At 41.0% G+C, this 288,358-nt stretch overlaps 1 protein-coding gene across 2 annotated transcripts; it reads right to left on the bottom strand.

The window, feature by feature from the left end:
• Positions 1 to 108,386: 108,386 nt before the first annotated feature.
• On the bottom strand, positions 108,387 to 287,618 carry DDC (dopa decarboxylase). Of its 2 annotated transcripts, none has more exons than XM_081345709.1 (16): positions 287,591 to 287,618; positions 285,421 to 285,520; positions 283,161 to 283,374; positions 259,429 to 259,542; positions 257,290 to 257,409; positions 250,631 to 250,765; positions 232,250 to 232,393; positions 204,065 to 204,131; positions 200,849 to 200,943; positions 168,068 to 168,135; positions 167,108 to 167,184; positions 137,726 to 137,745; positions 137,257 to 137,355; positions 125,707 to 125,808; positions 111,202 to 111,369; positions 108,387 to 109,768 (listed from the first exon to the last, which is right to left on the bottom strand). In XM_081345709.1, exons 3-16 carry the CDS (start codon positions 283,359 to 283,361, stop codon positions 109,733 to 109,735), a joined length of 1,446 nt encoding a protein of 481 aa, XP_081201835.1. In that variant the 5' UTR covers positions 283,362 to 283,374; positions 285,421 to 285,520; positions 287,591 to 287,618; the 3' UTR covers positions 108,387 to 109,732. The 2 variants fall into 2 exon arrangements, with proteins under 2 accessions (XP_081201835.1, XP_081201834.1); XM_081345708.1 differs by having other exon boundaries at positions 285,421 to 285,473; positions 287,591 to 287,613.
• Between the last annotated feature and the right edge of the window lie 740 nt (positions 287,619 to 288,358).

Raw genomic sequence — 288,358 nt, 5'->3', positions numbered from 1 at the left:
TGGGATGAGGCCCAACAGATGGTTACTCTCTGAAATGGTAAAACGGGAAGCAGATGTGGCCACTGCTTCTCCGCATGCATAACTGGGAACCAGCCAGTTGGGGAGAAAATTTGCATAACAGGGATAATTTGGTATCAAAACTACCGCCTTGAAATTATCTGCATGGATCTAAGCGCAGTCAACTGTTTTTCACTTCTTGTTTCCTACTGAGTTTGGTCAGATTGAATTTCTCAACTTCTTTACCTATAACTAATTAATTCAGAGATTATCACACATATGAATTTAAACTGTCCTAAGGCAAACATTTTAACTTGAGGAAAATGCAGATAAACATCAGCAAAATCTTACTAGAACAAATGCAAGATTCCAAGTTTGCAAGGAATCTGTGTCAAGATGGTTAGAAAGCTAAGAGAAAAATAATAGATGGGTGGAGAATATGGTTGAGAAGGTTTAAGCCAGATCCCTCAACAGGTTAGCTTTTTAGCTATCTTTATATTTGCCAAGAAGGCAGGATGAAAATATTCCATTAATTAAAAGAGGGCATATTGAAATATTCTGACTTGGTATTACTTACTATGTTACAATATCAACTTTTTTATCTGAGCCAAATGATGCACCCACAATGAAAGAATAGTTTAATAGGGCAGAGCAAAGGTTGTGCTCTTTTTCTGATGTTTTTGACCACACAGTCAAGAATAAGCTGCAACTTAAACACTATTTACATACATTTTAGATACAGAACATAGAATATTACAGTTGGCAGGGTCCTTGGGTGTCTTGTAATCCAGCTCCCTGCTCAAGCAGGAGACCCTATACCATTCTGAACAAATAGCTCTCCAATCTCTTTTTAAAAACCTCCAATGATGGTGCACCCACAACTTCTGGAGGCAAGCTATTCCACTCATTGATTGCTCTTATTGTCAGGAATTTTTTTCCTTAGTTCTAGGTTTGATCTCTCTTTAATGATCTTCCATCCATTTATTTATTTATTTATTTTATTTATTTTACTTTACTTCTTGTTCTGCCCTGAGCATTTGGAGAATCGATCAATCCCCTCTTCTCTGTGAAAGCCCTCAAGCTCTGGAAGACTGCTGTGATATCACCTCTTACATCACAATAGCAACACTTTTACAGTTCTTCATTTTCCTTCCTCCTTCCTCTTCCTGTCTCCTGCAATGCTTCATTACACTGCAGCAAACAACTTATGACCAGTTAGTTAGTGACCATTTGAAGTTATGATGCCCCCCAAAAAGTTATTTATGACATGATTTTGAAGTTATGTTGGCTACGTGGATCCACACACATGGTCACATTTTGATCACTTGGCACCCAGTTTATCTTTACAGTACTGTAGTTTGTAGTACTCCAGTGTCAACCGTGATTTTCAACTGTTTTGCCAATTTCTGGCATTTATTTTCAGAATGCCTATAGAGTAAAATGAATTTGCTTAAGAATTGTGGCATTCATTTAATGACTGGTACAAAAAACTATGTAAAATTAGTCACATAAGTGACCTGCTTAACAACACCATAAATCTGGGCTCAATAACAGTTATAAGTCAAAGACTATCTAAATAATTATATGGTAATTACATTCAAATAGGCAATCAGAATATGCCTAATGATCATTTTTTCCTGGAAAAAAATAAAACACAGGTTACAAATCTGAAAGACATTGATAAGGACAATTGTTTAAGGTTATTGTAATGTATTGGCCTTGTATGTTTATGTCACTTGCTTTATGTCTGACTGTTTGCTTAATGGCTAACCTACTTTCTGTCTGTTATATAATGGTTGCTGGGCTGAGCTAGACTATTGCTGTCTCCAGTCTGTTAAGTAGGCTTGGGGCGGGAAACTGCTACTTTAAATCTATTGGTCGCTGCCTAGAGGCCAACCGTATAAATAGCTGTGCAGCAGCTATTAGCTTGCTTCTGTTATGTTCTGACTCTGAATAAACTTGTTGCTGTTTGAACACCTCATCTCACTTAATGTCTGCAAGAACCAAATACTTAACAGTTATAATTTTGCTTTGCAAAGGAAACTTCAAGAGCAAAACCAAGAAACACTTTACAAAAATGCATACTCTAATAAAAATATCTAAAGTCAAATAGTTTGTGTATTTTTTCCTAAAATGACAATCCATTTTTGTTATTTTTCTCATAAATCTGAAAATTGTGCATTAAGTGTACTACTTGTAGAGTAAAAGTTAAATTACCAAAATAAGACAAAAGTGAATTTCTGAAAAGTAAATAAATCTAAAATACAGCTAAAATTGTGTTGAGAGAGAGTGTGTAATTTGTGTGTATAATTTATTTATTTCAGCTAAATTTAAATTTCAGTTAAATTACTCTAATATTTGCATACAAATTCATAGATGCCCATGAAAAAATGCAGTGATGTTATATGCAGTGATGTTATAATACAAATCTCATATTTTTATACTTCCATTTCAATGCATGAGTGTGTTCACAGACATAACAGCCCTATTTCTTTCTTCATTTAACTCTAATGAGACAATCAATGTATGTTAGGGGTCCAGATGTCCAGGTGCATGATGTTCCAGCAATTGTGGGTAAGACACCATTATTTTTAAAAGATCAGAAGAGCTTGGGTTTACTCTTGAATGTACAAGGTACAAGAGTCTTTGTGTTTAGGTCTATGAATAACATTTCTTTGGCAGAAGAACAGAAGAGAGTATCTGTAGCTCATGTGATGTTGCCCAGTTAGATGAAATCATCAGTGCAAGCTGATTACTATTTGGGTAATAAAACATCTGCAAGCAACTAAATTCAGAGAGCACCAAGAACTCCACAGGAACAGTCTGCTCTGGTAACTTTTTATTGCATTACTGCAATATGTTGAATGTGGTATAAGTTGAAGACAATTGAGAAATTATCAAATTAGAATTATAGAATGGGACAGGCAACAACAACAACAACAACTTTATTGATTAGCCCTTGAGCCATATCAAAGTACAAAGTTCCAGCAACAAACCATCACCAAAACTAGATAAAAGCAATCTGAAATGGAATTTGATAAAATACAATTTAAAATGGAATTAAAATACAATTTAAGTTAAAATAGTAATAAAATGCAAATTTAAGATATAGATAAAATATGGAAACATTATATTTCGGAGTCGCCCTTACAATCTACCCCAATCAGTCCCACATATGCAGATCTTAACTGGATCATTTTGTTCAAATACTGTGCTACGTTGGATGTTATTTTCAAGTTCTGGCCGGACATAAGGTAAGTTATTTTGATATGGGGATCCCAATGGGTCATTCATTTGGTATATAGACCAAGATACCTGTCTCTCACCCTCTTATACAAACAGTCAAATAGGATGTGAGCCAGGTCCTCTACCTCTGCCGCTCCGCAAATGCAGAGACGCTCATCGGCATGTGTACCATGGTATCCTTCATTAACCCTGGCAAATCATTGATGTATAAATTAAATAATAATGGGGCCAGGATACACCCTTGCCTTATCCCTTTATTTGTGTGAATCCTGTTAGTCAGGGCCCCATTAACCCCATACCGCACCCTCAAACAGGTATTTGTGTAAAGGGCTTTAATCAAAGCCAGAAGTCTGGGTTCTATTTTAAGAGATGTCAATTTACTCCATAGTACGTCTCTATTTACCATATCAAATGCTGCTGTAAGGTCTATAAAAGCAGCAACCAGGGGTCTCCTCTTATAGGCATATTTGGCAATTAGATGGTTCAAAACAAAGCAGTTATCAATAGTAGATCTGTTCTGTCTAAAACCTGCTTGTTCTTCTGTGAGGATGTTGTTTTCCTCTACCCAGATTTCAATTCTGTTCAAAAGGTACCTAGCATATATTTTTGCTACAATGTCAATCAGGCTGATGGGCCTATAATTACTAGGATCCTTTTTATTCCCTTTTTTATATATAGGGACAACTATTGCCATCTTCCACCCGTCTGGTATATGGCAGGTGTTATTTATGTGTGTAAAAAGACCTTCTAATACAGGGCCCCACCAGTTGGGAAATTTCTTAAATAATTCTGCTGGTAAAAATCCTCACCTGGGGCTTTATTGCTCTTTAAGCTTTTAATGATGGACTGTATCTCCTTTTCTGAGACTGGTGGCCAAGGGGGGAGAGTTCTAGGATTTACCAAATCACTGTTTAAAAATAATTTCTTTACCGGTTCGGTGGGGGCAAACAAGCACTGATAATAATTCTCCCAGTCCGCAGCAGAGATTGGTATGTCAAATGCAAATCTCCGTTCCTTCAGAATACCTGCTACTGAGTGCCAAAATAATACTGAATTATGACTTCTGGCAGCCAACTCAAGTTCTGACCAGATTGAAATGGCAAAACGTTTTTTCTTTAATGTTATAGTTTCTTTATATTCCCTTCTTGTGTGCAGCATCTTAGCTTGTATATGGGCAGTAGGATTCCTCTGGGCAAGCCTCATGGCTGCCTTCAATTTCTTTTTCTGTCACTGGCAATCAGGATCAAACCAGCGAGGTCTACCCACTTGGGCTCTTTTTGTAGTAGGTTTAGCTGTTAGGTGTTTCTTCAGTATGTTACACAGATTGGAGAATGCATTGAAGGCTGACATCCAGTCAGTAGTAGATGACTGTATTGTTCTAGCCCACTTAGTAGCATTCTCTGTTTTAAGGCATTCTAATATTGCCTTAGTATCAACTTTGGCCCAAATTAACCTTTTATTTTGGGTCACCTCTACCTTTTTGGTGAGCCATCTGTCAGCCATGTTATATGGTCTTAAATCTGAGCGGCCTCACAATGTCACACTTACAGGCTGATGGTCGCTATTGTCGCTAAGGTGTACTGTGACCTCTGAGAAGAGGTCAGCCTTATCTCTAGACACACAAAAGAGATCCAGTACACTACTTGAATTGGCTGAGTGGTATGTATAAGGGTATGTATAATTCTTGTCCTTACCTCCCAAAATTTGGAGATTACCCTTAAAAATTAAGGAGACTAGGAGCAGGCCAGCGGCATTACTTTTACAGTCTCTTGAGAGCCACTGAGGATGGTTATCAAAGAACTCCCCTGGGATTCCCTTCTTCTGGGCAAGCTCATACAGAGAGGGACCCAGTCTAGCGTTCAGATCTCCTAATAATACCACTATGGACTGAGGGTACAATATAGATATATCTTCTAAGATAACTTCCAAGCCCATCCAATATTCAAAATTATAGTGCTGGGATGTGCTTGGAGGAATGTACACATTTACCAATATTAACTCAAACTGGTCATATTCAAATTTGACAGCTAGAAAGTACGGATACTTATCTTCGTTATATAATTTCTCTCCCTGCCATTGTAACTCTTCCTTTATAAGAATGCATAGCCCACCAGAGGGACTCCCTTTGTTCTTTGTTTTTAGGGCTGGGGAGGCCCATCCCTGAAAGCCTGGCAATTGTACTGGTTCATCCACTTCGGTTAGCCAGGTTTCTTGAAAGGCTATTACGTCAAATCTAGAAAGAAAGCTCATTAGTCCACTATCAACCATCCTTTTCCAGCCAGCTATGTTCCAGGTCATCAACTGTATGGGGTTCTCAGAAGCAACGTGGTCTGACTTGGTTGATTGGCTAGATGGTGGAAATGCCAGATGTCAACTTGACAATGGAGCTGGGTCAATATCATCTAAGCTTCCCATATAAACACAGTTGTTGTGAGGTTCAATATTTCTCCTCATGGGTTGCAGAACTTGTTGTTGCTCCTCTATATCTCGGTTGCCAGTGTGCCTCTGCTCTTGCTCCAAGAATGATTTTTTTCCAAAGAGCAGGTACTCTGGCTTAAGTCTATAAATGTAGATTTATGTCCATTTTTGGAGGGGCATGGCTGAGGGTTCATCTTGTGGAGAGATGTTGTGGGAACTTCTAAATCAGATGAGGATGGAAGCTGGATTATGTCCTTAGTGTTTGTCAGCTTAGGGGGCACTGTGTGATGAAGCCCTTTATCTTTCAGTTGTTTCTCAGAGGCTGGGTCAGTCAGTGCAGTTACTCCACTCTCAGCCTGTGTGACAACACCTTTGTTTACTGTTGAGGTAAAGGCAGATTGTTGATTAAATATCTTGTCACAAGGTTGCGTGTTTAGTGGAGCCAAATTAAATAGAGGCTTTGCTGTAGATTGGGTTGTTGTCAGTGCCTCTTTTAGGTCGTCCAATCTTTGAATGATGTTAACTTGCTCAGGTTCTGGCAATGCACTGAATAGGTCAATCAACATTTCCTCTGGCACATCCTCAGCAGTTCCTGCAGCTGTGGGTAACACAGTTCGTATATTGCTTCTTTGCTTTCTCAGGGTCAGTTCAGTTGCAGCAGCCTCAGGCTTAGTAGTGTGAGGGCTGTTGCAGCCTAGATTTAAAGCGACAGTTCCCTCTTGGTGACGCTGTTTCAGGAGTGGGCACACTTTTTCTGAGCAAAAGACCCTTATTGGAAATATTGAGCAGATGCTCAGAAAGGGCTTCATTCTGAAGAGCATGGAGGGAATTGTGGGCTGCTTGAATGATAGGAGAATTCTCATACATTGTGTTCTTGCTGGCAGCCACTCTACATGTAGTAGATCTATCAGAGTGAATTCACAGCGGAGCAGCTGGCTCAGGGACAGCCTAATAGCTTTTCTATTGCTCCAACGCCCTCTATTTACTCTCTTGTCATAAATTTGCAAAGTAACCTGGTTAGTTTGCAGACTGTAGTTATATTGGTCATCTCTTAGACCTTTGCCTGATTGAGTGTTTTCTCTGTAGGTGTTCAAATTTTTGGGAGGAGAACAAGGTCCTTCTCTACTTTCACCTTCTGAGTTAGCCATCCCATGTCTGTCCATGGTTATCCTCCCAAGTCCTTCCACAGTATTTGGGTGGCTCCTAACAAACTCTGCAAAAGACTCTTTCAGACAATCAACCTTATCCATGACAATTGACAAGAGATTATATATTGAGTTTACAGTTTGAGCTGTAAGCAAACATTGTCTAGAGAGGAAGTCTGTCACATTTTCCCCCTTCAAATTTGCTACATCTCCCTCCTGTGTAAAAGAGGCTGTTGCCAGATTCCAAGGAGGGGAGCCATTCTCCAAGAGGGAGGAGGACAACTCCACACGCTGTCTGCTCTCCAGTTCAGTTTGCAAGTCCCCTTCCAATGAGTCACATAAATTAAATTTATCTGATAAGGTGCCTGCGAATGAGTTACTTACTGGAGCAGACTGTCTGTTTGGAATATAATCCTCCATTTTCTGCTGCTTCAAAGGCTTGGATATACTTTCTGCTGCAGAGTGCTGTCTCTTCCTTCTTTTCCCCATTCAGGTTTGTTAAAACAGGTTTAAAAATAAGTTTAAAACTATGGTTTAAAAGGTTGAAATGGGTTAAAAATGGGTTTAAAAAGTTTAAAAGAGGTAGGTTAAAATACAATAGTAAAAGAGGTTAAAAAGTTAAAATAAAAATAAAGTAAAATAAAATAAAACCTTTACTTTTGGAGGAGCTCTTTACAGCCTTTGCTGCCTCTCCACCATCTTCTAATTAACAGGCAATAGAATAATATGACAGTAAAATACAATATTTTCAGAAACACTTCAGTATCTTGTTTTGATTTTTTAAAATTCTGAACAGATTCAGCTTAAAATATCTGAAGGAATTGCCTCCTGCCATATGTACTGGCCATAAGACTTCAAACTTCTTCAGGTTTCACCAAATGAAATCACTATGAAGAAGGGCCATTGGATTTTTATAATGTATATGTCAAAGGTTCCTGGTAAACACATTTTTCTTCTAACTCTTTTTACAGTTTTCTTTTAAAATTAAGTAGCTTCATTAAACAGGGATTGTTGTTTTAAGGTGTATTATGATAACTTTTCATGCTAATTTGTAACCACATTCTTTAGAAAAGTTTTTAATGTTTTCTTGTTTTATTCGTATAGTATTTAATCTAAGTAAGTTTGTAATCCAGAGATCTTCATTTATTGGGCAGGTCAGAAATACAATCAACAAAAATATAATCAACCAATAAAACACCAAGTATATCCTTTAAACTCTCACACTCTCCCTCTTAATTGGAAATGTCACTGTTCTGTGTCCTTTAATAAAAACTTAATTACTTTGCTAATTGAACATTTCTAGAAATGGAAACCTGATGCTGTAATGTTACTGAAGATCCAAGAACATGAACAATTTAGGAAGGAAAAAGAAACAAACCTCTTCTGAATATATTCAGACTGGCACCATGCACAACCTGTGTCTAAGCTGAAGTAAATGGAAATTGAATTTGGTGAGTCAGGATCAGATCCCTTGTTCTTATCACAGAACCATAATTATTGACATTTCTAGGAAAAAGAAAAAAAATGATCCTCTAACTTTTTAATCTATTGAGTGAGAAACTGTCAGGACCCACTTCAAGCCCACATCTTAAAAAAGCAGAACTCTTGGAAATAATTTCTTCCAAGCAGGAACTTTTATTAAGAGTAGGTGGTAGCAGGCATAATAGACAGGATCTGAGATTTACCATGCAATGCAGTAGATTATAGTATCCCCAAGCAGGACCCCACCCCATAGATTTCCTGATGTGGGATAGCCAATCTTAAAGTGTTATGTCCATTGTGGGAACCAGGGAGAAAACATAGGCTCATCTCCAGCTCATGCAGCGAGGGTTGGTGGCTTCTTCACACCTTTCTCTGAGAGTGTAGACATAAACCAGGCACTGAGGTTATGTTCCTTATTTCCTCCTTTGTTCTTAACTGACAGTTTAAAAGATAGAGTTCAGAGAGAGAGAGAGATAATGCAGGAAACAGGATACAGACCCAATAAACAAAATAAAGAATTACATTGTAGTGAATAGAGAAAGTGAAAGTAATAGCCCTGCAGGGACATCCCCCCTTCCCCTTGGAAGTATGGCAAAACCCAGGAAAAGGTGGAATGAAATAGAAATGAAATAAAATAAAATAAAATAGGAATGGGTTTTGACAGAAACTGACAGTGTTTTTTTCCTTTAAAAGTCCTACCTAGAGAGTCAGCCACATCAGAATAAATAATTAGCTCCAAGCCAAGACATTAATCTCAAATGCCTGAAAGGAGAGAAATATTATTATGGCCTAGCTGTTAAATGACTGAGCAATATTTTGACTATTCAAATCAAAAGAAATGTACTGGAACTGTAGAAAACTCAAGGAAAATGAGAGTGGCAGGGAATTGGGCAGAAAATAGACATCTCATATGCAATAGAAGTTGCTTTTCCTCATATTAGCCATTTTAAATAAATGTACAGTAGTATGGAATTATGATTTAACTTTTAAATAGTTTTATTTCTATTTTTGCTTGAAGATATATTTTACAAGTGGTACTAAGTCCTGGCATTGTAGGCATATGGGCATCTCTCTATTTTGAAAATGCATTCCAGAAACTTTTTGCAAGGCCATTCAGCCCATTTTATCTAGATAGCTGTACATAGGTTGGCCTTAAGTTTCTAGCTGTCACATTAAGCACATTCACCTATAGTGAGAATGAGATGAATGAAGAGGAGATGCCTAATATCAAGTTTTAGGACAATTTTCTGCTACTGGAACAATGTCTAAAATCATTTCTAATTGAAGAAAAAGTCAAATGAAAACATTTATTATGAAAGTTGTTTTTTAAATATTTCAATAAAAATTTAGATACCTGTCAGCATCTCTTAGGAAAATAAACCAGTCCCTCCTCTCACTTTGATTTGAAAAGTGGAAATCAAGTCATGGATAGCATATTTTAAAAACAGGATTACTGACACTGCTTTACTGGCTCTGCTCCTGATCCGCCCTATTAAACAATGCTATTACCTTAGGATTGTTTTGATGTGCTGGATAAAATAGAACCATAGAACCAATATCACTCAGAATCACCCAACAAAAAATTAGAACATTTCTAATCTTGTATGTAGACTAACAAATGCACTTCCCAGTTTGTTCTTTGTTTCTGCTTACTAATATTAATGCAGCAAGCCAAAATCCAAAGGTGATTTGCTTGCCTTTGATCCTCATTTTGCAATGTATAAAATCAAATTAGTTCCCATTTTTTTCTATTGTATCCAAATCAGTTTGGATCAAGTATGATTTCCAGGTTCCAAAGAAGATAATCAAAATTGACATTGATTTTTTATAGGGGCTTGTTCTGTAGTTATTAATTGTAGTTTTCTGAACAGACAGAATGAGAAGCTAATGAAGACACCCCAATGGTAAGGAATGTAAGGTTTCATAATGGATGACCAACTATCTATCTGCTAATCCACGTTGGGCCACTGATACTTTGCTTTGCCTTCCTTTATATTTTCCATGGTTCCATTCAAGATAACTGTACCACTACAAAATGAATTCCATAGTTTTCTTTATTAAGAGGGGCCAGAGACTTACCTTATCTATTGAATATGGGATTTAATTTTCTTGCATTAAAACAAATAAAAGATTTTGTGTTTTTTTTAAAAAAAGGACAAATGCCAATAGGCAAAAGAGAAACATTAGATAAACTATGGGGAGAAGGGGTGGGATTTCCAGAAAATAGGGAAGAACTTTTTACACCCTATTTGTCATGTTCTCCAGGATCTAGACGAAAGAGACAGAAACACAAAATAACCTAACAGCTTTCCCTCTGCTTCTGCTTCTCCTAAAGAAACTGCTTGCCTAATTTCCTTTACAATGAAAAAAAAATGTTGCTTTTCAAAAGAACATGATTTCCCCACACATACTGTGGCTTATATATTTTGGAAGCTTGCCTAGTTTGGAATAAATATATTAATTATAGCTCCCCCCCTAAATTCCTTTTATCTGTGTATTATCCACTTAAGGTTGATACAAAATGTGTTTAGATGTAAGCCTCAGGATATTTTTATTACAAACTTCTATATTTCACCTCTGTTTCTAACAGAGTTACTAGGATAGATTGGTTCAGTGGTTAATCAATAACATAATATTTTATTTAAAAAGCATTGTTTACACCTTTTATTTGAAATTTATTTAAGATGCACTTAAGCGGCCACCTAATCCCTTGCCAGTTTTGTTGGTCTGCAGACTCTGCTGCTTATAACAGAACTTGAGTGCAAAAATAAGCCATGTGATGCTATTTCCTGTACTACTAGAAGAAGCTTTGAAAGTTAAACTTTATGTATCAACTAGCTGTTATTTTACCTATTCCTGTAAGTGCTTCCAGCCAGAGAAACCTACAAAAACTTTATGTGGAAACTGATTGTTGAAAGAAAAAGAATGCATCAGAGTTAACTAGGAAGCTGGAAAAAGACAGAATATATAGAGAAAAGTATGTAGACAAAATATAATGTAGAGAAATGGAGAATATTTAAATGCAATATAGTAATGTATTAGAGTAATTAAATGCAGGGTAGATTAATGTAAAGAAACAAATGTAGAGAATAGTAATGTAGAGAAAAGCAGAGTTCCAATATTTGAAGGCTGCCACAAAGAAAAGGGGATCAATCTACTTTCCAAAGCACCATAAGGCAAGACAAGAAGCAATGATTTGAAACTAATCAAGAAGAGAAGCAACACTGAACTAAGGAGAAATATCCTCTGACAATGAGAATAAACCCATGTAACAGCTTTCCTTCAGACGTAGTAGGTACTCCATCACTGGAGACTTTTAAAAACAGACTGGATAGCCATTTGTTTGAAATAATATACGGTCTTCTGCTTGAGCAGGGGATTGGACTAGAAGAACTCCAAGTTCCTTCCAATTCTGTTATTCTGTAAAGTGATACAGAATATGATATGATGATATGAACAAGATACCACAGTCATATAATGTTTAGAAGCCAATGGTAAAAATGGTCATTAATTACCTGAGCTATGTTTTCATTAACACAACTCTTACACTAACCAAATCAACTAAAATATGTGTTTAATATTCTTGTATTAATATATTGATTGAACAAAAACATTTGGCAGGAACTTTTCTTACAATTGAAACAGGAGCAGAAAAGAAGTGTCAATCACAAAGGAAATGTCAAAACAGGTCTTATGGAACCTCACTATTTTATCCCCAAGTGACCCACTTAAAAAATTCTAACATAAAAAAGAGGAAGTCTATGGAGATTCTAAGCCATCCAGGTCATGGATGTCCCAAAGGTGCTTTTTCAAGAGGCAACTGGACTTTCTTGTTTTTCTTTCAAGACGTTTTGCTTCTTATCCAAGAAGTTTCTTCAGCTCTGAAGAAGCTTCTTGGATGAGAAGCAAAATATCTTCAAAGAAAAACAAGAAAGTCCAGTTGCCTCTTGAAAAAGCACCTTTGGGTCATACAAAGAGGAAGGTTATTTTTGCTGTGAATATGCATGGTTTTGTACAGTTTTAACCAATATTGTCTGCCAAAATATCCATCCAAAATATGTGCTGCAGAAGCAGTTATATTGGATTCGTATTATGCCTCCAAGAATATTAAATTAATGTTTAAGTATTACTTTGCATAGAAATTCCTATGCTAAATAAGATGGGAGATTCATTGGGTGCTCATGATTCATCTGTAAGTATTTGTGATGTTCTCTGAAAAGCTGTCAACTGATCAAGGAGTAGGAAAAAGGGAAAGAATTATATGCCTGCCATGATGCTAAATACCAGCCTGTTTCCTCTGCAGAAATTGTAAGATAAATTGCCATTCAGTGTCCAGGTTGAAGGGACAACTGCTTCTGTAAGACAAATCATCTGCAATACAATGGAATCTAAAAAGCTTGTAGAGGCTCAAATTAAATCAGCTGCTCCTGGGAAATTATTAAAAGGGCATGAAGATAATAATTCCCTCATTTTATTTTTCCCAACAATTTATATCCAAATACAGGATGTTTTTCATCTTAGATATAATAGGGATTCTGAAATAATTCAAACAAGAATCTTTTTTGCAAGAACAGAGTTCCAACTGCTGCCTTCTAAGAACATAACCAGCTTCCCAGCAAAGTGTAAATGATGCCCACTCATCATTAATGAAGGGTAGGAACTTTCTCCACCTGCTCCCAACCACCAATAATTCCCACCTACAATGTCTACAATTCTCTGCTGGAATCTGCTTCATTTCATTACAGGCAAATGCTGCACTCAGCTGGCCATTGTGTGTTCTGGCAATGCTCTCATCATCCATGGCCTATATTCTAGAACAGGGGTGTCAAACGTGCAACATCACATGATGTGTCACGATGTATTGTGACTTTTTTTCCTTTGCTGACAATGGGGTGGGCATGGTTTTGGCATGACATATCCAGCCCATGGGCCAGCAGTTTGACTCGCCTGTTTTAGAATGGAAAGCCTTCTGAACACTTACTGAAAGCTTTCTGATTGCAATTTCAGCCTAATGCTTTTCTTGTTGTTTCTGTCTAGGTGATTAAATTATGATTTTCCCTTAAACTATGTATTAATAGCACCAATTCTGCCCCTTGTACATTTGCATGTTGTGACATAATGTAGGTAAAAAAGAATGGGTTCTGAGTCATGACATCACCACACATTTTACTATTTTGGCAATACTGTATCTAGTTTCGGATTCTTACTTCCTCCATCCCTGCAAAATAATTCAGTTGATCAGGTCCAAGTCATTAAAAAGTAGTATGGATGAAAAGGGGCAGCATGTGTTTCAAAGTCATTTCCTTTTCCTTGAAGGTTTTTTCAGCTAGTAAAAAATTATTCTTAAAGACAGGAGGAATCTAAAGCAAGTTATATCACAACAAACTGTGGCAAGTTCTTAAAGAGTTGGGAGTACCAGATCATTTTATTTGTCTCTTGAGAAACCTATATGCAGGTCAAGAAGCACCAGTGAGAACTGGTCATGGAACCACTGATTGGTTCAAAATTGGGAAAGGAGTCCGGCAAGGCTGTATACTGTCACTCTGCCTGTTTAACCTATATGCAGAGCACATCATGAGAAAGGCAGGGTTAGATGAATCAAAAGTTGGAATTAAAATTGCCGGAAGAAATATCAACCTAAGATATGCAGATGATACCACTCTAATGGCAGAAATTGAAGAGGAACTAAAGAGCCTCTTGTTATAAGTGAAGGAGAGTGCAAAGGTTGGGTTGAAACTAAACATTAAGAAAACCAACATCATGGCATCCAGCCCTCTCAATTCCTGGGAAATAGATGGGGAAGAAATGGAGGTAGTGACAGATTTTATTTTCCTGGGCTCCAAGTTCACTGCAGATGGGGACTGTAGCCAAGAAATTAAAAGATGCTTGCTCCTTGGGAGGAAAGCCATGGCAAATCTAGACAGCACACTAAAAAGCAGAGACATCACCCTGTCAACAAAAGTGTGTATAGTCAAGGCTATACAGTTGCAATGTATGGCAGTGAAAGGCTATACAGTTGCAATGTATGGCAGTGAAAGTTGGACCATAAGGAAGGCTGAGCACCAAAGAATTGAGGCCTTTGAACTATGGTGCTGGAGAAGACTCCTGCGAGTCCCTTGGACTGCAAGGCAATCAAACTGGTCAGTCCTAGAGAAGATCAACCCTGACTGCTCTTTAGAAGGCCAGATCCTGAAGCTAAAACTCAAATACTTTGGCCACCTAATGAGAAGAAAGGACTCACTGGAGAAGAGCCTAATGCTGGGAAAGATTGAGGGCAAGAGAAGAAGGGGATGACAGAGAATGAGGTGGCTGGATGAAGTCACTGAAGCAGTAGGCGTGAGCCTAAGTGGACTGCAGGAGATGGTAGAGGACAGGAAGGCCTGGAGGAATGCTGTCCATCAGGTCGCGATGGATCAGACACGACTTCGCAACTAACAACAAGAACAAAGCAAGTTATGCCTGAGTCAAGGTTGACTCAATCTTCTATCCTTCTGAGGTCTGTAAAATGAAGACCCAGATTGTTAGGGTCAATATGCTGAATCTGTAAACCACTTAGAGAGTGTTGTAAAGCCCTATGAGGCTGTATATAAGTCTAAATGCTATTGCTATTAAATGCACTCATCTGATTCTTCAGACTCATAGTTTCCAAATCAATGCTAATTACAAATTTTTAAGAACCTGTGTTTTAAGAGTTACAGGTATAGCATGTCCTTTTAAGTTAGTTACGTTTGACAGAAATTTGAAATATTCCATCAAGTTCTGTAACAGTAATTTCACTTCTTAATTTTCTTGGATGTGCTTCCTGTTTCTGCAGGTACATGAACATATTGATTCTATTTCTTCCTTTCTTATTTCTTTTAGTCCACTCATTTGTGCTCCCCTCTATCTTTTTTCAGAGTAGAAAATAGAAATAACTAGAGTACTTTTAATATTAACATGCACCTGTAACTGCCTGAAGGCATTTATTTGAGAAAATGCCTCCATCTGCTGGCAGATTATTCAAAATTGTTACAGTAACTTAGAAATAAGAGACTTGTCACTTATGGCAAAACCTATACACAGAGATAGCAAAATCTATAGCCTTTTCCATCAGACCACTTGACTTTGAAAACCTTTTACAATGGCAATTATTTTAACAACTTAAACACTCCTAGGTACCTAAGGTACTGGGATATAGAAAAGAAGCAGTAAACATATATGAAGAAATATTGTGAAGATGGTTACCTTCTTTAGTTCCAATAGCAATTTATTTCTGGCCTCACCATGGTTATGAGATAAAACAACAATTTTCAGATCTCTGATGGGATCTGAGAATGATATTCCAGTGAAGATTTGAGAAGGGGAGCCTGTATGCACATAGGTGGCCAGTAGGTAATCTGGGCTTCAGTCCTATAGGAGCAAGCACCATGAGTTTTCTAGTTTTAACTTTATTTTTTTAGTTATTTTTTTAGGAACCTGATCATTGCTATCATACTGATTCTGCATCTTAATGTACATAGTTCTTTTAAATGAAAATGCAGATGATTTCAGGTTGTGCCAATGCAACTTTACTAGGTTAGATCTGAAAATGTAAGAAGAAAATGAAAATATTTTGAACTAGCGTAATTGTTAATGAAAGTTCACCTTTCCAAGACTGCTGAATAATTACAATTTAGAAAAAGGGATGGTGTATGGGAAAAGGTAGTGCTGGATGTTATTCAACCACATAAAAGAGAGTTCTGCACTTATTCTCTTAGCTTAATCAGGCAAAAAGAATAAAGAAGAATTATATTTGTGCATCTTTTGAACAATTAATAATTTCTGGACCGACCCGCCCCTAAGCCACCACAACCATTGCAGCCATCCAAGAGGGGCCAACATCTCTGCCCTGCCCCGACCCCCCCTGTTCGACTCCCGGGCAGCGGCGGCATCTCCAAGCGATCAACGGAGGCACCGCAGACCAGCTGGGTGGCGGAGGCAGCGGCATCGTCGGCAACGGCGACGGCGAGAACCCCGCGGGACCCTAGTCTGTCGTCTCCACACGGGCCTGAACACCAGCGGAGGCAGTGGCGGTGGGGCGCCTCTGACCTGCCCCTGAGCCGCTGCAGCTGCTGCAGCCATCCGGAGTGGGGCCGGCGCCTCCACCCTCGGCTCCCTGTTATGCCTCCCTGGGCAACGGCGGCATCTGGGAAGATCAGAAAAGACCCCGCGGATCAAATGGATCAGCTAGACGGCGGAAGAGGCAGCTGCAGCAACCGCCCTGAGCAGGACCGGAGTCGTTACTCTGCCTCGACCTCCTGACCTGCTCCTGAACAACGGCGGCGTCTCCATGGGATCAAGGAGACGCCGCAGACCGGCCATGCGGGCCCGATCGACCAACACCGAGGGGCCTGTGACAGCGGCGCTAAGCTTCTCCAGGCCCCGGTCGACCAACTTACCAAAAACCCTCGACGGCAGCACTACTAGACGCGGCGTGGCGTCTCCGGCCCGCACCCTGGGTGCCGACGGTGTCTCCGTGCCGATCAACAACCTAAAGACGCCACGATGCAGCTGACCAGTGGAGATAACGGCGACTAGACCACCGAGGCCATCATCATCTTGCCTCCACCAGCTCCAAACCCCCTGCCCTCCCTCGCCCCACAGGACATGATGGGCCTGGGTGCAAGCCACGGTGGCAGAGTGGCCTGTCCTACACCTGCAGCCCCATAGAGGTGAGAGCTCTATGGGGTATGCTTCACCCAGAGTGGGTCCTGGACCACCCCCTGAAGCAGAGTCACAACCCATCGTGAGAGGATGGGGAGTGGCCTGCTTCTGGGGTTCACCCAGCCAAGTGGCAGTGGATGGATGACGGTCCAGATACCCACGTACCCAACTCGACCCTCCTTCCAATGCTCCACCCAGGGGACCACCTTCCCAATGCTTCCCAATGCTCCCTATGCTTCTCCAATATTCAAGCATAGACCTACTCGCCCTCAGGAGTTCCCCCCTCTCCTGGGTTCATCCTGCCTTCAATACATCGAACCTCGATGACGGGCCCGACCATTGGGCCTCTGAGAGATGGCCAGGCAGGGTCAGGGGCCTTCATCACAAGACCAACAAGAGGCCCCTGGTTAAGTTTCTAGTCAAGTTTTTTGTCGGGTTAGGGAGGGGGGCGGAAAAAGACTATGGTTGCTCGGGAAAGGCAGGCCTTCCAGCTACCATAACGCAGGCCAGGCCTACGACCATTCGCGATGGTGAAAAACGAGGACCAGTCACCGACAAAACCCAGTGGCGAACTGACGAACAGCCTATTCCCAGGATGGTGGGGAACGGCAGAAGGTGCACAAACAGAGGGCCGTATCGTCACCGGGAGTGTCATCTCCGCTCTGTACAAGCGGTGAGACGCTCCGACCCTCTGTACTTCCCCGGAGGACCCAGGAGCGAAGGTGTGCAGCCTCCTATGCTAAGGCTGGTCTACCTGAATGCCAGGTCCGTAGCTAACAAGGCTCACCTCGTTCGTGACCTAGTGGAGAGCGAGCACGCGGACCTGGCTTGCATCACGGAAACCTGGCTGGGCCCAGAGGGTGGTGTCCCTCTGGTTGACCTCTGCCCACCAGGTTTCCAGGTGCTGCACCAGCCTCGGACCCATGGGAGGGGCGGGGGAGTGGCAGTTATCATCAGGGAATCCCTTAGCCCGCGAGAGACCACCGTCCCTCAGATAGTCGGGTGTGAGTCTCTCCTTCTGAGATACGGCCCGGGGGCGCAGTTAGGCCTGCTGCTGGCGTACCTACCACCTAATCGTGCAGCGGCAGCCCTGCCCAAGCTACTCGATGTCCTCTCAGGGTTGGTGGTTGAATTCCCAAAACTCATGGTCTTGGGCGACTTTAACCTACCGTCCCTGGGAGGATCGTCCGAACTGGCTCGGGAGTTCATGGCTTCCATGGCGGCCATGGACCTGTCGCAAATAATTTCTGGACCGACTCATGAGGGAGGCCACACCCCAAACTTGGTGTTCTTATCTGGACGGTGGTGTGATGATATCGGTGGGGGTGCCATGACTGTTACGCCCCTGTCATGGACCGATCATCACCTCCTACGGCTAGACTTCCCCTTTGCCACCCCCCGCCGTGGGTGCACGGTGCCAACCAGATGGTACCGCCCTAGGCGCCTAATGGACCCTGATAGGTTCCAGGCAGCGCTAGGGGACGCACATGCACTCCCTGCTCACAGCTCGGCGGATGCCTTAGTAGAAGCCTGGGAAAAGGCAGCCACGGAGGCTCTGGACCGAGTTGTACCCCTGCGGCCTCTGACCCGGCGCAGATCCCAGCGAGCCCCATGGTTCACCGCGGAGCTCCGGGAGATGAAGCGTCGGAGACGGGGCCTAGAGAGCCGTTGGAGATCCAGTCGATCCGAATCCGACCGATTGCGATTAAGAATCCTCACCAGGTCTTATCTCGCTGCGATAAGGGTGGCAAAATCCAACTACTTTTCCACCCTCATCGCGTCCGCAGATAATCGCCTGGCTGCCTTGTTCAGGGTGACTCGCTCCCTACTGAACCAAGAGGTGAGGGAGGAACCCTTGCAGGGTCGAGCCGAGGAATTCGGTCAATATCTGTTGGATAAAATTGCTTGGATTCGAACCGGCCTGGACTCCAACTGGGCAGAGTTGGAAGAACAAGACATGGACAGTCTTGTCGACGTCATCTGGGAGGAATTTGATCCTGTGACTCCTAAGGAAGTGGACAGGATTATGAGGAGGTTGAGCTCCTCCACATGCTTACTGGACCCGTGCCCTTCCTGGCTGGCTTATGCGGCTCGAGAGGGGACACGAGGCTGGTTCCTGGCGGTCATCTCTGCTTCTCTGAGTGAGGGTCACTTCCCCACCGCCTTGAAGGAGGCGGTGGTGAGACCTCTCCTCAAGAAGCCGACGTTGGACCCATCCTCATTGAATAACTTTCGTCCAGTCTCCAATCTTCGCTTCCTTGCGAAGGTTGTTGAGAGCGTGGTGGCGCACCAACTTCCTCAGGTCCTGGATGAAGCGATTTATCTAGACCCGTGCCAATCGGGCTTCAGGCCGGGCTACAGCAAGGAGACGGCATTGGTCGCTCTGATGAATGATCTCTGGAGAGCCCGGGACAGGGGCCATTCCTCTGTCCTAGTCTTATTAGACCTTTCGGCGGCTTTCGATACCATCGACCATGGTATCTTGCTGCGGCGCCTCAGGGGTCTGGGAGTGGGAGGCACGGTTCTGCGTTGGTTCTCCTCCTTTCTCCAGGGTCGCTCGCAGTCGGTGCTGGCAGGGGGACTGAGGTCGACCCCGAGGCCTCTCGTTTGCGGAGTCCCTCAGGGGTCGGTCCTCTCGCCTCTCCTGTTCAACATCTACATGAAACCGCTGGGGGAGATCATTCGTAGCTTTGGAGTAGGGTACCATCAGTATGCTGATGACACCCAGCTTTTCATCTCAACTCCAAACAGCATCAGTGATGCCCTCGACGTGATGTCCCGCTGCCTGAAAGCGGTCCGGGAATGGATGGGGAGGAACAGGCTTCAACTGAACCCGGACAAGACTGAATGGCTGTACGTACCGGCAAGCCAGGATACTCACAGCATCCCACCCCTTAACATCGGGGATGAGTTACTACCCCCTATTGATAGGGCCCGCAACCTGGGTGTCCTCCTAGACTCACAGCTTTCCCTGGAAGACCACATAGGAGCTGTGACCAAGGGGGCCTTCTCCCGGGTTCGACTGGTGCGCCAACTACGGCCTTATCTGGACCTGGATGCCTTACGTACAGTCACCCATGCCCTTGTGACCTCTCGCCTAGACTACTGCAACGCTCTCTACATGGGGCTGCCCTTGAGATCCACTCGGAAGCTTCAGCTGGTGCAAAGTGCAGCGGCACGGACACTTTTGGGAGCCTCCCGATACTCCCATATCACACCTCTCCTCCGTGCGCTGCACTGGCTTCCGGTTGCCTTCCGAGTGAAGTTCAAGGTGCTAACAATGACATACAAAGCCCTACATGGCATGGGTCCGGACTACCTACGGGAGCACCTTCTGCCAATGTCAACACCCCACCGCCCTGTGCGCTCCCACAGAGAGGGCCTCCTCAGGGTGCCACCGCTCAAGGAATGTCGGCTGGTGGCCCCCAGGGGGAGGGCATTCTCAGTGGGTGCGCCAGCCCTCTGGAACTGCTTACCAACTGAAATCCGGATGGCCCCTGACCTCCGCACCTTCCGGCGCGACTTAAAGACTTACCTGTTCCAGCAGTCCGGCCTGGCCTGATAGCTCTAATTGGGGTCCCAGTTTGTTTTGATTATTGTTTTTCAGTACTGTTTCATTATGTTTGCCTACCTTACTCTGTACACCGCCCCGAGTCCCTCGGGAGAAGGGCGGTTTATAAAAACAAATAAATAAATAAATAAATAAATATTCATTAAAATAGATTTATCTGCATCATTTCCTTTAAATGCAGTCTTGTCTTATTTTGTGGCAGTTATCAATATTTTTCAAAATTATGTTATTTTTCAGGTATAGTAGCATTTAAATAAAAGATAACAATACAGATATATTAGGCAGTTACTTGTCTTCACTGGCTTCACTAGCAGATTTTATAGCTTCTTGCAAGATGATGTTCATATTATTTTTATTTATTTTTTATTTTAATCCCATTTATATCCCGCCCTTCTCTGAAGACTCAGGGTGGTTTACAATCTAAGAAGCACAAATCAATATTAGTGAGAAATCATCACTCTGCGGCTTTATTCTAAGTTTCTATGTTACACTATGAGCAAAAACAGGCAATAATAAAATATTGATTATGTAGTATATATTGAAAGGGACGCGGTGGCTCAGTGGGTTAGGACGCTGAGCTTGTCGATCGGAAGGTCGGCAGTTTGGCGGGTCGAATCCCGAGTGCCGCGTAGCAGAGTGAGCGCCTGTTACTCGTCCCAGCTTCTGCCAACCTAGCAGTTCGAAAGCACGTGAAAATGCAAGTAGAAAAATAGGGACCACTACGGTGGGAAGGTAACAGCGTTCCGTGCGCCTTTGGCGTCTAGTCATGCCGGCCACATGACCACGAAGACGTCCTCGGACAAGCGCTGGCTCTTCGGCTATGAAACGGAGATGAGCACCGGCCCCTAGAGTTGGAAACGACTAGCACGCATGTGCGGGGGAACCTTTACCTTTACCTTTACCTAGTATATATTGAATACAGATTATGTGTTCCTTTATATTTCTCTTAATTTCCAGGTATAGGATAGCAAGTTTTTATTTCAGTGTTGGATAATAATGAGCATTCTGAACCTTTATCAATACACTTTATATACCTCCTAATAGGGGAGATATTTGCATCAGTCATTTTTTAACATATGCAGAATAAACAATAAGAAATTCTGAAAGATAAAATATAGAAATTAGAATTAAAATTTAAAATATGCTGATGATACCAGCTTGATTGCTGAAATCTCATATTGAAAGTGAAAGAAGAAAGGGCAAAATCAGGCTTGCTTATATAAAATAATCTGTATTATACCATTCACAAAGTAGAGTTTTGTGACTTATTTTCCAAAACATCTGATGGCAAGACAAGAAGCAATGAGTAAGAAGTCTGTTAAAGAGAGATCCGACCTGAAATTAAGGAGAAATTTGCTGATAGTGAGAATGATTGATCAATGAAACAGCTTGCCTCCGAGACCTGGGGCTGCTCTATCACTGGCAGTTTTCAAGAAAACATTGGGCAACCATTTGTCTGCAGTGATATAAAGTCTTCTGCCTTGGCCAAGGAGTTGGACTAGAAGACCTCCAAGGTCCCTATGATTCTATGTTCTATTTTTTTTAAAAAAGAAGGCCAATTCAACAAACCTAGGAAAAGAAGAATGTAAATTAATCTGACAATCTCAGTAAAAAGAACTTAAAAGAACTTAAAAGAACTAACTGAACAACACTAGCAGTAGTTTTATGGTCACACTTACAAATTATAGTTATCACTTAGATTTAAATGTAGAATTGACATCCACCAATCAATTCTCAAAGCTACTATTCTAAGGTATAATCATTAGATAATCTATTTATCATTTATCAATCTTTTGTGTATACCTTTAAGGCAATGTTGATTCCTGCAGATTACCTAGACTAATGCCTGCAGTTTTCTTGACACAGTTTTGGAATTGGTTTACTGTTGTGTACTTCTAGAGTTGTGTGCCCAAAATCAGTTAACTGGCTTCATGGTTAAAGCAGGACTAGGACTCAAAGTCTCCTGGTTTTTTGGTATTTGCTTAACAACCACACCAAACTGGCACTCTTGCTCTTGTTCTCTCCCTGATTGGGATTATACCCAGATTATGTAAAAACAATTAGTCTTCTATTGTGGCAGTAAATTGTTCTTTGCATACTTTCCTGATTTTTCTTCTTCAGATCACCATCATAATTTTGATCAGATATGCAATAATATATCCCTAGATCCAATTTGTACACATTTGTGGATAGATATTGTTACCAACAAAACTAGTAGAGGTGACAGTATTCCAGTTGAGCTATTCAAAATCTTAAAAGACGATGCAGTAAAAGTGCTACAGTCAATTTGCCAGCAAATTTGGAAAATTCAACACTGGCCACAGGATTCAATTCCAAAGAAAGGCAATGCCAAAGAATGTTCAAACTATCACATGATTGCGCTCATTTCACATGCTAGTAACGCTATGCTTAAAATCCTACAAGCTAGACTCCAGCAGTATGTGAACTGAGAACTACCAGAAGTACAGGAAGGATTTCGAAGAGGCAGAGGAACTAGAGATCAAATTGCCAACAAATGCTGGATCATGGAGAAAGCTAGGGAGTTCCAGAAAAACATCTACTTCTGCTTCATTGACTATGGTAAAAAGCCTTTGATTGTGTGGATCACAACAAATTGTAGCAAGTTCTTAAAGAAATGGGAGTAGCAGACCATCTTATTTGTCTCTTGAGAAACCTATATGCAGATCAAGAAGCAACAGTGGACACGGAACCACTGATTGGTTCAAAATTGGGAAAGGAGTCCGGCAAGGCTGTATACTGTCGCCCTGCCTATTTAACTTATATGCAGAGCACATCATGAGAAAGGCTGATCTAGATGAATCAAAAGCTGGAATTAAGATTGCCGGAAGAAATATCAACAATCTAAGATATGCAGATGATACCACTCTAATGGCAGAAAGTGAAGAGGAACTAAAGAGCCTCTTGATGTGGGTGAAAAAGGAGAGTGCAAAAGTTGGCTTGAAACTAAACATTAAGAAAACCAAGATCATTGCATCCAGCCCTCTCAATTCCTGGCAAATAGATGGGGAAGAAATGGAGGTAGTGACAGATTTTATTTTCCCGGGCTCCAAGATCACTGCAGATGGGGACTATAGCCAAGAAATTAAAAGACGCTTCCTCCTGAGGAGGAAAGCTATGGCAAATCTAGACAGCACACTAAAAAGCAGAGACATCACCCTGCCAACAAAAGTGTGTATAGTCAAGGCCATGGTTTTCCCAGTTGCAATGTATGGCAGTGAAAGCTAGACCATAAGAAAGGCTGAGCGCCAAAGAATTGAAGCCTTTGAACTATGATGCTGGAGAAGACTCCTGAAAGTGCCTTGAACTGCAAGGTGTTAAAAACCAGTCAGTCCTAGAGGACATCAACCCTGACTCTCTTTAGAAAGCCAGATCCTGAAGTTGAAACTCAGATGCTTTGGCTGGGAAAGATTGAGGGCAATAGAAGAAGGGAATGACAGAGAATGAGGTGGCTGGATGGAGACTGTGAAGCAGTAAGCATGAGCTTAAATGGACTCCAGAAGATGGTAGAGGACAGGAAGGCCTGGAGGAACATTGTCCATGGGGTCGTGATGGGTCATGATTTTGCAACTAAGAACAATAACAATTGTTACCCATAGTGATTCTGTGGAAGAATCTGGTATTTCAATATTTTCTAATACATCTAAGAAAACCAGCAATAGAAAACAATCCAACCAATGTCCTAAACATCAAAAGACCCAACTTTAACAAGCTCAGAGAGAACCTAGGAAAGATCACATGGATGAACATCCTAAAGTGCAAAACATCCCAAGAAGCATGGGAAACCCTGAAAAACATTATCACAAAAGCCCATACTAGCACAATACCATTGAGAAAGAAAAACAAAAAATTCAAGAAGAAACCAGCATGGCTGCAGAAAGATCTCACTAACAAACTAAAAGACAAAAAAGACAAATACAAATAATGGAAAGAGAGGCACATAACCAAGGCTGATTATCAACAGGCAGCCAGAATATGCAAAGAAGTCAGGAAAGCAAAGGCGCAGAATGAACAAAGACTTGCAACAGAAATCAAGGACAATACAAAGTTTCTTCCAACACATTAACAACAAGAAAAAAGTCAAGGAAACTATAGGTCCACTAAAGAGAGAAAATGGCAAGGAAGGTACAGGTAATAGGGAGAAAGCTGAGCTACTTAACTCATATTTTGCATCAGTCTTCATACAAAAAGAAACCATAGCCCAACACACCAAAAAAAACCCACTGAAAAAGACATACTAGAAACAAAAGTCAAAATAAGCAAGAAAATGGTAAGAGAACACCTACCCAATCTTGAAAAATACAAATCACCAGGACACAACAGATTCCATCCCAGATTTCTGAAAGAGCTGGCAGATGTTATCTCAGTACCATTGTACCACATCTTTCACAAATCCTGGAGCACCCGGGAAGTACCCAAGGATTGAAATAGGGTTGATGTTGTCCCCATCTTCAAGAAAGGGGTGGGTGGGAAATGGACCCAGGAAACTACAGACCAATCAGTTTAACATCAATACCTGGGAAAAGATAATTGTAGAAAAGATAATAAAAAAACAGATCAGCGAACAACTAGAAGCGAACAAAGTCATAACTAGCAGCAGGCATGGGTTTGTTAAAAACAGATCATGCCAGACCAATCTGATCTCATTCTTTATTTATTTATTTATATTTATTTATTTATTTATTTATTTATTTATTTATTTATTTATTTATTTATTTATTTATTTGGATTTATATACCGCCCCTCTCCGAAGGGACTCGGGGCGGTGTACAGGGCAATTAAAACACTATAAATAATACATAATGTATAAAAATTAAATTAGACTTAAATCAAATAGCCCTAAACAATAAACACATTCTAAAATTTAATTTTTTAAAAAATTTAAAAATCTAAAATCCCAGTCCCTCAGTCCAGGCCGGCAAGTTCAAATATCCAAGTCTTCAGGTCGCGGTGAAACGAGCGAAGGTCGGGAGCCATCTGGAGCTCAACTGGAAGCTGATTCTGGAGGGCAGGTGTGCCCACAGAGAATGCTCTCCCCCTGGGGGCTGCCAGTCAACATTCCCTGACCGACGGCAGCCTGAGGAGGCTGTTCTGTACTAGCCTGCTACTGGCCCTGCAGAAAAGGCAACCCCTTTACAAATGGCAAGAGGCTGGAATTACGCCTGCCAAATTTATTACTACAAAAACAAACAAGACACGAACCAAGAAACAGGAGCTTTGAAACACTATCCGAGCGGTTGCCTTCAGCAAACCAGCCCTCCGCACACATTCCCCTTATATAGAGTTCAGGGCGTGGCTTCTCTCTGCCTCCTTCCGAGAAGCCCCATTGCCTTCCTCTGTTTACTCCTAATTGACTGCCTCCTGCGTCGGGCGTCCTTGAACAGGGCCAGCTGTGGGTCATCTTCATCCACACTGTCAGGCTCACACAGCTGGGTCTCCGTGGTAACCAAGTGGGAGGGGCCTGGCTGGGGGCTATCATCAGCAAGATCTTCAACCCCCTCAGCAAGGTCTTCAACACCTCCCTCCTTCTCTGAGTCGTCCGACCCAACTGCCGAACCCACAGGCTGACCCTGAATCACAACAGAGGCCCTCTCTGTGGGAGCGCACAGGGCAATGGGAAGTTAACGCCAGCAAAAGGTGCTCCCGTAAATAACCCGGACCCATGCCCTTTAGGGCTTTATAGGTCATCACCAGCACCTTGAATCTCACCCGGAAGACAAGTGGAAGCCAATGCAGCTCGCAGAGCAGAGGTGTTTCATGGGAGTATCGGGAGACCCCCAGCACAACTTGCACGGCCGCATTCTGCACCAGCTGGAGCCTCCGAGTGGTACTCAAGGGCAGCCCCATGTAGAGAGCATTGCAGTAGTCTATCCGAGAGGTCATGAGCGCATGAGTGACTGTGCGCAGGGCATCCCGGTCCAAATAGGGCCGCAACTGGTGCACCAGGCGAACCTGGGCAAAAGCCCCCCTGGTCACAGCTCCTATATAATCTTCAAAATTGAGCTGTGAATCAAGGAGGATGCCCAAGTTGCGAGCCCTATCTACGGGGGGGGTAACACCTCACCCCCTATAGATAAAGATGGAATAGAATGGACAACCCGAGATGCCGGTACGCACAGCCACTCGGTCTTGTTGGGATTTAGACGAAGTCTGTTCCTCCCCATCCAGACCCTCACCGCATCCAGGCAACGGGACATCACGGAGAGGGCATCACTGAGTTGATCTGGGGTGGAAATAAAAAGCTGGGTATCATCAGCATACTGATGATACCCCACCCCAAAACCACGAATGATCTCCCCCAACGGCTTCATATAGATGTTGAACAGGAGAGGTGAGAGGACTGACCCCTGAGGGACTCCACAAACGAGAGGCCTCGAGGTCGACCTCTGTCCCCCTGCCAACACCGACTGTGAATGACCCAGAAGGTAGGAGGAGAACCACTGTAAGACAGTGCCACCCACTCCCAACCCCCTGAGGCGCCGCAGTAAGATATCATGGTCGATGGTATCAAAAGCTGCTGAGAGGTCTAATAGGACTAGGACAGAGGAGCAACCCCTGTTCCGAGCCCGCCAGAGATCATTCACCAGTGCGACCAATGCCGTCTCCATGCTGTACCCAGGCCTAAAGCCCGATTGGTAGGGGTCCAGATAATCCGCTTCCTCCAGGAACAGAGGAAGCTGATGAGCCACCACAGTCTCAACAACCTTCACTAAAAAGCGAAGGTTGGAGACCGGACGGTAGTTATTCAAAATGGCTGGGTCCAGAGCAGGCTTCTTGAGGAGGGGCCTCACCACCGCCTCCTTCAAGGCGGCGGGGAAGCTGCCCTCTCTGAAAGAAGCAGTTATTACTGCCTGGAGCCAGACTCGTGTCCCCTCCCGAGCTGCATAAACCAGCCAGGAGGGGCACGGGTCCAGTAAACAAGTGGTGGAACTCAGCTTCCCCATGATCCTGTCCACTTCTTCCGGAGTCACATAAAGTCATTGATAAAGTGACTAAACTAGTAGACCAGCAAAATGCAGTGGATGTAGTATATCTAGATTTCAGTAAGGCATTTGACAAAGTAGACCACAACCTACTCCTTGGTAAGCTAGAAAAAGTGGAATAGACAAGATCACCACCAGATGGATCTATAGTTGGCCGACAAACCATATTCAATGAGTAGTCCTCAATGGCACTACATCCACATGGAAAGAAGTAAGCAGTGGGGTACCACCAGGTTCCATCTTAGGCCCAGTACTCTTCAATATCTTCATAAATGGAGCCAAAAGATCCTGACAAACTCAAACAATGGTCCCTATTCAACAAAATGAGTTTCAGTGTGGAGAAAAGCAAAGTCTTAGACTTAGGCAGGAAAAACCAAAGGAACAAATACAGATTGGCAGAGACCTGTCTTAAAAACAGCAACTTTGAGAGGGATCTTGGAGTCCTAGTGGACAATCACTTAACTATGAGCCAGCAGTGTGCAGCAGCAACCAAAAAAGCTAATACAATCCTGGGTTGTATAAACAGAGGCATAGAATCAAGATCACCCAAAGTACTAGTACCACTTTATAAAGCCCTAGTAAGACCACACTTTGAATACTGCAGCCAATTTTGGTCACCATATCACAAAAAAGATGTTGAGAGTCTGGAAAAAAATTCAGAGAAGAGCAACTAAGATGATCAAAGGTCTGGAGACCAAAACATATGAAGAACAGCTGTGGAACTTGGGTTTGGCCAGTCTAAAGAAAAGAAGAAATAGAAGAGACTTGATAGCAGTATTCCAGTAGCTGCCCCAAAGAAGTGGGGGTCAGGTTGTTCACCAGAGCACAAGAGGGAAGTGCAAGAAACAATGGTTGGAAGCTGATCAAAGAGAGAAGCAACCTGGAATTAAGGAGAAACTCCCTGACAGTGAGAACAATCAACCAGTGGAACAGCTTATCCCTAGAAATCGTGGGTACTCCATTGCTGGAAGTTTTTAAAAAGAGACTTGACAATCACCTGGCTGAGATGGTATAGGTTCTCCTGCTTGAGCAGGGGGCTGGATTAGAAGACCTCCAAGATCCTTCCAGCTCCTATTCTATTCTATTCTGTTTTGTTCTGTTCTATTTTACATTTTCATTAATTTAAAGAGCAAAATTCCTCCAGTACACCCCTCCTCATCCTTACTATAAAGGTTTATTAAGGAATGATATTTTCTCCATTCTATCAAGTTTTTGATTATATACATATTACCTGTACTCTCATTCAGAACCAATTATGCTTATTCTTAAATCTTGGTTTGAAGTACTGATAAAGATAACTTTTCAAATGTTGGCATTAGCATAATCCACAGCATTTGTCATTTATCTGCAGCCAATAAATGCTCTGTCCCTTAAATATTTACTGACATATCTTTATATTTATGAAATAGATGCTACCCAATTCCTATTGATTTTCCCTCAGAGGTAAGTATAAACTTTTTATTATCATGTATCAAGAGCCTACTCCATTTCAACTCCAGCATACAGGATCACAGTTTATGTGAAAACTTGTATTTCAAATTGTAGTTTGCTCTTTATAGTTAAAAGGTAACAGCCTGCAGTTTGGGGGCATGGATATTTAGAGTATGATAAAATTAAAAATAATGTGGATTTTAAAAATCATTTAATGAGATATGCTATATTGAAAATTTGGAACAGATATAAATGTAGGCTGTGTTGCAAAACACCTCTATGGATCTCAGCTCAAGTAGCATTTTACAGAAGAGAACTGGTAGAGAAAGATAAATGATTGATATACTGGGACTTACTAGAAAACTGTCAAGGATAATTCAAAATGAAATCAGAATGACAGAATAACAAAGTTGGAAGGGACCTTGGAGATCTTCTAGTCCAACCACCTGCTCAAGGAGGAAACCCTATGCCATTTAAGACAAATGGTTGTCTAGTCTCTTCTTAAAAACCTCCAGTAATGGAGCACCCACTATGTCTGAAGGAAAGCTGTTACACTGATTATTTTTTCTTACTGTTAGGAAATTTCTCCTTAGTTCTAGTTTGCTCTCTCTTTGATTAGTTTACATCCATTACTTCTTGCCCTGAGTTGAAGTGCTTTGGAAAATAGGTTAACTCCTTCTTCTTTGTAACAGACCTTCAAATATTGGAACATTGCTATCATGTCACTCTTTGTCCTTTTTAGGAGCACAAGTAGTGTTCTCATCAGTATTCCCAACAAAAGGCCAACATCCATTGAGGGGAAAAAGAATTCTAGAAATAAACCATTGGCTAAAGTGTTGGTGTTGTCAAGAAAACTTTGGTTTCCTGGATCATGGACTGCATTTCCTATACAAAGGACTCTTGGCATGGGATGGGCTGCACCTCATGAAAACAGGGAAAGGTGTACTCAGAAACTGGCCCAACTCATCGGGAGGGTTTTAAACTAAAATTGACGGGGAAGGGTGACCAATCTCTAGAATCTCTAGAACCCAAAACCAATCACAAATCCCAAAAAAACAAATCAAATAATGAGGTAGGCCAGGGATGTCAAACTCAATTTCATTGAGGGCCGCATGAGAATTGTGGTTGCCCTCAGGGGGCCAGTGGCTGTGGCTAGCATGGGCATGGCCTACTGGGTGGACATGGCCAAGTGCTAAGGCAGGACTTCCCTTGGACTCTTTCTCCCTCTCATTATAATCTATCTTCCTTCCTCCCTTCCTTTCCCCCCTTTTTTATTTTTCCTTCCCTCTTCATTCTCCTTTCCTTCTTCTTCCTTCCCCTCTTTTTGTTTGTCTTTCCTCTTTCCCTTTCTCCTTTCCTGTCCCTTCTTCGATGCTCAAATGAAAAAGGGGAAACATATCTTCTTCTTTTTTAATTTTAAATTTTTATTGAATAAACATTTAAAAACAGGTTGAACACAGTGTGACTTTTCTGGCTGTTATTTTGCCATACATACTATACCATATACCATATATCTCCCTAATCATTGATTTTTTATACCATTTACATATTGCATTTTATACTATTTACATATTTATATATTTACATACATATTTATGTCTATTTACAACATAACTTCCATTTCCATTCTTATTTCATATTCTTTCTGATCTCTATCTTACACTCACTTTGGGGTTGAAAATCTACACTTTTTCTCTTCTAGACGAGCTTTCTTTTTTCTAACTTTTTCTCGAGTCTAACCAATAATACATCTTATACCAAACTTTGCAATACTCTGTTTCAACCTTGTCTTTAATTTCTAAGGTTAGTCTATCCATCTCTGAACATATCAATTTTTTTTTAATTAATTCACTCTCCACCGGGGAATTTCTGTTTTTCCAGTTCTGGGCATACACCAACCTTGCTGCTATTATGATATGCAACACTAGATACAGTATGTCTCTCCTTTGTTAAGTTTCCCATCTATCATTCCAAGTAGAAACAATTCTGGTCTGAGATCTATCTTCAGTCCCAACATTTCCTCCAACCAAGTTTTTATTAGCATCCAAAATTCTTTTGCTTTGGAACATGTCCACCACATATGATAATAAGTCCCTAACACTTTCTTGCACTTCCAACATTGTGGTGATATATCTTTTCTCATCTTTGCCAGTCTTGTTGGGGAGAAGTGCCACCTGTAAAACATTTTGTACAGATTCTCTTTATATGAGGTAGCCAAGGTTAACTTTCTATTTCTTTCCCATAACGTTTGCCATTTGTCTAAATCAATATTATATCCAAAATTTTGGGCCCATGTTATCATCACTTCTTTTACCTGCTCCTCTTCCATTTTATATTCCAATAAATATTTATATGTTCTTTTGATTGCTTTCTCCTCCATTCCTAATAGTATTTTATCTAGTGTTGTCAGATCCCTCCGTATACCCCATTCCTTTTTGTCTTTCTTATAACGTGACTGGATTTGCAGGTACACCACCATTCCAATTGTACCCCGTTTTCTTTTAATTCTTGTCTAGATTTAAGTTCCCCTTGTTCATTTAAAATATCTCTGTACGTAACTACTTTTCCCAAGTTCACTAATCATATTTTTAACTATCATTTTCATTTTGTCTTTGTTGATTTTCAGTCCAGCTACCTCTCCATATTCTTCTAATATTTCCACAAGTCTTGCACCTGAATGTAGCGGTTCCTCTAAAATAAATACGAGTCATCCATGAATGCTTGCAGTTTGTAGGTTTCTTTCTTAATATTTAAGCCTCTAATTTGACTTTCCTTTTGAATCATTCTAGTCAGTACTTCGAGAGTTAGTATAAACATTAGCGGCAAGAGTGGACACCCTTGTCTTGTACCTTTCCTAATTTGGAAGCTTTGTGTCGCTTCTCCATTGATTATAACTCTCGCCTCTTGTTTATCGTATATAGTTCTGAATATGTTTATAAAATTTCCACCTCAACATGAAATTCCAATTTACATTGTCAAAGGCTTTTTGTGCATCAGTATTTTAAGTGGCCATACATTACTAGCAAAACTGTCATTTGATCACAAGGCAAGGAGGCATCAAGAAATGTTTCCCTCCCACCAGAAGGGGAAACATTTCTTGATGCCTCCTTGCTTTGTGATCAAATCCCACTTTTGCTAGTAATCTGTGGCCACTTAAAATACCGAGAACAAATCAGGCTCAGTTTATCCTATGCTTACATTTAGTGGGGGCATCCACAGACAACAGTATAGTAGAACTGTCAAAATGGTGACTTTGATAGTTGATCAGAGCTTCTCTGTTATTTATGTTCAACAGCTTTAGCATTTAGGAACAGAGGTAAGTTAGTTGCTTTTCTATTAATACATAATCCTTAAAAGAGCTCTCCTGCAGGGATCCTGCCATGGTCTAATTCAAACTGGAAATATAGCAAAGGAAAATATTTTTCCCTACTCTGCTGTATAATGTTTTCCCCACTAGAAATGGCTGTTTGCAACACACAAGGAAGAGATACTTTCCTAAGAGTTCACAATTCAAGAATACCAGTGTATGGGGTTTGTTAAAAACAGATCATGTCAAACCAATCTTATTTCATTCTTCGATAAAGTGACTAAACCAGTAGACCAGCAAAATGCTGTGGACATAGTATACTTAGATTTCAGAAAGACACTTGATAAAGTAGACCACAACCTACTCCTTGGTAAGTGAGAAAATGGTGGAATAGATAATATCACCACCAGATGGATCTGCATCTGGTTGGCAAACCATACTCAACAAGTAATCCTCAATGACATCACATCCCCCTGGAGACAAGTAAGCTGTGGGGTATCACAAGGTTCTGTCTTAGGCCCAGTACTCTTCAATATCTTCATAAATGACTTAGATGAGGGAATTGAAGGGGAACTCATCAAATTTGCAGATGACAGAAGTAGCCAACACTCCAGAAGACAAACTCAGGATCCAAAAGATCTTGACAAACTCAAACAATGGGCCCTATCCAATAAAATGAGTTTCAGTGTGTAAAAAAGCAAAGTTTTACATTTAGGCAGGAAAAATCAAAGGTACAAGTACAGATTGGGCAAGACCTGGCTCAAAAACAGTAACTATGCGAGGGTGCTTGGAGTCCTAGTGGATATCATATCACAAAAAAGATGTTGAGAGTATGGAAAAAAAATCAGAGAAGAGCTACTAAGATGATCAAAGGCCTGGAGACTAAACATATGAAGAACGGCTACGGGACTTGGGTTTGGCTAGTCTAAAGAAAAGAAGAAATAGGAGAGATATGATAGCAGTGTTCCAGTATCTAAGGGGCTGCCTCAAGGCAGAGTGGGGCAGGTTGTTCACCAAAGCACCAGAGGAAAGGACAAGAAACAAAGGTTGGAAACTGATCAAAGAGAGAAGCAACCTGAAATTAAGGATAAATTTCCTGACAGTGAGGACAATCAACCAATGGAACAGCTTGTCCCCAGAGATCATTGGTGCTCCGTCACTGGAGATTTTCAAGAGGAAAGTGGACATTCACCTGGCTGAGATGGTATAGGTTCTCCTGCTTAAGCAGGGGGCTGGACTAAAAGACCTCCAGAGTCTCTTCCAGCTCTATTTTATTTCAATTCTAATTCTAATACTAATTTATTCTCACTAAACTAGACATACCAAATTCCATTCTTCATATGTGTTAGCCTCCAAGCCCCTAATCACCTTCTTGCTCTTCTCTGCACTTTTTCCAAAGTCTGAACATCTTTTTTAGATTGTGATGACCAAAAATGGATGCAGTATTTCAAATATGGTCTTACCAGTGCTTTTTTTCTTAAAAAAAGGTGCTGGAACTCTCATCTTGATGGGCGCAGGAGGTGGGGGGCAGGGGGGTGCTGCTGCGGTCATGGGTGCGAGGGGTATTGGTGGGGGGCTGCACCCCAGGGCCAGAGCCGGTGTGGCTGGTGCTGTGGGAGCAGTGGGGCCTGCTCTATATGGTGGAGCTGTGCGGGGCGGGCGGCGGAGGCAGTGCGGGCCAGGCAATGCAGGGTGACCACTTAGGCATGCAGGGTGAGGCGATGGTGGCACAGGTCCAGCACCAGGTAGGCCACCAGCCTGGCTGACATGGGTGAACACAAGGAAGGAGTGCACATGGACTCCACTCCTTGTCCTCTCTTACTTGCCTAGTTGAGATGGTGTAGTTGGGCAGCAGGGAGGGATACAAAGTTCCTGCCAACTCGCCTTCACTGCAGACAACTTGCTGGTGCAACGTTTGCCGGCCAAGTCTTTTGGTATGCTCAGCAGCAATTCCTATTGGCTTTCAAAAGCCAATAAACTTTTGAAAGCCAATAGAGGGAGTAGCATAGCTTGTGCAAAAGCTTTGTGTGTGTGTGTGCAAAAAAGGGTGCTGGAATGCCATTCTGAGCATTCTATGAGAAAAAAAGCCCTGCTTTTATGTTTTAATCTTATGATTTTAAAAATATTGTAAGTTGTCCCAAACCTTGCCATGTGGATTGCATACAAATATTATATAATTGGTAAATAAAGGTAGAACATATGTTAAATATACATCAAATGATAATATGCTTCCCTAAAAAGTTAATTCTTGCTCAATGACAGACCAAGGAGTTAACTCAGAAAGGCAAGAGGAAAATCTAGAAGAGGTCTGTGCAACTTGTAGAAGGGAAAGGCCCACACTGATAAATTAAAAATCTTTGTGGTCTGCAAAGGAATGCTGGTGGGCTAATCAATGATTTGGTGACTAGAGGAGCATCTACAGTGTTGGAGTTTGTAGTCATGGCAAGCCATGGAGGCACTAGGTAACATGACTTTCAGGGCAGTGGTGGTGATTTTATTACTTTAAAAAATAAGTTTGTGCTCTGTCCAAGGGTGCTTGGTAGGCTGCATGTACAGGCCTGGTCTAGAATCTATTTTGGAGCATTCAATTATCTAGAGCAGGCATGTCAAGCTCATTTTGTTTGAGGCAACTTCTTATAAAAGAATTGCCATTAATTTGTTTTAATAAAATAATTTAAATCAATTTTTCACTTGATTTCAAATTAAATGAATTAAATTGGTTGACAATGAGATTTTTTAGTACAATTGCCAAATGCAATAAACTGGTTTTAGTTATATGTGTGTACTAATTATTTCAACACCAATACATTTTAACAACATATTTTATTTGTAAATGAATGCAAATGCAAATTATACATTTTTTGTGCAAAAATAAAACAAAATAACAGATTTAAGAGCTGTTATCATTAGTTATCCTTAGATAAAAAAATAATTCCATCATCCAAAACTTTGTTATACTGTATTTAATGAACAGATGCTTTGGTATTAAAACAAAAGACTGACTACATTTGATTGTGTATCACCATGGCATTAAAACAAAATTTGAACAGTGTATGAAAAATAATGGTTCCCTAAATGTCTGCTGGCTATATATATACATTTTCCTTGATAGTACTTTATTGCCTTCTTTTTAGCCTTTTTTTCAACTTCCCAGCTTAAAAAAGGCAAGGTACTGGAAGCTGAAAGTTACAGAGACTGTTTAAGCAGATTGCTAAGCAACCTGTTCACACTCGGCCCTTCTTACTCTCCCACTTTTAAATTAGCCATTTCCTTCGATTTGAGCCATCTGAAGGCCTGTCGCTGCGATGCCTTCTGCTGCTCTGCAACCTGGCTGCCAGAGGATAATTTGGCTCTCCGGAACAGTTTCCTTCAGCTTTTTTGTGTGTGTGTGTGCAAAAAAAGGTGCCGGAATGCTGTTCTGAGTGTTCTATGGGAAAAAAGCCCTGGATATTGTAATTAGTTGTGTGTGCACATTCAGCAAGGGTGACGTATTTGTGCTGGCATTTCTAGGCCTCTTTCCAACCACATCCAGAAAAATTTGTAACAAACATTGGAATTCTTAAGGCCATGTTTGGTATTTCCCAGCAATCTGTTACTGGAAGGAAAAAGCAATCCCTGCTGCGTTACTGATCCCAGAGAAGCATTTGCATGTATGCAGGTATCCTTAGGGTGCCATAGTTATGGATGAGAAATATTGGTTGCAAAGTTGGCATTTCTGGATGTAATACAGATATTTTGGACTTATTTTTGTTTCTTTGCATGTTTGATATTTTTAAAAAGGCATATGCTACTGACTACGCTTATGCACATATGTAACATCTTTTGCTAGGATACATGGCCACTGCTTGTCCAGAATGTGAAAAGTGAAAGATTGTGACTAAACAAAATTTTAATGTACAGATAATACCACCAGATATTATTTTAGCCTTTTTAATAAATGTTGTAATTGATGTTAAGTTCACCATGGAAAACATCATATATTGTAATGTATAAAGGTAAAGGTAAAGGTTCCCCCGCACATGCGTGCTAGTCGTTTCCAACTCTAGGGGCCAGTGCTCATCTCTGTTTCAAAGCCGAAGAACCAGCGCTTGACCGAGGACGTCTCTGTGGTCATGTGGCCGGCATGACTAGACACCAAAGGCGCACAGAACGCTGTTACCTTCCCACCGTAGTGGTCCCTATTTTTCTACTTGCATTTTTATGTGCTTTCGAACTGCTAAGTTGGCAGAAGCTGGGACAAATAACAGGCACTCACTCTGCTACGTGGCACTCAGGATTTGACCCATCAAACTGCCGACTTTCTGATCGACAAGCTCAGCGTCCTAACCCACTGAGCCACTGCATCCTTTATTGTCATGTATATACTAGGTTAATTATTTAAAGACTGACGTGCAACATAACTAGATTCTAAATAATCTATTTTTCAAAACACACAACAGTCCAAACAGTAAAAGTAAAGTCCAAATTAAGAATATTTCATTGTTAAGAATTGTTTAATTTAAACTGGTTTTGTTGTAATAGATGGTTAGATTCAAAATAGTTTTCAAGAGTATGTACAAAAGATACTATTTTTTCTAGCATTAGCTAAATTAGACATATTACATTGAGAAAAATGTTTCTCATTTCTTTCCTGTTACCTTTATTAATTTCATTGCAGAGATGTTAACATAGGAAATAGATTATTTTGTTATCTAATTTTACCTTCCAAAAGACAGAAGCAGATGAAAAATGTGAGGTTCTTTCCTGTTGGCTTTTTTAATTAGCTGTTTTAGATTCTAAAATTTTAGTTCTTAAAGAAGTAACCCTGTAAATAATTTTAATGTCCTCCTCCTTTATGACTCAAGGACTTCAACTCCCAGAATTCCTGAGCCAGCATGGCTCAGCTTGGAAACCTCTCCCTTTCCCCTCAGCATGGCTGGCTCAAGATTTCTGTGAGTTGAAGTTCACAAGTCATAAAAAAGGGCCAAGATTGCCTAGCCCTGCAATAGGCTTTCAGAGGGAGCTTTTTTTTTTTTTTGCAAAAAAAGGTGCCAGAACGCCGTTCTGAGCATTCTATGAGAAAAAAAAGCCCTGGGTCTTACTAAGGCTTTATTAAGCAGTACTACTAATACTGCTTAATCAAGATAGATCTTGATTCTATCCCTCTTGTTAACGCAGCCTAGAATTGTATTGCCTTTTTTTGGTTCCTGCAGCACACTGCTCGCTCATATTTAAGTGATGTCCACTGGGACACAAAGATATCCCTTTCAGAGTTAATGCTATTGAGCCAGTCTTCACTTAATCTGTACCTATACATTGGTATGTTAGCCCTGATTGGTACCATCGCTATGTGAGTCCTAACTGGTGCCCACATCAAATCAGCCCTTAATGCTATCAGCATTGAGCAAGCCCTGATCATCGCTGATACCGTGATAGCCCTGATTGATATCCATGTTGGCCTAGTCCAGATCAATATCAGCACCATGCTAGTCCCAACCATTATTGTTACTGGCTCAGTCCTAATTGGTACCCCCAACGACTTAGTCCCAAACATCGCCAACACCACACTAGTCCAGGGCCCCTACCAAGAGCTCACCAAGCGGCAGGGCTTCCATGAGACCAACTGCAGCAGTACGGATTGCTGCAGGCTCTCTTAGATTGGCAGAGACCCATGGAAGCCCCTCCTTTCAAGTCCATGTTTAATGACAACCCCAAGAAGCTAACTTTCTTCTTGAATTAAGTGTGCTTCCACATTAACCAGGGTGCCAATGCCTATCCAGACCCTGCCAATGTGGTCAATGTGGTAGCAGCAAACGTAGAGGGGAAGGCAGCAGAGTGGTTGAATGGCTTGTACAACAAGCAATCACTTGAGCTATGGAAGTTCAACCTGTTTATCCAAGGACAAAGGACCAAGTTTGAAGATGGTTCCCTAGCCCTGCAAGCTGAAAAAGACATTCATGAGGTGAAACAGAGAGGTCGGTCAACAAAGGAATATGGGCATAAATTCCAGAGTGGCTGGCAGAAATGTGCAGTGGCCTGAGTGATCACTAGGTCATCATCTTAAGTCTGGATTGGATCCAGATCTGTTCCAGGCATCCATCTACAGAGGGATCACTGATAAACTCCATGAGTGGTATTGCTTGGCCATGAATTTAGACATCAAGTTAAACTGCTACAGGAAGCCACCAGCCCCTGGACCTAGACTGAAACCAGATCCAGTGAGGCATCAGCTCCCCCAATAAGCCCCACTGGCCATGTCCACAGGAGATCCAAAAGCATTGGCTGGACCCCCAATCAAATGTTTTAGATGTGGCCAGCCAGGTCCCCAAGCAGCTGTCTGTCCAGTTCCTTTTCCTCAGCCAAAAAGTGGTTTGACCACACCAATAAAACCAAAAGGGAGCTCATGATCCACCAGGGAAAATTGAATTGGATTAACTAAGAGTAAGCCAATCAAGTCACCTCCCCTACTCAAGAGAAAGCAAAGGCCCCAACTGAACCCACTCTTTCACCCACTCCATATGACAGCAATGATGAAAGAGAAATGACCCAATAGTGAGTCAGCCTGTTCCACCTTTTTGTCTCTCTGCCAAACACTTGGTCCCTAAGATAGGTGAATGGATGGACTTATATGTACTGATAGACTCTGGGTGTTCATGATGCCTAATCAACCTCCCTACTGTTCTCAAGTTAGGCATCAGAGCTAAAAAAATTTCCTCCCCCATGAGGTTTGAACAGGTGGAGCCCTAGTCACCCACCTAACAGAGCCAGTATGACTAGAGGTAGGGGAGCATTGGGAATTTATATTGTCTGTGGTGGTCCGAAAAATGACTGAGGCAGTGATACCAACAGGCTGAAAAATAGCTTTTATCTGTGGGCTGTTAGGCTTTTAAATGGGACATAATCTTATGCAGAATTAACTTGGGAGACCGGTGTGTGGTGTAGTTGGTTCACATGGTGTGGTAGGATGGAGGGTTTGTTGTCACTGTGTGTTGGGGGGAGAGAGCACGGGGGGAGGCTCAGTTAATCTCAATGTACACATGTTGTACTTTGACAATAAAGGTTTATTTATTTATTTATTTATTTATTTATTTATTTATTTATTTATTTATTTATTTATTTATTAGCTTGGTTGGACAAGTGGAAACCTTTAATAAGATGTGGCAAACTATGTAAAAAGTTGTGCAGTCTGTGCTACCATGAAAAGAATCCCAGGAAAGCCCCCTGGACTGTTACAGCCTGTAGCAGATCCTTCTCAGGCATGGGAAGAGTTTGCTATGGGCTTTATTGTTGAATTGCCAGAGAGTAGAGGAAATATAGTAATTTGTTGTTGTTGTTGTTAGTTGCAAAGTCGTGTCCGACCCATCGCGACCCTATGGACAATGTTCCTCCAGGCCTTCCTGTCCTCTACCATCTTCTGGAATCCATTTAAGCTCACGCCTACTGCTTCAGTGACTCCATCCAGCCACCTCATTCTCTGTCGTCCCCTTCTTCTTTTGCCCTCAATCTTTCCCAGCATTAGGCTCTTCTCCAGTGAGTCCTTCCTTCTCATTAGATGGCCAAAGTATTTGAGTTTTAGCTTCAGGATCTGGCCTTCTAAAGAGCAGTCAGGGTTGATCTCCTCTAGGACTGACCGGTTTCATCGCCTTGCAGTCCAAGGGACTCGCAGCAGTCTTCTCCAGCACCATAGTTCAAAGGCTTCAATTCTTTGGCACTCAGCCTTTCTTATGGTCCAGCTTTCACTGCCATACATTGCAACTGGGAAGACCATAGCCTTGACTATACGCACTTTTGTTGACAGGGTGATGTCTCTGCTTTTTAGTGTGCTGTCTAGATTTGCCATGGCTTTCCTCCCCAGGAGCAAGCGTCTTTTAATTTCTTGACTACAGTCCCCATCTGCAGTGATCTTGGAGCCCAGGAAAATAAAATCTGTCACTACCTCCATTTCTTCCCCATCTATTTGCCAGGAATTGAGAGGGCCAGATGCCATGATTTTGGTTTTCTTAATGTTAAGTTTCAACCCAAGTTTTGCACTCTCCTTCTTCACTCGCAACAGGAGGCTCTTTAGTTCCTCTAATGGCCCCTTCATGGATTACTGCCTTGTCGTGGCGAAGGGGCTTGCATAATTCAATGAAGCTATGAGCTATGCCGTGCAGGGCCACCCAAGACGGAAAGGTCATAGCAGAGAGTTCTGACAAAACGTGATCCACTGGAGAAGGAAATGGCAAACCACTCCAGTATCTTTGCCATGAAAACCCTATGGACAGTACCAAAAGGCAAAACGATATGACGCTGGAAGATGAGCCCCTCAGGTCGGAAGGTGTCCAATATGCTACTGGGGAAGAGCAGAGGGCTAGTACTAGTAGCGCCAGAAAGAATGAAGCGACTGGGCCAAAGCCGAAAGGACGCTCAGCTGTGGATATGTCTGGTGGTGAAAGGAAAGTCCAATGCTGTAAAGATTCTTTCTCCATAGGAACCTGGAATGTAAGATCCATGAATCAAGGAAAGCTGGACGTGGTCAAACAAGAGATGACAAGACTAAACATCGACATCTTAGGTATCAGAGAACTAAATGGACAGGAATGGGTGAATTTAATTCAGATGACCATCAGGTATACTACTGCGGGCAAGAATCCCTCAGAAGAAATGGAGTAGCCTTCATAGTCAATAAAAAAGTAGGAAAAGCAATACTGGGATACAATCCTCAAAATGACAGAATGATCTCAGTTCGAATCCAAGGCAAACCATTCAATATCACAGTAGTCCAAGTCTATGCCCCAACCACCAGTGCTGAAGAGGATGAAATTGACCGGTTCTATGAAGCCCTACAGCACCTTATAGAACTAACACCCAAAAATGATGTCCTTATCATCATGGGGGATTGGAATGCTAAAGTAGGAAGCCAAAAGATAACTTGAATAACAGGCAAGTTTGGCCTTGGAGTACAAAATGAAGCAGGGCACAGGCTGATAGAATTTTGTCAAGAGAATACGATGGTCATAGCAAACACTCTTTTCCAACAACCCAAGAGACGGCTTTACACATGGACATCACTAGACGGTCAACACAGAAATCAGATTGACTATATGCTCTGCAGCCAAAGATGGAGAAGATACAGTCAGTAAAAACAAGACCAGGAGCTGACTGTGGCTCAGACCATGAGCTCCTTGTTGCAAAGTTTAGGCTTAAATTAAAGAAAGTAGGGAAAAGTGCTAGGCCAGTCAGGTATGAATTAAATCATATCCCTGTTCAATATACAGTAGAGGTGACAAATAGATTTAAGGAATTAGATCTGATAGACAGAGTGCCTGAAGAACTATGGACAGAGGTTCGCAACATTGTACAACAGGTAGCAACCAAAACCATCCCAAAGAAAAAGAAATGCAAGAAAGCAAAATGGTTGTCTGAGGAAGCTTTGCAAATAGCTGAGGAAAGGAGGGAAGCGAAAGGCAAGGGAGAAAAAGAAAGATATGCCCAATTAAATGCAGAATTCCAAAGAATAGCTAGAAGAGATAAGAATGCCTTCTTAAATGAACAATCCAAAGAAATAGAAAAAAACAATAGAATAGGGAGGACCAGAGATCTTTTCAAGAAAATTGGAGAGATGAAGGGAACGTTTCATGCAAAAATGGGCATGATAAAGGACCAAAATGGCAGGGACCTAACAGAGGCAGAAGAGATTAAGAAGAGGTGGCAAAATTACACAGAAGAACTATACAAGAATGAGCTTAATGTCTCTGATAATCACAATGAGGTGGTCACTGACCTCGAGCCAGACATCCTAGAATGTGAAGTGAAGTGGGCCTTAGAAAAGCTGAGCAACAACAAAGCTAGTGGAGGTGACAGTATTCCAGCTGAGCTATTCAAAATCTTAAAAGACGATGCAGTAAAAGTGCTACACTCAATTTGCCAGCAAATTTGGAAAACTCAACAGTGGCCACAGGATTGGAAAAGATCAGTTTACATTCCAATTCCAAAGAAAGGCAGTGCCAAAGAATGTCCAAACTATCGCACCATTGCACTCATTTCTCATGCTAGTAAAGTTATGCTTAAAATTCTACAAGCTAGATTCCAGCAGTATGTGGATCGAGAACTACCAGAAGTACAGGCAGGATTTTGAAGAGGCAGAGGAACTAGAGATCAAATTGCTAACATACGCTGGATCATGGAGAAAGCTAGAGAGTTCCAGAAAAACATCTACTTCTGCTTCATTGACTATGCTAAAGCCTTTGATTGTGTGGATCATAACAAACTCTGGCAAGTCCTTAAAGAGATGGGCATACCAGACCATCTTATTTGTCTCTTGAGAAACCTATACGTGGGCCAGGAAGCAACAGTGAGAACTGGACACAGAACCATTGATTGGTTCAAAATTGGGAAAGGAGTCCAGCAAGGCTGTATACTGTCACCCTGCCTATTTAACTTATATGCAGAGCACATCATGAGAAAGGCAGGGCTAGATGAATCAAAAGTTGGAATTAAGATTGCCGGAAGAAATATCAACAACCTAAGATATGCAGATGATACCACTCTAATGGCAGAAATTGAAGAGGAACTAAAGAGCCTCTTGTTACGAGTGAAGAAGGAGAGTGCAAAAGTTGGGTTGAAACTAAACATTAAGAAAACCAAAATCATGGCATCTGGCCCTCTCAATTCCTGGCAAATAGATGGGGAAGAAATGGAGGTAGTGACAGATTTTATTTTCCTGGGCTCCAAGATCACTGCAGATGGGGACTGTAGTCAAGAAATTAAAAGACGCTTGCTCCTTGGGAGGAAAGCCATGGCAAATCTAGACAGCACACTAAAAAGCAGAGACATCACCCTGTCAACAAAAGTGCGTATAGTCAAGGCTATGGTCTTCCCAGTTGCAATGTATGGCAGTGAAAGCTGGACCATAAGAAAGGCTGAGTGCCAAAGAATTGAAGCCTTTGAACTATGGTGCTGGAGAAGACTCCTGCGAGTCCCTTGGACTGCAAGGCGATCAAACAGGTCAGTCCTAGAGGAGATCAACCCTGACTGCTCTTTAGAAGGCCAGATCCTGAAGCTAAAACTCAAATACTTTGGCCACCTAATGAGAAGGAAGGACTCACTGGAGAAGAGCCTAATGCTGGGAAAGATTGAGGGCAATAGAAGAAGGGGACGACAGAGAATGAGGTGGCTGGATGGAGTCACTGAAGCAGTAGGCGTGAGCTTAAATGGACTCCAGAAGATGTTAGAGGACAGGAAGGCCTGGAGGAACATTGTCCATAGGGTCGCGATGGGTCGGACACGACTTCGCAACTAACAACAACAACATATATATATCTCGGAAGGGTATGGCTGACTGATGAAAACTAATAAGTTTGAAATGCATATCAGTCTCCCTTAATTCTTTGTTAGCAATTTAAAATTTACACAAATATGAGCTGTCACCAGTGTGACTACTGCCTGTTCGATGGCCTTCAGGATAGGCTGACACAGGAGATAAATGTTTGTCCCATGTTTGGGGCCTAGCAAGGTAATCTAATAGTTAACAAGCATTTGTCATATATCTCCCCTTGCTTCTCTGCTAACAAAGCGAGAGAGATCCTGTGGCTTAGAGGTGAAAACAACTGCCTAATGTGTAATCAGCCCAGGTTCGAATCTCAGAAGGGTATGGCTGACTGATTAAAACTAATAAGTTTGAAATGCATATAGTCTCCCTTAATTCTTTGTTAGCAATTTAAAATTTACACAAATATGAGCTGTCACCAGTGTGACTACTGCCTGTCGATGGCCTTCAGGATAGGCTGACACAGGAGATAGAGATTTGTCCCATGTTTGGGGCCTAGCAAGGTAATCTAATAGTTAACAAGCATTTGTCATATATATGTTTTTTGTGTGTGTGTGTGTGTGTGTGTGTGTGTGTGTGTGTCAACGTTTTGACAAAATCTCATCCGTCATCCTCAGGCTTGTCACTTCAGCTTCCTTCTTCTGGGAGAAGTGGACATCCCAGAGACCGTAGTCTACTGTGGGAGCCAAGCACTCAATGTCAACCTAGTGAAAAGAATCTGGACCCCCAGGAGCAACCCTCCCATAGCCACGCCACACTCTAAATGGAGGAACTGGAACTTGATGACCCAGACCCTGTTCATCCCAGATGGTCACTGGGCTTAGGGTGGTTGGAGGACCCAGAAGAGCCCCTGCAGGGGGTGACTTTACCAGGGGCCATCAAGGATCCCACAAAGAAGAGGGGAATGAAGATTGTGGTGAGATCCCCTCCTCCAATTCTGACCAGCAGGATCTTTTTCTGATTCATGCATTGTATTTGCTACAAGAGGCAATTGAAAATCAGAGAGCCAGAGAAATGCGAGCACAGATGTCCACCCAGCAACTCAGTGGCAAGGCCAGCCAAGTGGCAAAGGGAACTGCCACCTCTGCAGAAGCTGGAGTAGCATTGGTTGCCAAACAGGGAGTGGCAATAGCTACAATCACAGAGCCACCAACAGCCATGGCTGCTCCGCTTCCCCCCTTCTGGTGGAGCTGCCTCCTGAAGGTGGTGAGCTTTCAAAATGCTGCCACTGGGAGTGAAGTTCAGAGAGGATCCTAAAGCATTAGGATACTTCCTACCTCAAGTCTGGAATTATATGCAGGAATATTGGGGTGAATTGGGATCAGAGACTGCCAAAGTGAGATGTGTCACTATAGTCCTTGAAGAAGCCACAGCAGAGTGGATGGTTTTTCTTCACAGTGACAATGCCTTCCCCAGCTGTGAAACTGCAAATAGTTTATGGCAGCTCTCCACTGGTGGTTCAAAGACCCTCTAGCAGAGCACAAAGCCAGAACATGGACCAAGACCATTACCCAGAGGAGATGGTCAGTGGAACCTCATATTCCACCTTACTTCTCTGCAATCACTTTCTCTAAGTAAAAGATCCTTTTGAAATGATGCCTGTTTCAACAGTTGTGCTTTTCTGAGGGAGTAGCTGAGCCAGGACTTTACATTAGGCAGAATATGCAAATTGGTCAACCTGGAGAGGCACCAGCCCTACTGTAGGAACCATGCAAGAGAGGTCTAACCAAGGCAGTGACCAGGAGGAAGTTGAGTGCTGGGGGGAAGATGATGCTAAAGTTCATCCAAGTGCAATCTCTGCCAAAGAGGTGGAGGGAGCTGCCAGCCTGGAGGATTCCTCAAAACTGAGATGGTCCATTGCCATGGGGAAGAAGGAAAACTGGGAGAGGAGCATGAAAGGAGTCACCCTCACCTGAGCCAGCCATTGGCATGGATGGAGAGAGGAGACGTGCTTGATGACAATGATGAGGAACCTGACCACACTGATTTTATTTATTTAGAAAATTTGCATTGCTGCCTATTAGCACATGGAGACTCAAGGCATCTTATATAAACAGAAAAATACCCAATAAAAAAATAAAAAACAACATAAGGAAAAATAATAAAGTAATATAATAATCCCCATCCCCCACCCCAGCAACAACATACATTAAACTAGCCATTTGATGGGCTCTATCTCACTCTGGGTTCCACTGGCAGAACCAGGTCTTCAGTGCCTTCTGACAGAGTGGGGGCAATCTAATTGTTGAGGGAATAATGTTCCAGAGAGAGGGAGCCACCACAGAGAAGGACTTTCTTCTGGGTCCCGCCAGATGCATCTCTTTAGGGGATGGGACCCACAACATTCCTAGCCTCCCCACTCTAGTGGGTCAGATAGATGTCCTCATCAATCAAATGATGGATGTGTTCCAAAACCTGAAGGCACAAGGAGCTCTAACCAGAGCAATGAGACATGACAACTAACAGGACTGGACCATGAATGTGGGAAAAAACCTCTCTCTGGAGCATTGTGATGTGCAGAATGTTAGGCAGGGTGGCAGCTGCCATTGCTGGGGCTACAACATGAGGGGACTCCCCAGCAACTCAGATTCTTCCTGGCCCATATCCTGACTTAGACATGCAGTGTGGGCACAAGGTCCCCACCGAGGGGGCCAGAGTCAGGGTGGTCACCCTGGCACTGGAGGGCACCACCACCAGATGGATGGTGACCCTCCACAATGCAAACATCCTGGTGCTGCAAAACTTCAACTGCTTCATAACAGCCCTAAGATGGCATTCAAAGACCCCTTGGCCAACTGCAAAGCTCGAGACCGCATTAAGATGGTGAATCAAGGACATTCTTGGTAGCTGAGTACACTGAGGAATTTTGGGATCTGGCTTGTCAGTTCAACTGGCTGGAGGACATCCTCATGAGCTGTTTCAGGGACAGCCTATACAATGCCTGTATTTTGAGGGGGGTCTCCATGACTGGTGCATGCTACCTGAGGAAGTCAAAATCAACCATGCCTGTAATAAGTACTGCTCCAGCAAAGTTTGGGAAAGGTCACCCCCAGAGAGGAAGAGAGAAACAACCAGATCTCAACCCCAGCTGGTACATTCTACAGCCTGCTTCAAGTGTGGGAAGGAAGGCCACTGAGTGGCCAAATGCAGGACAAAGACCCCAGCCAAGAAGGGAGAGCATGCATCAGTTGGGAAACCACCAAATCACAGCCTCACATGAAGGAGATAGCCCTGAAGAACACTGAGGTTATGGTGTTTGACCTTCATCAAAGGGAGGGGGGAACTCCAACCCCATCAGAGGAAGACCAAGGGTTCTTGGACACTGGTGAGGACAACCCCTTGATAAGTGGGCCAATTGTCCCAGTGGCCATGCCTATAGAACTACCCCTCTCTGATACTGGGCAGGATGCTTCTCTAAAAGCACTCCTAGACTTGGGATGTACCAGATGCTTGGTAGCCTAGCCTTAGTGAAGTTAGAAATCCATTTGAGAGGGCTGAACCCCCCCCCCATTGCCTTCTGTCAATTAGATGGGTCTGTCACAGGAGGCATCCTGGCTTCTTTTGCCACTGTGCCCCTGGGGATGAAAGTGAGAGCCCACTCAGAAACCTTAAGAGTCTTGGTGGAGCAGTGGGCTAATGCCTCCTTAAGTAACACCAGCTGCCTGCAATTAGTGCAGGTTCGAGTCCCACCAGGCTCAAGGTTGACTCAGCCTTCCATCCTTCTGAGGTAGGTAAAATGAAGACCCAGATTGTTGGGGCCAATAAGCTGACTTTGTAAAAATGCCGCTTGGGGGGTGGGGCGAAAGCCCTAATAAGCAGGCATATACATAGAATGAAGGCTATTGCTAAGCACATTGATTTGTGCTTCTTAGATTGTAAGCCACCCTGAGTCTTCGAAGAAGGGCGGGATATAAATGGGATTAAAAAAAAGACTTCTCTCTGCTAAGCCAATGCTAAAACACCCAGATCCTGGGAAATCTTTTGTCATGGAGGCCAACACCAGTGATGTTGCAGTGGGGGCTGTGTTATTGCAAGAAAAATGAGGAGGGGAAATTACAATCATGTGCATACACATCACAGAAACTGATTGAAATGGACCCACAGTGGGCAGTGTGGAAGAAAGAGGCCTATGCAGTCACTTCTTAGAAGGGAGCAAAACCCCATTCCAAGTCTGGACTGATCACAAAAACCTGGAGGCTTTGAAAACCCCTTGGAAACTATCTCCAAAGCAAGCATGATGGGCTCAGTACTTCCAGAATTTCAACTTCACCCTGCATTTCTTACTGGGGGGGGTAACTTTCTGGATGATGCTTTGTCAAGAATGCTGCAATACAATAGCTTCAAGGTGGAGATAGTAAAGCTCCTTCTCCCCTCACATCAGCTTGCAGCTCAGGTAATCACTAGAGTGCAATAGAAGGCTAAACCACGTATAGATAAGGTTATTACAACAAATTTTAAAAAGACTTCAGCTTCGTTCTTCTGGGAGAAGTGTGTGATAGTGGCTGTTTTTTTCTTCTTTTTTAAACTGCCAGAGGGGGTGTGTTCTGTGGGTGGAGGCTTGGCTGTGTTCTGATGGGGTGGAGGTGTGCTCTGATTGGGTGGGGGCTTAGCTGTGTTCTGATTGGGTGGGAGTGTGTTTTGAATGGGGGCTGTGGTCTGATTGGGTGGGGATGTGTTTTGAGTGGATGGGCTGGTCTCAGCTGCCAACCTTAGACCTGAACTGGTGAGTTGTGCTGCTTTTGTTCGGCTCCGTGTTTGTGGTGGTGCCATGTTTTTATAGTGGATTTGCTTATTGTGTGGTTTGGAGGGGTTTAAAGTGGCTAATGTTGCAGCTGTAGTTAGGTTTCTGTTTTGTGGTTGTGTGTCGTTATCGTTGTGGGTTCGGATTTGCTTTTTGAATGGTTGTGTGGTGGTGATGTCATGTGAACTCACAGGAGTGAGTTCCTGTGCTCTTCAATACGTGCACTTATTCTTCTGTTGGTCTGTCCGATGTATGTGGTGGGGCAGGTGGTGCATGGGATTGTTCTGAACCAGCCTGCTACCGGCCTTGCAATAAGGCAAACCCCTGTTCAAACAGTAGAGACTGGAGAGCGTCTAAGGCTGGAAAGCGTCTGCCAAGATTTATTACTCAAATAACAGAACAAGAAACAAAAACACTGGAACTTGAATCCTCAAACGGAAGGGTTGCTTTCAGCAACCAGCCCTTCCCCAAACACTCCTTTTATTTAGAGATCAGGGCGTGGCCTCCCTGTGCCTCCTCCCGAGGAGTCCCACAGCCTTTCTCTGTTTGGTCCTGCTCGACTGCCTCCTGCGTCGGGCGTCCTTGAACAGGGCCAGCTGTGGGTCATCATCCTCCGCACTATTGGGCTCACGCAGCTGAGAAGAGGGCCCCGGCTGGGGGCTCTGCGAAGCCTCCAAACCATCATCAGCCGGTTCGTCTTCCACACACTCCTCCTCCCCCTCATCTGAGTCATCTGACACATCTGAGCCGGCTGCCGGACCCACAGGCTGGCCCTGAGTCACAACAGGGATTTCATATACTCCTTGGTTTTCTAACCCAATTATGTCTTTGGGGTTTCTTAGGATGGTGGATATTTTTCTGTCTGTGCAGAATGCTGTTTTGATGTGTTTTTGGAGGATCTTGCTGATTCTGTCTGTGATCCCTTTTAAGTATGGGAGGAGGGCTTTGCCATTTTCTTGTTCTCTGTCTTGGATTTTTGTGGGTGTCTCTCTTCGGATTAAGTTGGTAATCATGTTTCTTTGGAATCTGTTGGCTGTTAGTACGTTAGTGAGAGTGTATAGTTTGGTTTTTAGGTGTTGTTCGTCAGCTAGTTGTTTTGTTCTGGAGATGAGTGTCTTGGCTATGGAGTTGGTCTGTGCTGGGTGGTGGTGTGGTTGTGTGTCATTATTGTTGTGGGTTCAGATTTGCTTTTTGGATGGAACCCACAACGATAACGACACACAACCACAAAACAGAAGCCTAACTACAGCTGCAACATTAGCCACTTTAAACCCCTCCAAACCACACAATAAGCAAACTGACACCCACTATAAAAACATGGCACCACCACAAACATGGAGCCGAACAAAAGCAGCACAACTCACCAGTTCAGGTCTAAGGCTGGCAGCTGAGACCAGCCCATCCACTCAAAACACATCCCCACCCAATCAGAACACAGCCCCCATTCAAAATACACTCCCACCCAATCAGAACACAGCTAAGCCCCCACCCAATCAGAGCACACCTCCACCCCATCAGAACACAGCCAAGCCTCCACCCACAGAACACACCCCCTCTGGCAGTTTAAAAAAGAAGAAAAAACAGCCACTATCACACACTTCTCCCAGAAGAACGAAGCTGAAGTCACCAGCCTGAGGATGATGGATGAGATTTCATCGAAACATCGCCCTGATACTTCCAACTCTACATGGGAAAAAACCCGAACAACCAAAGATCTACATATACATATATACATATATACATACATACATACATACATACATACATACATACATACATATATATATATATATATATATATATATATATATATATATATATATATATATATACACATATATACATATATATATATATATATATATATATATATATATATATATATATATATATATATATATATATATAAAAAGGGAGACTGAAATGCATTTCATCCTCTTCCTCAGTCAGCCATACCCTTCTGAGATTCGAACCTGGGCTGATTGCACTTTAGGCAGTTGTTTTTACCTCTTGAGCCACAGGATCTCTCTCGCTTTGTTAGCTTCTGCAAGGGGAGATATGTGTCAAATACTTGTTAACTATTTAGATTACCTTGCTAGGCCCCAGACATGGGGCAAATCTTTATTTCCTGTTTCAGCCTATCTTGAAGGCCATCGAACAGGCAGTAGTCACACTGGACAGCTCATATATTTATGTAAATTACTAACAAAGAATTAAGGGAGACTGAAATGCATTTCAAACTTATTAGTTTTCATCAGTCAGCCATACCCTTCTGAGATTCGAACCTGGGCTGATTGCACATTAGGCAGTTGTTTTTACCTCTTGAGCCACAGGATCTCTCTCGCTTTGTTAGCTTCTGCAAGGGGAGATATGTGTCAAATACTAGCAAGGTAATCTAAATAGTTAACATATATATATATATATATATATATATATATATATATATATATATATATATATATATATATATATATGTATGTATGTATGTATGTATGTATGTATGTATGTATGTATGTATGTATGTATATATGTATATATGTATATATGTATATATGTATATATGTATATATGTATATATATGTTTGTGTGTGTGTGTGTGTTTGTGTGTAAATTATTCAAATTGCTAATAAAGAATTTTTAAATAGGAAGGCTGAAATGATCATTTCGAACTTCTTATGTTCTCATCAGTCAGTCATACCCTTTTTATCTGAGATTCGAACCTGGGCTGATTATATATTAGGCAGTTGCTTTAACTTCCTGAGCCACAGGTTCTTTCTCTATTAGCTAGGAAGCAAGGGAGATATATGTGTTAAATATTTGTCAAGTCATTTGAATATGCCTTGCTAATTAACTCTAATTAACTTCAGCCTCCCTATTAAAAAATTCTTTATTAGCAATTTGAATAATTTACACAAATAATGAGCTGTCTGTTACTCTGTTATGCGGCACTTGGGATTCAACCCGCCAAACTGCCGACCTTCTGATCGACAAGCTCAGCATCCTAACCCACTGAGCCACCGCGTCCCATGTATATATGTATATATATATATTTGATAAATTTAAAAACTTGAGTCCCAGGTATAGACATTTGTAATCAGTAAAAATAAAACAATGAACTCCGTGATATAAGAAAAAAGCCTTCTTTATTGCTGAGCTTTTGTCAACTAGCTGTTGACATCATCAGAGCAAGGGCTGAATGATAAGGGAGCCAGTACATACAATTATATGGCAGTTATAATGGTCAAGGTGTGGAATGTGGGTGTGACATGCTCATGACACACTCGTTCACATATAACCACTATGGTTCCAGCTTTGCTGCAAAAGCTGGTGTCTGGTTGAGATTTAAAAATCACGCCTATCAGCTGTTTGGTGTGTAAGCCTCATCGCGCCGCGTGCAGTCTCACGCTGGTTGGTAGGTTCCTTGTGGAAAGTGGAGCCAGGAAGGTTGTCTCGTTCCTTCACATGTGGTAGCCGTGGGTCTGGTTCTGTTGTAGAAGAAAGGAGATGTCCTCATGGGACACGTAAGTGATTCGGCCTCCCTCGTACCTCCTTACCCGGTTGCTGTAAAATCAGCTCTGTTGTGTGACTTGGTTTACCAGATCTCAAAGTTCTTTTGGTGTGTGGTTGCTTTGCATGTCCATCTTGTTGTGCATGGTTGCTTGGTGTGTTTGAATGAAGGCAATGTCATGTTTGTCAGCTGTGAGTGATTCTGTGGGATGTGTAATCTGGACTGTCATTTCTTGTTTCATCGTATATTTATTTATTTATTTATTTATTTGATTTGTATACCGCCCTTCTCCCTGAGGACTCAGGGCAGTGAACAGTGACAAAAAACAGAATGCACAAATACAGATATTGAAAAACAAATTAAACCCTAATTTTGCCCAAATGCAGAAGGTAGTTATCTTAAAACAATAATTAAAACAGAACCCGTCAGACCAGACCGGATTGCTTAAACAGATATGTTTTTAGGTCGCGTCGGAAGGAGCGAAGGTCGGGAGCCATCCGGAGCTCAACCGGTAAACGGTTCCATAGGACAGGTGCGCTCACAGAGAACGCCCTCCCTCTGGGAGCCACCAGACAGCATTCTCCGAACGGCGGAACCCTTAGGAGGCCCTCTCTGTGGGAGCGCACTGGACGGAGGGATGTTGACGCTGGCAGCAGGTGATTCCTAAGGTACTCCGGACCCATGCCATGTAGGGCTTTGAAAACCATTACCAGCACCTTGAATCTTACCCGGAGGACAACTGGGAGCCAATGCAGTTCACGGAGTAGAGGTGTAACATGGGAGTATCGGGAGATTCCCAACACAACTCTCGCAGCTGCATTCTGTACCAGTTGGAGCCTCCGAGTGGTCCTCAAGGGCAGCCCCACGTAAAGAGCATTGCAGTAGTCTAAATGAGAGGTCACGAGTGCATGAGTGACCGTATGTAGGGCATCTCGGTCTAGCACGGTCTTTTTAACTATTTCAAATCCCGTTAACTCTTCTAAAACAACCTTTTGTTCTATAGTCATATTTTTAGACAATATTTTACTTTTTTGTATATTTATCTTAAATCCAGAAACTTTCCCATATGACGTTATTATCTCCATCAACTCTACAACTGAGTAAGTCGGTTGACTTACTGTAATAACCAGGTCATCCGCAAACGCTCTCAGTCTATAATCCTGATCTCTTATTTTAATTCCCTTAATTTTATTTGAGTCTCGTATTTTAATCAATAATATTTCCAGTGTTAAAACAAACAGCAAAGGTGACAACAGACACCAGTCTTGTACCCTTTTCAATATTACATGTTTCTGTCAAACTACTATTAACTATTATTCGAGCTGTTTGCTTCTGATATATTGCTCTAATAGGTTGTAAAAAAATTTCCCCAAATTCCATTTTCTCCAATGCTTTAACTAAAAATTGCCAATCCAATTGATCAAAGGCTTTTTCAGCATCCAAAAAGATTAGCACTGCAGAGACCTGGTTATTTCTATCAAACAATTCCAATAAGTCTACAATATGTCTCACATTATTTTTCATTTGTCTACCACTTATAAATCCAGTTTGATCACAATGAATCACTTGTTGCATTACCTTCATTAATCTATTTGCTAAAATTTTTGCAAATATCTTATAATCAGTATTTAAAAGCGATATTGGTCTATAATTTTTGGCTTGGGTAGCATCTTGATCTTCCTTCGGAATCAACAAAATAAAAGCTGTTTTCCACGATGGAGGCACTTCTCCTCCCAATTGAATTGCCCTAAACAATTCTCTTAAAGGTTCCACCATTTCTGACTGTAAATTTTTATAGTAGACAGCAGTCAAACCGTATGTTCCTGGTGCTTTACCCACCTTTAATTGCTTAATTGATAAAATAATTTCTTCATCATTTATCAATTGATTCATCCCTTCCCTTTGTTCTTGTGTAAGAACAGGAATATTAACTTCCTGCAAATATCTATCTATATCTATATCTTGAATCTTATCTCTAACATACAACTTAGAATAAAAATCAACAAAAGCCTTTTTAATAAGATTCTGCTGATGCACCACTTTACCCTTGTACTCTATTCTATCTATATTACGTGCCCTTTGTTTCTTCCTTAACAAGTAGGCTAACCACCTACCTGGCTTATTGGCATTACAAAAGGTGTTATGTTTAACATACCGTAAATTAGTTGCCACTTGATCTGCCATCAACATCTCAAACTGGCCTCTTCATAAAGTAATTACCTCTTTGATCTTCCCATCAGATGGATTCAAAATTAAAGCCTTTTCTTTTCTCTTAATTTCCTCCTCTACTTCTTTTCACCTAAATTCTAATTTGCATCTATGTTTATTATTCAAATATATTAACACTCCTCTCATATAAGCTTTACTTGCATCCCAAACCATCTCAATAGAAGTACCCTTATACATATTCATTTTTAAAAAAATCTTTCATCTGTTCTTTACACTCTTCCACATTTTCTTGATATCTAAACAAATTTTCATTTAGTCACCAAGACAGTCTGTCTCCATTATCCTTTTCTATTTCCAACCATACTGGACTATGATCAGATATAGTTCTTGGACATATCTTAATCTTCTTAATCCTAGAAAAGAAATCATTGGTAATTAATACAAAATCAATCCTGGATAGGGATTGATGCCTATCAGAGAAAAAGGTAAAGTCTTTTTCTTGCAAGTTTCTTTCTCTCCAAACATCTCTCAATTCCAAGTCATCCTTCATCTCAAAAAATGATTTAGGCAATCTAGCATGACTTGGTGTACTTCGAAAAAGGCCTTTTTTGTCCAATTGTACGTCCAAAGTGCCATTCCAGTCTCCCATAAAAATACAAGTTTTGTAATCCCACTGAATAATCTTGCTATGTAATAGTTTATAAAATTCTCCTTGCTGTTAATTAGGAGCATATAATCCAACCAAAAGTATTTTCTTGCCTTCTATTAATAGTTCAATTATAACATATCTTCCTTGTTTATCTGTTTCAATTAAACTAGCTGTTAAAGTATTCTTGACATAAATAACAACTCCATTTTTCTTGTCAGGAGCAGAGGCAATAAACTGTGTACCCAGCCTAGAGTTTATCAAATACTTTTGATCAACTGCTCGAATATGCATTTCCTGTAAGCAAATAACATCGTTTTTAAATTGTTTTAGATAGTGAAATACTTTCTTTATCTTCTGTGGGGAATTTAATCCATTAACATTCCAAGTTAGAAACTTTGTCGCCATCTTTTGCGACCTGAAGCTTTTGGAGCACCTCTTCCAGAATCACCTGCACTCTGTTCGGTTTCACTCCTCCCACTGCTTCACTATAAGTAGGTTTTTGAGATGTAATTATGGCTTTCTGTTGTTCTTGCTCTTGTCTCATTCGTCTAGTTGCAGCCTGTGTCACTCTTTGATCTCTAACCTCTTCCTTTGGTACCGGAATCTGGTCCACTCCTGTAGTTTGCTGGGATTCTCTATCCTTCAGCTGAATAACTCCTTCAGCTCCTTGTATACTCCCCCTTCATGGCTGACACTCTCCTTCATCATTCCTCCTTTTAAGTTCCAAAGATGGTGGGGAGCCTGCCTTCAAAATATTAGCATAGAAATCTCATGCCTGCAAAACTGTGTTAAGATGATATCTCATGCCTGCGTGCATCACCACCATGCCTACTGGAATCTCCCATCTAAACTGGATATCCCGTTTTCTTAATTCTTCTGCCAAAAAAGCAAATTCTTTTCTTTTCCTTAAAATTCTTGGAGGAATCTCTTTCAGAATTAAAACTTCTTGCTCTGCAATTGTAAATCTATTATTATAGAAGGCTTGAATAACCTCATTTCTAATTGCTCTCTTTGTAAAATAAACCACCACATCACTAGGTAGCTTTCTTTGTCTTGCAATCCAAGAGTTAACATGAAATATTTTATCTATATCCACCATAATATCTTCTGCTGAACACCCCAAAACTTGTTCAAGAACCTGTGCCAATATTTCTTTCAAATTTTCCTTAGGATCTTCTTTCAAACCTCTGATTCTCACAGCAAACTCCATTTCGCGATACTGTATCATTATCACATCATCATCAATCTTTTCCATCACAGTTTCAGCATCCAGCATTTTAGCACCTAGTCTCATGTTATTTTGACTAAGTTCTTCCACTCTGTCATCCAGACGTTCAATACACACTGCCAATCCTTGAAATGAAGCCAAAATGTCTGCTCTTATCTCCCTATTCTTCTCCTCAATAAGTTCAGCTATTTCTTGGGATTGTATTTTTAAAGCATCCTGCAAATCTTTTATTGTTAAAGCTGGTGGAATCTTTCCATCTCCACCATCTCTTTAGGGCTCATGGTGTACATCCTGGACTTCAGGAGTTTTGCCCTGTGTTTAAATTCTATAGCACAGTCTGTGGGTCGGTTAGGAGGGAGCTCATCTGCCCATTCCTCACTGAAAATGTCAGCAAGGTCCCAGTATTCTTCCAGTATTTCTAGTAATCCCTTCTCTTCCTCCACTAATGCTGTCTCCTCTCCTCAGGTTGAGGGTGTGCTTTGGGGTTTTAAGTTTGTATGCTCCCCCTCTGGGAAGTTGAGTTCTCCTGTTCTCCAATTTACCCAGGGGTTCCATTTTTTCAACAATTCCAGCCCTAAAATCATTGGGCATTCCATGCCTGGGGTCACTACAAATGTTATGTCTTCTTCATGGGTCCCCAGGGACAAGTGAACTGGTAAGGTGGCTAGGGTAGCTGGTACCCCCTCTGCTATGGACCCATCTAACTGGCCAAAGGAGATTGGTTGCTTTAGTCTCCTCACCAGAATGCCCAAATTTCCCACCAGCATTGGGCTAATAAGGCAGAGGGTGCAGCCAAAGTCTATTAGGGCTTTTACTTTGACAGCTTCGGGCATGGAGGAAGCTAATATAGTCACTGTCTTAAGGATGGGTGGAATGGATCAACTTACCAGGGTTTCTCCCTCCGAGCTGTCTCCCAAGGTGTCCACCGCCCCTGCGGTGTAGGCTGGAGTCTCCTCCCAATCCTTGGCAGGGGTTGGGGACTCTACAGCCTCTATCGCTCTCATGGCAGGTTCTGTTGGTTTGCCTGGGGACTTCCCTGATCTCTTGGATGGTGGTGGGTCTGATTTGCACTGAGGGGCTTTTAAGCAGCATTCTACGGCGTGGTGGCCCTCTCTCCCACATTTGAAACAGCCTGTTGATTTCTTAGCCATAGTCAGTGATTTCGCTGGCTTGCATGTTTGCTCAGGTGTGGGCGGGCCCATGTTTTCCCTTGGTAGGGCCTCTTCAGTAGGTCTATCTCCACCTCCTCTGCCAGGATGTAGCAGTCAACGAGGTGGTGTGAGTCTACCTGAGGCAGCCAAGCATCATACAGGTCGTAGTTTAGCCCCTCTTTGAAATGGCTAAGGAGGATGTCTTCTGGCCAGTTCAGCTTATTGGCAATGGCCTGGAATTATTGGGTATATTCAGCCACCGCCCATCTGCCCTGCCTCACCATTTTGATTCTCTCCTGGGCCTTATGTTCAGCCAAAGGGTCCTCAAATTGCCTCTTCAAGGATGACATGAACCAGTTGAAGTTGTTGAATTCTGGGGTGTTGGAGTCATGCAGGTTCACCACCCAGTCTGCAGCCAGTCCATCCAGGGCAGATTGCACAATGTGGATGCGGGCTTTGTCACTGGGGATGTCCCATCTGTATTCTTCCATATAACTGAGTAGTTGAGTTAGGAAAAACCCCAAGCCTGGTGGCTTCCCCTTGAATTTTGCTTCCAGGGGTGGGAGTCTTTGAATGGATCGGTGCCTATGCCGTGGGTGGTATTGCCCCCCATCCTGATCCCTGTCTGTGGTTTGGTGGGGGGTGGGTGCTGCTGAGGTGGTAGCTCCCAGTTCAGTGGATGCCTCTGGCGCTTTGGGTTCCAGATGCCCCCCACTGACTCTCCAGTTGCAGCTCCAGGAGCTGTTGTGGCTGCGGGATTCAGGTTTCTCCTCTCTTAGAGAGCCCAGGGTTTTTTTTATCAGGTCAATAACTTTCTCTAGGATCCACTCTGCATATGGTGCATAACTCCCGTCCTCTTCGCTGACATGCAGGGAGATCTCCATCTTTTGCTTCCATTTGGGTTGGTGGCTGCTCCGCCTCAGGGTCACTTTCCTGGATTCTTTTTCCCAGTCACTCTTCCTTCCAATGCCCATTGACCATCGTAGTTTGAGGTCGCGTATCTCCACCACCTCTTCCCCGGAAGAATATGACTTTTCAGCTTCTGATAGTTGGTGGGATTTCGGTCGGGGCTCCCCTCCTCGTCGTTAGACATTGTATTTTTTGCAAAGTCCCCCAGTAAGGTTTTTCCTTCCAGGTTGACCCTTAATGCAGATCCTGTCTAATGTAAGGACACCACTTCAATATACATTTTAAGAAAACAGAACTCTTGGAAACGGTTTCTTTCAACAGAAATTATTTATTAAGAGAAATTGATAATAGGTGTGCTAGACAGGATCTGGGGAATTCCCCCCACCATTCAATGTTTTAAAGTGTTCTCAAGTGGCCCCCCACTCACAGTTCTTCCAGGCAATTCAAATTGGCAGATTTCTAGGTGTTACTTCAGGAAAGATAACATCCGTCTGGCTCCATCGGCATGAACATTCATCTTCTTATTGCCCAGATTCCAAGTTTTGCCTCTTTCCCCCTCCCCCTTTTCCTCGCTGTCAGTTAAGAGCAGATCTTCAGAAAGGCATACTGTAGTATGAAAGGCAAATTGCCACCTTGTTTGGTTAATAGACCTGAAGTGAATCAACAAAAGGTTACTTTGTGTTATATCCAGGAAGTGAAAGTAATAAAAACCCCATGCATACCCCCTCCCCTTTTATAGTATGACAGAATCCAGGAGATAGTAAGGATTAGTTTGTAATTTAGAGAAAATAGATAGAAATGAACTATAACTGGATTCTGACACACAACATAAATTGTTTTTTTCCCCCTGATTCATTAGAGATCTTCAGTTTAAGGAAACAAGAGCCAGATGCATTTGTGCTAAACACAAATTCATGGATGATAGTCAACACTGTACATATGGTACTTCATGAAATAATTTAAAAAGCATTCTTTGCTCTGCTGGCTTTCTCCCTTCAATAAATTTACTGTTGATAACTTGGTTTTCTTATTTGTAAACTATTTTTGTCATATTTTTACAGAGTTTGAATTTGGAATCCTGGCTTTCTCACAGTATTAATACACTTTTATGTTTAGATTTTGGAGTTTGGAAAGGGTCTGCTCCCCTCATCCATTGTAGCAGCTGAAACGAAGTGAAGAAAATACATTGTAGTTCCCATTGTTTCCCCTCCCTCTGGGAGAATGACAGAACCCTCAGGAAAGATAAAGAAAAGCTCCCTCTCAAGATATTGTGTGGGGCCACGATATTTCCTAGAACCTAAGATGTGCTTGATTTTGAAATGCTGCTCTCCCTCTACCATAATTGGAGGAGGAGGGTGAGCTGCAGCTGGCTGTAAGGGCAAGCTTAGTTCTCTTTTTAGTAGACTGCAGTGAAACACTGGGTGAACCTATCTAAGTGTCTTGGGGAGTTCCAATTCTACTTTCACTGGATTAATTATTTGTTTAATGTGGAAAGGCCCCACAAATTTTGGTTCTAATTTTTTTGATGGCTCAAGGGTTTTAAGTATTTAGCAGACATGTATACTTTCTCTCTTATTTGGAATGGCTTTGGCTCTGTTAGTTTTCTTATCTGACTCCCTAGCCTCATTTAAAGCCTTTCTCACAATTGGCCAGGTGTTTTGGTGTTGCATGATCCATTCCTTCAAGGGTTGAAACTTTGTCCCATCGCTACTTGAAACAGGGTGTAGCCAGTGCTGGAGTGCACAGCGTTATTATAGGCAACTTCTGCAAATGGAAGGAAGTCGGTCCAGTTGTCTTGCTGGTAATTTATAAAACACCTCAAACATTGCTCCAGTACTGAGTTTGAATGTTGCATCCCACCATTTGTTTGTGGATGATGACTAGATGACAGTCCTTGTGTGGTCCCCAAAAGTTCCAAAAAAGCTCCAAAGTGAATTGCACCCCCTACTGGATATGATCCATTGTGGGGCTCCATGTAGCCTGCATATGTGCTGCATGAATAATTTTGCTAGTGTTTTGTCTGTCAGGATTTTCTGGCATGGAATAAAATGTACCTGTTTTGAAAATAAATCTGTCACAACCCAAATAACTGTATTTCCCCCACTTTCTGGCAACTCCACAATAAAGTCCATAGAGATTTCCCTCCAGGGTGCTGAAGGGGTGACCACCATCTGTAATAATCCTGGGGTCTTCCCATGTCTTTGTTTGGCTGCTGCGCAGATGGGGCAGCTAGCTATATAACTTTCAATGTCCTTTTTTATTGAAGGCCACCAAAACTACCATTTTACTAGGTGGAGGGTTTTCACAAACCCAAAGTGTTCAGCTGACTTGGAGTAATGGCACAGTTGCATGAAGATTAGTCTCTGGCTTTTCAGGATGTAGAGTTCCCCCCCACACACACCCATGGTAGTCCAACATTCATTGTACACAAGTTCTTATGGCTTGAAAACCATTCATCTTTTTCTAATGCTTGTCTAAATTCCACCCCTGCCTAGCTTGTTAATGTTTTGGGGGATTTTGCTTGCACTCAATTAGTGACTGGTGCTGCTAATTGCTTTCACAGCATGAGTGGATTGCTATCTCTGTTTTTGTTCTATTGTATTGTGGTAATTCTCCCCCCGCCCCCAACAAATGCTTAATGGTGAAATTGAATTGATGAAAATGTTGGGACCATCTCACCTGCTTAGGGGATAGTTTCCTGGGTGTTTTCAAAGCTTCTAGGTTTTTATGGTCAGTTCAGACTTGGAAGGGGATTTTGTTCCCTTCCAGGAAATGTTGCCAAGTTAGCAGAGCCCATTGGACAGCATAAGCTTCCTTTTCCCATACCGCCCATCTTTGCTCCATTTCTGTAAGTTTCCTCGATGTGTATGCACAGGGTGGCAATTTCCCTTCATTATTCTCCTGAAGCAACACCACCACCACTGCTACATCACTTGCATCCACCTGAATAATGGAAGGTTTTTCTGGGTCTGGGTGTTTTAGAACTGGTTCCATTGAAAATAGTCTTTAATTTCTCAAAAGTGGTTTGACATTCCACAGTCCACTTTAAAGGTTGACTGGGTTTTGGCTTCCCCTCCACTTAATCTTCAGCAGATATGTGATGGGCAGTGCAATTTGAGCAAAGGAGGGGATGAACTGGCAGTAAAAAGTCGTGAACCCAAGGAAACTTTGCAGCTCTCTCTGGGTGTGGGATGGAGCCCACTCTAACATCACTAGACCTTTTTGGGGTCCATATCTATGTCATTCAAAGAGATGCAGCATCTCAGGTAATCAATTCTATTTTGTGGAATTCACACTTAGACAGTTTAGTATACAAGCAGGGGGCCCGTAACTTATTTAGCACTGCTTTGACCAATTTGACATGTTCCTTTTTAATCTCTGTGAATATCAGGATATCATCCTCCAAGTAGATAAGCATCCCTTTATAAAGATTCTCCTGGAGCATCTTCATTTATTAATTGCATGAACACTGTGGGTGCCCCTTGTAGTTCGAATGGCAGGACCCTAAATTGGAAACAGCCTGAGGGACAATTGAACAGTTTTCCACTCATCTCCCTCCTTAATTCTGACTCAATAATAAGCCTTCCTCATCCAGTTCTGAGAAGATTTTTCTTTTGGCCAAATGTGCCAACATGTCCTTCATCAAAGGGAGTGGGTAAAGGTTGCTCTCACTCTCTGCATTGAGAGATCTATAATCGAGGACTTCCGGGGCTGAGGTCACAGCAGACAAGCGGGTCCTGGAATATCTCTTCAGATCGCAGCTTGTTTTCCCAATACTGTGCGGCTCTACATAGCCATCGCCAGCTGGGGATCAGCAGGCGAAGAAGAGAGGACGCCCGGCAATTGCAGGGAACTTGCAAAATCCCTGCTTAGCAGTGAGAAATCCTCCCGTGGTGCCGGTATTGAGAGAAGGCACCTGAAGAATGGCTGCCCTGGAGCTGTGACTCAGCAATTTAGAAGGAAGCTACTGACGTTCCAGGCAGAGTTAAGAGTGAATATCAAAAGAGAATGAGAATCCCCCCCTTCGTTTGTTGATCGTTTGAGAGGTGAGCAGCGTGAAGTATTATCCAGCCTTAATTGATTAAAGCGGCAGACAACAATACAGGCTTTTAACAATAGCCGCCTTAGAGAGACTCACAGGCTGATTTGAGGATTCCAGTTACTTCTTTGGTGTTCTTCTTCGATGGACAGAGTCTTTCTTTAAATTTTGATAAGTGTTTTTTTTTCTCCTTTTGAAATATCTGGGATCTGGATGGTGACTTGTTAATTCGTTAATGCATAACAGCCTAGAGACCCCCTTTTCTATTTGATCTGGCATTGGGGTTTTTTTCTTTCTGCTTCTTTCTTGGAGGTTTAACATCGTAACATTTGTCAGCAGAGAAGAGAAGAGGAACTGAACTGAACTGAATTGGACTGCCATGCTCCGTTGAAAAATAAGGAATTTAAATATACTGAACTGGGTTACATCCCCCCCTTTTTTAATATTGGCTTATTCATATTATTACTTATTTCCTTTCTTTTTTGCCATTGATAGGGCCTATTTACTATATTCTCTCTATATTTTCCTTTTTATGCCTTATATAATAACAACATATTTAACCCCTACTTTAATAAACTTAGAGAAGAAATTGGGTGATTAGGATAATATTGAGAGTACGAGGTGCTTGGGGAGGAGTCTTGGAGATTGAGTAAGTGTAGGCTACTTTCGAAGAGCACCAAAGAATAATAGAAATGGCGACCATAACAACTTTTGCCAAGAAGAAGACCATAGTGCCTGTGCCCACACAGTCCCCGTCAACTACACCCCTGACAGCTCGCAAATTTCCGGATGAGACAGTGACAGGGAATAAAGACGCTTTATCTATACAGGGAGTTCAGGATATGTTTAAGTCACTTCAAGACTTAATGTTGAAAAATCAGGAAACTACAGCTATAGGATTTGAGGAGTTAAAGAGGGAAATGAAGGCTGAGATGGGTAACCAGATGGAAGGCTTAAAGGGAGAAATACGGAGTATACATACGAAGCTCCAGGAAATGCAGACAATGGTAGTGAGTCAAGAGGAACGGATCCAGGTGGTAGAAACGAGAATGGATAAGACAGATGTAAAAGTGGAAAGTATGGAACACCGGCTGGTGATAGCTAATAAACGCCTGGAGGATGAAATAATTGCCCTTGAATTAGATAAATCTGCCTTCTTCCTACATTTACAAAACATTGAAGAGGACCGAGAGGAGCATTTGGAAACTATTGTGACAGAGATTTTGGCTGGAGTGCTTGAGGTGAACCCACAAGAGATGTTGAGGGATATAGATGACGTATTTTGGGTTTACACTAGTTATGCACGTCGAAACAAGCTCCCGAGAGAGATACATGTCCGACTGAATAAAACATCAGTGCGGGAGCAGGTCCTAAGGAAAGCAAGAGAGAAGACTATATCCTTTAAAGGAAGATCAGTAATTATTCTTAAGCAGCTACCAAGAAGAGTGAGAGATCAGAGGAAAAAATATGATTTCCTAACAAGTCAGTTTAGGAAATTTGACATTCGCTACCGATGGCTGATTCCAGAAGGATTGGCTTTTATGTGGCAGGACAAGAGATATTGTATTGATAACTTACAGGATGCCCATGTATTTTTTGAATCTCAGTTCAATCAGGAGAGTGAGGAGGAGTTAGAAGGCAAAAGCCAGGAAGAAGTTCAATTGGATTCCAAGGGGAGAAGCAGAGGATTAAAAGAAAAGAAGAGTATAGATAAGGAAGATGCTGGGGAATTGGGAGGCTCGGGCCCTCAAATGGAGACACGGTTAGCAAAAAAAATAAAGAATACAGCGAAGCAGTGACATTCAGGAAGAGGTTCACCTTTTTCTGTTAATATTAACGGTCTTAATGCTCCTACTAAGAGGAAAAAAACTTGGTCCAAACTTGGTAAATTAAAATATGATATAATTTGTATCCAGGAAGTCCATATCATTAAAAGTCAACAGAATGTACTAGCGTGTCCAAAATTGGGGGAAGTTTTTGTGTCCCTGGCAGAACAAAAGAAAAGGGGAGTAGTGATTTACGTCCAGCGAAATATTGAGGCACACTGGGTGTATTCAGATACAGAAGGTAGAGTAGTGATGGTAGAACTTCGATTGGCTCAGAAGAAGATCTTATTGGTAAATGTGTATGCACCAAATTGTAATCAGTGTGCCTTTTTTCAAGGTTTATATAAAGTAATAGCAGGGTTAGAATACGAGCATATATGCATCGTAGGAAACTTCAATGCAATAATAGACTATACCCCAGGGCAACGTTTACTTAAAGGGGTAAAAAGAACATTGCCTAAGGTGTGGGATCAAGTGAGGGAGGAATTAGGTATATGTGATATATGGCGAGATTTCCACAGGGAAGAGAGGCAATATACTTATTTCTCTCCCAGGCATCATACATGGACCCGAATTGATATGATATGGGCATCCCATGAATTGAAAGAGATGGTTAGGGAAATAGAGATTACGACTAATGACTGGGCAGATCACAGCCCGTTAGTTTTGGTTTGGAAAGGAGAAAAGAAGAGGTATAGATGGACAATGAGAACAGCTCTTTTAAAAGAAGAACAATTCAAAAACTTGTTGAACCAGGAAATGGGATACTTTTTTGAGGAGAACAGAAGGGAAGATACACCAATTCAAATTGTATGGGACACTGCGAAAGCAGTGATTCGAGGGATAGCAGTTAAGTATTCGGCATATAAGTGGAAGAAAGAGAGGGTTAAGAGATTGGAGTTGATGGGAATGTTGACAGAGGCCGAGGAGGCTCTTCAGAAAGACCCATCCTCAGTAATAGCGAGGGAGAGAAAAGATATTACGCGACACAAGATATTACGCGATTCATGGATCAACATGAATTAGCAGAGAAAATTCAAAGGAATAAACAATTTTTTTTGAACATGCCAACAAGGCTGGAAAATGGTTGTCCTATAGGCTTAGGAAGCGAGCAATCGCAAGAAAAATAGAATGGTTACAGGATGGGATGGGAAATATGGTGGGATCAAATGATCAAAAGAAAAAGGTGATTCAGGAATTTTTTACTGCATTGTATAAGAAAGACCCAATTTTAGAAGAAAGGATTGGAAGTTACTTAGAAAGGGTGGATTTACAGGAGGTTCCTGAGAATGTAAAACAAATTTTGAATTCAGAGATCTCAGAAGGGGAAATAAAGGAGGCAATTAGGAAACAATCGAATGGGAAAACCCCGGGAACGGATGGACTCCCGGTGGAATTATATAAAGAAATGTTGGAAATGTTTAGTGGCCATTTAAAAGATTTATTTAATGAGGTTTTGAGTGAAGGGAAAATACCCCAGTCATGGACAGAGGCTTATATATCTTTGATCCCAAAGGAAGATTCAGATCGTACCTTGGTTAAAAATTATAGACCCATTTCGCTATTGAATGCAGATTGTAAAATTTTTCCTCAATTCTGGCGGGCAGGCTTAAAGTTTTCTTAAGAGAATTTATACATCCAGATCAGAATGGTTTTCTTCCAAATCGGCAAATAAGAGATAATTTGAGAATAGTGATGAATACGTTGGAATATTATGAGATGCACCCTAGCAAACAGTTGGCAATGACGTTTCTTGACGCTCAGAAAGCATTTGACATGGTTAGTTGGGAATTTTTAATATGTCAGATGATTAAAATGGGATTTGGACCAAATTTTGTAAGAGCTATACAAACAATTTACACTACGCAATCTGCCCGAGTATTATTCAATGGTGAAATGACTGGGAAAATTGATATACAAAAAGGTACGAGACAGGGATGCCCCCTTTCACCTCTACTGTTTATTTTGACTTTAGAACCACTATTGATTATAATTAGGGAAAATAATAATATTAAAGGATTAAAAATAAATGATCAGCAATATAAGCTTCAAGCTTTTGCTGATGACTTAGTTTTTATTTTGGAAGACCCATTGGAATCAGGCCCTAAATTATTGGAGGAAATTAGTGCCTTTGGAGAAGTAGCAGGTTTAAAGATTAATCGAGATAAAACTAAATTTTTGGTAAAGAATATTGGAACTGAATCCAAGGTACAATTACAAGAGGTGATGGGGATCCAAATAGTTAAAAAAGTTAAATATTTAGGTATTTGGCTATCTTCAAGGTGTCCATCTATAAAGGAATTAAATTATCAAAAATTGATGACTGAGATGGAGAAGAATTTAGACAGCTGGAAAAACATTCAACTCTCAATTCTAGGACGAATTGCAGTGATTAAGACCCATATTTTGCCAAAGAGGTTATACCTATTCCAAACTGCTCCTGCAAAACTAGATAAGAATTTTTTTAAAAAAACTAGAACAGATAGTTGGTAGATTCATATGGAATAATCGAAAGCCGCGTATTAAAAGAAGAACGCTGCAGGAGCACAAAACAAGGGGAGGACTGGGGCTCCCACATTGGGAGCTGTATTTATTTTATTTATTTATTTTAATTCCATTTATATCCCGCCCTTCTCCGAAGACTCAGGGCGGCTTACAAGCTTAGCAGTAGCCTTCATTCTATGTATATGCCTGCTTATTAGGGCTTTCATACACCCCCCCAAGCAGCATTATTACAAAGTCAGCTTAATTGCCCCCAACAATCTGGGTCCTCATTAACATGCCTCTGCCTTGGCTTGGATTAGGGACTGGGTTGTGTTATCTAGAAGGAGGGTGTTAACTATTGAAGGATATAACTTAACACAGGGATGGCATGCCTATCTCTGGCCAAGGAAGGATAGTCAATATAAAGTTTTCTCTAATTGTTATATTAGGGATGTATTGATAAACTCTTGGCGTATGGTGAGAGGGTGGATCTATACAAAAATACCTGGCTGGTTTACTCCTTTGGAAGCTGTAACTTATTCAACGTTACACAATCCAGACAGAAACTATAGGTATAAAGATCTCATAGATCTGAGAGTCAATCTTAAATCCAGGGAGGAGTTACATTCTGGGGGTATAGAGTTGGATTGGTGGTCGTATTCTCAAATGAGCTTAAGGTTTAATAGGGATAAGCAGGAATTTGGAATCAATATAATCCCACAAGAATTAGACAAGATTTTATGGGGAAGTGACTTCCAGTGGCGATGCGACGCTGAAGACAGCCATCTCCGGGCTGTCCGCTCCGCAGCTTTGTTGAATCACTGAAAACAGCGTCGATCAGCTGTTTAGGTGATTCAGAAGCCCCCTCCCCGGGAGAAGAGGAGGGGGTGAGGCCCCAGGTAGGGGTTGAGCTCTCCGGGGCCGCCTGAGCTTTAAGTTTGGGCGGCTGAAGGATTGAGCCCCCCCGAAGCCTGGGTTTGCTCCGGGCTGCACAGCATCTCTGCACCGTGATTTTTGGAGCAGAGCCAAGCGTTAGCAACCACTCCTGCCAGAAGGAAGGACTCTTGAGTATTAAGACACAGGCAGAGCGGTACAGGAGGTCAAGGTGAAGTGGACTTTTATCTTTACTCTCTAGCTCAACGGATTTTATGGATTAAAAGTGAAAGTGCACAATAAGTGAAAGTGGGGGAAGATGGCGACGAAAGCCTCTAAAGTTCTTCGGAGTGTGGGGGCTTCCCCGGTGCAACAGACTTCGTTGCAAGCTTTGCTCCCTCCCGCACCTGCTCCGGCACTGACTCTTAAGGATTTACAGGATGCCTTTGAAAAGCAAACACAATTAATGTCAGATATGATGGAAAAGCTGGAGGAAAAATTGGAGGAGAAAATGGAAGAGAAGTTGGAAGAGAAGTTTAGAGCAATGAGGGCAGACATCTTGTCTACAATTGAAAGTGTGGCTGTATGTGTGCAAAGTTTGGATGAAAAAGTGGAGGATCTTAGTCAAAAGAACTCTATATTAGAAGTAAAAGTATTAGAGAATGAAAATATAAGGGATAAAATGGATGGAGACCTGAGTCTGGTCCAGTACCATCAGATGGAGTTTGCTATCAGAATCAGGGGCTTAAAAGAGAACCCTAAAGAAGATTTAAAGCAGCTGATTTCCGAGGCTTTGGAAGTGGTACTGGGCCAATCAGCAGCTGAAATTGAGGGAAGTATAGATAAAATCTTTCATGTGAACTCATGGATTGCAAGGCAGAGGAAGCTACCTAGAGACGTGGTGGTTTACTTTACAAAGAGAGCAATTAGGGATGAAGTTATTCAAGTTGCTTATGACACTAAGTTGGTGGTTGCTGAGCAAGAAGTTCTGGTCTTAAAAGAGATTCCTCCCAAGATTTTAAGGAGAAGGAAAGATTTTGCCTTCCTAGCACAGGAACTTAAGAAATGTGACATCAAGTTTAGATGGGAGATCCCAGTGGGCATGGTGGTGATGCACGAAGGTAAAAGACACCGTCTGGTTACAGTGACTCAGGCACGTGATTTTTACAGCAAAGTTTTAAAAGCAACCCCTCTATCACTTCTGGAAGTTGTAAAGGGATATGGTGAGGGAAAGCCTCAAGATGTTGATGGAACACAGACAGAGGAGAATGGTGCTGGAGGGGATCAAATTACAGTTTCATCAGCAGCTGCTGGAGAGCAGAGGATGACGTGTGCCGCTTCAAGACGAGCGAGACAAGAGCAAGAACAAGATCAGCAGAAAGTTATGGAACCTCCAAAGTGTACTTACAGTGAAGCTGTGGGAGGGGCGCGGCCTAAGGAAGTTAAAGGGGTCCTGGCAGACGTGCTCCAGAAGCTTCGGGACGCCAAGAATGGCGACTAAGTTCCTAAGTTGGAATGTTAATGGATTAAATTCACCACAGAAGAGAAAGAAAGTTTTTCAATATTTAAAACAATTTAAGACTGATGTTATCTGTTTGCAAGAAACGCATATTAGGGTTATGGACCAAAAGTATTTGTTGAACTCAAGGCTGGGCATGCAATTTATTGCTTCTGCAATTAATAAGAAAAATGGAGTGGTTATCTATGTCAAGAGTACTCTGACAGCGGAACTAATTGAAGTAGATAAACAGGGAAGATATGTTATGATAGATTTGCTGTTAGAAGGCAAAAAAACGCTTTTAGTTGGACTGTATGCTCCTAATCAACAACAAACTGATTTTTTTAGTTTACTACATACAAAGATTACCCAGTTGGATTATAAATCTTTTATTTTTATGGGAGACTGGAATGGTGTCCTCGATGTACAGCTGGATAAATCTGGTTTCTTTAAGCGTGCCCCGAGTCATGCTAAGCTGCCTAAATCTTTTTTTGAAATGAAGGATGACCTGGAATTGTGAGACATTTGGCGAGATACACACGTATATGAAAAGGATTATACTTTTTTTTCTGATAGACATCAATCTTTTTCTAGGATTGATTTTATATTACTGACTAACGACCTCTTTTCTAGGACTAAGAAGGTAAAGATATGTGCAAGAACTATATCTGACCATAGTCCACTTTGGTTGGAGATCAACAAGGACAATAGAGATAGGCGCTCCTGGCGCGTAAATGAGAATTTGTTTAGAAACCAGAGAAATGTGGAAGAATGTAAAAAGCAGATGAAGGATTTTTTTGAAATTAATATGAACAAGGATACCTCTATGGACATGGTTTGGGATGCTAGCAAAGCTTATATGAGAGGGGTGTTAATATATATGAACAATAAATATAGACGTAATTTGGAAGTTAGAAGGAAAGAACTGGAGAATGAAATTAGGGAAAAAGAAAAGGCCCTAATTTTGAACCCATCGGATGGGAAGATTAAGGAGGTCATTAAACTGCTAAGAGGACAATTTGATAAGTTGATGGCTGATCAGGTGGCAACTAACTTACGGTTTGCTAGGCATAATACTTTTTGCAATGCCAATAAACCAGGTAGGTGGCTAGCCTACAGGCTAAGGAAAAAACAAAGGGCTTCTAATATAGATAAAATTGAATACAAAGGAAAGGTTGTGTTTCAACAGGATCTTATTAAGGAAGCCTTTGTGGATTTTTATTCTAAACTATATGTTAAGGAGAAGATTAATGAAACAGATATTGATGTATATTTGAAGAATGCTAGCATCCCGGTTCTCACACAAGAACAAAAGGAGGAGATTAATCAATTGATAACAGAAGAAGAAATTTTTATAGCAATTAAGGAATTGAAGTTGGATAAAGCACCAGGTACGGATGGTCTGACAGCGATCTACTACAAACATTTACAATTGGAGCTGATAAAGCCATTAAGGGAATTGTTTCAGACAACTCAGAGGGGGGGAAAGGTGCCTCCGTCTTGGAGAACTGCTTTTATTTCTTTGATTCTGAAGGAAGATCAAGATGCTACTCAAGTAAAAAACTATAGACCAATATCACTTTTAAATACAGACTACAAGATATTTGCCAAGGTGTTAGCTAATAGACTGATGAGGGTTTTGCAACAGGTGATTCATGGGGATCAAACCGGGTTTATTAGTGGTAGACAAATGAAAAATAATGTGAGGCATATAGTTGATGTGGTGGAGTTTTTGGAAAGGAACAACCAGATCCCTGCGGCGCTAATTTTTTTAGATGCTGAAAAAGCTTTTGATCAATTGAATTGGCAATTTTTGATGAAAGTTTTAGATAAAATGAATTTTGGGGATAAATTTTTACAACCAATTAGGGCATTATATCAAAAACAAACTGCCCGAATAATAGTTAACAATAGTCTGACTGAAGTATGCAATATTGAGAAGGGCACAAGACAAGGGTGTCCGTTATCACCTTTATTATTTGTTTTAACATTGGAGATATTATTGATAAAAATACGGAACTCGGAAAAAATTAAGGGTATTCAAATTAGAGATCAGGATTATAGACTGAGGGCGTTTGCAGACGATCTGGTTGTTACGGTGACTCAGCCAGAAAACTCTGTTGTGGACCTGATGGAGATAATAATGCAATATGGGAAGGTTTCTGGATTTAAGGTTAATGTACAAAAAACAAAAATTTTGGCCAAAAATATGACAACACTGCAAAAGGCCCTTTTAGAAGGATTAACTGGATTTGAGATTGTTAAAAGGGTCAAATATTTGGGGGTGTATTTGTCACCCTCAAATGCAAAGTTATATAAAAATAATTATGAAAAGTTATGGGGAAAAATTCAAAAAGAATTGGAGAGTTGGGAAAAATTGCAATTGTCTTTACTGGGAAGAATTGCAGCAGTGAAAATGAATGTCCTGCCTAAATTTTTATTTTTATTCCAAATGATACCGATTCTTAAAAAATACTCTAATTTGGAAGAATGGCAACGGGGTATCAATAAATTTGTGTGGGCAGGGAAAAGGCCACGAGTTAAACTTAAGATTATGCAGGATACTCGTGAAAGAGGTGGTCTTAAAATGCCTAATCTTAAATTATATTATGAAGCTGCTGCGTTGTCAGGAATAAGTGATTGGATTAATTTGACACAAGGGAGATTATTAAATCTTGAGGGCCACGACTTGTTATTTGGCTGGCATGCATATTTGTTGTATGATAAGAAGGTAGATAATGTATTTAAAGTGCATATTTTAAGACAGGCATTGTTGAGAGTTTGGAAGAAGTATAGACATAAGTTAGATTGCAAGATGCCGTTGTGGGCAATCCCGAAACATGCAATAGAAAACATAAATGTAGGCTTCAAACATGATGTGACTACGTATAAGGAGATCTTAAGTTTGGAAAGGAACGTCTGGTGTTTGAAGCCGTACAATTTCTTGCGAGATGAGAAGATCGTTCAAACTTGGTTCCAATATACTCAATTACGTGCCAGGTGGAAAGAAGACCAGAAAATTGGTTTCTCAATGACTGATGAAAATTTGATAAAGCAAATTAGAAATCAGGGTCCAGCACATATTAAACGGATTTATCTTGCATTGATAGATATTGACTCAGAAACAGAACTTGTTAAAGACTGTATGATAAAATGGGCCCAGAATATTCAAGAAGTTATTACAATGGACACTTGGGAAAAGATCTGGGTGAGGAACGTAAAATTCACGCAAGCTCAAAACCTAAGAGAGAACTTTTATAAAATGTTTTATAGATGGCATTTAGATCCTTGGAGATGTGGTGGTGAAGATGCAACCTATTTTCATACATGGTGGACCTGCAAAAAGGTTAAAGCTTTTTGGATAAAAATTTGGTGGAATATGCAAAAGATCTTTAAGCAAAGGATAAAGTTTTGTCCGCAATTGTTTTTGCTGGGCATAATTACAGATGCTACTGTTGTGGACATTAAGTTGATGTTGAATTTAATTACAGCAGCAAGACTCTTAATAGGTCAATATTGGAAAAAGGAGGAACTGCCGACTATAGAAGAATGGACTCTAAAGGTTTCTGACCTGGCGGAAATGGCAAAGATCTAGGCTTACTTGAAAGATCATTCGCAAGAACGTTATATTATGGAGTGGAAAAAGTGGATTGATTATATTCAGAACAAATATGGGACTAAAAAGTTTCACTTAGCATTTGAATAAGTTTTCTTTTCTTTTTTCCTTTTTTTATATGTAACGTTAGTATTGCTTGTAGTCATTTTATATGAGTTAGAGGGCGATAGAATTAATAGTTTATTGTTTTTAGCATATGGATGTTTATGATTGTTTTTTGTTTTTATACCTTGTACTTAGCTCTGAGAAGTCGGGGGGGAGGGGGAATGGGGGGGAGGGATAGGGAGGGTTAGGTAGGGGTGGGGGGAGGGGGGATTGTTAAAGATAAAATGTACTCTAAAACTTTTCAATTAAAAAAAAGATTTTATGGGGAAGTGATGCTAAATTTTTATCTAAGACCTATAATCTACTTTTGTTCCATGGGATGGAAGGGGTTACAACAAATGACGTAATGATTGCCTGGGGGAGAAATATTGGTCGCACTATAGAATTAGAAGAGTGGGAACAAATTTGGAAGAAAAATATAAAATTAACGTTAGCAACGGCATTTAAAGAAAATATGTACAAAATGTTGTATAGATGGTACTTAGCTCCCGCACGAATTTCAAAAATGTTTCCCAATGCAAATGACAAATGTTGGAAATGTGATTCTGCCAGGGGCACTTTCTACCATCAATGGTGGACTTGTCCAAAGGTTAGGCGTTACTGGACCAATATAAAAAATTGGTTATTTCAAATAACAGGATATGATCTTCAATTGGACCCAGGTATTTTCCTCTTGGGTATGAAGCCACAAGAAGTACCAAAAAATGTTTGGTATCTAGTAATACATATTACAACAGCGGCGCGTATGATTTATGCGCAATATTGGAAGACGATGGAAATCCCAATGGACTATCAAGTAATAGAGAAAGTATTACTATGCGCAGAGTCAGATCGAATGACATATATTCTCAAAGGGAAAAGTGAATCACTTTTCAATAAAAGTTGAGACTCCTTGTATTCATGGTTACAAAATAGAATATTTAATCTCAATGGGGGAAATACCAGATGATTGTGTATTATTATTTGAGGTATAGAATCTGGAGATATATACAATTATAGATTTCTAATATTTGGTAATTAAAGGTTACTTAGCCTGGGATGCACGAGAAAAAGAAATTAGGGGTAGTATTACACTCCCCGGTCCTGTCTAATGTTGTTGTTTTTGTTTTTTTGGTGTCTAGGATGTTTTGGTGTTTTTCTATTTGATGCACTTTTCAGTATGTTGTAATAATGTTTTTTTTAAAAGAGAGATCTATAATCCATACAGAGACAAAGCGACCCATCTTTCTTTTCCCAAATAGCACAGGGGCTGCCGTTTTTGGTTGGATAAACCCTCTCGCCAAATTCTTTTCTATGAATTTTTGTAATTCCTCCAACTCCCAAGGGGTCATGGAATACAGTTTTGGTTTGGGTAACTTTGCCCCCAGCAATATTCCAATAGCACAGTCTGTGGGCCGGTGTGTGCGTGTGTGTGTGTGTGTGTGTGTGTGTGTGTGTGTGTGTCTGGGGGGTAATTCGTCAGACCTCTCTTCGCTGAACACTTCAGCTAGTTCCTGATACTCTTCTGGTATGCCTTCTAATTCCACATCACTCACAGCTGCTGTGCTTTCTGGGCCTTTAGCCACCCCTTTTGTCTGAGCTGCTCCCTTCTCAATGAGGTTCCCTTTGGGAACCTTAACTCTCCAGTCCTCTTGGGTTCCATTTTGTTAGCTAAGCCATGCCTAATATAAATGGGCATTCCATTCCAGGGGTCACTATTAATGTTAGAGTCTCTATGTGATTCCCTATAGTCAGCTGGATGGGCTGCATGGTGAGGGTGGCAGGGACCCCTCCCCTGCGATGGATCCATTTAACTGACCAAACAAAACTGGTTTCTTCAGGCTCCTCACTGGGATTCCTAAGTTCTCCACCAGGGTTGGGCTTATGAGGCAGGGAGTGCAGCCATGCTCTATCAGGGCTCTTAATGTGACCTTTTCTGGCATCTCTGAACTAAACAGTTCTACAGTTCTTGTGAGGGGCATGATGGGTCCACTTACCAGGGGTTCATCCTCCTAGATGTCTTCTGAGGACTCTGGGGGCTCTCCAGTCTAGGTTGGAGTTCCCTCCTCATACTTTGATGTGGTTAGGACCTCAACAACATCCACGCTTTTCATGGCCAGTTCCTTCAGTTTTGGCAGGGTTTTCTCAGGCTTCCCCCCTGCAACTCAGTGAGGTTTCTGCACTGGGGTATTTGAGTGACATTCAGCTGTGCAGTGTCCCTCCTTCCCACATTTGAAGCAGCCTGATGGTCTTGGAGTGGTGGGCTTTTGCTTTGGTCGCTCCTGGGCTCCCTCTTCCAGAGATCATCCCCAGGATCTTCCCAGGGGTTGTTGTCTCCGGGCTTGATCAATTTCAGCTTCTTCAGATAAGATGTATCAGTCATGAAGTCAATCAGGATCCCCCAGGTGATGCAGGAATAGTACAGGTCATCATTCAGTCCATCTTTAAAGTGACCACCAGAACTTCTTCCAGCCAATTGAGCTGGCTGGCCAGAGCTTGGAATTCCTTTGTGTATTCTGCTATGGGGCAATGCCCCTGTCTCACCATTTTTATGTGTTCTCTGGCCTTCTGATCATCCAAGGGGTCTTTGAATCTCCTTCTCAGGACTACCATGGAATAGTTGAAGTTCTATAGTTCCAGAACATCTGCACCATACAGGGTCACCATCCACTGGGCCGTCACCCCCTCTAGTGCCATGGTCATGATCCTCACCCATCCAAGGTCACTGAGGATGTCTCAGCCATACTCTTCCATGTAGCTCAAGATGTGAGCTAGGAAGAAGCCCAGTTTTTGCTGTTCCCTGCTGTACTTTACTCCCAGTTGTGGAAATTTCCAGCTAGCTCAGTGAGCTCTCCTTTGCCTGGGCTGGTGTCTGTTTACATCAACAGGTGCAATTCAGGCGGGGGTGGCAACTGCTGCTGTTGTGGTTGCAGCCTCTGAAGCATTGGTGGAAGGACCTGGGTTCACTGTCTCAGTTTCCGCATTGCCTGTTCCTTCAGCCAGCCCTGCATTTGTGGTGCCCTGACATGGGTCAGCCTTCTCTTCCTTAAGGGAGTCAAAGGCGACTCTCAGCATGTTGATTGCTTGCTCCAGGAACCAGTTGGAATGGGCCAGTCTCTCATCTTTGTCCTCACTGAGGTGGAGCGACCGCTCCATTTCTCATTTCCAGCCTGGTTGGTGACTGCCCCATTGAGAGCCACCTTTCTCACTTTCTGGTCCCAGTCTTCCTTCTTACCAATGGCCATCAACCACCTAGGTTTGTCTTGGTGCTCAATGGTTACAGCTTCATCAGAGGAGCTGGAGGAATGTGAGCTGCATCCACTTGGCCCAATCTGGAGAGAAACTCCCCCCCCCATGGTACCTTCTTACTTCTCCGTACTTACATCTGACAAAATTTGCATGGTCCCCATGATAAGGTTCTTCCTTCCAGGCTGACCAACTACTCAGATCATGCCTAATGTAAACCTCTTTCCAAGAAAGCAAAACTCTTGGAATGATTTCATTCCAAAAGGATCTTTTATTAGGAGAAGTTGACAACAGGCATAGAAGGCTCCTGCCTGATTCTTCCCAGGGGTCCTGCGCGAATCAATAGGTTAAAAGAGCAAGAAGCAAACTAGGTATTCGCAGTGAGAGATAAGCCAGATGGCCAGAGACACATTCCTTTCTCACCCCTAGGGTGGCATCAAGGGGAAACAGTTCAAAGAGCAAGCAGATAGAGGAAGCAGAGATAATACATTGTAGCAGATGAAATGAAGTGAAGAAAATACATTGTAGTTCCCATATTTCCCCCCTCCCCCTGGAAGAATGACAGAACCTGCAGGAAAGAAAAAGAAAGGCCCCCTCCCATCATGTGGATTCTGAAAGATGGATTGTATCTTTTACCAAGACTGGTGGCCAAGGGGAAGGAGTTTCAGGGGGATGCTAATTCACTGCTTACAGAAAGTTTCTCTACAGATTCCCTAGAAGCAAACAAACATTGATAGTAATTCTCCCAGTCGTCAGCAGAGGTTGGCATATCAAATGCAAATCTCCATTCCTTTAGGACTCCTGCTACAGAGAATATTACTGAGTTATGACTTTTGGCAGCCAGCTCAAGCACTGACAAAACTGAAATGGCAAACCTTTTTTACTTTAATTTTATGAGTTTTTTTATATTCGCTTCTTATATGCAGCATTCTAGCTTGTATATGAGCAGTAGGATTCCTCTGAGCAAGTCTCACGGCTACCTTCAGTTTCTTTTTCAACAACCAGTACTCAAACCAGCAAAATATATCTTTTGGCAGGAGGTTTAGTTATTAAATGTTTCTTCAGCATATTGCAGAGATTAAAGAATGTTTTGGAGACTGACAGCCAGTCAGTAGTAGATGACTGGCTTGTTCTAGCCCATTTAGCAGCATTCTGTTTTAAGACTCTGTGATATTGCCTCTGTGTCAACTTTAGCACAAATTAACCTTTTATTTTAACCTTTAATTAACCTCTACATTTTTAGTGAGCCATCTGTTGGCCATATTATATGACTTTAAGTCTGAGCGACTTCGTAATGCTACGGTCACAGGCTGATGATCATTTTCATCACCTAAATGTAAGGTAACCTCTGAAAAGAGGTCAACTTTATCTCTTGATACACAGAAGAGATCTAGCATGATGCTTGAGTAGGCTGAGTAGTATGTGTAATATATATATATATATATATATATATATATATATATATATATATATATATATATATATATATGTGTGTGTGTGTGTGTGTGTGTGTGTGTGTGTGTGTGTGTGTGTGTGTGTGTATGTATGTATGTATATGTATATTTATATGTATATGTATATGTATATACACACACATATATCTATCTATCTATATCTATCTATCTATCTATCTATCTATATCTATATCTATCTATCTATCTATCTATCTATCTATCTATCTATCTATCTATCTATCTATCTAGTTATAATCCTTACTGTTATGTATTTACATGTTTATTAACAATTAACATTAATAATATACAGGGCTGAGGTAAAGCCGCGGCAGCTTTTGACAGCTGTCAAAAGCTGCCGGAACAGAACTACGCAGGCGCCCACCGTCTGACAGCTCTCGGCTGTCAAAATCACCTGGCAACAGCACGCGCTACCGATGACAGCTCCGAGCTGTCAAAACCAGCCGGCTCTGATTGGCGAAGCAGACGGCGCAGGAAACCGGCTCAGCTCTGATTGGACAAACGTTGACAGCTGCTAGTATAAATAAGAGCGTTGTTCTTCTGTTGTTTGCCTGGTTCCTAATAAAGTTAAGTTGCTTAACTTTGCTGTCTCGCCTGCTCTTTCAAAGCACTGGCGACGAAGGTGGGATGCCTGCTTGCATAGCTGAAGTCACCGCCTAAGGGGAGAAGAGATTTTTTCCCTTAGCCAGAGCTAGTCACTCGCTGAAGTCACTAAGGGAAGCCTAGCTTCCACACAACGCAAGCAGCAGCACCCACGACTGGACAGCATGACGAACCATGGCCATATTCGTGAGTTCAACACTCGCCACCCAGAATGCTGGGAATCACATCTAGGCCAGGTAGAAGGGTACCTGGTGGTAAAGAAGATCACCGACGATCGGGCTAAAGCAGCCGCCCTCCTCTGGCTCAGTGGGCCCGCCGTCTACGATGCCACTGTGGGACTCTTCAGTCCAGAACCCATCACAACAATCTCCTACGCTGAACTCACCAAGGGGCTGAGTAAACACTTCATGCCCACAAAGTCAGAGCTCTTCTGGAGGGTAAATTTCGCCTGACGAGTACAACTTCCTGACGAGCCCGCTAATGACTTTATAACCCGGGTCAGACACGCTGCGCGGCGATGTTGGTTCCCCGATTTAGAGGACCGAATCCGGGACCAAATCGTCATAGGGCTTAAAGATGAACGGCTGAGGAGGAAGCTGATCGCCAAACCCGCTCTGACGCTGGCTGAAGTGGCGATGGAAGTCATCGCCTACGAAGACAGCCACGGTGACAACCAACGTCCCCCTGATAGCGGGCCCAGTGGGTCCGTGCACCTGGAGGACGGCGCCTTCAGCGGGCCAGAGGATGACGACATCTCCATGGACATCGATGCCGTGCAGCGGCGGTTCGAGAGGCTCAGGCTTCAGCGCAACAACCAAGGGGGCCCTTCCAACAACAACAAGAGCACTAGCTACCAGCCGAACAGAGCTAAATGTGCCAGCTGCGGCGGAAGCCACCCGAGAGCATCGTGCCGGTTCCGCAATGCCAAGTGCCATGGATGCGGAAAAACAGGCCACCTCAAAGCCGTGTGCCGTAGCTGGAGCCGAGAAAACCTACATGAATTGGAGGTGACGTCTGCAGGTACGAACCAACCCACACCCAGGGACAGGCACAAATCCAAACCCCTAGTGCAAAATGTAAAGGGAAAGGGGAGAGAGCACACGGTCCACAGCACCCTTAAGCCCAAAGTCAAGGTGGACGTCCTAATTCACGGAATTCCCTGCGAGATGGAAGTGGACTCTGGGTCCTCCGTCTCCCTCATTTCTTGGCAAACTTACAGGGACATTTGTAATCGCAGCCGGCAACGGCCTGCCTTACGCCCCACTAAACTCCGCCTAGCGGATTTTCAAAAAACGCCCATTAAACTCCGGGGAAAGGCCTCAGTCCCAACGGAGTTTAGACAATTTAAGGGACCCCTTACTATACTAGTTACCCAGGAAAACAGGACCAGCCTGCTAGGGCTGGACTGGTTCGAGGCACTAGGGATAGCGCTGACAGGCGTCAACGCCACTCAGCTGTCAAACTTGGAATCCGTCTGCCGTCAATTCGCGGACGTTTTTGACAGCTCACTGGGAAAATACACAGGACCCCCAGTATCACTAAAACTGAACCCTAATGTAATGCCTATCAGAATCAAGGCTAGAAGAGTTCCCTTCGCCTTGAGAGAAAAAATAGAAAATGAACTAGATCGGCTAGTTACCTTGGGGGTTTTAGAACCAGTGGAAGGGGCCGAATGGGAAACACCCATAGTGACCCCAATTAAGCCCAATGGCCAAATCAGATTATGCGCTGATTATAAGGCGACCCTGAACCGTGCATTAAATGCCCATGCCTACCCGGTCCCGGCTGTCAAAGACATCCTCGCGGCCATTAAGTCAGGCACCATTTTCGCTAAGTTAGACTTGGCGCAGGCGTATTTACAGCTGCCTGTCACCCCTGACACTGCCTTAGCACAGACAATTGTCACGCACAAGGGAGCGTTCAAAATTAACCGCCTTCAATTCGGCATCTCCGCAGCCCCAGGGATCTTCCAAGAAATCATGGAAAAAACACTAAAAGGGATCCCTGGGGTCTGCCCATATTTCGATGACATCTTAATTGCAGGGGAATCAGAAAACGACTTAGCGGACAAACTAACAAAGGTGCTACTTAGGTTCAGGAAGGCTGGCCTCAAATTAAGAAGAGACAAATGCTCCATAGGGGTGCCCTCAACGGAGTTCCTGGGGTTTAAAATTGACGAAAAGGGGATTCACCCCACTGAATCTAAAATAAAAGCCATCAAAACAGCACCCATCCCAAAGAATAAACAGGAACTGCAAGCCTTTCTAGGGTTAGTTAATTTCTACCATACCTTCCTGCCTCACAAAGCCTCAATCACTGAACCCCTCCACAGGCTATTAGACAAAGACAAACCCTGGGTTTGGTCCCCTCAGCACGACAAAAGTTTTAAACTTTAAAAAAACTTATTGACTAGCAACGCTACGGTGGCACTGTTCAACGAACAGCTACCCTTATGTCTGGCATGTGACGCCTCGCCCTACGGCATTGGAGCAGTCCTAAGCCACTTAACTAAGGAGGGAACACAAACTCCTGTAGCGTTCTATTCCAGAACGCTGTCAAAACCTGAGCGCAATTACGCTCAAATAGATAAAGAGGCTTTAGCCATAGTTGCTAGCGTAAAAAAGTTTCATGACTACCTCTATGGTCGCCAATTTACCATTTTTACGGATCATAAGCCCCTATTAGGAATCTTTACAGTAAACAAACAGACGCCCCAAATATTATCCCCCCGCATCCTCAGATGGTCCACCTTTTTGTCAGCCTATTCATTCACTTTGGAATACAAACCAGGGAAAAGCATGGGTCATGCAGATGGGCTAAGCAGACTTCCCCTACCAGTAATTGACCCAGACCCTGCACCAGCTGGGAAGATCCTAGCTATTTCCGAACTGCCAGAATGCCCATTATCAGTCAAGGACATTTCTGCAGCCACAGCTGCAGACAAAATCCTGGGCAGAGTCTTAGGCTACGTCACTTCAGGCTGGCAATCCACACCCCCAGACCCAGAATTCCAACCTTACATCTGGAAACAAAAAGAATTATCCTCGCATCAGGGATGTTTATTATGGGGCAGCAGGGTAATAATACCCAAAAAACACAGATTAAAAGTTTTGGAAAGCCTCCACGAAGGCCACCCGGGCACGGTCAAGATGAAAGCTTTGGCCAGAAGCTACGTCTGGTGGCCCGGCCTAGACAGGCAAATAGAATCACATGTAGCTGGGTGTTATCCCTGCCAACTTGTCAGAGCAGCTCAGCCCCAAGCTCCCATACACAGATGGGAAACAACCAAGACACCCTGGTCACGCGTCCACATAGACTTTGCGGGTCCATTCCAGGGACAAATGTTCCTAATAGTCGTAGATAGCTATTCTAGGTGGCTAGAGGTGGCCCCAGTCATGAGCACAACTTCTGCAGCCACAATACAAGTTTTAAGGGGGTTGTTTGCCACACATGGGCTTCCGGATGTATTAGTCTCCGATAACGGCCCCCAATTTACTTCCCACGAATTCCAGAGTTTCACAACGGCGAACTCTATTAGGCACACCACCACGGCTCCGTTTCACCCCTCGTCGAACGGCTTGGCTGAGGTGATGGTGAAATCAACCAAAGAGGCACTGCGGAAAATCATCACCGGCAACTGGCACCGCAGACTTGCTCAATTCCTTTTATCACAACACACCACCCCCTGCACAACTACGGGGAAGTCACCAGCAGAACTACGCTGGGACAAACGACTGACTACCAGGCTGGACCGTTTACATCCTGACTGATCCCCACCAGACCCAGAGCTTCCCCTCCGGTACAGAACTCTCAGCACTGGGCAAGCTGTCTGGGCCAGGAACTACGGAAGCGGCAATAAGTGGACACAGGGGGTCGTCATAGAACAAACAGGTCCCCTATCATACGTCATTGACACAGGGAACAATTCCCATATCCGCAGACACATTGATCAACTACGGCGACTCAGCCCGCAAAATATGGGGGAAAGGGGGGACTTTGAAATGCAGTCAGAACCGCCGCCGCAGGCACATGCACACCAAGACCCCCCCGAACAAATGACACCACAACAAAATCCCGCACGAAATGACTTCTTTCCTCAAAGGAACTCTGAAACAAGGGAGCCAAGCCCCCCGCCCCCCGAGCCAGATCCCAAAACATTTGAAGAAAAGGAACAAACTGAAGAAACAATCCCCCGGCGGTCCGAAAGAATAAAAAGACCCCCCACCTATTTGGAAGATTTCGAATGGGGTAACCCAAATAAAAAACAATCGGGAAAACGGCAACTCAATCAGAGGGAGGGGTAAGGGGTGTTATGTATTTACATGTTTATTAACAATTAACATTAATAATATACAGGGCTGAGGTAAAGCCGCGGCAGCTTTTGACAGCTGTCAAAAGCTGCCGGAACAGAACTACGCAGGCGCCCACCGTCTGACAGCTCTCGGCTGTCAAAATCACCTGGCAACAGCACGCGCTACGGATGACAGCTCCGAGCTGTCAAAACCAGCCGGCTCTGATTGGCGAAGCAGACGGCGCAGGAAACCGGCTCAGCTCTGATTGGACAAACATTGACAGCTGCTAGTATAAATAAGAGCGTTGTTCTTCTGTTGTTTGCCTGGTTCCTAATAAAGTTAAGTTGCTTAACTTTGCTGTCTCGCCTGCTCTTTCAAAGCACTTACCTTCCAAGGTTTGGAGATTACTTTTGAATATCAAAGAAAGTAGGAGCCGACTGGCAGTATTACTGTGGATAATTATCAAGAAATTCCTTTGGGAATTCTTTCTTTTGAGCAAACCTATGCAAGGATGGACCCAATTTAGCATTAAAATCTCCAAGCAATATAATTATGGATTGGGATACAGTACAGATATATCATTCAGTATGACTTCTAAACATGTCCAACAGTCAGAGTACAGGGATGTCTTTGGAGGAATGTATACATTTACCAATATTAATTCAAACTCCTCATGTCTAAATTTCACAAGTAAAAAATACAAAAACTTATCTTCATTATATAGTTTCTCCCCCTCCTATTGTAATTCTTGCTTAATAAAAATATATATGGACCACCAGAGGATTTCCCTTTGTTCTTTGTTTTTCAGGTGGGGGAAGCCCATCCCTGAAAACCTGGAAGTTGTACTAATTCATTCTCTTTTGTTAGCCAGGTTTCCTGAATGGCTATTACATCAAATTTGGATAAGAAACACACTAGTCCACTGTCAACCACTTCTTTCCAGCCAGCTATGTTCCAAGTCACAATTTGTATAGAAGTCTCAAAAGCAGGATATTCTGATTGGGTTGGTTGAATAGGGAGTAAAGGTACCAAATGTCAACTTGCTTTTGGAGCTGGGTCTATATTGATTATACTTCCTGTGTAAACACATTGTAAAATTCAATATTCCACCTCATAAGTTATAGTTGTTGCTCTTCTTTATCTTGATTGCTGATATTTCCTTGATTTTGATTTAATATTGGCATTTCTACTGATGAACAAGGACTCCAATCATCCTCCTCATTATCTAGCGGGATGATTAATTTGGACCTGTATTGTTATATCCTGCTGAGTGTCCTTTTCCTTTTTTTTTTTTTTGCTTTAGACTGACATACCTTCTCTTTTTATTTGTTTTATTTTATTTATCAAACCAAGCTTGATAATAGTTCTAGAGGAAAGCAGAGTGTTCAGACTTTCTGTTGCATTAGTTACCAATTTCAACATTGAATTAATTATTCCAATTTTAAAATCAAATGTTGATCTCCTGGGCAAAGGGTGGCAAACTGATGGATTAATTCTTGTTCATCATCCATAAACTGTAGCTGTCCATTGAGTAGATCTGAGTTCTCTTTTTTATTATCTTTATCTTGTTCCATCCTTGTTAATAGAGGGATTCTTTGCTTGACCACTAAAGTTTTGGAATTTTCAAGGTTGGAGTCAGCTTTCCTCACTGTCTTGACTCTCTGCCCAGAGGCTGAATTTGGGTGGTATAAAGCACCCTTATTGGCAGAATACAGTATTTCCTTAAAAAGGCTTTGAGCCTAAATAACATTGATGGAAGAACAATCTGCCCAAAGGTTAACAATATTTTTTTACAACCATAACTGCTGGGGAGCCACAAAATCTCTATTAGTTCATTAGGATATACCCTGTAGTGTAAAAGTTGGGAAAGTGAGTTCAGTATTACTCATCTGTTATGCCACCTGTCCCTGTTCAAAGGAATATCAGCAACATGGAGTAGAATCCTGTGTCTCTGTAGAACTAACCTCTCCTCTGTGTCTTCTCCATTTTGAGGCTTCCAATCCTTGTGAGCTGTCTGTGAATTAGAAATAAGTTTTGGAGCATGGGCTTTGCTATTTATTTCCTTATCTAATTTAAAGATATAGTTTCCCATTAGAGACTTTAATTCTTCAATCTTTTTATTTGCTTCCAAGAGCTGATCAAATATAGCAATAACCGTTTTTGTTGCCAAGAGGCAATTCTTGGCAAACAAGTCCAAGACTTCCTTAAAATTGCTTTTAATATTATCCTTGTTCTCCCCTCTGTCTCCTAATGGAACCTCATTTTCCAAGGAAAGGCAGTCCCTCCTCCCAATCCATTAAAGAGCAGGGCTTATTTACAGAAGTTACAAGGGGAGAAGATAAAAGAAAATGAGACTTACTTGCAGTGTCCATTATCTGAAATAAGTCCTTTATCTTTGGTTGTCCAGGTGTCATTGTCACCATGTTGTGATTAAGATTTCCTTCCTTTTTGCTTTTACTGTTACCTTTTGTTTTGGTATCCTTGGGTGGTTTAAAGGAACTCATAGTCTAAAACCTAATCCTATCTAATCCTAAATTTCAAATCATAAAATTACTACTTCTAGTAAAAAAAACCCTTAACTTTCCTAGTTAATACCTAATATCAGATAAAATTAAATGAAAATGAACTATTTTACAACCATATAAAAGTAACTAAAATGAAAGGATGAGGAGATTACTAAAAGAGCTGTCACATGGTGGCCATCTGACTGGGGTGCTATAAGATCTCCTGCCTTGAGGGGGTTGGGTTGGACTAGAAGACCTTTGAGGTCCCATCCAGCCTATGATACTATGATTCTAATTACTTTTCATCTTTCTGGCTAGGTCTGATTGGTAGCATTGGAAATTCCACTTATTACCAAAGATTTTAAAACATTAACTTAAAATGTATTGGTAGAAGAAGCATATACTTTCAATGGCATTAAAAAACTGATTTTTCCAATATAGCAGATCCACTTGTGGCTGCTCGCAGTCAGATGCCATATGGTATTTTGCACCAGTACCACCACTTGTGGCAGGAGGCTGTGTTGCTCATTGCGCCGCTTGCAGCAGGAGGTTGTGTGGCTTGTTGTGCTGCTCATGGAAGGAGGCAGCATGGCACATTGTGCTGGTGTCACCATGCATAGCAGGAGATCACGTGGATTGTTGCGCTTGTGCCACTGCTCACAGCAGGAGGCCATGCAGCATATTGTGCCATGGTGCAAGTGGTGTGGCCTCCTCCACACAGCCTTCTGCAGCACAGCACTATGAGCCACTGGGTGTCCTGTTGTGAGCAGTGGCACTGGCACGAAGCTCCATGTGGAGTTCTGCTGCAAGTTGTAGCACCGGTGCAAAGTGCCATGTGGCGTCCTGCCATGAGCGGCGGCACCAGCTTCTGGCTGTGAGCAGCCACAAGTGGCCAGAGAACTCGGGCTCTAGAGGAATAGTTGTCAGGCGTGGGAGGCCTAGCTGTGGTGGTCCTAAGGTAAGCAAATAAGACATCCCCTGAAAATAAGACCTGGTGCATCTTTTGGAGACAAAGAATGTAAAACCAGGTCTTATTTTCAAGTAAACATGATGGGTGATACAGCAGAAAGCTCTGAAAGGCCAGGGAACTGATCTTTTTTTGGTCCCAGAAAAGCAGGCCATCTTGGCAGGAGGAAGGGCAGGGACAGAATTAGGAAAAGTAGGCACATCCAAAATTTTCTTTTCTCATTATTTTTCCTGGGCAAGATAGCTGTGTGGTCAGCCAGCATGTGAAGCATTAAAAGGATAGGGAGCAGAGCATGTGTAGCTAGGAGTGGAGAAGTTCTTGGGAGGTCCAAGGAAGGAGGGCTTGTGTCTGCATTAGGCCTCCCACGATATCTCACACTCCTGAACTCCATTTAATAACTCAAGCATGCATTTAACATGTGCCATGGGAAGAGTAGGGATGGGTGGTCACTACTTGAGACAATTCATTTAACATTGTTCATACATTCAATCCTAGTGGGCAGGCTCCATTACAGTCATAAATGGAACTACTTGTAAACCGATAAAATTAACAAGGTTATATAATTCATATTGGCCAAAGTCAAGTTATAAAACTAGGCACAGTTTATGCTCATTTGGGAAGTATGGAACACAGTAGCAAACAAATCTAAGCTCCCGTCTTAATAAATATCAAGTATTAATGTTAAAATGGCAAAATCAGTAATAAAATATTGAAAACAAGAATGTTGTTACACCAATTTTAATGTGGTTCAAGATGGCAATAAATACTTTAGCAATAGCAACATATATATATATATATATATATATATATATATATATATATATATATATATATATATATATATATATATACATTAGAATATAATATTCAGAATATAACATTACTAACATATAAAGATTATTTTTATTTAACGCTATAGTATTCCTTCATTTCATACAAATGCATTATTCCTCCTCACATCTATCTTTAATGTGGTTCAGAATGGTACTAAATATCTTAGCAATGGCAACATTGATATATATCATAGAATATATTAATTATTCAGAGTAGAACAATTCTAACATGCAAATACTTTTTTGTTTAACACTACTTATATTCTTTCTTTTCATACAAATTCCTTCTCACATGTCCTTGTGATTTTCAGTACCACATGTGTTTCATCTTCTGCCAATATTCCTTTAGGAGGCACCATTATTACAATAATAAATTATTTCAGCTGCTTTGTAAGCATTTAACAAAAATACACAATGGATCCTGATTTAGTGATTAAGTAGCATAAGGTTTACAATACATTTCAAATGACTTTCTTTACTTTAACACATACAGATTTTACTAATCATTTTATTTTTCAGTGAGAAAGATAAACACATAAGAGCATCAGTTTAAGCAAACAATATTAAACACAATGGATCTTTGCAATATCATATCAGTATTATATTTTGTTTCTTTAAGAGAGTTACTGTTCATGACTTTAGATGCTTTTTCCCTGCTTCAACATGCAGCTATGGCAATAGCTGCATTTTCTAGATTTCTAATTTTGAATGGAGCTATGAAAGCAGAGGAATCCTGTCAGAAATAAAAAGTGGGCTTCAGGGCTTGCTATATATGAGGTTAAGCAGTGCTTTTTTTGTAAAAGAAAACGGTGCCAGAACTCACACATGTCATACAACCCTACCCTACAAGGTTCCATCCAAAAAAGGTGCTGGAACTCCGTTCTGAGCATTCTATGACAAAAAAAGCCCTGAGGTTATGTATGTAGGGATGTACACACAAACATTTCTTCTTTACAGATCCTCACCCTAAACATAATTATTAAGAGGAGGGCAGTGTTAATTGCACACACTGGATGGGACGTGTGTAGAAGCTCCATGTTTTGCAGAAATGCTAAAGTAGAGTTAATTATGCAAGATTTGTTATGTTTTTAATTAAAACCCAGCATGAAGAACCACAAACTACAGAGAAGGGAAATCTGAGTGTTCAACTGTCCCTAAAACTGTCCTGGAAATAGAGATGGGTGGTGGTGGTGCTTTAATTAAAGTTAACACTTGAAATGCTTCAACTAACATATTTAATATCACTTACAGTTATATCTGAATATATCACATATAGTTAAAAGGATTTGCAATGGTAGTTGCTGCCTTATCAAACCAGAGAAATTTAAATAAGGGTAGTCCTCGAATTACGATCATAATTGAGCCCAAACTTTCTGTTGCTAAACAATAGTTAACAACTGTTTTGCCCTAGAATCAGAATCAGTGTCTATTACAGTCACAGACCAGCACAAAAGTTAAACATTAAAATGAATACATTATTTAAAAAATTATTGGAAAATAACTAAGCAAAGTACCAATATGAATAAAGGAACTTTAGTTCTTTTAGCTCTTTTTTCTTATTATCATGCAGCAGCACATAATTTTGCTACTGCATGAATGGTGGCTGGGTTTGAATCCTGAAGGAGATGCTTCATGTAGAAATTATCTGATCTCCCTAGAAATCTCTCTAATATAGGGAGAATATACATTGATCTGATGTCTCTATAGAACTTGCAGCACAATAGGACATGTGAGATATCTTCAGCTTCCCTATTGTCACATGTACATATTTGCTCAGCTATTGGGGTTTTATCATACCTGCCCTGCAGGAGTGCTGAGGGGAATCTGGCTCTAAAAATGCTATTCTACTCTTAGGAAAAGTGAAGTCTTTCAGATACCTTGTTGGTTCCCACACACACTATTTAATCCAATTCATGCTGTGGAGAGACACTGTCAGAATCCATTTATATCGCATTCATAAATGTATGTTTAAAATACTGTGCCTTCCCTGGATTCTGCCATTTCTCTGAGGGCAAGAGAAGAAAGTGTTTATTCAGCCTGGCCGGATACTGCATTCAAAGACCAGGGAAAACCCTTTTGATCTTAAGACAACAAAGGAGGGGAAGGGAGGGGGGATCTGGTTTGTATCTCCATTTAAATCTGAAAAGGAAGGAGGCAATAATCATAAAGACATGGGAAGTTCCCTCTTTCCCACGAAAGGGTAGACACTGAAGTTTAATTGACGTGGGTCTGACCAAATGGGTTTTGAGGGGAGGGGGTTGAACTGGGAACTCTTTATAAAGTATCAAGTTGTAACACAATGCCAGATCCTGTCTTGTATTTCCACAATCGATCACATCCTAGTAAAACCTCCATTTGGACAAGCCCTGGCTCCAAGAGTTCTTTATTTTCCTAAGATGTGGATTGGGGTGGGTCCTGACAGTAGACAGGATCTGCTATAAGAGTCAACCTGGAAGGGAAAACTTTACCGGGGGACTTAGCAATAAATACAATGTCTGGCAATGAAGCAAGAGAGGGGGGAAGCCCCACGGAAAAGGAGTCTTCCCCCCAAAGGAAATCCCAGAAACGATGGGAAGCTGAAGCATCATATTCCTCCAGGGTGAAGTGGTGGAGAAGCACGACCAAAAACCCTGGTGGTCAATGGGCGTTGGAAGGAAAAATGAGAGGGAAAAGGCATTGGGGGAAGTGGCCCGAGGCGGAGCGACTACCAACCGGAATGGAGGCATGAGATGGAGAGCTCCCTGCACGTTGGTGAAGAGGAGCGGATACTAGAAAGAGCTATTGACAGACTTCCGAGTGGCTCTCCAGCGTCATGGACAGTCAGAATCAACTACCAGCCCTTTGTTTCTGTTTAAATCACTGAGCAGCCGACAATTAGCTGCTTTGCGGTGTGAAAACCCCACTCCTCGGGTGAAGAGGGGAGGGGGAGTTCCCAGGTAGGGGTAGAGCCCCCTTAGAGCCCCAGAGCGTTTGTTCTGGGGCTTGAAGGGTGAGGGCCCCCCCAAAGCCTGGGAGTCTCCGGAGCAGAGGACTCTTCTGCCATTAGCAGAACAAGATGCTAAATCCACTCCTGCCGGATTTGATTGACATCTAGAAACATTGTTGCAGCAGAGCGGAGACAGGAGTCCTATAAACAGCAAGTACAAGGCTTTAACCCTCAAAAAACAATTCTTTTTTCGTCCTGCTTACTATTTGGAAAAGAAAGGGAAAATGGCATCTGAGTGAGGGAGGAGAGGAGGGGAAGAACTTTTTTTCCTTTTTTATAAGAGGTGAAGGGGTTTTTCTTTTTTCCCCCTCTCTCACTTTTTTTTATAGTGAAAGTGTTTGCTGGGAGATTGAGGAGGAATTGGACTTTAAATTTGTTCTGCCTGAACTTACAAGATGTGGTTTTAGTTCTTAAAGGAGAAGAGAAGTGAAAGAGTGAAAGGAGAGTTAAGTGCCTTTAAAATGGCTTCTAAGCCTCCTAGAATCCCTGTTACTAAAAGTGCAGGGACATCACCTGTTCAGCAATCTGGACTGCAGTCTCTGACATCATCCCCTGCAGCTTCTCCACCTGTAGCATTAAATGACCTGCAAGATGCCTTAAAAGCGGCTATAGCCACTCAGTCTGAAAAAATAACTGAAAAAATAACTGAACAGGTGGCTGAGCTTATTGAGGAGAAGAACAAGGAAATGCGGGAGGACATTCTCTTAGCACTTCAGGGGCTGGCAGGATGTATTGAGACTTTGAATGAACGGATAGAAGAAGTGAAACAAAATAATTTGTTGTTGGAGGTTAAAATGGGTGAAGCTGAATTTAAAATGGATAAAATGGAGGAAGAGGTTCTGATGTTACAGTATAGAGATATGGAGTTTGCCCTAAGGATCAGAGGTTTGAAAGAGAATTCTCAGGAGAACTTAACTCTTGGATTGCCAGGCAGAGGAAATTGCCATGGGATGTGGTGGTGTATTTTACGAAGAGGAGGATAAGAAATGAGATTATCCAAATTTTTTATAATAAGAGATTTACAATTGCTGGTCAAGAGGTGTTGATTCTGAAAGAGATTCCCCCAAAGGTTTTGAGAAAAAGGAAATAATTTGCTTTTTTGGCAGAAGAATTGAAAAAACAACAGCTTCAGTTCAGATGGGAGATTCCAATGGGGATTATGGTGAATTTTGCTGGAATAAGATATCATCTTAATACAGTTTTGAAGGCACGAGATTTTTATACTAATGTATTGAAAGCAGGTTCACCGCCCTCTACAGAAGATAAAGAAGGAAAGGATGAAGGAGTGAAACAGTTACAAGAAAAACAGCAATCTTCAGAAATTGTGCAACCCTTGGCTTTAGCAGAAGAAACTTCGACTCAAAGAATAACACGGGCTGCATCTAGACGTAAGGCACAACAACAACAACGGCAAGAGGATCAATGTTTGATGATTACAACTCAAGAATCAAGTGAAGCAATGGGAGAAGCGAGGCTGAAGAGGCAGATTTCTGAAGATCTTCAGGTGGCGCTCAGGAGGCTTCAAGTTGCAAAGGATGGCGACAAAATTACTGACATGGAATGTTAATGGCTTGAATTCACCACAAAAGAGGAAGAAAATATTTCAGTATTTGAAACATTTTTAAAATGATGTATGTTTGCAAGAGACGCATATTCGTGTATCTGATCAGAAATATTTGATAAATCTGAGACTGGGTACACAATTTATTGCATCCGCTCCAGAGAAGAAAAATGGTGTAGTAATATATGTGAAGAAGGGTTTGATAGCCAAATTAATAGAAGCAGATATACAAGGAAGATATATTATTATTGAACTTTTGATTGAAGGGAAGAAAATACTTTTAATTTGAATATATGCTCCTAATCAACAACAAGAAGACTTTTATAAATTGCTACATAACAAAATAATTCAATGGGACTACAAGTCTTGTATTTTAACGGGAGACTGGAATGGTGTGATGGACACGCAGAAGGATAAGAAAGGTTTTTTAAAAAATACTCCTAATCATGCTAGATTGTCTAGATCTTTTTTTGATTTGAAAGATGATTTGGAATTGAGAGACATTTGGAGAGAAAGAAACGCAGATGAAAAGGATTTTACTTTTTTTTCTGACAGACATCAATCTTTTTTGAGGATTGATTTTATATTGATTACTAATGATTTTTTTTCTAGGATTAAGAAGATTAAGATATGTCCAAGAACTTTATCAGATCATAGTCCAGTTTGGATGGAATTGGATAAGGGTAACGGTGATAGAAGATCATGGAGATTAAATAAAAATTTATTTAGATATGTAGAAAATGTGGAAGAATGTAAAAAGCAGATGAAAGAATTTTTTTATTATGAATATGCACAAAGGCACCTCTATTGAAATGGTATGGGATGCAAGTAAAGCTTACATGAGAGATGTCTTGATATATCGGAATAATAAATATAGACGTAGAATGGAATTTAAGTGTAAAGAAATAGAGGAGGAAATAAAGAGGAAAGAGAAAGCCTTTACTATGGATCCATCTGATAAGAGGCTAAAAAAATCAATTAATTTGTTAAGAAGTCAGTTTGATATGTTAATGGCAGACCAGGTGGCAACTAATTTAAGATATGCTAAACATCATATTTTTAATAATGCAAAAAAAACCTGGCAGGTGGTTAGCTTATTTATTAAGGAAAAAACAAAGATCTCGTCATATAGATAAGATAGAATATAGGGGTAAAGAAGTATTTCAGCAAAATCTTATTAAAAAGGCCTTTGTTGAATTTTATTCGAAGTTGTATGCAAGAGATAAAAGTCAAGGTGTAGACATAGATAGTTATCTGCAAGGAGTGAAGATCCCGGCGCTCACACAAGAGCAACGGGAAGAGATGAATCAATTGATAACCACTGAAGAAATTATTCTTGCAATTAAACAATTAAAAGTAGGAAAGGCACCTGGGACAGATGGATTGACTGCTACTTATTATAAAAAATTACAATTAGAGATGGTGGAACCTTTAAAAGAATTGTTTAGAATGATTCAATCTGGAGGGGAGGTACCTCCATCATGGAAAACAGCATTTATAACATTGATTCCAAAGGAAGATCAAGATCCTGTACAAACCAAAAATTATAGACCTATATCGTTGTTAAATACTGATTATAAGATATTTGCAAAAAATTTAGTAAATAGATTGATGAAGGTTATGCAACAAATGATTTATACTGATCAAACAGGATTTATAAGTGGTAGGCAAATGAAAAATAACGTGAGACACATTGTAAATGTATTAGAATATTTAGAAAGAAATAATCAAGTCCCTGCAGCACTGATTTTTTTGGATGCTGAAAAAGCTTTCGATCAATTGAATTGGAAATTTTTATTTAAGGTGTTAGAGAATATGCAGTTTGGGGATAGGTTTCTACAACCTATTAGGGCTATATATCACAAACAAACAGCTCAAATAATAATTAATGGTAGTTTATCAGAAGCTTGTAAAATTGAAAAGGGTACAAGACAGGGATGTCCATTATCACCATTGTTTGTTTTAACATTGGAAATATTATTGATTAAAATACGTGATTCAAAGAAAATACAGGGAATTAAAATTAGAGATCAAGATTATAGACTGAGGGTGTTTGCAGATGACTTGGTTATTACGTTAAGTCAACCAATTCAATCAGTTTTGGATTTAATGGAAATAATTTTACAATATGGACAAGTTTCTGGATTTAAGGTAAATAGACAAAAAACTAAGATATTGTCTAAAAATATGACTATAGAACAAAAGGTAGCTTTAGAAAAATTAACGGGATTTGAAATAGTTTAAAAGGTTAAATATTTGGAGGTATATCTTTCAGCTTCAAATACTAAATTATACAAAAATAATTATGAATTTTTATGGTCAAAAATACAAAAAGAGCTTGATAGTTGGAGAAAATTACAACTATCTTTATTGGGAAGAATTGCAGCTGTGAAAATGAATGTTTTACCAAAATTTTTATTCTTATTTCAAATGATACCTATACTTAAAAAAGATTCAAATTTGGAGGAATGGCAGAGAGGTATTAATAAATTTATCTGGGCAGGGAAGAGACCGAGAGATAAATTTAAGATAATGCAAGATGTACGTGAAAGAGGTGGTCTCAAAGTGCCCAATCTTAAATTATATTATGAGGCAGCAGCATTATCGTCAATTAGTGATTGGTTTAATTTAACACAAAGGAGTTTATTGAATATTGAAGGGTGTGATTTGTTATATGGGTGGCATGCTTATTTATTGTATGATAAAAAAGTGGATAAAGTTTTTAAAACACATATATTAAGGTCTGCCTTGTTGAGAGTTTGGAAAAAATATCAATACAAGTTGAATTATAAAATTCCTATTTGGGCAATACCTAAACATGCAATAGAAAATATAAATGTGGGATTTAAACATGATGTGATAACTTATAAAGAAATTCTTAGATTGGAAAAGAATGAATGGCAACTGAAGTCTTTTAAAATTTTAAAAGAAGAAAAAATAGTACAAACTTGGTTTCAGTATGGGCAGTTACAGGCTAGATGGAAAGAAAATCAGAAAATTGGTATTTCAATATCAGATGGGAATTTGGTAAAGCAAATTAGAGATTAAAGTCGAGTGCATATAAGAAGGATATATAATGCATTGATAGAAATTGATTCAGAAGCAGAATTGGTTAAGGATTGTATGATAAAATGGGCCCAGAACTTTCAAGAACCAATAATAATGGATACTTGGGAGAAAATATGGGTTAGGAATGTCAAATTTACACAGGGACAAAATTTAAGGGAGAATTTTTACAAAATGTTTTATAGATGGCATTTAGATCCCAAAAAATTAGCATCTATGTATCCAAATTGTCAACCAAAATGTTGGAGATGTGGTTGTGATGATGCAACGTATTATCATGTATGGTGGACTTGTAAAAAAGTTAAAGCTTTTTGGATTAAAATTTGGTGGAATATGCAGAAGATTTTTAACAAAAAGATAAGATTTTTACCACAATTGTTTTTGTTGGGTATTATCACTGATTGTACTGCTATAAAAAACCAAATTGATGTTGAATTTAATAACAGCTGCAAGACTTTTGGTAGTGCAATACTGGAAGAAGGAGGACCTGCCTACTATTGAAGAATGGACTTTGAAAGTTTCGAACTTGGCAGAAATGGCTAAAATCTCGGCATATGTGAAAGATCACTCGCAACAGAGATATATAGTGGAATGGAAAAGATGGATTGATTTTGTTCAGAACAAATGTGGGACTACAAAGTATCATTTAGCATTTGAATAGTTATTAGTTATTGTAATTAGAGGCTATATTATTTTTCTTTTCTATGGTTAAGGAGAGTTAAAGTGCAATAGGGTTTAAAGAGTAATTATAGTAATTAGAATATTTTAGAGTAAGATTGTATGATGTAATACCCTGCATTCGGCTCTGGGAAGTCCGGGGGGGGTGTTGGGATGGGTGGGATGGGGAGAGGGGTGGGGTAGATGGGGTATATGTTTTAAAAATGTACTTTAAAACTAGAAAGAGCTATTGACCTGATGAAGGCAACCCTTAGCTCACTACGAGAGGGAAAAGCTGAATACCACAGCTGAGGCAGTGCTTGGGGCCACAACTGGAGAGGTAATGGAGGGGATCCAGCATCTGCAACCCCGGGGCCGCCCACTGGAACAGAAGTCACTGCCTCAGCAGTACCCCCCCAGAACTACAGACGGGGATCAAGATGAGGAGCGATACCACCCACGGCGCAGACAACATTCCAGTCAAAGATTCCCGCCCCTGGAAGCAAAATTCTAGGGGGAGCCATCACGGTTGGGATTTTTCCTAACCCAAGTCCTCAGCTATATGGAAGAATACAGATGGGATATCCCCAGTGATAAAACCCACATCCAAATTGTGCAATCCGCCTGACTCCAACGCCCCAGAACTCAATGATTTCAACCAATTCATGTCTTCCTTGAGGTGGCAGTTTGAGGATCCTTTGGCTGACCGTAAAGCCTGGGAGAGAATCAAAACGGTGAGGCAGGGCAGGCGGGCGGTGGCTGAATATACCCAAGAATTCTGAGCCATTGCTAGCAACCTGAACTGGCCAGAAGATATCCTCCTTAGCCATTTCAAAGACAGACTAAAGTATGACCTGTATGACACTTGGCTGCCTTGAGGAGACCCACACCATCTCAATGACTGGTATGTCCTGGCGGAGGAAGTGGAAATAGACCTACTGAAGAGACACCGCAGAGGAAAACCATGGGGCCGCCTGCCATCCGAGCAAACACATGAGGGGGAAAAACCACTAGCCACAGCTAAAAAATCAACGGGTTGTTTCAACTGCAGGAGAGAGGGCCACCGTGCTGCAGAATGTCGTTCAAAAGCCCCCCCATGAAAACCAGAGGCATCATCCTCCAAGAAGCCAGGGAAGTCCCAAGGCAACACAAAAGAATCCTCCATGAAGGGGACAGAGGCTGTAGAGTCCACAACTCCTGCCAGGAACTGGGATTGGACTCCGGCCTGCACCGCAGGGATGGTGGACAACTCGGAAGAGAGCTCAGAGGGAGAACCATTGGTAAGTGGACCCCTTTCACCCATACTTAAGACAGTAACTATATTAGCTTCCTCTATGCCTGAAGCAGCCAAAATAAAAGCTCTGATAGACTCTGGGTGCATCCGCTGCCTTATCAGCCCAACGCTGGTGGAGAGATTGAGCATCCCAGTGAGGAGGCTAAAACAACCAATCTCTTTTAGTCAATTAGATGGGACAATAGCAGGGAGGGGACCAGCCATCCTAGCCACTTTACCAATTCACCTATCCCTGGGGTCCCATGAGGAAGACATAACATTCATAGTGGCCCCAGGCATGGAATGCCCAATGATTTTAGGACTGGAATGGCTGAAGAAATGGAACCCTGGGATAAACTGGAGGACAGCAGAACTCAACTTCCCAAAGGGGGAGCAGAAAAGCTTAAAACCCCAAAGCACCCCCCAACCCGGAGGGAGGAGACAGCATTAGTGGGGAAAGAGAAGGGGTTACCAGAGATACCGGAGGAATACAGGGACCTTGCTGAGGGTTTCAGTGAGGAAAAGGCAGATGAGCTTACCCCCCCACTGCCCCACAGATTGCGCTATAGAATTCAAACCCGGGGCAAAACTCCCAAAACATGGATGTATGCCATGAGCCCAAGGGAAATGGCAGAAATGGAAAGATTCATAAAGAAAAACCTAGAAAGAGGGTTTATTGAGCCTGCCAGACCCAAAGTGGCTGCCTCGTTTCTGCTCAGGGAGAAGAAGGATGGGTCTTACTGCTGTTGTATAGATTATAGAAATCTGAACACAATTAGTGAATGCACTCTGTACCCCCTACCCCTAATGAAGGATATGCTATCCCACCTGTCGAAAGGAAGGATTTTTACTAAACTAGACCTGAGGGAAGCATATTACCATATTAGGATTAAGGAAGGAGATGAATGGAAGACTGTATTCAACTGCCCATTGGGTTGCTACCAGTTCAAAGTACTGCCATTTGTACTGCAAGGGGCAGTCTTCATGCAATTAATTAATGATGTGCTAAGAGAGCACCTATATAAGGGGGTCCTGGTCTACCTGGATGACATCCATATCTTCACTGAGACCACAGAGGAACATATCAAACTAGTCAGAGCAGTCCTGGAAAAGTTGCGAGCTGCCCACCTATATGCAAAATTATCAAAGTGTGAATTCCACCAGGAAAAAATTGACTACCTGGGATATTGCATATCCCCAGAGGGCATCGAAATAGACCCTGAGAAAGTCAGGGCGGTATTAGAGTGGGCACCCCTCCGCACACGGAAGCAATTGCAAAGTTTCCTGGGGTTTGCAAATTTCTACCACCAATTCATCCCCGCATTTGCCCAAATAGCCATGCCCCTCACAAACTTGTTGAAAATGAAAGGGGGGGGTCCCCCGTGAAATCCAGCCAGCCTCTAAAATGGACAATGAAATGTCAAGCAGCATCTGAGAGGCTAAAGAGACTTTTTTCTGCTGAACCTGTCCTAAAACACCCAGATCCCGACAAACCTTTTGTAATACAGGCAGATGTGAGCGATGTAGCAGTGGGAGACATATTATTACAGGAAAATGATGAAGGGATGTTGCAACCATGTGCATATACATCCAGAAAACTCACTGAAACAGAACAACGTTGGCCAATATGGGAAAAGGAGGCATTCTCATTGAGGTGGGCGTTATTAACATGGCACCAATTTTTGGAAGGAAATAAAATACCTTTCCAGGTCTGGACAGACCACAAAAATTTGGAAGCACTAAAAACGCCCAGGAAGCTCACTCCTAAGCAAGCCCGCTGGTCCCAACATTTGCACTGATTCAATTTCACCTTCAAACACTTACCGGGTGGAAGAACTTCCTGGCAGATTCATTATCCCTCATGCATAACAGCACATGGGTTACTGACATTAAACCACTTGTGCCTGAACAACAACTGGCAGCACCAGTCACCACCAGGGCACAAGCAAAAATGAAGCCAAAGGTGGATAGCCAAACTGGAATAGAATTCCAGAAGTCTTTGGAAAGCGATGAATGGTTCCAGAAAAATAGACATGTGTGTACAATTAAAGATGGACTGCCTTGGGTGGGGGAGCAGCTATATATACCTGCCACCCAGAGAATCAATTTCATGCAGCTGTGCCATGATACAAAATCAGCAGTACATTTCGGGTTTGTAAAAACCTTACACTTAACTAAAAGGCAATTTTGGTGGCCATCCATGAAAAAGGACATAGAGAGCTATGTGGACAGCTGTCAGATTTGTGCGATGGCCAAGAGACTGCAAGGGAAACTGCCAGGTGTGTTACAACTGGTGGCGAACCCCTCAGCCCCATGGAAAGAAATAGCCATGGATTTTATATGGGGCTCCACAATGCATCATATCTGACAGAGGAGTGCAATTTACGTCAGCATTTTGGAAGGAATTTTTATCCCTTTTAGGAACCACCCAAGGACTGACATCTAGTCATCATCTTCAGTCGAATGGTCAATGTGAAAAATCTAACTCAGTACTTGAGCAGTATTTAAGATGTTTTATTAATTTCCAGCAAACAAACTGGACAGACCTATTGCCTTTCGCAGAAGTGGCATATAATAATGCAGTCCACTCCAGCACAGGGTACACTCCTTTTCAAGTAGCTACAGGTCAGAGTTTCAACCCCATACCTGAACTAACCCCAAAGGAACCGGTAATTCCCAAACTAAAGGAATGGATCACTCAATTACAAAACATCTGGCCAATCGTTAGAAAAGCTTTAGAAGATGCTAGACAAGCATACAAGACACAGATGGACAAAAAAAGAGCCGATCCCACACCATTCAGAGTAGGAGAGATGGTATATTTATCCACAAAATACCTTAAATCACTCCAACCCTGTCAAAAGCTAGGACCAAAATATATGGGACCTTTTTCAATTAAAAGAATCATAAACCCAGTAACAGTTGAATTAGGATTACCCAAAAATCTTAGATGAATACATCCAATCTTTCACTGCAGTTTAATAAAGAGAGAACAACAATCACCCCTACAAACAAAAACTCCCTCACCACCACCTCCCATCATGGTGGAAGGAAAACAACATTTTGAAGTGAAAGAGATCTTAGATTCCAGAAAACACCACGGAACGATCCAATATTTAGTGGCGTGGAAATACCTCCCCTCCTCAGAAAATGAGTGGGTTAATAAACTTCACATTAAAGCACCAAAGTTGCTTAAGAGATTTCATACGGAATATCTGAACAAACTGGGTTAATGTTTATATTTGGGTTTTTTTCTTCTTCTTTTTCTCCCCGCAGATGGACCTATCTTTTTTTTAAAGAAAGGAGAGCCGACTGTCAGAATCCATTTATATCACATTCATAAATGTATGTTTAAAATACTGTGCCTTCCCTGGATTCTGCCATGTCTCCGAGGGCGAGAGAAGAAAGTGTTTATTCAGCCTGGCCAGAGACTGCATTCAAAGACCAGGGAAAACCCTTTTGATCTTAGGACAACAAAGGAGGGGAAGGGAGGGGGGATCTGGTTTGTATCTCCATTTCAATCTGAAAAGGAAGGAAGCAATAATCATAAAGACACGGGAAGTTCCCTCTTTCCCATGAAAGGGTTGACACCGAAGTTTAATTGATGTGGGTCTGACCAAATGGGTTTTGCGGGGAGGGGGTTGAACCAGGAACTCTTTATAAAGTATCAAATTGTAACACAATGCCAGATCCTGTCTTGTATTTCCACAATCAATCACATCCTAGTAAAACCTCCTTTTGAACAAGCCCTGGCTCCAAGAGTTCTTTATTTTCCTAAGATGTGGATTGGGATGGGTCCTGAAAGATACTCCATGTCTCTTATTCTATTGGTGACTACTTGTGAAGTGGCTGAAGGACCACGCTGGGACAACAGGCTGGCTAACAAGGTTTTTTTGGGAGCAAGGCAAAAAGGGTACAACTTGTTCGGCTTTTATAGCTGGCTGCCGGCAGGCTGGGCCAATCAGGAGTTAGTCTTTTTGCGCCGCGTTCCATCGTCCAATCGTAGGTGCCGCTTTTGACATCTCTCTCTCTCCTCGTGGCTGGCTGCTTCTGTGTTTTGACAGCCGCGAGCTGTCAGTCGGCTGCGCCTGCGCTCTGGCGGGGAATTTTGACAGCTGTCAAAATTCCCGCGTGTTCTCCTGTCAGATTGGGTTTACCTCATGGGTTTACGTGTTTAACAATAGTAATAAGTATTAACGTAAATATATACACATAAAGTATTAACATAAATATATACACATATATTACACCCCTTACCCTTCCCCAGGATTGTTTCCTCCCCCCTGTTGATGGTCATTGCTGCCTGCCCATTCGTAATCTCGTAGGTAGGCCGGTGCTCTTCTGGTTCGGCCGGATCGACGCGGGGGTGGTTTGTTTTCTTGTTCCCCTTCCCCCTGCGGTGGTGCTGGCAGTATGTCCCCTGGGGGTGGAATTGGGTCGTTGGTAGTGGGAAGGTCTGGTTGGTTAGACGTGTGTTCCAGTTGTCTCGGTCAGAGCTGGTCTACATGTCGTCGTAGGTTGCCCTCTGACGTGGTTTGTATTTGAGAGGAGATGGGTCCAGTCTGCCGTAAGACGACCCCTTGGACCCATTTGTTGTTGGAAGTGTAAGATCTGGCCCATACTAGTTGGCCCGGTGTGAACGTGTGTGGTGGTGGGGGGTTGTTCTGGTTCCGGTATGTTGTTATCGGGGTGTAGTCTGTCTAGGCGTGTTATGATTCTCCTGCCCCACCTGAGTTCAGCTGGTGTTTTGCCGGTTGCGGTACATGGTGTAGTATGTTGGGCCATGAGGAATTGGCTAAGGCGACGGTGCCAGTCCCCCTTTGTGAACTTTTTAAAGGCTTCTTTGGTCGAGCGAACCATGATTTCAGCCATCCCGTTCGTCGATGGGTGGAACGGCGCTGATGTGACCAACCTAATAGAGTTCTTCATAGCGAACATGTGAAATTCACGAGAAGTGAATTGTGGTCCATTATCTGAGACTATGACGTCTGGGAGGCCCTGGGTAGCAAAGACCCTTCTAAGGGCTTGTATGGTGGATCCTGAAGTGGTTTTCTTAAGGGGAAGTACTTCGAGCCATTTAGAATAGCTGTCAATGATTACTAAAAAACTCTGTCCCCGGATTGGTCCCGCAAAATCTAAATGAATGCGAGACCATGGGTTTCTGGTAGTTTCCCATTTGTGCACTGGGGCGTGGGGTGGTTCACCTCTTGTTGCTTGGCAAGGGTAGCATCCCCCCACGTGGGTCTCTATGTCCTTATCTATCCCTGGCCTCCTTGCTAGGGCTTTCATTTTAACTATGCCTGGATGTCCTTCGTGGAGGGTATCTAGGGTTTGTGGTATGTTTTTGTTAGGTATTACTACCCTGTTCCCCCATAAGAGGCATCCCAAATGGGATGACAATTCGTGTTGTCTGTTACAGAATGGTTTGAATTGTAGATCTGGGCATTTGGCTGGCCATCCTGTGGTTACCCATCTTAGGACTCTGCTTAGGATCTGATCCTTAGCTGTGTTTTTGGCTATGATTTTGGCGGAGAGGGGGCACTCTGGTAATTCGGATATTGCTAGTATGTTTCCTGTGGGAGCTGGGTCTGTGTCGTCCGTTTGAATGGGCAGTCTGCTAAGGCAGTCTGCGTGTCCTAGTTCTCTACCGGGTTTGTATATTAGTTTGTATGAATACGCTGACAGAAAGGTGGACCAGCGCAAAATTCTTGGGGATAGAATTTGGGGGGTTGTTTTGTCCCAAGTGAAGATTCCCAAAAGGGGCTTGTGATCGGTGAAGATGGTGAAGGGTCTTCCATATAGATAGTCATGGAACTTTTTTACCCCTGCTACTATGGCTAGAGCCTCCCTGTCAATCTGCGCGTAGTTCCTTTCTGCTTTGGATAGTGTGCGGGAATAAAAGGCTATTGGTCTTTGGGTGCCGTCCTTATAAAGGTGGCTTAAAACTGCCCCGATTCCATAGGGGGAGGCATCGCAAGCGATGCACACAGGACTCTCTTCTCTAAAGAGCGTAACCGTCGAGCTGTTACAGATAATGCTTTTCAATGATTGAAAACTGTTTTCATGGGTCCTGGTCCAAGACCAGGCAGTGCCCTTGTCTAATAGCCTGTGGAGAGGTTCCGCTATTGTAGCTTTGTGTGGCAGGAAGGCATGATAAAAATTTAGTAGTCCTAAAAAGGCTTGGAGTTCTTGTTTATTTTTTGGACTGGGGGCTGTTTGAATTGCTTCTAATTTTTCCCTAGTTGGATGGATGCCTTTGGCATCTATTTTATAGCCCAGAAATTCTGTGGAAGTGACTCCAATGGAGCACTTTTCCCTTTTTAGTTTGAGACCGGCTTTTCTGAGCCGGTCCAAAACAGCTGACAGTCTGTCAGCTAAGTTGGCTTCATTTTCTCCGGCGATGAGTACATCGTCGAAGTATGGGCAGACCACGGGTATTCCCTTTAAGGTTTTCTCCATGATGCCTTGGAAGATCCCTGGGGCTGCCAAAATGCCGAACTGTAGCCTTTTTACTTTAAAAGCCCCGCGGTGTGTGACGATTGTTTGGGCTTGTTTAAGCGTGGGGACTTAGAGCTAAGTTTAGGGTTGCTTTATAGTCCGCACATAGTCTTATTTCCCCATTAGGCTTGACGGGGGTTACTATTGGGGTTTCCCAGTTTCCCCCGTCAGTGGGTTCGAGTACCCCTAGTTTCACGAGGCGTTCCAGTTCGTCCTCAATTTTTTTCTTGAGGGCGAATGGAACCCTCCTGGCCCTTATCCTAACGGGTTGGACGGTTGGGTTTAATTTTAAGGAGATGGGGGGGCCTGTGTATTCCCCTAGCGAGCCGTCGAAAACGTCTGCATACCTGTTGCAGACGGCTTCGAGGCTTGCGGCCTGTACTGAGTTTACCCCTGTGATGGCGATTCCTAGGGGGCTGAACCAGTTCAGCCCTATTAAAATGGTGCGATTCCCAGGAGTTACTAGGACTTCTAGGGGTCCCTTAAACTTTTTGTATTCCACTGTAACCCTAGCCTTCCCTTTCAGTTGTATGGGGGTTTTCTGGTAGTCCGCTAGCTGGACGTGGGGTTTTTCTAAAGGAATTTCCCCATTACAATGTCGACAGATTTCCTGGTACGTTTTGAATGATATTAAGGAAACTGCTGACCCAGAGTCAACCTCCATGTCGCAGGTGACTTCTTGGATTTTAGTTTTAATTTTTACCTTTGGATTTAAACTGTGTACCTCGTCTACCGTTTCCACTAGACCCCCCAGCGTCCTTCCCCTGTTGTTTTGGGTGTTGTTCCTACCTGGGGGGTTGGCCTCCAGTTCGTGCAAGTTGTCGCGGGGGCGGCTTCGGCAGACAGGCTTGATGTGGCCAGTTTTACCGCAATTGTGGCATTTAGCGTTGCGGAACCGGCAGCTGCCCCTGGCATGATTGCCCCCGCAGCTGGCACAATTGGAGCGTTGGTCTCTTCGTGGTGGCAGGAGGTTTCTGGTTTTTTGGCGGTCTGTGGTGTCGTTCCTTCGGTTTTGCCGCCTCTCCATCCGGCGTTGTAATGCGTCCCCATCGGTGAGGTCTACGGACTCATTGTCATCGCTGAAAGTTGCTTCGTCTTGTTACACGGTGGCGTGGCTTTCAGGTGTGGTTGTGGCCGCTTTCTTCCGGTGGTTGTCTTCATAGGCCATTATTTCTCTGGTGAGTTCGGCTAGACTCATATCAGGCTTTGATACGAGTTTCTTCTGGAGGCGTTCATCCCTCAAACCTATCACCACTTGGTCCCGGATTCGGTCTTCCAAATCCGGGAAACTGCAGCTGCGGGCAGCGTGCCGGACCCCTGCGATGAAATCGTTCGCAGCTTCCTCCAGCCGCTGCTTCCTTTGGGCGAATTGTACTCGCCAGTACAGCTCTGAGCGGGCCGGCATGTAGTGTTTGTTGAGCCGGTCGACTAGGTCAGCGTAGGAGACTTCGGTGATAGGTACGGGACTGAACAGCCCAACGGCATCGTTGTAGACCGGGGGTCCGCTGATGTACAAGAGGGCGGCGGCCTTCGCTCTGTCATCAGTAATTTTGCTGACAAGGAGAAAGCCCTCAACCTGCCCCAGGTGCGACTCCCATCGCTCCGGGTGGTGGGTGTCAAATTCCCTCACACGCCTGAAATTGGCCATGCTGTCTGGGTCCTGGGTCTCGCTCCGATCGGGAAGTTAAAACTTCCAGTGACTGCTCTTGGCTGGGAATTCCTTCCTCGGCCGTGACTTCAGCTCAGGGGAGCGATCCCACCTTTGTCGCCAGTGAAGTGGCTGAAGGACCACTCTGGGACAACAGGCTGGCTAACAAGGTTTATTTGGGAGCAAGGCAAAAAGGGTACAACTTGTTCGGCTTTTATAGCCGGCTGCCGACAGGCTGGGCCAATCAGGAGTTAGTCTTTTCGCGCCACGTTCCGTCGTCCAATCGTAGGTGCCGCTTTTGACATCTCTCTCTCTCCTCGTGGCTGGCGGCTTCTGTGTTTTGACAGCCGCGAGCTGTCAGTCGGCTGCGCCTGCGCTCTGGCGGGGAATTTTGACAGCTGTCAAAATTCCCGCGTGTTCTCCTGTCAGATTGGGTTTACCTCATGGGTTTACGTGTTTAACAATAGTAATAAGTATTAACGTAAATATATACACATAAAGTATTAACATAAATATATACACATATATTACAACTTGTTTGGCTTGATTGTAGCCTAGGGATATTAAAAAAGTGGGGAAAGTCCAGAGAAAGCCAACTTATGCTCTGTCCCCTGTTTCTAGGGAGAGGGAAAGTTGTCTGTCAGGACTAAAGGGGTCAAGCCCTCTGGGAAGAATTGAATTTTCCACCTGTAAATTATCATCATCTTCCAGGCCCTTACCTGAATTTGAGGCATTCTTGTCTCAATTCTCAAATGGGTGTTTGATGTCCCACTAGGTGCAGCTAAAATGAATCACAGGAATTTTGTTTGTATGGTTTCTAAAGACTTTTTCTTCAAAAAAAAATCCTGTTATGCCCCATAGAGAATTTGTGTCAGTGTTTTAGCCTCAAAGAGTTTTAAGGCTGCATGGACTCATTGTCCTCCGCCTGTGTAAAAAAGCGTTTGAAAGCACTTGAGGACCTAAGAGCTGACTCCACTGTGTGATCCAGAGGAGCCTTCCAAATACTTGTCATATTGAAAACCACCCCAAGGTACTTGAAAGTATTGACCTGTTCTAGATTGTATCCTTTTTGTCTCCAAGAATATTGAATAGATCTTTTAGCAAAAACTAGGATTTTTGATTTATCAAAATTGAGGATCAGATTATTTAACTACAGTATTTTAATGTTGCTGAAATAGCTTTCTTGAGTCCAATAGAGGTTGATTTTTGCATTATGCTAAGTTGGGAGGATGGAAGTCTGAGATATACAGAAGATCAATCAGGGAATTAATATAAAGATTGAAAAAGGAAGGGGCCAAGATACATCTTGCGTACTCTTTGTAAACTTATTGAACCAGATAAAATCGCTTGTGGATTACATCTTACTTTTAAGATGGAGTTAGAATATCGTTTTTGTATGAAATAGAGGAGGCGTTTATCAACAGTAGTACTCTTTAGTTTATCCCTGGATATCAAATAAAAGGCTTGTTTAAAATCAAGGAAGGCCACAAAAAGAAAGGATTTCTTTTTATCTATATATTTTTGTACAAGGTGGTGAAGTACGATCAACTGTTGATCTCCCTTCCCTGTATCCAGCTTGTTTGTCTTTAATTATGCCCTCTGACATTATTCAGTCTTAGGTGCTTAGCATACAACTTGCTAACAATGCTCAGTAGATTAATAGGTCTGTAGCTACATGGATCATTTTTATTGCCCTTTTTATAGATTGGTACAATAATTGCCATTCCCCAATCTCTTCAAATACATCAAGTCTGAACTATAATTGTAAAGAGAGATGGTAAAAGGGGTATCCACCAGCTACAGTTCTTTTTAATTATTTCTGGGAGAACACAATCCAGCACCAGAAGCAGTGGTGGGATTCAAATATGTGAATAACCGGTTCTCTGTGTGGATCCCACTTCTGGAAATCTGTTTTTGGGCCTGGGCAACAAAAAAAATTAGCTACCGGTTCTGCTGAAGTGGTGCGAACTGACTGAATCCCACCACTGACCAGAAGCCTTATTAATCTTAAGGGATCTGATCAGCAAGGATACCTTTTGTGGTGTAACTGGAGGCCAGTAAGGGACTGGGTCCAAATTAATTTGGCTCTCATTCATTTCATATCCATCTACAACTCTCTAAAGCATTCCTCCCATGCCTGTGTTGGTACTTGATCAGTTACGGGAGGGAATGATTTTTCCCAGTCCTCTAGTGATATGGCAAAAAAGAGATGCATCTTTCATCCTAACTGATTGAATTAATTTACGCCCAGACTCCTTCAATGCCACATTTTAATTTTCTTTTAAGAGGGCATGATATTGAGTCTTCAAACATCTTAGGTAGTGTGTTTGATCCTCAGAAGGGAAATTTTTATTTTTTCTGTACTCCTTATTACATGACCTCTTTAATTGAACACAATCCCAATTAAACCATTTTCCATTCTTTATTACTTGCTTTCTGGAATGAGGCAATATTCCATTGGTGAGAAATCATTTCAGATTGGCAATTAAGGTTTCACACACATCTAGATATGATCCTTGAAATTTACTTTCTAGGAGATGTGCATACAATTCTAGAGTATCAGAAGTGTGCATCCATTTGATGACTTCAATTTCATTTTTTTCAGTCCATTTGATTCTCACCTGGGTATTATAGTTATCAGGTCTTGGTGAATAGATTGAGTTAGCTCATAGAAATTTCCAGTGGGATGTCAGAACAGGAATTATTGGATAGTGGACACTTTCCAGTCATGAATCTACCTCCATCTTCTGAACAAAATTCAAAATGTCACATGATATTATCCAGTAATCAACTGTAGATTTTTTTCTTGCAGCCCAATAGGTGTATTTTGCTGGGTGGTCTCCACTTATGAAACCATTAAGGATACATAGGTCCAGATGTGCAATCATCTGCCTTGCCCATAGACCTGCCCTGTTAACTTTTAGGTCTTTAAATTTTCCAAAATATAGGGGTTCCCCTAGCACATTCTCTTCATAATGGATCTTAAATTAGTTTAATAGTGTATAATCATTTGGTCCCATCCTAGCATTTCAATCCCATCCTATAATTATTGCAGCTATGGGATATTTGTCTAAACAAATATATAATATATTTGTATATAATTTTTATATTAAATTAGATATAATTTTTTTCTATGTACTTTCAAATATTATTGACCAGATTATTCTTATTACAAGAGGGAATATAAATATTTAAAAGCAAAACATCCACCTCTTTGGATGAGAGCAAGGTAGTCACAACCCATGGCTGTAAAGAAGGCAGTGAGATACATTTAAATTGCAGAGTTGTGCTAAATAGGGTCACTATGCCACCTTTACATCTCCCACCTGCCTTGCTTGGGGCAGCTGGGACAGACTTAACCCAGTAGCCATTTAACTCCACCTCTGAAGAGATTCAGGTTTTTTTGTAAGAAAAAAACATCAAATTGTGATATATAGCAAAAAAAGGTGGTCTTTTGATGGGACTTAGCATCCAGCAATATTCCAGATTAGAAGGGAAAGAGGATACTCATTTGAAGTCCATCAGAACAAGAAGACAAGAAGAAGCTATGAGGTTATTATATTGGGCTGGGAGGTCATCAATAGCCATTATGGCCTCCTCCAAGGGATGACTTGACTCATATACATTCTGAATCAGGTCTTCTTCAGAGTGGATTACTTTCTCACCATTTAACAATGCTTCCCTTGTAAGGGGAGTCTGCTGAAGTGTTGGGAAAAGAGATGTTAAATCATGCTACGTCTGGCTCTATGTCATTGAAGGATCCCTTGTCCATCCCAATTTGTTTCTGGAGTCCCCATGGAATATCCCAATGAAAGTAATGAAAGTAATGATTCCTCCTCAACTGCAGAATCCTCTACTGGCTCAAGAGGATTCAGACTTCTATTTTCCATATGGTCATCTTCAGGTAATCCATTATTTGCTGATGGGAAAGTGAGAGGCTCCATGTTTGAAGACAGAAGGTCTATAAGTGGTTCAGCTATGGTGAATGTGACCAACAAGGTTTTCTTCAGATTTTCTAGTTTAAACAGTATATTTTCTTGTTCTTTATGTGGTAAGGAGCCAAAAACATTAATAAGACCAGCTTCTCTTACTGAGAACATCTTCATCAAGTAAGGCTGACTGATTCCCACAGTCTTGCTCTCCCAAGGTTGGGAGTGAAGAAGCAGCGACCTTGGGAGCTAGCATATTAGCTACTAAAGGTTTAACCTTTTCATCACAAAAGACTCTGATACCTTTTCCCCAGACAGCAGACAGCCAGCTTTCCATTAGTAGCTGATTCACTCCTGACCCCCAGAGCCTCTGGTGCACTTTATAAAACAGGTTGCATTTGTGTCTCTTCTCTCTCCAAAATATTTGTTGAGTTCCAAACAAGGTTTATGATCATTAATAACTTTCTCAAGTTTCTCAAAACTAAATTTGAAGTTTAAATATATTGGGATGCTTCGATAGAAGAAGGGAAAAATTGGGTAAAAAGAGAGAGAGTGACTCAAATGCTTTGGTTATGCTTTTACTTTTTCTTTAAAAAAATCTTTCATTACAATATCACATTCCAAGAAAAAAAGAGAATTGATTATATTATAAACTGTAAGTCTCTATATGTGGACCCAATTTTGTGTAATACTATATGGTAGTTAATTTGTCACATTAGACACCAAGACACCAAGAGTTCTAATCCTGCCCAGGGCATGAAGCCAGTTAGATGACCTTGGGTCAGTCACCTCTCTTACTTTCTTACTTTTAGGAAGAAAAAAAAATGTCAGGTTGCTTCTAAAAAATGGGGCAGTTTTCAGGTACCCAAAATGATTTGAAGGGATTGTTTTCAAGCAAGTATGTGACATACTATTCTAGTTTTTATATTTTAAGAAATACATAAATACTTTATCATGTCACTATTACATATATTTACAATTTACTCATATTCTTGTGTAGTGGTGCACAAATATGTACCTGGTTTGGAAAAAGCTGCACAAAACAATATTTTCTGCACATGAAATTAGAGGCAACTTTGCAAGGAGGTAGTACGTGTAAATAAGAGGTGAGGAGGTGATTTGTGCAATAATTTGGTGATAGGACAGGAGAAAGCACAGAGTGAGGGGGTGAGGAAATATATATAGCCATAAATATTGAAAACAAAAGATCAAATTCATAATAAAGTGTTTCTTTTTTATGTATTAGTTATATTTAGTTCCTATCTGATTACAATGTGTTGATGTATTAATAAAAAAAGAAATAAACAAATGTGGTGGTTTTCTAAGTCAATATTCTATTTGAGTTTGATGCCATTGCTCTAAAGCAGACATGTCAAACTTGTGACATCACGTGACATCGTCCAACGTATCAGAGCGTTTTCACCATTGCTGGCAATGGGATGGGTGTGGCTTCTGGATGACGCGTCCGACCCGCAGGCCGGCAGTTTGACACCCCTGCTCTACAGTATCAAGCAAGCCTATGATCCCATTCAGTGGAAACATTCTAGAGTCACTAAACAAGTATTCACAAAGATAACTAATTTAAATAAACATTTATACAGAAAAAATACACTCTACTACGTTTGATTATATAACAGTAGAAATCATAAATCAGGATCTGTCACATAATGGGTATAATGCAAGGCACAATTGCTTCAAGAAAATTACACAGAAACATTAACCTGCAACTGTATTGTAATTCAATTAGACTCATGGTGCTAGATTTTAGTTTATTTATTTATTAAATTTAAATGCCACCTGTTTATATGCCAGTTTGAGATTACTGAGTAAGTTATCAATATTTTCCTCATTTTTTTCAATGTATCATCAATAGTTGTCTATTCCTGCAAACCTATAACAAGAGAAAGCATGGTTGGGCAAGATTACACAATTCTGCCCCAATTATCATTCACAGTTGTTGGACTAAAAGATTCTTAATCCAATAAATGGTCATTACAAGCCTATTTGTTTAAATAACTGAAGTTAAGAAGACATAGCAATAAAAACCCCAGTTTTTTCTAAAATAAATCCCTTTTTCTTTATCAAAAAGAAAAAAAGGAATGTTAGAAAGGAAAAATGAAAAACTGAAACTATCCAGAGACTGAGATGAAAATTGCAATGTCAGAGATAAGGTGGATGTTATTAGAAAAGAAGCACTAGTGCTGTCTACCTTCCCTCCAAATGTCATTTTTTAATTTGCTGCACTGCAACAAGTGACAACAGAATCTTCTAGCTGAGAAAACTTTTGTATGATAATTCTGATCTTTATGATTTGGTATCATCTGCCACAAGGCATCATCACTGGCCTAAAAAGACAATTATTGCAGGCAGATTGATTCACTTTTATATTCTGCCAATAACCATGACCAAGAAGATGTTAGGGGCAAACAGGAGAAGATCATAATTGTCAGGGCTTACAGTCAGGTTCGTACATACTGAGATAATAAGGTTCTGGGCATTTGGCCTCTGTATACCACCACACTGAATCTGAAATAAAATACTCAAGAAGTGAGCAAAGTGAAGACTTTCACCTTTAATTCACAGAGTTTGATAAAAGTATGGCATTAACCATTGAGGAATTATAGCCATTTTCATGCATCCACCCCCAATTTATTGTCCCAATATATATGAACTTGACTGTATTTGGCAGTTTTCAGATGCAAAATATTGATTGCTCTTTTAAACCAAAAAATGGAAATATTGGACAAAATGATTCATGGTTTGATTGAGAAAAAACATTATTAATAATCCTTACTAAACAGAAATAATTGGAACCAGAATTTATTATTAACCAGCATTGTCATAAAGCTTGATGCCACATAACAGTGCCATTTAGCAACAGTATTTGTGGTGCTCTGCTTCTTATGAAAATAAATACAGATTGTTAAACAAGGATGCCATGTGTCACCATTTGCAACTTCCTGCCGGCTTCTCAATGGACTTTGATTGTTAGAAGCAGGCAAAGAAGGTAGCAAATAGCAATCACATGAGCATAGGACAGACATTGTGATAGCCATAAAAATAAGGATCACTCATAACTACCATTCGGTCCATGCTATTATAAATTCAAGTGGTCACTGAACAAGTGGTCATTAAATGAAGATTACCAGTATTACTCTTTTACTTATAAATCTACTCAATCTAATTACAGTACTGCAATTCCTAGTAGTATCAAACAAGTATCAGGCTAGACAGAATTCATACTATCCTTTATATTTGGAGTTGAATCCAGCCTTTTGTCTTTTAGTCAGTGCTCTGTTTTTGTATTTTCAGAAGTACACTTGCCATTGTTGTGATGTGCTTCCAGGCAAACTGGATATGGGAGGATTCCACTGTGCGGGCACAAATTGCAAAACGCAGCACAAATTTTCCTCTCAGATGACATGGAACAAGGTGAATCTTCCTGGCATCATTTATGTTTTTAAGAAGCACTTCATTAAGTTCATTGCTGCCCTAGAATAATGATAAAATATAGAATAATAATTACTTATGTTAATACATGACATTCTTGAAGTTGTGTCAGAGATACATTGAAGCCTTTGCGGACTGTTATAATTTGTGAAACAAGGATAACATTGTTCACATTTATATGGACTGCTTTTCATCCAGTATATATATATTGAGATATTCAGAATACCATCAGATCCAGCTTATTTCAGCCAATGAGGCCTAAAGAAAAAGATGTAGACTTGTAACCATCTAACCTTCTACATGGTTTCTTGACCGTTGACCATTTGGGTTCATTTGAGTTAACCAATGAGAGTTGAATGGTTGATCCAGAGAGGGGAGAAAGCATTTTTACATGATGGAATGGGGCATTTAAATTTACCCACTTCAGGGGGAAAAAATCCTAAATCCAGAATGTTTTCTGACTATTACCCAGTAACAGATACCCCTTCTTGGGACAAAAGTTAATATCTGCAGATACTAATTATCCTTTTTATTAATTTGATTTAAGCCTGATTTTGGAACAGAACCAGCCATAGTCACCCTGATATCTTGTAAAAAAAAGGAGACAGGGGGAGTGTAACTCTTCTGATTCTGTTTCATGAATAACATTTCCTAGATTATATTCTATTGGCAACATGTTACATTGGGAGCAACATGTTACAATGGGTTACTCCTAGTTGAAGGAATAATCTTATAAATATTATACTGTGGGATACCCCAAGGCACTGTTCTATCTCCAGTACCCCAGTATGATTCTAAATCCTATGTTCTAATATAAATATGACTTGACTCTACTTTTCTGAATAACTGAATTAGGAGAAACTGAATATATCTTAAATGCAGGTTGTGTTTAAATGCAGTGATGGAGTGAATGAAAACCAATAGGTAAAACAGAATCCCAGTAAGATGGAAACTTTCTGGATGAACAATTTCAGAGTTCAATATTGGAAGACTTACCTGTTCTACACAGGTAATAATCACTCAGAAAGAACATGGACATCATTTGATGTGCTCTTAAACTGATTGTTGTCAATGGAATTAAAGAGATATCCATGGCTAGAAATATTAACTGCTAGCCTCTGCCTCTTTACAACCCTATTTTTTAATGAATAGGTTTTACTAAATATTGTTTTATGTTGATTTAATACATTTGGTTTATTGTTAATTTTATTTGTTTTTATTATAAACTATTTAATGATCCTTTAATATAAAATATATAAGCATATCAAATGGACCCGTACGAGTCCGGTTTCAGGCCCGGTTACAGCACGGAAACGGCATTGGTCGCACTGGTAGATGATCTCTGGCGGGCCCGGGACAGGGGTTGCTCCTCTGTCCTGGTCCTACTTGACCTCTCAGCGGCTTTTGATACCATCGACCATGGTATCCTGCTGTGGCGGCTTGAGGGGTTGGGAGTGGGAGGCACTGTTTTACGGTGGTTCTCCTCCTACCTCTCGGGCCGCTCACAGTTTGTATTGGCAGGGGGGCAGAGATCTACCCTGAGGCCCCTCACTTGTGGGGTGCCTCAGGGGTCGGTTCTCTCCCCCCTCCTGTTTAACATTTATATGAAGCCGCTGGGTGAGAACATCTGTGGCTTTGGGGTGAGGTATCACCAATATGCAGATGTTGTTCATCTCCACCCCAAACCAACCCAGAGATGCCCTTGATGTGATGTCCCAGTGCATGGAGGCGGTGCAGGTCTGGATGGGAAGGAACAGGCTCAGGCTGAACCCCTCCAAGGTCGAGTGGCTGTGGATACCGGCATCTCGTATTGTCCAACATATTCTACCTCTTTTGATGGGGGGGAAGTATTGCCCCCCTCTGAAAGGGCTCGCAACTTGGCTGTCCTCTTGGATTCATGGCTTAACTTGGAGGATCATCTGGCTGCTGTGACCAGGAGGGCCTTAGCACGGGTTTGCCTGGTGTGCCAGTTGCACCCCTTTTTGGACCGAGATGCCCTATGCACGGTCACCCACGCCCTTGTCACTTCTCGCCTGGATTACTGCAATGCTGTCTACATGGGGCTGCCCTTGAAGTGCACCCAGAGGCTTCAGCTGGTGCAAAATGTGGCCATGCGGGTGCTTATGGGAGTTTCTCAATACTCCCATGTTACACCACTCCTGCACGAGCTGCACTGGCTTCCGGTTGTCCTCCAGGTGCGATTCAAGGTGCTGGTAATCACTTTTAAAGCCCTACATGGCTTAGGCCCAGGGTACTTGCGAGACTACCTGCTGCCATTATCAACCTCCCATCGCCTGGTTTGCTCCCACAGAGTCAGCCTCCTCAGGGTGCCGTCAGCTAAGCAATGCCGGCTGGTGACCCCCAGGGGGAGAGCCTTCTCTGTGGGCACACCAACCCTCTGGAACTGCCCTTGGAGCTGAGGATGGCCCCTGACCTTCGGTCCTTCCACCGTGACCTGAAGACATGGATGTTCCAACAATCGGGCTTGGACTGACCGTAGTTTTAAATTTGGTTTTACTGGCTCTATTGTTATGTATTTACTTCATTGTTTAATTCTTTTTTAAATTTTGTATTTTATGTTTTTAACTTTTTATTGTTGTGAGCCACCCTGAGTCCTTAGGGAGAAGGGCGGCATATAAATTTAATAAATTCAAATTCAAATTCAAATATTTTTTTCAAAATTTAAATTCAAAATCTGTCAGGGCCCACTTCAATACTTCATCCCAAGAAAGCAGAACTCCTGGAAGTGAATTCTTCCAAAAGGAAGTTTTATTAGGAGAAGCTGATAGCAGGCATACTAGACAGGATCTGAGGATTTCCCGTGCAGATCAATAGGTTAAAGTGTCCCAAGCAAAACCCCACCCCATAGTTCGGTCACTTTAAATCGGCCAATCCCCAGGTGATAAGTCCATCATGGGAAAGGGAAGATAACATCAGGCCAGCTCCGGTTGTAATAGCGATGTTTAGGCGGCTCTTCGCACCTTCTCTTGAGAATGCAGAGATAAGCCAGTTGCTGGAGGTTACATTCCTTTCTTCCTCCCCCCTTTGCTAGCTGACATTAAGGGAGAAGAAAGTTCAGAGAGAAATAATGCAGGAAAGCAAAGTGTTACATTGTAGTGATAGAGGAAGTCAAGTCAATAACCCGCAAGCAATCCCCACTCCCTTCCAGGAGTATGGTGGAACCCAGGGAGAGAAGAAGATGGGAATTGGGTCAGGGAAGAAATAGGAAGGAGAAATAGAATAGTAATATAGATATGGTTTCTGACAAAATCACTGAGTCTTCAGCATCATATAACCACTGGGCATTATGATGTTGAGAGATAGTTAAGGATTTAAAATCCACAGTGCTAATGAGTGTGGGATTTGTTCCAGTGATGGAACACCTACAACTCCAGAAGGCAAGCTGGTTCACTAATTAATCATTCTCACTGTCAGGAAATTACTTATTTCCAGGTTAGATCTCACTTTATTAAGTTTATACCCATTGCTTCTTGTCCTGTCCTTGGATGCTTTGAAGAATAAATCTACCCCCCTCCCTTCTCTGTATCGCAAGACTGCTATAAGGTTTTCCTCTAAGGCTTCTCTTTTCTTAGGCTAATTGTACAGTACCTGCTTCCCTTAGCCATTCATCATATGATTTAGCCTCCAGACTCCTAATCATCTATGGTGTTCTTCTGTGCACTCTTTCTAGGGCCTCAGCATGAAGAACACACAGATCCTTCTCACAGATACTACTGTTGAGCCAGGTACTACTGTTTTTCCTTTAGCTTTCTAACCACTGAACTACATTTTGTTGGATAATTAGTCAACTCAGTCAAGATCCTTCAGGAATAGGGCGGTATATAAAACTAATTAAATTATACATATATATGTATATGTATATGTATATGTATATGTATATGTATATGTATATGTATAATTTAATTAGTTTTATATACCGCCCTATTCCTGAAGGACTCAGGGCGGTTTACAGGGCAAAATTTAAAAGAGAATATAAAAGTTGAAATAGAAATAGAATTAAAATGAATTAAATTAATAGCCCAAAAAATTAAAACAAAGTTTAAAAATTTAAAACTCCTCAGTCCAGGCCAGATAGATCAAAGAACCAGGTTTTCAGGTCCCGGCGAATGAGCTCACCCAGCGGCTTCATGTAGATGTTGAACAAGAGGGGAGAGAGGACCAACCCCTGAGGAACTCCACAAACGAGAGGCCTCGGGGTGGATCTCTGCCCTCCCATCAACACCGACTGCGAGCAGCCCAGGAGGTAGGAGGAGAACCACTGTAAAACAGTGCCCCCCACTCCCAACCCCTGAGACGCCACAGTAGGATACCATGGTTGATGGTATCAAAAGCCGCTGAGAAATCTAACAGGACTAGGACAGAGGAACAACCCCTGTCCTGAGCCTGCCAGAGATCATTCACCAGTGCGACCAATGCTGTCTCCATGCTGTACCCAGGCCTAAAGCCCGATTGGTATGGGTCTAGATAATCAGTTTCCTCCAGGAACAAAGGAAGCTGATGCGCCACCACGCTCTCCACTGCCTTGGTGGAGCAGTGGGCTAATGCCTCCTTAAGTAACACCAGCTGCCTGCAATTAGTGCAGGTTTGCATCCCACCAGGCTCAAGGTTGACTCAGCCTTCCATCCTTCCGAGGTAGGTAAAATGAGGACCCAGATTGTTGGGGGCAATTAAGCTGACTTTGTAATAATGCCACTTGGGGTGTGTGTGTGAAAGCCCTAATAAGCAGGCATATACATAGAATGAAGGCTACTGCTAAGCTTGTAAGCTGCCCTGAGTCTTCGGAGAAGGGCGGGATATAAATGGAATTAAAATAAAATTTAAAAAAAAACTTTCGCTAAAAAGCAAAGGTTGGAGACCAGATGATAGTTATTCAAAATAGCCAGGTCCAGAGCAGGCTTCTTGAGGAGGGGCCTCACCACCGCCTCCTTCAAGGCGGTAGGGAAGGTACCCTCTCTCAAAGAAGCAGTTATTACCTGGAACCATCCTTGTGCCTCTTCCCGAGCTGAATACACCAGCCAGGAGGGGCACGGGTCCAATAAACACGTGGTGGAACTCAGTCTCCTCATGATCCTATCCACCTCATCTGGGGTCACAGGATCGAATTCACTCCAAATGACATTCTCAAGACCACTCGATTCCTCCCCGACAGTCTCTGCCCAGTCACAGTCCAGACTGGCCCGAATCTGAGCAATTTTGTCTGCAAGATAATGACTAAACTCCTTGGCCCGCCCCTATAAGGGCTCCTCCCTCACCTCCTGATTAAGGAGGGAGCAGGTCACCCTAAACAGGGCAGCTGGGCGGTTATCTGCAGACATGATGAGGGCAGCGAATTAATTAGACTTCACTGTCTTCATCGCCGTGAGGTAAGACCTCGTAGCGGCTCTCAACCGCAATCGGTCAGATTCAGATTGGCTGGATCTCCAACAGCTCTCCAGACCCTGTCTCCGATGCTTCATCTCTCGGAGCTCCACAGAAAATCATGGGGCCCATTGGGATCTGCGCTGGATCAGGGGTATATAGGGTGTGTGTGTGTGTGTGTGTGTGTGTATATATATATATATATATATATATATATATATATATATATATATATATATATAGTTAATTAGCAAGGTCCATTCAAAAAGCCTTGACAAATACTTAAACATACATTTGCCTTGCCTTCCAGCTAATATAAGAGAGAAAGAACCCCGTGGCTCAGGAGGTTAAAACACTCCCTGATATACAATCAGCCCGGGTTCGAATCTCAGATAAAGGGTATGACTAACTGATGAGAACATAAATGAGTTCGAAATGATCATCTTAGCCTCCCAAATTCTTTATTAGCAATTTGAATAATTTGCACAAATAATGAGCTGTCATAAGTTGACTAGTTCCTGTGGATAAGCCCTGAGCCGGGCCAAAACAGGAATGAAAGAGTTAATTAGCAAGGTCCATTCAAAAAGCCTTGACAAATACTTAAACATACATTTGCCTTGCCTTCCAGCTAATATAAGAGAGAAAGAACCCCGTGGCTCAGGAGGTTAAAACACTCCCTGATATACAATCAGCCCGGGTTCGAATCTCAGATAAAGGGTATGACTAACTGATGAGAACATAAATGAGTTCGAAATGATCATCTTAGCCTCCCAAATTCTTTATTAGCAATTTGAATAATTTGCACAAATAATGAGCTGTCATAAGTTGACTAGTTCCTGTGGATAAGCCCTGAGCCGGGCCAAAACAGGAATGAAAGAGTTAATTAGCAAGGTCCATTCAAAAAGCCTTGACAAATACTTAACATATATTTGCCTTGCCTTCGAGCTAATAAAAAGAGAGAAAGAACCTGTGGCTCAGCAAGTTAAAAACAACTATATATATATGTTAAAAACAACTGCCTAAGATACAATCAGCCCAGGTTCGAATCTCAGATAAAGGGTATGACTGACTGATGAGAACATAAAGAGTTCGAAATGGCCATCTCAGCCTCCCAAAATTCTTTATTAGCAACTTGAATAATTTGCACAAATAATGAGCTGTCATAGTTGACTATATCCTGTGGATAAGCCTTGAAGATAGGCCAAAACAGGAATGAAAGAGTTAATTAGCAAGGTGCTTTCAAAAAGCCTTGACAAATACTTTATATATATATATATATATATATATATATATATATATATATATATATATATATATATATATATATATATATACATATACATACATACATACATACATACATATACATACATACATACATACATACATACATACATACATACATACATACATATATATATATATATATATATATATATATATATATATATATATATATATATATATATATATATATATACAGCCTCCCTAATTCTTTATTAGCAATTTGAATAATTTACACAAATAATGAGCTGTCATAAGTTGACTATATCCTGTGGATAGCCTTGGGTTAGGCAAAAACAGGAAAGAAAGAGTTAATTAGCAAGGTGTATTCAAAAAAGCCTTGACAAATACTTAACACATATCTCCCTTCCTTCCTGCTAATAAAGAGAGAAAGAAGCTGTGGCTCAGGGAGCTAAAAACAACTGCCTAATATATAATCAGCCCAGGTTCGAATCTCAGATAAAGGGTATGACTGATTGATGAGAACAAAATAAGTTTGAAATGGCCATCTCAGCCTCCCTAATTCTTTATTAGCAATTTGAATAATTTACACAAATAATGAGCTGTCATAAGTTGACTATATCCTGTGGATAGCCTAGGTTTAGGCAAAAACAGGAAAGAAAGAGTTAATTAGCAAGGTGTATTCAAAAAAAGCCTTGACAAATACTTAACACATATCTCCCTTGCTTCCTGCTAATAAAGAGAGAAAGAAGCTGTGGCTCAGGGAGTTAAAAAAAACTGCCTAATATATAATCAGCCCAGGTTCGAATCTCAGATAAAGGGTATGACTGACGGATGAGAACAAAATAAGTTTGAAATGGCCATCTCAGCCTCCCTAATTCTTTATTAGCAATTTGAATAATTTACACACACACACACACACACACATATGTATGTGTGTGTATATATATATACACATGGCGGGGGGCGGGGGGCGGCCTGTCTCTGGGGGCACCCAACTGAGTGGCAGTGAAGTTGGGTGGGGATCCAGATATCTGTCTCTATGTTTCGATCCTCCCATGGACATAACTAATGGGATGCCTACCCTGGACTTGCTAGACCCATGCGACAATACACTAGCACGGACTTGTACACCCTCAGGGGTGCCCCCCTCTCCTGGGTGCGACCCGCCTCCTTAAACGCTCTTAACCTCGATGACGGGCCCGAGTTTTGGGACCCGGAGAGATGGCTGGGCAGGGGCAGGGGCCATCTACACAAATTTAATAAGAGGCCTCTGATTACTTTTTTATCTAAATTTTTTACGGGGTTAGGGAGAGGGGTGGGAGATAGGGGTTGTCTGGCTATGGGGGGTGGCCAATCAACCATGGCTCAGGCCAGACTTGGGTCTGACCGCGCGGGGGGAGAACGGGGTGTGGTTGTCTCCGGGGCTCATGAGCGGGTCGTGGGATTACCGATTCCCACGACGGGGAATGGCAGCAGGTGGATAGACAGAGGGCCGTATCGTTACCGGGAGGGCCGTCTCCGCTATTTGCAAGCGGTGAGGCGCTCCGACCCTCTGCCTCTTCCCCGAGGTTCCGGGAGCGAGGATGTGCAGCCTCCTGAGCTCCGGCTGGTGTACCTGAATGCCAGGTCCATGGTTAACAAAGCTCCCCTCGTTAGGGATTTAGTTGAGGGTGAGCACGCGGACCTGGCTTGCATCACGGAGACTTGGTTGGGCCCAGAGGGTGGGGTCCCTTTGGTTGACCTCTGCCCACCAGGCTTCCGGGTGCTACATCGGCCACGAGCTCATGGTAGGGGTGGGGGTGTGGCGGTGACTATTAGGGAGACCTTATGTCCGCGGGAGACCACCGTTCCTCAGATAGTCGGGTGTGAGTCTCTCTTTGTGAGATTTGGTTCTGGGGCGCAGTTGGGCTTCCTGCTGGTGTACATTTCGCCTAGTCGCGCAGCGGCAGCCCTGCCCGAGCTGCTCGATATCCTCTCGGGGTTGGTGGTTGAGTTTCCCAAACTTTTAGTTTTGGGAGACTTCAATCTACCATCCCTGGGAGGCTCATCTGAGCTAGCTCGGGAGTTCATGGCTTCCATGACGGTCATGGACCTGACGCAAGTAATTTCTGAACCAACTCATGAGGGAGGCCACACCCTTGACCTGATTTTTTTATCTGGACGGTGGTTGGATGATCTTGGTGGGGGCTCTCCATTTATTATGCCCCTGTCATGGACCGATCATCACCTCCTGCGGCTGGTCTTCCGTTTTGCCACCCCCCGCCGTGGGGGTATGGAGCCAATTAGATGGTACCGCCCCAGACGCTTAATGGATCCTGATAGATTCCAAGCGGCGCTGGGGTCCCCACCTGCCTCCATTGCTCACAACTCGGCGGATGCCTTAGTGGAAGCCTGGGAAAGGGCAGCCACTGAGGCACTTGACCGGGTTGTACCCTTGCGGCCCCTGACCCGGTGCAGATCCCAACGAGCTCCATGGTTCTCTGCGGAGCTCCGGGAGATGAAGCGTCGGAAACGGGGCCTAGAGAGCTGCTGGAGGTCTAGCCGATCTGAATCCGACCGGTTGCGGTTAAGAACCCATATTAGGTCTTATCTCGCAGCGATGAGGGTGGCGAGGTGTAATTACTTCTCTACCCTCATCGCGTCCGCAGATAATCGCCCGGCCGCCTTGTTTAGGGTGACTCGCTCCCTTCTTAATCAGGAGGTGAGGGAGGATCCCTTGCAGGGTCGTGCCGAGGAATTCAGTCAACATCTGTCGGATAAAATCGCTTGGATTCGGACCGGTTTGGACTCCAGCTGGGCAGAGTCTGGCGATCAGGACACGGGCGGTCTTGTCAATGTTATCTGGGAGGAGTTTGATTCTGTGACCCCTGATGAAGTGGACAGGATTATGCGGAGGCTGAGCTCCACCACATGTTTATTGGATCCGTGCCCTTCCTGGCTGGTTTATGCAGCTAGGGAGAGGACACGAGGCTGGCTCCAGGCGGTTATATCTGCTTCTTTGAGTGAGGGTTATTTCCCCACCGTCTTGAAGGAGGCGGTGGTGAGACCTCTCCTCAAGAAGCCTGCCTTGGACCCAGCTGTATTGAACAACTTTCGTCCAGTCTCCAACCTTCGCTTTCTTGCGAAGGTTGTTGAGAGTGTGGTGGCGCATCAGCTCCCTCTGGTCCTGGATGAAGCGGATTATCTGGACCCTTACCAATCGGGTTTCAGGCCCGGGTACAGCACGGAGACGGCATTGGTCGCTCTGGTGAATGATCTCTGGAGGGCTCGGGATAGAGGATATTCCTCTGTCCTAGTCCTATTAGACCTCTCGGCGGCTTTCGATACCATTGACCATGGTATCTTGCTGCGGCGTCTCAGGGGATTGGGAGTGGGAGGCACAGTTCTTCAGTGGTTCTCCTCCTATCTCCTGGGACGCTCGCAGTCGGTGTTGGCAGGGGGGCAGAGATCGGCCCCTAGGTCTCTCGTTTGTGGAGTTCCTCAGGGGTCGGTTCTCTTGCCTCTCGTGTTCAACATCTACATGAAACCGCTGGGTGAGATCATTCGTGGTTTTGGAGTTGGGTATCATCAATATGCCGATGATACCCAACTTTTCATTTCGACCCCAAACCACCCCAGTGATGCCCTCGCTGTGATGTCCCGCTGCCTGGAGGCGGTTCGGGTCTGGATGGGGAGGAACAGACTTCAACTCAACCCTGACAAGACTGAGTGGCTGTACATTCCGGCATCCCGGGACATTCAAAATGTTCCATCGCTTTCTATGGGGGGTGAGTTCTTACCCCCCGTGGATAGGGCTCGCAACTTGGGAGTCCTCCTAGATTCACGACTTACCCTGGAAGACCATATACTAGCCGTGACTAGGGGGGCTTTCGGCCAGGTTCGCCTGGTGCGCCAGTTGCGGCCCTATCTGGACCGGGATGCCCTGTGTACGGTCACTCATGCGCTTGTGACCTTTCGCCTAGACTATTGTAATGCTCTCTACATGGGGCTTCCCTTGAAGACCACTCGGAGGCTCCAACTGGTACAGAATGCGGCCGCGAGAGTTGTCTTGGGAGTTTCCCGGTACTCCCATGTTACACCTTTGCTCCGCGAGCTGCATTGGTTACCAGTTGTCTTCCGGGTGAGGTTCAAGGTCTTGGTTATGATCTTTAAGTCCTTACATGGCATGGGTCCGGGATACCTCGAGGACCACATGCTGCCGGCGTCAACTCCCCTCCGCCCTGTGCGTGCCCACAGAGAGGGCCTCCTCAGGGTGCCTCCGGTCAGGGAATGTCGACTGGTGGCCCCCAGGGGGAGGGCCTTCTCTGTGGGTGCCCCGGCACTATGGAACCAACTGCCGGTTGAGCTCCGGATGGCATCGGACCTCCGATCCTTCCGTCGCGGGTTGAAGACCCACTTGTTTGAGTTAGCTGGTCTGGCCTGAAGGGGAATATGGGTTTTTAATTGGTTTTATTATGGTACTATTGCTGTATTTTAATTGGGCATGGTTTAATTCTCTTTTAATTTATGTACAGTTATTTATATATGCCCTGTGAACCGCCCTGAGTCCCTAGGGAGAAGGGCGGTATAGAAATCCAATAAATGAAATGAAATGAAATATATATATACACACACACACATTTATTTATTTATTTATTTATTTATTTATTTAAATTCCATTTATATCCTGCCCTTCTCCGAAGACTCAGGGCGGCTTACAAGCTTAGCAGTAGCCTTCATTCTATGTATATGCCTGCTTATTAGGGCTTTCATACACCCCCCAAGCGGCATTATTACAAAGTCAGCTTAATTGCCCCCAACAATCTGGGTCCTCATTTATGTATATGTATATGTATATATGTGTGTGTGTGTATATATATATATATATATATACACATATACATATACGTGTGTGTGTGTATATATGTATGTATATATATATGTGTGTGTTTGTGTGTTTATATATATATATATATGTATATATATATACATGTATATATATATACATAGATATATATACATATATATGCATATATATATATACATAGATATATATATATATACATATATATATATACACACATATATTATATGTGTTGCATATATATTATATATGTTAGCAATCTAAAAAAATTTACACAAATATGAGCTGTCACTGTTGTGACTACTGCCTGTCGATGGCCTTCGGTTAGGCTGAAACAGGAAATAAAGATTTGTCCCATGTTTGGGGCCTAGCAAGGTAATCTAAATAGTTAAGAAGCATTTAACATACATACATACATACATACATACATACATACATACATACATACATATATATATATGTACATATGTACATATATATATACACATACACACACACACACACACACACACACACACATATATCTTTGAACACCAGGATGGATGAAAAACAGTCGTTTATTCCTAAAAGATCATAATAAGCAATAAAAAGTAACCGTTTAAAGCATATCCTCCTAATCTAAGCTTTCGCTGGTCTTCTGCCAGCATCATCAGAGAAAGCATTGAAGGTTTGAAAAAATGTTGGTAAGCCTGTTTGGTTCCATGCTCTGCTCATTGGCCACGTGATGGACCTTACTCTAGCCAATCATGATTGTTCTGACTGTCTCACATCGCTTCCCTTGCAATCCGGTCTTACTGTCCCTTTTTTTTTAATCTTTCTCCTCCCTATCTGTTTTGGTTTAACTACCTTAACTGATCTTGTTTTCTTTTGTTGTTCCTCATCCAATGTCATAGCTGTTGGTATTTGTATTTCCTTGTTCTCTGTGTCCTCCTTCTCTACCCTCCTTACTTGTGATTGGCCATTCTGTGCTATGCCTGGGTTTCCCTCTTGACTCCCTTCCATGATTTCTGCAAACAGCTCCCCGCCCCGATTCACTTGCACATATGACTTTCTTTCAGTGCTTATCCACTGATCTTTATCTGATCCCTGGACTATGTTTTTTGTTTATTCATATGCTGCCCTTGCTTTCTACTATCTGATTTAGTTGATCTTGCTGTATTTGGATGTTCTTTGTGTGTTGGTGTGTATGTGTGTTGCGGCGCTCTCTTTCCTTGGTTCGCCCATATCTGTTCAATTGGGATTGTCTTCAGATCATTCCTTGTCTTCTCGGCTAGTTGTTGCATGATTGGTATCTTCTTTTTTGTATGAGTCGCGTTATCCTCTGTTTGCTATATTTCTTTCAATGGGTCACGCGTTCACTGGTTATTTTCCTGGCCTTGGGATGGTTGCTTTCTTCTGTTCATTGTGCCTGTCCATCCATCCATTCCTGTTAAACTCCTGTCTTCCAGGTGCTCTCCATCTGTTTGTGCGTGCATGTGATGTTGTCTTCTCTTCCCTCGCTCTATCCACCTCTGATCTTCGGGAGTTATTGCATGATTGTTTGTCATCTGTTCCTGTTTTTCGGGCTCATTGGGTTGTTGTGTTTTTGAAATCTCTTCCAGTATCCTGGTTGTCCAACTTTGATTTCTTTTGGTTTTTCTCCTTTTTATCGTGGGTAGATCTTTCTGTTGCTGTTGATGTGCTTGTTGATCATGCAACAACTAGCCGAGAAGACAAGGAAAAAAAACAGATAGGGAGGAGAAAGATTAAAAAAAAAGGGACAGTAAGACCGGATTGCAAGGGAAACAATGTGAGACAGTCAGAACATTCACGATTGGCTAGAGCAAGGTCCATCACATGGCCAAATTGCTGAGCACGGAACCAAACAGGCTTACCAACAGTTTTTCAAACCTTCAATGCTTTCTCTGATGACGCTGGCAGAGGACCAGAGAAAGCTTAGATTAGGTAGATATGCTTTAAACGGTTACTTTTTATTGCTTATTATGATCTTTTAGCAATAAATGACTGTTTTTATTCCATCCCGGTGTTCGAAGATTTTATACTTTAAGTAAATATGCCTGGGATTCATATTTTTAAAATTATTAAGAATATATATATATCCTTGAATTTGATAGAAAATTGCATAAAAGAAGGACATCTAGCATGCCAGAAAGAAAAATCAAGCTTTGTTTGCTAATGAGGGCAGTCAAAAGGTTAATTTCTTTAATTTTCTTTGCTTTTTATGAACTGTATTCACCTATTTAATCATGTAAAATCTTAGTGTGTCACTACTCAAGCGATCAGCTAATGATCTCACACTATTATCTCTCAAAATGTAAAAAAAAATGTAGTTAAGGGTCACTGTGTTTAAGGGATGTTTTTTTTATCTTCCTTATAATTGTTATTAAGAAAGCTGATCATTTTTAAGACTACTGGAAACATTCTATAAAAACATACTCAGTCAGTGCTGAAAATATAGAAAAGCCTTACTAATGACTGGTAACAATTTCACTCATCTAAAGAAGGTGCTGCAGTTTTTCATAATTAAGAATTGGCCTCAGCCACCTGGGAAAGTTCTGATCACCAAGTATATTTAAGATATTTCAAGAAAAAGCAAAAAGAATGTCACAGAAGCTAATACAATTGCCTCTGAGGTGTAAAATAAGGCTTTAGAAATGTAAGATAAAAAGCATTCTACAGAGATCTGAGAAATCCAAATATTCAGCAAGTGATTAAATATAAAAACTGATTAACTGAACTGTAGGAATGTTAATTCATCCTATAAATCACAATATAAGTGAGACAATATAAATTCTTTAAAAGTAAATGTCTGCTTTAGCTTTAGTTTTCAGTAAGAAACTCTGATTTCCCTATAAATTATTGCACAACAAAGCAAGAGTTATAAGAATTGAAAAATTCTCCACATTTACCTTTAATCGGAAGCATACCAATCCCAGTATGACATCAGCACAAATTTCAAATCGATCATCTTGTAGCACCAAGTCCTTAAATTCATGTGCTATCCTAACATGCTAAAACAATAAAGAGAAGTTATTTCACTTATTGAACTGGTGTTCATCCAAAACATAAATAAGAATTGCAGAACTGGAAAGAACATTCTTCCCATCTACTCTTTTATCTGCCATGCACCAAACATTTTATGTGTGTATCTCCATTTTCAATCAATCTGTTAGCTCTGCCTGGTTCAACTTGGTGCCTCACAGGCATCCTGCCATCAAAGACAAGAAGTGTGTGTGTGGATGTAAGGGCAATAAACCTGTGTATGTACAAGAATGAGAAATAGGGAGGGGGGAATGACAGGTAATAATGACCAGAGTAGCCCAGATCCAGTTAGTACCAGAATCCCAAGGCCAGGCACCCTGACAAAATATGCAGATTACTCCCAAACATCTCAATGTTCTGAAAACATTTTAGCGAGCTCCAATTGGCTGGAAATGGATTGGTCACAGGGGGAGGAATGGGCAGTGGGCAAACCTGTCTGTATCTTTTGAGTGCAGGAAATTTCAGAGCTAGCCTGACAAAGTTTGTGGTTTACCTTAGCTTAGTTTAGCTTAGTTTAGCCTTATAGTTCTCATGCCACACTTGCTGCTTCCTGCCTCGCCACTAAGAAAACAACCAGTAATATAGTAAAATTTTACCTGTAATCCTCCCACTGTAAATGGTGTGTTCTCAAAATGGTGACTCTTGAATTAGTTTGATTAGATTCTGCCAGTATAAGGCAATTTGACTGGGTTATTGTTCAAATGCGATTCTTAGGGTTCATCTACCTTGCTGAAGTTTGAAGATGACTTACTATTTCTTAGGAACCTGTATCTGCAAAAAAGCTTCTGTTGCTTGGCTACCCTGTGGGTAAGCAAGCTGAAACTGGCCCAAATTATCCAGTTTAAAAATAGCATTTTCCTGAGAAAATGGAAGAAAATCTCCTGGGGAATGTCTCCTAGGGACATTCCAGGTTCGATAGAAGAGGAATCTTCAGGGGTTGGCAACATGTTGAGTTCCACCTGGCCTACTGCAGGACTGTTCCCTCCCATCTGGCTGAGCACATTTTTATGATGACTACCAAAGAGATTGGATTTGTACAGGCAGCCTCAGCCCCAAGAAATGGTAAGGATAACTGGCAAAATGCATTATATAGTAATGTACATTCCAATTATTTCAAGGACAGGAGGAAAGCACTTCTGTGTAGTTGTTTTTTCATTGCTTAGGAATAGAATCATAGGGTTGGAAGGAACCTTGGAGGTCTTCTAGTCCAAACTCTGCACAAGGCAGGAGTCCTTATACCAGTGATGGTGAACCTTTTAGAGACCGAGTGCCCACATTGCAACCCAAAACCCATTTATGTATCGTGAGCCCATTGGGTGAGTGTGGCCTATTGGTTGGGCGTGGCTGCAGTGGTAAAGTCAGAGTGAGTGGACTAAAAATTTAATCAATCAATTCCTACTTTGCAAGATCTTTTTTCCCACGAGAAGTTGAAATTGATTGATTGATTGAACCTTTTTTTGCACACGGTGGTGGAGGCCTAAAGTGAAAAGGTTTTATAAAACCCAGCTGAAGGCCTAGGACTGGGGCAATGGCATGTGTGCCCACAGAGAGGGCTCTGTGTGCCCCCTGTGGCATGTGTGCCATAGGTTCGCCACCACGGCCTTATACCATCCCAGATAAAAGATGGTCCAATGGAGGTGCAATGGAGCACCTACAACTCCAGGAGATTAGCTGTTCTGTTGATTAATTGTTCTCACTGTCAAGAAATTCCTCCTTTAGTTCCAGGTTGAATCTCTCTTTGATGAGTTTCAACCCATTGCATCTTGTCCTGCCTCAGGTGCTTTGGAAAATAAATCACCCCCTCTTGCCTGCAATAGTCCTTCCAAGTATTGGAAGATGGCTATCATATCATCCCTAAGCGTGATTTTTGTTGGACTACACATACCTAATTTTCTTAACTGTTTCTCGTATGATTTATACTCCAGAGCTTTATCATCTTTGTTTCTCTTCTCTTCATTCTTTCTTGAGCTTCACCATCTTTTTTGTATTGTGGTAACCAGAACACAAAATATTCCAAGTGTGGTCTTACTAGTGTAATATAGAGTGCTACTGTCACTTCCCATGATATTGATGCTATCTTTCTGTTTATGCAGCCTAAGACTGAATTGGGTTTTTCGGCAGCAGAGCATACTGCTGACTCATAGTTAAGCATCTACTAGGACAGATCTAGGACCTTTAGGTTCCCACCCTTGGCTGCACCTCTTTTGCCTCAAGCCTCCCACCTCAGCCCATTTACAGCCAGATTTCCTCCTCCCCTGGCCCTCCCCTGGCCATTCTCCTGGCTTGGGGTGGCAGGTGAAGGGTTCTGGTGTGGCTTCTGCCATTGCATGGGGGGGTCATGGCATGGGGGCAGCAGGAAAACAGTGCTGGCATGATTTCAGCAATTGCAGGGGTGGGTGGATCTGGGGGGTGCACCATTTGCCTACTGCCCCACCCCATGTCCCTCCACAATAGCAGAAGCTGCACCAGTGCCATTTGCCTGCCACCCCATGTGGATGGGAAGAAGATGCTAAGATTCTAGAAAGAGTAGAGAAGAGCAACAAAGATTATTAGGGGAGTGGAGGCTAAAGCATACAATGAACAATTGCAGGAACTGGGAATTTCTAGTCTAACAAAGAGAAGGACTATTGATGACATAATGGTAATCTTCTAGTGATTGAGAGGCTGTCACAGAGAAGGGGAGGGGGTGTTAACTTATTCTCCAAAGCAGAACAAGAAGCAATAGGTGGAAGCTCATGAAAGAGAGATGCAACCTAGAAGTAAGGAGTTATTTCCTGACAAAGCAATTAATCAGTGGAAAAGCTTACCTTCAGGGGTTGGGGATGCTCCATCACTGGAGGCTTTTCTGGACAGCCATTTGTCCAGAATGGTATAAAGTCTTCTGCTTGAGAAGGAGGTTGGACTAGAAGATCTCTATGATCCCTTCCAACTCTGTTATCCTAGGTTGTAAAAGGTGAAGAGCAAAAGGACCACTCTTGATGATAATAGGGGAAAGAGGTGGAAATATTCCACAAGTCAGACCTTCCAATTTTTTTTGGACAACTTTCCAATTGACATGGTTGGTTATTAAGACTCTTATTAGATTTGTTTCTATGTTTGTCTCCATGTTATTCTCCTAGTGACAAACATTTCAGACGATTTGTTGCTATTTAACAATTCATGCACTGCTTGCATGATACATTAAACTTTGTTTTAAAACAGTCAAACGTGTAACTGTTTTATTTGAAAGTTAAATGCACTGAGCTTTTTTAATCTACAGTAATACAATCAATTATAATTATAATGAGCAGTATTTATTAAAGTCAGAGGAGGGCGCCAAAGATTTAGAGATTTACACTGCAACTCAGAAAGAGAACCGAAGATCTACAATACTATATAGATATAGAAAAATACATTGTTCAAATACAGTATATGGAAAGGTCAGTAAACAAATAAATACATGCACATGAATGCTATTTAAAACAACTGTTTTATAATTATGAATAAATTATGTGCTGGTTAGAGTAAACAGCTATTTTAGGAATTAAGAACTGTCTCCTTAAGGGATAGCCTTCTGGATAATGTAGTTTTAAGTCACTTGGTCACATATGTGTTTTGGATTGGCCATTTGGAGGGACTTCTGATTGGCTACCTGGGATTCCTGCCTACGTGCAAACCAGCAGGGCTTTAATGAATTCCAGCCACGGGAGCCTTTTGCTCCTTCAACATGGGGAATACTATCTCTTTTCACCTAAATGTTGGATCAGATTATGAAATGTACTTCAGAAGAATCTCTCCAGTAACTGTGAGTTAATGTTTAGAGAATGCCTGATGAATTAGAGTAATCTGCATGAAATCCTTTCCATGGAGTTTATCTGCCTGCATCAAGCTTCAAACAGAACAATAAAAAGAGAGTATCTTTGCCCAAAGGAAAAGGAATCTGTTTGCATTCAACTAAGAAATTGCTATGAGACTGAGAATTTGCATGATAAAGCCAACTAAAGATTCAAGGTGCTGGTGATGACCTATAAAGCCCTAAATGGCATGGGTCCGGATTACTTTAGGGAGCACCTGCTGCCAGCATCAGCTTCCCATTGTCCTGTGCATGCCCACAGGGAGGGCCTCCTTAGGGTTCTGCCGGTTAGAGATTGCCGGTGGGTGATTCCCAGGGGGAGGGCATTCTCTGTGAGTGCACCCGCCCTTTGGAACGAACTGCCAATGGAGCTTCGGACTGCCCCCGACCTTCGCTCGTTTCGCTGGGACTTAAAAACCTGGTTGTTTGAATTGTCTGGCCTGGACTGAGGGATTTTAAATTATATTAATTAAATTAAATTAAATCAAATTAAATTAATTTTAAATTTTAATTTTTAATGTTATCTTAATTGTGGGCTGTATTAATTTAATTTTATTTTATTCTCTCTTTTGTATTGTTTTTAACTTGCCCTGTGAACCACCCTGAGTCCTTCGGGAATAGGGTGGTATATAAATTCAACTAATAAATAAATAAAATAAACTAGCCAGCTCTTTCTACATGTGAAAAACGAGAGCTGCTAAAAGAAGTCTCTTCACATTGGAATGCTCACAGGCAAGCTAAATTCTATCTACCCTATGTTTAACTGAAGCCAGCTATCCAGCTGTTCCCTGGACTCTTGATTAAAAAGGACTTGTGAAGCCAACCCCCTTTAGAGCTGCAAGGCACCCACAATCCAAGTTGGGATTTCAAACTTGGGAGATCAAAGCCTTAGAGATTCCAGAACTGGACAGCCAGCCTCACAATCCTCATCAAAGGAATCCAGCAACAGCCAGTTTGTTCCAAGTGTAGTCTAGGTGCAGCACCCTCTGGTGGCTAATCTGCAAACAACAGGCTTGTATTCAAGCTACATGTATACAGCGCACCCTGGTGATCAAAGAGTGAATTTTACTAAAGTATCCAGGAAATCCTTTGAGTCTTTCCTGGTCATGGCAGAGCCCTCTAATGTGCTTGAAGAGCTGGTCTCTACAACTAACCTCAACATGTGTGCAGAACTTGATGTCCAAAATTTAGAAAAGGCAGATACATCTCAGAAACCTTATGACTTGAGGCAACAAAGAAAACTTACTGAAGCCATGTGGTCGAGCCTGTTCGAGAATTTATCAATGTCATGAAAAATCCTGGGAGACATTGCAGGAACTCTGCAATGCATCCAAAGATGAGCTTTCCCCTGAGTGCATTTGCTCATTGAAATAGGATATGGAGGGGCTTTTCTTACAATGGACAGGTTGTGAACGCTGCCTTATAGACATCCAGTCAAAACTAGGAGATCCAGCACTCAAAGAGGAAATACAACACCTCAAGTTGCTAAACAAAGAGTGTGAGAATTTTTACAAAGTAGCAAAGACCTTCCCCAAGCCGATCTTCAGGTGAAGGATACACTGAGCAAGAAGGATGAATCCAAAGTGACCCATCGTTCACATGTGCCATCCCAGCAGTCACATGTAGCTTCCTTTCACTCCTCTAAGAAAGCCTCATCCTTTCACCTTAAGTCACAACAGTCCCAGGTGTGTACCAGCTTTTCACAGCAATCTTCTGTCACAGGCTCCTCCCATCCTCCACATCCTCCTCCCACTTAACAGCAGTTAAGTGAAGAATGGATCAAGTTATTTGATGCTTACCAGGCAAAGAACCCATGCAGAGACCCACCCTTTGCTGTTCTTGAAGAATGTGTTGCCCACCAAACGAAGCTGTGCAATAACCCTCAAAATCTCAGCATCAGAGAAAAATGGTTTCCAGCTGCCAAAGAGGCCAGTCAGAACTCTGGCTCAACCAAAGGTCCATTGCAAACTGCAAAGGGAAAGACCCTTATATCTGTGCATAAAACAGAGGTTGCTACCTTGCCCATGAAGAAGTTTTATTCATTCTATGTCAGGGAAGACCACTGCAATTACCTGCACTTCCTGTGATTCAGTGATGAACAGCACAACCAACAGATAACAGAATACAGAATGCGAGTGCACGTTTTCAGGAATGGTTCTTCCCCTACAATCACTAAGTACGGCCTGCAACACACCGCTTGTGTGAGCAAAGCCAAATATGGCACAGATGCCAGATGCTTTGTAGAATGGGATTTCTACATTGACAATGGCCTAAAATCTGTATCCACTCCAGTAGAAGCCATAGACCTATTAAAAAGGACATGCCAGATGCTAGCAGTAGCCAACCTAAGGCTGCACAAAATTGCATCCAACAGTGAAGTGTTGGAAGCCTTCAATCCTGAAGACCATGCTAAGGGATTACAGGATCTCGATTTTGGGACCAATGCCCCTCTTATCCAACACAGTCTCAGTCTGTGTTGGGACTTGAAGAAAAATGTCTTCACCTTTAGAGTTCTGGAACAGAACACCATCTTCACAAGAAGAGGAGTTCTCTCAACAGTGAATAGTCTTTTCAACCCTCTAGGGTTTGCTGCACCTGTAACAGTCCAAGGGAGACTCCTTCTGTGTGCACTCTCCCAAGGCACCACAGACTGGGATGAGCTGCTCCCACCAGAACAGAAGCAAGACTGCGATAGGTGGTGTGCATTCCTAAGTTGTCTCCAAAACATCCACATGAAGTGCACGTATATCTCCATTTCACCTTCCGCCACACCGAAGAAAGAATTGTATATCTTCTCAGATGTGTCAACAAAGGCAATAGCAGCTGTAGGATATGGTGAGGAAAGTGACATTCACGTCAGTTTCATCATGGAAAAGGCAAAACTGGCACAACAAGGTCACACCATACCAAGGTTGGAACTCTGCAGTATCGCTTTGGCTGTAGAACTCATAGACCTGATAACAAAAATGATAGACCTTGAGCTACAATCCAACACCTTCTATACGGACAGCAAGGTGGTGTTGGGCTACATTCACAATGAAAGCAGACACTTCTATGTCTATATAAGCAATAGAGTGGAAAGGATCAGAAGATCTTCAGGTCCTGAGCAATGGTGGTATGTGCCAACAGATCAGAACCCAGCAGACCAGGCTATGTGGTCTATTCCTGCATCACAGTTGGAAGAATCAATCTGGCTAAAGGGTCCTGAGTTCTTGGCTCATCCAGACAGCCTGATGTCACAGAGACCAGAACATCATGAGCTTCTAGACCCAGATCAAGATGCCGATGTTCAACCTCAGGTGCCCAGCAAATCACTCAGACAGGATAAACAGGACAAATATCAAGCACTTTGTCATCCTTCCCACTCATCAACATGTAATGAACCTGCTGATCCAACACCACCACAAAACCGTCCACTATCAAGGCCTGCACTTCACAGAAGGTGCCATTAGAGCTGCTGGACTCTGGATCGTGGGAGTCAAAAGGTGCATCACTACCATTTTGTACAGGTGCCTGCATTGTTGCAAACAATGGGGTGCAACACATCAGTTGATGGCTGACCTGCCACCTGCGCACCTTAGTCCTGGACTGCCATTTACCAACGTAGGCCTAGACGTCTTTGGCCCTTGGTCCATGACTGTTCATCAGACCAGAGATGGTCAAGCTAACAGCAAACATTGGCCATCCCTTCCACATGTCTTAGCATTTGAGCTGTTCACATTGAAGTCATCGAATCCATGGAGACTTCCTGCTTCATCAACATTCTAAGAAGGTTCCAAGCCTACAGAGGCCCAGTTAAGGTATTTAGATCTGACCTAGGAACTAACTTTGTAGAAGCCTTCAAGGAATTACAGATTGATGAAGGCACTTGCCTCAATTCAGTAATTGATGAATATCTAAAGGCCCAAAATTTTGTATGGACATTTAACCTTCCCCATGCATCCCATATGGGAGGAGCATGGGAATGCATGATTGGCATAGCCTGAAAAATCCTGGATTCCATTTTGACAAAGACACCCATGCTGATGCATGAGATCCTCACTACCCTCATGGCAGAAGTGGCAGCTATCATCAATGCTAGACCTTTGGTTCCAGTTTCCTTGGATCCTGAAAATCCAACTATTCTCACCTCGGCCATCTTGCTAACCCAGAAGACAGGCGACTGGCCAGCACCATTAGAGAACTTTGTTCCCAAAGATATGCATAAACAACAATGGAGAGAAGTTCAATGGCTTGCCAACACCTTTTGGAAGTGCTGGAAGCAAGAATACTTGTCTACCCTTCAGGATCACCACAAATGGAAGACCAAAGAGCCTAATCTCAAAGAAGGAGACCTTGTCTTGTTGAGAGACAAAGACGTGCATCGCTACTTGTGGCCCATAGGGCTTGTGCACCAAGTTCTACCCAGCTCTGATGGACTAGTTCGCCAAGTTGAAGTCCAGATTGTGAAGCCACAAGAGTCATGTTGTGACTCATAGACTTTCATTAAAAGGCTTTACACCAGGCCGATCACCAACCTGGTACTGCTGTTAAGGAAGACTGAACTTGAAGATTGAACCTCGAACTATGCATATTTTGTGTCTACCTCATAGTTGCATTGTTTGATGCTATGCCTTTGTTTATTTTAGTTAATAATTAGTTAATAGTGGAAATTTTATAATTCCAGGCAGGGAGTGTGCTGGTCAGAGTAAACAGCTATTTTAGGAATTAAGAACTGGGGAATACTATCTCTTTTCACCTACGTGTTGGGATCAGATTATGAAATGTACTTCAGAAGAATCTCTCCAGTAACTGTGAGTTAATGTTTAGAGAATGCCTGATGAATTAAAGTAATCTGCATGAAATCCTTTCCGTGGAGTTTATCTGCCTGCATAAAGCGATGGTAGCCCCCCTTTGCTTGAAACAGAACAAATTAAATAAATATTGGGTTGATATGGATTTTAGAAGGGTTGGGAAATCTGAAAAATATGATACTGGAAATATATTTGCACACCACTAAAATCAGGAAAAAAGTATGGGCAGCTTAGAAAACCTATAAATGCCCAGGAAGTTTTTAACTAACCAAAAAGATTAAGAAAACGACAACAACTGTAGAAAATGTAACAAGAATTCTAAGGAAGTCTGCCAAAAGTAGGTTTACATCTGCAGGAAGAATATTAGAAAGACCATAGGAAGGAAACCTAAACACAACTAAAAGAGATGTATATGTGTTCTAATAATAAAAGGGGAAAAAAGGAGTGGAAATGATGCAAGAAAAAGAAGATGGGGAGAAAACAGAGTTTCAGTACTAATTTTGCTTCCTCCAAAAGGGAACTTTGTTAAAACTGATCTAGGCAGAACAATTAACAAAAGGAAGGAGTAGCAAATCAAGGTAACATTTAAGTGTATTTAATTTTCCAAAACAAGATCTTAAAAGTCCCTTTCTATGTGTTCAAAAAATCACGGACAACAGGCATAATGTCAGAGAGTTACAGAAGGGCAGATTTTACTTTTCCTATCTTAAAAAAATAAAGCCCAACAGTTTATATATTGTATATTTGGGACTATTATATCTAAGCACTAAAGCATTACATAAAACAGGAAGATTGAATTTTGCGGCTGAGGTTTAGTGGTTGTATTATAGTTCTACTGGTTACAGAATACAAACTTGCTTGCCTGAAAGCTTAAGCAATAGTTATATAATTCTTATGTCAGTACACAATACTTCAACCATGGTGTTTTGTTTTTGGCATATAAATCATCAATCAATGAGGCAGAAGAGAAACCAGGAGAAACAGCAAACAGATCTGACAATAAGAAACTGACCCCACTGGTCCTAATTCTCAGCTGCTGCTTTAACTGCCCAACCTGCATGAATCCTATGAGTTGGAAAACTATAAGACAAACTATTGGTTGGTGGCTGCATGGTGATGTCCTTGGACAGGTCTGGTTACATGAGCCATGGTAGCACATTGGCTAGAATGCAGTATTGTAGACTAATTCTGCTGACTGCCAGCAATCCGATCCTAATGAGCTTAAGGTTGACTCAGGCTTCCATCCTTCTGAGGTCAGTAAAATGAGGAGCCAGATTGTTGGGAGCAATATGCTGACTTTAAACCATTTAGAGAGGGCTGTGAAGCATTGTGAAGGGATATTTAAGTCTAAGTGCTATTGCTATTGCTACATGGAAGTATGTCATACTCCTTGCACAGTCCCTTTCTGTATTACAAACTGATATATGCCAACTTGTCTTCCAACATTTAAAATTCCATCTGACTATAGTATATTGCTGGAATAACTTCCATGATAGTCTAATCTAGTCATTGGCTTTATCTCTTTGGAAACTTTGAACCTTCATCTGGACCTGAAAAATCCTTTTGGCCTTGCTATCTGTTCTCATTGTCCACAGTAAATATTTGCTTATTTTGGACTCTAACTCTATTTTCTGACTGCCAGTTTTTACCTTGGATAGTGAACAACTTGGATAAAAAAATTTACTAAAGCAAATCATACCTTTATAATTGTATATGTAGTTTATGTATATGAAATATATTTCAATGCATTTGTATGTATATAGGTATCCTAGAGATAAAACTACAATGAAGTCTGCCCATGGCCATTAAGCATCTCACTTAATGAGTCTCCTATCCCTGCTTTCCCATATTCAATTGTTAAATGAGCATGCACATAGTTAAGTGGAGCACAGTGTGCCTCAGGGATGGGGAGGCCCTTGGGGGCCTAGCACAGACTCCAGGCCACCTCTCTTGGCTCTCTCATGACCTTCTCCACTCCTTAGAACACATTGTTCACTTCTTACCATTTGGGTCCCCACAAGCCTTTTTCCTGTCCCACCAGATTCCCCCCATGCCTGATTTTAGGCATGATTTTTCTCCCACCAAGATAAATGTCCTCCTTCTCATTACTTTCTAAAAAGCTCCAAGGTCTTCCAGAGTGCTGCAATGGACTCCTTTATCCTGTAGCTGTAGACATTTCCTTGATTCTGGAAATGTCCAGGCTCCAGGTTTGTCCCTGGACCACACAATGTGATTCTAGAATTGTGCCATGCACAAGCGACATTCCATGGTGACCCATTCCAGCACTATGGAAGGCTTCAGAATTCTTGAAAAGATAAGTGAGGAGGAGCGTATGGAGTTCCTATCGTGGACATCAGACCTAAGACCAGCTGGGAACTGTTGGGGGAGGAAAATGCTTGCAGGAATACAGTGTAGGGGGGAAGATAGGCTGGGGGGGGAGGGTGCTGCAGCATTCCCATCATCAATCATAAGGACTAATGAACATAACTATGCTGCAGCAGCTATAAGTAGTCATAATTAGCTTTTCAGGCTCTGCCATAACTTTAAGGTGATTGATTGTAAGTTGAGGACTATCTCTATTTTTCTACAAAAAGTGCTTCTTTGTATGCATGTTTAGAAAACCGCATCTCAAAATTCAGAAACTATAAACATCAAAATATAACTGATTTTAATGAATGTATTACATTTGGAGTCTGTATTAAATTAATTTTAGATAATTTGTGAACTAAACACATTTTTCTTCCTGCCCCATTCCTTTCTGAGTTTTTAGTAGTAAAACAAAATATGTTCACCTTGCGAATGTATTCTTGTAATCCATTCACACCATACATTCGGAACACAAACCACATTTTCAAAGAACGGAATCTTCTACCTAAAGGAATCTGCCAGTGCTGGAGATAAAACACAAATGACTTTTTATTCAGAATGGAACTGTCATCAAGAGGAGTAATAAATTAAACACTATCATGATTTTTAATAAACAAAGTTAGGATAATAAGGAAGAATCAAGGATCTGAAAGAGCAAATGCTATGCCAAGTCGAGATTTTGTAGGACACAAAGTAAGATGCCATGGCACAGGCAGGATATAGAAAACTCAGGCAAAATGTATCCTTTCACAACTGGTTCTTATCTCAGGCATCTTTTCTCTAGTCTTCCCAATACCTGAAGAGCAAAGTTTTGATTGTATCAAGCCTGTTTGTTTTTCCTTGGCAACTGTAGAATGTGCAAATTATTATTGTTACAGGGAAAAGAGTACTTACCCTGTAATCTGTAATGCATCCTGTAAAGGGTTGGGGGTGAGTAAAGAGAAACAATTCAATATTATTGTAAGTATGAATTCATTATTTTGCCTTACGATACTTCAGGCAGCCTAAGCCATATATTCTAAAATTGTATATGGCAAATATACCTGAGGTTCAATGAAAGAAGCAATCTGTATAATACCATTGTAATTCTACTGAGTATGTATTTGGTAGAAAGTGCAAATCAGACTGTATGAAATACATGCAGAGAAAATCCACAAATACTATACACAAATAAATGATCCCATGCAAAATTTTCTGCATAGTTGAAGCTGTTGTTACTAATATTTAAGAAAATTTCCTTCCACTGCAACTGAACCTATGCCTATCCAAAGTTTGAAATACTTAAATATTTTAAGTATTTAAAATAATTTATCAAGAAAATTAAGGAATGATCCAATTATACACTTCATTTTGTTTCATATAAGACTCTAATCCTAATTCCAGCATTTTATCTTCTGTTGGACAACTCATATAATCCCTCACTCAATAGAAAGACAGCTCTATTAATAGGCCTATTATCCTATTGCAATCACACGCAATATATTTAGAATACAGAACAATAGAGTTGGAAGGGACCTTGGAGGTCTTCTAGTCCAATCCTCTGCTCAAACAGGAAACCCCATACCATTCCAGACAAACGGCTGTCCAATCTCTTCTTAAAAACTTCCAGCAATGGAGCACCCATGACATCTGGAGGCAAGTGATTCCACTGATCAATTATTCTCACTGTTAGGAAATGTTTCCTTAATTCTAGGTTTCATCTATCTTTGATAATCTTCCATCTATTACTTTTTGTCCTGCCTTCAGATGGAGAGTAAGTCAACCCCTCTTCTCTGAAAGCCCCTCAAATAACGGAAGATAATACTGGAAAATATTGAATCCTTTAGATTCAAAATACTGGAGCATGTAAGTTATGATGTGTTTCTCAGGTGTACAGTCAGTAACATCATTCTAACAGAAATCTGTTAGTTTACAGAGCAGCCACTTGGGAATTAATTCCTTTCAAGATGCATTGGAAAGGCAGAAATGTATAAAATGAATGTATCTTTATTTCTACAGCTATACAATTTCCTCCCACTACCTCTTTCTTCATAGTCCCTTGTGTCTCACTTTCAGCTCTTCAAACTGTATATGGGGATGGGGGAAGGACAGGAAAATAACCTGTTACTGGGTGCCATTTTATGGTAGATGGATATTATACTGCTAGATATAATCCAATGAATTAATTTCTAGTTATCCAATAAACTATTGTATTTATGAGAATGTCTCGCTTCACTTTTCTTAAGAGTCTCAAACTGATTTCTAGCTTTTATTCTAAGTAGTAAATAAAGTCAGTATAAAAATCTAAAATTTCACAGGTATGGAAATGGTACACTCAATTTTATCTCACCTGTTTTCAGATATATTCTCTTTTTCATCTACTGGTTCTGAGTTGTCACAAACCAAACCACATAACATAATGGGAAATAAATTTATGCCTAGTGAATCTATATCATTTCCATTACATAAAAAGGTAAAGGTAAAGGTTCCCCCGCACATGCGTGCTAGTCGTTTCCGACTCTAGGGGGCGGTGCTCATCTCCGTTTCAAAGCCGAAGAGCCAGCGCTTGTCCAAGGACGTCTCCGTGGTCATGTGGCCGGCATGACTAGATGCCAAAGGCGCACGGAATGCTGTTACCTTCCCACCATAGTGGTCCCTATTTGTCTACTTGCATTTTTATGTGCTTTCGAACTGCTAGGTTGGCAGAAGCTGGGACGAGTAACAGGCGCTCACTCTGCTACGCGGCACTCGGGATTCGACCCGCCAAACTGCCGACCTTCCGATCGACAAGTTCAGCGTCCTAACCCACTGAGCCACCGTGTCCCTTCTTTCCATTACATAATAACCCAAAATATTTTGTTTTTCTTTTAGAGCTGCCAATGGTACTATACTCTATTTATAGTTCCCAATAGCTTTTTAAAAACAGTTTTCCAGTCCAATGTAGGAGAGATAACATTTTTCCTTATAATGCTATGCATAGCCCTGCACAATAGATAGTAAACTAGGATATAAACTAAACTGAGGGAAACAGTTTGGGGGCTACAGCAGGGGAAAGTAAGCTAGTTGGGAAATTCTTTCTGTCCTATTTACTTTCCATACTTGCCAGCTTTTTTATTCCCATTAATATAGCAAATTGGGATATATAACTGAAGAAAAACATAATGGAACAGAGAGTGATGGAAAAGATGTAAATTCCAGTTACAAAGTAGGGGATGTAAAAAACATATCCAAGATAATAAAGGACTTAAATGTTTATACACTAATGCTCAAAGTTTAGGGAACAAACAGGGTGAACTTGAAGTATTAGAACATGAAGGCAGATATGATATAGTTGCCATTACTGAAACTTGGTAGGCTGAAACTCATGATTTTGAATGTACTGATGGAAGGACAGAAACTATTCAAAAGAAACAGACCTAACAAAAGAAGAGATGGAGTTGCATTATATATAAAAGATCACTACATCTCTATAGAAATACCCAAACCAAGGATGAAAACCTCCTAGAATCCATATGGGTCAATATAAAAGGAAAAAAATGACGTTGCCATAGGCGTATACTACAGGCCACCAAGCAGAAGAAATAGATGAACTCTTTGCTAATCAATTAACAAATGTGTGTAGGAAACATACCACAATAGTAATGGGAGACCTTAACTACCCTGAGATCAACTGGGAGACAAACTCTGCAGCAAATGGGAAATCAAACAGATTCCTAACGAATTTAGCTGACAACTTTGTCATCTAAAAGGTAGAGGATGGAACTAGAGGAAAAACTGTACTGGACCTAATTCTTACTAATAGAGAAGTAGTGATAGAGGGAATTGCCAGAACCTTTGGCAAGAGTGACCATGTCATACTGGAATTCAATATAATGCAATCACAAGAAATAGAATATAATCTAAAAAGTGTCTTAAAGTTTAAAAGAACTGATTTTAACAAACTCTAGAGAGACCCTAAGCAAACTTTCATGGAGAAAAGTCCTAAAGGGGAAAACAACTCAAGAAGCATGGGAAACACTGAAAAATATGATCATTAAAGCCCAGTCTAACACAATACCACAATACCACCAAAAAGAAAAACAAGAAGAAACCAGCATTGGTTCCACAAAGATCTCTTTGATAAACTTAAAGACAAAAAGAATAAGTACAAAAATGGAAAGAGGGACACATAACTAAAGCAGAATATCAGCAGATAGCCTGAATCTGCAAAGATGAAGTCAGGAAAGCAAAGGCTCAGAATGAACAAAGGCTTTCAACAAAAGTCAAAGTGAATAAAAAAAGTTTCTTTTAACGTATAACAAGAAAAATGTAAGGAAACAGTCAGTCCACTAAAGAGAGAAGATGGCAAAGAAGTAATAGGCAGTAGAGAGAAAACAGAGCTGCCTAACTCATTCTTTTTATCAGTCTTCACACAAAAAGAAACTATAGTCCTACCTATCAAAAACGTAACTGTAAAAGACAATCTAGAAACAAAAATTAAAATAAGCAAGGAAATGTTAAGAGAATAGCTGTCTGATCTTGATGAATATAAATCAGTGGGACCTGTTGGATTACACCCCAGAGTTCTGAAAGAGCTGGCAGATGTTATCTCAAAACCATTGTATCATATCTTTAAAAAAAATGGAGCACTGGGGAACTACCAGAGGATTGGAAAAGAGTTGATGTGGTACCCATCTTCAAAAGAGGAAAAAACCCAGACCCAGGAAACTACAGAACAACCAGCTTAACATAAATACCTGAGAAAATACTGAAAAAAATGAACAAAAAACAGATCTGTGAACATCTGGAAACAAAGTTATAACTAGAAGCCAGCACAGGTTTGTTAAAAACAGATCATGCCAAACCAATCTTATTTCATTCTTTGACAAAGTGACTGAATTAGTAGACCAACAAAATGTTGTGGACATGGTATTCAGACTTCAACAAATCATTTGACAAAGTAGACCATAAACTACATTTAGGTAAGCTAGATAAGGATAGACAGTATCAGTCAATCAGAATAGAGCTGTAAGGAACCTTGGAGGTCTTCTAGTCCAACCCCCTGTTCAAGCAGCAGAACCTATACCATTTCAGATAGGTGGCTTTCCAGTCTCTTCTTTAAAACCTCCAATAATGAAGCACTCACAACTTCTGAAGTCAAGCTGTTCCACTGGTTGTCATTACTGTCAGAAAATTTTCTGTTGGTTCCTTCCTGCATGAGGGTTGGGCAGATGACCTCCATGACCCCCTCCAACCTCTCCATTCCATTATTCTATGAATAGTTTTGAATTATGGGAAATTTGGTGTGAGTCTCAAAATTGATTGCTGAATACAATGAGCAGTGTGCAACACCAGTAGAGCAATCAAGAAAATAAGCAGAATATTGAACTGGGGGTCAAAGAAAGATGTGCCAAGTCTCTTGGTTGCTTTATGGGTGGAAAATGTTTAAGGAAGGTTTGCAGTGGCATTCAAGGTGTCTGTGCAGATGGATGGATGTTGGCTTTGGCATTTGTGTGAAGCAGTATTATCTGAGAAACAGAGGGCTGTGCAGATGGTTCAATAGGCAATGAGGAATATGGATTTGAAAATAAATGTGACAGAGATAGAAATGGCTGCATTTGACAGAGAAAATGGATGGAACAATTGCATGTTGTATGTAAATGGCAAAAAACCCCAACCTCAGAACAAGCAGATATCTGTACCTTGGCAGAATGTTTATTAGGAAAATTGCTGGAGAAATTTAGATAGGCAAATACCAGTAGAAAAATAATAGAATAGAATAGAGCTGGAAGGGACTTTGGAGGTCTTCTAGTCCAGCCCCCTACTCAAGCAGGAGAACCTATACCAGGGGTCGGCAACCGGTTCCCTCACAAAAGAAAAAACTGGGAGCTGCAAAGAAGGATGTGCATGCGTGCGCATGTGCAAAACAAGAGGCTTGACAGAACAGTGGAGCCTAAGGGGAGACATGCAGCCGCCCTGCCCCCTCCACTCTCATTCACTCGCCTTTGCTTGGAAAAGCTTCTCTCTTGCTCTCATTCACTCATGTTTTGTTTGCAAAAGCTTCTCTCTTGCTCTCTCATTCCCTCGCTTTTGCTCTAAAAAGCCTCTTTCATGCTCTCATTCACTTACACTGCTCAAAAAATGTTTCTCTCTCACTCTCATTCACTCACCAACTCAAAAGGCCAGCCGCGGTGCCTCCATTGACTTCCATGGGTACACTTGGCAATTAAAACCACTCCCGCTACTGCTGCTAACTTTTTCACTTGCTGCTTGGTTCCGATTTAACCTGAGGATCCCCAGATGCCACTGCTGGGGGTGGAGGAGGCTGCCCAGGTTCGGCCGTAGCAGAAGACAACGACAGTAGTGGTGGAGGCAGCAGTGACACTGGAGGTCTGCCACATCTCCATCAGCCTCCGCCTCCCCCACAGAAACAAATCCCTGTGCCAGCCCCCATGGCAGCAGTGAGCCCCAAGGAGCAGGCAATCACTCCACCGGCAGCAGCTGCTGTTCGGACTGGAGCGTCTTTGGTGTCAGGAGTAGCAATGCCTGCCTGCTGGGTGGAAAAAACAGAAAGGTTGGCGGTGGCAGCAGCATCGGCTGCTTTTCAGGCAGCTTAGTGCGCTTTCTGAGATATGGAGGTGCTTCAGGCCCGCGCTCCACTCCTCTCCACTCTTGGTGACTTTGAACAGCTGGCCCCAACCTCTGCCGACTAGAGCCTGTCGACAGAAGTCAAGACCAGTGGAACAGAGTCATCAGCTGATCAGCGGCCCTGTGTAGGCTGACGGGAGCTCTGGCAACTCCATAAGGCCAGCCCTGAACTTCACAAGTGGAAATTGAGGGAGATTGCCAGGAACACGAGATCAGCGTTTCTCAGTCTGCACTGATCTCACCCTTCTTGCAGTCTCCCTCTCTTTGTTTCAGCTTGCTTTTGGCATTTGGGATGAAGACTCAAGAGAGGGAGACTGCAAGAAGGGTGAGATCAGCGCTTTCTGCATTTGGGACGAAGACTCGAGATTCCGCGTTTCTCAGCCGGCACTGATCGCGCCCTCCTTACAGTCTCCCTCTCTCGAGTCTTCATCCCAAATGCCGAAAGCACTGATCTCGCCCTTCTTGCAGTCTCCCTCTCTTTGTTTCAGCTTGCTTTTGGCTGCTTTTCTTTTGGAGGATCCAGCCTCCACCACCCACTTCTGTCAGCTGAGAGAATGGGGCGGCAGAGGCTGGATCCCCTGAAAGAAAAGCAGATGAAGGCAGCAGCTCTACAAGCCTCCACCATCCCATTCTTTCGGTGGAGGCTTGCAGAACTGCTGCCTTCGGCTGCTTTTCTTTTGAGAAAAGCTGAGAAGGGGGCGGGAGAGGCTGGATGCCCCGAACGAAAAGCAGCCAAAGGCAGGAGTTCTGCAAGTCTCCACCGAGAGAATGGGCGGCAAGCCTCTGCCACCCCATTCTCTCAGTGGAGGCTTGCAGAGCTGCTGCCTTCAGCTGCTTTTCTTTCGGGGCATCCAGCCTCTGCTGCCCCATTCTCTCAGCTGCCTGGCCCAAATGAAGCAGCAGCTCTACAAGCCTCTGCCACCCCTTTCATTCAGAATGGGGTGGCAGAAGCTTGCAGAGCTGCTGCTTCATTTGGGCAAGCCAGCTGAGAAAACGAGATGGCCAAAAGGTGGGGGCCAACAGGGGAAGCTTCTGAGACCCCCGGTGGGACCCCCCAAGGCTAGCAGAGATGGTGGCAGAGAAGGGCAAGGGGAGACCTGCCAGGCAGGGAAGAGGCAGGCCCAGGGCACCCCGAGACTGGCCACCCCCAACCACGCAGCAGGTAGAAAAAGGGCCCACTCACCTTTCCAGTCCTCCCGTCTCTTCCTCCACTTCCTCCGTTGCCACCCTTTGCAATCAGAAGAAGCAAAGAGGTTCGTGGGCAGTCCCACAAACGGCTTGAGAAGTTCAACCAATCAATTCAAACTTCGGGAGGTTATTTTTGTGAGCATTTTGAATTGATTGATTGAACTTTTTTACTTTACTTTTTTTTCAAAACTGCACATGGCGGAGAACTGGGAGCCACAGGGGACTGCTTAAAGAGCCGCATGCGGCTCTGGAGCCGCGAGTTGCCAACCCATGACCTATACCATTTCAGACAAGTGTCTGTCTAGTCTCTTCTTAAAAACCTCCAGTGATGGAGCACCCACGAGTTCTGAAGGTACCCTACTGCATCACCACCAGATGGATTTGTAACTGGCTAACAAACTATACTCAATGAGTCGTCCTTATTGGTACTATATGTAAATAGAGGGAATTAAGCAATGAGGTACCACAAGGTTCTTTCTTAGGCCCAGTACTCTTCAATATCTTCATATACAACTTAGATGAGGGAATAGAAGGGGAACTCATCAAATTTGCAGATGACACTAAACTGGCAGGAATAGCCAACACCCCAAAACACAAGCTCAAGATTTAAAAAGATCTTGACAGACTTGAACAAAGTGAAATTTAATCTGGAGAAATGCAAGGTTTTACACCTGGGCAGGAAAAAACAAAGGTGCAAGTATAGATTAGGCAAAACCTGGCTTAAAAACAGTAACTGTGTGAGAGATCTTGCAGTCCTACTGGATGATTACTTAAACATGAGTCAGCAGTATATAGCAGCAACTACAAAAATCTAATACAATCCTTGTTTTATAAACAGAGGCAGAGAATCAAAATCACGTAAAGTATTAATACCACTTTATAAAGCAGTAAAGCCACATCTGGAATACTGCATCCATTTTTGGCCACCACATTACAAAAAAAAATGTTGAGACTTTGGAAAAAGTACAAAGAAGAGCAACTAAGATGATTAGTTGCTCTAATTATTCAATCAGGCATGTCAAACTCACAACATCACGTGATGTCGCATGCTGTATTGGGACTTTTTCCCCATTGCTGGCAATGGGGTGGGCACGGTTTCAGTGTGACGCATCTGGCCTGTGGACGAGCAGTTTGACATGCCTGATTTAGATGATTTAAAATGATTTAGTCTGGAGACTAAAACATATAAAGAATGGTTGCAGATTTGGGTTTGGCTAGTCTAGAGAAAATAAGGATTAGGGGGGGACATGATAGCAGTATTACAGTATTTAAGAGGCTTCCACAAAGAGGAGGGAGTCAATTTATTTTCCAGAGCACCAAAGGGCAGGACAAGAAACAATGGATGGAAACTAATCAAGGAGAAAAGCAACCTGGAATTAAGGAGAAACTTCCTAAGAGCGAGGACAATTAACCAGTGGAACAGCTTGCCTTCAGATGATATGGATGCTTCATCACTGGAGTTTTTAAGAAGAGACTGGACAGTCGCTTGTCTGAAACGGTATAGAGTCTCCTGCTTGAGCAAGGGCCTCCAAGGTCCCTTCTGTTCTGATTCTGATTCTGATTTACCAACTAATATCAAGATTCATAATCAGCAAATGAGTGTGTGGTTAATATTCCTATTTATGTATTTATAAAATACTAATTTCCTCAGAATATCATCAGATATATAGAACTGAGAGTCCATATCTCATCTCAATGAATCAAGTAAATTTCAGAAAGAAATGAACCAGAACCTCAGATAAGCAGCTTGAAAAGCCTACTATTCTATCTCACTAAGTGTTGATTTAATTGTTGCAGGGCAAGAGCAGAGCTGGAGGCAATTGGTGATGGATAACTAATTGCATGTTTTGTTATACACCATGTGGCTAATAATACATTAGTAACCTTTTGAAAAGAAGCTGATCAGCATAATGTAGACTACTATTAGTCTTTGTCACTATAATTATAAACTTCAGTCTTATTTCTCCATGGTCCAGATGAACTTAATTAAAGTTGCACATGCTGTATATAGGGCATAAAAGAGTATCTTTCTGATGCTAACAGCCATATGGTAATAGCTAAGTAGTAAATAAAACCTTGACTATTAAAATATCAATTAACATAAAATCATAGAACCAAGCAAAATAAGGAGTATTTTTTCTGCTCTGGAATACAATTAATTGCTTGGCTATTGTGAAATTACATAGTTTGAACAGATTGTTTTTCAAAGACACACTATATTCTACATGCTAATGGTTGAATAATCATAGAAAAAGTAAAGGACAAGAGGCAAGTCTGAGATCCAAACAACAAAATGAGAAGCTCCAACTAAAGGAAGAAGACTGTATTCAAACTGAACACAGTTAAGAACAAATAATGAACTTGACCAATGGTGACATGTCATGCATGGGGGGGGGGGACTGAAAACAATATCTCTGCAGTCCAAGCCAGGCCAATCCAATCTGACTAGAGCTGAGCATTTGATTTCATATCCTCTCCCTGGAAGAAAGTGTGCAGACATCTGAAGAAGGGACATCAAATGTACTGGTGATAAGAAGAAAATTAGAGACTAAAGTTCCCCAAGGAAAAAATAGGCACTTGTATCTGACAGAAGACTCACTTCTCAAAGGAATGGATTCAGCAACTTGTAGACTGGATAATCAATCTAGGGAAGTATACTGTCTCTCAGAAACAAAAGTCAAAGATGTGATGAATGATTTACTACAATAATTAATTATTAATTATCCTTTCTTCCTCTTTTATGTGGGGATGAATGATACAACAAAGAGCCTGAAAACAATATCAAGCAATTATGAGCAGCTAGGCATGAAAGCTAAAGAGCAAGGAGCACAAATGGTGTTTTCATCTGTTCTTCCAATGGAAGGTCAACAAACCAATAAGGGAATGGAGAATTTTACAAGTAAACCTCTATCCTAAGGGGTGGTGACATTGAGAGAATTTTGGATTCCTACATCAGGGCTTTACAACCTTTTCACAGATTGTACCACTTTTAGGACATGACAATATTTGAGTACCACCAGTGCTTAGCAAGGTGTCAGAAACTTGATGACTAAAAAGGGGAGGGGCTGGGTTTTATTGATTAGATTCATTTATTGTTATAGAAATGGCTAGTTTGTAATATTATGGAAAAGTTAAAAGTTGAGGTTCAGTGTTTTTTTTATAATAAGCTTTTTATTGTTTTTCCCCTCTACATACATACTGTATGTTAGTTTTTCAAACAGCGTGTGGTCTGGGTTCATAAAATGCTAATACATAATCAAGTCCTACTCTTTGTTTCTCTCCTCTAGCCATTTGTAAAATAGATTCCAGCTTTGGTAATATTCTGTTTCTTCATTGTCTTTCAGCCTCATAGTTAATCTGTCCATCTCCACGCATTCCAGTATTTTTTATTACTTCTTCCTCTGAAGGTATTCGTTCATTCTTCCAACATTGCTCATAGCTTATTCTTGCTGTGGTTATAATATGTAGAACCAAATATAAGTTTTGCTTATTAATAGTTTCTGTTACTATACCTAATAAAAAAATTCAGGATTAAATACTACATGTTCTCCTAATATTTTTTCTAGCCAATCATGTATTTTTTTCCAATAGGCCTTTACTTTGTCACAAGTCCACCAGATATGATAATACATATCTAAATTATGTTTACATTTCCAACATTTATCTGATACATTTTTAAACATTTTTGTTAATCTAGCTGGAGGCAAGTGCCATCTATAAAACATTTTATACAAATTTTCTATATACGCAGTTGACATTGTCAATTTATAATTTCTCTCCCATAATTTTTGCCATTTTTCTAATTCTATATTATGACCAAAGTTTTTCGCCCACCTTATCATTGTCTCTTTATTTTGTTCACTTTCCATCTCTAAAATTAACAAAAAATTATACATTTTCTTAATTAATTTCTCATCAGAAATTGATAGGGCGCGCAACTTAGGCATCCTCCTGGAAACAAGACTCAGTTTTGAAGATCATATAGGAGTTGTGGCCAGGGGGGCTTTTGCCCAGGTTCGCCTGGTGTGCCAGCTGTACCCCTATCTGGACCGAGATGCTCTACGTATGGTCACTCATGCGCTTGTTTCGATTTTAATGTCCCGTCAGTATTCAAACTATCTCTATATGTCCACGTTTTTTCAAAATCTAACAAATTTATGTGTGAAAAAGCTTCAGTCGTTGATAACCACCCTGGAATTTTTACATATATTTTCGTTTTAATTTTTTCCCATACTGTTATCAAAGCATTTCTAATACAGTGATTTTGAAAATACTTATGGATTTTGTTTTTCCCATACCACGAAAAAGCGTGCCACCCCAATTGTAAGTCATGTCCCTCCAAATACAACAACCTTTTATTCCTAAGCATTATCCATTCTTTCACCCATATTAATACAGATGCTTGATAATACAAAGCCCACTCAGGTAGGCCAAAGCCTCCATTTTCCTTAGTATCTTGCAAGGTTTTCATCTTTATTCTAGCTTTCTTTCCTTGCCATACAAACTTCAAAATTAATGAATTCAACTCTTGAAAGAATTTTTCCCCAAGTTTTATCAGAATTGTTTGAAATAAAAATAAAATATTAGGCAATATATTCATTTTAACTGTAGCAATTCTTCCTAATAATGACAGTTTTAAATTCTTCCACTTTTTCAAGTCTAGCTTTATTTGTTTCAATAAACTTGTACAATTATCTTCTTTCAATGTTGAGCACTTAGCTGATAAAAATATACCCAAATATTTTACCTTTTTCACTATCTGTACCTCTGTTACTTCTGACAGATGGCTTTTTTCCCTTATCTGTAAGATTCTTAACTATTATCTTGGTTTTTTTCTTTATTTATTTTTAGTCCCACTATTTCTTCATATTGTTCTATTTCCCCCCACAATTTTGGGATCATCTCCAAGGGTTCTTCCAAAATAAATACTAAATCATCAGCAAATGCTTATAGCTTATATGTTTCACCCTTTATCCCCAACCCTCTACTTTCTGTATCTTGTCTTAGATTTCAATTTAAAACTTCCAAAGTGAAAATGAATAACAGAGGGGATAGAGGGCATCCTTGCCTTGTGCCTTTCCTTATTTCAAAGCTCTCAGTACACTCTCCATTCACAATCACTTTGTCTGTTTGTTTATTATATATTGTTTTTACCATATTTATAAAATTCTGGCCAAAGTCCATTGTTTGCAATTGGTGAATCATAAATTGCCATGAAAGATTATCAAATGCCTTTTGAGCATCTAAAAATATTAATGCCATTTGTTTCCCTGGATGTAGTTCATAGTATTCCAATACATCTATTATCACTCTTAAGTTATTTTTCATTTGTCTCTTTGGTAAAAAGCCATTTTGATCCGGGTGTATCAATTCAACCAAATATTTTTTCAATCTCTCCGCCATTATTGAAGTAAAAATTTTATAATCCACATTGAGCAATGAAATCGGTCTATAATTCTTAATCTGGGTCAAATCCGAATCTTCTTTTGATATTAAAGTAATATTTGCTTCAATTCACATCATTGGCATTTTAGCTTCTAATAAAAGTCCATTACAGACATCTTTCAACGGTTCGCTTAATATCTATTGTAAGTTCTTATATAACTCTGCCGGAAGTCCATCTGGATAAGGAGTTTTCCCATTTTTTTGTCTTTTTATGGCCTGTTATTTGCATCATTGTAACCCCTTTGTCTGACATATATTTAAATGTCTCTGAAATCTTTGGAAGATTACTTTCTTCCAAGTATTTTACAGTTTTCTCTCTTGAAGTCTCCTCCTTATCATACAGCTCCTTATAGAATTCTTTAACTATATTTTTATTTCTTCATTTTTATATTGTAAATAACCTTTCCCATTGAGTAAATTATGTATCTTTTTTTTCTTTCTGTTTTTTAAGTTTATAAGCTAGCCATCTTCCCGGCTTGTTGATATTTTAAAAAAAGATTTGCTTCACTCTTTTTATCTGTTCTGCCACTTTTTCTGAGTCTAACAAATTTAATTTATGTTTTATTATGTCCATTTCTCTTTTTAAAGTCTTTTTTGTGGATTTCTTTGCAGATCTAATTCTAACTTTCCAAATTCTTCTTTTAATAATACATATTGCTATTTTCTCTGTTTATTTTTCCTTGCCATATACGTTATAGCTATACCTCTAAAATATGCTTTAGCTGTGTCCCATAGATTTAGTACTCTAGTATCTTCTTTTTTATTTTCTTTGAAGAAGAATTCCATTTCTTTTTTTGTTAACTCTATAAATTCTTTTTTTTTTAATATGGAACGATTTAAAGTCCATCTTGGCCCTTTTTGTATTCCTTTCCAGGTCATTTTCAAGGGATTATGATCTGCCCATATGCCTGTTTCTATTTCAATGTCCTGAACATTCATTCTCACATCAGCAGTCATCCAAATCATATCAATCCTTGACCAGGATTTCTGGCTATTCGAATAAAAAGTATATTGCAATTTTTGTGGATTAACTTCCCTCCAAACATCTTGAATTCCAATTTCCTCCGCCATATCAAACAATGTCTTAGGTAATCTTCCTCTTCCATTTTCCCTGTTTTGTTACTTTTATAGTCAATTTTTCCATCTATTATTGTATTGAAATCTCCTAGTAGGCAAATATTTTGATACTCCATTTCTATTATTTTTCTATGTAGGTTTTTGTAAAATTTTTCTTGATTATTATTCATTGCATAAATTGCCACTAAAAATATTTGCTTTTGATGCAGATAAATTTCTACCATTAAAATTCTTCCTTCTTCATCTGAATATACCATTTTAGAATCTATTGTCTCTTTAATATATAAAGCGACTCATCCTTTTTTCTGTTGTGCTGATGCATAATAAAGTTTTCCAATTTTTGGATATTCCAATAATTTATGATGCTGTACTTTTATGTGTGTTTCTTGCAAATGAATTATATCCAAATTCAGTTTCCGTAATTTCCTAAAATTCTTATTTCTTTTAATTGGGGAATTCAGTCCATTTATGTTTACTGAGAAGATTCCATTTTCTTTATCCATTTCCGTTTATTTATATTTCGGTCTAGTAGATCTGGTAGTCCTTTGTTCTCTGGGAAGTCCTTCATCCTTGCCCTTTTGGTCATCTTCCTCTTTCTGTTCTTCTGTTTGTGCAGTTTCTCCTTGAGTCCTCTCTTCTGTTTGTTTCTGCTCCTTACTCTTCTCTTGACTTAGTTTCACTCCTTCATCTAAAATTGACCTATTCCTCACTTCAAAATCTTCTACTTTCCAAATTGAATCCAGTCTATACCTTGTATTGTTCCAGTTTATTAAGATACCTTTCAGCATCAACCATCTGAAATTTATACTATTGGCAATCAGTTTTATGGTCAAAAAGTGGTACTGTCTTTGTGTATCTCTAACTCTCTTGGATATCTTCTTTAAGAACACAATTTCTTTATTTTTATATTGTATTGGTTCATCTCTAACTTTCTGTAGTACTTCATCTCTTGTTGTCTTCTCTGTAAACCATACATGTACTTCTCTTGGCAGCTTATTTCTTCTTGCATAGCTTTAATTGAAGCAAAATATCTCATCCAACTCAAGCTGAATTTCTCCTCAATCTGCCTTCAAAATCTCCTCCAGGATGTCAGTAAACACCTCCGCTATGTTTTCTTCTCTATCCTCAGGAATGTTTTGAAATCTTAAATAATGTTCTGCTTTTTCCATCTCTAAAGTCTTGATTGCATTCTGTAATTTTTCATTTTCTTGTAGTAACATTTCTATCTTTTTATCATTCTCATCTGTTTTTTCTTCAATTTTGTGTATCTTCTGTTGATTTTTTATTATCACTTGATTCTGAGCTTCAAATTTTCCCTTTATATCCAAAATTTCTTCATTTAATTTCTCTAGTTTACTTTGTGTCCTTCTGTGATTTTCCTGCATTTCTAGGTGGTTTCTCTCCAAAGTCTCTTGATTCTTTAACATAAGGTCTTGAAGAAATTTTAATGAAGTCTGTGTTTCACTTTGAGCAATGCTTATCTTTTCATGTTGCAACATTGCTTCAATAGATCCCTGTGTTGTAGGACTGGATTGTCCTACTGAAGGTGCAGAAGTTTTCTTCATGAGTCTAGTAATATTCGATGAAGTCATTTTACAGCTTACAATCTAAAGCCAAAACAACATTTGTTTAAATTTAGCCAAATTCAATAAAAGTAGCTTTGAATCTCAATCTCACAACAAGGCAGTCTTATCATTTGCAGGTGTGTTTTGTCAAGGTTAACTTCAGTCAACAACAGTATATCAGAAATTCCGTTCTTCTTTCACCACTAGATGTCCTCCTTGGCTTATTTGTCAATGTCTGATATTTTTAACAAAGAGTCTTTCCCCCCTTTATAATTACTTGCTGCTTTTAATCCTTCTGGGGGTCTTTACTTTCCAGCCCTTTCCCATCAGGGGCTCAACATTTATCATCCTCAAGGAGAAGGAAAGAGAAAATCTTGCTCACCCAGCTTCAGCACGCAGTTGAAATTCCGCTGATTTATAGTCCTTTTTCTTCCTGTTGGAGACGACTATGGCTGGTAGATCTTAACAGCCTTTTCCTTCATTTTTCCAGAGGGTCCTACAGTTTTCTCTGATCGGGTGCTCCCTGATCTGAGGTCCTGAAGTATCCCTCCTCCTTCATTGCCCCTCCAGGGCAACTTTCTGACCCTTTAAGGGTCGCTAGATGAAGAAAAACCAAACTGGAAAGCCGAGCACCGGCTTTTCCCAGTTGTCCCGACAGCTGCCAAACAGGAAGTCTCGAGGTTCAATGTTAATGCTTCTTTCTACAGCAACAGAGAAATCCTGTTCTTTTTCCCTTCTCCCCCTCACTTTTTCCCCCTTTTTCCTCCCCACTGTGTCCTACTATTTGCTTTTGTATTTTTGTATTTTATTCTATAATCTAATAAAATATTACTAATTGTAGAAAAAAGGGAAAAAATACCAGTTTAAATTTCTTCGGTGGCTGTTCCTTTGTTGAATCACATTCCCTTTGCACTGATAAATGTATGATGAATTAATCCATGTTTATTAATATGCATCATTACCAGCCATCTTGGCTGGATGAGGAATTCTGAGAGTTGAAGTCCACAGGTCTTAAAGTTGCTAAGTTTGTAGACCCCTGAGCTAGCTGGTCAGCCTTTCTTCCTCTCTCCCTTCTGAGCTCTTTGTACAGTGTAGTAAGAATGCACACACACACACACACACACACACACACACACACACACACACACTCCCTTCCCTTAAAGACACAGAAATCAAGTGCAAAGCAAGAAAAGTTCACAAAATAAAGAAACACATAAACTCTGAGTTGTTTTTTTTCTTTAAGCTGCCTCAGGCATATCATGTGTCAAAATGCTGCAACTTGAGCCTGAAAGGCTCCGGCAGTTGCAAAAAGCTTTAGCCTTAAATTAAGCCTGTTTACCTTCATAGAAAACTTTCTAAAAGCCAGAGACAGATTCAAGATAAAGGGATAAAACTAATTACATTTGTTTAAAGGGATTAAACCTACATAAGCTTTGGACTCATTGCTAGCCTACTGCAACGCTCTCTACATGGGGCTGCCCTTGAGGACCACTCGGAGGCTTCAACTGGTGCAGAATGCAGCCGTACGAATTGTTATGGGAGTTTCCCGATACTCCCGTGTAACACCTCTTCTCTGTGAGCTGCATTGGCTTCCGGTTGCCCTCCGGGTGAGATTCAAGGTGCTGGTAATGACCTATAAAGCCCTAAATGGCTTGGGTCTGGATTATCTAAGGGAACACCTGCTGCCGGCATCAACCTCCCATCGTCCTGTGCACTCCCACAGGGAGGGCCTTCTCAGGGTACCGCCGGTTAAGGAATGCCAGCGAGTTATTCCCAGGGGAAGGGCGTTCTCTGTGGGCATGCCAGCCCTATGGAACCAACTTCCCACGGAACTCAGGACTGCCCCCGACCTTCGCTCATTTCGCCGGGACTTGAAAACCTGGTTTTTTGAGCTGTTTGGCCCAGACTGAGGGGTTTTAATTTAATTTAATTCAATCGGGTTTTAGTTTAACTTCAGGGACTGTGATTTAATTAATAGTTTTAATTGATTTTAATTTTGTATACTATGTATTTTAATTTTCCCTGTAAACCGCCCTGAGTCCTACGGGAATAGGGCGGTATATAAATTTAAATAATAAATAAATAAATAAATAAATAAATAAATAAATAAATAAATAAATAAATAAAATACAGACTAAAATATTCCAATATCCAAAGCACACAAAGGAGCCTCTGAATTACAAAATGCTGTAAAACTGTAAAAAAATTCTTATGGTAATCCAATTAAGCTGCCATCTGATCCAGAACTAAATAAAACCACCTCCTTTCCAACATGCTGGCTTTTCATTTCATCAGCGCTGATTGCATTCTCCTTGCTGGAGAAAATGAACCAGGGGACCTTTGCTTTCAGCAACAGCTGCTTCTTCTTCCCTATTTCCTTCCTGCCTGCTGAGCTCTCCATCTCTTTCCCTGTTATCTTTTTTTCCCTTTCCTGCCCAAACCACCTCCTTTTATAGCCTCTCCTCTCCACCCCCTATTTTTCTTCAGTTCATCTCCTGCTCCATGCTGCTTCTGGAAGCACCAATCAGCTGGAGCCAATCTCCTGGGGTTTCTCCCAAGCCTAGGCAGTCCTGGAAAGTTGGGTCACTTTGGTTCATTCGCCTCCTCTGCTACACTTGGCTAGCAGTCACATACCACTTGCCACATGGTAAAGTACCACAGATGGTACACATACTACTGGTTGAAAAGCCCTGATCTACATAACCTACATGAAGGGCTTCTAGAAGAATATAAGCTATACTTCACAAGAATCAGGAAAAATGTGTTTGGAAAATAACTGTCTTGGCTTATCTGAAATGCTTTAAACTAAAACTGGAAAGGAAGGAAAATCCCTTTTTAGGACCCAGACCCAAGTGTAAACCTTAAAATATTGTAAACAATGAAATAAAGAGTGTTGGTAAAGAAGAGGAATACAGACATAAAAAAGGAAATATAGAAAGCATACACAAGGTCAGTCAAAAGGATTCAGATATCTATACACTAATGCTAAAAGTATGAGGAACAAACAGGGCAAACCTGAAGTCCTAATACATGACAGCTAGAATGACATTCCTATCATTACTGAGATTTGGTGGAAATGAAGCCCATGACTGGAAACTACTGCTAGAAGAATTTAAATTGTTCAAAAGAAACATACCTAACAAAAGAAGAGAGGGAGTTACATTATATGTAAGAAAAACAACACCTCTAGAAATTAAAAAACCCCAAGGATAACAATCTTGAATGCGTTTGAAATAAGATAAAAGGAAAAAGGAGACTTCTGGGTTGCCGTCACAGCCTCTCCAGACATTCAGAAGGTGACCTCTGTCTTCCATGTCCAATTTTGTACCACTGGGGGACCCTGGAAAGGGTCAAAAGTTGCCCTGTAGGGGTGACCAGCAAGGATGCTTGATTACAGGAGGATGGTAGCCCTTCCACTCAATCTGGGACAGCCGTCCAAACTGGTGGATGAAAGACCAGCCATAGCAATATGGCTCATCACTAGTCTGCAGACAGCTGAAGTCAAACTTACCACAAAGCAGTGTGGATGAGAGTAATGAGATCTACCTCTCTTCAATCCTATTTTTTCCACCTGTATAAGCTGCCCAAAGTATTTTTCCCCCTGTGAGAGAGGGAAGGGAGATTCTATCCCACCCTCTAAAAACAGTGGAGACTGACAATCCAGGGGAGTTTAAAACATTGAAAGAATAACCTGATTCTGACTGGATCTTTATCTTTCTAAAATTTGTGGACTAAAAGATTTCTTATTCTTATTGAAGATTTGGGTTTTTACTACAAAAAGAAGTAAAATTGGACAAAGGATTATAAAAATTTTGGACTTAAAAAAATCCTAAATGGTATGGGCAACATCTTGTGGCTAAATCTGATATTACAATTTATAATTGTCTAAAAGAGACTTGACTTGAAGCCCAGACTATAGATAAGACTGCAACCTTGACAGATATCAGCTGTGAGAAGCCTAGCTGTGTTCTATACTCGGTGACAAAATTATTTACATTCTCTGATTGTAAAGCTTTTAACTTAACACTCTACTAAGAGAACATGGATGAAGATCAGGAACAGATTCTCTTTATGATGAAAGCAATTTATGAAACTATTCTTACAGCTACTGATGAAATAAGAAGCTACAGAAAAGAACAAGATATCAGCCTAGATATATGAACCCAAACTTTGATTACAACTAAAAATTAACTACACAGAATGTAATAGAAGAAATGGAACAATTAAATACTATGATAGAAGATTCAATTGACCAAAAAACACAGTTAATGGAAAACCAAGAAAAGAGACTGACAACATCGAAAAGGGAAAAGACTTTCTACAGATGAAACTCGAAAAATTAGAATATCATGCAAAAGTTCATTTATTTCAGTAATGCAACTTAAAAGAGGAAACTAATATATGAGATAGACTCATTACATGCAAAGCAAGATAGTTCAAGCCATGATTTGTCATAATTGTGATGATTATGGTTACAGCTCATGAAAACCCCAAATCCACAATCTCAGAAAATTAGAATATTACATGCAATCAATAAAACAAGGAGTGTACATAGAACAATATTGGACCTCTGAAAAGTATAAGCATGCATATGTACTCAGTACTTGGTTTGGGCCCCTTTTGCAGCAATTACTGCTTCAATGCGGTGTGGCATGGAAGCTATCAGCCTGTGGCACTGCTGAGGTGTTATGGAAGACCAGGATGCTTCAATAGCAGCCTTCAGCTCTTCTGTATTGTTCGGTCTCATGTCTCACATCTTTCTCTTGGCAATGCCCCCATAGATTCTCTATGGGGTTCAGGTCAGGTGAGTTTGCTGGCCAATCAAGCACTAATCCCATGGTCATTGAACCAGGTTTTGGTGCTTTTGGCAGTGTGGGCAGGTGCCAAGTCCTGCTGGAAAATGAAGTCAGCATCCCCATAAAGCTCATCTGTGGAAGCAAGCATGAAGCGCTCCAAAATCTCCTGGTAGATGGCTGCATTGACCCTGGACTTAATGAAGCACAGTGGACCAACACCAGCAGATGACATGGCTCCCCAAATCAACACAGACTGTGGAAACTTCACACTGGACTTCAAGCATCTTGCAGTGTGTGCCTCTCCATTCTTCCTCCAGACTCCGGGTCCTTGGTTTCCAAATGAGATGCAAAAGTTGCTCTCATCAGAAAAGGACTTTGGACCACTGAGCAACAGACCAGGTCTGTGTTTCTTTAGCCCAGGTAAGACGCTTCTGACGTTGTTTGTTGTTCAGGAGCAGCTTGACAAGAGAAATACGACATTTGAAGCCCATGTCCAGGATCCGTCTGTGGGTGGTGGCTCTTGATGCACTGACTCCAGCCTCAGTCCACTCCTTGTGAAAGTCCTCAACACTTTTGAATGGCCTTTTCCTGACAATCCTCTCCAGGCTGCGGTCATCCCTGCTGCTTGTGCACCTTTTTCTTCCACACTTTTCCCTTCCACATAACTTTCTATTAATGTGCTTTGATACAGCACTTTGGGAACATCCAACTTCTTTTGCAATTACCTTTTGAGGCTTTCCCTCCTTATGGAGGGTGTCAATGATGGTTTTCTGCACAACTGTCAGGTCAGCAGTCTTCCCCATGATTGTGATTCCTACTGAACCAGACTGAGAGACCATTTAAAGGCTCAGGAACCCTTTGCAAGTGTTATGGCTTAATTAGCTGATTAGAGTGGGACAGTTTGAGCCTAGAATATTGCACCTTTTCACAATATTCTAATTTTCTGAGATTGTAGATTTGGGGTTTTCATGAGCTGTACACCATAATCATCACAATTATGACAAATCACGGCTTGAACTATCTTGCTTTGCATGTAATGAGTCTATCTCATATATTAGTTTCCTCTTTTAAGTTGCATTACTGAAATAAATGAACTTTTGCACAATATTCTAATTTTTCGAGTTTCACCTGTGTATAAACCAGAAGAAACCTGAGGATCAAGAGGACTGAAGGGAAGATAAACATTTCAGGACAACTACATCAAGATGGAAAAATAGAGAGATGATTTGTTAGTCCTTCCACAAAAATGGCAACCGGATGGCCTTTTCTACTTCAAACAATATATACAGGGAGATCTATTTGATGACTTAAAAGCATGGACATGGAAAGCGAGTTGGCAAAGAAAGAAAGCTAGAATATGGCTGAAGAAAATTGGGGTTTTAACTTATTAAAGGTAAAGGTTCCCCCGCACATGTGTGCTAGTCGTTTCTGACTCTAGGGGCCGGTGCTCATCTCCGTTTCAAAGCCGAAGAGCCACGCTTGTTCGAGGACATTTCTGTGGTCATGTGGCCGGCATGACTAGACGCCAAAGGCGCACGGAATGCTGTTACCTACATAGTGGCGCATGCCCAAGATGGCGGACGTGCTGGGCTGAGCTCCGTGGAGTGTTTCCAGTCCTGGCATCCTTACCGGTCTTCTGGGGATCCTTCGAGCCCGTGGAGATGTTTCTTCCTCTGTATCGAGGCTCAGAGGGACGATCAAACTGAGAAAGAAGAAGGGTCGGCATGTTGTTGGAGTTGCTGCCCTCCATTTTCCATCCGAGCTTCGGCATTTTCATCTCGGAGATCCTGGTGGAGCTGGGAGGAGCCGCAGCTTGGAGGGCTCCGAGTGCTGGATCCTCAGAGCCGATAGAGCCGCGGCCTAGAGTGGCCTCTGAAACCCCCGTATGCTCTGTAATGGAGGTTGACTTGGCGCTGTGGTAGAGCGGTGGAGTGATTGGCAGTGAGCGGAATGCGAGCGTTTTGCCAGTTCGTGGTCTCTGCGTGGTCTGTTGAAGATTATTTGAGGCTGTTCTTCGCCTGTTTTCGACCAGGGACACCTACGGCTGGCGTGGGACCATCTGACTCTTGGCGCTGTGTGTGGCTGACCAAATGATATGCTTTTTGCCATCCGGACTTCAGCTGCCTGCATTGGGGTCCATCTATCTGCCGTCCGGTGTTTTCTGCTCTCCCCGCTTTGCTCTTCCCACCTTGAGATGAATCGTGCTCTCCAACCTAACTATGGTTATCTTCAGGTTACGCCTGATAACTGCTGCTCTTTTCCTTCTCTCCCTATGGTCCCTACTGGACTAAGAAGGTCCTGGATGAGCCTCCATGAGAGGGCAGCTTGTATGTATTATCATCGATACCAACCAATACCATCTGCTGCCTCCCTAGAGGTGAGAGATGTAGGGAGGTATGCCTTACTGGGTTGGTATTTTGTCCACCCCATGATAGATTCAGGCCCTTCGTGAGAGTGAGGTGCCTGTTCTATTTTGGGTGTCACCTGAATGGTACCCAGCTCAGTGGCAGGGAGCTGGTGGACTGGACACTCTTGATCTTCCAGTTTTCATCTTCGGACTGATGGACTGCCTGACTGGACGTACCAGGACAAATGGTTTATTTATCATACTCCAGCACAGACTTATTTGCGCTCAGGGGTGCCCCCCTCTCCTGGGCGTGACCCGCCTTCCTTCCCATCGTTCCTCTTGATGACGGGCCCAATTATTGGGACCCCGAGAGATGGTTGGGCAGGGACAGGAGCCTCCTTCGCAAATTTAACAAGAGGCCCCTGGCGTGTTTTTTAGCGAAATATTTTGTGGGGTTAGGGAGGGGTGTGGGTTTACAGGTTCGGTTGGAAATTGGGGGGTTTCCACCAACCGTTTCTCAGACCAGGTCAGGGATTGATCGTGCCATGGTGGGGGTTGGGCTGGGGGTCTACGGGGCCCCAGAGCGGGGTGTGGGATTGCCTATTCCCACAGCGGTAGGGAATTGCCGCAGGTGTATGAACAGATGGCCATATCAATATCCGGGAGAGCATCCCCGCTGTCTCCAAGCGGTGATGCGCTCCGACCCTCTGATTTCGGCCCGTGGTACCGCGAGTGAGGATGAGCAGCCACCTGAGCTCAGGCTCGTTTTCAATGCCAGGTCCATAATGAATAAGGCTCCTCTCATTCGTGAGCTGATTGAGGAGGAGCATGCGGACCTGGCTTGCATTACGGAGACCTGGTTGGGCCCAGAGGGTGGGGTCCCCCTGGTTGATCTTTGCGCATCAGGCTTCCGGGTACTGCACCAGCCTCGGGCTCAGGGTAAGGGCGGTGGAGTGGCAGTAGTTGCGAGGGAGACCTTATGTCCGCGGGAGGCCACCATAGTCCAGATAGTCGGGTGTGAGTCCCTCCTCCTGAGATGTGGCCCTAGAGCTCAGTTGGGCTTGCTGCTGGTGTACTTTTCGCCTAGTCGCGTAGCAGCAGCCCTGCCTGAGCTTCTCGATATCCTTTCAGGGTTGGTGGTTGAGTTCCCCAAACTTATAGTTTTGGGTGACTTCAACCTACCATCCCTGGGGGGATCATCTGAGTTAGCTCGGGAGTTCATGGCTTCCATGACGGCCATGGACCTGATGCAGGTTATTCTGGGCCCAACTCATGGGGGGGTCACACGCTCAATTTGGTTTTTCTATCCGGACGGTGGTTAGATGATCTTGGGGGGGGTTCCCCAATTATTACACCCCTGTCATGGACCGATCATCATCTCCTGCGGTTGGTCTTCCGTTTTGCCACTCCCTGTCATGGGGTTGCTGAGCCAATGAGATGGTTCCGTCCTAGGCGCCTGATGGACCCTGAGCGGTTCCAGGCGGTGCTTGGGCCCCACCTGCCTCCTTTTCCCACAGCTCGGTCGATGCCCTAGTGGAAGCCTGGGAAAGGGCGGCCACAGAGGCACTCGACCAAGTTGTACCCATGCGGCCCTTGACCCGGCGCAGATCCCAATGGGCTCCATGGTTCTCCATGGAGCTCCGGGAGATGAAGCGTCGGAGACGGGGCCTAGAGAGCTGTTGGAGATCCAGCCGATCCGAATCCGACCGGTTACGACTAAGGTCGTTTACGAGAACTTATCTCGCGGCGATGAGGATGGCAAGGTCTAATCACTTTGCCACCCTCATCACGTCCACAGATAATCGCCCGGCCGCCCTGTTTAGAGTAACTCACTCTCTCCTTAATCAGGAGGCGAGGGAAGAACCCTTGCAGGGTCGAGCCGAGGAGTTTAGTCGATTTCTGTCGGACAAAATTGCTCGGATCCGGACCAGTCTGGACTCTGACTGGGCAGAGTCTGACGATGAGGATACGGGCAGCCTTGTCAATGTTATCTGGGAGGAGTTCGATCCTGTGACTCCTGAAGAAGTGGACAAGATCATGGGGAAGCTGAGCTCCACCACGTGTTTGTTGGACCCGTGTCCCTCCTGGCTGACTTATGCAAACCGGGATGGGACACGAGCCTGGCTCCAGGCAGTGATCACTGCATCTTTGAGTGAGGGTAGCTTTCCCGCCGCCTTGAAGGAGGCGGTGGTGAGACCCCTCCTCAAGAAGCCTGCCTTGGACCCAGCAATATTAAACAACTATCGTCCAGTCTCCAACCTTCGCTTTCTGGCGAAGGTTGTTGAGAGCGTGGTGGTGCAACAGCTCCCTTTGTTCTTGGATGAAGCTGATTATCTAGACCCGTACCAATCGGGCTTCAGGCCCGGGTACAGCACGGAGACGGCATTGGTTGCACTGGTGAATGATCTCTGGCGGGCTCGGGACAGGGGTTGCTCCTCTGTCCTAGTCCTTTTAGACCTCTCAGCGGCTTTTGATACCATCGACCATGGTATCTTGCTGCGATGTCTCAGGGGGTTGGGAGTGGGAGGCACAGTTCTTCAGTGGTTCTCTTCCTACCTTCTGGGACATTCACAGTGGGTGTTGGCGGGGGGGCAGAAGTCGACCTTGAGGCCTCTCATTTCTGGAGTCCCTCAGGGATAGGTCCTCTCGCCTCTCCTGTTCAACATCTACATGAAGCCGCTGGGTGAGATCATTTGTGGTTTTGGAGTTGGGTATCATCAGTATGCTGATGATACCCAGCTTTTTATTTTGACCCCAAACCACCCCAGTGATGCCCTCGATGTGATGTCCCATTGCCTGGAGGCGGTCTGGGTCTGGATGGGGAGGAACAGGCTTCGGCTCAACCCTGACAAGACTGAGTAGCTGTTCGTGCCGGCATCCTGGGATATTCTGGTTATCCCATCTCTTGCCATGGGGGGTGAGTTATTACCCCCCCCCCCGTAGATAGGGCGCGCAACTTGGGGGTCCTTCTAGACTCACAGCTCTCTTTAGAAGAGCATATTGGAGCTGTGACTAGGGGGGCCTTTACCCAGGTTCGCCTGGTGCACCAGTTGCGACCCTATCTGGACCGGGATGCCTTGCGTACAGTCAATCATGCGCTCGTGACCTCTCGTCTAGACTACTGTAATGCTCTCTACATGGGGCTGCCCTTGAAGTCCACTCGGAGGCTCCAACTGGTGCAGAATGCAGCCGCGCGAGTTGTACTGGGAGTTTCCCGATACTCCCATGTTACACCTTTGCTCCGCGAGCTGCATTGGCTGCCGGTTGTCCTCCGGGTGAGATTCAAGGTGTTGGTAATGACTTACAAAGCCCCACATGGCATGGGTCCGGATTACCTGCGGCAACACCTGCGGCCGGCATCAACTTCCCTCCGTCCAGTGCGCTCCCACCGAGAGGGCCTCCTCAGGGTGCCTCCGATCAAAGAATGCCAATTGGTGGCCCCCAGGGGGAGGGCGTTCTCTGTGGGCGTGCCAGACCTGTGGAACCGCTTGCCGGTTGAACTCCGGATGGCCCCTGACCTTCGCTCCTTCCGGCGTGATCTAAAAACGTATTTATTTGAGCAATCCGACCTGGTTTGATGGGTTAGGGCAGGGGTTTTAATATATTTTTAATTATTGTTTTAAATTCGGGCACTATATTTAATTGTTTTTTAACTTTTGTATTCTGCTTTTATATTTATTGCCCTGTACACCGCCCTGAGTCCTTCGGGAGAAGGGCGGTATAAAAATATAATAAATAAATAAATAAAAAATACCTTCCCACCGTAGTGGTCCCTATTTTTCTACTTGCATTTTTACGTGCTTTCGAACTGGTAGGTGGGCAGAAGCTGGGACGAGTAGCAGGCGCTCACTCTGTTACGCGACACTCGGGCTTCGATCCGCCAAACTGTCGACCTTCTGATCGACAAGCTCAGCGTCCTAACCCACTGAGCCACCGCGTCCCTTTTTTTGACTTATTAGTGAGAATTAAAATAGAACATACTCAAATAAACAAGATGTGTACTTTGAATACTAGATTTTGTTATGAGCTGAGATAAAGAAAACTGGTCGTTTAAAACTTGGAGGTATAAATATTAAAAGTTAAATTTGAATATTGAATTGTGAACCTTTTAGAGACTGACTGCCCAAACTGCAACCCAAAACCCACTTATGTATCGTTGGGTGCCGGGTGGGCATGGCCCATTTGGTGGGTGTGGCCAATTGGGTGGGCATGGCTGTGGTGCTCACAGCAGACTGGGTGGGCATGGACACCTTGCTTGTGGGGAGGGATACATGTGGGAGCCAGGAAGGGTTGGGGAAGATCCAGTGAGTCTCTGGCATGTGAGACAGGGGGCAGAAGGCTTGTTCTGTGGGGTGACACAAGGCAAGGGGGCAGGACAGGGGTGCCATTGCCGCAGGACAAGGCAAGGTGAGGCAGGGGCGGGGTGGCTGTTGCCTGACACCATTGGCCCCCACACACAGTTGGGGGCAAACTGTGTGCATCAGCAGCCACAGCCTGCCGGCCCCTTGGTTTCATCACGATGTGGTTGTTTGCCACCTCATGCGTCTCACCCACCCCCATTGCAAATCTTTCCAGAAACTCACCACAAAGGACACCAGGCACAAAGGATGCCAGCACAACTCCCAGGAGCCAGAGGGGTGGTGCATGAAAGTGGCACTGGGCAGGAGGAGGCAAACAGCTGCTTTCGGCACAACATGGCTATTTGCCTCTGGCCACGGCAATTTGCTTCCTCGCTGCTATGAGGCCCCGGAACAATCCAGGCAGAGATAAGGAACTGGTATACTGGTTTCTTACTGCCACCCAACTTGTTCCATGGCCTCATGGCAGCAGCACTGGGCAGGAGGCAGCAAACGGCTGATTTTGGCATGACACAGCTGTTTGCCACCTCGCTTATTGCACCCAATGCTGCTGCAATGCAGCTCAGCCGAAAGCGGCCATGGAACAAGTGGGGCAGGTTTCTCCCTCATCTGCCCATTCAGCTACAGCTTTGATAGCTCTGTAAGCAGAGCCTCCAGCACTCCACCTGCTGGCCCCCACCTCAACAACCTGCCCACCGTTGCTGAGCACGGCTGCCCCGGGGCTGCAAGGGCTGGCCTGGCATGGGAAGGCACACACCCCCACCCTCCCGCCACCATGCTGGGTAAGGTTATTGTGCCTGCCCCACCCAGATGCCCTCACCTCCCCCAAGCATTTTTTTTACTAACCTGCCTTTCAGCTGCATTCCATTTTTATGTTCACTTCTCAGCCTTCGCTGCATGTTTGTGGGACTATGGGTAAAAAAAAAGTTCCATCAGACTTTCTAACTTCTTCATATCTTGTGATAAGTTAGAAAGTCTGATGGAACTTCTTTTTTTTTACCCATAGTCCCACAAACATGTGGCGAAGGCTGAGAAGCAAATGGAGAAACAAAATGCAGCTGAAAGGCAAGTTAGTAAAAAAAATGCTTGGGAAGACAGGCTCAGGCGTAGCAACCTTACTCTGCATGGGTATTGATGCAGGTTGCTCATGGATGAGACTGAAGGCCTAGGCCTGGGGCGATGGCATGCATGCCCACAGAGAGGTTCACCACCATGGAGCTAAGGTGTGCCTGAAACACACCACAATAGTAATGAGGGACTTTAACTACCCTGACATTAACTGGGAGACAATCTGTGCATCAACTGGGATATTAAATCAGTTCCAAAACTATTTATTTATTTATTTATTTTATTATATTTATATACCGCCCTTTCCCGAAGGACTCAGGGCGGTTTACAGGGTGATTAAAACAAAAAATACAAAAGTTAAAAACAGATTAAAAAAAATTATATCCGTCCCTGAACAAATAAAACCCCAGTTAAAATTAAAATTAAAATTCTCAGCCTGGGCCAGAGAGCTCAAAGAGCCAGGTCTTCAGGTCCCGGCGGAATGAATGGAGGTCGGGGGCAGTCCTAAGCTCCACTGGCAGCTGGTTCCAAAGGGCAGGCGCACCCACTGAGAAGGCCCTATCCCTGGGTGTTGTCCACCGGCAATCTCTTACCGGCGGTACCCTGAGAAGACCCTCCCTGTGGGAGTGCACTGGACGAAGGGAGCTTGATGCCGGCAGCAGGTGTTCCCTCAGATAACCCAGACCCAAGCCATTTAGGACTTTATAGGTCATCACCAGCACCTTGAATCTTAAGGTAACCAGAGGATCAGCTGTACTGGACTTAATTCTTATAAATAGGGATGAAATGATAGAGAGAGCTGAAGTTGCAGGAACTTTAGGAAGAGTGACCAGGTCATACTGGAATTCAATATAGGGTATGTCTAGTTTAATTAAATAAGGATGACAAGATAGCAGTGTTCCACTATTTGAGGGGCAGTCACAAAAAAGAAGAGGGAGCTAACCTATTTTCCAAAACACCTGAAGGCAGGACAAAAGGCAATGGGTGGAAACTTATCAAAGAGAAATTCAACCTAGAATTAAGGAGAAACATCCTGACAATGAAAACAATCAGGGGAATGGCTTGACTTCATAAGTTGTAGATGCTGCAACACTGGAGGTTTTTAAGAAGAGATTGGCCAATGATTTGTCTGATATAGTATAGGGCAGGCATGTCAAACTCACTGCATCACATGACGTGTCACAATATATCACGATTTCTTTTACATTGCCGGAGCTGGGGTGGGTGCAGCTTCCATATGATGCAACTGGCCCTCAGGCCGGCAGTTTGACACCCCTGGTATATAGGGACTCCTGCTTGAGCACAGGGTTAACAAGAAGACCTCCAAAGTCCCTTCCAACTCTGTTATTTTTCTGGATTAACATATTTCAGAAAGTTCAAGGCTTAGAAAATAATCTTTCTAACTATACTAAAAAACTGAAGAAATATTTGTGTGGTTGCTTTAGATTCTGTTTTTTTTTAGCATAGATTCTTCATTTTAATTCTGTTTGTATATAACTGCAGATAAGCTGAGGCTAAAACATCCTTTGGTGGAATCCACCACAGTCTAGCATGCTTTTCAAACATCTTAACAATATGCTACTTAGTGCCCATTCCTTTGCTTGTTCAAAAAGGAAACTATGAGTGCAAACTTCAAAATTCAGTGTCAGTGCAATTAAGTACCTCTCTCAAAACTGATGTTCAGGTGAGAGAAATGAAACAGAAACAGTAGGGAAATATTATCAATCCTGTTAACTCTTATTGTCTTACATGACTTCCTTATGTGGAAACTGGGCCAAGATTATTTATATTAAGGAAAATTAAATTATTATTTAACGGCACTTTACCAGATTCATCATGATCATGCTTCAAGTAAACAGGATCTATTTTAAAGGCACATGTTAAATCCGATCTCTTCTTCACCCTGCACAAATATTGTATATAGATGGTCACTGCTTTACTTAAAAGTTTACCTATTTCTATGAAAAACTAGAAATAGAGATATAAATATAAATCAATGCAGAGTAATAAATGGAGAAGTGTTAACTGGTGATTAAAACTAGAAATAGAGATATAAATATAAATCAATGCAGAGTAATAAATGGAGAAGTGTTAACTGGTGATTAAACTTTAATCTTTCCAACTCTACAATTCTATGAAATAAAAAGAATTGACCACAAAAATTAATGAATTCATCAGTATTTAAGTCACATAAATGTACAAGCACCTTCTCTGATAAATATTGAATTTAACAAATCTAAATATGACATTACACCCTAACAATTAGCAAATGCTTTGTAACATACATTTTGTTTGCTTTCCTTTCTGGTACACTCTAGGGATACAGTAAGATATCATATAGAATCTGGATTAACAAAGTGGGTGGGGGATTTCTGCCAAAAATTGTAATTCTGTTTGTATAAGGCATTTTTTGGCTTATCATGAATGAGCTAGAATGAAATGCATATGTCTCATGTTGTCTTATGTCAATGGAAACATATCAACAAACTGTAGAAATTCTTTCTTTCATCATAATGTGGGAACTAACCCTCTGGCTTGCTTTTCTAAGTAGAATGAATCTAAATTCATGCAATTCCTTCTTAAAAAGAGGCAAATTAGAGATCTTGGACTACATTGAATGATAAGTAGCTTGTTTTAAAGTTTATCGAGTCACTTTTGATCTAAGGAACCAAGCAGAAGTAATCAATTGGTATGATAAGTAGACTAAACTAGAGTAATGGTTTAATTCATTTAGAGAGAAATGTCATGTGATAACACTGTTAATAATTCTAGTATTTCCTACTTACCACATAGTAGAACAATCAAAGTTGACCAGGAGCCACTTATGGGGGTTGAAGTTGAATGAATCTGCATACTACAAAAAAGAAAACAGACCAACTATTATAGGATAAGTGTCCTGAAATAGTTTCCAAAATATCATTCTTTAAAACGCAACAAATATTGGTATATTCAAAGACCTCTTTGAATTTCGAATTCAACCCACCTCAGAGGTCACTGTTGTGAGGAAAATAGGTGGAGGAAGGTATGTTCACCATTTTAAGTTATGCATAAAAAATAATGAAGACTGTAGTAATGGCCTGCATTACTACATAAAGAGTATGTGCATTACCTACATGAATGGTTTGCATTACCTACATGATCTACATTACCTATATGAAAGGCTTATGGCAAGGGATGGGTTGCACATCAAAAAAACCGGGAAGGATGTATTAGAAAGTTGAAACTAAAGTTTAAACTAAAATTCAGGGGGAAGGTAACCAATCCTTAGGATCTTTGGGACCTATTTCCAGCATAAACCCCAAGACAATGAATCAAACAATGAGGTAAGGAGTGATGGGAAGGAAGAACAATTCAGATATAAAGTAGGAGGTATGGCTTGGGTCTGGATTATCTGAGGGAGCATCTGCTTCTGGCATCCACTTCCCATTGTCCTGTGCACTCCCACAGGGAGGGCCTTCTTAGGGTACCACCGGTGAAGGATTGCTGGCGGGTGACTCCCAGAGAGAGGGCCTTCTCTGTGGGTGTGCCTGCCCTTTGGAACCAACTTCCAATGGAACTTAGGACTGCCTCTGACCTCCGCTCATTCCGCTGGGACCTGAAAACTTGGCTCTTTGAGCTGTCGGGCCTAGACTGAGGGGTTTTAATTGGGTTTTAAATGTTTTAATTTTTAAACTTTGGGCTTTAAATTTAATTAATTGTTTTAATTTTTTTAACTTTTGTATGTTATGATTTTAATTGCCCTGTAAACCGCCCTGAGTCCTACGGGAATAGGGCGGTATATAAGTCAAAAAAATAAATAAAAAATAATAAATATAGGAAGCATACCCAGGGTCAGCTATAAAGGACTCAAAATGTCTATATACAAAAGCTCAAAGTTTGGGGAACAAACAAGGTGAACATCAAGTAGTAGTAGTACATGTGGGCAAGTACATGTGGGCACGTTTTTACCAAAACTTGCTGGAATGAAACTCCTGACCTAAATGTACTGATGGAAGGATGCAAACTATTCAAAATAAACAGACCTAATAAAAAAGGAAGTGGAATTGCATTATATGTAAGAGATAACTACATCTCCCGAAATGCAGAAAAACAGGAATCAAAGCCTCCTAGAATGCATATGGATCAATATAAAAGAAAAAAATGACATAGATATATGTTATAGGCCACCCAACCTGTAAGAAGAAATACAGTAGATACAGTAGATAACCTTTTTGCTAAACAGTTAAAAATGTATGTATGAAACACATACAGCAATGGGAAAATTTAACTATTGTGACATCAACTGGGAGACAAACACTGCATCAAATGGGAGCTCGAACAGGTTCCTGACCAACCTAGCTGACATTGTTTTGTCACCCAAAAGGTAGAGGAGAGTACTAGAGGATATATGGAACTTAATTCTTACTAACAAAGAAGAAGTGAAGGGGGGAGTTCCTGTTTGGCAGCCGTCGGGACAAGTTGGAAAAGTCAGTGCTCGGCTTTCCAGCTTGGTTTTTCTTCATCTAGCAACCCTTAAAGTGTCAAAATGTTGCCCTGGAGGGGCAATGGAGGAGGAGGGATACTTCAGGAGCTCAGATCAGGGGGCACCCGATTGGAGCGAAATGTAGGACACTCTGGAAAAATGAAGAATAAAGGCTGTTAAAATCTTTCCAGCCACAGCCATCTCTGGCAGGGACAAAAGGATTATAAATCAACTGAATCTCAACTGTGTGCTGAAGCTGGATGAGAAAGACTTTCTCTTTTCTTCTCTTTGAGGATTATAAATGTTGAGCCCTGAGGGAAAAGGGCTGGAAAGCAAAGACCCCCCAGAAGATTTAACAGCAGCAAGGGAATATAAAAGGGGGGACAGACTTTTTGTTAAAAATATTGGATATTGATAAATAAGCCAAGGAGGACATCTAGTGGTGAAAGAAGAACAAAATTTCTGATATATTGTTGTTGACAGATGAGAATGATAAAAAGATAGTACAAGAAAATGAAAAATTAGATAACGCAATTAAGATTCTAGAGATGGACAAAGCGGAACATTATTTAAGATTTCAAAATATTCCTGAAGATAGAGAGGAAAATATAGAGGAGGTGATTATTGACACCTTGGAGGAGGCTCTGAAGGCAGATAGAGGAGAAATTCAACTTGAATTAGATGGGATATTTCGCTTCAATTCAAGCTATGCAAGAAGAAATAAGTTGCCAAGAGAAGTACATGTACGGTTTATCAAGAAGACAACAAGAGATGAAATACTACGGAAAGTTAGAGATGAACCGATACAATATAAAAATAAAGAAATTGTGGTCTTAAAACAGATACCTAAGAGAGTTAGAGATTCACAAGACAGTATCATTTTTTGACTACGAAATTGATTGCTAGTGGCATAACCTTTAGATACTTGATGCCAGAAGGTATCTTAATAAACTGGAACAATACAAGGTATAGACTTTACTCAATTTGGAAAGCAGAAGATTTTGAAGAGAAGAATAGGTTAATTTTGGATGAAGGAGTAAAAAGAGGTCAAGGGGAGAGTAAGGAGCAGAAACAAACAGAAGAGAGGACTCAAGGAGCAACTGCACAAACAAAAGAACAGAGAGAGGAAGATGACCAAAAGGGAGAAGATGAAGGACTTGCCAGAGAACAAAGGACTACTAGATCTACTAGACCAAAATATAAATAAATGGAAATGGATAAAGAAAATGGAATCTTCTCAGTAAACATAAATGGACTAAATTCTCCAATTAAAAGAAATAATTTTTTTAGGAAATTACGGAAATTGAATTTGGATATAATTTGTTTGCAAGAAACACATATAAAAGTACAACATTATAAATTATTGGAATATCCAAAAATTGGAAAACTCTATTATGCATCAGCACAACAGAAAAAAAGAGGAGTAGCTTTACATATTAAAGAGACAATAAATTCAAAAATGTTATATTCAGATGAAGAAGGAAGAATTTTAATGGTAGAAATTTATCTGCATCAAAAGCAAATATTATTAGTGGCAATTTATGCACCGAATAATAATCAAGAAAAATTTTATAAAAACTTACATACAAAAATAATAGAAGTGGAGTACCACCCTCCTTTCCCCCCCACTTCCCAGAGCTGAATACAGGGTTATAGATATAATAATCATATTCTAACTAAAATTATCCATTATAAAATTAACCTAATAACAATATCCCTCTAAAATCTACTCATAAGCTAAGTGAAACTTTTTAGTCCCATATTTATTCTGAATATAATCTATCCATCTTCTCCAAACTGAAATATATCTTTCTTGTGAATGATCCTTCAAATAAGCAGAAATCTTAGACATTTCTGCAAGATTCGATACTTTAAGTACCCATTCTTCTATAGTAGGCAAACTATCCTTCTTCCAATATTGTCCCACCAGTAACTGTGCTGCTGTTATCAAATTCAACATCAGATTGGTTTCTTTAGTATCACAATCTACAACAATACCCAATAAAAACAATTGTGGAGAAAACTTTATCTTTCTCTTAAAAATCTTTTGAATGTTCCACCAAATTTTAATCCAAAAAGCTTTTATATTTCTACAAGTCCACCACATATGAAAGTAGGTGGCATCTAAACTACCACATCTCCAGCATTTAGACTGTAGGTTAGGATACATGTTAGACAACTTTTTGGGATCCAAATGCCATCTATAAAACATTTTATAAAAAAATTTCTCTTAAATTTTGAGCCTGAGTAAATTTAACATTTCTAACCCAAATTACCTCCCAAATATCCAACGGAATTGGTTCCTGGATATTTTGTGCCCACTTTATCATACAATATCATTCAATCTTTAACTAATTCCGTTTCCGAATCCAATTCAATTAAAACATTATATATCCTCTTTATATACGCATGATTTAAATCTCTAATTTGTTTTACTAAATTTTCATCTGTAGTTCTGATGCCAACCTTCTGATCCAGCTTCCACCTAGCTTTCAATTGGGTATATCGAAACCAAGAGTAACTTATGTTTTCTTGTTTTAACTCATCTAATGATTTAAGTTGCCAATTATTCCCTTCCAATGTAAGTAATTCCTTATAGGAAAACATATCCAAACTCACTCCCATAGCTACGCCTTCTATCGCCTGTCCGGGAATTCCCCAAACTGGTATTTTATAATTTAACTTATAATAATACTTTTTCCAGACACGCAGCAAGGCACTTCTAAGAATGTGAGATTTAAAAACCCTGTCTACCTTTTTATCATAAAGCAAATATGCATGCCATCCATATACCAAGTCCCAACCCTCAAGGTGAAGTATTCTTTTATTAGTTATATTAAGCCAATACTAACCCATGTCAAGACCACCGCATCATAATACAATTTCAAATTAGGCACCTTAAGTCCCCCTTTTTCCCTAGCATCTTGCAGAATGTTAAATTTGACTCTTGTTTTTTTCCCCGCCCAGATAAATTTATTAATACCCTTCTGCCATTCATCAAGGTTGGCATCCTTTTTCAATATAGGTATCATTTGAAACAAAAAGAGAAACTTCGGCAGGACATTCATTTTAACAGCTGCGATTCTTCCCAATAGAGATAATTGTAATTTTTCCAATTATTTAAATCCTTTTGTACCTTCAACCATAGCGTTTCATAATTATTCTTATATAATTTTGCATTTAAAGCTGCAATATACACTCCCAAATACTTAATCTTTTTTACTATTTCAAAACCTGTTAATTTGGTTAACATTTCTCTTTCACTCATAGACATATTCTTAGACAATTTTAATGGTAGAAATTTATCTGTATCAAAAGCAAATATTATTAATGGCAATTTATGCAACGAATAATAATCAAGAAAAATTTTACAAAAACCTACATAGAAAAATAATAGAAATGGAGTATCAAAATATTTGCCTACTAGGAGATTTCAACACAATAATAGATGGAAAAATTGACTATAAAAGTAACAAAACGGAAAAATGGAAGAGGAAGATTACCTAAGACATTCTTTGATATGGCAGAGGAAATTGGAATTCAAGATGTTTGGAGAGAAGTGAATCCACAAAAATTGCAATATACTTTTTACTGATATAGTCAGAAATCTTGGTCAAGAATTGATATGATTTGGATGACTGCCGATTTGAGAATGAATGTTCAGGACATTGAAATAGAAATAGGCATATGGGCAGATCATAATCCTTTGAAAATGACGTGGAAAGGAATACAAAAATGGCTAAGATGGACTTTAAATTGTTCCATATTAAAAGAAAAAGAATTTATAGAATTAACAAAAAAAGAAATGGAATTTTTCTTCAAAGAAAATAAAAAAGAAGATAGTACGATACAAAATCTATGGGATACAGCCAAAGCATATTTTAGAGGTATAGCTATATCGTATATGGCAAGGAAAAATAAACAGAAAAAACAGCAATATGTATTATTAAAAAAAGAATTTGGAAAGTTAGAATCAGAACTGCAAAGAAATCCACAAAAAAGACTTTAATAAGAGATATGGATATAATAAAACATAAATTGAATCTGTTAGATTCAGAAAAAGTGGCAGAACAGATAAAAAGAGCGAAGCAAATTTTTTTTTTAAATGCCATTAAGCCGGGAAGATGGTTAGCTTATAAACTTAAAAAAACAGAAAAGGAAAAAAAAGATATATAATTTACTTGATGGGAAAGGTTATTTACAATATAAATATGAAGAAATAAAAAAGATAGTTAAAGAATTTTATAAGGAACTGCATAATAAAAAGGAGATTTCAAGAGAGAAAACCGTAAAATACTTGGAAGAAAGTAATCTTCCAAAGATTTCAGAGACATTTAAAAATATGTTGATGAAGGAGTTACAATGATGGAAATAACAGAGGCCACAAAGAGACCAAAAAATGGTAAAACTCCTGGCCCAGATGGACTTCCAGCGGAGTTATATAAGAACTTACAAGAGATATTAAGTGAACCGTTGAAAGAAGTTTGTAATGGACTTTTATTAGAAGCTAAAATGCCGATGACATGGATTGAAGCAAATATTACCTTAATACCAAAAGATGATTCGGATTTGACCCGGATTAAGAATTATAGACCGATTTCATTGCTCAATGTGGATTACAAAGTTTTTACCTCAATAATGGCAGAGAGATTGAATAAATATTTGGTTGAATTTATACACCTGGATCAAAACGGCTTTTTACCAAAGAGAAAAATTAAAAATAATTTAAGAGTAATAATATATGTATTGGAATACTACAAGCTACATCCAGGGAAACAAATGGCATTAATATTTTTAGATGCTCAAAAGGCATTTGATAATATTTCATGGCAATTTATGATTCATCAATTACAGACAATGGACTTTGGACAGAATTTTATAAATATGGTAAAAACAATATACAATAAACAAACAGCCAAAGTGATTGTGAATGGAGAGTGTACTGAGAGCTTTGAAATAAGGAAAGGCACAAGGCAAAGATGCCCTCTATCCCCTCTGTTATTCATTTTAACTTTGGAAGTTTTAAATTGAAATATAAGACAAGATACAGAAATTAGAGGGTTGGGGATAAAGGGTGAAACATATAAATTACAAGCATTTGCTGATGATTTGGTGTTTATTTTGGAAGATCCCTTGGAGATGATTCCAAAATTGTGGGGGAAAATAGAACAATGTGGTGAAATACCGGGACTAAAAATTAATAAAGAAAAAACTGAGATAATAGTTAAGAATCTTAGAGATAAGCAAAAAAGTTGAATGTCAGAAGTGACAGAGGTACAAATAGTGAAAAAGGTAAAATATTTGGGTATATTTTTATCAGCTAAGTGCTCAACATTGAAAGAAGATAACTGTACAAGGTTATTGAAACAAATAAAGTTAGACCTGGAAAAGTGGAAGAACTTAAAATTGTCATTATTAGGAAGAATAGCTACAGTTAAAATGAATATATTGCCTAAGATTTTATTTCTGTTTCAGACAATTCTGATAAAACGTGGGAGAAATTTTTTTCAAGAGATAAATTCAGTAGTTTTGAAGTTTGTATGGCAAGGAAAAAAAAGCTAGAATAAAAATGAAAACCTTGCAAGATACTAAGGAAAATGGAGGCTTTGGCCTAACTGAGTGGGCTTTGTATTATCAAGCATCTGTATTAACATGGGTGAAAGAATGGATAATGCTTAGGAATAAAAGGTTGTTGTATTTGGAGGGACATGACTTACAGTTGGGGTGGCACGCTTTTTCGTGGTATGGGAAAAACAAAATCCATAAGTATTTTCAAAATCACTGTATTAGAAATGCTTTGATAACAGTATGGGAAAAAATTAAAACGAAAATATATGTAAAAATTCCAAGGTGGTTATCAACAATTGAAGCTTTTTCACACATAAATTTGTTAGATTTTGAAAAAAACGTGGACATATAGAGATATTTTGAATACTGACGGGACATTAAAATCGAAACAAGAGCTGGAACATCAGGGTATCAACATGACATGGTGGGTACATTTACAAATACAAAATAGATGTGAAAAAGATATGAAACTGTATGGATTTTATAAAGAACAAAATGTTTTTGATAAGATATTATTAACTTCTGATGAGAAATTAATTAAGAAATTGTATAATTTTTTGTTAACTTTAGAGATGGAAAGTGAACAAATTAAAGGGACAATGATAAAACTTTGGTTATAATATAGAATTAGAAAAATGGCAAAAATTGTGGGAGAGAAATCATAAATTGACAATGTCAACTGTGTATAAAGAAAATTTGTATAAAATGTTTTATAGATGGCACTTACCTCCAGCTAGATTAGCAAAAATGTTTAAAAATGTATCAGGTAAATGTTGGAAATGTAAACATAACTTAGGTACATATTATCATATCTGGTGGACATGTGACAAGGTAAAGGCTTATTGGAAAAAAATACATGCTTGGCTAGAAAAAATATTAGGAGAACATGTAGTATTTAATCCTGAATTTTTTTTATTAGGTATAGTACCAGAAAAGATCAATAAGAAAAATTTGTACTTGGTTTTACATATTGTAACTGCAGCAAGAATAAACTATGCACAATGTTGGAAAAATGAACAAATACCTTCAGAAGAAGACGTAATAAAAAAGATACTAGAATGTGCAGAGATGGACAGATTAACTATGAGGCTGAAACATAAAGAAGAAACAGAATATTACCAAAGCTGGAATTTATTCTACAAATGATTAGAAGAGAAAACCAAAGAATAGGACTTGATTATGTATTAGTGTTTTATGAATCCAGATCGCATGTTGTTTGAAAAACTAACATATGTATGTAGAGGTTAAATAATAATAATAAAAAACTTTATGATAAAAAAAGAAGTGGTGATGGGGGAGGGGGTTGAAGTTGTCAGGAATTGGGGAGAGAGTGACCATGCCATACTGGAATTCAATATAATGCAAACACAAATAATAGAACATAATAAAACCAGTCTCTTTGGCTTTAAAAGACCTGATTTTAACAAACTTAGAACTTGGGAAGGATTCCATGGATGAAAACTTTAAAAAGGAAAACAATTCAAGAAGCCTAGGAAAATGAAAAATATGATTATAAAAGTCTAGTCCAACTCAAACCACTGGAAAAAAACAAGAAATCCAACAAGAAACCAGCCTGGTTACATAAACAACTCTCTGACAAACTGAAACAGAGGCACATAACTAAGTAGCTCGAATATGCAAAGATGAAGTCAGAAAAGCTACAGCTCAGAATGCAGTAAGACTTGTAACAAATTTCAAAAATAATTTTAAAAAGTTTCTTTCAACATATAAAAAACAAGAAAAAAGTCAAGGAAAGAATTGGCCCACTAAGTAAACAAGATGACAAGGAAGTAATGGGCTGTAGAGAGAAAGCAGAGCTGCTTAATTCAGACTTTGAATCTGTCTTCGTGCAAAAGCTCAACCCACCAAAAACATAACCATAAGACATACTAGGAATACAAACTAAATTAAGAAAATGATGAAGGATGTAGTGTATGCAGGTTTTGCATACATGTGTGGGTCAGTGAATTAAGGAGGTGTGGTGCTGGACAGCTCCGAGCAGGAACAGCGTTCGGCGGGAAGCCAGAACAAGGGGACAGCGTTCAGTGGGAGAGCAGGATTTAAAGGGATTGGCTGACCAGCCGGCAGGACGCTTGGATTTTAACCCATTGGCCAGGCAGTTACCTGACCAGGTATAAGTGAGGGCTGAAATCCTTTGTTCCCCAGTTCGGCCATGTTCCTCAATAAACAACTTAGCTCCTGAACCTGTGTCGCCTCTGATTCTGGAACCAACACAACAACTGGCGATGAGGATGGGATTTTGTTCTGAAGGGTGGTAGGAATCCCAACTGACTGGAAAATCACCACCTGCATCAGAACAAAATGGAAGGAACGCACGAGATTTCCCAGGACGGTCAGGCTCAAATGGCTCAGGCGGGTCCAGCTCCCATGGTCCAGGTCAGTCAAGCCCCCATGGCGCCGGTCAGTGTAGCCCCCACTTTTAATAGCGCTCGCCCTGAAGAGTGGGAGGCATTCGTGGGGCAGCTAGAATTTTACTTCATCGCCAATAATATTACTGAGGACAGGATCAAGGCAGCCACCCTGCTCAGTACATGTGGGAAGGACATTTATCAATTAGCTGTGGGCCTGTGCGCACCCATAGCCATCAGGGCGGTGAAGTATGATGACCTTATGGACAAATTAAATAAGTATTTTAACCCACACATGTCAGAAGTGGCATGGACGTTCAAATTTGAAAAAAGGAACCAGCGGCCGGGGGAGTCAGGGTCTGCATTCATGGCTGCAGTCAGGCAGGCGGCTCGCCTATGCAACTTCAATGATTTAGAGAGGAGATTGCGGGACCGAATCGTTTGCGGGCTCAGAGATTGAAAATTGAGACAAAAGCTGCTGGCCAGACTGGGTCTAACCCTCAAGACAGTACAAGAAGAGGTATTGGCCTGGGAACTAGCTGAGAAGCCAGAGTCATCTGACGCCAGCCGCAGCAGCCAGGGAAGCACCATCCATCAGACGCACAGGGCAGGAGGAACCAGCGAGGATGAACTAGCGGCTGAAGTAGACACGGTCCATCTAAGACCCCCCCATCCATCCAGACAGCATGGAAGCCCAAAAGGACAATGATCAGCATCAACACCAGCCACCAACAGCCAGGACAAGAGATGCTCTGGGTGCAAAGGCTGCATGTCCCGACAGAGATGTGCCGGTTGCAGGGGGAAACATCACCGTTCTACCTGCAAATTCTGGGGGGCCAAATGCCGAGTGTGCGGCAAGACGGGACACATCACATCTGTCTGCGGAGCCGGAGTAGACACGTGCTACACGAGGTGGATGCTGAAACTCACCTGCCGGCAGGTACTGGGGGTCCAAAGTGCAGAGTGCCTATCAGCTATACCAGGAGCAGATGGGCGGTTTGTAACATGGGGGGTTGTCAATCCATCACCCCCAAAATTATGCTAGAGGTGCACCTCCAAGGGGTTCCATGTAAAATGGAGCTAGGCTCCGCAGTCTCAGTCATTTCACATGAGATTTATAAGCTCATTTGCAGTCAGAGCGGCCAGCGGGTTCCCTTGAGGCCATCTAGCATTACTCTTACTGATTTCCAGAATACCCCGATACAAGTCCAGGGGAGGCCACTTTCTCTGTGAGGTACAGGGGGTTCCAGGGGCCCTTGGATGTCCTAGTGGTCAAGGGACAGAGAACCAGCTTGTTAGGGTTAAGCTGGTTCAAAGCACTGGGAATGCGCATCATTGGAATTCACCAGACACAGACGCAGACACCCAGCATCGAATCCATGTGCAAGGCATTTGCAGACGTATTCAATGGGACACTAGGAAAATACACAGGTCCACCGATTGCATTCAAATTGAACCCCAACATTCAACCAATCAGAATTAAGCCCAGGAGAGTACCGTTCGCCCTTAAACATAAAATTGAGCAGGAACTCGACAAGCTAGTTGTGCAGGGGGTTCTGCACCCGGTAGAGGGGGCAGAGTGGGAGACCCCAATTGTCACCCCGCTCAAGGCAAACGGTGATGTCAGGATCTGTGCTGATTATAAATGCACGATCAATAAATCGTTGAACCCCCATGCATACCCAGTACCCACAGTTAGCAGCATCGTAGCACCACTCCAGGGAGGGCCATTTTCACCAAGCTGGATCTCGCTCAGGCTTATTTACAGCTCCCAGTCAACCCAGAGACTGCTGCAGCGCAAACAATAGACACCCACAAGGGGGCATTCCGGGTAGACCGGTTGCAGTTCAGAGTCAGTGTGGCTCCAGGCATCTTCCAGGAGGTGATGGAATGAACACTTAAGGGCATACCAGGCATCTGCCCGTATTTTGATGACGTCCTCATAGCAGGGGACTCAGAGGAGGTTTTGGCAGAATGACTGCAGGCTGTTCTGGGTAGATTTCGTGCTGCTGGCCTTAAGCTTAAGAAAGAGAAGTGCTGCATTGGAGTGCCTGAGGCAGAATTCTTGGGGTTCAGGATTGATGCCAAGGGGGTTCACCCTGCAGCATCTAAGGTGTAAGCAATCAAAGAGGCCCCCACACCAAAAAACAAAGCTGACCTGCAAGCTTTTCTGGGGTTACTTAATTTCTATCACACTTTCCTACCCCACAAGGCTTCAATTGCTGAACCCTTGCATAGGCTATTAGATAAGAAATCAACATGGAACTGGACCAAGGCACATGACACCAGTTTCCAATCTCTAAAAAACCTGTTGACAAGCAATGCCACCATCACCCACTTCATAGAAAATAAACCAATTTGCATTGCTTGCAATGCTTCTCCTTACGGAGTGGGGGCTGTGTTGAGCCACCTAGAGGAGGATGGCAGACAAATTCCCATCGCATATTACTCCAGGACCTTGTCAGCAGCCGAGCGGAACTATGCACAGATAGACAAGGAAGCTCTGGTCATAGTTGCTGGAGTAAAAAAAATCCATGATTATTTGTATGGAAGGAATTTCACCATTGTTACAGACCATAAACCCTTGCTAGGTCTGTTTACCACAGATAAGCAAACCCCACAGATCTTGTCACCCAGAATGCTCTGGTGGTCCATCTTCCTTTTGGCTTACTCTTGTAAACTAGTACACAAGCCGGGCAAGGAAATGGGCCATGCAGACGGGTTAAGCAGACTTCCTCTTAACAACACGGAACCAGACCCAGCACCAGCAGCCCAAATATTAGCTATTCAGGATCTGCCAGAATGTCCTCTCAGTTCCTGAGACATCACAGCAGAAACAACAAGGGATAGGATTTTGAGTAGGGTACAGACGTGGGTTAACACAGGGTGGCAAGACAAATCACCAGGGGCCAAATTCACGGCATTTTTCACAAGAAGACACGAGCTATCTTCACAAGGGGTGTCTATTGTGGGGATGCAGGGTCATCATACCACAAACACTGAGAGACAGAGTCATCCACTCACTACACGAGGGGCAGCCAGGGGTCGTTAGGATGAAGGCATTGTCAAGGAGCTACCTGTGGTGGCCGGGCCGGGCCTTGACAAGGATATTGAAGAACAAGTAGCTGGCTGTTACACATGCCAAAAATCTCGGCCACCACAGCCACATGCCCCTGTCCACAAGTGGGAGGAGACACACACACCTTGATCCCGGATACACATTGACTACGCAGGCCCCCTGCACAACCAATCATTCTTGATAGTAGTAAACAGCCACTCCAAATGGTTGGAGGTGGTGCCAGTCAGTATCTTGACCACATCAGGGACTGTCCAGGCGCTCATGGGACTCTTTGCCACTCACGGCCTTCCTGATGTATTGGTCTCTGATAATGGTCCACAATTTACCTCCTTGGAATTCCAGGCATTTTTGAAGACCAATGGGATTAGACACATCACCTCGGCTCCCTTCCACCCCTCCAGTAATGGCTTGGCTGAATGGGCAGTGCGCACCACAAAGGACACATTGAAGCGCATCATCCATGGGAATTGGAAACAATGTTTGGCTAAATTCCTGTTGCACCAACACACCACTCCCTGCACCACAACCGGGAAGAGCCCAGTTGAACTTTGTTGGGGAAGACGTCTCATAATCACTCTTGACAGATTACACCCAGATAGAGTGGCAGCTGATGTGGAACACCCAAAGGTTCCCAGAGAATTTACAACGAGGGACCTCATCTGGGCTAGGAACTATAGCTCTGGGGATACATGGGTGCAAGGGAAAGTAGTTGAGCGGACGGGACCAGTTTCTTATTTCGTTAGGGTGGAGGGGGGTTTACAGTGGAGGAGACATGTTGACCAACTCAGGCAGCGAGCACCTGAGAGGGGCCCAGCCAATAATGGGCAAGAGGCCTCACTCCAACCGGAAGTGACTCAGAGTGACCAAAGAGACACAGTAAACAGGGAAATAGTTCCCAACTCAGAGGGGTTGGAGCTGCTCTGACCTTATCAATAGATGGATCAGAGTGAGGGAATGACAACATCTGGGGCCAGTCAAAGGAGGCCACTTAACCCAGGGGAGACCACACCTAAAAAACCATCATCTGCTTCACCAGCACCGGGGGAGCATAACCAAAAAATCATAAACTCAAAGGACAACATCAAGCCTATAGGGGGGGATTCCCCTAGGCGGCCTGGCCGAGCCCACAGGCCTTCAGCTTACCTCTCAGTTTATGTATGTACTTGAGGGGGGTAGGGGGTTGTGGGTAAACCGTGTGATAGTGTGGGGGGTCAGGAAAAGAAGCAAATGGGAACAAGGGTGTTTCCCACCATGGGGGAAGGGGTGTAATGTATGCAGGTTTTGCATACTTGTGTGAGTGAGTGAATTAAAGAGGTGTGGAGCTGGACAGCTCCGAGCAGGAACAGCGTTCGGCGGGAAGCCAGAACAAGGGGACAGCGTTCAGCGGGAGAGCAGGATTTAAAGGGATTGGCTGACCAGCCGGCAGGACGCTTGGATTTTAACCCATTGGCCAGGCAGTTACCTGACCAGGTATAAGTGAGGGCTGAAATCGTTTGTTCCCCAGTTCGGCCATGTTCCTCAATAAACAACTTAGCTCCTGAACCTGTGTTGCCTCTGATTCTGGAACCAACACAACAAGGGAACACCTGTCTGCTCTAGATGAGTTCAAGTCACAGGAACCTGATGGATTGCATCCCAGAGTTCTGGCAAGAACTGGCAGACATCATCTCAGAACTACTGAATCATATCTTTCCTAGATTCTGAAGCACCAGAGGACTGAAAAAGAGCTGATGTGGTTCCCATCTTCAAAAAAAGGGGGGGAGAAACAGACCCAGGAAACTATAGACCACGGGTCAGCAACCTGCGGCTCTGGAGCTGCATGCGGCTCTTTCAGCCTTTTCCTGCAGCTCCCAGTTGTGCTCCGCCATTTGCAGAGAGAGAGAGAGAGAGACAGAGAGAAGCACTTGCGCTTCTCTCTCTCTCTCTCTCTCTCTCTCTCTCTCTCTCTCTCTCTCTCTCTCTCTCTCTCTCTGTGTGTGTGTGTGTGTGTGTGTGTGTGTGTGTGTGTGTGTTGTGTGTGTGTAAAACTCATGCTGTTCTTTGAGAAGCTGACAAGTTCTCCACAGGAAGCAGCAGAAAGCAGGGCAGGAGAGCCAGCCCGATAAGAATGTGTGTCAGCTTGTCTGAGAACCGCGTGAAGCCAGCTTGCCAGGTGAGCAGAAGATCGGAGAGAGGGGGGTGGGAGAGAGAGAGAGGGAGAGAGAGAGAGAGAGAGAGAGAGAGAGAGAGAGAACTCATGCACACCAGCCTCTATTTCTTTTTATTTAAATTCTTCAATCAAGCTCCCCCCTTGTGTGCGTGTGTGAGTTTTGTGGCTCCCAGTGGGTTTTTTTCCTCTGGGAAATGGGTCCAAGTGGCTCTTTGAAAGTTTAAGGTTGCCGACCCCTGCTATAGACCAATCAGCCTGGCATCAATAACTGGGAAGATCTTGGAAAACATAATCAAGCAACAGATCTCCGTACACCCAGAAGCAAGCAAAGTTATAGAACCTAACAGTGGTTTGTCAAAAGCAGATCATGCCAAACAAATCTTATTTCATTCTTTGACAATGTGGACATAATTAGTGGACCACAAAACTGCACTGGACATAATATACTTGAATTTCAGTAAGGCATTTGACAAAGTAGACCACAACCCACTCCTTGGTAAGATAAAAAAACTGGGATAAACAGTATCACTAACAGATGGATTTGTAACTGGCTGACAGACCACACTGAATGTGTAGTCCTTAATGGAGCTACATTTGCATGGAGGAAAATAAGTAGTGGGGTAGCCCAAGGTTCTGTTGTATGCCCAGTACTCTTCAACATCTTCATAAATGATTTTGTTGAGGGAACTCATCAGATTTGCAGGTGATACTAAACTGGCAAAATAGCGACTTCCGGGTGGCAAGGCTCCGTTGCCGGCAGCCATTTAGGCTGTCAGCCCCGTTGTTCTGTAGAACCGCTGAAAACAGCACCTATCAGCTGTTTTGGTGGCTCGGAAGCCCGCTCCTCGGGAGAAGAGGAGGGGGTGAGCGCCCAGGCAGGGGTAGAGCTCTCCCAGACCGCCAGAGTTGAAACTCTGGTGGTTGAAGGATTGAGCCACCCCGAAGCCTGAGTTTGCTCCGGACCTCGGGACGCCTCTGCTCCAGGGCTTTGGAGCAGAGCAGGATGCAGCAACCATCCCTGCCAGTGAGAGTGAACTTTGGATTACTTGGATGCAGGCAGAGCTGTACAGGAGAATCATGTCAGAGCAAGTATATGATCTTTAACTCAGTGGATTTTGTGGAGATTTTTATAAAGTGAAAGTGCGCAACAGAATTGAGTGGGTGAAAATGGCTGCCAAATCATCTAAAGTTCCTAGAAGCGCGGGGGCTTCCCCGGTGCAGCAATCCTTGTTACAGGCTTTAATGCCCCCTCCACCTGCACCTGCACCTGCACCAGCTTTGACAGTAAAAGATTTGCAGGATGTTTTGCAAGAGGCTATGAAAAAGCAATCCCAACAATTAGTTGAACTTATGGATGAGAAGCTTACAGAACTTATGGATGAGAAGCTTACAGAAATGAGGGCAGACATCTTACTTGCATTTCAAGGCATGGCCGTTTGCATTGAACGTTTGGATGAGAGAGTGGAAGAACTTAGTCAAAATAATATCAGATTAGATGCTAAAATGATGGATGCTGAAACTGTGATGGATAGGATTGATGACGATTTAACCATGGTGCAGTACCATGAGATGGAGTTTGCTGTGAGAATTAGGGGATTAAAAGAGGATTCTAAGGAAAATTTGAAAAAAGTAGTTTCAGAAGCCCTGGAAGGCATTTTGGGGCATTCAGCAGAAGATATTATGGTGGATATAGACAAAATATTTTGTGTTAATTCATGGATTGCAAGACAAAGGAAATTACCTAGAGATGTGGTGGTTTATTTTACAAAGAGCAATTAGAAATGAGGTTATTCAAGCTTTTTATAATAGTAAATTTGCAATTGCAGAGCAAGAAGTTTTGATTTTAAAAGAGATCCCTCCAAAAATTTTAAGAAGAAGAAAGGAGTTTGCTTTTTTGGCAGAAGAATTAAGAAGACGGGATATCCAGTTCAGATGGGAGATTCCAGTGGGTATGGTGGTGATGTATGCAGGCACGAGACATCGTATTCTTACAGTGTTACAGGCACGTGACTTCTACGCCAATGTTTGAAAGGCAGTCCCTATACCACTTTTGGAATCTAAAAATAAGAATGGTGAGGGAGAGCGTCAATCACAAAGTAAGAATGCACAAGGTGCTGAAGGAGTTATGCAGTTGAAAGATGGAGAATCCCAAAAAGTTACAGGAGTGGATCAAATTTCAGTATCATCGGAGGAGGTTAGAGACCAAAGAATGACATGTGCTGCTGCTAGACGAATGAGACAAGAGCAAGAACAGCAGAGAGTTATGACGGCACCTCAAAAACTTACTTACAGTGAAGCAGTGGGAGGAGCATGACCAAAGAGAGTGCAGGTGATTTTGGAAGAGGCGCTCCAAAAGCTTCAGGTCGCAAAAGATGCCGACAAAGCTTCTAACCTGGAATGTTAATGGTCTAAATTCACCACATAAGAGAAAGAAAGTATTTCAATATTTAAAGCAATTTAAGAACGATGTTATTTGTCTACAAGAAACACATATTAGAGCTACGGATCAAAAGTATTTGTTAAACTCGAGGTTGGGTACACAGTTTATTGCTTCTGCGACTGATAAGAAAATGGAGTGGTTATTTATGTTAAGAATACTTTGACAGCGACTTTAATTGAAGCAGATAAACAAGGAAGATATGTTATGATTGAACTATTAATAGAAGGCAAGAAAATGCTTTTGGTTGGATTATATGCTCCTAATCAACAACAAGGAGATTTTTACAGTTTATTACATAGCAAGATCATCCAGTGGGATTATAAATCTTGTATTTTTATGGGAGATTGGAATGGTGTTTTGAATGTACAAATGGACAAGGGAGGTCTTTTTAAAAGCATCTCAAGTCATGCTAAACTGCCTAAATCTTTTTTTTGAAATGAAGGATGACCTGGAACTGAGAGATGTTTGGAGAGAAAGGAATTTGCAAGAAAAAGACTTTACTTTTTTCTGATAGGCATCAATCTTTTTCTAGGATTAATTTTGTATTAATTACTAATGATTTTTTTTCTAGGATTAAGAAGATCAAGATTTGTCCAAGAACTATATCTGATCATAGCCCAGTATGGTTAGAGATAGAAAAAGATGATAGAGTTAGACGGTCTTGGCGTTTAAATGAAAATTTGTTTAGATACCAGGAAAATGTGGAAGAATGTAAAAAACAGATGAAGGAATTTTTTAAAATTAACATGCATAAAGGTACTTCTATTGAGATGGTTTGGGATGCAAGTAAAGCTTATATGAGAGGTGTATTAATATATTTGAACAATAAACATAGACGTAAATTGGAATTTAGGAGGAAAGAATTAGAGGATGAAATTAAGGAAAAAGAAAAGGCTTTAATTCTGAATCCATCTGATGGGAAGATTAAAGAGGTAATTACTTTATTAAGGGGTCAGTTTGATAAGTTAATAGCAGATCAAGTGGCAACTAATTTACGGTATGCTAGACATAATACTTTTTGTAATACTAATAAACCAGGTAGATGGCTAGCTTATTTGTTAAGAAGAAGCAAAGGGCTTCTAATATAGATAGAATAGAGTATAAGGGTAAAGTAGTGTACCAGCAGAGTCTTATTAAAAAGACTTTTGCTGATTTTTATTCTAAGTTGTATGCTAGAGATAAGATTAGTGATGTAGATATAGACGACTATTTGATAAAAGCTAAGATTCCTGTTCTTACGCAAGAACAAAAAGAAGGGTGGATTTTTATTCTAAATTATATGCTAAGGAGAAGATTAATGAAAAAGACATTGATGTACATTTGGAGAATGCTAGCATCCCGCTTCTTACGCAAGTACAAAAAGAGGAGATTAATCAATTGATTACAGAAGAAGAAATTCTTACAGCAATTAAGGAGTTGAAGGTGGATAAAGCGCCAGGTACGGATGGTCTGACTGCAGCTTACTACAAAAATTTACAATTAGAGTTGATAAAACCGTTAAAGGAATTGTTCCAGACAATTCAGAGAGGGGGAAAGGTGCCTCCGTCTTGGAGAACTGCTTTTATTTCTTTGATTCCGAAGGAAGACCAAGATGTTACTCAAGTAAAAAACTACAGACCGATATCACTTTTAAATACAGATTACAAGATATTTGCTAAGGTGTTGGCTAATAGATTGATGAGGGTTCTGCAACAGGTGATTCATGGGGATCAAACTGGGTTTATTAGTGGTAGGCAAATGAAAAATAACGTGAGGCATATAGTTGATGTGTTGGAATTTTTGGAAAGGAACAACCAGATCCCTGCGGCGCTAATTTTTTTAGATGCTGAAAAAGCTTTTGATCAACTGAACTGGCAATTTTTGATGAAAGTTTTAGATAAAATGAATTTTGGGGATAAATTTCTGCAACCAATTAGGGCATTATATCAAAAACAAACAGCCCGAATAATAGTTAATAATAGTTTGACAGAAGCATGTAATATTGAGAAGGGTACAAGGCAAGGGTGCCCGTTATCGCCTTTGTTATTTGTGTTAACATTGGAGATATTATTGGTAAAAATACGGAACTCGGAAAGAATTAAGGGTATACAAATTAGAGATCAGGATTATAGATTGCGAGCGTTCGCAGACGATCTGGTTGTTACAGTGACCCAGCCGGAGAGCTCTGTTGTGGACCTGATGGAGATAATAATGCAATATGGGAAGGTTTCTGGATTTAAAGTTAATGTACAAAAAACTAAAATTTTGGCTAAAAACATGACAGCATCGCAAAAGGTCCTTTTAGAAGGGTTAACTGGATTTGAGATTGTTAAAAAGGTCAAATATTTGGGGGTGCTTCTGTCGCCCTCTAATACAAAATTATATAAAAACAACTATGAAAAATTATGGGGAAAAATCCAAAAAGAAATGGAGAGTTGGGAAAAACTGCAATTGTCTTTGTTGGGGCGAATCGCAGCAGTGAAAATGAATGTCCTGCCTAAATTTTTATTTTTATTTCAAATGATACCGGTTCTTAAGAAAGATTCTAATCTGGAGGAATGGCAGCGATGTATCAATAAATTTGTCTGGGCAGGGAAAAGGCCACGAGTTAAACTTAAGATTATTCAGGATACTCGTGAAAGAGGTGGTCTTAAAATGCCTAATCTTAAATTATATTATGAAGCTGCTGCGTTAGCGGGTATAAGTGATTGGATTAATTTGACACAAGAGAGATTATTAAATCTTGAGGGCCACGATTTGTTGTTTGGCTGGCATGCATATTTGTTGTATGATAAAAAGGTAGATAATGTGTTTAGAGTGCATATTTTAAGACAGGCATTGCTGAGAGTTTGGAAGAAGTATAGATATAAGTTAGACTGTAAGATACCTTTGTGGGCAATTCCAAAACACGCAATAGAAAATATAAATGTTGGTTTTAAACATGACGTGACTACGTATAAGGAGATCTTAAGCTTGGAAAGAAATGTCTGGTGTCTGAAACCATACAGTCTCTTGCGAGATGAGAAGATTGTTCAAACTTGGTTTCAATATATTCAGCTACGGGCCAGGTGGAAAGAAGACCAGAAAACTGGTTTTACAATGACTGATGAAAATCTGATAAAGCAAATTAGAAATCAGGGACCAGCACATATTAAACGGATATATCTTGCATTGATAGAGATTGACTCAGAAACAGAACTTGTTAAGGATTGTATGATAAAATGGGCCCAAAACATCCAAGAAGTTATTACAATGGACACGTGGGAAAAGATTTGGGTGAGGAACGTAAAATTTACACAAGCTCAAAATTTAAGAGAGAACTTCTATAAAATGTTTTATAGATGGCATCTAGATCCTAAAAAGCTTGCAAGTATGTACCCGAATTATCAGCCAAAATGCTGGAGGTGTGGCGATGAAGATGCAACATATTTTCACATATGGTGGACTTGCAAAAAGGTGAAGGCCTTCTGGATAAAAATTTGGTGGAATATGCAGAAGATTTTCAAGCAAAGGATAAAGTTTTGTCCACAACTTTTTTTGTTGGGAATAATTTCAGATGCTACGGTTGTGGACATTAAGTTGATGTTGAATTTAATTACGGCAGCAAGACTCTTAATAGGTCAGTATTGGAAGAAGGAGGAACTGCCGACCATAGAAGAATGGACTTTAAAGGTTTCTGACCTGGCAGAGATGGCAAAGATCTCGGCTTATTTGAAAGATCACTCGCAAGAACGTTATATCATGGAATGGAGAAAATGGATTGAGTATATCCAGAACTAAAAAGTTCCAGAACTAAAAAGTTTCATGTAGCATTTGAATAAGTCTTCCTTTTCTTTTTCTTTTTCCCTTTTTTTTCTATATATACTTAATATTAATAGTGTTTGTATTATCCTATATGAGCCAGAGAGTGATAGATTTTAGAGTTTATGGTTGTTAGCATATGGATGTTTATGATCGTTTTTTTTTTGTTTTTATACCTTGTACTTAGCTCTGGGAAGTTGGGGGGGGGAGGGGGAGAGGGGTAGGGAGGGAGGGAGAAGGGAGGGGGAGGGGGGACTGTTAAAGATAAAATGTATGTTAAAACTTTTCAATAAAAAAAAAGAACAAAAAGAAGGGATGAATCAATTGATAACTGATGAAGAAATTCTTTTAGCAATCAAACAATTAAAAGTGGGTAAAGCCCCAGGTACTGACGGTTTGACTGCCGTGCATTATAAAAATTTACAGTTAGAAATGGTGAAACCTTTAAGGGAATTGTTTAAGACAATTCTAATGGGAGGTGGGGTACCTCCATTTTGGAAGACTGTTTTTATTTCCTTGATTCCGAAGGAAGATCAGGATGCTACTCAAGCTAAAAATTATAGGACAATATCACTTTTGAATACTGATTACAAGATATTTGCAAATATTTTAGCTAATAGATTAACGAGGGTATTACAACAAGTGATTCATAGTGATCAAACTGGATTTATAAGTGGTAGACAAATGAAGAATAACGTGAGACATATTGTAGATTTATTGGAATTTTTGGAAAGAAACAATCAGATCCCCGCAGCTTTCATCTTTTTGGATGCTGAAAAAGCCTTTGATCAATTGGATTGGCATTTTTTGATCAAAGTACTAGAGAAAATGGAATTTGGGGACAAATTTCTACAACCAATTAGGGCAATATATCAAAAGCAAACAGCCCGTATAATAGTCAATAATAGTTTGACTGAACTATGTAATATTGAAAAGGGCACAAGGCAGGGGTGCCGATTGTCACCTCTATTATTTGTTTTAACATTGGAAATATTACTGATTAAAATACGTGACTCCGGAAAAATTAGGGGAATTCAAATAAGAGATCAGGATTATAGATTGAGGGCGTTTGCAGATGATCTGGTTGTTACAGTAACTCAGCCGGATTATTCAGTTGTAGAACTGATGGAGATAATAATGCTATATGGGAAAGTTTCTGGATTTAAGATCAACATACAAAAGACTAAAATATTGTCTAAAAATATGACAGTATCACAAAAGGCTGTTTTAGAAGAGCTAACGGGATTTGAAATAGTTAAAAAGATTAAATATTTGGGGATATATTTGTCAGCCTCAAATGTGAAGTTATATAAAAATAATTATGAAATGTTATGGGGAAAAATACAAAAGGAATTAGATAGTTGGAAAAAATTACAATTATCCTTATTGGGAAGAATTGCAGCAGTGAAAATGAATGTTTTGCCAAAATTTCTATTTTTATTTCAAATGTTACCTATACTCAAAAAGGACTTAAATCTGGAGGAATGGAAAAAAGGAATTAATAAATTTGTCTGGGCAGGGAAAAAGCCACGAGTTAAATTTAAGATAATGCAAGATACGCATGAAAGAGGTGGTCTTAAAATGCCTAATTTTAAATTATATTATGAGGCTGCTGCTTTGTCAGCGATAAGTGACTGGTTTAATTTAACGCAAGGGAGATTATTAAATCTTGAGGGTCATGATTTGTTATTTGGTTGGCATGCATATTTATTGTATGATAAGAAGGTGGATAATATGTTTAAGATACATATTTTAAGGTATGCTCTGTTGCGGGTTTGGAAAAAGCATAGACATAAGTTAAATTATACCCATTTGGGCAATACCTAAACATGCAATAGAAAATATAAATGTGGGATTTAAACATGATGTGACTACATATAAATAAATTTTAAGTTTAGAGAGGAATGTATGGAAACTAATGTCATGTAAAATTTTAAAAGAAGAAAAAAATGTACAAACTTGGTTTCAGTATGGGCAATTACAGGCTAGATGGAAAGAGGACCAGAAAGTTGGTTTTTCGATGACTGATGAAAATTTGGTAAAACAAATTAGAGATCAAGGTCAAGCACATATAAAAAGGATATATAATGCATTGATAGAAATTGATTCAGAAATGGAACTTGTTAAAGACTGTATGATAAAGTGGGCTCAGAATTTTCAAGAAGTTATAACAATGGATACTTGGGAAAAGATCTGGGTTAGAAATGTAAAATTTACACAAGCCCAAAAATTTAAGAGAGAATTTTTATAAAATGTTTTATAGGTGGCACCTAGACCCTAAAAAATTAGCAAGTATGTATCCGAATTGCCAGCCCAAATGTTGGAGGTGTGGTTGTGAGGATGCAATGTATTTTCATATATGGTGGACTTGTAAAAAGGTTAAAGCTTTTTGGATTAAAATTTGGTGGAATATGCAAAAGATATTTAAGAAAAGGATAAAGTTTTCTCCGCAATTGTTTTTATTGGGTATTATTACAGATACTACTGTTATAGATGTTAAGTTGATGTTGAATTTAATTACGGCAGCAAGACTTTTAGTAGCTCAATATTGGAAGAAGGAAGAACTGCCAACTATATAAGAATGGACTTTAAAAGTTTCTAACTTGGCGGAAATGGCAAAGATTTCAGCGTATTTGAAAGACCAATCGCAACAGAGATACATTGTGGAATGGAGGAGATGAATTGAATATATTCAGAATAAAAATGGGACTAGAAGTTTCATTTAGCATTTGAATAAGTAGTGGATCTATATGATGTATAATTAGTTAATAGTTATTTTATTAATAATTTGACGATGGAGAGTTAAAGTGCGATAGAACTTAATGTTTTATTGTTGTTAGCATATTTTAGATTATGTTTGTTTGTATTTTTATACCCTGTACTCAGCTCTGGGAAGTCAGGGAGGGGGGAGGGGAGGGGAGGGAGGGGTTGGGGAAAGGGGAGGGGGAGCTTTTTTGTATTCAAAAATGTATTGTAAAACTTTTCAATAAAAATAAATAAATAAATAAACTGGCAAAATAGCCAATAACCTATCTAAGAAAATGAAATTCAATGGTAAAAAAAAATAAGGCTTTACACTTAGGCAAGAAAAACCAAATGCACAGGTTCAGATTAGGTGAAAGCTGGCTCAATAGCACTACCATGTTTTCCCCCCAAAAAGTCCCTGTCTTTTTTTTTCCTCCAAAAGAGGCACTAGGTCTTATTTTGGGAGGATATCTTATTTTTTCTTCTGTCTTGCCCTGCGGCGGTGGCACCAACAGCCTCATCTAGCAGGAGCCCATGTGGCCATTGCCAGCCCACTTCTTCTGTGGCCACTCGCTACCGTTCAAGTGCATTGCCCCCAGCCTCCATTTCACCAGCAGAGGCCTTCAGGAAAGACCTCTGCAGCCAAGAATGGAGCCACGAGTTGAAGCAGAAGACCTGCTGGTAAAACAGAGGCTGGGAATGATGCGCATGAGCGGCTGCAGAAGAAGTGGGCCGGCAGTGGCCATGCAGGCTCCTGCTGGATGGAGCTGACAATGTTGCCACCCTAAGTCAAGTCAGGTGTCACCTAATATAAGCTCCACCCCCTCCCCCACCTTCCTCACCTCATCTCATGGCAGTGGCACTGTGAACAACTAGACAGATGGGTAGGTAGCCAGCTGTGCAGGTAAGGACTTATTTTAGGGGTGGGGCTTATATTAGGTGCAAATGTAAAAATCAAGCTAGGGCTTATTTTCAGGATAGATCTTATTTTCAGGGAAACTTGGTGATTGTGAAAGGGATCTTGGAGTCTCAGTGGACAATTACTTAAATATAACCAGCAATGTGTGCAGCAGCCAAAAAAGCCAAATGCAGTCCTAGGCTGCATTAACAGAGGGCTAGATTCAAGATGACGTAAAGTATTAGTATTGATTTATAAAGCTTTAGTAAGAGCACACTTACAATATTACATCCAGTTTTGGTCACCATATTATAAAAAAACATGTTGAGACTCTGGAAAGAGTGCAGAAAAGACCAACAAAGATTATTAGTGGCTGAAGGCTAAAGCATATGAAGAATGTTTGCAGGAGTTGGGTATATCTACTCTAATGAAAAGTAGTACTAGGGGAGGCATGATAGTAGTTTCAATATTTGAGAGGCTGCCACAAAGAAGAGGGGTTCAACCTATTTTCCAAAGTACCAGAAGGCAAGACAAGAAATAATGGTTGGAAACTAATCAAAGAGAGAAGCATCCTAGAACTAATGAGAAATTTCCTAACAGTGAGAACAATTAATCAGTGGAACAGCTTGTCTTCAGAAGTGATGGATGCTCCATCACTGGAGGCTTTTAAGAGGAAAATGGACAGCCACTTGTCTGAAATGGTATAGGGTCTTCTGCTCAAGCAGGGGGTTGGATTACAACCAAGGTCTCTTCCAATTCTGTTATTCTGTTAAGCCATAGAACTCAATGAGTGTGTACTTTCTTTTCACATGATTATACATCTACCCACCCTCACATATGTTGAACAAGCAGTCCTTGGGAGGGGATGCTAAGAGTATCATAAGTTTATTTCTTTTTCTTTTTCTTTTGTGTGTGTGTGTGTCTTCGAATCAGTGTTGATCCAAACTATCTGAATGGTTCCTTGCACTTTTCTTAGCAATATTTTCAAAAGTGGTTTGCCAGTGGCTGCTTTCTAGGAGAGTGAGAGGCCCAAGATCACCCAAATGGTCTTATGCCCAATGCAGGACTAGTATTTACAGTATCCTGGTTTATAGCTGGGTGCCTTAATTATTATACCTAATTGGCTTCCTAAACACAAATAATACAAATTATTATTCCTGGATTAATTTGTCAAAATTACTTAATTTTATTAACCAAATTAAACACTTGCTAATGATATGTGACCCCTTCATGGATTACTGCCTTGTCGTGGCGAAGGGGCTTGCGTAATTCAATGAAGCTATGAGCTATGCCATGCAGGGCTACCCAAGACGGACAGGTCATAGCAGAGAGTTCTGACAAAATGTGATCCACTGGAGAAGGAAATGGCAAACCACTCCAGTATCTTTGCCATGAAAACCCTATGGATAGTACCAAAAAGCAAAACGATATGACGCTGGAAGATGAGCCCCTCAGGTCGGAAGGCGTCCAATATGCTACTGGGGAAGAGCAGAGGGCTAGTACGAGTAGCGCCAGAAAGAATGAAGCGACTGGGCCAAAGCCGAAAGGACGCTCAGCTGTGGATATGTCTGGTGGTGAAAGGAAAGTCCGATGCTGTAAAGATTTTTTCTCCATAGGAACCTGGAATGTAAGATCCATGAATCAAGGCAAGCTGGACGTGGTCAAACAAGAGATGACAAGACTGAACATCGACATCTTAGGTATCAGCAAACTAAAATGGACAGGAATGGGTGAATTTAATTCAGATGACTATCAGGTATACTACTGCGGGCAAGAATCCCTCAGAAGAAATGGAGTAGCCTTCATAGTCAATAAAAGAGTAGGAAAAGCAATACTGGGATACAATCCTCAAAATGACAGAATGATCTCAGTTCGAATCCAAGGCAAACCATTCAATATCACAGTAGACCAAGTCTATGCCCCAACCACTGGTGCTGAAGAGGATGAAATTGACCGGTTCTATGAAGCCCTACAGCACCTTATAGAACTAACACCAAAAAATGATGTCCTTATCATCATGGGGGATTGGAATGCTAAAGTAGGAAGCCAAAAGATAACCGGAATAACAGGCAAGTTTGGCCTTGGAGTACAAAATGAAGCAGGGCACAGGCTGATAGAATTTTGTCAAGAGAATACGATGGTCATAGCAAACACTCTTTTCCAACAACCCAAGAGACGGCTCTACACATGGACATCACCAGACGGTCAACACAGAAATCAGATTGACTATGTGCTCTGCAGCCAAAGATGGAGAAGCTCTATACAGTCAGTAAAAACAAGACCAGGAGCTGACTGTGGCTCAGACCATGAGCTTCTTGTTGCAAAGTTTAGGCTTAAACTGAAGAAAGTAGGGAAAAGCACTAGGCCAGTCAGGTATGAATTAAATCATATCCCTGTTGAATATACAGTAGAGGTGACAAATAGATTTAAGGAATTAGATCTGATAGACAGAGTGCCTGAAGAACTATGGACAGAGGTTCGCAACATTGTACAAGAGGTAGCAACCAAAACCATCCCAAAGAAAAAGAAATGCAAGAAAGCAAAATGGCTGTCTGAGGAAGCTTTGCAAATAGCTGAGGAAAGGAGGGAAGCGAAAGGCAAGGGAGAAAAAGAAAGATACGCCCAATTGAATGCAGAATTCCAGAGAATAGCTAGAAGAGATAAGAATGCCTTCTTAAATGAACAGTGCAAAGAAATAGAAGAAAACAATAGAATAGGGAGGACCAGAGATCTTTTCAAGAAAATTGGAGAGATGAAGGGAACGTTCAATGCAAAAATGGGCATGATAAAGGACCAAAATGGCAGGGACCTAACAGAGGCAGAAGAGATTAAGAAGAGATGGCAAAATTACACAGAAGAACTATACAAGAATGAGCTTAACGTCCCTGATAATCACAGTGAGGTGGTCACTGACCTCGAGTCAGACATCCTAGAATGTGAAGTGAAGTGGGCCTTAGAAAAGCTGAGCAACAACAAAGCTAGTGGAGGTGACAGTATTCCAGCTGAGCTATTCAAAATCTTAAAAGACGATGCAGTAAAAGTGCTACACTCAATTTGCCAGCAAATTTGGAAAACTCAAGAGTGGCCACAGGATTGGAAAAGATCAGTTTACATTCCAATTCCAAAGAAAGGCAGTGCCAAAGAATGTTCAAACTATCGCACCATTGCACTCATTTCTCATGCTAGTAAAGTTATGCTTAAAATCCTACAAGCTAGACTCCAGCAGTATGTGGATCGAGAACTACCAGAAGTACAGGCAGGATTTCGAAGGGGCAGAGAAACTAGAGATCAAATTGCCAACATACGCTGGATCATGGAGAAAGCTAGAGAGTTCCAGAAAAACATCTACTTCTGCTTCATTGACTATGCTAAAGCCTTTGATTGTGTGGATCATAACAAACTGTGGCAAGTCCTTAAAGAGATGGGAGTACCATACCATCTTATTTGTCTCTTGAGAAACCTATATGCGGGCCAAGAAGCAACAGTGAGAACTGGACACGGAACCACTGATTGGTTCAAAATTGGGAAAGGAGTCTGACAAGGCTGTATACTGTCGCCTTGCCTATTTAACTTATATGCAGAGCACATCATGAGAAAGGCAGGGCTAGATGAATCAAAAGTTGGAATTAAGATTGCCGGAAGAAATATCAACAACCTAAGATATGCAGATGATACCACTCTAATGGCAGAAAGTGAAGAGGAACTGAAGAGTCTCTTGTTGCGAGTGAAGAAGGAGAGTGCAAAACTTGGGTTGAAACTAAACATTAAGAAAACCAAGATCATGGCATCCGGCCCTCTCAATTCCTGGCAAATAGATGGGGAAGAAATGGAGGTAGTGACAGATTTTATTTTCCTGGGCTCCAAGATCACCGCAGATGGGGACTGTAGTGAAGAAATTAAAAGACGCTTGCTCCTCGGGAGGAAAGCCATGGCAAATCTAGACAGCACACTAAAAAGCAGAGACATCACCCTGTCAACAAAAGTGCGTATAGTCAAGGCTATGGTCTTCCCAGTTGCAATGTATGGCAGTGAAAGTTGGACCATAAGAAAGGCTGAGTGCCAAAGAATTGAGGCCTTTGAACTCTGGTGCTGGAGAAGACTCCTGCGAGTCCCTTGGACTGCAGGGCGATCAAACAGGTCAGTCCTAGAGGAGATCAACCCTGACTGCTCTTTAGAAGGCCAGATCCTGAAGCTAAAACTCAAATACTTTGGCCACCTAATGAGAAGGAAGGACTCACTGGAGAAGAGCCTAATGCTGGGAAAGATTGAGGGCAAGAGAAGAAGGGGACGACAGAGAATGAGGTGGCTGGATGGAGTTAGTGAAGCAGTAGGCGTGAGCTTAAATGGACTCCAGAAGATGGTAGAGGACAGGAAAACCTGGAGGAACGTTGTCCATAGGGTCGCGATGGGTCGGACACGACTTCGCAACTAACAACAACAACAATGATATGTGAAGTGCCACATTCTAAACACTGACCTCACTTCATCCCAATGGGGTTAAGAGTGGCAAATATTTAATGATATGACCATGCATCTCTTGTTCAAAGGAAAAGTGTATACTAGAATACTAGATTTTCTCCCCTTGCATCTTAACAGTTTTTCCATCAGGTTACTGCTCTTTTATGTAAAACAAATGCTTTAACTTATCTAATAGAAACAATGAGGAAATCAGTAGAAGTAGGACATTTATTTATATTTATTGAATGGTTGCTACCCTGAAAAATGCTGTGCTACCCTTGAAGTGATGATTCATTTCCTTCAAAAACCAATAAAACCTACCCAGGAAATTACACTGGGCTTTGTTTGCTGATAAAATGAACAGAAGAGATGCTTTACAGGCTAGCATCCCCCCTCCTTCTTTTTCTTTATTAGTCTGTAGCCAGTAGGCACTGACCTTCTCCAAAGAATATTTTTTCTAATGTTGACATAGAATTTATCTGACAGCTGAAGAGAGACCCAGGAAATTACATTGCCCTTATCTAAGGAAACACAGGGAAAGTAGCTAGGCATTACTGAAAAAGGGGCAGAATATAAAAGGAAAATATTATACACAGAATGTTAAACAAATTCTTCCCATCCATGATCTGTTGTAAACTGAAGAAACAAAGCAAGAACTTTTCTACCTTGATATTTCAAATAAATGCAGGTAGGAAAGGTGATAATTAAACAGAATTATTTCAAATAAGTCGCAGTATCAATCCACAGCTGTAGGGCTATTCAAAAAAGGAAAGTCAGCCTTGCTCATCACTTCATTTTGCTGTTTCCTTTGAATAGAGGAAACATCAAAAGAACTTTATTGATTGATTGGTACCATTTCTATTTTACTTTAGTCAAGTAAATGGCCCAAAAGTGTTCTTAATTATTTATGGTTCCTTTAGGATTGTGGCTAGGACACATCCAACGATGCTGGCAAAAAAGACAGAAAAACACAACTATATCCAAGTGTTCTGTACTCAATCTCTTCCCTAACATGAGATAAGTGAAACAGCAACCTTTAATAGAAGGCTATGCCCATGGATTCTGAGACAATTTAATACCAAGACAGTGATGGAGAGGCCCTTCCCCAACCTGGCAAGACAGTTTTATGAAAAGATCAGTAATGGGTAAAGAGCAGTCTTCCCAGTTCCTCTTATCACTCCTACCAGATTTGGCAGCAAGCTATCATAATTGAGCAGAATCCCAAGAGAACCGGAGAGCCCATCTGCCAGCCCTTGTTAACCAGCCCAAGAAACAATCAACAGATGCTCTAGAAAAAGCATGGAGAAATAGGAGACATTCTATTTCACCATGTCCACCCCAAAGTATGCTATTTAAGGAGCTACTTTTAAACATATATTTACCATTTTTCTGAAAGAGAAGCATTTTCACTGTTTAAAAACATGAATTTTGGGCTCTTTGAAAAGAGCACTGAATCCATGTTTAAAGTAACTTAGCTGACAGCATGGAAGATGGCTGATGGATACAGTATGATCATTCCTTTTCTTTTCACCATATATAAGATGTCTCCCACATGTTTGTTAAATGTTTTTCAGGCTTCTTTTCAAACAAAGGTCTGGTGCTTTAAAATTTAGTTCTCTGTTTTAAAAATAGGATAAAGAAAACAACTAAGACATAAATTGAGAGATTTTATTTCTCAGCATTTCTTTAGAAATCTCCCAAAAATTTACAGCTTTTCTGGCACCTAAATATTAAGAATGCATATTAAGATTTTATTTATTTATTTATTTATTTATTTATTTATTTATTTATTTATTTATTTATTTATTTATTTATTTTATTATATTTATATACCGCCCTTCTCCCGAAGGACTCAGGGCGGTGAACAGGGCACATATAAATAGAGAATACAAAAATTAAAAAGGATTAAATAATAGCCCAGATAAAAACAATAACAATATAAAAAACCCCATTAAAAAACCTAACATCCCCCATCATTTACATGTAATATTAGCAAATATGAGACAGATTCCCCTGATTCCACTTCCTCCTGGTTCCACTAAAGGTAAAGGTAAAGGTTCCCCCGCACATGCATGCTAGTCGTTTCCTACTCTAGGGGCCGGTGGTCATCTCCGTTTCAAAGCCGAAGAGCCAGCGCTTGTCCGAGGACGTCTCCGTGGTCATGTGGCCGGCATGACTAGACGCCAAAGGCGCACGGAACGCTGTTACCTTCCCACCGTAGTGGTCCCTATTTTTCTACTTGCATTTTTACGTGCTTTTGAACTGCTAGGTTGGCAGAAGCTGGGACGAGTAACAGGCGCTCCACTAGCCAGCAGCTTTTCTGTAGTCAGAGATCATTTGAAATACTGGCCAGTATGGGAAAGAGCACAATGTGAAAGAACCAGATTTTCCCACAGCCAGGAGTCCAGTGCCCAGGGACTGGAGGGGAGGATGCATGCCAACCTCTGACAATTGTTAAACACTTTATTGATGAAGTGCCTTAGCAAAAAATAGACAAGAGAAGAGGGAGCACATCTCCCTTGTTACCTGTTTTCCACCAATCACACTTCAGTTGCACATCTTTTTTACAGTAAGACCACATTTTCATTCTCCAAATAAAGTGGTACTGACTGCTTTATCCAGGATTTTATTTTAGATTTTAATACCCACATTATAAAGACTTAGATTAGAGAAAAGAGGGGAAGGATGTTTCAGCAATGTTACCCTGCAATAAGGAATGCAAATGGGATGTGGAGTTCAGAGCTATAGAAATCCAACCTCATTTATTAAATAGCCCATTCAAATGTCTGTTAGAATTGAATATATGCTGTTATGGATGAGTGATTGGGTCAGTGTAAGATGCCAATTGGCATATCATTTGTTAATTTCCTTCTTAAAATAGCCAAAGTACCAATGAAGGAGAATATTTGTAAATCAGGGTTGAAATGAGGGGTCCTTGGTGCTGTCTGAGCTTGCTTGTTTTCTTGCAGGTAATGAAATGCCTGCAAGAAAATAAGCAAGCTCAGACAGCACCAAGGACCCCTCAATAGACAAAATGATACAAGGATTGGTAGAGAATATCCCAGTGTGCTTGTTCTAGAAAATTACCTATTCATTTGCTGTTTATTTAAAAGAGAGTAATATTTAAAATTCTGATTAGTATATAACCTGTTTTTAGTTGACCCTCTCCCTTGCCCCAAAAGCCCAATCAGCTTGCTGATTCAGCAGAAATCTAAAGGCAATTAAGACAAGTTAAAACAATAGCTGGAACTTATGGAGAAAACTAGGAATAAATCATATTAAATCTGGGTTACAGTTTAATTATATACCTATTCCAAGATGAAAACAATAGCCCCTAGATAGAGCACTTTTCTGCAATTATTTTATCTGCATCAAAGAGACAGCATAGATCTTCTAAACCATGTAGGACCTATTTTTCTAGCATTCTGGTGGGAGATGACAAAGCAATTAGTGGCTTGCTATGAACAACTTACTTCATTTGTGGGTCGTGTTACTAAGAATCACTGATGGTATGTTAAGAACCTATGTTAATACCAAACATAATGTCTTACATGACTTTAAAAGCATCAGCTAAATAGTCCTGCTGTATTACATTCTGAATTATAGAATTCTGACTTGCCTCTACTCCATTGAGAAGGTAACGAAATTCAGGGCAGATGAAAGCACTCCCAGCATAGGCTGCATCAATATGCATCCAAATATTCTCCTCATTACCTAGAAAAAGAAATGTCTTAGATGCAATACATTTTTACCTAATTAAATTATTGCAAAGGTAGGGAAAATGATCATTTGGGAGTTGCCCCACATAAAACAAGAGAGACACAGAACTAGCCATTTCTTAATGCAATTGGCAAATAGTTCCCTGCTGGCTGGTGAAAGTCAAAGGAAGAGGGTTTAATCCATAGTCTAGCTGAATACACTTTTCACATCCAAAATTAGGACACCACCATCCAGTGACAAGCCTGATTGAAGGCTATAGGTGCATGATCAGATGAACATGAGGAAAAGTACAATTTTGCTAATACAAACATTTGCTTGCTCAAGGATTGGTACAAAGTAAAGTAGTTTGATAGTAGACAAAAGGTCTAATACTCATAAAGTGAACCTTTGAAATCCATCAGGCTATTAGATATCATTTATTTAATTTGTTTCCCATTAATTTCAAAATAGTTAATTATAATCAACTTAATCTGAATTCTACCCGTGAATTATAGAAGCAGCTGTCTAAGAAAGGTAGTATAAATAAATCAAGAAAGGTCTGTTCATTGCCCTGAAATGTACTCTATACTGTTAATTCTTAACAACTATTGACCAGTCATTAATGTCCCTTTTTGGGAAAGGTACCAAATAAAGGTAGCTGTATAATGTCTGATGCTTTTAAAAAGATGGATTATCTGGACTCCTCCACTGGCTATGGAAGTTTCTCAGCTTTTGATTTCCTGATGGAATACTTCTTCAGTGAATATAATCCTATTGAATCTCCTAGATTTAATTGTACTGTGCTGTGATACTGGATTTTGAGGTGTTTTATGATTTTTAAAGATTAGGTGATTTAGAAATTTTCTTATAAAATTATAAATTTAAAATACATATGTGCACCCTATGAACTTTTTCATTCAACCATGATTTCAAGATTCATTTTCTGATCAGTCATTATCAACTTGGATCCCATTGATTATGCTGTGTATATGTGTCTTAATACATATCACTATACACTTTTTTCCATTAGGTGTTATGTTTGGCCCCTCACAGATATTGAATCACATTCTGCAATCAAATTAAATCTTTGAAGTTAAATCCAAAGACAAATATATCTCTGTTTTCAATCCCTAAAAACATCATTTGGATTCCAAGATTCTGACTATGGATAATGGCCAGAAATGGAGTATTATTCCAAATATACACCTGCCTCCATATATAAACAAGCCATTGCAGTGATTGTTACAGCTGGTGCTATCCTTTGAGGGTGCTTGGGGTTCCTCTACATTGACGTAATGTCACATTATAAGAAGGAGGCAAGGGAAAAAAAGAATTTATTTTCTGTCTTAAAAAAAGAAGCTTGGTGCTGAGTCTAGCCATGAAATATATATAATAGTTGAGGGCAGGGGAAAGGGAGGGATTTGCTTTTTGCTTCCAACAGACTGTGGGAAAAGCAAACAGTGAGCAACTGGAAGAGCAAAAATGGTATAAGAAGAGCAATAAGAATCAGAACCTAGAATCTAGCCTTCTCAGACAGGAGATAATCCAACTATGACCAAAAAGAAGAAAATAGGCATTTTGTGTTTTGTTGTTATTCTAATCATGTAAGGTAGTCCTCAATTTACAGCCATTCAAAGTTATAACAGCACTGAAAAAGTGACTTATGACTATTTTTCACATTTATTACCTTGCAGCATCCCCAGAGTCATGTGATTAAAATTTGGACACTTGGCAAATGGCTCATATTTATAGATGATTGTAGTGACCCGGGGTCACTTTTGCTGCCTTCTGACAAAATTAATGGGGAAACCAGATTATTTAACAATTATGTTACTAACTTAGCAACTGCAGTGGTTCACTTAATAATTATGGCAAGAAAAGTTATAAAATGGGGCAAAACTCACTTAACAACTGTTTTGCTTAGCAACAGAAAATTTGGGCTCAGTTGTGATCATAAGCTGAGGATTAAGGTAAAGGTAAAGGTTCCCCCGCACATGCGTGCTAGTCGTTTCCAACTCTAGGGGCCGGTGATCATCTCTGTTTCAAAGCCGAAGAGCCAGCGCTTGTCCGAGGACATCTCCATGGTCATGTGGCCGGCATGACTAGATGCCAAAGGTGCACAGAACGCTGTTACCTTCCCACCTATTTTTCTACTTGCATTTTTACGTGCTTTCGAACTGCTAGGTTGGCAGAAGCTGGGATGAGTAACAGGCACTCACTCTGTTACGCAGCACTCAGGATTCGACCCACCAAACTGCCGGCCATCTGATTGATAAGCTCAGCATCCTAACCCACTGGGCCACTGCGTCCCTTAAGCTGAGGATCACCAGTATTCAAATATGTTTTAATTTTATATTGTTTTCTTTATTGTGAATTGAGCATATTAACTTGCTAAATAATTGCAATAAAACTAAGCTTAATAAATGCTATAGGTACAGTATGTACAACCTTTGATAAAATTTCAGAATATAGGTTCCTACTTTGATGAAAAAGAAGAATGTGAAAGTTTAAATTACAATTATAAAAATATATAGTATGCCAAGTCTGCCTAGCAAGAATGGAGTGATCTACAATAGCTGTAACTTACCACTTAGAGAAAAGATTATATGAAAGAAATATTATGGAAGTCATACATGCTGCAGGTTCATTTTGCTCAATACTTTGTACATCATGGGTAATATTCAGTGAATGACTGCCCCCCCCCCACAAAATGGCATTTTTTTTCTTGGTGGGAGCTTTCATCATGGAACATTAGAATTGAGGCCATTGTCCTCGCAGTTTAAGAGGCAGAGGAGTACTGATCTTCTTTGTCTGGACTTCTAGAGTTCTAAAGACTTTATACTTCTGATTTTCATAGGTTCATATATATGCTTTTTACATAGAAGTATTAAAGTGTTGAAATTGATTTGAGATTGGGTGGCATATAAATGAGTAAAATAATTTTTTCCCAGCTAAAAGATTCACCCAGCTCTAGAAATGATGCCACAAAAGTATTTGTCTAATTAAATTGTGCAGGAATACCAAGTTTTTCAGCTGAGCAGGTCTCCTACTCAAAATCCACTAAAGGGTTTAATGCAATATGACAGACACAGCAAAAGCAGATTTTCAGTGTTCAGATAAAATGATCACAACTTACAAATAGGACCCAGTTCTAGCAGATTGTCAAAGGAGCAGCATGTCGTAGTTCCAAGAGTTGCACACAACTGCAGGTCCAAAAAACAACAAAAAATAGAGATTTTAAGAATAGCATTTAAAATAATAATAATAATAATAATAATAATAATAATAATAATAATAATAATAATAATAATAATAATAATAATAATTTGAAAGGGACCTTGGAGGTCATCTAGTCCAACCTCATGCTCAGGTAGGAAACCCTATACCATTTCAGGAAAATGGCTGGCCAGTCTCTTCTTAAAAACTTCCAGTGTTGGAGCATTCACCACTTCTGGAGGCAGGTTGTTCCACTGGTTCAGGAAGTTTCTCCTTAGTTCTAGGTTGCTTCTTTCCTTGACTAGTTTCCATCCATTGCTTCTTGTCCTGCTTTCAGGTGCTTTGGAGAATAGCTTGACTCCCTCTTCTTTGTGGCAGCCCCTAAGATATTGGAACACTGCTATCATGTCAACCTTCACCCTTCTTTTCATTAAACTATACATACCCAATTCCAGCAACCGTTCCCTATAGGTTTTAGCCTCCAGTCCCCCAATCATCTTTGTTGCTCTTCTCTCTACCCTTTCCAGAGTCTCGACATCTTTTTTACATTGTGGTGACCAAAACTGGATGCAGTATTCCAGGTGTGGCCTTACCAAGGCATTGTAAAGTGGTATTAGTACTTCACGTAATCTTGATTCTATCCCTCTGTTAATGCAGCCTAACACTGTGTTGGCTTTTTTGGCAGCTGCCACACACTGTTGGCTCATATTGAAGTGATTGTCTCCTAGGACTCCGAGATCCCTCTCACAGTTACTACTATTGAGTAAGGTACCACCTATACTATATCTGTGCATTTGATTTTTCCTGCCTAAATGTAGAACCTTACTTTTTTCACCATTGAATTTCATTTTGATAGATTTTGTTCTCAACATCCCCATAGGCAGAGGCAATGGCATAGTAAGTGCCTGAGACAACCTTAGAAGATACATTTGAATTTGGGTCCTTTATAGAATCAGTAAAATTGTTTTCAACTTCTCCAGAAGCCAAAATTAATGAAGCTGTTGAGCATTCTGCAAAGTTATTCTGTGTACTGTGTTTTTAGCTGGTAACAATATTTATCAGAAAAAATTAAGTCCCACAGTTATTTCAAAGCTACTGATTTTGGTAACTTTGCACCAAAAGGAGAGAATCAATCCAGAACTATAGAGAATTTTTCTATCAGTGAAAACAATTAACCAGTGAAACAGCTTGCCTTGAGAAGTTGTGGATGCTTCATCATTGCAATTTTTTAAGAAGAGACTCAATAGCCACTTGTCCAAAATGATATAGGGTCTCTTGCTTGAGCAGAGAGTTGGAATAGAAGTCTTCCAAGGTCTCTTCCAATTCTGTAATTTGTAGACTGTGTATACTCTACAAATATAACTTTCAGTATATTCCTGATTGGCACAAAGCTGGCTGTCTAACTCCATGCAGCCATTTTTAGGTGTTCTATGATTATGCAAAGGGACGTGGTGGCTCAGTAGGTTAGGACGCTGAGCTTGTCGAACAGAAGGTCGGCAGTTTGGCGGGTCAAATCCTGAGTGCAGAGTGAGTGTCTGTTACTTGTCCTAGCTTCTGCCAACCTAGCAGTTCGAAAGCACGTAAAAATGCAAGTAGAAAAATAGGGACCACTACAGTGGGAAGGTAACAGCGTTCTGTGTGCCTTTGGCATCTAGTCATGCCAGCCACATGACCACAGAGATGTCCTCGGACAAGCGCTGGCTCTTCAGCTTTGAAACGGAGATGAGCACCGGTCCCTAGAATCAGAAACGACTAGCACACATGTGCGGGGGAACCTTTACCTTTTACCTATGATTATGCAAACATACTTTATCAAAGACAACAAAACATTTTTGTAGTAAAGCAATAAAACAAGTCATGAACATCTAAATATGATGCTCAAGTCATGATCTTTCCAAAAATTATTCCCTATACAAACCTAGAATTTTTTTTTTACCCTAATGCAATTATATATCTCAATCATGGTTAAAGTGGGCCCATTATATTGGTATAACAAAACTACACTGACTCAATCATTAAAATAACTAGAGTAAATCCAGTTAAAGAAAAAGGGTTCACATCACTATTTATTCTCATAACATTTATTTATTCAATATAAGTATAAAAGCTATAAATAGCAGTTTACCCAATGACAACGCTGGCTCACAGTTATTGGTTTTCCCCTCCCCTAATAATTTTATAGATAAGAAGCTTCATAACTAAGGCTGCATGCATTCTGCCATCTCTGCATGACAGCATAATGATTCCTTATATTAGTTGTTACCAGGACATGTATCTCTGGGTCATAAAAGCCATACCAAATAGTCATTGTAGTGCTGATGGTTAGATTAAAGATATAGCATCTCAGTCTCTGTGTCCTAGTACCATTTACATTCAGAGATTCATAAACCCCAATAATCTATTCAGGCTTTTTGCTATTATAAAAGAGATGTCAACTTGTGATATAACTATAAGGTATCATTGTTATGAATGTGTCCTATAAGCAATTTGAAATCTCCTTACTTCAATTCTCAAGCTAACAGCAGCTGTTGTGTTTGTGAGGGAGATCTAATACTGCATTTAACCCAATTTGAAATCCCCATTACAACAGTGTAATCACATTTGGAGCAGGGATATATTGTTTCCCTTGAAAATTGTTCAGACAGCTTACAGGCCACTCCAGACTTTGCATCTTTAAATATAGCACTGTTGTTCTTATTTTGCAAACAAAGCAGTCAGTTGTATAGCATAATGACCACACCCAACTAGGTAAGTTTAGCATTTGGCTAAGAATAGGATCAGATATATTCAGAATTCTAAAGAAGAAATGTTGTAGCATCACAGCTCTAAAACCCACAAGGAAACATCTGAAACTGTTGTAAAACAAAAAAGAATGGAAAATGGTAAAGCTGGAGATAATTAATAACAGAGCCCTGTCAGACACATATTTTTGTGGCCATTAAGTGAATGGGCAATTGCAGGAAAACATGTTAAATCACAGATCATAAAAATGTTATGCCTCAATTGATTTTTTATATTTAAAATGCCAGGAAACTCATAAACCAAGGATGTGTAATCACATTCAGTAGTCACCCTTGAACCTTTTTATGGCTCCCAAAACCAAAGCAACAGATTTAATAAGGTTACTTCAGTGGTTTGAAAAATAATTTTGATCCATTAAAAACATTAAGAAACATTAGTAGTCCTGGGAAAGCAGGTGTAGTCTGATTTTCTTCCATGTCCAAGAGTGTTTGCAGACAAGGTTAATAAAAGTCAAGATGGTGGCCAGTGGAATCAAAGCTCCAATCATTTTTACATTTGATGGTCAAATGGCAGCCATCTTGACTTTTTAACCTTACCTCAAAGGTACCTCTGTCTATAACCTTTGTAATTGTAGTCACTTTCCTAGGGCAATCTTTAACCTGAAAAAGGTTGGCTTTTCTATCTGAAAAAAGTTCTGTTAAAGTTGTTTCTCAGAAGATGGCACTGTGGTCAACAAGGTCAACTGTGGTCATCAAGGCATGTTGTAAATAATTCTAAATAGGGTTCTAGCTTTAATTGATTTAATGTCTAATAATGAAGATGTCAAAATACCAACTACTGGATTATCTGTTCCTAAACTACTAGTTAAAAGACTGCCAGACCATGTTTCTTCCTCCTTAAGAAGAAATGCTAAGTTCCCTCCCCATGAGGGATTCTCATTGCAACAAATCATTCTTTTGCAAACAATACATAGGCCTGCAATTAACCATCCAAAGTTAGACAGTTCAGGCTTTTGAATTTTTTTCAGTTGTACATCTCACAAGGCCCCATCCAAATGACAGGCATGATGTGGCTGTTAGGGAGGATCCTTTTTTATTTTTATTTTTTATCTAATATTATTAGTCACTAGACATTGCTTATTGAAAAAAGTATCATCTTAGTATCCTATGATTAGTATTCATTATTTCTAAAATTTCACTGCTTGCAGAAAAGGTACTAGGATTAGAAGAAAATATGCAGACACCCATAAAACAGCATTCATCAATAGTTTTTTTAAAAGAAGCACAACCCAGCATTCCTGCCACAGGAAGAAAGTATCCCAGACTTCCCTAAGGGAAAAATAGACAAATATTGGTGATAGGAGATTCAATTATTAGGAGAATAGAAACTATAGTATATAGAAAAGACAGTCAATTTAGGGAGGTATATTATCTCCCTGGACCAAAAATCAAAGATGTAACTGAGTTCCTTACTAAAATAATCAACCTCATGGATTACTACCCCTTTCTTCTACATGTGGAGACCAATTATACAACAATGAATCTGAAAACAATAGCAAAAGATTATGAACATCTACCATTTTCCCCAAAAAATAAGTCCTAGCCTGATTTTTACTTGTGCACCTAATTTAAGTCCTACCGCAAAAATAAGCCCTAGTTAAAAGCCTGCTCACTCCATCCCACCGAATGGTTGCTCGCTGCACAACGAGGTGAGGAGAAGTAAGTGGGAGGGTGGAGCTGTCCCATACGCCCTGCACTCATGCACTTCAGGGCCCATGCACCCATTCCCACCATCTGCCTTGCCTCACCTTGTGGTGGGATGGAGTGGGTGGCCGGCCGTGTGGGCTCCTGCCCTACCTCATCTCATTGTGGTGGCACCAGGTCTCCTCTGCACCACTTTGATGTTCCCTCCTGGTCTCCCCAAGCAGACACATTAACAGGGGATAACCAGAGAAGAAGCTCCCCAATGCAACACCCCAGTTCCTGCAACCTGCACCTCCCATACCCCTGGGCAGGCAGGCATTCACTTTCTTGTACAGTCCCTGAGGGTCTCCCCTGTGCATCCTCCCCATGGCTCCAGTAGAAGCAGCAGCAGCAATGGCAGCATCCCCTCTCCTCCACCACCCTTTGCAGACTGCCCCCCAAGCATTGCCCGTCCTAGTCCAGGCACTGAGACAAGTCCTAACCAGCACATGAGCCAATGAGCTCATTGGCTGGCTGGCTGGCTGGCTGGGCAGTAGCCAAAAGTGGAGCTTGAAAGGCAGTGGTGGGGCATGGCCCAGCAGCAGCAGCAACAGCAGAATCCCCCCTGGGATGACCCAGCCAGTGCCAGCTGCATACTATTTAATTCTAAACACCCAGACTGCAGCCTCAGTGGGGTTAAAAGAGATGGGTTCTGCTTCACACTTGCAGCTCTGAGGGGAAAGTAGTGGCAGTTGCAGAGTGCTCCTCTCATTGTATGGCCTGCCCCATTGCAGCCACATCCTGGGCAGTAAGCAAAGGTGGAACTTTGGTGGTCACAATGGGGCAGGCCAGGCAAGAAGTGGATTGCTTCACCACTGCTGCCACTTACCCCTCGGAACTGCAAGCATGAGGTAGCACCCAGCTTCTTTAAGCCTGCTGAGGCTTCGATCTGGGAGCTTAGGGTTAAATATTGTACAGCTGGCATTGGCGAGGCCGTCCCAGGGGAATTTTGCTCTTGCTGCTATTGCTGGGCCCAATTTCCTAGCGCCCCCTTTGCAAGCAGATAAAGCTTCCAGTCTCCATCAGCTCTCCATTCGGGCAAAAAGTGTTTGGGCGCCTATGAGGTGTTTAGAAACAGAGCTCTTGGTTTCCAAATACCCCATAGGCCACAGATACTTTTTGCCTGGATGGAGAAATGACAGAGAGGAAACTTCATCTGCTTGCAAATATGGTGCTTGGGAACAAAACTAATCGCTCCATTCCCATGTGTCCCATTTGCAAGCAGAGGAAGCTTCAAGTCTCTCTTTGGGCAAAAAGTGTTTGGGCGCTTATGAGGCACTTGGAAATGAAGTGATTCATTCTTTTTCCAAAAGTCCCATAGGCGCCCAAACACTTTTTGTCCAGACGAAGAAATGACAGAGACTGAAAATTTAATCTGCTTGCTAATTGCTCAGTTCCCAAGCATCCCATTTGAAAGCAGATAAGGCTTCCACTCTGCCTTTGGGTGAAAAGTATTTGGGTGCCTATGGAGCATTTGGAAAGGGAGTCCAAAAACATTTTGCCTGGGCAGAGAAATGACGGAGACTAGAAGCTTCATCTACTTGCAAAAGGAAAGAGTATGGCAGGTGGAGGGAGGTGGCAGGGGAGACTTGCATGGCCCAGTCCTTCGGCTTCTCCCACCTGTCTGTGCTGCTCTCCTCCTTGCCTGAAGGTGTGTTCCACCAGCATTACCCTCACCTCACCTCCTGGGAAGCCCCATAAGCCACTGCAGCCATGGGCAAGCAGACAGTGGGATGGAGTGGGTGGGTGGCCACAAAATAAGAAATGCCCTGAAAATAAGCCCTAATGGGAATGGGTCTTTTTGTAAACAAAAAAAAGATAAGATCCTATCTAATTTTGGGGGAAACATGGTAGGAAAGAAAGTTAAAGAATTAGGAACACAAGTGTTATTTTCATCTATACTTCCAACAAAAGACCAACAAAGGATATTTGAAAAAAACTACTGGTTTAAAAACTTGTGTCATCAACAGAACATTGGCTTCCTCAACCATAGTCTGCATTACCTATATGAAGGGCTACAGGCAAGGGATGGAATGAATCTCACAAGAACTGGAAAGAATATTTATTTATTTATTTATTTGATTTATATACCGCCCTTCTCCTGGAGGACTCAGGGCGGTGTACAGGGCAATAAAATAAGAATACATTAGATAAATAATTTAAAACCCAAATCCATCAGGCCAGGCCGGCTTGTTCGAATAGATAGGTTTTTAGATCACGCCGGAAGGAGCGTAGGTCGGGGGCCATCCGGAGTTCAGCTGGTAAGCGGTTCCAAAGGATTGGTGCACCCACCGAGAATGCTCTCCCCCTGGGGGTCACCAGCCGACATTCTCTGACCGGTGGTACCCTGAGGAGGCCCTCTCTGTGGGAACGTACAGGACGGAGGGACGTTGACGCCGGCAGTAGGTGCTCCCGTAGGTAATCCGGACCCACGCCATGTAGGGCTCTGTATGTTATCACCAGCACCTTGAATTTCACTCGGAAGGCAACTGGAAGCCAGTGCAGCTCACGGAGCAGAGGTGTAATATGGGAGTATCGGGAGACCCCCAAAAGAACTCGTGCAGCTGCACTCTGTACCAGCTGAAGCTTCCGAGTGGTTCTCAAGGGCAGCCCCATGTAAAGAGCGTTGCAGTAGTCTAGACGAGAGGTCACAAGTGCATGGGTGACTGTACGTAAGGCATCCAGGTCCAGATAGGGTCGCAACTGGCGCACCAGACGAACCTGGGCGAAGGCCCCTCTAGTCACAGCTCCTATATGATCTTCTAAGGAGAGCTGTGAATCTAAGAGGACACCCAGATTGCGAGACTTATCTACGGGGGGTAATAACTCGCCCCCAATATTAAGAAATGGAATAATCTGAATTTCCTGACATGCCGGTATGTACAGCCATTCAGTCTTGTCCGGGTTGAGTTGAAGCCTGTTCCTCCCCATCCATTCCCGGACCGCTTCCAGGCAACGGGACATCACGTCGAGGGCATCACTGGTGTGGTTTGGGGTTGAGATGAAAAGCTGGGTGTCATCAGCATACTGATGATATCCCACTCCAAAACCACGGATGATCTATGATGATATATTTGACTGTCTCATCTTATCAAAAGAGCTCCAAGCTAAAATTGAGGGGCAGGATCTTCATTACCTTTACAACCTAATTCCAAGCAAAAACCACTAGATAACCAACCATATAAGGAGGTAGTGAGTAAAGAGAAAGAAGAAATAAAAAAGAAATGAAGAAGAGAGCGATGGGAAAGATGGAAATCCCAGTTACAAAGTAGGAGATATAAGAAACATACCCAAGACCCATAATGTCTCAAATGTCTATACAATAAGGCTCAAAATTTAGGGAACAAAAAGGGTGAATTTGAAGTATTAGTACATGAAGGTAGATATGATATAGTTGCCATTACAGAAACATGGTGGGATGAAATTCATGACAGGAATGTACTCTTGGAAGGAAACAAACTATTCAAAAGAAAAATGCCTAACAATAGAGGAGATGGAATATAAAAGATCACTACATCTCTACAGAAATACACAAATACACAAAACCTCCTAGAATCCATATGGGTCAATATAAAAGTAGGGGGGAAATGACATTGCCATAGGCATATACTACAGGCCACCCAACCAAGCAGAAGAAGTAGATGAACTCTTTGCTAATCAAGTAACAAATGTATGTAAGAAACATACATTTAAGTAGTAATGGGAGAATTTAACTACCCTGATACCAGCTGGGAGACCAACTCTGCAGCAAGTGGGAGATCGAACAGATTCCTAACCAGCTTAGCTAACAACTTTGTCATCCAAAAAAAAGTTAGAGGAGGGAACTGGAGGAAAAGCTCTAATGGACCTAATTCTTACTAATAGAGAAAAAGTGGTAGAAGGTGTTGAAGTTGTTGGAAGCTTGGGCAAGAGTGACAGTATTATATTGGAAGTCAAACACAAGCAATACAATATAATATAATCCAACCAATGTCTTAACCCCTTCATGGATTAGTTCATGTCATAGTGAAGGGGCTTGTGTAATTCAATGAAGCTATGAGCTATGCTTTATAAGGTCTTATCTTGCGGTGATAAGGACGATGAAGTCTAATTACTTCGCTGCCCTCATCGCATCCACAGATAATCGCCGGGCCACCCTGTTTAGGGTGACTCGCTCCCTCCTTAACCAGGAGGTGAGGGAGGATCCCTTGCAGGGACGAGCTGAGGAGTTTAGTCATCATCTGGCGGACAAAATCGCTCAGATCTGGACCGGTCTGGACTCTGACTGGGCAGAGTCTGACGTGGAGGAATCGGACGGTCTTGAGCATGTTATCTGGACTAAGTTCAATCCTGCTTCCCCTGATGATGTGGACAGGGTCATGGGGAGGCTGAGCACCACCATCTGTTTGTTGGATCCGTGCCCCTCCTGGCTGGTTTATGCGGCCCGGGAGGAGACACGAGGCTGGTTCCAGGCAGTAATAACTGCTTCTTTGAAGGAGGGTGTCTTCCCTACCGCCTTGAAGGAGGCGGTGGTGAGACCCCTCCTCAAAAAGCCTGCCCTGGACCCGGCTGTTTTAAATAACTATCGTCCAGTCTCCAACCTTCGCTTTCTGGTGAAGGTTGTTGAGAGTGTGGTGGTGCATCAGCTTCCTCTGTTCCTGGAGGAAACTGATTATCTGGACCTGTACCAATCGGGTTTCAGGCCCGGACACAGCACAGAGACGGCATTGGTCGTGCTGGTGAATGATCTCTGGCGGGCTCGGGACAGGGGTTGTTCCTCTGTCCTAGTCCTATTAGATCTCTCAGTGGCTTTTGATACCATCGACCATTGTATCCTACTACGGCGTCTCAGGGGGTTGGGAGTGGGAGGCACCATTTTACAGTGGTTCTCCTCCTATCTCCTGGGCCGCTCACAGTCGGTGTTGATGGGAGGGCAGAGATCCACCCCAAGGCCTCTTGTTTGTGGAGTTCCTCAGGGGTCGGTTCTCTCGCCCCTCCTGTTCAACATCTATATGAAGCCACTGGGTGAGATCATTCACGGTTTCGGGGTGGGGTATCTTCAGTAGGCTGATGATACCCAACTTTTTCTTTCCACCCCGGACCAACCCAGCGATGCCCTCGCCGTGATGTCCCGTTGCCTGGAGGCGGTCCAGGTCTGGATGGGGAGAAACAGGCTTCGTCTCAATCCTACCAAGACTGAGTGGCTGTGCATATCGGAATCTCGGGTTAACCAGACCATTCCACCTTTAATGATGGGTGGTGAGGTGTTACCCCCTGTTGATAGGGCTCGCAACTTGGGCATCCTCCTTGACTCCCGGCTCAATTTTGAAGACCATATAGGAGCCGTGACCAAGGGGGCTTTTGCCCAGGTTCGCCTGGTGCACCAGTTGCAACCCTACCTGGACCGACATGCCCTACGCACAGTCACTCACGTGCTCATGACCTCCCGTTTAGACTACTGCAATGCTCTCTACATGGGGCTGCCCTTGAGGACCACTCGGAGGCTTCAGCTGGTGCAGAATGCAGCCGCACGAGTTGTGATGGGGGTTTCCCGATACTCCCATGTAACACCTCTACTCCGCGAGCTGCATTGGCTTCCGGTTGCCCTCCGGGTGAGATTCAAGGTGCTGGTAATGACCTATAAAGCCCTAAATGGCTTGGTTCCGGGATATCTGAGGGAACACCTGCTGCCAGCATCAGGTTCCCTTCGTCCAGTGCACTCCCACAGGGAGGGTCTTCTCATGGTGCCACCGGTAAAAGATTGCTGGCGGGTAATGCCCAGGGGGAGGGCCTTCTTAGTGGGTGCGCCTGCCCTCTGGAACCAGCTGCCCATGGAGCTGAGGACTGCCCCCGACCTCCGTTCATTCCGCCGGGACCTTAAGACCTGGCTCTTCGAGCTCTCTGGCCCAGGCTGAGAATTTTAATTTTAATTTTAATTTTAATTTTAATTGGGGTTTTTACTCTTTCAGGGACTGTTATAATTTTTTAATTGTTTTTAATTTTTGTATTTCTTGTTTTAATTCCCTGTAAACCGCCCTGAGTCCTTTGGGAAAGGGCGGTATACAAATCCAATTAAATAAATAAAATAAAATAAATAAATATGCCATGCAGGGCCACCCAAGATGGACAGGTCATAGCAGAGAGTTCTGCCAAAACATGATCCAATGGAGAAGGAAATGGCAACCCACTCCAGCATCTTTGCCATGAAAACCCCATGGACAGTACCAAAAGGAAAAAAAAGATATGACGCTGGAAAATGAGCCCCTCAGGTTGGAAGGCATCCAATATGCTACTGGGGAAGACCAGAGGGCTAGTACTAGTAGCACCAGAAAGAATGAAGCGACTGGGCCAAAGCCAAAATGATGCTCAGCTGTGGATGTGTCTGATGGTGAAAGAAAAGTCCAATGGTGTAAAGATTTTTTCTCCATAAGAACCTGGAATGTAAGATCCATGAATCAAGGAAAGCTGGATGTGGTCAAACAAAAGATGATGAGACTGAACATCGACATCTTAGGAATCAGCAAACTAAAATGGACAGGAATGGGTGAATTAAATTTAGATGACCATCAGGTATACTACTGCAGGCAAGAATCCCTCAGAAGAAATGGAGTACCGTTCATAGTCAATAAAAGAATAGGAAAAGGAATACAGGGATAGAATCCCCAAAATGACAGAATGATCTCAGTTCGAATTGAAGGCAAGCCATTCAGCATTACAGTAGTCCAAGTCCATGACCCAACCATCAGTGCTGAAGAGAATGAAATTGACTGGTTCTGTGAAGCCCTACAGCACCTTATAGAACTAACACCAAAAAATGATGTCCTTATCATCATGGGGGATTGGAAATGCTAAAGTAGGAAGCCAAAAGATAACCGGAATAACAGGCAAGTTTGGCCTTGCAGTACAAATGAAGCAGGGCACAGGCTGATAGAATTTTGTCAAGAGAATACGATGGTCATAGCAAACACTCTTTTCCAACAACCCAAGAGATGGCTCTACACATGGACATCACCAGATGGTCAACACAGAAATCAGATTGACTATGTGCTCTGCAGCCAAAGATGGAGAAGCTCTATACAGTCAGTAAAAACAAGACTAGGAGCTGACTGTAGCTCAGACCATGAACTTCTCATTGCAAAATTTAGGCTTAAACTGAAGAAAGTAGGGGATGAATATACAGTATTTATTATTTATTTATTGAATTTGTATACCGCCCTATTCCTGTAGGACTCAGGGCGGTTTACAGGGCAGTTAAAACCATGAAATACAAAAATTAAAATCAATTAAAACAATTAATTAAATTCAAGCCCCAAAAGTAAATCTAAAACGCAATTAAAATTAAAAACCCCTCAGTCTGGGCCAAACAGCTCAAAGAGCTAAGTTTTCAGGTCCCGGCGAAATGAGCGAAAGTCGGGGGCAGTCCTAGGTTCCGTAGGTAGTTGGTTCCATAGGGCAGGTACACCCACAGAGAACGCCCTTCCCCTAGGAATAACCCGTCGGCATTCATTAACCGGCGGTACCCTGAGAAGGCCCTCCCTGTGTAGAGGTGACAAATAGATTTAAGGAATTAGATCTGGTAGACAGAGTGCCTGAAGAAGTATGGATGGAGGTTCACAACATTGTACAAGACATAGCAACTAAAACCATCCCCCCCCCAAAAAAAAGAAATGCAAGAAAGAAAAATGGCTGTCTGAGGAAGCTTTGCAAATAGCTGAGGAAAGGAGGGAAGTGAAAGGCAAGGGAGAAAAAGAAAGATACGCCCAATTGAATGCAGAATTCCAGAGAATAGCTAGAAGAGATAAGAATGCTTCTTAAATGAACAGTGCAAAGAAATAAAAAAAACAATAGAATAGGGAGGACCAGAGATCTCTTCAAGAAACCTGGAGAGATGAAGGGAACATTTCATGAAAAAATGGGCATGATAAAGGACCAAAATGGCAGGGACCTAACAGAGGCAAAAGAGATTAAGAAAAGGTGGCAAACTACACAGAAGAACTATACAAGAACGAGCTTAATGTAACCACGATGAGGTGGTCACTGACCTTGAGCCAGACATCCTAGAATGTGAAATGAAGTGGGCCTTAGGAAAGCTGAGCAACAACAAAGCTAATGGAGGTGACAGTATTCCAGCTGAGCTATGCAAAATTTTAAAAGACAATGCAGTAAAAGTGCTACACTCAATTTGCCAGCAAATTTGGAAAACTCAACAGTGGCCACAGGATTGGAAAAGATCAGTTTACATTCCAATTCCAAAGAAAGGCAGTGGCAAAGAATGTTCAAACTATCACACCATTGCTCTCATTTCACATGCTAGTAAAGGTATGCTTAAAATCCTACAAGCTAGACTCCAGCAGTATGTGGATCAGGAACTATCAGAAGTACAAACAAGATTTTGAAGAGGCAGAGGAACTAGAGATCACATTGCCAACATAAGCTGGATCATAGAGAAAGCTAGGGAGTTCCAGAAAAACATCTACTTCTGCTTCATTGACTATGCTAAAGCATTTTATTGTGTGGATCACAACAAAGTGTGGCAAGTTCTTACAGTGATGGGAGAAATCTATATGCCGGTCAAGAAGAACTGGACACGGAACCACTGGTTGGTTCAAAATTGGGAAAGGAATCCGGCAAGGCTGTATACTGTTGCCCTGCCTGTTTAACTTATATGCAGAGCACATCATGAGAAAGGCAGGGCTAGATGAATCAAAAGTTGGAATTAAGATTGCCGGGAGAAATATCAACAACCTACGATATGCATATACCACTCTAATGGCAGAAAGTGAAGAAGAACTAAAAAGGCTCTTGTTGCAGGTGAAGAAGGAGAGTGCAAAAGTTGGGTTGAAACTTAACATTAAGAAAACCAAGATCATGGCATCTGGCCCTCTCAATTCCTGGCAAATAGATGGAGAAGTAATGGAGATAGTGACATATTTTATTTTCCTGGACTCCAAGATCACTGCAAATGGGGACTGGAGCCAAGAAATTAAAAGACGCTTGCTCCTGGGGAGGAAAGCCATGACACATCTAGACAGCATACTAAAAAGCAGAGACATCACCCTGCCAACAATAGTGCGTATAGTCAAGGCCATGGTTTTCCAAGTTGCAATGTATTGCTGTGAAATTTGGACCATAAGAAAGGCTGAGTGCCAAAGAATTGAGGCCTTTGAACTATGGTGCTGGAGAAGACTCCTGCAAGTCCCTTGGACTGCAAGGTGATCAAACCAGTCAGTCCTAGAGGAGATCAACCCTGACTGCTCTTTATAAGGTCAGATCCTGAAGTTGAAACTCAAATACTTTAGCTACCTAATGAGAAAGAAGGACTCACTGAAGAAGAGCCTAATGCTGGGAAAGGTTGAGGGCAAGAGAAGAAGGGGATGACAGAGAATGTGGTGGCTGGATGGAGTCACTGAAGCAGTAGGCATGAGCCTAAATGGACTCCAGAAAATGGTAGAGGACAGGAGGCCTGGAGGAATATTGTCCATGTAGTCGCAATGGGTCGGACATGACTTCACAACTAACAAGTACAATAATGTCTTAATAAACTCAGAGAGAGCTTGGGAAAGATTCCTTCGATGAAAATCCTAAAGGGGAAGCAGCCCAAGAAGCTGAAAAATATGGTCATAAAAGCCCAGTCCTGCGCAATACTACTGACAAAGAAAAACAAGAAATCTTGAAGAAACCAGCATGGTTGCACAAAGACCTGTCTGATAAACTGAAAGACAAAAAGGATAACATTGAACTGCTAACTGCTAACATTGAATGTTCTTGCTTTGACAAACAATGAAGCAGCAGCTATTTCATATTTAAAGCTTGTGTGTTACTTTTAGAGCTAGAATCAGTTGTTGCTGGTGGGGGGAGGAAGAATGTCTCTCAAGGCTGTCTTGAAATAAGAGAAGATAAGAATTTGGTGGGTTGTCTAACAGAAAGGAAAACTGACCCTTCAAACTAATTGGAGAATGTGATTAAGGACAGCAATGAAAAGGAGGAGAATTGTGTTTAATAGATTGTGCTAAGGGGAGGGGAATTCACATTCTAGCTTCCCTAGCAAGTTTTGCCAATGTTATAGGGCTCTAATAAAATACTTTTAAGGTAAACAATGCCTCAGAGTCCTTTGAAGAGCTCATCCGTTGGAAACTTGACAATTAGTACAAAAAATTGAAAGAGGGACACTTAACTAAGGCAGAATATCAGCAGATAGCCCGAATGTGCAAAGATGAAATCAGGAAAGCAAAGGCTAAGAATGAACCTTGCAACAAAAGTCAAAGATAATTTTTTAAAAAGTTTCTTTCAACATATAAACAACAAGAAAACAGTCAAGAAAACAGTCAGTCCACTAAAGAGAGAATATGGCAGGGAAGTAGCAGGTAACAGGGAGAAAGCAGAGGTGCTTAATTCATTCTTTGCATCAGTCTTCACACAAAAAGAAAATATAGCCCAACGTATCAAAAAAACCTACTGCAAAAGACAAACTAGAAACAAAAATTAAAATAAGCAAGAAAATGGTAAGAGAACAGCTGTTTGATCTTGATGAATATAAATCACTGGGATCTGATGGATTACACCCCAGTATTCTGAGGGAGCTGGTGAATGTCATCTTAGAACCATTGTACCATATTTTTTAAAAAAAAATCCATGACCACCAGGCAACTGCAAGAGAATTGAAAAAGAGCTGATGTAGTTCCCATCTTCAAAAAAGAAAAAAACTACAGACCAATCAGCCTGACCTGGGAAGATACTGGAAAAAAATAATCAAAAAACAGATCTGTGAACATCTAGAAATAAATAAAGTTTTAACTAGCAGCCAGCAAAGATTTGTTCAAAATAGATCATGCCAAACCCATCTTATTTCATTCTCTGACAAAGTGACTAAATTAGTAGACTATGTCCAAATGCTGTGAAGATAGTATAAGTATGAATGAATGAATGAATGAATGAATGAATGAATGAATGAATGAATGAATGAACCTTTATTGTCAAAGTACAACCATGTATACATTGAGATTGGCTGAGCCTCCCTTTGTGCCCCCACCCCCTGCTTGCAGAGACACAAACCCTCCATTTTATTACACCATGTGAACTAATTGCACAACACACCAGCCTCGCAAGTCAATTATGCATAAAGTTTATAAAAATTATTTCCCATTCAAAAGCCTAACAGCCCATGGATAAAAGCTGTTTTTCAGCCTGTTGGTGTGGCTGGCTATACTCCTATATCTCCTACCCGATCATAGGAGAGTAAAGCGATACGGTCCAGGGTGTGAGTCATCCCTGAGAATTTTCTTCACTCTTCCAAGGCAGGGAGCCCTGGCAATGTTATCCAGTGGTGTCAGGGGACAGCCCACAATGTCTTGTGCTGTGCTCACCACCTTCTGTAATGCCTTCCTATCCACGGCTGTCAGACCAGCACCAAACTACAATACCATACGAGAGGACACTTTCTATAGTAGACCGGTAAAAGAGGGTCATAAGCCATTGTTCTAACCTGTTCTTCCGCAAGACCCTTGGAAAGTGAAGCCTCTGTTGGGCCTTTCTGGCCACCTGGGTTGTATTAACTTTCCAGGTCAGATCTTCGCAGAGGTAGACTCCCAGAAATTTAAAGGAGGAAACTCTCTCCACACAGTCCTCCCCGATGTAAAGTGGGGCAGGTTCCTCCTTTTTCCTCCGGAAGTCTAGCACCATCTCTTTCGTCTTGCCAATGTTCAGGTGCAAGTTGTTGTTACAACACCATACGGATAGTTTTTGTACCTCCGCCCTGTATGCTGTCTCATTCCTACCTGTAATAAGACCCACCATGGTCGTATCATCTTGACTTCAGCAAGGCACCTACTGTCAAGGTTATGATACACGAGACCAAACAAAACAGAACTCTGAGGCTAGAGATTTCCTCAAAGAACATGTTTATTGGTTACATAGTATTGGCATGGTCAAAAGTGAAACCAAGTCTGAAATCCCCTCCAAAGAGAGGCACTATTACAAAGTTAAACTTCCTTCCCCAGTGCTATGCAATCAATTATGTTTCCCAATAGAATAGTTTGGTGGGCTTTCTAATCAAATACGCACACACACACATCTAACTGACAGAAATGACCTTGGTTTCCAAGGGACAGTGAAATATTTAGACTAGCAGGAATCCTCTACACCCCCTCCTATTCTTGTGGCAACCTTGAATGAGCAAGATGGCTGCAGCCGGGTTCGTTGTAGGGTTGACACCTTGGTAAGCTACAAAAAATGTGGGATAGACACCATAGACAGATGGATTTAAATTGGCTGACAAACCATACTCAGTGAATAATCCTTAACAGTACTACATATACATGGAGGGAAGTAACCAGTGAAATGCCGCAAGGTTCTATCTTAGGCCCAATACTGTTCAATATCTTCATAAATGAATTAGATGAGGGAATAGAAGGGAAACTCATGAAATCTGCAGATGACATTAAGCTGGCAGGAATAGCCAACACCCAGAAGACAAGCTCAGGATCCAAATTTTTTTTACAAACTTGAACAATGGGCTCTAACCAACAACAGGAAATCTAATGTGGAAAAAACACAAGATTTTACACCTAGGCATGAAAAGCAAAGGTACAAATACAGATTAGGAGAAACCTGGCTCAAAAACAATAACTGTGCGAGAGACCTTGGAGTCCTAGTGGACGATCACTTAAACATGAACCATCAAGTGTGGCAGCAGCTAAATAAGCAAATACAATCCTTGGTTTGTATAAACAGAGGAACAGAGTCAAACTCACATGAAGTGTTAGTACCACTTTATAAAACCTTTGTAAGATCACATCTGGAATACTGCATCCACTTTTGATCACCACATTAAAAAAATTAAAAGCTGAGACTTTTGAAAGAGTGCAGAGAAGAGCAACTAAAGTGATTAAGGGCCTGGAGACTAAAACATATGAAGAACGGCTGAAGAAATTGGGTATGGCCAATCTAGAGAAAAGAAGGACTAGGGGTGACATGATAGCAGTATTCCAGTACTTCAGGGGGCTACCACAAAGAAGAGAGGGTCAACTTATTTTGCAAAGCATTAGAAGGCAAGATAAGAAACAATGAATGGAAATTACTCAAGGAGAGAAACAACTTAGAATTAAGAAGAAACTTCCTAACAGTGAGGACAATTAACCAGTGGAACAGCTTGCCTTCAGAAATTGTAGGTGCTTCATCACTGGAGAGACTGGACAGTCACCTATCTGAAATGGTGTAGGATCTCCTGCTTGAGTAGGGGGTTGGAATAGAAGTCCTCCAAGATCCCTTCCAGTTCTATTCTGACTGATTGTAGCTATGTTTTTGACCTTCATAGGTTACCCCCTGCTACAGTGTTAGTTGCTGTATCAGAGTTAACATACTCATGAAGCAAAAAGGAGTCCTCACATTCACAATTCTAGAAGTGGCAAGGGTAAATGTCTTTTTTCATATTAGTCCCCAAATCTCATCCCCCATAAATTCAGCCTGAATTGCAATACTGAGCCCTATTCTCAGCAATTTACTTTATTTATTTATTTATTTATTTATTTATTTATTTATTTATTTATTTATTTATTTATTTATTTATTTATTTATTTATTTATTTATTTATTTATTTATTTATTTATTTATTAAATTTGTATACCGCCCTTCTCCCGAAGGACTCAGGGCGGTGATTTAGATAATTTCCAGCTAGAAAATCTGTCAGCTTATATTTATATGCCAATTGTTTATAGAATGTTTACAACTATAGCAAAAAGGTTTGCAAAGAAAATACATGGAAAGAACATCAAAGCCTAGTAACCAGCTGGTTCCCCCTATCAGGGGAGGTTATCAAGCAAAAGGCTCTGTACAGTATTCATTGTGACCTGTAGTTTGTGAAATGCTAATGTGTCAACACTACCAAAGGATACTTCCAAAAACAAGAACATCTGGAAATGCTAAATCTGAAGTGTTCAATTTAATTCAGTTTTAAGAAATAATTATTATCAGCAATTGAATAAGGTGACTTCTATACATGTCTTCTTAAAAAAAAACCTCAGGAAAGTAGAATTATTAAAAATAAAGAAATAAATCAATGATGATGAACAAATCTGGAGTTATGCTTATAATATATCTCACATGACAAACTTATTAGAAAATGGGCTACTAAAACAGATTAAAGAAACAAAATGTAGGAGATGACCAGAATGAGCTCAAAGGAGGCACCAAACACATCATCTCACACACAAAAAATGGATTAAATTAATAATAATTATGTAAATATATCACTACTAGTATAGAAGTATGGCATATACATATCTTACAAATAATAGTATGAATTTCAAAGGAAGTTTCTATAAATTATAGAACATCTTCCTCTTCACAAATTGAAAAACAGGTAAGATAGAAATGGAATTACATTATATTTATGTTTATTATTTTCCTTGTTCATGTACTAAAATATTAAAATGTATTGGGTATTACTAAAAACAAAATAATATGTTAGTTTATGTGTCAATCTTTTTAATTGTAACATATATAGATTTATACATTATAGATTATAAAATGTATAGAATTAGATTATAAAATGTAAAATGTATGCACCTGCTTTTTGTTTAAAAATTTCTGATAGTTTATAGTTAAATTAGGTAAAGGTTCCCCCGCACTTGCATGCTAGTCGTCTCCAACTCTAGGGGCCGGTGCTCATCTCCGTTTCAAAGCCAAAGAGCCAGCGCTTGTCCGAGGACATCTCCGTGGTCATGTGGCCGGCATGACTAGACGCCAAAGGCGCACAGAACGCTGTTACCTTCCCACCGTAGTGGTCCCTATTTTTCTACTTGCATTTTTATGTGCTTTCGAACTGCTAGGTTGGCAGAAGCTGGGACGAGTAACAGGCACTCACTCTGTTACACGGCACTCGGGATTCGACCCGCCAAACTGCTGACCTTCTGATCGACAAGCTCAGCGTCCTAACCCACTGAGCCACCGCGTCCCTACCACAAATTACCATAAACATTCCTTATACATTTATCCATATATATATTAAATAATCAAAGAAACATCATTCATACTTAGTTCATTCTTTGCTCAGTATTGAAGTATGTCACATTTATTCTCATACATGCTGTATTTCTATCATATAGTGCTCTTACTGCATTCTTATGGCATTTAGCAACCAATTTTATGCTATGTTCAGACAAAACATTCCATAATTCAGACCTATTCCCCTCCATGGCACTCTATAACATAATGAGCCATTTTGAGTTGGAATATTTGAATAACTGAAGTATTGAATTAATTAAATACATCAGTAATTAAATCTTTCTATGTGAAACAGCTTTTGTGTCTTTCAAACATTTTCATGTTTCAAGATCTCCTGCCTTGAGTAGCAGGTTGGACTACAAGATCTCCAAAGTTTCTTCCATCCCTACAATTCTACAATTCTTTTCTTATATCCTCTTTCCATTCATTCTGTTGGTAAGATAACCTGTCTTCTAATACTTTTTTTAACACAAAACCTGTACTTTTTCTTCTTAAGCAATTCCACATCAATGCTTCCCCCCCCCCAGGTCTTCAGTTTTCCTCTATTCCCCAAATCATCTCTTCCCAAAACCATCTTTCGTCAATACCAAAGTACTCCCTGTTCCAAGTACAGAGTTTATTATCACATTTGTATCCTTTACTAATTCTTCCAATCTTTCATTATAAAAAAAACCCCATATATTCACTTATCATGTGTACCTATGAATACACTTATACTTGTCTCCTTTAATTGAAACAAATGGATCAACTATTCATCATTCTTATTCTCAATGGATTTTAAAATGGTTCAGTCATTATTTTTACTCCTTTATCATATTTTCAACCATTAATTCAAGTCACAAAACAAAATTATTTTTTTATTCTGGATGACATTCATCCAAAATGTTACATGATTTTGTTTACAAAAGCTATCTGTTTTTATATTATGATATCATGGTTTCTTGGAACATAACATACAACTATTATACAACTATGGATGTCTAATTTCATGAACAACCACAACCTAGATGACAGCAACTTATATTTTTGCATACATTTCAGGATGCTAATTTATAGTTAAACCCAGAACTTTAATTCCGTGCAAGTAATTATCAAGCCACTTTAAAACATCAGACCATTTTCTCCTCCCCTTTATTATCACAGAAACACATCTGGTTTTTTAGTTGTTATTCATTTGTTATTTTATTTTATTTATTAAATTTGTTCAATGCCCATCTCACTGGAAGGCAACTCTGAGTGGTTTACATATCTGTTCATGATCTTACATATACTTCTCTTCCATTTCATGTCATAATCTTGATAATAACCAGATAGCATACATATGATCCTATTTCTGCCTATTGTAGCTTTGTCAAGTCAGGCTTGCACACAATATTTTAATAATACAGAAACAGTTAAGTGACCAACCTTAGTCATGCTTTTGATATATGTAGCATGGCCTACATAGAGTACCAGCCATTTGGGCATATCTTGGCCATTATTCTACAAGTGCAACCAAAATCCTGCTTTATTATATTCATATTTACTGTCTCACCTAGAGACAAACTTGCAAGTCAACATATTACTGCCTGCATTCCAACAACTCCATGTAGAACATAGAATCATAGAGCTAGAAGAGACCTCAGAAGTCTTCTAGTTCATCCCCCTGTTCAAGGCATGAGACCAGGCTATTTCAAATGATGCAGCACCAGGGGTGAGATTCAGCCGGTAGAACCAGTAGCTAATTTTTTGTTGCCCAGGCCCAGAATAGACTTCCAGAAGTGGCATCCACACAGAGAACCGGTTGTTCACATATTTGAATTCCACCACTGTGCAGCACCCACAACTCTAAGATGCAAGCTATTCCATTGATTAATTGTTCTCACTGTCAGAAAATTTCTAGGTTGTGGTTGTTCATGGAAGTAGGAATCCATACTTGTATGTTAGGGGTATGCTATGCTCCAAGAAACCATGATACTGTAATGCAAAAGAGATAGCTTTTGTTCTTACTGTCAGAAAATTTCTTCTTACTGCTAGGTTGGATTTCTCTTTAATAAGCTTCCACCTGTTACTTCTTGTTCTGTCCCCTGGTGCTTTGAAGAATAAATCAATTACCTCTTCTCTGTGACAGTCACTTAAGTACGAGAAGACAGTTATCATGTCCCCCCTAATCTTTCCTTTCATTACCTAGACATAACTAGTTCCTTCAACCAGTCATCATATGATTTAGCCTCCAGACCCTTAATCATGATGTTGTTCTTCTCTGTACACTTTCTATGGTCTCAGCAACTTTTTTGTATCATGGCAACCAGAAATCTATGCAGTATTCCAAGTGTAGCCTCATTTAACCAATAATAATACATTAAAAATAACTAAGTAAATAAAAATTACCATTAATGTAATGAACTGACACATACCACCATTAGATGGATTGCAATTGGCTGACCAACTGCATTCAGTGTATAGCCCTTTTTAAGTTCTCGGTTCGGTGAAATATTGACAAGGCAGAATGGTGAATCAGCAACATGTTTATTCAGTAACAACAGAAGCAGCCCCAACTGCTGCTTAGCTTCTATTTATCCAGTCTGCTGCTAGTCCCTACCTAAAATACAAAGTAACAACTCCGGAGACAAGCTGTCTGGAGTTTAACCATAACGGCTGTTAACCATTGCACACAGTTTACAAGCAACTTATCTCAATACATAACACCTCTTCCCCCTAGATGCTGCAATTCTTAAATAATGTACATAGTCCTTTAAATATGTTGGTGGCCTTCACGGTCGCTCCGAGCATCTCGGACTCACTGGAAGTTCTTGGTATACCAGCTTGCCTGCCAGGCTGGGTAGACCAGGGTTTTGAGACCTGATTGCTTCAGATTGACCCAAGCCCCTTTGGCTGGTCTGTCCCAGTAGACCCAAGCCAAAGTCCATAGGTGGTGCAGTTTTTGCTGGGCTGTAAATTGGAGCCAGTTGCCAGTCTCAATCAGTGGGTACAGTCTGTGCATTTCGGGGTGAATCTCCTGCTGCTAGCTCCCCCCTCCATGGCTGGGAGTCCCATCAGTGAATGCAGATTCTGCTGTCAGGCCATTGCCGAGTCGCCCCTGGGGTTGGCTATTACATGAGTCTTGCACCAGTGATTGGTTCGCTAGCCTCCGGCACAGCTGGTCAATGTGCTGCCATATCACTCTGCCATCTTCCAGGACCACTTCATAAGAAAGTGGCCCTGACACCTTACCAAACCACAGCTACCACCCACAGTGCCCCTTGACCATAATTCTGGGCCCAAACTTGGTCACCAACTTGCAAACTTCATGGTGGTTTTGGCTGTGCCCAATCTACGGCAACTCTGTCTGGATACAGCCAATCCAGCTTAGTGATTAAGTGCCGTCCCCATCTCAGTTCAGCTGGGTTTCTGCCCATTGAAGTGCAGGGGATTGTGCGTTGACAGAGTAAAAAATCTGCCAGCCTGTGCTGCCAGTTGCCAGTTACGATCCTCTTTAAGGATTTTTTTGATCTTTCGGACCATGCACTCTGCTTGGCCATTCGTGGTTGGGTGAAAGGGGGCTGAAGTTGCGTGCCTTATCAGGTTAGCCCTCAGAAAGGACTTTAATTCTGTAGCAGCAAATTGAGCTCCATTGTCTGAGACCAGCACATCGAGCAGCCCATGCGCTGCAAAGATCCTGTGCAGTTCCTGGATGGTCCTGGCAGTAGTCATATTTGGGACTGGTGTGACCTCTAACCACTTAGAGTGGCTGTCCACCACAACGAGGGACAGCTGTCCCTGAAATGGCCTGGCAAAGTCAATGTGGATTCTTGTCCATGGGGTGTATGTGGCTTTCCAACAGTGGACGGGGGCTTGAGGCATTTCGGGCCTCAATTGCTGGCATGTGAAACAGCTATGTACTTGAGCCTCAATATCTTTATCCAGCCCAGGCCACCAAAGGTAGCTTCTTGTGAGTGCCTTCATCTGGAGTATTCCCGGATGACCCTCATGCAGAGATCCTAAAACCCTGGGCCTCAAAGAGCTCACGACTATGACCCGACTCCCCCAAAGGATGCAGCCCTTATGGGCTGAGAGCTCATCCTTTCTCATGTAAAAACTCTGGAAGTTTGGCCCCGGACATTTGTCAAGCCATCCTGTGTACACCCAGTTCAACATGCAGCTACGTGTCTTGTCAGCAGCTGTTTTTGCAGCCACATCCCCAGCGTGAAGGGGAGACGCTGGCAAATCCTGGATAGCCAGGATGCAAGCAGCCAGAGTGGGGTCTGGCTCTAACAGTGGCAGGGGCAGTCTCCTGAGGCTGTCTGCATGGTCCATTTCCCTGCCCAGTTTGTGAATCAGCCTATAATTATAGGCTGAAAGGAAGATAGACCACCTCAGCATTCATGGAGATAGAATCTGAAGTGTCTGTTTGTTCATTGTAAACAAACCCAGAAATGGCTTGTGGTCCATGAAGACCATGAAATGGCGGCCATACAAGTAATCATGAAACTTCTTAATACCGGCCACTATGGCCAGTGCCTCCTTGTCTATTTGTGCATAATTGCATTCTGCTGAAGACAGGGTCCTAGAATAATAAGCGATGGGAGTCTGTCTCCCGTCAGCCATCAAATGACTCAACATGGCCCCTACCCCATACGGAGATGCATCACAAGTGATGCAGAGAGGTAGCTTTTCACTAAAATGGGTGAGGACTGAGTTTGAAGACAGCAGTGATTTGACTACTGAGAAGTTTTTCTCATGGACACTTGTCCACTGCCACTGTGCCTTTTTGTCCAAGAGCCTGTGTAATGGCTCTGCCACTAGGGCCTTGTGTGGAAGAAAGGCATGATAAAAATTCAGGGGTCCCAAAAAAGCCTGAAGCTCTCCCTTAGACTTAGGACTGGGAGCCTGCTGGATTGCTTTGAGCTTGGAATCTGCCAGATGAATGCCTGCGGCATCTGTGTGGAAACCAAGGAATTCAGTTGAATCTACCCCAATCTTGCATTTTTCTCTTTTTAGTTTCAGCCCCGCTTCGTGGAAACACTGAAGGATGGCTTTGAGCCATTCAGCCAAAATCTCCTCTGACTCCCTGGCTATGAGGACATCATTGAAATAGGGGCACACACAGAAGTTTTGGAAGTCCATCAGCAACAAGTTAGTTTAACTCATTTGTTGCTGTGACTGAAGATGTAATTAAAAGTTCCTTGGGGAAACTATAGATAGGGCTGATCCTGTGTCCAGTTCCATGTTGCATGGAACTCCCTGAAGCTTGACCTTCAGCCTAAGCTTCTCTTTAAGGGGCGATGAGCACCCATTCTGAACACGCTCCTTCGGCTGGAGCAATAGCTGACTATGTATTGCCCTGGGGCCCTGGTATCTTTCCTGAATACTACTACTTGTGGTATGTTCCACTGGTGACTTCTGCAGACAGTGGCAATGTGTCCTTACTTGCCACATGCCCGGCATGATGCTGTGCAGAATCTGCACTCCGAGCATCTATGTCAGACTCCACAGCCCGCACATCGAGTGAAGGGAACTGCCTTCTCAAATGGCCACTGGTTCCTCTCTGGTTGCTTCTGAAGCGAATCAACCTCAAGGCCCATGTCAGAGTCTTCTGTTCTTTTGGCGTCCTCATGGTGGAGAGTTTCTGGGCTGGGAGTGTTCTTGCAGGGCCATAAGGCCTTGACGGCTCCTCCGGTGGCTTCAGCAGCCATCACCTCCTTCAGGGCATCTTGGAATGTGAGAGTCTCTTTTGCAAATAACTTCTGTTAGAGATCTCAATTCTTCAATCCACAAACCAATCAGTCTCTCAGTCTTTCTTCAAGATCAGCAAAGTTGGTGGCTATGAACTTGGCATAGGGTGGCTATGAACTCAGCACCAGACTCTCCTGGCTGCTGCTCCCACTGCTCAAATGCATGCCACCATGCGATTATGGAGAGCTTTGGCTCAAAATGGTCCTTGAGCTTCTTCTTAAGATCTGCATAGGTGACCAACTCGAGTGTAGCTGGAGTGACTAGGTTTTTAGATATATTGAATGTCACCTGGCTACACACACACAGAAGCATTGCAGCCTTCAACCTGTCTTCACTAACTTGGTTAGCACAAAGATAATTCTTGACATGGGAGATGTAAGAACTCCACCTCTCGGGATGCGCCACATCGAATTCCACCAATTTGCCGACCTTGGCCGACCTTTTCTTCATCCTTGCAATGCCTTGTGCTGCTGTGCTGGCCCAAGGATGGATCCTCAGGGCATGGTGGTCTCCAGCGTGGCTTGCTGGCAGACCAAGGGGGGGGGAACATAGTTCCTGCCAGGCTCAAGTGCTGGTCTCATCCCCTAGTGACTTCTGGCTTCTTCTTAAGCAGCACATCCCACCTTCATCGCCACTGTTAAGTTCTCAGTTTGGTGAAACATTGACAAGGTAGAATAATGAATCAGCAACACGTTTATTCAGTAACAACAGAAACAGCCCCAACTGCTGTTTAGCTTCTATTTATCCAGTCTGCTGCTAGTCGGCAGCCATGGAGTTTAAATGGTAATTCCCTGCCTAAAATGCAAAGTAACAACTCTAGAGACAAGCTGTCTGGAGTTTAACCGTAACGGCTGTTAACTGTTGCACACCATTTATAAGCAACTTATCTCAATACATAACAGCCCTCAATGAAACAACCTACATGGAAAGAAGGATTGAGTAGAGAACCTCAAGTTTTGTCTTGAGCCAAGTGCTCTTCAACATCTTCATAAATGATCGAAATGAGGGGATAGAAGAGGAGCTTATCAGACTTGTGGATGACAGCAAGTTGAGGAAAATACCCAACACTTTAGAAGATAGAATCAGGATTCAGAACGATTAGAGCAATGGGACCTCTTCAGTAAGATGCAGTTCAGTGATGAGAAAATTAAGGTCCTGCATTTAGCAGGAAAAAACAAATGTACAGGTATAGAATAAGTGGTAGCTAGCTCAACAGTAGTAATGTGAGAGGAATATAGGTGTCCTAGAGGACTACCATTTAAATATGAGCTAGCAGTGTGCTACAGCTGCCAACCCCCCCCCCCCCAACCAATGCAGTCCTAGACTGATTCAAAAGAAGGAGAGCATCAAGGCAACACAAAGCAATAGTATTGCTTTACACCTTACTAGTGAGACCATATTTGGAATACAGTTCTGGTCGCCATTATACAAAAATGATGTTGAGACACTGGAAAGTTGCAGAGGAGAATATAAAAGATGATAAGAGAGCTGGAGACTAAACCATATGATGAACAATTATAAGGGAACTAGGTATGTATAGCCTAAGGAAGAAAAGGATTAGGAATGACATGATAACTGTCTTCCAATACTTGAGGGGAAGTCACAGAGATGATCGGATTGATTTATTCTCCAAAGTACTTGAGGGCAGGACAAGAAGCAATGGGTGGAAACTTGTTAAAGAGAGAGTCTGAAACTAAAAAAAATCATGACAGTGAGAACAATTTTGAGAACAGCTTTCTTGAGTGAGAGAACAGCTTGCCATCCAAAGTTGGGGATGCTCCATTGCTGGAGGTTTTCCAGAAAAGATTGGACATTCATTTGTCTGGTATAGTATAAAAACTGCTTGGGCAGTAGGTTGTACTACAGGACCTCCAATATTTCTTCCAACTCTACAATGATTCTATATAGAAATATTATTCAATAAAAATAATTCCACAGAAAAAAAACAATAACCTCAATCACATTATAAGACATTAAAAAATTGCATGCATGTGTTTGCTAGTGCATTTTATTACTCAAAGTGTGTCTTTCTCTTAAACCAGATGGAAAAAGTCAAGTCTTAAGTGCTCTTCTGAAATTCAGGAGAGAAGACATCAGAAGGGAAATCTCCATATAGAGTAAGGTCTAAAGCAAGATGGAAGCATTGGAAAAAATGACCATTTCTTAGTTCCTCCTGTCATCCTCAGTTAGACAGGATTTAGAGGGAGTTGACTTTCTTCAATTTAATCAGATAGATATATTAATATAGGAGAAAGTGGTCTCAGAAATAACTAGGTCTGGAGCCCTATAAGGCTTTAAAAATGGCAAAAGCACTTTGAATTTTATCTGGAGTACCAATGTAGCTTCTGAAGTAGTATGTTCACCTAAATATAGTAGAAACACCCATGAGCTGCATTTTGTATCAGTTGTAATTAAAAGATAAGCCCAACTAATAAGAAAATAAATATATATTGGACTACCAGTTTTTGAACTAGCTATTTTCTTTTTGCTTTGGGACTAATTATCTGCATCAATTATTGTAAATAGCTTCAGGTTTAAATGGATGAGAAATCTGAAAACTATAGGAGCTTTGGCCAGACTGGGAAGTTAAAAACATTCTAGAAAAGGCAGTAATAAACTAAATTTATATTGCCAAAAGCAGTGCTTTTTTTGTAAAAGAAAAAGGAGCCGGAACTCTCCTTGCCTACCCTACAAGGTTCCATCCAAAAAAGGTGCCGGAACTCCGTTCTGAGTGTTCTATGACAAAAAAAGCCCTGGCCAAAAGTATCCATATCAATGAAATTTCCAAAGAGAGTTCAGTATAGATGTTATGACTGAACTTATAACTATGATTTAAAACATAAACCAGCAGATTAATTAATAAATGGTAATCTTATTTGTAAGCTTATTCCAAAGATAATAACAAAAATTGAGATATTAGTACTCACAAAGAATGGGATAAGACCGGCAGCTTTATCTGCATCTATAACTTTTCTTAGAGTTGACCCACGTACAGAAAATGAGTCATCTGTGGGAACTTGTTTAATTTTCACTCCTGCAATCAAGACATCCTTTTCAACCGATGAATGAGCCTGCATGAAGTGAAATAAAGTTTATCCTAAAATTTAAATTTTATATCAATAATGTGCTCAGATTTTACAATTACTAGATGATATAATCAAATCTTGCTAATTTAAATGAAAAATAATAAACAGCAACAAATATCATATCCAATCCTGCATTTTTGTTATTTGGTGACTATAATGTTACTTATGCCTACCTTTACCAAATGTAACATAAAATAAATTTTACTCTATTAGACCATTCAATAAATTTAAACAATATAAAGTACAGTACAATTAATGAGCTACAAGTTCTAGTAAATCGTACTCCTTATGTTTGAAATATCTGAATTTATATGAATGTTTTTATATGAGCACAAAAGTGTTACTATTAATTATTGATATACTATTAATTATTGACATTTCGAGTAATGTAATGTGTTACCTTTTCAAGAATACTCATCTGGTGTTCTACAGCTGTAAAATACTGAGTTTATGTCCCTTTCTAGGTACATTTCTTTTAGAACATAAATATACTGCTTCAGTCTACTATCCATAAAATATACCGTATATACTTGAGTATAAGCCGAATTTTTCAGCCCACTTTTTGGGCTGAAAAAATCCACTTCGGCTTATACTCCAGTGAACAAAAAAAAAAGAACTTCCACCCCCCAGTTTGGAGAGCTGCTGCTTTCATCAAACATGGACGAAGGCAGCAGCTCTCCAAACGGGCTGCGGCAGTTTGGAGAGCTGCGTGCGCAGCTCCGCCGCCACCTCTGCAAGCCTCCGCTGAGAGAATGGGGCGGTGGAAGCTTGCCCCCCATTTTCTCGGCGAAGACTTCTTTCGGGGGATGCAGCCTCTGTCACCCCCTTCTCTCAGCTGGGCAGCTGAGAGAAGGGGGCGACAGAGGCTGGATCCCCCAAAAGAAGTCTTCGCCGCTGAGAGAATGGGCGGCAAGCTTCCCCGCCCCATACTTCGCGGAGCGCTCGAACGCCTCGTTCTCTCGTCTCAGCGGAGAGTTGTTTCGGGGGATCCAGCCTCTGTCACCCCCTTCTCTCAGCTCGGCAGCTGAGAGAAGGGGGCGACAGAGGCTGGATCCACCGAAAGAAGTCTTCGTCGCTGAGAGAATGGGCGGCAAGCTTCCCCGCCCCATACTTCGCGGAGCGCTCCAACGCCTTGTTCTCTCGTCTCAGCGGAGACTTGTTTCGGGGGATCCAGCCTCTGTCACCCCCTCCTCTCAGCTGGGCAGCTGAGAGAAAGGGGCGGCAGAAGCTGCATCCCCCGAAAGAAGTCTTCGCCGAGAAAATGGGCGCTGAGATTTTCTCGGCGAAGACTTCTTTCGGGGGATGCAGCTTCTGCCGCCCCTTTCTCTCAGCTGCCCGGGCAGCTGAGAGAAGGGGGCGACAGAGGCTGGATCCCCCGAAAGAAGTCTTCGTCGCTGAGAGAATGGGCGGCAAGCTTCCCCGCCCCATACTTCGCGGAGCGCTCCAACGCCTTGTTCTCTCGTCTCAGCGGAGACTTGTTTCGGGGGATCCAGCCTCTGTCACCCCCTTCTCTCAGCAGGGCAGCTGAGAGAAGGGGGCGACAGAGGCTGGATCCCCCGAAAGAAGTCTTCGTCGCTGAGAGAATGGGTGGCAAGCTTCCCCGCCCCATACTTCACGGAGCGCTCCAACACCTTGTTCTCTCGTCTCAGCGGAGACTTGTTTCGGGGGATCCAGCCTCTGTCACCCCCTTCTCTCAGCTGGGCAGCTGAGAGAAAGGGGCGGCAGAAGCTGCATCCCCTGAAAGAAGTCTTCGCCAAGAAAATGAGCGCTGAGATTTTCTCGGCGAAGACTCACCTTCTCCCGTTCACCTTCAGCAGCTCCGCCAGGCCCGTCCAGTGCCCTGCTAGCAGAGCTTGACAAATGCAAAAGCTGCTTTGGTTAAACACTGGAAGGTTTAGTGATTAACCCACCCCACCCGGTCTTCTTGCTGTTTCTCCCCATCCTCACTCCTACCCACAGGGGCTCTCTGCCTCTTCTACTACTTCTTTTTCTTTCTTTCTTTTTTGCTGAGGTGTGCGTCTCTCTCTCTCTCTCTCTCTCTCTCTCTCTCTCTCTCTCTCTCTCTCTCTCTCTCTGTGGTGTGTTATCTCGAACCAAATGGGATGGCAAAGTCAAATGCAAATGGGGATCTTGCAGATCTTGCCCTGCCTTTCCCCCCACGGTTACCTTCTGTTCTTGATGAGCTCACGAGTGCTCAAGGACAAAATAGGGTAGGGCAGAGCCGGCAGTTAAAAATAGGATGCAGATAAAAGGAAAGGTAAGGAGGGGTTCAGGTTGAGAGGAGAGGCTGCGTAGCCTTAGTGTAACTCCTGTTTGGGCTGACTGGGTTGCCTCCGATGGGCTCTGACAGTGGAACAGAATGGAATAGAAAATATGGAATGGAATGGAACAGAACGTAGAACAGAACAGAACAGAACAGAATAGAATAGAAATATAGAAAGTGAATAGAATAGAATAGAATAGAATAGAATAGAATAGAATAGAATAGAATAGAATAGAATAGAATAGAATAGAATAGAATAGAATAGAATAGAGAATGGTAATAAGAATAGAATAGAATAGAATAGAATAGAATAGAATAGAATAGAATAGAATAGAATAGAATAGAATAGAATAGAATAGAATAGAATAGAATAGAATAGAATAGAATAGAAATATAGAAAGTGAATAGAATAGAATAGAATAGAATAGAATAGAATAGAATAGAATAGAATAGAATAGAATAGAATAGAATAGAATAGAATAGAATAGAATAGAATAGAATAGAATAGAATAGAATAGGAGAATGGTAATAAGAATAGAATAGAATAGAATAGAATAGAATAGAATAGAATAGAATAGAATAGAATAGAATAGAATAGAATAGAATAGAATAGAATAGAAATATAGAAAGTGAATGGAATAGAATAGAATAGAATAGAATAGAATAGAATAGAATAGAATAGAATAGAATAGAATAGAATAGAATAGAATAGAATAGAATAGAATAGAATAGAATAGAATAGAATAGAATAGAGCTGGAAGGGACCTTGGAGGTCTTCTAGTCCAGCCCCTTGCTCAAGCAGGAGGACCTATACCAGTGGTGGTGAACCTATGGCACGCCTGCCAGAGGTGGCACTCAGAGCCCTCTCTGTTGGCACATGCGCCACCACCGCTGCCAGCAGCAGGTCCTTGTCGGTTGGTGGACTGGAAGAAAAGGGAGGGGGAAGCATTTTACATGCGTGCATGCGCGCACGGGGCCACGAGCAGGCACCTGCTGCAAAGGGGGCGGGGCTAGTGCCTGCGTGATGCTCACTAGCCCATCCCCGTTCTCACGTGGTGCGGTGCCTTGTATCTGCACCCTGTGGTGCGGCGGTTGGCGTTTTTGTGCCTTGCGGTACAGTGGCCCATTTTTTGCTCCCCCTTTTTTTCGTGCCAGAGGCGGCACTCAGAGGCGCCTCCCTGTCCCCTCCCCCGAAGGCACCAGAATGCCGATGCTGCCTTGGCACTTTGTGATAAACAAGTGGGTTTTGGCTTGCAGTTTGGGCACTCGGTCTCTAAAAGTTTCGCCACCACTGACCGATACCATCTCAGACAGGTGAATGTCCAGTCTCTTCTTAAAAACCTCCAGTGATGGAGCACTCTTGATTTCTGGTGGCAAGCTGTTCCACTGGGCAGCTGAGAGAAAGGGGCGGCAGAAGCTGCATCCCCCGAAAGAAGTCTTCGCCGAGAAAATGGGCGCTGAGACGCCTCATTCTCTCGCTCAGCGGAGACTTCTTTCGCGAGATCCAGCCTCTGCCGTGCTGCACCGAGAGAACAGCAAGCCGCCCCATTCTCTCGGCGGAGCACTTCACCGCCCCATTCTCTCGGCGGCTTGCCACCCCGTTCTCTCATCTCAGCAGAGACGTCTTTCGGGGGATCCAGCCTCCAGCTGCTGCATTTCCCAGCCTCGGCTTATACTCGAGTCAATAACTTTTTTCAGTTTTTGGGGGTAAAATTGGGGGTCTCGGCTTATACTCGAGTCAGCTTATACTCAAGTATATACGGTAAGCATAATTCTGGTGAAGACATATCACTTAATGGGAAGGAAATAAAATGCTAGGAAATTCAGTGTTAGATTTAAAATATAATTTTAAAATTCAATTTATCATAGTATTATTGTAAAATAGGAATAGGAAAGTAGAATCCTATGGATAAAGCTGAGTACTAAAATCTTCTCTGCTTGTAATATCATGACTCTTGATCCAAAAAAAGGCATGCTTATTACACATTGGGAGTAAAGCACTATATATAAAAATATTGAAACAAAGTATAGGAAATATGATGTATACAATTAGTGCAAAAACAAGTATGTGAACTTAGATATTTGTATTTCTTTAAGGGTCCTACCCAAAATGAATTATTATTGTTGTTGTCCTAAAAAAACTTTGGTGGAAAAGAGGATGAAACAGATGCTTGAATTCTCTGACATTTGTTCCGTGAACTTGCTTCCTTGTCAGATCTCATTTTTCTCCTTAGTTTGGTTTGCCTCCTCTCTAACCCATCTTGCTTCATGGACCACTTTAAAAGGTCAAAAATATCTTACAGAAAATTTTTGTACAGACAAAAAAAGAATTGTTGCATAGTTTTATATGCATTTTTGCAGATGATTTTCCCCTGTAGGTTTTTTTGGGGAGGGTGGGGGGAGAAAGCTGTAAATGTATAAATATGATGCCATTCTCCATTATGTTCAGAAGTTATAATTTTAATTAAACTGAATTTACAATGCAAACTAATTTGTTAACATACTTGGATAGTACAATGAAAGTTCAAGGATACTAAAAAAAATAAGAAAAAAGCTTGAATAAATACACTATTTTTGTAATTTTGAGCAGTAGAGCTTATTTTCACAAAGTCATTACTTCACAAATACTTGAGATTTTCAAGCAAAAATATATACATTAGAAAGAGTAATTTTTTTATTCATTATAATGAATTTCAGAAATAGTTATTTACCTATTACTCATGCATCCCCAGTCATCCTCCCTTGCAGCAACTCCCCCGTACTACAGGAGTAACATAGCCCTGATTTTGGGTGCATTTTTAAAATTAATCCATTTGAGGTAAGTTGATTCAAAAATTGTTGTCCTTTCATGCACTACTTCACCCAACTGAAGTTTGCAAACAGACCAACATGAAAGTTATAATAGTATACAGACAAAGACCTTCCACTCAATTTTTTGCTATAATTTTTGTAATATTTCTGAGATTTCTTCAGCTTTTATATTCAGAACTTTGTAGGTGACCTTCATTGATTTTTAGGGAATGTAATAAAGTAAAATTCACTGGGCTCTATCTAACAAAATAAAATAAAGAATAAAGAAAAGTAAAGTTTTATACTTAGGCAAGAAAAACCACATGTACAGGAACAGAGCAGATGAAACTTGGCTCAGTAGCTGTATCTGTGAGAGGGATCTTGGAATCCTAATAGTAGACAATCACTGAAATATAAACCAACAGTATGTGGCAGCAACCAAAAAAGCCAATCAAATCCTAGGCTGCATTAACAGAAAGATAGAATCAAGATCATATGAAGTGTTAATACTGCTTTATAAGGCCTTGGTAAGACCACACTTAGAATACTGCATCCAGTTTAGGTCATCACAATATAAAAAAGATGTTGAGACTCTGGAAGAACAACAAAGATGATTAGGGGTTTGGATGTGAAGATCAAAGAGGTTATTAATTTGTTAAGAGGACAATTTGATAAGTTGATGGCTGATCAGGTGGCAACCAACTTACGGTTTGCTAGGCATAACACTTTTTGCAATGCCAATAAACCAGGTAGATGGTTAGCCTACAGGTTAAGGAAAAAGCAAAGGGCTTCTAACATAGATAAAATAGAATATAAAGGCAAGGTTGTGTATCAACAGGATCTTATTAAGGAAGCCTTTGTGGACTTTTATTCCAAATTATATGCTAAAGATAAGATTAATGAAACAGACATTGACGTATATCTGAAGAATGCCAACATCCCGGTTCTTACACAAGAACAAAAGGAAGAGATTAATCAATTGATAACAGAAGAAGAAATTCTTTTAGCAATTAAGCAATTGAAGGTGGATAAAACGCCAGGTACGGATGGACTGACTGCGGTCTATTACAAAAATCTACAATCGGAGGTGATAAAGCCATTAAGGGAATTGTTTCAGACAATTCAAAGGGGAGGAAGGGTGCCTCCGTCTTGGAGAACTGCTTTTATTTCCCTGATCCCGAAGGAAGATCAGGATGTTACTCAAGTAAGAAATTACAGACCAATATCACTTTTGAATACGGACTACAAGATATTTGCTAAGGTTTTAGCTAATAGATTGATGAGGGTTTTGCAACAGATGATTCATGGGGACCAAACTGGGTTTATTAGTGGTAGACAAATGAAAAATAATGTGAGGCATATAGTTGACTTGGTGGAGTTTTTGGAAAGGAACAACCAGATCCCTGCAGCGTTGATCTTTTTAGATGCTGAAAAAGCTTTTGATCAATTGGATTGGCAATTTTTGATGAAAGTTTTAGATAAAATGAATTTTGGGGATAAATTTTTACAACCAATTAGGGCATTATATCAAAAACAAACTGCCCGAATAATAGTAAATAATAGTCTGACTGAAGTATGCAATATTGAAAAGGGCACAAGACAAGGGTGTCCGTTATCACCTTTATTATTTGTATTAACATTAATACAAATTAAAATTAAAATACGGAATTCGGAAAAAATTAAGGGTATTCAAATTAGAGATCAGGATTATAGACTGAGGGAGTTTGCAGATGATCTGGTTGTTACGGTGACCCAGCCAGAAAATTCTGTTGTGGACCTGATGGAGATAATAATGCAATATGGGAAGGTTTCTGGATTTAAGGTTAATGTACAAAAAACTAAAATATTAGCCAAAAATATGACAGCATCGCAAAAGGCCCTTTTAGAAGGGTTAACTGGATTCAAGATTGTTAAAAGGGTTAAATATTTGGGGGTGTATTTGTCACCCTCAAATGCAAAGTTATATAAAAATAATTATGAAAAGCTATGGGGAAAAATTCAAAAAGAATTGGAGAGTTGGGAAAAATTGCAATTGTCTTTACTGGGAAGAATTGCAGCAGTGAAAATGAATGTCTTGCCTAAATTTCTATTTTTATTTCAAATGATACCGATTCTTAAAAAAGATTCAAATTTGGAGGAATGGCAATGGGGTATCAATAAATTTGTATGGGCAGGGAAAAGGCCACGAGTTAAACTTAAGATTATGCAGGATACGCGTGAAAGAGGTGGTCTTAAAATGCCCAACTTTAAATTATATTATGAAGCTGCTGCGTTGTCAGGGATAAGTGATTGGATTAATTTGACACAAGGGAGATTATTAAATCTTGAGGGCCACAACTTGTTATTTGGCTGGCAGGCATATTTACTGTATGATAAGAAGGTAGATAATGTGTTTAAAGTGCATATTTTAAGGCAGGCATTGCTGAGAGTTTGGAAAAAGTATAGACATAAGTTAGACTACAAGGCCGTTGTAGGAAGTGCCTGCACCTGCTTGTTGGGGGCAGCAGGTCTTCTCAGACCCCTTTTTGGTCCAAAAACTGAAAGGCAGTGTGTTCTTTAGTTAGGAGGTTCTTGTACTCTGTAAGGGAACCAGAGTCCTCCTGGACACTTTTTTTGTCCAAAAACTGATAGTGGGGCAGCAGGGTTAGTGTCATTAAGAGTGGCTGGGATGTGCCACTGAAAAGGACCTCACTAAGCTGATTGAACCCCACATCATAAGGGAAACATGGGAAGCTGTAGTTTGAGGGTCAGCTTAGATCCCCTATTGGAGATTTGCTTGAGACGTGGGATGAGAGGTGAGTGCCCGCCCTAGCCTGTATGAAAAGGAAGCGAGCAAGAGAAATGGGCTTTGCTCAGGGCTTTGCTGGGAAACCAATTTGGCTAAATAAAGGTACTTAAAAGGAAAAGGAAATTAAAATATAAGAATAGCGATCTCTCTCTCTCTCTCTCACTCTCTCTCTCCCTCCCTCTCTCTCTTTATGCAATCATGTAATATGTTTAAGATTTGTGCCTTCCCTAATTTGAGCTAACTAAGATTTATGGTGGGAATGACCAGAATGTATAAAACTAAGAGTTCTGTTTCCCTTTTCTGTTCCCTTTCCTTTATGTTTGGGTGTGTGTCAAGGTCTTTGGGTGTCCTCGAGGTAAATGGTAACTGTTGCGTGTCTCTAATCCCTAGAGACAAGAATTGTAAAATTCTGCTAGAAATTCTGCTTAAAATAAGCCTCCAAAAAGAAAAATACTTTCACCTTAGCTTGTCTAGCCAACAAAATAGGGTGAAGAGAAATGTGTTCTCTCTCTCTCTCTCTCTCTCTCTCTCTCTCTCTCTCTCTCTCTCTCTCTCTCTCTCTCTCTCTCTCTCTCTCTCTCTCTCTCTCTGCTTTTAAGAAACAGCCCAAAGTTATCAGCCCAATGTTTTAAGTTCATTTACAGAAAAAAAAATCATTCTTGCATTTACTGTATGTATTTAAGTGGGTTTCATCTGTCAATTTAACATCTGCAGTGTTAATCTTAATGCCTTTTCAAACTCTGCCTGCAAGCTACCTCCCTCCCCATTCCACTTCTCCATTCCTTATCCTCTGTTCTCCATACCTTTGTCTGATCAGCAAGGCCTCTCCTGGGAGACTCACCTAGAAAAGGGGGGGGGACCTTGTTCTCATGTCTTTCAGCCCTGCACAGATGATTCAGCAACCTTTGGAAGCAGAGCACACTGACCCAGATTCTGCCTCGAGAGGAGACCCTCTATTCAATTGGGTTTGGATCCAGCCATCCAATATAAAGTCACCATGCAACCAGAGTGGAACAGATCTTCTCAAGCCATACATCTAGTGGGAGTCCTAGGGCTCACAATGTGCAATTTAATAGCCTGACTGGCACACTGGCTAACTCAATTGGATATCACAAACCTGGATGCACTAAACTAAGAGCTAAGGCAGGAAGCAACCCTTAAAAATGGATGGCCAGTGGTTATGTACTGAGGCAAACCATGGCTGTGAAGAATTTTGGAGGAATGTGCAAACCTGACTGGAAAGCTCAAAGTGGCATCAAACATCTAGAATAATTGGCACAGAATATTGGACACTATAAATTTCTTGTCTACCTAACAGAACTTTTGTCCTGACTTTTAGACTTTATAGGTTGGAAACTCCCCCTTTTGGAAACCACTGCAGGGATCTTTTTATGCTGCCTCTATTAGTGCCTTCCCCTTTTTCCATTAACAGTTTAAAAGCTTGTTTATCAAGTCTCCCTGACCAGATAATTTTTTTAATTTTGTGCCAGTAAAAGTGTGTCCTCCACACTTATATGGCACAAAGGGGGGATTGTGGGAGGACAGCAAACAAACACACACACACACACACACACACACACACACACACACACACACACACACACAAGAAATATTTTGGGGAATATTAAAAAGCAGAATATTATATTTCCCCAAAGGAATAATGAAACATTTTAGACAAAGAAAGCCCCAAGCCTCCCTCCCCCAGGCAGAAACTAGGCAGAGGCCAGCTTTTAGAAATGCAGATGTGATAATACTATTCAGAATTTGGACATAAATGTATTTTAGCTTAAGAGGGACATGTTTTTTAAGTAGTATATTATTTCCTTCTTTTTTCTTCTCTTTTTTGTTTTTGTGTTAAGATATGAGAAATGTAAAACTGTTGGGATGGCTTGTATGAGGAAAAAGACTTAAATATTTAAATGTAATTAACTCTAAGAAAATATTAATGGGTAAAATGTTTTTGAACATTGTGGGGAAAATAAATTTAAATAAGAACTTTAATAACAAGATCTATGATAAGGTGATTAAGATGATGAATTATAAAACAAGCTTCATATTAATGTGGTTGTTACTTGTAGAAATACTAGAAAAATGTTTATATTCAATTGTTATCTACTAAAATACTAAGAAATGCACTGATTTAAGACTGTTAAAAGAGAATATTATTGGAAGAAGAGAAAATCAAGGAAAGCTACTATGTGGAGTATGGAATTATAGAAACTAATTGTTATTGATTGTTTATAAATATAAACTCAGATAACATGCTGTTTACCAAATATTAATGGTGATTATGTTAAAAAAATATTAATAAAATATATTTTTAAAAAGATATGTATTACTATTCTTTCTAGTCTATACATGCTTCTGTAACCATTTTTTGAGGCCTGCCATTCTATTGGGAGGGGGATTCTGATATGGGGATATACAATATGCTTTGCTTTGCACATGCCACATTGCCCTTCCTCCAGAAGAAGGTATGCACCGGAATATCATCCCCTTATCTGGAAGATGGTTTGTGCCTAGAGCTGGAGGGAAATGAAACCAAAAGAGACTCTGAAGAGCACGCCAAAGGAGCAAGCTACCATAACAATATACCACCTGTGGATTGGCTGAGATTCAGACAGACAATGATACCCTGGGGGCAGGAATAATGAATACTGCTTTTGACATATTGCTTATGTGGACTAATTGCTCAGACCTCACTGTGATTCCTTGCTATCACTAGCTACTAATAAAAGTTCCTTTTCAGACAATGCCTGGTTCAAGAGTTCTGCTTTATTGGGAGACCTAGTTAAGGTAGGTCCTTACATAAAGCGAGGTCTGCATATTGCCCAACCTGGAGAGGCAGCTGCCGTACCAAGGTGGGTTGCAACCAACCTGTCCCTTCCTGCCAGTGAAATGGAAGAGGCTGAAACAGAGATCTGGAGTGAAGCTATTATGTAGGCAGACATCAAGGAAGGCACTTTCAGGGACCTGGAAGAAGCAGGATGATCTACAGAGAGCGATTGAGTTAGGTGGTTGCTTGGGGTCGGAAAAAAGGAAGACTGGGAAGGAAGGGCTCAGAAAGTAACCATCACCTGAGGCAGTGTCAAGAAAAAGGCAAAAAAGAAAAATCTGGAGCCTACTCCCAAGGAAGGGAAAGCAGATCCCAAAACGGAGCTGGTGGAAGCAGTCCTGGAATATGTAAGGCAGTTCTTTGAGGAGCTAAAACTGCAGGGACACCCAGGAGGAGAAAGCTGATAGAGGGGAGCCAGTTGCAACCACAGCAGCAGCGCCAGCTGCCCCCGCCTCCTGTGGCAGCACCCAGCGAGCACACCCTGCCTAAAGACCCAGAGAGGGGCTGCCCCAGCCCTCGGAGGTGAAGCTGATGGAAGTCGAAGCTTGATGGAAATCCCCAGTGATTGGGGTTCCTCCTTGCCCAGGTCTTCACCTACATGGGAGGATGCTGCCAATGGACAAGGAGAAGGTCAAGATAGTCGCCCTGGCACTGGAGGATAGTTCAGCTGACTGATGGTGACCCTGTACAACTGCAATGCCCCCAAGCTGAGGGATTTCAACTGATTTATGGCAGCCCTCTGACATTGGTTCAAAGACTGCCCTGCAGACCAGAAAGCCCATGACCGCATCAAAATTGTGAAGCAAGGGCAATCACTGTAACTGAATATACAGAGGAATTCTGAAAGCTGACCAGTTACCTAAACTGGCCAGAATACATCCTGGTAAGTTCTTTCTCAGGATGGGCTCAATGAAACCTGTACAAAGGCCTGTGTGGTAAGGGGAGCCCCAGGGTGATTGTACAATTGGTGCCTCTTGGCAGAAGAGATGAAAATAGATCAACACAAGTATCAGCATCAGGTGAGACTAGGAAATAAGCCACAGCCAGAGAGGAGAGGAGAAGGAGCAAGAAGCCCACAGCCACAACCCCACTCTACTGCCTTCTTCAAATGCAGAAAAGAAGGTCACCATAGCAATCTTGTGGCCTGGACTGAGGGACTGGGATTTTAGATTTTAAATTTTAAATTTTACATTTTAGAACATGTTTTATTGTTTAGGGCTACTTGGTTTATTTCAATTTTTGTATATTATGTGTTGTATATAGTGTTTTAATTGCCCTGTACACTGCCCTGAGTCCTTCGGGAGAGGGGCGGTATATAAATCCAAATAATAAACAAATAATAAATAATAATAAACTGTTGCAGCAAAATGCCAGCAAAAAAGGGAGATCATCATCATCAGTGGGAGGTCAACAAAAGCCACACCATGCCAAAAGGAATCGACACTGAGGACAGTGGAGGTCACAGGGCTCCCCCAGCCCCATGGGCTGAAGGGTCAAGCTCTGACCCCACTAGACGATGACTCAGAAGTGGCAGAAAGTGACTACGATGATGAGCCCTTGGTAAGTGGGTCAATCAACCCAATAACGGTGCTCTTAGAACTGTCCATACTGGGCACTGGGAAGAAAATAAAATTGGCATCCCTGCTGGACTCAAAGTGCACCCACTGCCTGGTCAGCCTAAAACTGTGGGGAAGATGAGGGTACCCCTCAGGAGACTAAAACTCCCATTGCCTTCTGCCAACTTGATGGGTCCACCACAGGTGGGATCCCAGCCAGTTTCACCACCAAACTCCTGAAATTGGTAATGGGAAGCCACTCATAGACTTTAGCGTTTATTGTGGCCCTTTGCATGGAATGGCCCCTAATGCTGGGACTAACATGGTTAAAGAAATGGAACCCTATAGTCGATTGCCTTGGTGGAGCAGTGGGCTAATGCCTCCTTAAGTAACACCAGCTGCCTGCAATTAGTGCAGGTTCGCATCCCACCAGGCTCAAGGTTGACTCAGCCTTCCATCCTTCCGAGGTAGGTAAAATGAGGACCCAGATTGTTGGGGGCAATTAAGCTGACTTTGTAATAATGCCGCTTGGGGGTGTGTGAAAGCCCTAATAAGCAGGCATATACATAGAATGAAGGCTACTGCTAAGCTTGTAAGCCGCCCTGAGTCTTCGGAGAAGGGCGGGATATAAAAAAATGTAATAATAAAATAATAAAATAATAGATTGGAGGGAGGGACGCCTGAAAGTCCCAAAGAAGAGGGCTCCTCCCCTAGAGTGGAGGCATGAACCACACTGCAAATTAACATCTGCCCTCAGTGAACAGGAACTACAGAGCCTCCCTCCAGAATACTAGGACTTAACAGAAGTGTTCAGTGAGCAGAGATCAGATGAGCTCCTGCCCCACCAATCTTCAGACTGTGCCATTAAAATTGTCCCAGGGGCAAAACTCCCAAAGCCAAGTTGTATTCCATGACCCTAGGGACTTGGATGAACTTCATAAGTTAATTGACAAAAACTTAGTGTGAGGTTTCATTCAACCTGCCAGGCCACAAGCGGCTGCCCCTGTCCTATTTAGGGAAAAGAAGGATGGGTTTCTTCATCTCTGTGTGGATTATAGGGAATGGAACACTGTGTGCATGGAAAATGTGTACCCCCTTCCTCTAATGAGGGACATGCTAGCACACCTTTCAAAAGGAAATATTTTTTATGAACTAGACTTGTGGGAGGTTTACTATCAAATAAGAATAAAGGAAGGGGGTTGAATAGGAGACTGCTTTCAATTGACCCCTGGGCTGTTTTCAATTTAGGGTGCTACCCTTCGGACTGCAAGGTCCAATTCACCTCCAAGTTCTGGAAAGCTTTTCTGGACTTTTGGGTTTTAGTCAGGGGCTATCATCTAGTCATCATCCTCAAATGAATGGTGGGACAGAGAGACTGAACTCTATTCTAGAACAATATCTTAGATGTTTTATCAACTATCAACAAGATATTTGGACTGATTTGTTGCCTTTTGCTGAAGTTGCTTACAATAACGCTGTACATTCGAGTATGGGTTTCACCCCTTTCCAGGTTGCAAATGGGCAAACATTTGTCCCTATGTCTGAACTACTTTTTAAACAACCCGACATCCCTTCTCTGCAGGAATGGATTAAGCAATTGCAAAATACCTGGCCTGCAGTTTGGACGTGCTGAATGATGCCAGAGCTGCTTATAAAGCTCAGGCTGACAAAAAGAGAGTGGAACCTAAACCTTTTAATGTAAGAGATAAAGTCTACCTCTCTACCAAATACTTTACAGCCCTCTAAAAATTAGGCCCTAAGTTTCTCAGGCCTTTTCCTATTAAATGTATTATCAACCCTGTGACTGTTGAACTAGAGCTCCCTAAGAGCTTACGACAAATCCATCCTGCTTTCCACTGTAGCCTGCTCAAACTGGAGATCATGTCTAAACATAGGCCACCTGTTCCTCCAGGGCCTACACCAATATTAGTCGAGGGTGAACAACAGTTGAAGTGTGGGATATCCTGGACTCCTGTATAGAACTATAGTTCTATGCAGTACTTAGTTGCTTGGAAGAAGCAACTTGGTGAGATCATTCATGGTTTCGGGGTGGGGTATCATCAGTACGCTGATGATACCCAACTGTTTTTCTCTGCCCCGAACCAAGCCAGCGATGCCCTCGCCGTGATGTCCCATTGCCTGGAGGCAGTCCAGGTCTGGATGGGGAGAAACAGGCTTCGTCTCAATCCTGCCACGACTGAGTGGCTGTGCATACCAGCATCTCGGGTTAACCAGATTATTCCACCTTTAACGATGGGGGGTGAGGTGTTACCCCCCGTTGATCGGGCTTGCAACTTGGGCGTCCTCCTGGATTCACGGCTCAATTTTGAAGATCATATAGGAGCCGTGATCAAGGGGGCTTTTGCCCAGGTTCGCCTGGTGTGCCAGTTGCGACCCTATCTGGACCGAGATGCCCTACGCACAGTCACTCATGCGCTCGTGACCTCCCATCTAGACTACTGCAATGCTCTCTACATGGGGCTGCCCTTGAGGACCCCTCAGAGGCTTCAGCTGGTGCAGAATGCGGCCGCGCGAGTTGTGATGGGGGTTTCCCAATACTCCCATGTAACACCTCTACTCCGCAAGCTGCATTGGCTTCCGGTTGCCCTCCGGGTGAGATTCAAGGTGCTGGTGATGACCTATAAAGCCCTAAATGGCTTGGGTCTAGGATATCTGAGGGAACACCTGCTGCCAGCATCAGGTTCCCTTCGTCCAGTGCGCTCACACAGGGAGGGTCTTCTCAGGGTGCCACCGGTAAAAGACTGCTAGCGGATAACACCCAGGGGAAGGGCCTTCTCTGTGGGTACATCTGCCCTTTGGAACCAGCTGCCCGTGGAGCTTAGGACTGCCCCTGACCTTCTTTCATTTCACTGGGATCTGAAGACCTGGCTCTTTGAACTCTCCGGCCCAGGCTGAGAATTTTTAACTGGGGTTTTTATTTTAGGGATGATTTAATCTTTTTGTAATTGTTTTTAACTTTTGTACTGGTTTGGTTTTATATACCCTGTAAACCACCCTGAGTCCTTCGGGAAAGGGCGGTATATAAATCTAATAAAATAAATTAAATAAATAAATAAACTTTCCATCTTCCCAGAACAAATGGGTATATAAAAGACATATTAGGGTTCCTAGGATGCTTAAACGTTTTCATTTGAAGTATCCTGATAAGCCTGATTGATATGTTTTTCTTTGTCTTTCCCCTCTCCTTTCTTTGTCTTAAAGATGGATTTGTCATTTTCCTAGGCGGGCTGTATGTCAGATCCACAAAAAGATGTATTACTATACTTTCTAGCTTATACATGTTTCTGTAACCATTTTTAGGCCATTCTATTAGGAGGGGGGATTCCAATGTGGGGATATATAATATGCTTTGCTTTGCACATGCTACATTGCCCTTCCCCCCATGGAAGGAATGTGCCAGAATACCATCACCCTTATATGGAAGACAGTTTGCACCTGGAGCCAGAGGGAAACAAAACTGAGAGAGACATTGAAGAGCACACCAAAGAGCCAGCTACCATAACAATATACCACCTGTGGATTGGCTGAAATTCAAATGGACAGTGGAACCCTGAGGGGAGGAATAATGAATATTGCTTTTGATATGTTGCTTGCGTGAGATAATTCCTCAGACTTCGTTTTGATTCCTTGCTATCATTAACTCTTAATAAAAGTTCCTTTTGAGACAATGCCTGGTTCAAGAGTTCTGCTTTCTTGGGAGACCTAGTTGAGGCAGGTCCTTACACTTGAAGTACTCTACATTGTTCTGGACATATTGCTCCCCATAACCACCTACTGAAAGTGCACTGTCAGGAAGTAGTGGAAAGCAAAATGGTGCTTTCTCTGTCTGCCATTGCAAGCTACTCAGCAAGATATCATAGTTGATAGTGTCCAAGATGGCTGCACATCCCCAGAGGAATAAATGCCATTTCAGTCTTATATTCAAGTATGAAACCAAAGTTCTGTCTTATTCAGGATTCTCTCTTATCCTCATGGTACATAATAGAATGTGTGGATGACCTGGGGATAAGAAGAGATGCTGCCTAAAAACAATGAGACAAGACAGGCAGGAACACCGGTCAGAAAAAGACACTTAGGAAGGACCCACCCTAATGGATCAAGTGTAAAACAGGTGAGAAGTTTGTGGTTTTTGACTTGCAATATTTAACATTTTGTTATCTAGCATCAAGGATTGGCAGGAGAGCTATAGGAAGATTTAAGATTTAATTTGTTTGCATTATTACTGTATATGCTTATAATATTTATGCTTATTTTTACTCCTTTTCCCTTTTTATTTCTGATTCAGTTGCTGACTAATAATTAAAGTGACTTTTAATCACAGTGATAGTGAGCCGATCAACTTAGCTCCATATTTCTACTTACTGACCAGGTCTGAACATATAAAGGCAACTAGTTTCATCTCAATAAGTCTAAATGATCATTTATTCATTCATCTGATTTATGTCCTATCTTTCATTTAGGACTATCACTAAACATTCATAATCTTTTTATATTTATAATTGTTGATATTTGTACATTTTATCTTACTATAAGCTGCTCTGAGTCACCTTGAACCACAAGGTGACTCAAGATAAATTTAATAATAATACCTAATGCTCCCATAGATCTTTTCCCATAAAAACTTGGTGAGGTGGGCTGAAATGAGAAAGAATTATTGGCTGAGTTTCTATGGTTAAGGGTGAACTAGAGCCTGAGTCTCCCCCTTACCAGTCAAAAACATTATTTATTCCACCACACTGGTGTCTATTAAAGACCGCTTAAATAATGATGAGATCATGTCTACTGATTTTGAGATCACATCTATTGATTTATTTACTTTTTAATATACCATGAACTTCCAAATTAATGAGGCAAAATAGATAGAACAATAATACTGAAATACTACAAAAAATATTTAAATTCATCAAAGCATAGCATAAATTACTGTAACATGACAATTTTTTAAAAAAATTGAAGACACAATTCAACTAAAGTGAACTGTTGTGATTTACTTTGATTTCACTTCCTGAAACTATTCTTTTGGAGTTAACAGGCCCTGGTGCCTATATAGATGAATCAGTCCCAATAAAATGTCAGAAGAAAAATAAGTTCTCTTGACTGGGACCTGTTAGCTGAGGTATTCTGACAATTGCAGGGTCCCAGGGGGAGGAAGGCTATATTTGGCCATTGCTAACAGAATTAGATCCAATCAGAAGCTGGGATAGTGAGTTCTAATCCTGTCTTCAACTGAAAGCCAGCTGGATGTCTTTGGACACTATTTTTTTCTAAGCCCTAGCAATAAAACAAGTTGCTTCTAAAACAAGCATCTTGAAAACTGAATGGATTTATTGCTGTAGTCACCAGGTTTTGTAACTGACTTGAAGAAAATGATTGCATGAATACTACCTCTTTGCAATTTCAGGAATAGCAATTTATTATGTCATATCCAAAATTACAGAAAAATTTAAAATATATATCTATACTCAAGTTCAAATACAAAAGGAGGAGGAGGAGGAGGAGGAGGATGTGGATGTAAGCAATTTAGTCTTCTTATAAAATACAGAAGATATAACATGGGTAGTCTGTGGCATTAGAGAAAATTAGAATTGGGGGGGGGGGGAGACAGAAACAGCTCCAGAATCCAAATCAGACCAAACAAATGTTTTCAAAGCAGCAAGATATTGTTCCTTGCTGCTCTTTGCCTCCAAGGCTCACCAAGTATCATCTGTAAATGCCACAATTCCCCAGTATTGATTCAGGACACAATTCACCCTGCACTGCTTTCAAAATAAACAAATTCATTTTAGCATCTTTGTTTATTAATATGTATTGCTTGTCTGTCAGGTATCTGTATTATTGAGAATGATAAAAAAAATCAACCTAAGAATGAAAGGCATAACATCTTAATGAAATCGTAAACTATGCTGCATGAGTACTATATATAATTTCATTTCCATACCTACAATAATGCAAGAAATAATGTACTCACTTGATCAGAAGTATAAGCTATCAGTTGACCAATGATTTCTCCCTGAGTCAGGTTTTCATTGTCTAACTGAACATGATGGATTGCTTTGGTTCGAGCGGCCAGCAGGGCAACCAAGGTAGCTTCACTAGCAGTTCCCTATGATGGAAAATTGGACAAGTTGGACAAGAGAATCCAGTAAAAATTGTCCTAAATTAATGAGTATCTACTGCATTGGTTTTGCTTATACAGTACAATTGATGGTATCGAGCATGACCCAAAATCAGATCATCTTGTTGGTCTAATCAGGGTAAGAATTCCTTCTTCCTGACACAATGTATACAATGCAGTATGTCATCCATGCTTAATTTAGATGTCAAGAGGCTATAAGTGCATTTAGGTGAAAGTGATCTTAGTCCAGAAAAAAACAGCAAAGAGGCAGAGACCTTTTTTAAATTAAAGGTGGAATCCAGCTGATTTCACCTTTCTAAAACATTCTAAAATTAACAGGGTTTGCATTCTTAAATATGGATGGATGCACCTCTAATAAAATGACACAGTGAAATAATCAGCTAAAGGCTCTGATGAGAAACTTCGCTTTTTAAAATGACACAAATACTAAGTGCACAGTCGATTTCATTTTTCTGTACAAATAGAGGTTACTATGGTGAATAGACTCAAGAGCTAGCATATTTATTGCTGAATAAAGTCCCCAGCAGACATTTTCTTTCATCTTTAATTGTTTTAAGTGGCACATTTGAAGTAGCAGGCAATGATTTCATATTGATTTCTCTTTTCAGCTGCAATTAAGCACCAATTTTCATAAGTGAATAGTGCAAATAATCATTTGGTTTTAAATCTAGGAAAGATTGGCAGTTTAATATAAAACCCATGTTTCACATGTCCTTTCCTGTTTCTATCACTGTTATTATGACTGTGCAAAAAGAAAACCATCTGCACAAATTGCTTCCTCTCTGGTAATAGCAGGAGAGGCCTTAAACCATTTCCTTCTGTCCTAAAGTTAAACAATAAAAACAGCATCCACAATTATTGGCAATCATGTGTTGTCACTAAAAATGAGTTAATAAACAGACATAAATGTCCTATGTCATCAGCACAAAACACACTATTGCAAGATTTTATAAATATAACATATAAATACATGGCACTATAATGTAAAGGTAGAGAAAAGATTATTTGTGCTGAATATTTTGGCAAAATATTCAAGGTCTGATAAAGCTCATTATAACTTTGTTAAAAAACAAAACTCTGAAACTTTACCTGGCATGAAAAAGTACAAAGAAACACAAGCTTAGTTATCAAATTCACAAAGAAGGAATCTATAATGAAGTTGCTATTTTTCTACTGGGCACTATCCTCATAAGAATGTCACATTTGCATGCAATGAATTTGGTAACAATAAGTTCTAGGACAAATCTACATATGCACAATCCTTTAAATGAAACTTCAAAAGATAACTTGTATATGTGAATGGGAAATTAAAGAACAATCAGTCAGCTCAGTTATCAAACATGCAGTAATCAGTCACAGAAAAATCAAATGTGTGCGTTTATTCTCCAATAATTGATATGAACAAATCAAATAGAAATACTAAAATCAGAAACCATACCAGACGTAGAGGCAAGCAAATCCAGAATTTGAAACTTGGTTTTATATATTTATCTGATTTCATTATTCATCAGTGTCTGAGTCTTGAGATGCGGTGGCATCTCAATCTGAAGATACAGGGATAATCATAATTATGGCATGACAATTTACACTTTGCCAGATAATACAGAGCCAATTTGGTGTATTGGTTAAGCATCAGTTTGAAATTGAGGATGTTGAGTTCTACTCTTAGGCACAAAACCAGGTGGGTGATCTTGGGCCAGTTACTTTATTTCAGCTCTAAAAAGGAGGCATTGGTAAAACATTTTTGAAAAATATTGCCAAGAAGAATGCAGGGACTCCTCCAAGCAGACTCTGATAATTAGACATGATTAAACAGAAAAAAAATATCCTAATACAAACTTCCACAAATTCATTTTAAACAATGGATACCGACCTACTGTCAGAATCCATTTATATTTCATTTCTAACAATCTCCTCAGATCTAAAACCAAAACTCACCTTTCACTGGATTCTGCTGGGAACAAACATGTTATCCCGAGATAGTGAATTGTGCTCTTGTCTAACCTGGACATTTTGAAATCCAGACCAGTTGGTTCCTGCTTCACAACCACAGAAGACATTTCTAAGTCTCTCTTTGCAGACTGCAGGCAAGCTGAGAGTTAAAAGGACTGTTTATGTTTTTGTGTTATCTGTCTTGCCTCTGTGTATAGGAGGCAATTTGTTACCTTGTAATGGATAGGGACATGAAGGCAAGTAAATAAAAGGTTACATTGTAGTTAATAGAGGAAGTGAAAGCAATAAAACCCACATGCATATCCCCCTTGGGAGCATGGCAGAATCCAGGGAAAGGTGAGATTTGGTTTTAGATCAGAGGACATAGTTAGAAATGAAATATAAATGGATTCTGACATCCTGCTACCCCCCAAAATGGGAGAGATCCATCTGTAGAGGGGAAAAAATAGAGGTTAGTCTGGTTTGTTGGGATATTCTGTATGAAACTTCTTTAGCAGTTTCAGTGCTCTGAAGTGACATTTATGGACCCACTCATTTTCTGAGGAGGGAATGTGTTTCTGTGCTACTGGGTATTGAGTTGCTCCATGATACTTCCTAGAATCTAGGATTTCTTTTATCTCAAAGTGTTGTTCTCTTTCAACCATGATTGGAGGTGGTGGTGGGGATTTTTAGCTGTAAGGGTGACTGTTGTTCTCTTTTCAGCAAACTGCAGTGAAAAATTGGTTGTATTTGCCTAAGATTTTTGGGTAGTTCTAATTCTACTGTTACTGGATTTATGACTCTTTTAATTAGAAAATGTCCTATATATTTTGGTCTAAGTTTTATATGGGGCTATAAGGATTTTAGGTATTTTTTAGATAAATATACCATTTTTCCTACACTGAATGGTATGGGCTCAACACTCTTTTTGTCTGCTTGTGCTTTGTATGCTTGCCTAGCTTCATTTAAGGCTTTCCTAACTATTGGCCAGGTGTTTTGTAATTGTGCAATCCATTCTTTCAGTGATGGGATTTCCAGTTCGTTTGGGATTAGTTCTGGCATAGGGTTGAAAGTTTGACCAGTGGCCATTTGAAAGGGAGTGTAGCCTGTGCTTGAGTGGATTGCATTATTGTAAGCAACTTCTGCGAAAGGGAGTAGGTCCGTCCAATTTGTTTGCTCAAAATTAATAAAGCATCTTAAGTATTGCTCAAGTACAGAGTTAGAACGTTCTTATTGGCCATTACATTGAGGATGATGACTAGATGACAGTGCCTGAGTGGTTCCTAAGAGAGATAAAAATTTCTTCAAAAATGTTGATGTAATTTGCACTCCCCTATCAGATATGATGCGTTGGGGTGTCCCATGCAGTCTGTAGATGTGCTGCACGAATAGTTTCGCTAAGGTTTTTGTGGTGGCAATCTCTTGGCAAGGGATAAAATGCACTTGTTTGGAAAACAAGTCCGTAACTCCCCAGATGACTGTTTCCATTGCTTTCTGGTAATTCCACTATAGAATCCATGGATATTTCCTTCGAGGGGGCTGAGGAGTTCGCCACTGGTTGTAACAGTCCGGGTTACTTCCCTTGCAACCTCTTAGCTGTTGCACATGTTGGGCAGCTAGCCACATAATTTCCTATGTCCTTTTTCATGGATGGCCACAAAATTGCCTTTTAATTAAATGTAATATTTTTACAAATCCAAAATGCCCTGCTGATTTTTTTTTATTTAAAAAGTTTTACAATACATTTTGACTTTAATCCCCCCTCCCCCACCCCCACCCAACCCTCCCTATCCCTTCCCCCCATTCCCTCCTCCCCCCCCGACTTCCCAGAGCTAAATACAGGGTATAAAATCAAAAAACAAACATAAGCACCCCTATGTTATCAGCAATAAACTATTAGTTCTATCTCCCTCTAGCTCATGTAAAATGAATACAAACAATATTAATATTACAAATAAAGTAAAAAAGAAAAAGAGAAAAACAGAAAGGAGGTTTACTCAGAATAGATTTTCTTAATCCCAGTCCTTATTCATATTAATTTCAAAGAAAAAAAATAAACAAATTCTCAGTTACGTGCCAAAAGCGCCTATCTATTAGCCTTAATAATCTCCAACCACACTAAACCATAATCAAAAATAATTCTTGCATGTATCGCACCAAATGTCTCGCAGTTCCAAGTCATCCTTGAGTTCAAATAAAAAGAGTAAAAAAAAAAGGTTTAAGCAGTCTGTAAGACAACTTGTTGTTAATTAGGAGCTTGCATACCCATTCTTAGTTCAATACATACTTTTAGTCCATAACCCTAATATACTTTTCTAACAAGCAAATAACATCCATCTTAAATTGTGTTAAATATTAAAAAAAAACTTTCTTTCTCCTCTATGATAAATTTAATCCATTAAGATACTAATATAAAAATTTAATCAGCAATCTTAACGCCCCAAAACTTTTGGAGCACGTCTGTCATGACCCCCAAAACTTCTTTGGACCGCGCCCCTCCCACATCTTCACTGTAAATACACTTTGGAGATTCCATAACTATCTGCTGGTCTTGCTCTTGCTCTCGTCTCGCTCTTCTTAGGGCGGCACGCGTCTTCCTCTGGCCTCCTGCAACATCCATTGAAACTGTATCTTGATCCCCTCCAACACCATTGTCCTCTATCTGTCTGTCTGCAACATCTTGAAGCTTTCCCTCGCCGTATCCCTTAACAGCTTCCAAAAATGATAGGGGGGTTGCTTTTAACACATTGCTATAAAAATCACGTGCCTGGGCCACAGTAACCAGACGATGTCTTTTACCTTCATGCGTCACCACCAGTCCAACTGGAATCTCCCATCTAAACTTAATATCACATTTCTTAAGTTCCTGTACTAAAAATGCAAAATCTTTCCTTCTCCTTAAAATCTTCGAAGGAATCTCTTTTAAAACCAAGACTTCTTGCTCAGCCACTACCAGTTTAGTATCATAAGCAGCTTGAATAACTTCATCTCTAATTACTCTCTTTGTAAAATAGACCACCACATCTCTGGGTAACTTCCTTTGTCTTGCAATCCATGAATTTACACGAAACATTTTGTCCATATTTCCCTCAATTTCAGATGCTGGCTGGCCCAATACCCCTTCCAGAGCCTCAGAAATCAGCTGCTTTAAATCTTCTTTACAGTTCTCCTTTAAACCCCTGATTCTAATAGCATACTGCATCTGATGATACTGAGCAAGGCTCAATTCTCCGTCCATTTTATCCCTTATATTTTCATTTTCTAATACCTTTGCTTCTAATATAGAGTTCTTTTGACTGAGATCCTTCACTTTTTCATCCAGCTGTTGCACACATTCAGCTACAGATTCAATCATAGACAACATGTCCACCCTCATTGCTCTAAACTTCTCTTCCATCTTCTTTTCCAGTTTCTCCTCCAACTTTTTCAGCTTTTCATCCATCATGTCAGACATCAATTGTGAATGCTTTCCAAGAGCGTCTTGTAAATCCTTAAGCGTAAATGCCGGAGGAGGTGCAGGAGGAAGCAAAGCTTGCAATGAGGTCTGTTGCACCAGGGAAGACCCCACACTCCGAAGAGCTTTAGAAGTTTTAGCCGCCATCTTCCCCCACTTTCACTTATTGCGCACTTTCACTTTAAAGCTATAAAATCCATTGAGCTAGAGAGTAAAGATAAGAGTCCACATCACCTTGACCTCCTGTACCGCTCTGCCTGCATCTTGATAATCAAAAGTATTCCCTTTTGGCAGGGGTGGTTGCTAACGCCTGGCTCTGCTCCATAAATCCCGGAGCAGGGGCGCTGCGCAGCTCGGAGCAACCCAGGCTTCGGGGGGGGCTCAATCCTTCAGCTGCCCAAAATCTCAGCTCAGGTGGCCCCGGAGAGCTCAACCCCTACCTGGGGCCTCACCCCCTCCTCTTCTCCCGAGGAGGGGGCTTCAAATCCATCTAAACAGCTGATCGGCACTGTTTACGATGGAAAAACACAGCTGCGGAGCGGGCAGCTCGAAAACGGCTGTCTTCGGCATCGCGTCGCCACCGGAAGCCCCCAAAATGCCCTGCTGATTTTGTATCATGGCATAGTTGCATGAAAATGACCCTCTGGGTAGTCTATTCTTTTGGAACCACTCATCTATTTCCAAAAATTGATGTATGAAATAATGTTACTGTAGACTTATCCTTAAAATATTCCTATTTATGCTCCCAGATATGTCTTTTATTTTCCTTTTCTACCTACTTTATTCCAATTTCTATCTGACCTGGATTTCATTTCCCTTGAAATGGCCTCTGGGCTTACTGTATCTAAGCATTCCCTTTAATATTTTTTTAGATAACGTTTTTTCCATCACTGCAAAATTCCCCAGATATTTTTAGCTTTTTTCCACTTTGTGTAATGATTTTGTTTTGGACAGAATTCTGAAATATTCAGAGAACTGAATCAGAAATAGAAAAAATGACACTATTATCTTTTAAAAGAAATAATATGACAATGTTTATAGTATAATGTTCTATCCCTTTTAAATAGAATACAAATCAAATTCAGTAGCAAATATTCTAAATTACCTGGATTACCCCACCTCCTTCTCCATCCTTCCCAGCCAGAAATTGTGGAGGCAAATTGATCATCTTTCCTAGCCAATCCAGCATGACTGTTTCCAATTCAGTACAAGCTGGGCTTGAAGCCTTGAATGGGAAAATATGGTAAAAAGGAAATAAAAGTCTCTAGTGGTTACCTTTAGATATTTACACATTTGAGAAGATTCCACAGAATAGGTAAGCAATAAAACATGAGAGCATCGAGTGTAACTCAGAAGAAAGATAATTAATGATCCATTTGAGTAACTGCTATGTGTGACAGGTATATTAACTCATTCTCACAAAATTTTAAACTATAGGCAAAAATGTCAAAATTTGAAATCATGCCATGTGTGTGTGTGAGAGAGAGAGAGAGAAAGAGAGAGAGAGAAGAGAGGAGAAAGGAGAGATGGAGAGGGAGAGAAGAGAGGGAGAGAGAAATAAGCATCATCTCTGCTGATAATTCTCTTTATATGATTACTACCAGAATTCAAAAAGGCAGTTAGAGAAGTTAAGTATAGAAAGAATACTGCTTAATTTTATACAGCTTTCAACATTCTGAGACTGAATTATTCTCATTGTTAAAGGACATATTTCCAAAATATTGCTTCTGTCTGATCCAAAGTTGCCATGAAGGTAGCCTAATGTCAAATGTTCTGGTTTTCATCTTCTTTGATACAAGTGTTCCTATAGAAAACTGTTTCCACTATAGACATATTCTATAAGTGCTAGTCTGTAGCCTAGGTTAGAATCTACTGAGAGTTTTGGTTTTTTATTTTATGGAAAGGAAACACTTTTGTACATGCAGTTATGTTAAACCCTATCTTTATACAGGTAATCCTCAATTTACAACAGTTCATTTAATGACTCTTCAAAGTTACAAGGGCACTGAAAAAAGTGATTTGTGACCATTTTTCACACTTATGACCATTGCAGCATCCCCATAGTCATATGATTTACATTTGAATGCTTAACAATTGACTCACATTAATAAAGGTTGCAATATCCCAGGGTCAGGTGATAACATTTTGGAACCTTCTGACAAAGTTAATGGGAAAACCAGATTCATTTAACAATTGTGTTACTAATTAAACAACTGCAGTGATTCACTTAACAAATGTGGCAAGAAAAATCATAAAATGGGGCAAACCTGACCTAACAAATTTCTTACTTAGCAGTATAAATTTTGGGCTCAAATGTTGTCATAAGTTGAGGACTACCTGTATTGAAGTGGTTGTTGTTGTTAGCTGCGAAGTCATGTCAGACCCATTGCGACCCCATGGACAACGTTCCTCCAGGCCTTCCTGTCCTCTACCATCTTCTGGAGTCCATTTAAGCTCATGCCTACTGCTTCAGTGACTCCATCCAGCCACCTCATTCTCTGTCGTCCCCTTCTTCTCTTGCCCTCAATCTTTCCCAGCATTAGGCTCTTCTGCAGTGAGTCCTTCCTTCTCAATTAGGTGGCCAAAGTATTTGAGTTTCAAATTCAGGATCTAGCCTTCTAAAGAGCAGTAAGGGTTGATCTTTTCTAGGACTGACCGATTTAATCACCTTGCAGTCCAAGGGACTCGCAAAAGTCTTCTCCAGCACCATAGTTCAAAAGCCTCAATTCATTGGCACTCAGCCTTTCTTATGGTCCAACTTTCACATCCATACATTGCAACTGGGAAGACCATAACCTTGACTATATGCACTTTTGTTGGCAGGGTGATGTTTCTGCTTTTTAATGTGCTGTCTAGATTTGCCATAGCTTTCCTCCCCAGGAGCAAGCGTCTTTTAATTTCTTGGCTGCAGTCCCCATCTGTGGTGATCTTGAAGCCCAGGAAAATAAAATCTGTCACTACTTCCATTTCTTCCCCATCTATTTGCTAGGAATTGAGAGGACCAGATGCCATGATCTTGGTTTTCTTAATGTTAAGTTTCAAATTGAAGTGGTAGAGCTCTCCTCTAATCTACCACTTCAATGAAAACTAGAATTTTTGAAAAGCCATGTAGCCCCTCTGTGGCTTCTGTTTGAAGAAAATATCTTCAAAAATCCCTGGATATCTAATACTTTTGAAATATAAAAACACATGTAGTAATTGTATATGCTAGGAACTAGTTCTTTCTTGCCCACACAGAACTTACCCATGAAAATCCAATGCATCCTATGCCCCCGGATAACATATCAGCCAAAAGAGCCGGGAAAGAATTGGCAGTAGGAAAATAGGCAAAGAAGTAGGGACTGTGCCAATGAGTCACCTGCACAAAACAATACAAAAAAAGATTTATTGGAGTGAAAGTCTTTTGGTTATGAAAGTATCAAAAGGCCATGTATTACAGAAGGCCTTGCTTTAATAAGCATGTAAAAAAAGTGCTGATATTTCCCAATTGTCACATCATTAGTTGTGAATCATTTTGTTGTAGCTGCACAGAACCAAGTAGCCAACTATGCCCCCTGGTTTGCATTAAGATTCTTGGCATGAATCTAAATCAAAGTGAGCTATTCAAATGGAAGCAATTTTGATACTTTTGACAAGTTATGCCCACACGATTTTAAAAAGTGAGGGCTTATCTTTCTCTTTTACTAAAATTTTTGCAAAAAAAACATCAGGGATTTAATCTCATCAAGTATCACAGGTGAGTTTCTTATAGTTATTGATCCAATAGGTTTTAAGAGACATCTCCTTTGATCATTACAGAAGCAAAATATAGCTACAAAAAGCCACTTATATTCCAAGCTGCTGCTAACATTTTGTTTTATAGAGCTTTAAATTGTGTAAATCAATTAATTTCCATGTTAACTGTACAACAAGAAAATTCGCAGAAAATAACAACAGAGAAGAAGCAGATAAAACAGATAAATAGATATAGAATTAAGAATAGAGACTTAAAAATGGAACTTAACAAAACAAGGAAACATGATTTAATCCTAGTGGGGAAAAATTCACAAGAATTGGAAAAAACTACTTATCCCTTAAGACTACAAAATAAATCTAAGGACAAGAAAACAGATTGGATAAAATGGACTGTAGATATGTCATTGGAGAGAAAGGAAATGATAAGATAAGCGGAGAGAAAGAAAAAGAAAAAGATTTTCAACAAACATGGAAAGGCAGAAATCCCATATAAAGACACTTCTCCTGATTTACTTTTTATATCTGCAGCAACATTTATGAACATATGGAAAAAAAATTCATTCAGCAAATTACATTGATTAAGAAAGACACTGGGCAAAAGAAAAAGACTAAATTGGAAGCTAAGAAAATAGATGATGGGACTTACCAGAGAAAATACTTTAAGAAGAAACATTTGTTTGAATATGGTTAAAGAAATAGAAAAGTTTTGGAATATATATGTCACTCTAAGAGGGATGAATTCTCTAAATATAATATAGTATGTTTTCCCCCTTTTTGTTCTTTTTCTTGATATGAGTAATATAAAAAAAGTTGAAATGACCTAGGTAAGGAAATGTTTTAGATATTTAAATATGATCAAATTTAAGAAAGTTATAATGGATAAAAATGTTTTGAATAAGAGTTAAAGGACTAGATGACTAGATGTATTAAATGGAATGTTTAAAGATTAAACCTATTTTTAATTATGGTTAAAAAGAATAAGATATTTAGGAAATAAATACATATTAGCTTAGCAGGGATATATATATTAAGTAGTATGTTATTTTTATGCTTCTTTACTCTTGCTTTTCTTTCTTTTTTTCTACTGTTTCATTTACTTCTTAAGAAATGTAAAAGTGTGAGATGGTTCATATGGAAAAATAGAGTTAAATTCTTAAATGTAACTAATTTTTGAGAAAATCTTAACCAGTAAGAATATTTCGAAGTTGATGGGAGAAACAAATTAAAATAAGGACTGTAACAGGATCTATAATAAGGCAACCAGAATGATTGGATAGAAAAGAAATATATTGATTTTTAGGACTATTGAAAAAATAATATATTTAACTGTTACCTATCAAAACAATAAGAATTATATTAACTCAACGTTTGCAAAAGAGGATATTTTGGGAAAAGAGGAAATCAACTAAAACTATTACGTGGATTATGGATTATAGAAATCAATTGTTAGTGATTGTTTTACAAATGTAACCCAGACAACACACTGTTCACCAATTATTAAGGGATTTATGTTTTTAAAAATCAATAAAATATATTACAAAAAAAATAAATAAATTGCACAAAACAACCTATGGACATATGCAACATATTGAAGTTTGGACAGAAAACCTTTACAGACTATACATACTGAGAATTGTAAAAAATAAATATATAATTCTCGAAACATTACTGGCCTCGTTAAATGCAGTCTGTTATATTTCACAAAATGAAATAACGTACAACTAATAGAATAGATCTATCAGACATATTAAGACATATGGCACTTGTTGGTCTAATATGGGAGCAGGAATTGGAGAGCTCAGATAAAACAGAGACAATACAGATATAACTGGCATCTCTCTGGAGTAGGAATGCCTTATAAGAAGATAGGATATTACTGGAACATAAGGCTTTATTTTTAAAGGTGGACCAGAGGGGTCATTAGGATTCAGGATGGAATGGAAATTTTAAAATACTGTCAATTGTCACTTTCATAGGTTGTCTTACAATGATGGGATGAACTGACTCTGAACATTACTATTCCATTTGTGCTTTTTTTTCAAAAAAGGGGCGGAATGGGGAGGACAGGACAAAGAAAATTTTGCAACCTCCCATATCCAAATACAACACATTCATGTAAAATATACATACCAGTACTTATGAGAATTCTAGAGCCCTAGTCAAAGTCAGTCCCATTTTATGTTTAAAAAGAAGCCTTTTGTCCCTCTTAGCACTAAAGCTATTATGCAAGTAACATTGTGTCATTGGTATGTGGGGACCAATGACACAACAATGAATCTGAAAATAATAGTAAGAGTTATGGTTCCGATGATAAGATCAACAAAATCAGAACTTATTGGTTACAAAATATTGACATGGTCAAAAGTGAAACCAAATCTGAAATTCCCTCCAAAGAGTTACATTATTACAAAGTTAAAATTACCACTTCAGTGCTATGCAATTGGCTACATTCCCCAACAGAATAATTTGGCAGGCTTTATAGTAAAATTCCCAACCCCCTAAACTAACTGAGAGAATGACCTTGTTTCCCACAGGACCCAGAATTGTTTAGACTAGCAAAAATACTCTGTACCCCCTCCCTTTCTTGTGGCAACCTAGAATGAGCAAGTTGGCTTCAGCCAGGTTCGTTGTAGAGTTGTCAGTCAGACCCCCTAAGGAGAGAGCAATTCCTGTAGAGGAAAGAAAAGTACAGGTTGGGAATCCCCCCTGGGTTTCTGAGGATGCTTGTAATAGAACTTTTCGGGTTCTACCTTTTGGACTACAAGGAGCACCCGAAGTGTTTATGCAGTTGATAAATGATGTATTAAGGGAGCATCTGTACAAAGGGGTACTCATTTACCTAGATGACATCCTTATATTCATTGAGACTATGGACGAACATGTCAAAGCAGTCCTAAGCAAACTAAGGGAGGCCCGCCTTTATGCCAAACTATCCAAGTGAAAGTTCCATAAGGATAAAATAGACTATCTGGGATATTGCATATTAACAGATGGCATAGAAATGGACCCCAAGAAAGTCCAAGCCATATTAGAATGGGCTCCGCCCCACACCAGGAAGCAATTACAGTGTTTCCTTGGTTTTGCCAACTTCTATCGGCAGTTCATTCCCTCCTTTGCCCACATAGTGTTGCCAATTATGATAGCAAGGGGAAAGGATAGCCCAAGCTGAGCCAACCATTAAAATGGACAAAGGAATGCCAAGCCACATTCGAGAGACTTAAAAAACCTTTTTTTCATAGAACCAGTTGTAAGGCATCCTGATACTGACAAACCAGTTGTGTTTCAGGCAGATGCCAGCAGTGTGGCTGTGGGGGCTGTACTCTTGCAAGAAAATGATAAGGGGACACTACAGCCCTGTGCATACACATCAAGGAAACTCACAGAGATGGAACAGAAGTGGACAGTTTGGGAATAAGAGGCATATGCAGTACAATGGGCTCTCCTCACATGGCAGCACTTCCTGGAGGGGAACAAAATTCCTTTCCAGGTGTGGACTGACCACAAAAATCTGGAGGCACTTAAAACACCCCGGAAATTAACCCTCAAGCAAGCAAGGTGGTCACAACATTTCAACCATTTAACTTCATGTTAAAACAGCTCCAGGAGGGGGACTTTCTAGCAAATGCATTGTCCTGAATGCCACAATACAATAGCATTTGAAGTAATGTATTAAAGCCTCTTATGCCAGAAAAACAGTATGTAGCACAGGTCACTATGCAATTACAAGCCAAACTCCAAAAACCTTTAGCAAGTGAAGCAGGCATCAAATTCAAAAAGGCTCTAGAAACTGATGAATGGCTCCTGAGCCATAGAAACCTATGCACCATTACTGATGGACTACCAGGGGTGGAAAATTGTACATACCCAAGAGCCAGAGACTAAAATTCATCCAACTGTCATGACTTGAAATCTGCAGGCCACTTTGGGTTTGTAAAAACATTGCACTTAGTTAAAAGGCAATTCTGGTGGTCTTCAATCAAAAAGGACATTGAAAGCTATGTGGCCAGCTGCCAGATTTGAGCCTCAGCAAAAAGAGTACAAGATAAGTCACCTGGATTACTGCAACCAGTAGCAACCCCCTCAGCACCCTTGAAGGAGATCTCCATGGATTTTATTGTGGAATTACATGAGAGTAGCGGCAACACAGTCATCTGAATCATAACAGACTTATTCTCCAAACAAGTACATTTTATTCCCTGTGCAAAAAATCCTAATGCAAAGACACTTGCAAAACTGTTTGTTCAACTCATATATCGACTTCATGGAGCCCCTCAATGCATTATATCTGATAGAGGGGTACAATTCACATCAGAGTTGTGGAAAGCATTCCTAACCCTGTTAGGGTGGTTACCCAGGGACTGTCATCCAGTCATCATCTGCAAACAAATGGTGGGACTTGAACATTCAAACTCAGTACTTGAATAATATTTAAGATGCTTTATTAATTACCAACAAGACAACTGGACTGACCTACTTCCATTCGCAGAAGTTGCTACAACAACACCATCCATTCCAGCATTGGCTACACACCTTTCCAAGTAGCCACAGGACAGTGTTTCAACCCAATGCCTGAACTCCCCTCAAAATACCCTGCAATCTATTCATTAAAGGAGTGGATTGCACAACTAAACAATATCTGGCCAGTCATCAGAAAAGCCTTGGATGAGGCTAGGAAAGCATATAAAATGCAAGCAGTTAAAAAGAGAGTTGAGCCAAAACCTTTTACTGTAGGAGAGAAGGTTTACCTATCCACCAAATACTTAAAATCATTACAACCCTCAAAGAAACTGGGACCCAAATATGTAGGAACATTCCCCATTGTCAGAATCATAAACCCTGTAACAGTAGAGTTAGAACTCCCAAAGTCCCTCAGGCAAATTCATCCAATTTTCCACTGCAGCCTTCTAAAATGCAAGCAACAGTCACCATTAAGACCAACTGTTGTTCTTCCCCCTCCTCCCATTATGGTAGAAGGGGAACAACATTTTGTAATTAAAGAAATCTTAGATTCTAGGAAATACCATGGCTCCACTCAATACCTAGTAGCAGGGAATATCTTCCATCCTCCCAAAATGAGTGGGTCTACAAATGCCATATTAAAGCCCCTAAACTACTTAAAAAATTTCACACTGAATACCCGAACAAACTGGACTAACCTATGTCTATAATTGTCTCTGTTTTTCCACAGGTGGATCTCTCATTTTTTTAAGGGAGGCAGGATGTCAGAAGCCATATTGATTAAGGGGCTCTTTTTAACTCTACTCTTTCTGTTCCTTTAGGTTCTGCCATGCTCCTGGAAGGCAGGGGGGAAGATGCTGTGGGCTGCCTCTTTGTTTTCTTTTTTCTTTTTGTATATATTTTATTGGTATTTTTTAACAGAACATAAATCATTCAGTAATTTGAAAACAGTATGTTGTCTGGGTAACTTTTATAAGACAATCTTTAACAATTGATTTCTATAATCTATATTCCATATGTTAATTTCAGATGATTTCCCCTTTCCCCAAAGTATCTTTCTTTGCAAACATTAGATTAAAACAATTCTCATTATTTTGATAAACAACAATTAAGTATATAGTTTTTCCAATATTCCTATTTGTCATTTTAGTTGCCTTATCGTAAATCCTGTTACTGTGCTTGTTTCAGTTTATTTCTCCCCCCAAATTCTAAATATTCTTACTAGTGACAGTTTTCTCAACAATTAATTACATTTATATTGGTGGATTTAATTCTATTTTTTCCATATAAGCCTTCTCATACATTTATATTTCTTAATCAATAGGTAAAAAAGTAGAAAGAGAAAAGAAAAGAGGAGAGAGACAAAAAAGAGGAGAAAAAGAAGAAAGAAAAAAGAAAAAAGACAAAAACACTGAAATACAAAAATAACATACTACTTAAAATATGTATCCCTCCTAAGTTGATATATATTTATTCCCTCAATTTCTTATTCTTTTTAACCATAGCTGAAAATATATTTAATCTATTTCAACTTTAAGCATTCCATTAAATAGATCTAATCATCTAATCCTATAACTCTAATTCAAAACACATTTTATGCTTTTATTATCATCACATTTAAATAACTAAAACACTTGCTTTGTTTAAACCATTTCAACTTTTTTTTACAGAAAGGAAAAAGAAAAAAAACATATTATATTAGTTTAAAAAATCATCCCTCTAAGAGTAATATATTCCAAAGTTTTTCCATTTCTTTACCCATATTCAAGCAAATGTTTTTTTAAGTATTCTCTCTGATAAGTCCCATCATATATTTTCTTGGTTTCCATTTTAATCTTTTTTCTCTGGCCATTGCCTTTCTTAATCAGTGTATTTTTGCTGCATCATTCATTTCTCTGTAAAGTATTTTTTCTTATTCTTTTTCTTATCTTCATCTTTAAGTCTCTATCCTCAGAATTATGTTCAATCATCTCTACTGTATTTTCCTGGGAAATTTCTTGGAGTGAAATTAAGTTGGAGATAAGTTGATTCATACTATCAAAGTTGTTCTGTATTTCTTTGTAGTTTAAAATCATTGTCCTTTGAAATGGTTGCCACTTATCATATGTTTCCTTTTGTGAAGTATTCATTGCTTAAGATTTGTTAGTCTCACTTTATTTACACAGCTGTACTTTATTAAGAACTTTGAAGGTCAGAGAAAAATCCTCACCCACCAGTACGTGTCAGCGTTTGCTCATTTTTCAGATCTTTCAAGTCTTTTTCTCTCTCTAAAGGGTAAATTTCGCCGCTGGTAGCCAAAAGGAGGGAGAAGAAACCTCCTCCTTTTTTGGAGATCTCTTATTTTGGGGACTTTCTTCTTCAGGAAAATAGGTAGGATAGAGAAAATCAATCTTCTTAACCAGATTCAAGCATGCTGTTTAAAATCCGCTTAAAAATAAAGCTTGTGACTTCCGTTGTTTTCAGCTATGGCTGGACAATGGAGTTAGCCAGCCTTTTCTTCTGCTGGTATCTGGAAGGCTTCTTCTGGACCGTTCGGGGAGACCGCCATCTCTCCTAAGTCCCTGGGATTTCCTTCCTTCATTCCACCTCTTTGGGGTGGGTTCTGGCTCCTTAGGGTCTCCAACAGAAAGAAATTTCAGCTGAAGGATTCAGCATTCCGAATCCTCTGACTGCTCCACTGGAAACAGGAACAGGAAGTTGTTTTCTCTATCGCTACCATGTAACTCTTTTGGTGTCTCTGCATATACGGTCTTTGAACTGTCTTCCTCTTGATGTCAGCTCAAAAGGGGGGAGAAAGGAATGCACTTTCAGGCATCTGGCTTATCTCCTGTTTTGGAAGGGAAGGAGCGAAGACCCAACAAACACCACTACAAACCTGAGACAGACTGGGGTTATCAGCTCTTTCCCACAAGAGACTTAACACCTGGGGATTGGCCCATTTGAAATGACTGGATGAACTATTGGGGTGGGGTTTGCTTGGGACTCTTTTAACCTATTGATCTGAGCAGGAAACCTCAGACCCTGTCTATTATGCCTACTATCAGCTTCTCCTAATAAAAGTTCTTTTTGGAAGAAACTGTTTCCATGAGTTCTGCTTTGTTAGGATGAGGTTTTGAAGATGGCCCTGACACTGTGTAACAAATAAACATGTTCTTTGAGGAAATCTCAAGCCTTGGAATTCTGATTTGTTTGGTCTTGTTTATTGGAACATTGACAGGGAGACTTTAACTACCTTGATATCAACTGGGAGACCAACTCTTCAGCAAGTGGGAAATCACAACCAACTTAGCTGACAACTTTTTACCTAAGCAATTAGAGGAAAAGCTATACTGGACCTAATTCTTACTAATAGAGAAGTAGTGATAGAGGGAGTTGCCAGAACCTTTGGCAACAGTGACCACATCATATTGGAATTCAATATAATACAATCACAAGCAATAGAATATAATCTAAAAAGTGTCTTAAACTTTAAAAGAACTGATTTTAACAAACTCTAGAGAGACCCTAAACAAACTTTCATGGATAAAAGTCCTAAAAGGGAAAACAACTCAAGAAGCATGGGAAATACTGAAACATACAATCATAAAAGCCCAGTCCAACACAATACCACTAAAAAAGAAAAATAAGAAGAAGCCAGCATGGTTGCACAAAGATCTCTCTGATAAACTGAAAGATAAAAAGAATAAGTACAAAAAATGGAAAGAGGGACACATAACTAAGGCAGAATATTAGCAGATAGCCCAAATCTAGAAAGATGAAGTCAGGAAAGCAAAGCTCAAAATGAACAAAGAATTTTAATAAAAGTCAAAGGTAATTAAAAAAAGTTTCTTTCAACATATACCTTGTTTTCCTGAAAGTAAGCCCTAGCTTGATTTTTGGGGGTGGGCCTAATATAAGCTCTACCCAAAAAATAAACCCTAGTTTTGAGGTCAGGCAAATCAAGCTAGGGTGGGTGTGGGGGTGGAACTGCCCCACACTCCCTACATCCACTTACCTTGCAGCCAGGCTAGTCCTCACCAGCCCGTTTCTGCTGCATTTTCTGCACCCAGGCCTGCATTGCTCAGTAACAGGCCTTTCCAGAAGCCAATCCAAACCTCAGTTCTGTAAGACCTCTGCAGTCGAGAACCAAGCTATGGATTCAATCCATAACTTGGTACTCAGCTGCATAGGATTATGGAAAGGCGTGACTGCAAAATGTAGTCTGGAATGCATCTGCAGAATGGGTGGGGCTGTCAGTGCTGGGGGTGAGTATAAAAGACATCCCCTGAAAATAAGACCTGGTGTCTCTTTTAGAGGCAAAAAAAGAGAAAAGAAACAGTTTTATTTTCAGGAAAACACGGTAAATAACAAAAAAAGTAAAAAAAACTTTGTCCACTAAAAAGAGAAGATGGCAAGGAAGTAATAGGCAGTAGAGAGAAAGCAGAGCTGCTTAACTCATTCTTTGCATCATCTTCACACAAAAAAGAAACTATAGCCCAACCTACCAAAAACACAACTATAAAAATCAGGCTAGAAATAAAAATTAAAATAAGCAAGAGAATAATAAGAGAATACCTGTCTGACCTTAATGAATGTAAATCACTGGGACCTGATGGATTACATCCCAGAGTTCTGAAGGAGTTAGCAGATGTTATCTCAGAACCATTGTATCATATCTTTTAAAAATCTTGGAGCACTGGGGAACTACCAGAGGATTGGAAAAGAGCTAATGTGGTCCCCATGTTAAAAAAAGGTGGGGGGGACAGACCAAGGAAACTACAGACCAATCAGCCTGACATCAATACCTGGGAAGATTCTGGAAAAGATAATAAAAAATAGATCTGTGAGCATCTAGTAACAAATAAAATTATAACTAGTAGTGTCAGGGGAAAACTTATTAAAGAGAATCAAGAGACAACACACAACAAAAATTCTCACTTTAGGATCCAGAGGTGTATTTCAATTCAACACACAAATTCAGTACTTATATTTCAACAACTTATTGGTTTTTCAGGTGAAGCTATAATTATTACCAGCAGATAGAAGGGAGCCAAGATGGTGGAGAGGCAGCAAAGGCTGTAAAGAGCTCCTCCAAAAGTAAAGGTTTTATTTTATTTTACTTTATTTTTATTTTAACTTTTTAACCTCTTTTACTATTGTATTTTAACCTACCTCTTTTAAACTTTTTAAACCCATTTTTAACCCATTTCAACCTTTTAAACCATAGTTTTAAACTTATTTTTAAACCTGTTTTAACAAACCTGAATGGGGAAAAGAAGGAAGAGACAGCACTCTGCAGCAGAAAGTATATCCAAGCCTTTGAAGCAGCAGAAAATGGAGGATTATATTGCAAACAGACAGTCTGCTCCAGTAAGTAACTCATTCGCAGGCTCCTTATCAGATAAATTTAATTTATGTGACTCATTGGAAGGGGACTTGCAAACTGAACTGGAGAGCAGACAGCGTGTGGAGTTGTCCTCCTCCCTCTTGGAGAATGGCTCCCCTCCTTGGAATCTGGCAACAGCCTCTTTTACACAGGAGGGAGATGTAGCAAATTTGAAGGGGGAAAATGTGACAGACTTCCTCTCTAGACAATGTTTGCTTACAGCTCAAACTGTAAACTCAATATATAATCTCTTGTCAATTGTCATGGATAAGGTTGATTGTCTGAAAGAGTCTTTTGCAGAGTTTGTTAGGAGCCACCCAAATACTGTGGAAGGACTTGGGAGGATAACCATGGACAGACATGGGATGGCTAACTCAGAAGGTGAAAGTAGAGAAGGACCTTGTTCTCCTCCCAAAAATTTGAACACCTACAGAGAAAACACTCAATCAGGCAAAGGTCTAAGAGATGACCAATATAACTACAGTCTGCAAACTAACCAGGTTACTTTGCAAATTTATGACAAGAGAGTAAATAGAGGGCGTTGGAGCAATAGAAAAGCTATTAGGCTGTCCCTGAGCCAGCTGCTCCGCTGTGAATTCACTCTGATAGATCTACTACATGTAGAGTGGCTGCCAGCAAGAACACAAGGTATGAGAATTCTCCTATCATTCAAGCAGCCCACAATTCCCTCCATGCTCTTCAGAATGAAGCCCTTTCTGAGCATCTGCTCAATATTTCCCATAAGGGTCTTTTGCTCAGAAAAAGTGTGCCCACTCCTGAAACAGCGTCACCAAGAGGGAACTGTCGCTTTAAATCTAGGCTTCAACAGCCCTCACACTACTAAGCCTGAGGCTGCTGCAACTGAACTGACCCTGAGAAAGCAAAGAAGCAATATACGAACTGTGTTACCCACAGCTGCAGGAACTGCTGAGGATGTGCCAGAGGAAATGTTGATTGACCTATTCAGTGCATTGCCAGAACCTGAGCAAGTTAACATCATTCAAAGATTGGACGACCTAAAAGAGGCACTGACAACAACCCAATCTACAGCAAAGCCTCTATTTAATTTGGCTCCACTAAACACGCAACCTTGTGACAAGATATTTAATCAACAATCTGCCTTTACCTCAACCGTAAAAAAAGGTGTTGTCACACAGGCTGAGAGTGGAGTAACTGCACTGACTGACCCAGCCTCTGAGAAACAACTGAAAGACAAAGGGCTTCATCACACAATGCCCCCTAAGCTGACAAACACTAAGGACATAATCCAGCTTCCATCCTCATCTGATTTAGAAGTTCCCACAACATCTCTCCACAAGATGAACCCTCAGCCATGCCCCTCCAAAAATGGACATAAATCTACATTTATAGACTTAAGCCAGAGTACCTGCTCTTTCGAAAAAAAATCATTCTTGGAGCAAGAGCAGAGGCACACTGGCAACCGAGATATAGAGGAGCAACAACAAGTTCTGCAACCCACGAGGAGAAATATCGAACCTCACAACAACTGTGTTTATATGGGAAGCTTAGATGATATTGACCCAGCTCCATTGTCAAGTTGACATCTGGCATTTCCACCATCTAGCCAATCAACCAAGTCAGACCACGTTGCTTCTGAGAACCCCATACAGTTGATGACCTGGAACGTAGCTGGCTGGAAAAGGATGGTTGATAGTGGACTAATGAGCTTTCTTTCTAGATTTGACGTAATAGCCTTTCAAGAAACCTGGCTAACCGAAGTGGATGAACCAGTACAATTGCCAGGCTTTCAGGGATGGGCCTCCCCAGCCCTAAAAACAAAGAACAAAGGGAGACCCTCTGGTGGGCTATGCATTCTTATAAAGCAAGTGTTGCAATGGCAGGGAGAGAAATTATATAACGAAGATAAGTATCCGTACTTTCTAGCTGTCAAATTTGAATATGACCAGTTTGAGTTAATATTGGTAAATGTGTACATTCCTCCAAGCACATCCCAGCACTATTATTTTGAATATTGGATGGGCTTGGAAGTTATCTTAGAAGATATATCTATATTGTACCCTCAGTCCATAGTGGTATTATTAGGAGATCTGAACGCTAGACTGGGTCCCTCTCTGTATGAGCTTGCCCAGAAGAAGGGAATCCCAGGGGAGTTCTTTGATAACCATCCTCAGTGGCTCTCAAGAGACTGTAAAAGTAATGCCGCTGGCCTGCTCCTAGTCTCCTTAATTTTTAAGGGTAATCTCCAAATTTTGGGAGGTAAGGACAAGAATTATACATACCCTTATACATACCACTCAGCCAATTCAAGTAGTGTACTGGATCTCTTTTGTGTGTCTAGAGATAAGGCTGACCTCTTCTCAGAGGTCACAGTACACCTTAGCGACAATAGCGACCATCAGCCTGTAAGTGTGACATTGCGAGGCCGCTCAGATTTAAGACCATATAACATGGCTGACAGATGGCTCACCAAAAAGGTAGAGGTGACCCAAAATAAAAGGTTAATTTGGGCCAAAGTTGATACTAAGGCAATATTAGAATGCCTTAAAACAGAGAATGCTACTAAGTGGGCTAGAACAATACAGTCATCTACTACTGACTGGATGTCAGCCTTCAATGCATTCTCCAATCTGTGTAACATACTGAAGAAACACCTAACAGCTAAACCTACTACAAAAAGAGTCCAAGTGGGTAGACCTCGCTGGTTTGATCCTGATTGCCAGCGACAGAAAAAGAAATTAAAGGCAGCCATGAGGCTTGCCCAGAGGAATCCTACTGCCCATATACAAGCTAAGATGCTGCACACAAGAAGGGAATATAAAAAAACTATAACATTAAAGAAAAAACGTTTTGCCATTTCAATCTGGTCAGAACTTGAGTTGGCTGCCAGAAGTCATAATTCAGTATTATTTTGGCACTCAGTAGCAGGTATTCTGAAGGAACGGAGATTTGCATTTGACATACCAATCTCTGCTGCGGACTGGGAGAATTATTATCAGTGCTTGTTTGCCCCCACCGAACCGGTAAAGAAATTATTTTTAAACAGTGATTTGGTAAATCCTAGAACTCTCCCCCCTTGGCCACCAGTCTCAGAAAAGGAGATACAGTCCATCATTAAAAGCTTAAAGAGCAATAAAGCCCCAGGCGAGGATTTTTTACCAGCAGAATTATTTAAGAAATTTCCCAACTGGTGGGGCCCTGTATTAGCAGGTCTTTTTACACACATAAATAACACCTGCCATATACCAGATGGGTGGAAGATGGCAATAGTTGCCCCTATATATAAAAAAGGGAATAAAAAGGATCCTAGTAATTATAGGCCCATCAGCCTGATTGACATTGTAGCAAAAATATATGCTAGGTACCTTTTGAACAGAATTGAAATCTGGGTAGAGGAAAACAACATCCTCACAGAAGAACAAGCAGGTTTTAGACAGAACAGATCTACTATTGATAACTGCTTTGTTTTGAACCATCTAATTGCCAAATATGCCTATAAGAGGAGACCCCTGTTTGCTGCTTTTATAGACCTTACAGCAGCATTTGATATGGTAAATAGAGATGTACTATGGAGTAAATTGACATCTCTTAAAATAGAACCCAGACTTCTGGCTTTGATTAAAGCCCTTTACACAAGTACCTGTTTGAGAGTGCGGTATGGGGTTAATGGGGCCCTGACTAACAGGATTCACACAAATAAAGGGATAAGGCAAGGGTGTATCCTGGCCCCATTATTATTTAATTTATACATCAATGATTTGCCAGGGTTAATGAAGGATACCATGGTACACATGCCGATGATCCTAAATACTTACTGTAACAGCTTGCTTTATGCTGATGATATGATTTTATTATCATACTCACAAGTAGGATTACGTAGGCTATTAAGAAGATTCAGCTCTTATTGCCAGGATAACTCCCTAATTATTAGCAAATCCAAATCGAAAATAATGGTGTTTGGAAGAAACCATCAGAGACATAAGTGGCAATTAGACGGTGAACCAATTGAACAGGTTAATACCTTTGTATATTTGGGAGTAACTTTTTCCAAGACTGGATCTTGGGCCTGCCATCATCAACGAAGTACATTTAGAGCAAAAGCCCTTTTGAATTTATTGCTCAAACTAAAGAACCATAGTTACCCAGGGTCCCTAGCTCCACTACTCAAAGTTTATAAGGCTAAGGTTACGACAATGCTCTTGTATGGAGCAGAAATTTGGGGTCTTTATTCAACCACAGCTTTAGAACAAACACAGTCCCAGCATCTGAGATGCATTTTGGGTGTAGATCCAAGAACATCTGCTGCAGCAGTTAGAGCTGAATTGGGAATTCATACAATTCAGGCATTATCTAAAATTAGAGCTTATAACTACTGGTGCAAAGTTAATGAAATGGAGACTGATAGACTCCCCAAATTATGCCTACTAGAGCAAATAAAACTGCAATCACAAATCTCCTGGATCACCAAACTAACAAATTTTGAAAGAAGCTGTGGCCTTCCTGTTTCTTGCGTAACAGGAGAACAATCTAAAAAAAGAGTTGCCCAAAGAATTAAGGATATAGAAGCACAAACTGATATAGCTATCCTTAGTAAGGTGGGTAACTTGAAATGGCTGAGTAAATACAATTGTACTTTTCAAGTGGACAGTTATTTGAAGTTACAACTCCCAAAACATCTTAGGGAGATATTTACGAGAGCGAGATTCGAACAGCTTGATACAATGGTCAGATATGGGAGATTTCATGCTATACCGTACAATGAGCGTCTCTGCATTTGCGGAGCGGCAGAGGTAGAGGACCTGGCTCACATCCTATTTGACTGTTGTTTGTATAAGAGGGTGAGAGACAGGTATCTTGGTCTATATACCAAACGAATGACCCATTGGGATCCCCATATCAAAATAATTTACCTTATGTCCGGCCAGAACTTGAAAATAACATCCAACGTAGCACAGTATTTGAACAAAATGATCCAGTTAAGATCTGCATATGTGGGACTGATTGGGGTAGATTGTAAGGGCGACTCCGAAATATAATGTTTCCATATTTTATCTATATCTTAAATTTGCATTTTATTACTATTTTAACTTAAATTGTATTTTAATTCCATTTTAAATTGTATTTTATCAAATTCCATTTCGGATTGCTTTTATCTAGTTTTGGTGACGGTTTGTTGCTGGAACTTTGTACTTTGATATGGCCCAAGGGCTAATCAATAAAGTTGTTGTTGTTAACAACTTATTGCAATAAGGACCAAATGGACTAGCAGTCATTAAATATGATGACTGGGCCAGGAGGCAACACCCAAATCCTTGAAGCAGGCTTTATATCTTAACATTGTGCCTATCTCTAGCATTCTGGTGCCACCCAGTAGCCATCCCACTTTCCTTTATTGGGACTGACCTCTGGGTCAGCCCCCTATTTCTGGAACTAACCACTGCATTAGTTCCTTATTCTTATTCCGTTGTCCTAGTTACCAAGCCAGTTTCTTGTTCTTCCTTGTACTTGCTCTAACCACTACTTTCCTCACTACCATTTCTACTTGTGTCATTGTAGCCATGAACAAGGCTCAGTTCCTCGGTTCCTATGCTATCTGTTTCCACATTCTGTTCCTGTGCAAAATGTGTGCCACCCACAATCTTTCACCATCTACTGCATAGGTCACAGTTCTTCCTTTTACTAAGAATTTCTCAGCAGAAACCGGTCTTTATTTTAATTGACTATCAAAGAAATATGCTTGATTTATACAGAAAGAATTTGTCATGGTTCAGATAAATGAGACAGTTCAAGCAAAATGCAGGCATTGTTTATCTAAAAAGTCTTAATAATGAAATGAAACATCGGCACTCATGGAGGGATGCCAGAATCTGAAATCTCTTCCCCCCAAACCCATTGTAACATACACAATTCCCGCACTTATTTACACATTATAAATCGCATTATCCAAGTTTTACATATGAAGTTTCACTTCCCATTCTTACACAGACTTTTCTTCTCAAAACATCCGGTTGACATTTCCGCCCCACCCCACAGGGATTCAAAGCGAAGCAGTTAAAGTAACAGACTGTCTGTTATATTGTCAGCGCAAAAACATGTTAATATTTGCAGCATTGACAGAATTATTAAGATTTTTTTTTCCTTTCACAGTCCCCACTTCTTGTCCTTCAGGACAACACCACAATTAGGACCAGTGATAGAGAAAATGTACATTACATTAATTTATTTATTAAGATATTTTTTCCTTTGACAGTAGCCAGCACAGCTGTAAGGACCTGCCTCAGTTAAACCTCCCAAGAAAACTGAACTCTTGAAACTTGCATTGTCTCAACAGGAACTTTCATTGGAAGGTACTGAAAGCAGAATAATAAGGCAGGATCTGAAGATTTCCTGTGTGATATGTTACATTAAAAGAATCCTGTCAAACCCCACCCCAATTGTCCATCTGGCTTGTTCAAATTGAGCCAATCCATAGGTGTCAAATTGTTGTGCGAAAGAACTGATAAGAGCCATTCTCAAGGCTGTCAGGTTTCTCTGTGGCTTCTTCCCTCTGCCTGGACATAAGGCAGATGGATGGAGGCACATTCCATTCTCACCCCAAGAAAGATACTTCAAAGAGGATAGAACAAAGTAAAGGAAGTATACTGCAGAATACCCATAGATCCCTGCTCTCCCCATTAGAATGGCAGAACCGGAAAATGAAGGCATAAGAAAGAAATACAAAATACATAGGGGTTCTGACAATGGATTTGTTAAAAACAGATCATGAGAAACTAATCTTATTTCATTCTTTGACAAAGTGACTAAATCAGACATGTCAAACACAAGGCCCGGGGGCCGGATCCGGCCCGCGAAGTGGTTTCATGTGGCCTGCGAAGCCATCCTGGAAACAGTGAGGGAACAGCCCCCACTGCCTTGGCCCTGGCCCAGAGACCCTCCTTCTGCCACAGACCCTCAGATCTGTCCCACTCCTGCCCAGGCCCCCATAGGCACCCTTGATGCGAACATTGTAGAGCTGGCCACGCCCACCCAGTAGGCCATATGCACTCTAGCCACGCCCACCCAGTAGGCCACACCCACCCTGGCCATACCCACCCGGCCCCCTGAGGGCAACCACAATGCTGATGTGGCCCTCAATGAAATTGAGTTTGACACCCCTGGACTAAATAGTAGACCAGATAAATACTGTAAACATAATATATTTAGACCTCATCAAGGCATTTGACAAAGTGGACCACAACCTACTTTTTTGTTGTTGTTAGCTGCGAAGTCGTGTCCAACCCATCACCACCCTATGGACAACGTTCCTCGAGGCCTTCCTATCGTCTACCATCTTCTGGAATCCATTTAAGCTCATGCCTACTGCTTCAGTGACTCCATCCATCCACCTCATTCTCTGTCATCCCCTTCTTCTCCTGCCCTCAATCTTTCCCAGCATTAGGCTCTTCTCCAGTGAGTCCTTCCTTCTCATTAGGTGGCCAAAGTATTTGAGTTTTAGCTTCAGGATCTGGCCTTCTAAAGAGCAGTCAGGGTTGATCTCCTCTAGGACTGACAGGTTTGATCGCCTTGCAGTCCAAGGGACTCGCAGGAGTCTTCTCCAGCACCAGAGTTCAAAGGCCTCAATTCTTTGGCACTCAGCCTTTTTCATGGTCCAACTTTCACTGCCATACATTGCAACTGGGAAGACCATAGCCTTGACTATACGCACTTTTGTTGACAGGGTGTGCTGTCTAGATTTGCCATGGCTTTCCTCCCGAGGAGCAAACATCTTTTAATTTCTTGGCTACAGTCCCCATCTGCGGTGATCTTGGAGCCCAGGAAAATAAAATCTGTCACTGCCTCCATTTCTTCCCCATCTATTTGCCAGGAATTCAGAGGGCCAGATGCCATGATCTTGGTTTCCTTAATGTTAAGTTTCAACCCACGTTTTGCACTCTCCTTCTTTACCTGCAACAAAAGGCTCTTTAGTTCTTCACTTTCTGCCATTAGAGTGGTATCATCTGCATATCTTAGGTTGTTGATATTTCTTCCGGCAATCTTAATTCCAACTTTTGATTCATCTAGCCCTGCCTTTCTCATGATGTGCTGTTGTTGTTGTTAGCTGCGAAGTCGTGTCCGACCCATCGCGACCCTATGGACAACATTCCTCCAGGCCTTTCTGTCCTCTACCATCTTTTGGAGTCCATTTAAGCTCACACCTACTGCTTCAGTGACTCCATCCAGCCACCTCATTCTCTGTCGTCCCCTTCTTCTATTGCCCTCGATCTTTCCCAGCATTAGGCTTTTCTCCAGTGAGTCCTTCCTTCTCATTAGGTGGCCAAAGTATTTGAGTTTTAGCTTCAGGATCTGGCCTTCTAAAGAGCAGTCAGGATTTATCTCCTCTAGGACTGACCGGTTTGATCGCCTTGCAGTCCAAGGGACTCGCAGGAGTCTTCTCCAGCACCATAGTTCAAAGGCCTCAATTCTTTGGCACTCAGCCTTTCTTATGGTCCAACTTTCACTGCCATACATTGCAACTGGGAAGACCATAGCCTTGACTATACGCACTTTTGTTGACAGGGTGATGTCTCTGCTTTTTAGTGTGCTGTCTAGATTTGCCATGGCTTTCCTCCCCAGGAGCAAGCGTCTTTTAATTTCTTGGCTACAGTCCCCATCTGCAGTGATCTTGGAGCCCAGGAAAATAAAATCTGTCACTACCTCCATTTCTTCCCCATCTATTTGCCAGGAATTGAGAGGGCCAGATGCCATGATCTTGGTTTTCTTAATCTTAAGTTTCAACCCAAGTTTTGCACTCTCCTTCTTCACCCGCAACAAGAGGCTCTTTAGTTCTTCTTCACTTTCTGCCATTAGAGTGGTATCATCTGTGTATCTTAGGTTGTTGATATTTCTTCCGGCAATCTTAATTCCAACTTTTGATTCATCTAGCCCTGCCTTTCTCATGATGTGCTCTGCATATAAGTTAAATAGGCAGGGCGACAGTATACAGCCTTGCCGGACTCCTTTCCCAATTTTGAACCAATCAGTGGTTCCATGTCCAGTTCTCACTGTTGCTTCTTGACCCGCATATAGGTTTCTCAAGAGACAAATAAGATGGTCTGGTACTCCCATCTCTTTAAGAACTTGCCACAGTTTGTTATGATCCACACAATCAAAGGCTTTAGCATAGTCAATGAAGCAGAAGTAGATGTTTTTCTGGAACTCCCTAGCTTTCTCCATGATCCAGCGTATGTTGGCAATTTGATCTCTAGTTCCTCTGCCTCTTCGAAATCCTGCCTGTACTTCTGGTAGTTCTCGATCCACATACTGCTGAAGTCTAGCTTGTAGGATTTTAAGCATGACTTTACTAGCATGAGAAATGAGTGCAATGGTGCGATAGTTTGAACATTCTTTGGCACTGCCTTTCTTTGGAATTGGAATGTAAACTGATCTTTTCCAATCCTGTGGCCACTGTTGAGTTTTCCAAATTTGCTGGCAAATTGAGTGTAGCACTTTTACTGCACTGTCTTTTAAGATTTTGAATAGCTCAGCTGGAATACTGTCACCTCCACTAGCTTTGTTGTTGCTCAGCTTTTCTAAGGCCCACTTCACTTCACATTCTAGGATGTCTGGCTCGAGGTCAGTGACCACCTCATTGTGATTATCAGGGACATTAAGCTCATTCTTGTATAGTTCTTCTGTGTAATTTTGCCACCTCTTCTTAATCTCTTCTGCCTCTGTTAGGTCCCTGCCATTTTGGTCCTTTGTCATGCCCATTTTTGCATTAAATGTTCCCTTCATCTCTCCAATTTTCTTGAAAAGATCTCTGGTCCTCCCTATTCTATTGTTTTCTTCTATTTCTTTACACTGTTCATTTAAGAAGGCATTCTTATCTCTTCTAGCTATTCTCTGGAATTCTGCATTCAATTGGGCGTATCTTTCTTTTTCTCCCTTGCCTTTCCCTTCCCTCCTTTCCTCAGCTATTTGCAAAGCTTCCTCAGACAACCATTTTGCTTTCTTGCATTTCTTTTTCTTTGGGATGGTTTTGGTTGCTACCTGTTGTACAATGTTGTGAACCTCTGTCCATAGTTCTTCAGGCACTCTGTCTATCAGATCTAATTCCTTAAATCTATTTGTCACCTCTACTGTATATTCATCTCCTACTTTCTTCAGTTTAAGCCTAAATTTTGCAATGAGAAGCTCATGGTCTGAGCCACAGTCAGCTCCTGGTCTTGTTTTTACTGACTCTATAGAGCTTCTCCATTTTTGGCTGCAGAGCACATAGTCAATCTGATTTCTGTGTTGACCGTCTGGTGATGTCCATGTGTAGAGTCATCTCTTTTGTTGTTGGAAAAGAGTGTCAGCCTGTGTCCTGCTTCATTTTGTACTCCAAGGCCAAACTTGCCTGTTATTCCGGTTATCTTTTGGCTTCCTACTTTAGCATTCCAATCCCCCATGATGATAAGAACATCATTTTTTGGTGTTAGTTCTATAAGGTGCTGTAGGGCTTCATAGAACTGGTCAATTTCATCCTCTTCAGCACTGGTGGTTGGGGCATAGACTTGGACTACTATGATATTGAATGGTTTGCCTTGGATTCGAACTGAGATCATTCTGTCATTTTGAGGATTGTATCCCAGTATTGCTTTTCCTACTCTTTTATTGACTATGAAGGCATCTCCATTTCTTCTGAGGGATTCTTGCCTGCAGTAGTGTACCTGATGGTCATCTGAATTAAATTCACCTATTCCTGTCCATTTTAGTTTCTGATACCTAAGATGTCGATGTTCAGTCTTGTCATCTTTTGTTTGACCACATTCAGCTTTCCTTGATTCATGGATCTTACATTCCAGGTTCCTATGGAGAAAAAATCTTTACAGCATCGGACTTTCCTTTTACCACCAGACACATCCACAGCTGAGCGTCCTTTCGGCTTTGGCCCAGTCGCTTCATTCTTTCTGGCGCTACTAGTACTAGCCCTCTGCTCTTCCCCAGTAGCATATTGGATGCCTTCCGACCTGAGGGGCTCATCTTCCAGCTTCATATCATTTTGCCTTTTGGTACTGTCGATAGGGTTTTCATGGCAAAGATACTGGAGTGGGTTGCCATTTCCTTCTCCAGTGGATCATGTTTTGTCAGAACTCTCTGCTATGACCTTTCCATCTTGGGTGGCCCTGCACGGCATAGCTCATAGCTTCATTGAATTTCTCAGGCCCCTTCCCCCTGACAAGGCAGTAATCCATGAAGGGGATTACTACTTTTTGGTAAGCTATAAAAATGGGGAATAGACAGCATCACCACCAGATGGATTTGTAATTGGCTGACAAACTGTACTCAATGAGTAGTCCTTAACTACATCTCCATGGAGGAAAGTAAGCAATGGGGTATCACAAGGTTTTGTCTTAGGCCCAGTACTCTTCGATATCTTCATAAATGTTTTAGATGAGAGAATAGAAGAGGAACTCATCAAATTTGCAGATGACACTTATGCTGGCAGGAATAGCCAATACCCCAGAAGACAAATTCAGAATCCAAAAAAATCTTGACAGAGTTGAACAATGGACCCTATCCAACAAAATTATATTTAATGTGGAGAAAAGCAAGGTTTTACACCTGGGCAAGAAAAGCCAAAGGTACAAGTACAGATTAGGCAAAACCTGATTCAAAAACAGTAACTGTGAGAGGGACCTTGGAGTCCTAGTGGACGATTACTTAAATATGAGTCAGCATGTTACTATATACTTTATAAAGCCTTAGTAAGGGCACATATGGAATACTGCATCCAGTTTTAATCATCACATTACAAAAAAGATGTTTGACACTTTGGAAAAAATGCAAAGAAGAGCAACTAAGATGATTCAAGGCCTGGAGACTGAAACATATGAAGAATGGTTGCAGAATTTGGGAATGGACAGTCTAGAGAAAAGGTCTAGGGGGGACATGATAGCAGTATTCCAGTATTTGAGAGGCTGCCACAAAAAGGAGGGGGTCAATTTATTTTTCAAAGCACCAGAGGGCAGTATAAGAAACAATGGGTGGAAACTAATCAAGGAAAGAAGCAACCTGAAATTAAGGAGAAGCTTCCTGACAGTAAGGACAATTAACCAGTGGGACAGCTTGCCTTCAGATGTTGTGAGTGCTTCATCAATTGAGGCTTTTAAGAAGAGACTGGATAGCCATTTGACTGAAATGATATAGGGACTGATACTTGAACAGGGGACTGGACTAGAAGACCTTCCTTCCAGCTTGATTCTGATTCTGATTTTGATTCCAATTCTTACTGCCAGCTGGTGTTTGTGGATCCTGGTTTTCAACTGATGTGATTTTGTCCCACATAGAATTAGTTGATTCTGTAAATAACATTGTTAATTTCATCCTTCAGTATCTTTTCTTTGGTTCTAGATAATTCCTAGGGGATGTGGCGATGGGTTTGTGGGCTATTCTTATTCCTAGAGGTTGGAGAATTCTGGCTGTCATTTCTAACACTCCTTTTGTGTATGGTTGGGTTAGTTTTTGTATGGCAGTTGGGTGTGTGGTTTGTTGTGGTTTGGGTGCTGTGTGGCAGAATACAAAGTTTTTTGGATAGCTGTTGCAAACAAAAACATCAAGCAGCCATTTCTCTTCCTCTTTACTTAGTGCTGTGATGCTGCAGTGTATCCTGGCCCTTGTGAAGAGAGTCTTTTGTGTGAGGTGGGGTGGTTGCTTGCAAAATTGAGGATCTGGTCCATATGTATGGGTTTGTGGTAGATGAATATTTCCAGTTCTCTGTTAAATTGTCTTCTTATGTTGATGTCAAGGAATGGGAGTCTTTTGTCTGTTTCCTTAAGTCAACTGAAAACCAGGATCCACAAACACTGGCTGGAAGTCAAATGGAATGATCCCAAATCCCTAATCTCTACCCACACTGACACTGAATAGCACCAATTTGACTGAAGCAATACAAGAATCATCAGCCATGCTACCACTTGCCACACAAGTGTGTTTATTGAAGCTTGGTACTCCACAAAACATTCCATCAACAGACACATTGAACCACAACCAGCCTACAAACCCTGAAAATTCAAATCAACCACACAACCAATCAGCCACAGCACAACCCTCAACCAACCCACAATTTGCCCAACCAGCATTCCACCTCCCAATGACCCTTACCTGATGAGATCCTATCACAAGAGCCATCACAAGATCTTCACCTGATGTGACCCAAACCTGTTCTGTCAAAAGACCCATCATTAGACCCTCACCTGAGGTGACCCTCCCATCACAAGACTTACTGACCACATGAAGCCCTTATAAGCAGAAAGACACCAACACTGACATTCCTTAAATTCTGCTGAAATTTAGCCTGGAAACAAAATGTTCAGAAACTAACCCACAAGCTCAGAGAATGAACTTCCATTCTTATCTTAAATTTCTTGACATCAGCATTAAAAGTAAAATGTTCAAAATTCCTCAATTAATATTACCCCAGGCATAATTATCCTTTCAACATCTTTAAGGATGTCTTCAAATCTCTCAGGTTTTTCAGGAGCAAACTCTGGAATGAGGGCTCTTAAGTAACCTGGCTCTACATCAGGATAGACCTGTCGCTCCTCTATCTTCTCAATGTAATCTGCAATGTAATCCACCATTTCTTTTCCTCTTTTCCGAAACTCTGTGGCATCCATTTCTTCAAGCAACCTAAAAGAAACACATTAACAATTTGGAAAAATGCACAGGTATATTTGTCTTATCTTCTTTATATATGAAACCAATTGCAAACCAACAGCCAACATTTAGATAGGATTATCTCTTTTACATTATCCAAAAGACAGAAATTTACAGGATTGTGTCCAATGGTTTCCATCTCTTATAAAAATAAAATAAAAGCAGACAAGTAGTGAGGGAGAGCTCATCATTAAAAATGGAGAGCCTGACATTTGAAAGTTTGTGCTGTTTGAGCTACAAGTACTTTTGGATATGGAGATAATAAGTTGTTATTGTTATTATTATTTAGATTTGTTATAGACACTGAACTCCAAAAGTCTCTAGCATGAGAAGCAAGGTAAACAGCACAATACAGTTTATAAGCAGTGTAATACTAACATCAAATAAACTTTATGCTCCTTTCTGGTCAGGAAATCTGAAAATGTTAATATGCAGATCTTTTTTCTAAACCAGCAACATATAGCACTTCCCAGGTTAGGGCTGCACTGAAGTTTACAGTACTCTACCAGAGTTGCTGACTCATCCTGATCATGCACAATATATACACCAGTATATATCTGCTTACCCCTGCAAAGAGCAAGAAGTTTATCATATCTTAATCCTAATGGGCTTTGTTTATCTATCCCTAGGACAAGGCCAGGCAAAGAACAAGGAGTGCCTTGTTTATCTCAGTGGCTCTAGCCAAGGATGGAAGGGACATACCTTACCTACCCAAGTGATTCATATAAAGGACTAGACAAGTCAATTGATGGAGTGTACTGTTAAATACTCAAATATATTTCTTTTTTCAACTATTATATGAAAATATAGAATTTGATTAACCTATGGAAAAAGCTATAACAATACAAATCTCTTTCTCACTAATTTAGGGCCACCCCCACTACATAGTAGGAAAACAATGGGAATCAGAATGCAGGAAATTAAAAACATTTAATGGAACAGAAATATCAGGCACAAGTAACCAGGAACTGGAGTTGAGTTCAAAGCACTAAACGTTTATTATATGCTACCTATACACAAAATCTGGTTGACTAACAGTCAGGGAAAATTGGTACTAAATAAGAGTAGATGGAATTATTAGGGGGCCTGGACTTAGGTCTCTTGTGGGAGTAAGCGACTCCAAACTTATGATACATTTGACCCTACCTTTGGGCTCTGCCTGGTCATCTCTTACAATAACCATATAAGCTTTATTTATCTATACTTTTTTAATTTTGATGGATGAAAGCTTTCTTAAAATAATATGCAAAAGTTGCAAAACATTAAGTGTAATTACAGTGTAGCAAAAATGTACATTCTGACTCTTAATATCGCTCACATGATATTGTCCTCCTGGAAGCATTATGCATTTAACAAATTTGCATGGTGGAAACTTACATGCACGCAACAAAGTGCATATTGTTAGGCTTCCATATAAGTTAGGATCATAATAATGCAAATTGCATTTATTTATTTTCTCTCTCCAAACACTGCATGGTCACTGCACTAAATATACAGTATAATCACTGCAGAAAACAGCAGTGTTAACAAGAGATGGAGATATTATTCAGAACATTAACATAATTGTCATTTAGTGTGTAATTATTCTTGACACAGATAATTCTCTTATCTGAGAATTGTGGGAATTTAAAGCAACTTTTGCTCACCAGAAACATAGGAGTTAGTACTGATCAAGCTAATATTGATTCAATAACCCTCTACTGAAGCTCTATTAGCCATTTGATATTCCAGAGTTTTGCTATGCTGCAAAAAATAATGCAGTGATAACCATATCCAAAAGAAAAAGTATTTTAAAAATCTGTGATTAGCTTTAGTGAAAAAAAGAAGAGTGAAAGTAATTAAATAGTTATTCAAAATTCAAACTAATTGATAAATCTGTTCTCAAATTTGAGATACTGTCTACCACTAGAGGTCTCTGAGAAGAAATGAGGATAAAATCATCAGCACCACAACAATCTACAAATTCTGGGCAGTTCAAGTAGTGCAATATAGATGTAAATGAAAAAGAAAGATATTTACCTTTAAAGACTTCTGATGTTGCTATATATCTACTTCTTGTCAGTCTTATTTTTCTACAAAAAAAACCTCTAAAAATGATGCATTTACTGTAAAGTATGACCTACAATATAAACATAATTGGACAGAATACATTAATATAAATGAAGGCACAATATAGGCCTTGGGTGCAGTTGGGTTCCTTAAATTGTGCAAAGGCTTATGAGCCTCAGTTCATCTCCAGTGAATTAATTCCTCATATAAATAGAGAACCAAGCTTTTTTAAAAGCAAAGTCACTGCATTTAACAAACAAATGAACTGTATGCATAGTGCCTATATATATAGAACTCTGAAACTAAAATCTTCTCTATACTGTAATGAATTGTTGTGGGTGAAATAACTATAACACGCAAAAAAATTCCTGGATTGTAGATTAAAATGGGCTATCAAAAAAAAAAAACATTTTAGCAGCTGACAAACTACTTTTCTACTGTTACCAAGAAAATTACTGTACATGGACAATTGTTATTTAGGTTAAAACTCAATTCAAACTTTTTCTTATTATATAATGTGTAAGAGAATTGATTTTGGTCACAGGCATAAGACTCACCCAGCAAGTAATGAAGTGCACTGAAATGGCCAGACGTTTTGTTCCATCTCACCACCACTACCACCGACAAGTCCAAGATATGCAAGTGTCAAACACATTTACAGGCTAACTATCCAAAAATATTATAATTATTCATATCTTTCCTGCTTTTTGTGAAGGTGTCTAAAATAGTTTTTTTTCTGTGTAGCATTATTTGTTGATTTATTTTCTTTACTTTAAGAACTACACAAAACACTGAATTATTAAGTTAATAGGAGAGGTATCTAAATACTCTCATCAAAACAATTTAAAGGAACTAACTTGACTTGCAGACTGAAAGTTCTATTTAGGAAAAGAGCATTTCTACTGAAATTAGATAGACAGAGGATTATCCACAGGCGTAAAAGAAGTAAATACACTAGCATCCTAAATGATTAAGGCAATCAATTTCTATAAATTAAATATTTTGGATGAGCAGCTGCTTATATAATTATGACTACAAATCTGATTGATGTTCATATTAAAGAAATTTCAGTTCCATTATTTCATTATTATACAAAGAATACAACAGCACAGCCTCTGTTGGAGGATCTCATCAACCATTTTCTGATCTGTTTCCAACCTTATAAATATCTAATGAATTTTTCATTATACTTTCCAAACTCTTATAAAAATAATTAAAAGGATAAGATAATATGGCTTTCCGATATTATTATAACTATTACTTCAGGAATACTTTAAAAATACTAATCACTTCCTTACTTGTAGAAGAAGGAAGAAAGGTTTTTTTTTAATTGAAAATTTACAGCATAACCACATTTAATAGTTCTGTAGTTAAACCAGCCTCAACAGGAACAAAACAGATGTAGCTGATATATTAGGATAGAACAAGAGAAAGAACATATCTATTAAAACTTGATTTTAATAGAAATTTCAAAATAATGAATATTATTCTCATTTTTGTAATTAAAGTATTTACATTAATTTTAGAAAACAATTTGCACACTTGTTTGTGCTTTAAAGTAATAAAATACCAGTAGTGCTACTAATACTAGTAAATTTTAAATTTTCTTCTTTCATTTTAAAGTTTTTAATTTATCTGAGAATGTGTTCTACTTAAGTTTCTTTAGGTTGAGATATTTAGGTTAAACTTAAGATCAGGTTTAATTACTGAAAGCATAAAGCAAACAATTAAGCAGTTATTTTTACCATTCTATGAATATCCAGTATGGCTAAAGCATGTTTAAGAGTATATTTGTTACTATTATGTGTAAAGTTGGTTCATTATATGTATTTTTCACTCTGAAATACTATATTAAAGCTTAATTTTTCTATACTATACAGTTAGTAAACATTTTTTGTAATGTACAGAAAATCAGTATATTTTGAAATACTAACCTATTTCTTCCTCAGATATAAACATCTTACAAGATATCAAAAAACTCAAGCAGAACAATAGAATACTAACATTTGTATATTAACTAACTGAATCCTCACTGAAATACTGCTATCAGGGAGGTGTTTTTCATCAGGATCCAGGCTGGTGACAATTACATTAAGATGATTTCAATAACTAAATTTAAATGGTAAAGACTTTTACTTACTGTTTGAGAGATTTTGTTTTCTCTGTTTCCCCAGCTGCTTTCTTTGTGACAGTTATAAAAAGAGGATGCTCTTGTCCATTTATATTGAAAGTAAGTAGTTTCCATGAACCAATCAGAGAATGCTTTGCAGTTTAATATTCTGAGCATCACATTTTCTCCCCTATTCTTCATCCATTCATTTGTACTCAACACAAACACTATGCCAAACCCAAAGCAAACAAATATGCCTTCATATTTGCCCAGAAACTCAATGTACTATTCATCTGTGGTTGATCAATTGTCTTTCATTATTGCAGAAGATTCTAAATGTACTATTTTAAATGGGCACACAAACATTCATTTAAGAAAATATTTGAGCACAATTAGTGTCCCACATTGTTATATTTGAGCGTGTGTAGAATAGCTTTCTAAGCATCATGCTGGGCATACATCAATCAAAGGCCTATCTGTAGACACAGGATTATATACAGCTGTATCTATTGAAAGCTTTCTGAAAACTGTGTTTCATTTATAAATCTACTGGACAAACATGTAAACAAAACAGAAGCAAAACAGAATGAAACCCAGAAATGGATGTTAAATCATGCTTTTTTTTTTCAAACAATGCACATGTGCATTGCAAAATTATTATTTTTTACTATACAGTTTTGCATTCCAGTTATATCTGGGAAATGGTTTTAGAAGAAAAATAATATGGATTGTTTAAGGATGCTTTCGAGTTTTCACTCTAAATGTATTTTCACCAGATCACTATTCCAGCAAAAATGG

The sequence above is a fragment of the Vipera berus genome, assembly GCF_964194415.1.
Source record: "Vipera berus genome assembly, chromosome: Z".
Classification (NCBI taxonomy): Eukaryota; Metazoa; Chordata; class Lepidosauria; order Squamata; family Viperidae; genus Vipera; species Vipera berus.
This window is presented reverse-complemented; position numbering and strand designations above follow the sequence as displayed.

What these genes read in the sequence shown, in the direction of transcription:
- DDC (XM_081345709.1), bottom strand. Translation starts at nt 283,361, where the DNA reads ATGGATGCCACAGAGTTTCGGAAAAGAGGAAAAGAAATGGTGGATTAC. An exon ending in CCGGTCTTATCCCATTCTTT is followed by an intron (nt 204,132 to 232,249) that starts GTGAGTACTAAT and finishes TTGGACCTGCAG; the next exon opens with TTGTGTGCAACTCTTGGAAC. An exon ending in TTTGATTGTTCTACTATGTG is followed by an intron (nt 167,185 to 168,067) that starts GTAAGTAGGAAA and finishes ATATTTGTGCAG; the next exon opens with GGTGAAGAAGAGATCGGATT.